This window comes from Panulirus ornatus, chromosome 29 (assembly GCF_036320965.1).
Source record: "Panulirus ornatus isolate Po-2019 chromosome 29, ASM3632096v1, whole genome shotgun sequence".
NCBI lineage: Eukaryota > Metazoa > Arthropoda > Malacostraca > Decapoda > Palinuridae > Panulirus > Panulirus ornatus.
The window spans coordinates 3,319,840-3,608,197 of NC_092252.1; the positions used below are offsets into that span (position 1 = coordinate 3,319,840).

General features: G+C 42.3%; 4 protein-coding genes across 11 annotated transcripts; all 4 read right to left on the reverse strand.

The window, feature by feature from the left end:
• Positions 1–19,969: 19,969 nt before the first annotated feature.
• On the reverse strand, positions 19,970–108,156 carry LOC139758015 (putative fatty acyl-CoA reductase CG5065). 3 transcript variants are annotated; one of them, XM_071679009.1, is made up of 10 exons: positions 108,075–108,156; positions 86,488–87,417; positions 63,787–64,035; positions 62,974–63,119; positions 61,594–61,703; positions 59,387–59,579; positions 57,889–58,128; positions 56,838–57,095; positions 29,961–30,045; positions 19,970–26,990 (listed from the first exon to the last, which is right to left on the reverse strand). In XM_071679009.1, the coding sequence occupies exons 2-10, from the start codon at positions 86,683–86,685 to the stop codon at positions 26,916–26,918; spliced, it is 1,554 nt and encodes a 517-aa protein (XP_071535110.1). In that variant the 5' UTR covers positions 86,686–87,417; positions 108,075–108,156; the 3' UTR covers positions 19,970–26,915. The 3 variants fall into 3 exon arrangements, with proteins under 3 accessions (XP_071535110.1, XP_071535111.1, XP_071535112.1); XM_071679010.1 differs by lacking the exon at positions 29,961–30,045; XM_071679011.1 differs by lacking the exons at positions 19,970–26,990; positions 29,961–30,045 and adding an exon at positions 27,019–27,046.
• A 6,520-nt stretch (positions 108,157–114,676) lies between these two features.
• Positions 114,677–172,141, reverse strand: LOC139758016 (transcription initiation factor TFIID subunit 4-like). Of its 5 annotated transcripts, none has more exons than XM_071679013.1 (15): positions 171,314–172,141; positions 157,866–158,060; positions 145,824–145,907; positions 142,347–142,388; positions 136,870–137,052; positions 133,676–133,891; positions 132,170–132,289; positions 131,817–131,948; positions 131,320–131,519; positions 130,157–130,347; positions 129,001–129,131; positions 124,101–124,283; positions 122,171–122,284; positions 119,795–119,830; positions 114,677–119,676 (listed from the first exon to the last, which is right to left on the reverse strand). In XM_071679013.1, the coding sequence occupies exons 1-15, from the start codon at positions 172,100–172,102 to the stop codon at positions 119,563–119,565; spliced, it is 2,730 nt and encodes a 909-aa protein (XP_071535114.1). In that variant the 5' UTR covers positions 172,103–172,141; the 3' UTR covers positions 114,677–119,562. The 5 variants fall into 5 exon arrangements, with proteins under 5 accessions (XP_071535114.1, XP_071535115.1, XP_071535113.1 ...); XM_071679014.1 differs by having other exon boundaries at positions 130,157–130,344; positions 131,320–131,522; XM_071679012.1 differs by having other exon boundaries at positions 131,320–131,522; positions 171,314–172,140.
• A 9,655-nt stretch (positions 172,142–181,796) lies between these two features.
• Positions 181,797–200,124, reverse strand: LOC139758018 (nudC domain-containing protein 3). Of its 2 annotated transcripts, XM_071679017.1 has the most exons (8): positions 200,083–200,124; positions 194,703–194,821; positions 190,685–190,804; positions 190,177–190,326; positions 187,007–187,148; positions 184,245–184,391; positions 183,087–183,275; positions 181,797–182,048 (listed from the first exon to the last, which is right to left on the reverse strand). In XM_071679017.1, the coding sequence occupies exons 1-8, from the start codon at positions 200,107–200,109 to the stop codon at positions 181,932–181,934; spliced, it is 1,011 nt and encodes a 336-aa protein (XP_071535118.1). In that variant the 5' UTR covers positions 200,110–200,124; the 3' UTR covers positions 181,797–181,931. The 2 variants fall into 2 exon arrangements, with proteins under 2 accessions (XP_071535118.1, XP_071535119.1); XM_071679018.1 differs by lacking the exons at positions 194,703–194,821; positions 200,083–200,124 and adding an exon at positions 191,981–192,465.
• Positions 200,125–207,411: 7,287 nt separating this feature from the next.
• LOC139758019 (prolyl 4-hydroxylase subunit alpha-2-like) lies at positions 207,412–227,343 on the reverse strand. The gene is made up of 12 exons (XM_071679020.1): positions 227,272–227,343; positions 219,212–219,399; positions 214,028–214,224; positions 213,314–213,478; positions 212,582–212,769; positions 212,254–212,463; positions 211,292–211,465; positions 210,859–210,926; positions 210,545–210,659; positions 209,856–209,984; positions 209,467–209,632; positions 207,412–208,892 (listed from the first exon to the last, which is right to left on the reverse strand). The coding sequence occupies exons 1-12, from the start codon at positions 227,275–227,277 to the stop codon at positions 208,807–208,809; spliced, it is 1,692 nt and encodes a 563-aa protein (XP_071535121.1). The 5' UTR covers positions 227,278–227,343; the 3' UTR covers positions 207,412–208,806.
• Between the last annotated feature and the right edge of the window lie 61,015 nt (positions 227,344–288,358).

The following is a 288,358-nucleotide window of genomic DNA, read 5'->3' on the forward strand; positions in this document are numbered from 1 at the left end:
TTATCTACCCTGATTTATCACAGATATGCTTTCACATATCCTAGGTATGCTCTTATCTATCCTAGTTATCACAGATATGCGCTTATCTATCCCAGTCCTCAAAGATATGTTCTTATCTATCCCCGTCATCACAGATATGCTCTTATCTATCCCGGTCATCACAGATATGCTCTTATCTATCCCCGTCATCACAGATATGTTCTTATCTATCCCAGTCATCACAGATATGATCTCATCTCGGTTGTACTGGTCTTGCCCACACCCGGATGGAGGAGGCGCTGAAAACCATATTCACTCGGCAGAGAACGTAACAGCCGCTGCCTTTGTTATTACGTGACGTACCGCAGGGGACACTGTTTACACCACAAACCATCTAATTAGTCACCGGTGACCTTGTATCACCTCCAGCAGCGGCAGTTTGGCTGCCTCCCTCCCTCATGCTACCTATAATTATATGGTCTTGTCTGTCTGTCTGTCGTCTGGGCTGTAGTTTTTTTCATTGCAAAGTAATTCATACTGTACTTCCTGGACCCCGAGGTCACCTTCTTGCCTTCTCTGGACCGAATGGTCACCTTCTTGCCTTCCCTGGAACCCGTGGTCACCTTCTTGCCTTCCCTAGAACCCGTGGTCACTTTCTTGCCTTTCCCGGATCCGTCACTCCCCTTCTCTCTAACCTTCTTCGTAAATTAAGCGAACACACATCCTGGAACTTCGTGTGACCAAGAGAGACAGCGAGGTATAACAGTATGGTCGTCTTCCAGGCCTTTGGATTTCATCAAGATGGTTCGCTGGAACGCACAACAAAGCGACTGACAGTTGTCTGAATCAGAGTCAAGAATCGCTCAGTTTGTCGAAACTCTTCCACTGTGACGGTGTCAATTAGCATAACCACGGCAAACTTCGTTAAGTCCAGGGGTCTACAAAGTAGCGACATCTTCTTCCACACTTTCCTCGATGTCTTCCAAGACCTCTGCCCCCTTCACTTCAGCTCTCATGGGTTCCAGACGCTGCCATGTCCACTCCCGGGTATCTAGAACACCCCACTTCCTATACATGGCCCCCTGCATTAGCATGCATGATTACCTGTGGTAAACTGATGTCGTTTCTTTGTGCAAGAGAGTTGCGGAAGTAAAGGGTTGATCCGTATTGTTAGCTTCAGCGTCGTCCATCCAACAGCGTCAAGGACATTCGTATGGAACTAAACCTCCAACATCCTGAGTGTCTTTTCCTTCCTCAGCCCACGGAGGACTACAATGCCGTCACTATACCCCAGGGATGGTGATCGTGTCCTCACAGCACGACTGTGATAATGCACTTTCTCTCCCTTCAATCTGGGCGCCATAATGAGGTCTCCCCGACTTACTGAATACGTTTTCTTTTTTTTGTGTCGCAGAAAAACTCGAACCACGGACACCAACCCGGCTCAACCCAGACAAAACTCTGGCAATCATTTTACATCAACAACGTCAATGAAAATAAACAATAAATACCATGAGATCTAGAGAATAAAACACTGCCGGTCTGCGTCACTAGGTTAATGGGAGCAAGGAAGAACGCAGCCAGCAAACAGACATCTCTAATCATACATAAACTTGACAGGTATGCATCTCGCCCCACGAGAAGTGTACCTGAGAATAAAAAGATCGGGGCGATTTTTATAGACTTTTTCAATGAAAAAAGAAATGGAGGGGGGGGGGGGGGGGCGTTATTTGGGACACGACAGATAGATGGAGGGGCCCTGGTAGGTCTATGGGGAACCTGCAATGGTAGTTTCATAGGGTGAGAAGTTCCTCAGCGAGACAGGCCAAGCCACCATACCCAAAGGTCGTCCCTGTCAAGCTCAAGGGGTCGTCTCATCGTGATCACAGCAGTAAGTCATCAGAATTAGGTACCGTCACAGTTACTACCGACTTGCTCCAATGTTTACGGACACCAACGTAACAAAGATTCAAAACCTTTCTCGCTCCTTTAAGACGTCAATAACGAGACCAGGAAAAACCTAACACTGTACCTACAAGATCTTCCAACTAGGACCCGCTGGGAGCAGCACGCACCGTTTATATAAACACAATGGGAAGGTAACTCTAACCCACTCTACCCCGAGCCTTGAGGAGCGCCGTGTAGCCTAGTACATCCGGCAGGTCGCCCGCCCTCCCGCTCACCCACATACCTCACGTTATCTCACTTAACGGATTTCCTCTCGCCCTCACAGGTCAGCCAGAGTAAAAGTGTCTTGGAAAATCCACAGTGACGTGGGAACCTTCAGAGGCCCTTCAGCGAAAGTGAGGCCCTGAATTTTTCCCCGAAGTTTTGATGTTGTAACAAGTCACACTGCAATGAGTGGTCTAAATTGGTCCTTAACCTCGATGTCGTAGCAAGTCACACTCCAACATGTAAGGTCTGAATTCGTCCCTTATGTTTGATGTAACACCACGTCATACTGTGATAGTATATGTTTAATTTTGTCCTTTAGTTAGATGTAATAACGTTACACTATCATAGGTAAGGTCTACATTTATCCTTAGGTTTGATATAACACGCCACATTGTGAAAGTGAAGGTTTATGTTAAGTAACGCGGCAAAACTATGACGAAAAAGGTCTAAATTTACCCGTATGTTTAATGGTGTCACACGTCTGATAACATCCGCTTTAAATCCTAATCTCATAACGATCCGGTCTTGTCTTGGAAGGACACCAATCCAACCTCAAAACGCCCAGGTCTGGCCACAAAAGGCCCCAGTGGTCTGTTTCAAGCCTCATCCCTTCAACATCTGATGAATACCTAGGGCCTAGCTGATCGGTGAAGGCAACAAGTAAGACAGTCTCAGACCTTTTGTTCTCAAGACGATGACACTACTGAACAAGGAGAAAAAAAAAAAATATATATATATATATATATATCAAAATAACCACGATGGCACAGTAAATCCAAATAAACCCACAGGAAACAGAAAGACAGAGACGCCAAGTTTCGTCTATTTCTCAAGACATCTTGAGAAACAGATGAAAGCTTGGCATTCTGTTTTTCTGTTTCCTGTGGGTCGAGCGCATAGGTTCGAATCCTGGTTGCGGCAGTCGGTCCACAGTCAACCCAGCTGTTCATCCACCCCCAGAGGTTGGTCGATAAAATGGGTACCTAGCTCAGGCTAGTGTATATATATATATATATATATATATATATATATATATATATATATATATATATATATATATATATAGGATCTGCGCATTAACAAAAAATCAACAGACAGAATTTTATCACATGTCAGCGAATTTGATTCCACCTGGCCCGATACAGGAAAAGGTCTCACATTACATAATTAGCAAACCGGCTGGGTATAGAATGACCAGCCAAGGTCAAGGGTCAACCCTAGCAACCAGGGGGTGAACACGAGACAGACGTGTTCAGGTTAATGGCAAGGGTATAAGCCACAGAGGATAATTAAACTGGTGTGCTTACTTACAATGTAAATGTAAACCACATAATATATGGTTTATAATATATACAAAGATTCAAAAAGAACATAAATATAAAAAAGGACAAATATCTATTGACCCGATGATGAGAGAGGACATCTTTTCTTTTACCGACATGATAATCACCGTCACGTAAAGTGAGACATAATAAGCAAATCAAACGAAGAGGATAGCTCTCTGTTCCGACCCACCCAACCTGACCTCCTCACAGGAGCTCGGTTCGAAATATGATCCGAGTTTTGGTGTTCTTGTATGTTACATTACCAATGGAATTTATCAATAAATCATCTAACCTTACGATTCCATTATGTAAGGAACATTAGGAAGATGTTCATTCAATCTTGATTTTACATGAGTTCTAAAATAATTTTTTCCACCCACGCACTACTTTGGATCAACAGTATATATATATATATATATATATATATATATATATATATATATATATATATATATATATATATATATATATATTTGCTTTGTCGCTGTCTCCCGCGTTTGCGAGGTAGCGCAAGGAAACAGACGAAAGAAATATATATATATATATATATATATATATATATATATATATATATATATATATATATATATATATATATGGTTACACTGGGAGTGAGAAGAGTCACCTTTGAAACGAAGCTGCATAATCATCAGTGTACGACATAAAGTACAACCTTGTTCATGATAATTCTCACTCCAATTGAGTCCATCATTTTCCTGCTCCTGATTGAAGCGCAACCTTGAAGCCGCAAAGACCCTCATCAAAGTGGCCCTGGGGTTATTACATAATCAATCCCTTAACCACATGTATACATAATTGTAACTCAAATTGATTACCGCTTCATTAAGTCTGTGTGAGTTAAAACTCATAATTCAACCTGTGTATATGTCACGTATCATGTTAATCTTTTGGTTACTTAACTTCGAACGGGATGGTCAATATACAAACAGAATGAGTAACGATTTTCCCATCATCTGATAATCTAAATCTCAAAGTACAACACTGTTGTGGGCCGCCATGTAACAACATATCCTTGAGTGCTGCTTCTACTCTACAACAAGACAGCAGGCCTTGGAGTGTCTACAACTCACGGAAACGGTCTCACCTTACAACACCTTTATGCTGTAGTCACCTGAGCCAAGTCGACCTTCTCAACAAACCATACACACACACACACACACACACACACACACACACACACACACACACACACACGTACCAAAGCTGTGAGTGGTAGAGGTAATTTTAAGAGGTGATCATACAAGCTGGTGATGTCATACCATCCTGTCATTTCTCGTAGGATCGTACCATTCAGCGATCATTATTCATCGTTATTCATGTCATCGTGACGCCTCATAATTCATGCCAACGACGAGAGGATTGGAGCACAGGGAGTGGGAGGTTCCTTACGAAATACTCTGTGGCCAGCCAGCCAGACCTCCAGTTGAAGGAGAGAGTACCACAAGGCAGGGAGTGGCCAGGTGGGGCCCAGACACCGCTATGGGGAGGGGAGGGGCCAGAGGTGGGGCCCCAGAACCTGCTATGGGGAAGGAAGGGGCCAGGTGGGGCTCCAAGACGCTGCTATGGGGCAGGAAGGGGCGAGACGTAGGACCCCAGGCCCTACTATGGGGAAAGAAGGGGGCGAGATGGGGCCCAAACCCTGCTACGGGAGTGGGTTGGGGCGCAGACCCTGCCCCCAGGAAGGGAGGTGGGGTTCTGATCCTTTCTTCTCTCCCTTTCTCGCAACATTTTAGGACCGGCCAACCAGTGACCCCCAGCCCCGCCCCGCCCCGCCCCGACCACGGCCTGATCCTGCCAGTGACCATACCATTGAGCCCCACCCCACCTCGGACCCGCCCCAGCCTGAGGCTGACCCCGTGGCCTTGGCCGAGAGAATGTATCGAGCGGAATGCAGCAGTCAACATGGCGATCAAGGATGTGCCCAGGAGGAGGGCGAGGAGCCGAGGGTCACGCTGATAGCAGGGGAGGGGACAGTGGAGGGGACGGGAGGTGAGCACGGACGGTGGAGGGGACAGGACCTGGGCACGGACGGTAGAAGGGACGATTCCTGGACACGGACGGTGGAGGGGACAGGGCCTGGGCATGAACGAGATGCGGGACGGGACATGGGTGCAGTCAGTAAGTAAACGACCCTCATTCCCATTAAAGAAAAGGGGGAAAAAATCACCACAAATTCGTGCTGGAAGCAAGCATCAGCACACCAGGTCCACAGTCAACCCAGCTGTTCATCCATCCCTTGGGGTTGGTCGACAAAACGGTATACACACACACACACACATATTACAAAAGAGGGAACAGAGAAGGGGCCCAGGTGAGGATATTCCCTCAAGGGCCCAGTCCTCTGTTCTCAACGCTACCTCGCTAATGCGGGAAATGGCGAATAGTATGAAAAAAAAAAAAAAAAATATATATATATATATATATATATATATATATATATATATATATATATATATAGTGTTAATGAGATGGCCTTGATAATCAGGGGCTCAGCTGCCCGTGCCATCTCAGCCAACAACACACACACACACACACAAAAAAAAGGCAGACCAAAAAAAAAAACGGTTCTCTCTTGGAGGTCTGTTAGATACATCCAGCGGTCGGCTGTGGCAGGGGTGACACAGGCAAGTAAAACCATCATGTACCTGCGGTGGGCTGCTTAGCCTTGTCTGGTGTACTACAGGGCCAAGTGACACTCCCCAGGACCATGGCCGGGGTACCGCAGGGCCGAGCGCGTACCCCTCCTTCTGTGTCAAGAAGTATTTCCTCGTCTCTCTCACTTCTTGTGCACTCTCAACTCTCTCTCTCTCTCTCTCTCTCTCTCTCTCTCTCTCTCTCTCTCTCTCTCTCTCTCTCTCGTACATATGTCTTCAACTTACAAAACCCATCGTTCACGGGGTCGTCAGATTTCAGGAACCGCGTCAGAAGTGTCGCTAACAATGTTAATCAACACCACCATGAGGGTTGCACCTGAGCCAAGTCTTGCTTAAGCAACAGGTAATAACACACCCCTGACGTCTGGTCCTGTTCCCACCTGACCTCAACAACACTAGGAAAAAAGAGATATGACACCGGGCCTGACCCTAAGGCACTCGGGTCCAAGGGCGCCGTGAGGCCACTTCCGGCCTCAGCTGCCAGCCCGGACTTCCTACAGTGTTCATCCAATGACTCCCACCATTCGCCCGCCTCCGGCGTCCTTCCGTGATCATATTACCAGCCAGCCAGTTGGCCAGGACGGGACCTGGAATCTAGTAGTCACGCCAGGTGCAAAGGTAAACTTAACCTGTTTTCCTCTATATTTTTCCCTGTTTTCCTCTATATTCTTCCCTGTTTTCCTCTTTATATCCTTCCCTGCTTCCCTCTTTACGTTTTTCCCTGTCTATTTTATAATTCTCAATTTTCTTCTATTCTTCCTTGTTTTCTTTACATTTTTCTCAATTGTCTCATCGAATTCTTCCTTGTTTTCTTTTATGATTTCCCGTTTTCTTCTGTACGTTCTTCCGTTCAATTCTTTATATTCTTCTCCCCATATTTTCTCCTCATATTCCTACTGTCTTGAGTTCCGTGTTATTCTCCATCCACCTTCAGTGTTGACTTCAACTTTTGCTTGATTCCTGGAGTGGTCCAGCAGGAGTGGTCCGGCTGGGGTAAACCAGGTGCTGTGGACCAGCAAGGTTCACCTTGAGCAAGAGCAAGATGGTAAGATCCTCAAGCGTGATCGTACCGATGAGCTTAAGGATCGTACCGACGTGTTCAAGGATCGTACCGTCGTGCTCAAGGATCGTACCGTCGTGCTCAAGGATCGTACCGACGTGCTCAAGGATCGTACCGACGTGCTCAAGGATCGTACCGTCGTGCTCAAGGATCGTACCGTCGTGCTCAAGGATCGTACCGTCGTCCTCCACGAGTTAAATATACCTCAAGTGACTTTAATATTTATCTTGTAGCAACATTTGCATCGCCCTTCCGTGCAAAATAAGACTATCGCTTACCGGTCTTCACAACAATAAATCACATTGTAAATGTCGTCTCCTTTAGATTGTACATTGCAAACAAAATCTTTAAATACATATTTTTTCTAAAGTGACTCGATATGGCAAGGACAAAACCTGCCTCAATCAAAGGCCATCTCGAGTGAAAGAAAAACAATTAAGAAAAGAGGGAAGAGATTTGTGAGGGCTGCGCAGGTGTGTGAAGACCTGCTAGCTCTTAAATGTTGAGAGGTTATATAGGAGGAGGGAAAGACAAAAACAGGAATAGCGCGTTCCACACCTTAGCTGTTTGAGGGATGAAGGAGGCACCATAATGGTCAATCCTCGAGTGCCTGGTCTCCACACAGAAACTGCGGGAAGCAGCAGCCAGGCAGGCGCGCACCCCTAGTCTAAGCCTCTCTGTGGCAGGGACACACACAGACAGGCCACGAGAACAGTGACCAAAATCTGTAGAACACGTAGAGGGCAGCCACATCGCGGCGTACAGAGAAGGATGGCTGGAGAGTGGTGATGGTGGTGCCAGCCAGAGGGTTTTTGATTTCACGTTCGCTAACAGAGGTTGGCTGCACCAAGACAAGCTTCCTCGAGGAAGGGAAAAACGTCTGGGAGTTTAGACATCGACGAAATAGGATGAGGACAAGAGTTAGCTCAGAGGTACAAGCCTTTGATAGAATCAGTTACATATCACTCAGGTTGGAAGAAGGAACCGTCGAATTACAGAAGTTATTGGAAATGGCTGTTTAAAGACCAGAGAAATTAGTCAGAAAAAGTCATAACAGCAAACTTTCTTTTCACGAAGATCTGCTCGGCTTTACGAAGAGCATCTTTGCGATGATTCCACTCAAACAATAAACTGAAGTGGCATTCAAGAGAAGGGAAGAGTTTCATTGCCCAGTTTGTATGTCCCTGATGCGACAAGTATCAGAGTGCGTGCAATCAAATCTTGTGGAACAAGGGGACGTAGGACTCTATCCCATTCAAGGTAACATCTGCTATGCGTTCAGCACAGTACGTGGCATCCCGACCAATCAAAGCATCACCCGCCTAAATAAACCCGGTGGGGATAACCAATGAGCTCTTCCACAGTGCTAAATATGGCGTTTCGAAGGGTCAGGACTATAGAGGGTGGGCGTGGGCACAGAGATGTCACAGAAGTGACTGTGGTCGGACGACTCCTCATGGGAAGGAAACAGTGTATGTATAGCCGGGGGGCTATAAAGGCGAACGTGCCGGGAGAGTGGTCGTGACGGTCGGGAACTCGTGTTGGGCGTTTAACCATTCGGTTTAGATCGTTAGGAAGGGATTATGAAATGGCCTTGGCTCCAGATGTCGTCCAGACAACCTGACCAATCCCTGTGGAGTGCATTTGCAATCTCTTGCCCAGAAGAATTAGGCAACTGAGTGGAAAATCCACTGGAAGGTGACCTGCCATTATTCATGTTACCAGAGAGAGAGAGAGAGAGAGAGAGAGAGAGAGAGAGAGAGAGAGAGAGAGAGAGGAAAACTAGAGTAGACAGCAAAGAGGTGTGTGAATCTAGCGTTGTCCATTGTCGTGTTCGAGAGGGCCGAGATGGAGATGGTCCAAGTACGGAGAAACTGGACACCAGCAACCCACGTATGAGGGGAAACAAGCAGAAAAGAACACCCACCTTGGCCATGGTGGAGCACGGGAGATGCAACACATCAGTGACGCTAGCTCATCCTGCGCCAGCTTCACCCATCCTCTCGTAACCCCGGTGGTAACACCCTTGTGATCAATGAATGTCTACTTCCAACAACAAATTGTCTGTCATCTCATTCTACATTCCAAAAGGGGGGAAAGAACCACCTTTTGTTCAGTCAATAACTTCTGCCGTATTCTGATTTACCAAGTGTCTTATGTATGCACGACAGTGTCGCCATCTCGGTGTTTTGCCGAGCCTGTGACACGGATGTGTCGTTGATTCAGTAACGACGTAAATCCCAGAATGACAACAAGGGACCAGAGCCGCGGGTGATTCGCTTTGATGATCCGGGATAAATGTTGTGACCTCGAATCTCTTCCCACACCACCTTAGCTCGTTTTCTATCGTGTCATCCTGACTTATGACAGGGAACCAAGGCCTTATCTGAACATGACGGTACGACCCTTGAGCTGGTTAAGGAGTGAGGTGTACAACGAATACACTGGGATCTGCTTGTTAACATATGTGGTGATTCTAACTAGCTCTCCAGCTGATTAACAAGTGTGGTCATGCTGAAAGAGTCTCCGAACTGTTAGTCCACGAATATGGTAGTGTTCAATGAATCCCGAACTGCTCGTTAATGCGTCTCATTATGTTTAACGAGTCTTCAGAGGAACTGGTTCACACGTGGTCATGTGTTGAAGATGTTTCCAGAGCTGATGGTTAACGATTCTGGTGAAGTGTTCAACGACACCTCAAGCAGGTCTAGGGAGAAGCAAAAAAAAACTCAAGGGAATCGAAATTATAATATTTCTCCTCGACCCTCTCTGTCGATTCTCTTCTAATCTCCTAATTTCTCTTCTTTTATGCATCTATTCTCTCTCTCTCTCTCTCTCTCTCTCGTTTTTTTCACTAGTAGGAAACGAAGAATATAATGTACACTCCTCTCTCTCCTTTTTCTTTTCTTTCACTCGTAGCAAATGAAGAAAATATAATTTAAATACTTCTGTGTGATGTTCCCACATCAGTGCTAATGGGACCTCAAGGTCTAAAAGAGACACGGAAATGTGTGTGTGTGTGTGTGTGTGTGTGTGCTGGGATTACCCCATGTCAGACTTATAAACACAAAGGTAGAAAATTATCACCAGCAAATTCAGTCGCTTCGGAATAAGAACCTTGGGGGAACTGACCCTTGCCTCTAAAATTTCAAGATCAGTGTGAATTCAACATGAAAAAAAAGGATAAAAAATCTTTATATTTCCGGCTCAGGTAATTATTTACTCGTTCATCTACTTGGCGAGGCAATGCGCGTTGCGTAACTGTTCGTAAAAAGTGTTAAGATAATGATGGGTTTGAAGCCCCTTACTGTTCATGATTCTTCTGATAAAATGAAATTAAATATATATATATATATATATATATATATATATATATATATATATATATATATATATATATATATATATATATATATATATATATATGGTCACTCTGGAACATGATGTACGCTCGGGCGTGGCTGTACCGTCCTTGAGAACGTTGGTTCGACCACGGAGCATGATGCGACCCTTGGTTACAACGATACGACCACAGAACACGACGGTATGACCCTTGAACACGGTAGTATAACCCTTCGGCAAGATGGTGCGACCATGTCATTGTACCCAACGATTGTACCATTGTGCCCAGTGGTCATGCCGTCGTGCTCAAGGGTCGTACCGTCATGTTCATGGATTGAGCCGTCGTACTCATGGGTCGCGCACCGTCTTGCTCAAGGGGCTTACGCTATTATCAAAACTACTTCGCTCTGTTGCTCAAACTCTGGCGAGTGAATCTCGGGCTCTCGGCAATAATTCACCCACGTCGAGTCGAAGCGCTCCGAACACCAGCCATCCGTCATCATACGACCCTGTTCTTTGGATGAGATCTCATTGCTTTCGGAGCGCTTCGACCACACCTACGTCGTCACTACACATCCTCGTTTTCTTGGGAGTTCCTCTTACTTCCTGACAGTGCCACAGTTCCGGCAAGTGATTGTGCGTGTGTGTGGGGGGTAAGGATGCGTCACCCAGGGTTCGGGGCAGCAAGGCGAGACCTCGGATACTCTGAGGGTACAGTGCCATACAGGGCGACCAAGGGGACTTCCCAGACACACACACACACACACACACACACACACGTACTGTGGTCTTGCAACGACTGGGAAAAAAGTATATCTCTAAGAAACTTTCACCTGATCGACCTTGTACAGCATTCAGGAAGATGATAATGATGATAATAATAATAATAATAATAATAATAATAATAATAATAATAATAATAATTATTATTATTATTATTATTACTATCATCATTATTATTATTATTATAATGATGAAAATGAAACTCGCTGTCAAATCCTATCCACAAATCTATATATACTGCGTAAAACGGAGAGTCCTTAATTACCTACGAATACGTACGATGTGGTTTTGCAAGGTAGTACCTATACTTACGATCGTGGTAGGACGTCCTACCACGATCGTAAGAGAGAGAGAGAGAGAGAGAGAGAGAGAGAGAGAGAGAGAGAGAGAGAGAGAGAGAGAGACCCCAGTCCAGTAGTGTAACATTCTCACCACTAAAATCTGTTTCGTCCATCCCCCGACGTGGCATGATCGGCCGAGACCCAAGTCCGGGCCAGCCACTTGAGGGCGTCTCCCGCTACCTGTGCAGGTTGTCTGCCTGACCCACTGCACCATCATTTTCCAGCAGTGCTGACACTTGAACACGACGGTACGACCCTTGAACACGACGGTACGATCCTCTAGCACGACGGCACAACCCTTGGGCACGACGGTACGACCGTTGATCACTACAGTACGACCCTTGTCCTGACTCCTTACGAGTTAGGTTAAAGGCCTGGCTTATCATTCCCAAGGTTCGTAATGCGGTGTTCAAGGGTCGTACCGTCATGCACATGGGGTCGTCCCGTCATCCTCATGAGGGGTTCAAGACGCACTGGTCGTCGATGGCTCCTTCCACCATCTGACCCAGAGGAACGACACGTCAACAACCTATATAGGCTATCTACTTTCACCTCTTTGGTAAACTGGCTCGTTCAACCAGTGAAACTGGTTTAGTACCTGCAAACATTGCTCATAATGGACCCCTCCCCCACCTCCGCTGACTACATTCCTCAATACGACTTCAACCGAGGTTCCACTTGCTGGTGGAGGACGGAGAGCAGCAGACCGTGTGATGTGTTTCCAGCATCGAGCGTTTGCTTCGTTCCCTTATCGAGTTTCCAATCTAAGTCTGATAGAATCGACTTTAATCAATATATAACAAATACACTAAACCTCCGAGCTCGAACAATATTGACTATTTTATCTACAACATCCAAGTTCTGTTTGGATGGTGCTGTATCATTACAACCACTTTGTGTTGTGATCTGGTGAAATTCGAAGCTTAAAATGAAGCAGAACTCGCCCCCGTTCGGAGTCCCGGAACATCCCTCGTCGTTCCACACTTCGTGGTGACGCAACACCGTCACCACAACCTCGCCTCGAACATTCGCGACAGAAGAGGATTTTTTTCTTAATACGTTTGCCGCTGCGTTGGCCTCAGTGGTTCTGTTTAGATTGAATCTGCTGTCTGTAATTGCCATTCTGGTCTTCCCCGCTGCACGGGCACTTCTTGTATTTGTAATGCTGTTTCCCTTGACTTGAATACACTTTCTATCCTTGCCCTTCGGGCGATTTCCGGTGGTGAAAGATTACAGCCGTCTTTTCACTCATCGTCAAGAGCGACGCTTGGCCTGGAGGGACGGCGTGTCTTTTCCTTGACTTCAATATATTGGAAAACGGCTCGCTACGCAGGAAGGATTTCAAGTGTCGAGAGAGACGTTGGAGGTTACCTGGGTGACTGGAGATCAGGTCACGCCATCAGGCAGGGTGATTGGAGATCAGGTCACGTCTACTCGCTTGATGGCTGGTGGTCAGGTCACATCTGGTGGTAAGGAGGGTGACCAGAGATGACATGGCAATCTATCTGGCAACGCAACTGGATGTCAAGTCACATCCATTACCTGGATGACTGGGAAGGGGGGGGGGTGTCAGGTCAAGTCTGGGTGACTGGAGGTCAGGTCACACCTACAAGCAAGATTAAACAGAAGCAACATCACTCGTACTGGGTTACCAGGATGCCACGTGACCCGTCCAGGACGCGCCATATACAGAAGCTGTCAGTTCACTCGCGCCTCAGCCCATCACCTTCGCCCGGCAAGCCTAGACTCTTCTTCCTTTCTGTTCAATTTTTCCTCATCTGGCTGGTCTCAATGTCCTCACCTGGCTTTTGTCAGCTGGAATGCCTCATATTCCTCATCTAGCTTGCCTTAGTTTCCTCATCTGGAATGCCTCACTTTCCTTAGTTTCAATTTCATCTGGATTGCCTCGGTTTCCTCAGCTGGTCTAATATTCCTCCTTCACTGCAGTCGTGTGTGTTGTAGAGCACACCTTCCAGTACAGCCTTCCAGGCGCTGGAACTTTCCAATCTAGCCGCTTGTTGGCCAGAGGAAATATCCAGTGACATATTATATATATATATATATATATATATATATATATATATATATATATATATATATATATATATATATATATATATATATATACCCTTACTGCTGCATGACCATGCATTATTAGCTCCTTATGCATGACGGTACGATCCTAGAGTTCATTCTTTGGGGATGACAACATAACCCTTGACCTGGCCCATGAATTACATTGCACAAGGGTCGTACCATCACTCTCCAGTTATCCTGCCGTGCTCAAGTGGTCCACCCATAGGGTTGTATGGCCGTTACAACGTGCTCAAGTGTACGTATCGTCGTGCTCAGGGGTCGTACCGTCGTGCTCAAGAAGTTGACTGGAAGCCACAAGCGGTCAAAACACGGGCGTCGTGCATGGGTTCTTAATCTACTGATGTGGTCCTGGGATTCAGCCCCTGTTCCTAGGGTTCATATTCCGTTCCTGTGGTCCTGGGATTGACTCTCTATTCCTGGGGTTCATATTTCCTGTTCCTGAGGTTCTATGGTTCACAGATTTTGTCCCCTATTCCTGTGGTCATTAGGTTCACATTCTTTGTTCCTGGGGATTCATATTCCGTTCCTGTCATTCTGGGTTTCTCATTTCCCATTCCTGTGGCTTAAGAGTTCTCAGTTTCTCCTAAGATCGATGATCAAACCCTTGAGTACTATCTTATGACCCGTGAACACGACGGTTCTATCCTTTGGGTTCATATATGCCTCACATATTATTCATATATGCCTCACATATAATTCAAAGATCACACTATCATACCTAAAGGTCGTACTTTCGTGCTCAAGGGTCGTCCCGTCAACGCTCAAGAGTCGTACACTTCATACTCATCGTTGATAATGTCCACAGGAAATCGACAGGTCGGGGTGCGCGGCGATGCATCCCAGCTGGACCCCGTGAACCAGAGCGCACTTGATGTTGCCTGCCACAGTACCAATGTAATGTTTTTGTTACCACAAAGCTGGCACTTCATCCCAGAGTCGCAAAATCCCCGTTTTTGGGTAAATGACTAAACTGTTTCAGCTCGGAACGAGTTTACCAAGACGGCGCTTACGATCAAATGGTGTTATCCACTTGTATAGGTTTGAGTAACTACGCTACGTTATGATAACGGTCACTCACACGATCCAATATCTAGACTAGGCTACGTTATGATACCGGTCACTCACACGGGCCAATATGTACACTCCAAGATCTTCGCCACGTAAATATTTTTCCTCACTTATTCTCTACGTCTGGTTATCATTCTTTCTGTTTGGTTATCTGAGAGGAATTGCTTTTAAGGAAGAAGACTGGCTCATGGCCTTCAAGGGTCACGCTATCATTGACAGTCCAAACGATTTGGGAGTTTCGTCTTGGGTTCTTAAGGTAGATGACTAGTTCTGAAAAATCAGCATTCCTGGGTATACATACCATTGCCCGAAGGCTTATCTAAACGGCGATCGATAAAAACAGAACCCCGACGTTGATTATACTTTATTGTAACTTTAAGTTGGACAAGGTCGAGGGCAGCGCCTTGGGAGAGGCGAATCTTTGATATTACATAATAATCATGGGCAAAAACCTACATTAGAATTCAGTAGATATGAACCTTTAGGTCGAAGGTCATGTTTTTGTTGGCACAAATTAATGTCTCCATCCATACCCACCTAGCGCTCAATACTTTCCGAAGATGGTGATGGTGAAGTCATAAAACTATGAACACGAGGTAAACAAAGGCGAAAAAGAGTAAAAACCTGACCGCTTCCAGAAAGTAGTCAGTTCCATCCATAATCTGACCAGTTCCTAGACCCTCCTCTCCGTCGCCTTACTTTGAAATTGAGACAACGGCGAAATAATTAATAATGTGCACTTAATGTGACTTTGACGCCAATGGGGTTCGGGCATGGAACATTCCTAAGACGAATGGAGATTAACTTAACAAGAGGAAGTGTTAGTCTGTCATGAGCTGGTACAGACTCTCTCTCTCTCTCTCTCTCTCTCTCTCTCTCTCTCTCTCTGCGCACGCGTGGGTTTTATTTCCTAATTGTAATTTCCTAACTGTACAAAATCCTGTCCGAGTCAGGATATGAAAAATATAAACATGACTAAAGACAGGAAACACCCGAACAGGATATTTCCAACCATGATAAAGGAGGGAACTTGCGCGCCCTCCACTACCCAGTTCCCTCTCCACCACCATTGCTCCCTCCACACTGGACACGACAGTGGAAGACTTGCTAATTATTCTGACCCCTCACGTCGTTGACTCTCTCTATTGCTGACAACCTGGACCCTGTAGGACCGGTGTCGGCCCTCTGGTGGTGGTGGGTTCGCGTCGTAAACACTTCCTCTTGGCACCATACTCGAGGTGCGTCACTTCCGTCTGGTCTGCAACCCGACACTCTCCCTATGTAGAGACCTTATGAAACACACTGGGTCCTCTAAGCCTACGCTAAATCTGGTCTTTCCTTGACACTGTTCCTTCATACCGCCGCTGGGTCTACAAAAGACCAGTAGTTGGATGTAACCTCACCCCATTGTTGTGGACGAGTCAGACAAGTTTCGGAGTTCACAACAAGGTCAGTCGTCAAGGTTTCAAGGTATTATCATCTGCCCCCAACTGTCCACTGAAAGTGAAAGTAATGACGTCACTGGTAACTTGCTTAACACAGTCTAAAGGTACGCAGACGGGAGCACACACACACACACATACTAAGAGAGGTCCAGAGTGAGTCAACAAAGATGGTACCTGAATTAGGAGACACGAGTTACATCAAGGAAGGGAGAGGAGCGAGGGGGTGTGACCTGATCATAACCTTCAAGATTTTAAATCACATGACGCAGACGGTGACCAGGTCTTCCTACATTGTAAGGTTGGAACCAAAAAACTTGTCCAAATAGATGTAAATTAGTACGTGTATACGAATGGTGGATGAATGGAGTTATATTCAAGTATAAAAAGTCGTGATAAAAAGTTCAAAGAGACGGGGCCCCACTAGCGTAGAACTCTCCCCATACAGTACAAACAGATATTTACACCAGTGCTATGAGCGCGTTCCATTTCAAACGTGAAATAAGACGACTGAACGTTGTTGTTGGACCGCCAGAAGGTATTTGAAAATGTCGCTCATAGAGGAAGGCGAGGAAACTGAATTTTGTTGAAGGCATATAAGGAAGACCCTCGTCTTGTTTCGAAAATGATCTTGAATGGGAGGGAACAAAGGACGGATGTTCAGAAGAGCCTTTATATAAGTGGGTTGAGGTTACCAGTGACGTGCCCCAGGGCTCGGGACCGTTTCTATTCCTTGATCTCGGGAAATGACTGGCCAGAGGGATTGGATTCATGCACGAATACGTCTGCATATGTTGCATAGGTCATGAAACTAGGTAAGGAAATGAACAATGCCCCAACTTACAATGGGGTTTAGAAGAGCTCAAGCGTTGGTTTGATACACGTTGGGTGAAGTTCAACCCAATTAACAGCAAAGTAATGAAGGAACACAGTGAAAGTCCTCTAAGTAACAATACTCACGAAGGTTAAAACTGTGTGAAAGTGATCTGGGGGTCGATGTTATACCCGACCTATCTTCAGAACACTAGGTAAGGAAAATAGCGCGGCAAACTATTAGCTGCTTCATATCAGCAATAAATTCACCTACGTAGACAAGATCTTCAACAAGATACTTACAACACCAATTTGACCTAATCAACGAATATGTCTGCCAAGATATGTTACCTCATGCAAAGGAAAAACGATTAGGGTCCAGAGGAAGGCAAACGAGAATGAAAGGATCTACGCTTCCTTCAGTGGAATACCATGAACTATCAGGAGCTAACTGGTAGCGGTGAATAATCCATTACGAAATGCCTACACAGTAGTTTGGATTAAATGAAAATCCTCAGATTTGACGAACAGAATCAGTGGCAGTATTGAAGGTACAGACGGAGGACGCAGGTGGGAAAGACAAACCCCATTCGGTGGGGAAATATTATATTCAGTACATGGAAACTGACAATGCTTGGTTTTCATCAATGGAAGCGAGACATTATGTAAATACTATTAGAATGAAAAAAAAATCCTGCATCCCACATGATGTACTCATCATATTACGGTCAGAAGGGTACATATATTCTGGATTCCATACTCACACATAACACCATTGAACTTACAAGCCTCTCTCAGGGAAAGTGATGGTGCATTTGCTTAACCAGGACGATATATCATAGGCAAAATCTGAATGTCAAGGTACAAAAAAGAAACTTTACTGAGATGAATGAAGGAAAATGTTTAAAGGAGAGTAAGTGAAAAGATGCCAGTACAGTTCAAGGTGAAAATCCGTTATTCACTTGCTAAAGCAATGCACAGAATCACAATATAATTGTATATGCATGTAAAGGAGAGACATTCAAGATAGCAGTATAATGAGCAATGTCTCTTGACCTAAGTTACATAGGAAATACAAATTCACCTGCCAACGGTCACCTGTTTACTTTCACACAGCTAAATCTTAATGTAATCTTCAGCTTGAAAAATGTATCATTTAATCAAGTAATACATCACTGTGGAAAAACAATCATCTGTGCTCATCTTTTAGTCCCTCTTAAATGACTGCACAAACCTTGGGTATGATGGATTAGCTTTTGACCTGACCCATAAGGGATAGGTCGAAGGTCATGCTATCATATCCATGTGTCATGAATAATTCTACTCACGACATTTCTGTATGATCACTACCCTTGTCACAATGCCATCAATTTGTTTTACCCAAAGGCCCAGTCCTCTGTTCATAACGCTACCTCGCTATCGCGGGAAAAGGCGAATAGTATGAAAAAAAAAAAAAAAAAAAAAAAAAATTCCTATCTGCTTGAAACCGAAGTACCAATAGACTTCAAGTTTTAAAACTGGCATTGTCTGGGAATTTGACATTTTGGAGATAATCAAAGAATATTTTATTGTAAGGAGACCTATTTAGGATGCATACTCTCTTAGCATAAGCTGGTACATAATATTACAACAGATTCAGTGGAAAGCACTGAAATAAGAGGGGAACTGTATTCTTGGCATGATACATCATTTTGTAATCAGTGAAGTCTAGCAAATCCCTTGTAAGGCAGCTACTTCTAAAGGAATATGAAAGTGATATAGCTGATGAGAACATTCCAAGCCTCTTAATTCCTGAGGGCAGACTATGGGCAAAACTTTCTTGCAATCAACTGGAAATACTCCTTGAGTTCTAATGATATACAAGAAATAATTTGGTCTGCATAATTAACGGAACAAAGGATTATCTCTAGGTAAAAAAGTCCATCATCAAAGACCATAGGCGATTTCTTAGAGCAGCCATTGTTGTGACCCTAAACCAAAACTTAATGGACTAGTCACATTAGGCAAGCCATTTATCATCTATCTATCTTATATCACAAACCAATTCCCTTAGGAACTTCCTCAAAGGGGTGTCCACAGCAAAAAGTCTCCATATAAATAAATGGTGACCTCCAGTGTTGATTCTCAGGCTTTTAGTACCTCATCCTTACCAGGTCACTGGCAGGAAGCAACTCTAGCTCAGCATTTCCAGAGGCTTCTCCCTAATGTTCCAACCTACTACTACTTCCTAATGCTCCTCTCTAATATTCATACCTAGTACTTCTATCTATTGCTCCTACCATTTTGCCAAAAGACAGGGCCAGCACAGTGTTCACTGCAGGGAAAACTAAAGAGTTATGAAGAATGAGCTGTCCGAGCTGTGTGTTGTCAAGTGTTATGTGTGACCAGGAGAGATTGTATGTTTGTGGATGGAATGCCAGAACTCCACAAGTGGGTGATGCAAAAAGAAAAGACAGCTACCTGGGTCAGAAGAGTGCCTCTTAACAACCACTTAAGTGCTGGGACTAAGCAAAAGAATATGCAAGCCAACAGTGGACATCGCCCTAATTTATCTTTATGCCAATTTCTGGGGAGCTTAAACTGACATACATTTGCAAAACACCTACAATGGTACAAGATGAAGTTTAATATTGGATAAACAAAGACTTGTAAATGACAATCAGTAGACGATGGAGGCAAAATCTATAACAATGTCCCTTGACAACAATTTTAACTAATCTCATACATATCATTCCTAATGTTGCCATCACCAGAATCATTACGCAATACATGCTTAGCCCAACAGAGCTGTCATCAAAAGAATATCCTTACATGGCATTAAAGTCATGTTTCACCATGGGAAGCCTGATGCGGGTAATAAAACAGAAGATCATATGATTGTTTATTCGAGAAGATGGATGTAACGACTTACATGTGTACAAAGGACCACAATGTCTTGCTCAACATGGTTGTGTACAAAAATAAACACCTGCAAATACAAAGCCAAAGACGGCGCCTGCGCGGCCCACAGTATGTGCGGAAACCAACACATGATACCGATCATCACTGATCATGAAGGAACTATGGAGAATTAGCTAACAAGGTTGACAAGCTGATGACGTAACATGCGACGGGACAGAATTTATCATGATTGTTAAGCGGCAGTTCTTTATCAATATGTCTGCGGTCGGCTGTGGAGAAATTACTCATGTTACCCCTCAACAAACTACACGGTTGCCTCTTGATAAATTCCCTTACCACACTACACACTTGCCAGACACCTTGAGATGTTGGCATCTACAAGAAAAAAATAAATAACCAGCAATAAGACTGGTGCTACTATGACAGTCCCTCGGTACATATATTAACCATGCAGTATGTGGAGGCACTGCACTTCCACACAAGGTGTGGCCATGAAACAATGAGCATTTTTAACTGGAGTCAAAAATTATGGTTGGAATAATCATCTATTTATAAGACCTTAGCAATGAATAGGAGCAACAGTATCAAAGGGAACAAATTTAGTATTCTTTGGGAACACCTAACACTTGCATTACTGACTGACAGCACATTCAACAGTCAGCAGTATTATGTGCAATGAATCCAGTCAGTTAACATTCCAGAGACCCATCAGTCAAGGTAAGAGTAAGTCATGTTATATCAAATCTCCAATAATGAAATTTTTTTCACGTCAGTTATGAAAACTGTATGTTTATGTACAAAGTGCATTGCTGGCAACATTACAGTCTAAACAAGCAGAGGTTATATGCTATTTTCAATCTTTAAATCTTACAAATCATGGGTTATGTTAACTACTGCTGCAGATATTGAGTAAGCAAGGTAGTAAAACAAAAAATTCTGGATTTCATATAGTTTGCATAAAAGCTTTAACCTGTAGACTGTTCAACTAAACTAACCTTTCACAGACTGAGGCTGTATAAGCTTTCTCGTGATGAAACCAGTAATATAGTTTGATATAAGTTTTGTGAGAACCAAATTCTTCATTAGTAAATCAAAATTTCTATCCCTAACCAATGTGATCATTAAACATACCGAGATCCAGGAAATTTTAGTTTATAAACTCTCTTAAATGCATTGTGCAATCACTAAAATGCAAGGGATCATTACCAGAAGAATGAAGACAATAAAATGTCACACTGATGATGCTCCTATATAGACTGAAGTATACGGGTGGACAACGAAAAAGTGATAGACAAGATAAAGCAAAAACCTAATGAATCATCATCTTCAATCTCTTCATGTTCTAAATCATGTATGCAGATGAACCACAATGTACTGGTTATTGGAGTATCCAATGCAACACTGCCCATCAGAGAAGCTTAGGCATAGGACAGTCAAATTACAAAATAAATGCCCCATAAAGGTGTGCATTCATGAGTGGCATGAAAATTACATTTTGAAGGGAATTACCAACTTGAGCAGAAACAACTCAAAACTACCTGATGATTATATTTACACAAACAAAATATACTATAAACTGATTTTCATCATCAGTAAAACAATATATTCTATAAATATACCCTAGTTTAAAAAGCAACCTTTGGTTCATCTACCATATTCTCTCCATGAGAGTAACATGCTTTGCCAAATTATCACTAAGGGTTGTCGTCCTAAGGATATATGCATTGAAAAGCCTCACTGAGGCCTCTACCACATAGCCGACTTCAGTAACTATGTTCAATATGAATAAAAACTGCCTTTAACACTTTTGGACTAACCCCAAATATGCCTCACTGATAAAGAAAGGCAAGAAGATTATGCACACACACACAGTGCTGTGCCACATGTAATCAACAATATCTCATTTTGCTTCCTCATTCACACTGGAACTTTCAATTCAGTAACAAAGTACTTCTGTATTAATAGAGAAATATTCCTATACACAGTGACGCAACCTTCATGTACAATAACACCTAAATCACATTGGTAATTCATGACTGGTCATTCACAGAGTAGTTAAATTCTGCTTCATTCTTCACAACAAATAATCTCATTATCCACAGAGTGACCAGTCCAACTTAATGCAACATCACTAACATGAAGTGCATGCCATTCCCAAGCATATCAAACTGTCACCCATGAGTAACAGTCCTAAAAGAATTATATACAAAACTTTTTTGGTGTTGTGCAAAAGTAATGCTACCTTTTGATCCAAGTGTTGAAAAGATACGACTCCGTAAGAAATATATTTTACATATTCAAAACAGAAAATAACTGTCCTCAACCAAATATATATATATATATATATATATATATATATATATATATATATATATATATATGTGTGTGTGTGTGTGTGTGTGTGTGTGTGTGTGCTTTGTTATCAATGATAAGTGGTATGCAATTACAACATTTAAGTTAAATCCTTGTAATCAAAATCAAATCAGAATCAATTTTACACCAATGCATTTCGTAAAAAACAAATGACACTTGCAAATCCTAAGAATAGGACACATAGCAGAAAGTTTTCATGCATGACCTGCTAGAACTGTAGTGCATCAACTCTTTCCATGAATATTACTAAAAAATATACATGTATATTAAATATGCAAAACAGAGAGAGAGAGAGAGAGAGAGAGAGAGAGAGAGAGAGAGAGAGAGAGAGAGAGAGAGAGAGAGAGAGAGAGGTGGGGGGGGGGGGGGTGAGAGAGAGAGATTGTGTGTGCGCGCATTAATTATATATTTGTACAGTATATGGACAGAGTCTCTCATTTGCGAGGCTCTATCTTTTGACTTTACAACCAAGTGGGTTTTCAAACATCATATACTGCCATCATTTACAGTTTCCTTCCTTTGTGTGTACGTGTGTGTGTGTGTGTAATTACTTATTTGTACTGAACGGGGAGGGAGATTTACACGAATGGGAACCCATCTCTTGAGCTTTATCTTACCACTTGAATTTAGATACGCTGTCTGCATTAACCATACCTTAAAGTCATTTCATTCCATTCATACACCACTCATACTGAAAGAGTACATCACATCTTTTTCTACAAGTAACTTGCATTAATTTCATGTTATATCCTTTAGTTGTTTTATGTCCATCTCTAAAAACTGTTCAATATCTACATCACTGATCTGTTTTATAGGCTGAGATGCTATGATCAAGTCACCCCTTCCTGTTCTCTCTACCAAGGTAAGCAAATATGAAGTCTCTAGCCTTTCCCTGTAATGCAGTTCTCCATTCTGGCAATGTACCATCAATTTTTGCTCTTTCCTGGACCTTACTAGCTTTTGTGCTTCTTTAGGTGTGATCACCCAACTTGAGAAGCACGTAGCACTAGCCTTATGAATCATGTAAACAGCTGAATCTTTTCAAGATCTCTCTACTCTGCCTTTTATCGTGTTATACTCATATACCTAGCAAAAGCCATCCTTCTGCCTCCTCCGTGGTTCCCCCCTTTTCTTTGTTCCCTTCACTTCTGTGACGTGTACCCTCTTAATCGTTCTCTCTATATATCTCAACTATTTCAACAGAACCTCTTCTTGTGCTCTCTCATACTAACATGCTCCTCTTGCTACCACACCTCTCTCTAACCTTATCATCTCTTTATTTGGTCAACCTCCCTCACACCACACACTGTCTTAACATCTAATTTTCAACACATCCATCCCTTTCTGTATGTCATGCCTCACACTCATACAACACTGACAAGACTATCATCAGGCCATCAAACATACATGTCCTTACTTATCTTTCCACATGTTTCTCAATGCGTTCAAGACCTTTGCCCCACAACCACACAATGACTCACCAGCTCCCAAGGTTCCATTTGCTGACATACCCAATTCTAAGTATCTAAAACACTCCAATTCTTCTGTCCTCACAATTCAATTACCTCATTTCACTTCACACCTGAACATAATATCCTTGCTTTAATTCACATTTACTCTCACTTTTCTCCATTTACATATCAGCTTCCACAGTACCTCACTAATACTTGCCACTGGCGCAGTGTCATCTGTAAATGGTAACCAACTCCCCAACGTACTGCAGAACCACTTTGAGATCCTTGCATTAAAATCCCTCACCACCCCATTCATAAATATCAAAGTCATGGAGACATAACACATCCCTGTCTACTCACACATAAACCTTACTCTGTGTGTGTGTGTTCTTGAGTGGCTGTGTACGTAGAAACTAACAAAAATAAAAAAAAAATATTACATACATGAGTTTGGAAGTACAGCAATGATATAGCCTATGAATAAGTACTGTTTTACTCTAATCACAATATATTCTATTTAACAATTCAATTTTGTGCGTCACAAGAATATACTTTGCAATTCAGAAATGAAACAGACAGGAATGCATAAGTGAGAATGTGAAAGTAAATAAAATATTAGTTATAAAAACTGAGCAATGTGTTACTGGAGCGAACATAGAATATCTTTGATACGGGTAGAAGTGAGACAAGCATATTTTAAAAAGAATTAGGTTTACAGGAGTCAAAAGTTTACAATTAAAGGGTGAGATCTGCTGAAAAACTATATGTATGGAATGCTATCATGACCATCATGTTAAAAGATGTTAGGCAAGCCTCTCCATTTAGTAATTGAAATGCAGAGCCTCCTGTACTATCTTCTAAAATATTGGGCATGGCACAACTGACCCATACCTTCACTGAAAAAATTTCTGACAGTAACAGTCACTGACATGGTAAAAAAAAACTAAAAATCATACTATTCAGCCCTAGATTTTTTAAAGCAAGCTAGCTAAATACTATAATCCTTTGACCAGTACCATAATACTTACTACAAATTTGCAACTTTACTTACTTTTTCTATTATTGTATATACACGGTGTCTATTACAAACACAGTCTGTTTCGTACTTGATAGCAATATTTTGAGCATTAACACCTTGAAAAACATTGTGTGCAAGTGAATAAGAAATAAGATTATAGGCTTTCAAAATCATACACAGTTCCTTCTTTATAACCCCTGCCACCACTTGAGGACTAGTACATTACATGAACACAACAAAAAAGCCAGTTCTAAGAACTTAGAACCTGCAGAACAAGAAATTTCTATGACTTTATAAAAGATTTGTCTGCAGCCTCAGAGGAAGAAAGTTTCTATTCATCTAGAAGAACAAAGAGAATGAGTTTCAAGTACATGAGAGGCTGACAAACAGCACCAGTGAAAACATACGAAAAAAATCACCATGTCTTTGAAGTGCCCAAGTAATATCAAGGAGGTGTTATTGAATACTTTGAACCTGGATGTTATAATTTGTGCCGGTGATCAATAAAGCTTAAAAATATCACAGTTCTTAAGCAGCTAAGCCTGTTAGCTTAGCACATTTTGTTAACTAAAAGAAAAAGTCAGATCCTCATTATCACTGCAAAAAAACACAGTATTAACTCAAAACATTTAGAATCGAATGGTCTGTTGCCGTTAGAAATCCTTTGTAAAACCAGAGTATGTTCCACTACCTGAAATTCTGAAATAACTATCAAAGTCACACTACAAAATCAAAGTTAATCATCACTACTTATCACAATGAAACAGTGTACTGTACTCCTCCTCAAGCAGTAGACTTTCTCGTAACCATGTGGATTACGCTGAAACCTTGTGCGTCTTGAATACAATCACTGGGCACTGCTAACAAACAATATTAACTGTGCTCTGAACTTAAGTTTAGCCAGAATAATAATTTCAGAGTGGATCCTACAAATGTAATAAATGAGAACTATTTGAAATCAATTACATTGGCAATATACACACCAAAATAAATAATGTGAAGTATATGGACCAGTAGTGGCCATCCTGGGGCTCAACAGAGCGATGGAACACAGTTTCCATGGTCACTGTAGGTCTGGTTTCCATTTATTTTAGTTCCCTGGGAGATCCAGCATTTCCATGCACTATGACTGAAGTTTGGACTCCATATGTATGTATACACACACAAACACACATACATAATATATATATATTTATATATATATATATATATATATATATATACCTGGGGATAGGGGAGAAAGAACACTTCCCACATATTCCCTGCGTGCTGTAGAAGGCCACTAAAAGGGGAGGGAGCAGGGGCTGGAAATCCTTCCCTCTTTTAAATTTTCCAAATAAAGGAACAGAGAAGGGGCCAAGTGAGGATATTCCCTCAAAGGTCCAATCCTCTGTTCTTAACGCTACCTCACTAATGCAGGAAATGACAAATAACCCCAGGACCTCTTTTAAAGGCCTCCTACAGCTTCAAGGCTGTGCTCCAATCTAAAGCCGGGAAAGGATGGCTTCCTCTGGATTGAAAAGTTCCTCAAGGAGACAGAAATGCATTCATCCAATGACTGTGATACTGCCTCGCTAAAGGTGACTTTTCACTTATGGTGTGACCAAAGGCAGAAAAGGTTCAGTAACGCCACTCCCTTTCACTCTCTCTATATATATATTCCTTGTTGCTACCTGCATATATGTGTGTATGTATGTATGCATATTTTGACCTAGATTTTCATGATCTATCCTAAAGTAATGATCTCCAGAGATAACAGTCAGAAACCGGCAATAGCACATGCTGCTCTTGGTGTCGTTAACGTTAATCTGAAGGCCACAGTAAATGTACCAGCCCTGGCTGCAGAATTTCCTGGAGCTAATAGTGGAGACATTATCATTTGTGCAGACACTGTTCTTGAGGCTACAGGAACGACTCCAGGAGAGAGAGAGCATGAACAACTGAAGACGATATTGATAAGGAGATAAGTCCTAGAACGTAGCATGCCTCATATCCTGTTGAGGAGTGGGAGGTAGGTGAGGAGCCTAACCAGGAGCCTGAAAAGGCCATACCAAGCTCTGCGGGCGGTGTTACTTTTGAGCATGACGAGCCTCCACGCCACCAGCACCACCAGGACACGCCACGCCTGCCGCATCCACCACATCCTGCACCATGGAGACACACACGCCACCTTAGTTAAACTTCCAGCTACAGTTCTGCACTACGAAGGATGACATGTTAGTTACATTACTTAAAGAGTCCTACTGTGAAGAAACTAAACTTACTGCTTTGTCAATGAGTTACATTACTTACTTTGTCCTACCACAGAGATACTTCTGGCCATTCCTTTACCAATGTTACATAACATACTATGTCTTGCCACACAGATACTACACTTGGCCCTTTACCAGTCAGTTATCTTACTGTGTCCTACCATGGAGATACTAGACAGTCCTTTACCAATTTGTTACATTACTTACAGTGTCCTATCACAGAGATACTGAAGAGTTCCTTACCAGTTAGTTACATTACCTATTGTGTCCGCCCACAAAAATAGAGGACAGTCCTTTACTTGTATGTTATATTACTTGACCAACACGTAGATATGGACAATCCTTTACAAGTCTGTTACATTACTTAGTCCTTTACAAGTTTATTACATTACTTACCGTGTCTTACCACAGAGATACCAGAGAGTCCTTTACCAGTTAGTGACATAACTTACCCTACCACAGAGATACAGGACAGTCCTTTGCCACTTAAGTTATACAACTAGGTTATAACACTTAAGGTGTCCTACCACACAATTACTGGACTTGATCCTTTACTACTTTGTTCCACTACTTAGTGTGTCCTACCACAGATAATGAAAAATCCTTTATCAGTTAGTTACATTACTTACAGTAACCTACCACAGTAATACTGAAATTTGCAGTCCACCAGTTTTTGTGCTACTTACCATGTCCTACCAAAGAGGTACTGGACTTAATCCATTACAAGTTTTATTTCTTAAAGAGTCCAACCAAAGGAACACTGGATTTAGCTCAGTCCTGCACAAAGAATAATACTTACATTTCTCACTAAGTTCTTCCACGAACACAACAGGTTTAGCCTTTCATTCTGATTCTACAACTAATGTTACAATTTCAGTTAAGCACAGTACTTAAAAAAATCTTGCAACTAGGTGACAAATCAGGATAAATTTAAAAAGAGAAGTGCAACCTGCCTGCAATAAATGTATAAAAGACCAATATCAATTGGTGACGAAGGATTCTGCAACAAGTCAACTGACAAAGATACTCTAATACTGCAAAATTCTACATACACATCCTTCACCACAATCTTGTATTAGTAAGTATTATGTCCCACACCTACCAAAGTATGGATCCTGCCCTCCGTTAAAACTGGGATAATGACACACATTTCAAGTCTTGGAGAATTCTGCAGCAATTTACTACACTGTCCTATCTTTTATGTGTTGAAGGACTCTTATGCAAGTCAATATACACTGAGCACTGGTGGATACTTTAGCGGGCTAAAATAATGACCTGGGAGATCTTTTTCTGGCTAATATAATGCCCTAACTTCAAGTTCTAAAGAAACCTTTATCTAGCTAATACAATATCCTAAACTATATTCTGAGGGATCATCTGGCTAATTCTATAAACTAAATTCTGAAGGATACTCCAGCAGGTTAATATAATATACTACGTTAAAAGTACTGAAGAATCCCTCATCAGGTTAACATAATGCCCTAAACTTTAAATTCTGAAAGATACCTATGCAAGTTAACACTATATCCTATACTTTGAAAGTGCTAAAGAAACCCCACAGCAGGTTAATACAATATCCTACAAACAACTTCAACATCTTACCTATACACCATCATTACATCCTGTGTAACTGCCAGACTATCAACTTGGATATGCTAATCCCCTCTTAATCGTTACAGAGCAATATCCTACATGTGAAGGCATGTCATACTGAGAACAGAATTTCAAGGAGCTCTCGCCATCCCGTCAAAAAGAAAAGAAAAAAAAAACGCTCATGAACACATCCTGCCATCTGTAACTCATCATTTACTATTCATGGAAGTTCAATGAAGAGCAGATCTTCCTTCTTCCCAGTGGCTGAAGAGCCTTTTTTTTTTGTGGACAGCGTTCAGCAACGACCTTTAATAAACTGGTTTCCAAGATAGTCAGTAGTTGTAGTGACATACAAGTGGGGAAAAGCACCAAACAAGCATGCATGGGGCGAGCCATAACAATCCGTCAGCAGGCATAGGGTCTAGGTAAGATACGGGATCCATAAATTATATATTTAGAAATTCAAACTATTGAAATAAAATAATGAACTTAAGGATACAGTGATACAGTTTGCTGTATGTGAAACAATATCTTATACAATTACACTGCAAATGGCATCTCCATTGGAAAAAAATAATTTATGGACACCTAATCGTGTTTTCCTAACTTCAAATTTCACCACTACCTTCATGCTTCATCACTACCTTCAATCGCCACTATTACCTGGATGTTTCACCACCACCTAGTTTTACTACTACCTTCCTTGCACCATTACCTTACATTTTCACCAATGCTTTCAAGTTTAACAAGTTACTTTCTTGTTTCATCACTAGCATTAACAATAAAGTTGCTACTAATAAACAAGAGTTCCACAATGAAAAAAAAAAATGTAACCATTATTTAATGACTATCAACAACTTCTCAGTCACCACTCAACTTTAATGACAGATAGCACTCGCACACTGCTACAACCAAGAGACTACTTCCAAGGTATTTACAAATTTCAACAAAAACTTTGCAAAATTTTTGCAAATATCAACGTAGGAATCACAACCATTAGTATTTACAAAATTCCCTCAACCATCAACCCAGTTTACGTATATACACAAGCAATTAACATTACCGTTAGCTTTTTACCAAAAATTCCGCAACCATGACCGTAATTTTTACAACTAGTTATAGCTACAACACAACCATCTACCCAAACCGGTGGTGTATTCACACACAAAACTCCCTTGCCAGCCAACAACCTTGCCAACAACCAACCAACATCCCACCACCACCACCACACCACCACCACCAACAGCGGGAGAGCCTATAGGGACTCACGGTGCGGCCGGCCACACAGAAGAGGAAGAGGGCGGTCAAGGCGAACATCAATAGCGCCGTTGTCATCATGTGCGTCCAGAACATTCTGCAAAAGTGGCCATCGTTTACCAACCTTCGCTTCTCCTGCATCTCCTCCGGGATCACCTCCAGTCCTTTATCCTCTCCCGTAAATACTTGGTGTTGCTTTTTATATATATATATATATATATATTTAAGTGATCTACCTTTTGCAACCATGAACATTTAACACCTACATAGTGAAAAAAAAGACCAGACGCAAAGCCCATCTCAACACGCTCGAAACTCATTTCTATCGAAGAAGACAACCCTTCCCCACCACACTACCACGTAACAAACCACCAACCTCCAAGTAGAATTGAAATGCTAATTCCCTACCTTACACTTCAGTAACCTCTACTCCTTCATCCCCTAACAAAACACACACGCACAATGAAATAACCCGACAAGCACTAAAGAACAGACCTCCCGAACGAGTCTTGAATTCCACCCCATCAGACATACACCCACCAGAAGAGACACACTCCCCAGACAAAGGCGAGTCACACTTTCCCGTCTAACGCCACCAGACACCACCCATACCTACAATACTATAAACACATCTGCAACATGTCTAAAGTCCTTTGATGTAACGAAGGCAACAAGTACTTATTATTCAACTGGCCTGCGCAGAGAGACCGCAACAGTTCATTGCCTAAGGTACCCACCATTGGATGTGGCCGGCTTACTGAGCGCTGCAGACCAGCCCTGACTATGGAAAAGAGAGATCTATGTAGGATACGAGCCCTGTACCACGTCTAGGATTTAACCTTTCTTTGTTGATTTCCACATCATTTAACCTCCCCAGCAAAGTCTTCCCTTACCTACCACCGTCAACACCTAGCATCCTCATCATCTCGAACGTTGAAAATAACAACACAACAATCCACAGGCAATACTACCTAAAATAAAAAAAAAATATTCACTCTCCACCACTGGGGGGCCACACACACACACTACTGCGCCAACTGGGGTCACGAAACAACAATAAAAGTTTGCAACAAATACTTACAGCTAGGGAGGTCAGGCAGGGTCATCCCACACCAAGCGAATGTCTCCTTTATCATCGCGATTTAAAGCCTTGTACCACAATCACACATCTATCAGTTAATCACAATATAACTCAAGAGATCTTCAAATCTTTGTCTCAGGCTACACCAGAAGGACCTCTATACCCTAACGCATACTAGTTCTTTATTAATTGAATATACATATGCATATCACGTATGAATAAACATATATATATATTTATTATTTTTATTATACTTTGTCGCTGTCTCCCGCGTTTGCGAGGTAGCGCAAGGAAACAGACGAAAGAAATGGCCCCCCCCCCCCCCATACACATGTATATACATACGTCCACACACGCAAATATACATACCTACACAGCTTTCCATGGTTTACCTCAGACGCTTCACATGCCTTGATTCAATCCACTGACAGCACGTCAACCCCGGTATACCACATCGCTCCAATTCATTCTATTCCTTGCCCTCCTTTCACCCTCCTGCATGTTCAGGCCCCGATCACACAAAATCTTTTTCACTCCATCTTTCCACCTCCAATTTGGTCTCCCTCTTCTCCTCGTTCCCTCCACCTCCGACACATATATCCTCTTGGTCAATCTTTCCTCACTCATTCTCTCCATGTGCCCAAACCACTTCAAAACACCCTCTTCTGCTCTCTCAACCACGCTCTTTTTATTTCCACACATCTCTCTTACCCTTACGTTATATATATATATATATATATATATATATATATATATATATATATATATATATATATATATATATATATATATCCAAATTATGTATAAATAAACGCTTATGAATAAATATCTACCTATCTATCTATAAATATCCAGACATCTATCATGGTGGAAAGTATCTAAAATTCGCGGGACATCACAGCGGTGGAGGCTTGATTCTCTGGGAATTCCTGTTCACAAAAACTTGTTGCTGTTCGAGTGCGGCTGGTGGGCAAGGATAGGTCCCCAGCATTTCGTGAGCTGGAGGCCTCTGGCAGTGGGTGGGAGAACAAGAACCACTTTTTTTTTTTTTCTTTTACAGTCTTGACTACAGTGGAAAAGTGACGGGGGATTTCGAGTGCGCAGAGCAACAACAGTGATGGGGGGAAGGGAGGTAGGTGCCAGCGTGTGTGTGTGTGGGAAGAGGTAACGTCAACTCATGTACCCCAAGTATAGGAGGAGTGACGACACACACACACTCCATGCCACTCTAACACTCGCACTACTCCTCTCCCCCAGGGAACTCTGGCATCTATCCAGGCGTGAAAAAAAAACCCGTTGTCTTTACTGCATGGCGTCACACACACACACACACACACCTAAACCCCCCCCCCCTCCCATTACAACACAAATAGGTGATCACACGAGGACAAGACGAAGGAGGGGCCTTACGTGCTGGCCAAGGAAAGGTCATGCAACTCTCAAGGCCGCCATAACCCCGAGGGGAGCCCAATAATTATCAGAGGCAGAGAAGGGTGAGGCGCGCTAACCTATGGGAACGTCGAATTTCAAGACTTCGTGCCAAGAAATGACGCGGATCCTCTTCGAAACTGGTCTTCGGTCCAGAGCCAACGATTGTGGGGGGTGGGGGTGGGGGTTGGGGGGGTTAATCCTGCTTGAAGGACAATCAGTTTGTTTACCACTCGTATCTCTTAATCGTCTATTATAAACAGCTTCCATGTTCGACTGACCCACTAGGAACCAGAGGCATGGCCAGGGAAAGGCCAAAAAAAAAAAAAAATTAATAATAATAACAAATAAGAGGGGCGGACCTCCACATACAAGCGGGACCAGTGCCTGAGCATATCGTACACACACGGCCGATGATAAAAATCAGGCAAGGAAACAACACTGAAGGAAGGAACAGGATGAGGGGTATGAAGGATGAGTTACCAGACTGACGATGCATTTCAGCAAAGATTACCCCCCCTCCTCCCCACCCCCGGCGAAACACAAATTGAGACGCAGGGAAGATGGTGATGAACGTCTTCATGATGTAGCCTCGCCACACGCTGCGCTGGTGACTGGGGGAAGGCCAGAAGAAAGCCATGCAGTCTGATACACAAAGGCAGTCCGCCACGAGTGAAGGCTGGTGAAGGAGGTCTCCAACGCTGCATTCTCTATATGTATAATGCACTTGGGAGAATGCGGTGACCTCAAGGGCGCCTGCATCAACTGGGTAAGCGAGGTCATAGAGGCAGTGCAGGGCAGCAATACAAAACTGTCACTTCCAACTTACTAAAAGGTTGAACAAGTTGGCAATCAGGCAAATACGGTTAAATATCAAGGAGGCTTCGTCAACAGCAGGTAAACGGTATTTTCACTCGCTAAAACTCCTCAGACGCAAGGGGTACTTTTGAACCGCAGATACAGGTGTCCAAACGTGTAAAAAAAAAACCACACACACACACACACACAGATGCATATGTGTTTAGCTATGGATAAAAGTGCTCACAAGTGTGGTTAAAGCACTCAACTGTGTGGCTTAGCTGTAGATCAAAAGTGTTTCTTTAGAGCCGTGGATGTGTTCAGCTGTGGACAAAGTGTTAGTTCACAGATGTGTGGGAGCGTTGCGCTATCAAGGTATGGTCACAGGGGCTGTGTGGCGAAGGCGAGTGTCAACTCCAGCAAGGCAGACGACCCGGTGCAGTGCAGGCACCCTGGGTGCCACCAGTGAATAAATAATAAAAAGAAGGGATTAACTGAGCGAGAGAAACAAGGGTCATCGGAAAAGTAGGTTGGCGTGGAAGGTAAAACACGTAGGGCATGTGTGTGTGTGTGTGTGTGTGTGTGTGTGTGTGTGTGTGTGTGTGTGTGTGTGTGTGTGTGGCGGAGGTGGAGGACCGCATACTGAAGTGCACGACATCGGGTGTGCCTCAGAGACAGAAGGTGAGAAACTAAACACTCAGTGTCGGACGGAAACAGCAGATGAATGTCAAGCGTCCCACGACCTCTCCCTGTCCCTGAGGAGGAACTTCTGACGTCACAAGTCGTTCCTCCGCCTCCACACCCCACGGGAGGCGCAGCTCCCTCGGCCACCAGGGCTTCTCGCCACTGTTACCCCCCGTCAGCGCAACCTTCCCACCTCGACCACCCAGGAAGGCGCGGACACTGCAGCAGGAGGGGGCGTTGGCGGGGTTGTCCTCCAGGGGCACGGCCCGGGGCCAAGGATCCGGTCGAGGCCTGTGTGTATGTGTGCGTGTGTGTTGTACACTCCGGACAACCCAAAATATGAAATAAACGAGGGTAAAAACCTGGCGTCCTTACGTGGTCAGGGATTTCATCTACCATAGCAAAATCTGGTCGCGGGGCCACTACTGGTAGGCTCACTCACTCACTTCCTCGTGTCAAAATCTCGCCGTACGCCATCTCTCCCTCTCTACACTTCATTGGCTATCAAGTTTCAATCCTTTGGCCTAGGTTGCTGTCTCACCCACACGCGGCGCTGCTAGCACTCACAGGCCACAGACATAACGATTTCTTATCTTGAATCGCTCTTTGTAAATCTGATTCCCTGCGGTGAGCGCTACGCGATAGCCCTGCCTTTAAGAAAATTCTGTCTTAACGTACATTCCCTCTCTCTCTCTCTCTCTCTCTCTCTCTCTCTCTCTCTCTCTCTCTCTCTCTCTCTCTCTCTCTCTTTCTATCGTCCCCAGTCCATCTCTTCCCCTCCCTCTCACTCTCTCCGGGGAAGGAAGAATCTTAAAGACACAAGAAATAATGTGAGGTATGAAAAAGCTTTGTTTACGTGTGTGTGTGTGTGTGTGTGTGTGTGTGTGTGTGTGTGTGTGTGTGTGTGTGTGTGTGTGTTTGCGGGCGTAGTTACGTAATTGTACGGTCTAGGGAGGGAGTTCTACACTCGTGCCCCCCCCATCTCTTGATCTTTCCCTACTTGTCAATGCTTGCCAATGCAGCTTTTTGAACGTTTGCAACATGGAGGGAATTCTACACTCGTGGAATCCCATATCTTAAGCCTTTCGCTAATGTCACACAGCTTTTCGAACTTTTGTAAGGGGAGGGAGTTCTACACTCGCGCGACAACCCCATCCCCCCATCTCTAGAACTCTCTCTAACGTCATACAAGTTTTTTTGAGACTTGTACACTGTCACCATCTACCGTTCTAATCACTTGCCGTATCATAACAATTCGTCTACTGCTCTCGTGACGCCAAAGTCACATTTACATTTTTTTTTTTCTTCAAAGTTTGCGAAGTGCCTCGTTGTGGGCTCTTTGTCGCTCCAACTGAACAGCTTTCGAAGTGAAATGTTCAGGGTTCGAACATCGTCAAACTGGTTATGAAACTTGGAAGTTTATGATAAAGTCATCCCTATCCTCCCCATCTGGATGACGCTGGCCAGCGATAGCGGTCGTCCGCTAAGCAGAACAGCCAGTACGCAGGGGGGAAATAATTCCAGGACGCACTGCGCCAAGAAGGGACGAGCCAGGTCACAGCTTGCGCGCCCCCGCCAAGCGCATCAAGCATTCATCAAGGTTCCCCCTCTACTCCACTCACCACCACTGGTGGCAACATTCCTTCGTCTCTACTTGTTACCTTGTCACTTACATACAGTTCGAGTTACTGTCGGAAACCATGACTAAAGTTCAGCAACACACACACGCACACACACCCTTCACTCTATCCTTGCCAGCAAATATAAAAACTACATTGTAATTTCCTACCTCATGAAGAAGCCAAAGGTGTGTGTGTATGTGTGTGTGTGTGTGTGATCAGCGTCCTTCTGTACGCCCACCTCTATGCACGAGACCTGGTCACAACCCACACGAGAGCGAGGGCGCACCTTCCGCTACTTACAGATTCAGGAACAAAGCATTTCCTGGGATGTGTGTGGCCATGTATTTGCATATGTAACGTCTCGACCAAAAAAAAAAAAAAAAAATATGAACACAGCGAATATAAATAATCTGTTGGGAGTTATTGGGTATGTGATTCCATTTCTGGGATGTTTTGTATTAGTGCTTGTCCATATGTCTTCGCTCCTATGTTTATATGTATCTGGCTCATGGCAGTGAAGTGTGTGTGTGTGTGTGCGTTTGTGTGTGTGTGTGTGTGTGTGTGTGTGTGTGTGTGTGTGTGTGTGTGTGTGTGTGTGTGTGTACAGATACCATCTTTACTGCACTCTCAATATCTTTAGCGTAAAAAGATGTCTTTCGTCTCATTCGATCAATTCCATGAATTTCTGAGCGCGTGTACGTATATGTACTCAAGTATATCCATTATGTACCGTGAATACGTAACACTTGGCATGTATGTAACACGACATACATGGTACCAATAAAGACATATGAAATAATATGTAGTGATAAATAAGCGTGTCTTAATTAATAATAATAATCGTAATTACCACTTGCAGGTCCGAGGGGGGGAGGGGGGTCTGGGTGCGTTCTAACGTAGTGGTCACGTTTACCACCGGGTTGGGGAGGTGCTCAGCACCTGCTGTTGCGTAACTCGGGAACTCAGCCAAAAACAGGTCGTGTCAGGGAGTTACATGATCCATCAATACCGCCAAAAGCACATCCGTGTTTCCGGAACTCAAGCCTGTCCGCCCCTCCTGACCCCCGGGAGTTCCCCAAGATTTGGACCTGAGTTACGGGAAACTCAGTAATAAATCAGCCTTGCTGAGTCCAGAGAGTTCCTGGAACTCAGCCTTGTTTGATTCTGAAAGTTTCAATAACTACTGAAGAACTAATTTCCTGGAACTTTAGATCTTAAAAGTACCAGTTATTGAAGACCACATTGTTACTGGAACTCGACCCAGTCAGCAATGAAAGTTCCAATCCCAGAAGACCAGAGGTACAGACAGGAGACCTTTCCAGACAGACACAGTTCCAGACACGAGTCACTGGACCCTCGACGGCGGGGCAAGCATGGAAGGCCCTGTTTCCCAAAGAACCTCTTCTCGCGAGCCAACCCATTCAAGAAGACAACATATGCGTTGCTCCCCACAACACTCGGAAGATTCTTCGTCACTTCTACAACTCTGGGATCAGAGGTAGAATGCCACAAGGGCATGCCACGCAGTATGCCTCCTGACTTCACCCCTACAATCTCAGTCCCTTGGCTCGTAGATACAGCCGATGGTCTTGGCCGGCAGTTGTCGGCCATGAGCTACGGTCCAGTCCACCCACCACCTTCCTTGCTGACCTTGATCCCGTCGGGCCGTGACCTTACGGCACCCGGGCGCCTCGGCCTTGCTTCATCAAGCAGGTCTACAGACGCAGATGGTTAAACAGAAGCCCACACAAACACACACGGCCAGCCAGGCTGGTGAACAAAGGCTCTTCTCTCCATCCCAGACGATGTCACCATCTGGTTACCAAAGCCACCACTTCCTCCGTACCAAGGTTTAAAGGTCAGATGCACTTGCGTGCCACCTCTGCCACCTTTCTTCTCTTCATAAGGCACCACAAGGAATCACGAGGGATGGCTTAGCATCCACGCTATGTGAGACCTCAGTAAGGTTTTACGCCAGCAAGGTTCAACGATGCAGGTTTTCAAAAGTCTAAAACATCCTGCAGCCTCTCCCCCCAACGACTCCCGTGTCATAGGTCAGGCCAGTGCCAACCCTAGGCCTCAGCAGCACCCTCGGGTCAGGTCCAGAGAGGGCCTGTGCCAATATGACCCTCCAAGAGGCGGAGGATACGGTGAGGGTGTGTAATCACACATGGGAGTAAAGACATGGTACATATATACGAACAACGTTGAGAGACGGGGCAACACTAGTGTAAAACTCTCCCCTCCTCCTCAACTCACAAACACGGAGTGCAACACAACTTGCAAACAACACCAATCGCCCACTTTCCAATGTCCCTCGGGGGGGAAAAATAAACAAAAAAAAAACCTAGCGTTCGTACTTGAAAATGATCCGTAGGAAGACATCCAATGAGATCCTACGTAGAAATTACATTAAAAAAGAATTACTTGGAGTCTTCTCAAGTCACAGCCCAAAAAAACTTGCCCCCCTCCTAACTGAACCACTGATACGTGTTCAGTTTACCAAAGCTGCACAACGGCGCCACACACTCCATCCCCCTACCTTAACTCGGCAGTAGTCTACTTCAAGTGCACTACCACTTAAGCGCGTCACGTTCACTTAAGTAATCAAAGAGCGCTGTGCGCACACCACCGCAAGTCCCCCGTGTTCACTGTTGAGTACATCACGACGTTGTGGTGTATTCCATTCACTTAGTACTTAACATCCACTTTAATACTCCAGGTTCACAATAAAAACTCCGTGATCACTGTAAGTACTTTAGGTTCACTGTAAGTACTACAGGTACACTGTTAGTACTACAGGTACACTGCAAGTACTCCAGGTTCACTGTAAGTGCTCCAGTTACACTGTTAGTTTATTGCAAGTAATCAGGTCACTGTAAGTACACATTGTTCACTGCAAGTCCACAAAGTTCACCGCACGTGCTTCCTGTACAATGCATGTTCACCGTAATTACTGTAAATACTTACTTCACATCCACAAAAAAACCTTAGCAGCAGTTCATCCCATGACCTTGACCTATGACGTGTCAAAGGTCAACCACTTCACGAGGCACATCAGGTGGTAATCTTCTTCCTGTTTGACCTCTGACCTTGACACTTCATCTTTGACCTCTTGGGAGGTATTTTGAAACAATACCTATGCAGTTAAATTTGTCAAGAAAAAATCTATTGTAGTGTATGGCTACGAGTTATGATGAGAGCACTTAGAATGATGACCTACTAACCTGGATCTTTGACCTCTCACAGGTCAACATTACAATGACTTCGGTGACCAACTATATGATGTCTATCATTATACCTCTGGCAGATCTTGAGCTGAAGCTGTACCGCCCCTTATGTACGACGACTTAGCACCTTATGCACGACGACTCAACCCCTTAAGTACGACGACTTATCCCCCAAGTACGATTTAACCTCAAGAATAACTATAAAACGAGAATAAAGTCATCGTACTCAAGGGGCTATTATCGTACTCAATATACTAAGCCACCGTAACTCAAGGGGCTGTTATCGTACCCTACATACTAAGTCGTTGTAATCGGGGGGGTTATCATACTCAACGTACGTCGTTGTACTCAAGGGGTTACCACCCTGTCGTACTAGAGAGGTTATACAAAGTACATGTAAACGCTGAACCAAGTAATACTAACCACACATGCAAAGACAGAGCGTACACATGCCGGTCTTCAAGAATTATCTCGAACACTCGTGGAGGGAATTCAATTTCATTTTTTCCCAATGGCCATCAACGTTAAGATCCCCAGACAGCTGATAGGCCTAACAGCCTAATAAATACCTAAGTACCTAACAACCATGTAACCTGAGCCTAGCTCCTCTCACTTTTCTGGAGGTCAGCACCTGGAAGACACAATTATTCGAGTGAGCGACGACCCATGTTCTGGGTCAAGAGTCCCCCCACCATCACCTGTACACAGATTAGGTTTCGAAACCTTGGAAGTATGATTAAAAAACCATCTCGGATACGCGGTCCAGGGTTCCCCCCACCCGTAAAATTATTGGCTTCAAGGCTGCCGCTACAGGAGGTCAAACTCCCAAAATACATAAGACCTACTCTCTCCCCCTGACCGGAGTTACGTACACATATCTAACAACTATATTCAGGACCTACTGCTGGTCTGCCACAGATGACCGCCAGTATCTGGCCCACAAGCTCATCAGTTATCAATCCTTCATTTACAAAACTTCGCCTTAGACACTAAGCTTTGACTTCTTCAGGATTAACCCCTCGAGGGAACCAAAATGGGACTAACAAAATAGGAAATATCAGAACAGTATACGATTATATGATTCAGTTAATTTTCCAACAATACACACTAAAAACGTATTCTGTTAATGACAATCTACCAGCTGGTTGGCATTCACTAGTTCTCTTTGCGACAAAATTCTGGACTCGGTAGAAGATTTGGGTTCTCCAGGCCCTTGTTTGTTCTCTCGCACAGAAGGTGGAGAATAGCAGAATGGCACTGTTCATTGGTGTAATCACAAACCACCGCCATTTTTTCCCTGTTCATATTTCCCATATTACCGGCACAATCTGCCCGCTCAACACATCTTTTCCTGAAAATAAATCGCCCCAGCAACCAGCAACTTCTGTTCTGTCGTGGAAACAGATGAATATAATTGGAAACTGAGTATGAGGGTTCGTTTGGCATCTTCGGAGTGTTTATACATAAAACCACAACCTGTGTAAGGGTCATGCAATAAATAACACCATAAGGATGATGGTACGACCCTATGGTATGATGGTTCTGGCATTTGACTTGACGCTTGATGCTAAAATACACAAATTTCTCTACACAAACGGAGCTACAAATATCGCTACCAATGTTGACACAGCTGCTTCAACATCTGAATCATACTGGCACCGAGGCAATGGACCGATGGCCGAAACCTCGTAAAGTTACGAGGTCAAATCATTATGGTAAAACGACAGAGTCCGCAATCTGGAATCAAGGAAATGCATTAGTAATAGTCAAAAAAATTCTCTCTCTCTCTCTCTCTCTCTCTCTCTCTCTCTCTCTCTCTCTCTCTCTCTCTCTCTCTCTCTAACATAAACGCAAACACACACACACACACCTGCCAGGGTTCTACATAAACCCCATAACTCCCCTTTTCACCAAAGACCCCCACCATCCATCCTCTCTGTGTGGTACGAGAGATGCAACAGCTACTCAGCAGTACACCACATGAAGACGTACCTACCACACCACACACCACATCAGCTACGAATCACACTCCCATCAACCAAGCACTACCAAACCACAGGAAGACCTACTAACCACCGGATCTAACAACCACACATCTACCAAAAAATCTATTAGCCAGGTGGGGCCGCAAGTCACGGGGAAAGCAATCAACAAACAGCTATTAGGGCCACACGTGTGCCACACCGTGAATCTTGCCTCCTGCCGACAATTCAAGCCGTCTGCCAACATTCCACCTCAAGCCTTCCAGAAACTGGAGCGATGGCCAACACCGCGTCACGCACGAGACCACGACAGACGGGGGGGGGGGCTATTTATTCTTCGTTGTGCACAGCACAGGAAAAACAAATGAGCGCTGGTCAAGCTACAGTTTCATCCAAGGTAGCCGTAGGTAAACAGAGGTCTCTCTCTCTCTCTCTCTCTCTCTCTCTCTCTCTCTCTCAAATACAAATCACTATATTTTTTTTTTTTTGCGCGGGGGTAGATCAGACGGGATGAAATCAACGAAGCGCACACGATAACGGTTATAGAAACACACACACACACACACACACACACAAAGCAACCCATACAATCATTTTCACGGTCAACTCTTTCGAAATCTGTTGACCTCATCTAACCTGGCAATTATTTAGCATAAACTTACTCAATATCACGGAAGCCATTAAGGAACGGGTAACAAATATGACTGGGACTGGGCACAGCCCCTCCCCCTCACTGCACTATCCGGCTCCGCCCTAAGCTCAGCTGGTACCTTCACTGATCGCTCATAGAGTCGACACTTCCTTCATTCGTATCCGCATAGTTTTTGAAATAATCATTTCCTATTATTTGGCAAGTGCGATCAACCAGTCAACCTTGTGTTCAACGTCTTAGTATAATTTCTTCTCTTTTTTTTCCCCCTCTTGCATAATGAACGCTCCCTCGTTGCAACAGCACTTCTACAAATGACCCCAAATTCCTGCTAAAATCGATCGAATACCGACGTCATAAAACCCGGACACGTCCAAATGATATAATGATCATGTCAACACAAGATCTCCCAGCAGTCGACCACGGAAGTTAAGGTATCAATTTTTATCCCTTTCGATCCATCACCACCATGTCACTTCCCTAGGTGGAAAGTAGCGTTAACTCAGTTAATGTACCACAAATATGCTCAAATGATCGAGAGGAATAGTCCGGCCTTGCGCACCACCCGGGGTGCTGCTGCCTGGCTTAAGGTTATGTAAACATTTCAAAAAAATCCACCGGTGCAACAGACGGTTAGCTATTGCCTCGCCGGAGTGTGTTCGCTTGTCATTCTCTCTCGTACTGCCTACTTACTTCTCCCGTGCGCCCCTGTGATTAGTAACCTATAGTTGTACTGTATGGGGAAAGGAGTTTTACACCCGTGTGTGTGTGTGTGTGTGTAACTAGAAGGCTGGACCTAATCCTTAATGGCCAGGTTAAAGGTCAGGCCATCAGACTCAAGTTTGGTAGAAAGATGCTCAAAGGAATTACGAGCTGATCGTTTATAGTGTCCCTTTTTTTTTTTTTGAGATTCAAACCTTTAAAATAGGAGGTACGGCTTCGTAGGCATGTCAAAGAACAACAGACCAGTGGCTTCTCTTGAGGCTATCTTCGAAGGAAGTCAGAGAAAGTAATCTATTACCTCTGTTAAAAGTAATTCAAATTGTAGTAGCCTACAGTCTACCGGCTCTCGCGTTTATCTACCATGTCGAATAAAAAATATTTACGACTGGTAAAGTACAGGTGACGTTTGCTAGCTCCGCGATTTACGAATTTCGGATGAAAGCCGTAAATTCCGTCGCATGGAAAATATACTTTCCTTAGTTTGATCATCAATTTAGCAAACCAGCTAACGTATGTTTACAGGGTAGCACCATCGCCTGTGTGTGTGTCAATGATGACCACCCTACAGTTTCAACTCTTCCAAGTCCACTGCAGAAGAGGATGAATCTCAGTTCTAGTCTGGCTGACACAAAAACTTGACCCTCGTGAGTTGTGGTGCATGAAGGTCTGGCGTGAGCGGCAGGTCTTGCACATAAGTGCTTCCCCCGGTAGGCCGATCGACCCCACACCTGGCCCCGCTTCAAGTAAGACGAGGTCCCGTACCAGGCACAGACCTGGGGAAGCTAAAACCCAGGCCGGTCAGTACCAGGTCCCAACGCCATTAAGACGAGGGCCTGTACCAGGCACAGACCTGGGGAATCTAACACCCTGGTCAGTCAGTACCTGGTCCCACCACCAGTAAGACCAGGGCCTGTACCAGGTGTAGACTTGGGTAACCAGACATCCCGCCCACGTCCTTCCAAACACCACTACAGCCTCTGACATCTTGACCTAACTTGTCCCCGCCCATCTGGCTTGTGCCTCCTCCCGGAACACTCCCGACACCACAGTCTTGATCGGAGAACCTTCATACCAGTGCTGCACGTATGCCTTCGCCCCGCTTCGTCCGTACCACGTCCCACCCCTAGTTAGGACTCAGGAGGCGCGGGGAGTGGGGGAATGGTGGGGATACAGAGAGTACGGAAGGAAAAAGATGGGAAGCGTTGGCGGAACCAGACGAGTATGGGGGCCAAGGGTACGACCATCACCATACCTAACCTTCACCGGAGAGGCTGGTATTCAGGTCTGCATTTACACATGCTATTTCAACTAATGACAAGGGCAAGGAGGGAGGGGGGCGGTATGGCAGAAGGGCAACTGCAAGAGAAAGGGGTAAGGGAAGAGGTAGAGGTCGCCGAGATATTTTGGGAGCAGCCGGAAAAGGTTCTGCATGTTGACATGTTGAGATTACAACACCGTACACAACATATAGGTGCATTCACACCTATCTGTTCGACATGTATGCACCTTCAGGAGGCTCTGCACATTCTGAGCTCCAGTGAGCAGAGGAGAACAATGCGAACACCGTGAGCCACAGTGTCTGAGGGTGAAACAACAGCCACGACGAAGGCAAGGAGTGACTTGGTAGCCAACAGCATCAGGCCCCACGACCAGATGGGGTGGATTCCTGGGCCATAACTCCCACTTCCCATTCACTCACCCCGCACACCTAAATCCCAAATTCTGCCACTCCTGGACGTAAAACAGCCCTACATCAAATTTCTACCTTTGCTTATCAGCTTCCTTATATTGCCTTCTTTCGTCCATTAGTTTCTGTATAGCGCCCTTCCTTCATACATCAGTTTCTGAAAAGCGTCCTTCCTTCGTCCAATTTAAGCACAGCGCCGCCCTTCCTTCGTCCACCAATAGCTGTGTCGTGCCCTTCCTTCGCATCCTTCAATCATCAGCGGGTAATCAGTCTTTCCAGACACACCCGTCCCTGGACAGTGAAAATCAAGTATTCTTGGTCCAGGATGACCCCCAACTCACGACCAATATAGCATAGAGAAGGGGGATATGATCACTTGCTGGGAAAAAAAATCTACGGCCCCTCTGGCGAGGATGTACAAGAAAAATGGCCTTTTCACTGGCCAGCCAGTCTCCTAGGAGAGAGAGAGAGAGACCTCCCCCCGTCGGTGTCTGGCTCATACATAGATCCTGTGTAATTTGGTAACCTAGTTTGGCCGGAACTGTGAGCCCGGAGGTGGGTGGGGTGGCCCGCGTCAACGCCGTCTGAAGACACGGCAGGGACTTGCGTTACAACACTCACTCCCTCCCACCACCACCACCACCACCACCTGATAACCACCGGTTCGTCTCTAGCCTCGATAACCTGTCATCATTTCTCATTACAATCGATGCCCCAGTCAGACGGACCGTCTGGCCTCGATAGCTCACACTGGTTGTCTTGGACAGGAGACACGACTGGCGTGTCCTGACTTCGACAACTGTTTACTTCGACTGACCCACCCACCTACCACCACCTTCCCTGCCCTGGGCTGGGTGACACAATGTTCACTCCTGGTCCTTGTGACTGACTGGCGATGGTGTGGGGGGTCTCCACTGCCACACACCTGGTGGCGTGGGGCAGAACCCTAACGATCGCCAAAATCGGAAGTGTACGTGTGTAGTTACCTACCTGTAATCACCTATTTGTAAGGTGCAGGGAGGGAGTTCTACACTTGTAGTGTCCACATCTTTTTGATTCGTGTGTGTGTAATTCCCTATCTGTGTGTGTGTGTGTGTGTGTGTGTGTGTGTGTGTGTGTGTGTGTGTTCAGCGAAAGTTGTTGTCGGTGTGAGGTTGGTAGCGGTGGTGGCAACTGGTCTACTTTTTACAGGACGGCTGGCGGCTAAGTCTTCGAACATCCCTGCAAGTTTCTCTCTCGCACTCTCCCAGCGAACACACTGAGAGACACAGGCTCTCACCCTCCCGGCGATCACAGAACTTCCAACTTTCCCGACGTACAAAGATGGCAGCTCTCATTCTCTCCGCGAATACACACCTTGCCTAACCTTCCCATCCCCAGTGGGGGGCTCCTGCAACGCTCAGGGAGCTAGTCAAGCCCACCATGTGGAGGCCACAGGTCAAGAAGTACAGTGACATTGTGCGTTTGTGTCTGTATGGAGAGTTCAAGACAGTTCAGGAGGTGTTCTGTATCATTTAGCGGGTGTGAAAGGCCTCGTAATATGTTGAACTGGAGTTTGAAATCTTGGTGGCGGGAGGTGTTCAGGAAGTAGAAGAAAACCTATAACCCGTACGTGTCTGGGGAGTGTTGTTTCTAGACAGCGTTTGTCTGTCGAGTGGAATTTAAGACCGAACTGGGGAAGGGGACGTTCCTTGGGGCTTGTCATTACAGTACGAATGAGTTTCGTTAATGTGTCTACTTGGTTAAGGGGTGATTCGCTTAGTCTAAGATGAAGTGTGAGGCAATGTTCTGGTTGCGTGATGTACTTTATCGGCTGTTTGTGGGTAGCGCAGTGTCTGGGTACCGCCCAAGGAAGCACTAACCGCCAGACTATTTTGTCCCGTGTCCCCTCACCTTCCTATATCTATTTATAAATCCACAATCTTTTCCCCAGACGGTTACTGACCCGAACCCCTTTTTAAGAAAGCAAGCGACACCCACACACCCTTAAAAAACTCACGATTCCTTCTCTCCACTCTCTGAGTAAAGCCTCCAACTTAGACACAAAAAAATCCACGTTTTTACCGTGGAAACTAAACAACAACACGCCACTGTCTAATTACAGATGACGTCAGCATCCACCTTCAGTACACGAGGTCACACTTTCAAAATTGGGTCAGCAGTTCCACACGTTGTTACCTTGCAACGAGGTCAACGGCCACCCTCACAACCTTGTCAACAACGTGTTCTCCCCCCCACCTCCTCCTCCTCCCAACGCACTCCCCTGCCAGAGTAAAAACCTGACAAACCCGTTCGTGGCCATAACGGATCACGAACCAGGACCGTCACTCTTTCTTCTCCATGGATGTGCACCGTCTGCCTGCTACTGATTGCAGCGCAGCCCCTGGGCACAAAAGACCAGCGACGAGGTATGGCGACCGGGAGGCACGGCCAAGCGCGTAGCGCCCACCGCTCGCCAGAGAGAGAGAGAGAGAGAGAGAGAGAGAGAGAGAGAGAGAGAGAGAGAGAGAGAGAGAGAGAGAGAGAGACGCTTTCTCTCCACAGCCGCCAATCCACCTTAAATCATAAATCCATCCACCCCACTCATCATGCCCATTCATCCACATCAAATCACTGGCTACACCACCACCTCCACCATCACTATCCAGAAGGTTAACTATCCCCCCCTCTCCCCCCACATCGCTTCCGGACCTTCACATAAAATCTCCAACTTACAATTAAACTGTCAGTGGCCAGTGGAACCGACCCTCGACACACAAGTCCATCGTATGATGGTTTTCTTTTTTTTTTTTATGTGAACGAGATGTAAAGTACCAAAACTGATGTAAACAACAGTACCAGCATGTCGGGAAAACAAGGTTAAACTAACAGTATTTGGTGCAAAAAAAAAAGATGTACACTCCCAGTATTTGTGTAAACAATAAGTACACTGCCAGTATTTTGTACCAAGATGCAAACTATCAATATCTGAAGTAAACAAGATGCAAATTACGAGTAATTTGGTGCAAACAATATGTAAACTATATGAAGCAAACATGTATACTACAAGTATGTGGCGCAAAGATGAAGCTGCCAGTACTGGTTCAGACAAGGTAAGTTCTATATAAGGTAAACTAGCCTTAACTACTTAATCAAGATGTAAAGTATCGGTATTTGCGTGAACAAAAACTGCCAGCGTGTGTGTGTGTGTGTGTGTGTGTGTGTGCGCGTGCGCAAAAACAGATGTACCTTACAAAAGTCACAGCAAACAGGGTGTAAACTACACCAGTACTAGTGCAAACTAGATGTAAGCTGCCAGTACTGATGCAAACTAATACTCGTAAATATGTAAACAAACTGCCGCGGAGACCAAGATGCAAACTACCAGAATGTTTGCATAAAAAAATTGTAAATCACCAGGACTGATGTAGGCAGGGTGTAAAAAAAAAACAAGAAAAACAAAAAAGAGAAATGTTATCGTCCTGTTCACTGCATTATATAAAGACAAAACTCCCATTTAAAAAGAAAAAACAATCATATGTGATGCTTTTCTGAAATTTGGGAAAAAATATCTATATAAACATCATCTACACTCCCCATTTTCATCGGCTGCATGGATGTACACCCAAAAAATAAATCATCTTTACGGGAGAGTTCGATCGATTTGAAAATAAATAATTCGGCGGGGTTGGTTAGCCTGAGGTGCGTTTTCTTGACTATGGTTGCTGCTCTGTATAATAGCTAAATAAAATTGAAAAAATATATAAAATATAGTACTACATATGCTTGAAAACAGTATACGCTACATTCTATAAACTGCTTTGCGCACAGTGACAAATATATATACATGGAAAGCAGGGCTACCAATATGAGCGAAGAAATGCCAAAATCCTTCGTCCGTTGTGTCATATTGTCTTACACAAAAACGTAATGATACTTTCTTTTTCGTTGGGCGTACCTACCGCACGAAAATCGAGACTGGAGTTAATGACTTATTGATTCATACATAAATAAAGAATAGACACGCAGAAAAATTGAAAAATATGAAATATTGATAAAAAATATCTTTTTTCCTTTAGACAACTGACAGAGTTCAACGGAGGCAGGCCGCCCTTGTGGAGGGCGGCCTGCCTCCGTCTCAAGTTGGGCCTCGTTAACCCAGATACCGTCTGTCTGGTGTCCCCCATACCCACTACAGAAACTCGTGCGTTCACTCCTCCCACCACCTGTACTAGCGTGTACCGTAGGTCTGTGGCGTATCTTCCGGTGCGCCTATCCAGAGGGCTTGTCTAAATAGGGACGACTTTCTCACTGGCTGGCGTATGCGGTCCGGACCATTCCCCCCCCCCCCCCCCCCCACACACACACACACACACACTACTCTCCCTTACCATAAACTGCCCAGGGGTCACCACAGAGCGATACACTTAACGCTACGCAGGTACACGGAGTACACTACACATGGTAATGTTATACGAATGCACGGTACGCACACGGTGCACGAAACTTGGCAATGCTTCAGGAGTCATGGTACACTAGACATGGTAATGCTACATGGGTGCATGGTACACTATGCATGGTAATGCTATAAGGGGGTACGGTTTGCGAGGGTACCTTACCCATGAATAATACATAACATACCCACTTACCGGTACACCCACTGTGCTATGCTATGCGTCGGCTCCACTAAACAGGACGTAAACTAAGGTACGCTACGTTACGGAAGACGGATATACTGCGAGTGGTATATACGAGTGGTACGAGACATGATGAGACAAGGAATGGCAGACACGGTACATGGACACGACTTGGGCTAACTTAAAATCCCAAGATTTCACGCATAAATACATCCGGTTCTAAACTATTCCATACATCCCGAGCAGGAAATGAGGAGGTAAGACGAGGCAAAGTAAGTTGCATTCTTTGTCAAACGATGAACGTAAACACTGCAGCAAGTTGGGGAGAGGTTGGGGGACACGTCTGGGACGAAACTGATAACATGTCCAGGACGAAACTGGAGCGGCTTTAAAAATGGACGATAGTATTGTCTCATGTATTAGGAACCTCCATTCGTTTATGATAGAGAGGCCAGAATGTGAGACTTCAAAGGCAAAGATTCCTTGAGAGACGATCATGAATGCATACAGATCAACAGGGTAGTAAAAATGGGGTAAAATAACCCTGAGAGACTGTATCAAGTAGTTTCCCACAGGAGCACGCGATTGCATACTATTTATACCAGCATGAGGGCACAGTATGCCAGCACACGACACGAGGGCATACGAAATAGATGCTCATAAAATGAAACATCCCTAATTACGAAAAGACCGCTTCCCTCGCTAAAATTAGCCTCACGCTAACCATTGCATCGACAAATGACTGATGCGACCCAATAAATTCACTAACACAGGTAATTCCTCTTGCGTTATTAGTGACATCAACGGTGAGTTGACAGCCCCGACAGTAGTATCCCATGATGGGTGTAATGAATCAAAGGCAACAAAATATCCGGGGGAGAAAACAGCCATAACCAAATCCACGCCCGCCTGTCTGCCCGCCCGACACGGCGCGAGGTATCTCGCCCGACCATCACACAAAAACCATCTCACCATTCCCGCCCTGTTATTGTGCCACTCACCGACCAAGTTATACCCGCAAAGTCGCCCTCCCTCCTACACTGCCGCCGTCATTTACCACTTGCGGTATAACACTGCTCTGATATATCCTCCAATGTGATGTACTGGAGTACAATACCTGAAGCGTTATACACGACATATACCTTTCGTATAGGACACAGTGGCCGTGATTTACCCATATTTCGACACCCGCCTGTCTGGATCGCTGTAATAAATCTACGACTTGGAAAATTATTACTGCTCAAATGTACCCACTGAAGATGGGCGCGTAAACCTGTTAGCACACACGAGAAAATATGAAAGGCGTCAAGCAAGAGTATGATATACGCCAACATTTGCGGTATCAAACTGGTGCTAATGTCTGGGGAGTACTATTATAAACTCGCCAGTCTGGGGCACTAATCCCATACTAGTATGATATACTCATTAACGTCCATGTTTAAACTGTAATAAGAGTATGATATACCGCCAACGTCTAGGTTATACTATTATGGTATACCCGCCTGTCGCAGGGGTAGTCATTTCATACTAGTATGATATACCCGCCTCTGTCTATGGTGTTACACTTATGACATTCGTAAATGCCTGGGACACTAGTAATACCACTTATTGTCTGGGCTGTTATACCAAAGTGATATACCTGTGAATGTCATACTTATGATTTACTCGTCAAACAAGTATGAAAAATGGCGTACCCAAGGTGATAATATGTGCAGGCTTCAGCGCGACTACTATTAAACTTCCAATATGGTTCATTGGTCGATATATCCAGCATGGAGGCCTTGACAGTCTACTTAAAAGATTTACAGCGTCGGAGAATTCTGCCCGTAACTTTAACCACCCTGACTTCCAGAAAGTCTGTGACCTCAGGATGGGGGAGGAGAACAGGGGAGGTAAAAGGAAGCGCCTTGATCCTGGACATAATGGTGGACCTGTTCTCAGATCCCATGCTGATAAAAGGCCATACCTAGAGCCCGAGACTATGCCACGCCCCAAGGACGACAATGTAATTTATAATGGACGGATTATCCTTCAATATCAACCCCGGTCTACTGACCAATGAGAATGTTGCTTGATAATGAAGTGTTGCCGTCATTCTGCGAGGTTATTACCAACTCATTTACAGTAGTATTACCAGCAACCTGTCGCTAAATACGGGAAAGTTAGGTATGATCAATTATCTGGTATTCCAATGCTGACACTAAGCGTTGAGCTGATGTCTGAACAGAATTTTCCTATTGTCAGGATAAAAGAAAACAAACAAACAATTTCAAGGACCTCATAACAGCCTGACTCTGTGAATGATAATGTACATAATGTTTATTCAATCATAACAAAAGAGCGATTAATACGTTTTAGTCAAACCTAGAATTCTAAGGCTGAGAGAGCAACATAGACCACACAAATGTTATTGCGCTTTTGACCAAGCACCGACTTTCTCTACATTTTCTTTTACGTAGCATAAACAAAATTACCCTAAATCTATAACCCACTAAGATAATCCTAAATCTCCACAAATTCATACGGAAAAAAGCTAAAGGCTAAGTGACATACATATACAACTAGAAGCATGCTTATTTTCCACAAATGAAACTAAAATAAAGCTTAATTTCCACAAATACATTTCACAAATACAACATATTACATTATCTATGCGAAGACATAAAACAAATCCACCACGTAAACTAAAATGAACCATAAGAACATCTAAATTTCCACCAAACATATACAAAGGCAAAACGCAACCTACCCGCTACCAGTCCAATATACTCGGCCACGCCCCTCACCTGATGCCATACCAGGCTCACAGCTTTCAAATATTCCTTTCAACTTTTAAGTTTTCATGGGGCGTATGTGCACTGAGAAAGTGTATGATCTTAGAATAATTATCTAAAATAACAAATAAAGTTTTCAAAATCATTCGACTGGTTATAACTTGATGACATCCTTATCGACCCTGGTAGTCAATAGGCCTATACCCACATAACTAACAAACCACCTGCATGTATGACGTAGTTCAGAATCAGGGTTAATGATTTTATGCTGTTCCTAGAAATATCAAATCCAAAACAAAATCCATGAAGTAATATTAATATGAAAGTGGTTTAGTCAAAGTAATGGCTGTAGTATGGAATGGTAGTGGTTTAACGGCGGTAGTGGTTTTGAAAAGGCTTGGTACTAGTAATGACTGTGATGGTTTGGTATTGGTTCTGACTTTCTAAGCGTGTGCTTAGTGGTGGCAACGGTTGCGTTGGTAAAGTATTGTTCTGACTGAGTGTTAGTTTCTGTTCTGTTGGTTCCTAGTCGCGACACTGGCTATGATATGTTAGTGATAGAGGTAAAATGATAGTATTTAGGTGAATCAGAAAAGCGGTGGGAAAAATGAAGGTGGTCAGTGATAAATCGGGCTTTGTTTTTCATGGAAAATGGCCAGCTCCAATAACTACCGTAAACTATGGCAAGTCGACATACCAAACAACGTCCTGGGCCATGAACAGGTTATAACGTTAGTGAAGGACGCGCCACTTTCCCCACTAGCAAAACATTTCAATATCTAAAAGCAATGCTAAACACCAGGGTTATATTCTGTTACGTCTCGCAGTTTAAACATGGTAAGGCCTTCGCTCTGTAATATATACAAGGCAATGGAGTTTTTCTTTCTTTAGTGTTATAACTGTTCGCAGCTTCCCCGAGATGCGGGGCAGCTGCTCTCTCATTTGTTCACATCCACTTTCTAGCTGTCATGTATTATGCACCGAAACCAGAGCCCCTCATACATAGCCAAGCCACTCAGACCTTTCTGTGGCTTCCCCTGACTTCATACGCCTAGTTCAGCCTACTGACAACACGACGTTCCAATTCGCCCTTACCCTATTCACGCCTCACACCCTCCTGCATGTTCAGGACCCGATCACTCACTGCATCTTTCACTCCATTCTTCCTTCTGTCACCTCCTAACTTGGGACGACCAAAAAGAAGTGGTGCCTCAGTCCTAATGACACATTACCTACATAATCATAACAGTAAGATAAAGAATAATGCACTCATTTCCTAAATAATGATAACTGGGTAGCAAATCTTTCCCTAGAAACTGGGCATCTATATTCCATGCCAATCTGCTGTGTTTGAGAAATGTAATTTTGTGAAAATCATTCTCACAAGAGGCACAAATCTGTAAGTACTCAATTTATGCTTGTAAACAAATGGGAATGAAGTATAAGATAACAGATGGACAAAGAAATAAATTTCAATTAAACAAAACTCTTATGTAGACACATTTTTGTTATCATACAACAGAAATGCTCCAAAATCTTGATTCTAATCTGTACAGAACAAGGTAAGGCACCTATTTTATCAGAATGTGTGCAACTCTCCTCACCAATTGTGTTCTAGGTATGCTAACCAGTTTCAGTTATGTGTAGGTTATCTGTTCATCAAATACACCTTACAATGAATTGTTTCTATATTCATTACATATACTACATCATCAAAATATGAAAATACGAAGACAGAAAAAGCAACAGCAACAGCAGAACCAACACTACCGCTAATATTAGTAGCAGAAAGGAACATCCACACTGGCACTTAAAAACAGCATTAACAGTGATAGTATGTACATTACAACCCATAACTACCATCAGCAATAACATAAGCAACTGTCATTGCAACAATTCCATAAATAACAATTAGCATCAGCATTTATGGCAGAGGAAAACTGATTCAGCATGTCATTGCAACAATTCATGGCCATAAATAACAATTAGCATCAGCATTTATGGCAGGGAGGGAAAGTGATTCAGCATGAAGACAATGAGTGGAAACAGACAGTGGATAATGACAAGGACAGCAGAAATGAGTCTGCCTTGAGAACAATACCATCAACATCACCATCAATAACATAAGCAATGCAAGGAATACTGTAAAGATAAATTCATTGATAGTTGACAGTATATGTCAAGGGAGAAGAAACACCTTTTGTCATAAAACAGCAATCTTTCTGCATGCTGTACAGCTTGGGATTCAATAACCATCACCCACTTCACTTCTGGCTAATGCAAAATATCTGTGTATCTAAATTTTTATCTGCTAGCCATGTACTGCCACACAGTTCCTTTTTTCCAAAAAATACTTCCAGGTGTTTAAAAATATACACAAATTTTCCACCATAAAATGATGCTACTAAAAACAGGACATGCTAAGCAAAGCTGAAAAGGCAAACGAATTAAGATGCTACACAACCAACTTCTAGATTTTAGAAAATTGTATATTCATTGTCCTATGCTCCTGCGGTGGTAGAGCAAAACCTAAATTCTACTGAGGCTGCAGTTGAGCTTGCAACACTGCCAACACACATAACAGATCTAGTTAGTCTCTCAAGTAACTCCTTAAATTTTCTCCTGTGGCAGCCTTACTGCAGATCTTTCTTCTCATGAATTGCTATTTCTGTACTACAACAATCTTGATGAATACTAATTTCTAAAACAAATTGTATATACAGCAGTGAGTATGGGTCAGTAACGGGAAGAAAAAGTCTTCTCAGAAAAGCTGGAATGGTGTACAGTACAAATGAACCTAAGCAAAATGCAACTACACCCTTACAAGCAAGGAACAAGGATTTGGCAGTGGAAGGCACGTGGTATAAAATTTTTGTATTCAGGCTGGTTGTGGAAAAAATTTTATATAATACAGACAGAGTGAATTAAATTTGTGGATTTAAGAGCAGCAAACAAAAGGGGACTTCTTGCACATGAGTGAAAGGTAAAATAAGCAGGTCTAAGATTCAAAATGAAATATGCTTGAGCTGCAGTGTTCTAGAGTTTAATTATCTTTATGGACAGGGTATTAAGAAGTTCAGGTAGAGCTTTTATCGTACCTGACAAAATAATGGTTTTGAAATAATCAACATGATACCCCCAACCAAGCCACCAGAGATAATAGCCTTTCACTGTTAGTGCTACCACAGGATCACTGGCTCTAGAACTTACTCATAACACATTTATTTTTCATAATCATTTTGCTTTTTGTGGTGATTTATCCCATCTGCACTTTTTTTTCCATTATCATTGTAACTTCCTTGAGCATCCAGATCTGAAGGCCATACACAATGTTCCCTAAATATTTCCACCAACAAAAATGTTGAAGACCACTTACCTATACCAAGAAATAAATAATGATGATGATAATATGGGTTGCCCAGCAGGTATACAAAATAAAGAAATTAGGAGGAAAGGGCATGTGGAAAGAAGCCAAGGTAAAACAAACAACCACAGAAAGAAGGTACAATAGAAGAGGCAATCCTTTAAAATCTTCCTTAATAGTCATCATGTTAACAATTACTAAGCTACCTTAAGGTACTACTTAAAGATGACTAACCAAATATCAAAAAAGAGAAAATCTAAAATATGCAACATTAAACAAAAAAATTGTCTTGTCATCACAATGCCATGTGGTGAACACAGGCATCACATCAAACAAGGTCAGTGACAAAAACTTGAATAAAATTTGACTAAAGATTAAAGCCAAATAAATAATGAAAGAACTAACCTTCCTTTGCATAAAATATAAACTGTCAGCTTGTTTCTTGTGAAGAAACCCACTCAGTATTCAAAAAATCAGAGAATGGGCACTACAAGGGTATATGCACAAGTTAACTTCCACCTCACATATTATTCAATCCTAGATTTTGAGTGTATTCTACACAATCAAGTCTTATGAGATACACAGTACCTGTATTGCTGACAGCAGAAACATGGGTAATTTCTGATAAAGTTCACCTCTAAAGCTAAATTATAGGTGAAGGTAACCTACTTTTGGTAAAAAGCTCAAGCCCAAATCAATATGCCTTTAAATATGAAGTTACATGACCATACATCATTTACTAATTGAGAACTGAACTCTTAATGTAAAAAACCAAGGTGTGAACACGAACATGGAGACAGTTCTTCCGTACTTCCGAACATACCAAGCATGAAAAGCCCTACATCGAAATAGAAAAATGTGCTCTTTCTTTCTTGGCACTTCACCCTTTCAGAAAGCTTCCTTTTACACATTATACTTTTTCATATGTTCCTTATGAAAGTAAATAGTGAAACACTGGCTAAATACAGCCCAAATAATTTTTTGGGGCACACAAATTTCAATTAATCAATGTCAGCTGTGTTACATACACTTCTCAACAATTACGACAGGAACATCATGTCAATTTTTTTTTGCACATATGCCTCACTCTATTATTTCACAGACACTAGTAAGTGCTCCCAGTAGTCACAGCAATATTGCATTACACTTAACTGAAAAAATTTTCTTGTCAATTTCAACATGTGCTTAATTCTTTGATTAAGTGCATTGACTAAAACAATTTTAATATCAAATGTCACTACAGTCAATCTCATACCGTGAAGCATTTCTTCTTTCAAAATATCAAGTTTCTACTCTAGTAATAAAGGAATCTCAAATTTATTGATACTGTTCCTCTATATAAAGTGGGGATGAAGAAAAATTTTCTATGACGCAGTAAAAAACTGCTTCATAGGATTCATTTCCCTTGAGAAGCCATATGTATGTTTATGATAGAAATCTTCTCAAATGTCTTTCATATGCACTGCCCTCAAAAATCTTCTGTGTAGAGATAAATAAGAAACTAAACTTTGAAGGGCAGTACAAGGATAAAATGTTCTGTGACTGTTGTGGTTAGCATTGCTGACTACAAATGATGGGTTCAATCCCTGGCTCTGGCAGATGGCACACACCTCACCCAGCTGTTCATCCTTCCATCTGGTTGGTATGTAAATGGGTACCAATGTCAGTTGGGATAAAGCACCAGAGCTGTGACAGGCATTAGCCAGCTGACAGCTTGTACTATACAGGAGTGTCTATGTCCTGGGACATGGCCCTAACTGATATGCCAACGAGCCTACCAAGGATTGGTACTTTACTATGAAGAACAATGTCACAAAAACATTGTACAATGGGACAGAATATTATACTGTGAAGGTCACTAAACTGCCACAAAATTGTAAAATTTTAACACTGTAGTTTTGCCTCAAACCTCAAAAATAAGACTTACAATTTAATACAAATCACAAAATGCTAGAGACAAGTAAAACAACTTGTCATAATGTATATCTCATTCCCAACATTCCTTTGTAAGCAACTACCATCACGCTCTAAGCTGCACACCACTCATATTAAGCAGAAAACCAAAACTAACTAACGTAACCTAAATCCAGCAAGTTTGAAAAACTGGGAACAATGTCAACAAAACATCAATGACTCTGTTATAGACATAAGTATCACTGTATATCAGCACCATAATGTAGCAATAATTTGAGTATGAAAAATAAATGCAAAATGCCACTAGGTCTAAATGAACAAAATAATGACTACTTACTTTGACAGGTGTTTACGCGCAGAAGGCAGCGTGGTGAGTTCCTCTTTCATAACATAGCATTTTGTGCCGAGACAGTATTGCTCCATGTAGGTGGGCCAGTGCAGAGCCGAAAGAGCAAAGTTAAAAGTGTGCTGATCAGTTTCAGATAAAGTCGCCCACAAATTCTGCACATTGTCGTTACAGAAGCACCACTCATGGGTGGTGAAGTACTCCAGGCACGCAGCGGCACGGTCAAGCTTCTGTGCAATCCTCACCATGCTATGGTTGAGAAACAGTTTATGGTGAGTGTGAGGGAGTGCTGAAGTTCTTTTGAATGGGACTTGCAATGAAACATCAATAGTAGTAAATATGGAACTGAAAAACTTCCAGCCTTAAAAGAATGCCAATATACTTTGTGGGAAGTGTGAAAAAGTAATGAGATCTAAACAATTTTTGGAGAATACATCTCGGTGGCCTTCTTGCCTAGAATGGTGGCATGTACCAAAGGGTGAATGGACTGTATATAAACAGTCGAGGTCCCAGATGAGTAGATGTTAAATGATGTCTAGAAGTCATTTGAGTTACAAGAAAATATTGACAGATTAATATCACTTATTACTCATTACTGCATATTGTTCACATCAAGAAACTGCCAATAAATGAACATCTGTTGGTTAATGCAATAAATGTTGCACCAATCTTTTTCACATTCATTTCTAATCAGTCAATTCACCCTTGGTTCCTTCTGGTTCTTTAAATATTCATACTTTGACTTCCTCTTTCAGTTTCAATGTTAAAATCTGAATTGCATCAGCTGATCAGTTCTTACTTTCCACATTTAGATGAATCAGATTCTTGACAGAACAAGTACTTTGCATAAACATTCAGATCGGTATACACAAGTGTCGTAAAAATAAAAAGAGAACATTGAACAGAGGAGTGCAAGCAGTTGTTTAGACAAGTACAATGATAGCAACAATAAGCAAATTTACATACAAATTTATCAATAAACTACTTAAATAATTACATTTGTTACAAAGTTATGTTACTCATATCCTTATGATATACTAACATGGGTCGTTTCCCTGCTAGTCTCGCAGCAGCATCCATGAGGTAAGCAGGGAGCCAGTGTTGCAGAAGGACGGCGATTGTATGAAGAGTCTTATGCTGAGTAAAACGAAGGTGTGGATACCAGACAACATCATTCATGGCATTCTTCCGCAAAGCTGACATCCCATGTTCATTAATCTCTCCCCATCGTACAGGCCGCTCCATGCCCGATACGCAGTTATACACTGTTATTTTTTTTTGTCTGAGGAAGCACAACATATTAATAATAAACATAATTTCTGCCATACAGTCAATTCAACTTATTAATATAGGCAAATTACTCAGTGGTTTGAGAATTATATAGAAGCTCACCATCAGACTACAGAAATATATCAAGAACTGTATTTGAAGACTCTACATTAACACTCAAACAAGCGTGGAAAGCAGCTTACTGGGTATCAGCAGATATACTTTACAGCTGGATTATTTTACATGAATGTATGGAACCCAGGATATGAGGTTCCCCTACACGAAAGACTAATATTAATGACCAACTACCACATTTCAACATACATATAGCCTTCTATCTTTACTTTTACTTATGCAGGCACTACAATTAGTAACACTTCAGTTATTTGCTATCACTACCTATGATATTCTAACTGCTATGTGATTTCCTACCACAACTGTTGCTACTGTCAAAATGTCTTTTGTTACTGTTTGTACACTTTTTGATATGCAATAAGTTGCATTACAACAGTTCTGCAACATATAAACCCAACTTCAGCTCACCTTCATGAACATCAAAAAAGCTAAATTTTCTAGAAATCATATATCATACTACAGATAAACATGTACTGCATTTAATATCAAATATGCTGAAAATTAGTTGGCCCTATGGATGCAAAATCAGGAATGGAGTACAGAATTGTCATCTGTCTATTTTCTTGAATAGGTATCCAAGACACCTTTGTTATCCTAGTTATGGACACCAAACAAAATTCCAAATATCTTTGAAGGAAAAATAAACATTCCCCATAAAACAGCTTGAGTTATCTTAAATGCATTATATCCCAACCTCTCCTCACAATCCCTTCACAATTAATGCCTAATTAAAACCTTAACAGCAAATTCTGATAATGAATAATTCTTGCTTTAATGAATTTGCCTCCATGTATTGAAGATGCTTACCATGACTTGCATGCCATAAGCAACAGCTGACTATGATCCCCATAGCTCCTATCCATGGACAATGCAACCCAGGTACTTTTGTGTCCCTTCCTAAACCATCAGTTGTGCTGCAACCTGGCAAAGTGCATGACACTACGTCAATACATGAGGAGGCTGTGTTAGTGATTCATGTGCGTGAAGTTTAACAAGTTGTGATCATCACAAAGGCATGTGTTATTCAGCTATACATCTCTCTTGCTACTGGAAATAATCACTTTAAACTCAAAACAATACTATATATACTAGCTTACATATACATGTGGTTGCAGTAACTGTTTCCTATGCATTACCTTTTGGTAGCAGTATGCCAAGCTGTGACTATGAGGAGATTAATAGGGATATCAACAGGTATGAGATCAGCTACTAAATCACCCCTGCAATGGAGAGTGCGCAGCATGCCTTTCCCAGCTCCGACAATTAGTCCAGTTGGTCCATTCAGGTTGTCAACCCATCCTGGTAGAGGTTCTCGCCATGCTGCCGCGACTACCATAAAAAAGTATAACTTTAGTAGGCTGTAAAGTGTGTCAGTTACAGTTCAATATATACAATTTAATAATCAGATGTGATGACATTTGTGTGATTACCAAGAAATGGTACAGCACTGTTAAGTTGTCGCACCTTGTGAAATTCTATATAATATCTATTCATATTTAATAATTTCTTTTCTTTCTTTCTTTCAAACTATTCGCCATTTCCCGCATTTGCGAGGTAGCGTTAAGAACACAGGACTAGGCCTTTGAGGGAATAATCCTCACCTGGCCCTCTTCTCTGTTCCTTCTTTTGGAAAATTAAAAAAAAACGAGAGGGGAGGATTTCCAGCCCCCCGCTCCCTCCCCTTTTAGTCGCCCTCTACGACACGCAGGGAATACGTGGGAAGTATTCTTTCTCCCCTATCCCCAGGGATAATTTAATAATTTCATGTGGCACAAACTATGTTCATCTGCATTTTATAACAATAACAAGAAAAACACTACATAACAACCACAATTTTTCAATGCTAATCACTATTATGCAGCAAGAGACAGAAGACTGCAAGGCATGTCTTGACTACAGGCACACATGATACACACATAACAAACATTTGATAAGCCTACTGAGGTGGTGTCTAGGGGGTTTGAATGAGCCGCTCTTCCTTAAATGGAAAAATGAAGCATATTGACAAAGTGTTAGAGAGAACCATTCTCTACGTGCATATACCTAAATATTTACTAAACTGTATCTGAATTCCTTGGGGGAATGGGAGAGAAAGAGTACCACTACCTGTGTAACACCTGTCATAGATAACTAAGTGGGGCAGGAGAGGGAGGCTGGAAATCCTTCACATGTGCTATCACTTTCTAAATGTAAAATCAGAGAAAGGAACCAAGTGAGGAGTTTTCCTTAAAAGCTCAGTATCTGTTCCAGATTATACCTTGCTTAGACATGACAAAAGAAGGCACATGAGAAAATGTATAAACTCTATCTTCTGTAACCAACAAGTGAATTGTTACACTTAACAGCAGGAAACTAAGAAATTCCTGTCATAAAGCAAAAGCAATTGACCAAACTATTAAAACATTAACCATGCTAAGAACCCATCAGAGGCACTCTAATCACACTGGAACAAGCAGTTATCCTTAAAAGCCAATGTTTTACCTTCTTTAGCTCTGCAGTTCACCAGCCTTTATAGTTCTACCTTGCACAGACTCACAAGCCCATTCCTAACTCCATCATGTGATGTTTACAAGTTCAAATATTTTGCATACACTATTTCAACATTTTTTCCTGTGTCTTCTTTAAAGTAGTACATGACCTATCCAAACAATCATACCCTTCCATAAATGCGTACTCTCTGGCAATCCTGTCAGTTCTCCCGATTACAAATCTATCAAGTATATTTCTTCACATGCTTAACAACTAATTCCTTCACATTCTTGCACTGATCTTCTGCACTTTACCAAGAAAAGTTACTGAATTCATCCAGTCTTTTAGCATATTTCCTTCATACACAATTCTCAAAACATGAAGTTATAAATCTACTTTTATACAACCTCAGTATCTCTCCATTTACTTGGTCCAGTTCAGGTACCAGATTTTATTTCATCTACCTTCACAGGCACCTTACAATATTCCATCATTCTTAATATCTCCTTTATATAGTCAATAATTGTTTACACCGTAGGTGCGTTACAATATTTCATCTCCCTTATCACCACAAGTGCCTTACTATATTTCACTTTTATCAACAAATGTGTCTTACCATATTTCACCTTTCTTAATGTTATTACTCATTCATAATCAATTTACATAGGCATCTTACCTCTACCACCTATCTACCTCCCACTACATTTGTGATACACACCAAAAATGTCCTCATTTTCTAAGATTCATTAAAAACTCTTAGTAACCCTTACATCTCCCTGCACTTTCAATCATCCTTATCTCAAATTCTCCTCCCTCTCTTTGGTACAGATGAAATGTGCCATAATAATAATCCAGTGCATGTAATTTTTCTCACCTATGGACGGGCGAACAATGGCTAAAGGCAGCGACCCAGCCTCCTGAACCAATATGTGTTCAGCCAGTGCCTTCGTGTAAGTATAGGTGTTGGGCCGTGACCCAATCAGTCTGCCAATAAGATTAAAGAATGTCACACCGTTGAAAAATACAGTATTTATCACAAAAATAGTTTCTGTACATTCTAAATGGTTTTAACATATTCAGCAGAAAATTCAGAGGAGCTAATCAGTAAATATGGAAGAGGATGAGGAAAGGGGGAGAGAGGGAGGGAGTAGTAGGAAAGAGAAAAAGAATACAGATGGAGGGAGGACACACATCTTACAAAGGGATACATATTGCTAAAAGTATACAGTGTTCAGGAATTATTCATAAAAGATAAAAAGATCACTTTGTTAAGAAGAGATAAAAGATGTGAAGAAATTCTTCAATAGTAATTCTTATGATACATGAAACAAGACAGTGTACCAAGTGCAGAGTATATGCAAGTTTAAAAAATTGCATTACAGAAAGAAAAATTTAAAAGATGAAACCCCATCAGTGTACAACTCTTTCCCATACTTTGCAAACAGATAATCACACATATTTAACTATATATACAAATACACACCAAGAACACTTATGAGCCAGAGCATTAATGCATCATCTATAGTGTGGGCCATTTTACACATAACTGACTGGAAATTAAGGACATTTGAAAAAGCTAAGGTGCATCAAAAGTTGTTCCACTTTTATCAGGTGCAAATTGTCATTCAAAAAACAGCTAATCAGTAACTGGGCTTAGATGAAAGGATTACATAAGTGGAGAAGGATAACAGTGTTGAACTAAATGCTGAAGTTCACCGTATCTACTGTCAAGCATATGCACCTACTTAACATATGGATAGGTTACCACTAGAACCTTTGACATGCTAACAGTTGAAAAAAAATTACAACAAATTATCAATACCAAGGAAACACTTGAAACTGAACACTGGGCATATTTCTATGAAAGATAAATGGGAAATTACCTATCTACAGACTAGTATCAATAACAGATAGTCTGTGTAATGTTAAGAAATGTCATAATAAAACATGAAGACTGCATAGAAAGTAAGTACTGAATAAATCAACCCAGGTTCAAGGTGAAGAGACCATGCATTACAAATCTATTGGAATTCCATGACAGTAAAATACTGCTTTGAAAAATTTGATTTGTGGGTTAAATGCATTACTTTTATGTTTAAAATATACAATAAATCCACCCTAAAACCACACCTGAACACACTTAAGTCACAACGATATTTGAAATACAACTGAAACAAAGAAACTCTCTGCAACAGGCCCTAACCGTATGTCAACCTGCCACATAAAACACTTTAAAAACGATGTAACAACCTACTTGGGTGTAAGGTGATTGAAGGTCTCATCATCCATCCAGTCGATCAATTGGATGAGTTTATAAGGATCGATGGGTGGAGGATAGACGATCTCCTTTACCTCACCACGGTCACAGTTGCAATAAGCCGTGGATACATGAATCACTGCCTGGAAGGGATTAAGGTTGCAAGAATCACTAACATAAACATATCTGACTTTTTAGGATACATATACATGGATCGACACACATCTTACAAAGGGATACATATCGCTATAAGCATACAGTGCTCAGGAATTATTCATAAAATGGAGGATAAAAAGATCACTTTGTTATGAAGAGACTAAAAAGTAAATACAACAAATAAGAAACAGATATATTAATGAATCATGTATCACTACATCACCATATGAAAAAGAACTTCAACATACATAAAAAACTAGGTAAACCACGTTTCACTATGAAGTATTTTGATCTCTCTTGTAGCTGAAAAGTATAAAACATTTCTAAATTGTTAAAAAAATTTATTTGAAGCTCTCATAGTGTTGGCATGACAATTGTGTCATTCCATTCAAATAAAGAGGCTGCTGGGGCTAAAATCCAAGATGTGAGATGGATGTGGGAGAATAGTACACTGACTATCTGCTTAATAGTTGCTAATTATCAAGGTCAACTGATTATCAAATCATGTATGGGCACTCGTCGCTAACTTATTATAAATGAACAAATGGCAACAGAGACTGAAGTTATGTCTTACAAGATAACTTGAAACGTATTTTTCTAAAGACTTTTTCTAAAAGACTTGCAAAACACATGAAAAAATATAAGTGTACTCACCACTAACTTATTCATCTTGTGGCACAGCTCCACCAGCCGCTTGGTGCCTAGGACGTTCATCTGGAGCGAAAGTTTGAGTGCCTCGTCGAATTTGACGGTGGCGGCGGCATGGAAGACAACAGAGACACTGGAGGCAAGGGTGGCAGCATCGTCAGCGGAGATGCCCAGGTCGGGGAGCGTTATGTCCCCCTGCACCGGCACCAGCTTCTGGAGCACCTCTGGCCGGCTAGACCGCAGGTTGTCAAACAGCTGTTACGTGGGAAAATAACATTACCATACTGTTGACTCACCCCGCACAAATTCATTTCAAAAATAATAATAATAACAAGAATAATTCTCGTAGTTCTACATTCCTTTAACAACTTTAAGGACAGCACTATAATCAATCTCCAATTTATGATATATATTCAAAAAATTATTGAATACTTTTCACTTATCCTTCAACGCTCAAGCTCACCAAAGAAAAATAATTCTCCCGACTAAATCCATCTTTGGAATTTTGTAACCTCGAATCAGAGTTAACTCTAATGCTTTTATATATGCAAAATATAACACCTTGTACACATGTAAAATCAACAGCAACACAGTCACATGACAGAAACTGATGTGTTCACAATTCCCTCTTCCAACTAAGATAAACATACATTCCACTTGCTTCAACCGAGATAAAACTGCGTCGCTCATGGAGGGCTAATAATGAGGTTCGGAAGTGGTGGGCCAGGCCGGGTTATTTCCTTATTAGTTTCCTCTGGCAGCTTTGTGCACCTAAATAGGCAAACTTTGCCTAGAGTCATATACCCAGTTTCCATGTGAAATTCAATCTTATGGTGGCACTCTATCCCAGGCCATCATATCCTCTGCCAATCTCTTCCGGGATCCTGTCGTGACACAGTCCGTCCTGGAATAGTCTGCCCTTCAATATTCTTCCTGGTACATTTTATTTTGGAAGTCTGTTCTGGAACAGTCTATCCAGCTTGAAGCTTCACAACTCTTTAAAACAATGAAAAGTTTCACTAGTTTATGACTGTAGGTACTGTACGCCTGAAAGATAAGCATATTGGCAACCAAAATAGTAAACTATATGGAAGATGGGAACTCCAAGACAATAAACTACATACACGACGGAGCACCAAGATCCTTAAACCATATGGATGATGACACACGAAGATGGTTAGTCATACAGAAGACAGGACAAATTGTAAACTATAAAGATGGGACACCAAGACAGCAAAGTATACGGACAACGGGCCAATATGTTGATCGAGGGTAGCCGATAAAACCAATATCACGAGCACGTCAGCTGATACTAACGTAAAAAAAAAAAAAATAGAAAATAAACTAACATTTAAGTTTCTCTTTAAAATTCGCGAAAGCTCTTCTCAAAGAAAGCCACGATTCTCGAAGTTATGACTAAGCTCAGTACATAATCAGATGACAGGCTTCCGAAGTTATGACTAAGGCTTTCTAGATGACAGCGTTCACGACGTAAATATAACACGAAAATGATAAATGAAGTATCGTTAACCTCTTGAACACGACGGGCACAATCTTCCACATGACGATACGACCACCCTTGAGCACGACGGGTATGACCTATGGTAGTGCTCAGTCTCGTTTTACAACACTAACAGAAAGTAAACTAAATTCAGTCACGTTTCCACACACACACACACACATATACATACACACACACACTATATCATATATATATATATATATATATATATATATATATATATATATATATATATATATATATATATATATTCGCCATGTCCCGTGTTAGCGAGGTAGCGTCTAGAAGAAATCGCACTTCAACAGTTTAGATAACTTATTCAAACTTTACAGTAAGACGCAGAGAGACATGCATGACACAAATGGCCGGCATTCTGCAACCGTCATGTGATCCCGTAATATTATCAATGGCCCCCATCCACTTACAGGTTATGTAAGATACAAAAATAAAAATGAAAAAATAAAACTACAGGTGAAGACGGGAGTATGAATTCATCCAACACAAAACAAATAAAAAAGCCTGGGTACGAATCTTAGCACAATAGAGCACATATGATTAATTCATCACGGAGAGAAACATGAGCATAAGGAGCTGGGGAGGCAATCAGAAGCACCCGTCGGGGCAGGACCAGGGGCAGCCGCCTCATCTGATACTTTGACTGAGAGACTGTAAGAGAAACCAGACCCTGTAGCGCGCTCACTCCCACGTAATAATACAGCACCATTCACTTTGGCTACTGTTGCCAACAGGAATCAACTAATTCGAAATACAATAAAACAATAAGTTATACATGTGCAAACATATTCCTCGATTGTTATCAATTAATTTCTGTTCTCTGTTGAGCTCTAATCAGCCTTGGTTGTTCAAGATACTCACATTTATCTTTCTTGAACCGAAATCAAAATGCAAATTCAGCATTTTATATCCTTATCAAGTAAGCTGAACGAGATCTACCCAGCAGTATGGCTCACATGAGGCAAGTCCGTTAACCTAGAAACTCTCGGAACCATTCACCACCCCTCATTATGGAGGAAAGAAGGGATAGGTTAACGAACGTTGCAAGAAAGACATAATTGACGGACCCTGGAACCTAAGGAAGCCTAGTAGATGAAAGGTTGTGCAATATGTGAAGGTGTGTGTGTGTGTGTGTGCAGGATGAGCAAGCCATAGACAAACCAACGTACCCGGCCTGCTTCAGGTGCAAGCTACCGACCCTTGTGTTTGATTGGCTTAGACAGTGACCAGTGACCACCGCTCTGCCTCGCTGAAGTTTTTGTTACTACTTCCGAATTAATGGATGTGGAAAGGGAGCTGTGGTTTCGGGCATTATTGCATGACAGCTAGAGACTGAGTGTGAACGAATAGGGCCTTTGTTGTCTTTTCCTAGTGCTACCTCACACACATGAGGGGGGAGGGGGATGGTATTCCATGTGTGGCGAGGTGGCGATGGGAATGAATAAAGGCAGACAGTGTGAATTGTGTGCATGGGTATATATGTATGTGTCTGTGTGTGTATATATATATATATATATATGTACATTGAGATGTATAGGTATTGTATATTTGCGTGTGTGGACGTGTATGTATATACATTGTGTATGGGGGTGGGTTGGGCCATTTCTTTCGTCTGTTTCCTTGCGCTACCTCGCAAACGCGGGAGACAGCGACAAAGCAAAATAAATAAATAAAATAAATAATAATAATAATAACAATAACAATAATACTAATATTAATACTAACAATAATAATAACAACAACAACAACAATAATAATAATAATAATAATAATAATAATAATAATAATAATAATAATAATAATAATCACTAAAGGTTGATAATAAGAGGAACATATACATATATCTCCGTGACGCATTCACGGGACGCCCAGGGTCGAGCGCAGATGCAGTTTCCTAGTTGCGGCAGTCGATCTACAGTCAACTCAGTTGTTCATCCACTCTTAGGGCTTGGTCAATAAAACGAGTACCCGTGGCATCGTATTCTTAGATACTAATGGAGAGCCGACGTGCAAATCGCGACAGAGGGATCTAAAGAGGCGGGAGGTGGCGGAGGGCGAGCGTGGTGCAGTAGCTTCAACCCATACTTTTCTTGTACTCCCTGATGAGTGGCGGAAAGGGAGGACAGAGACGAGTTAGAGATGAATGAAAGACACTTAGGTAGGTGTTCTTGAGCTCAGGGTGTGTGTGTGTGTGTGTGTGTGTGTGTGTGTGTGTGTGTGTGTGTGTGTGTGTGTGTGTAATTACCAATATATTCTGCACGATGAGGGAATTTAACAGCACGAGTTCCTGTCTTTTAACAAGCACCCTTTGGAAGTGTCTTTTATTTAAGGTTCTCCCTGCTCAACACCTCTCCACCACATTTCACTTCTACCCGATAGGTTCCTCCCTACCTCAGAGAACGGGTTCCATATCACCAACATCAAATTAACTGAAGAACTTTCCTGCAATAAAGTCCCTCTTCTAACATTAGCAAGCCGCTGACCTCTTCCTCTACTTCGGTACACTTTATGCTGCTCTCGCCTACACGTCTAACATATCTGTATATGCCTCAAGTAAGTGGGTTGACCAGCCGTGGACTCAAACAGGATCTAGAATATCCTCCCGATACATGCATCAGCATATCTTCGTCCATGTCCTTGAAGGCAATTCAAACATCTTGAAAGTAACCCCAGACTGGCTTCCAGACTACAGACTGGACGTTATATCAACCCGTGTGACCCTCTTATAAGCAGGGACTTGTGACTGCCTCCCTGCGAGATATTCCTCACAGTCTGGCTTTTACGTACCGGAGGTCAAATCTTTATCACACCTGCGTGTGGCTGGGATAAATTCCACCAACCATGTATCTATAACCATTGACGGAACCAGACCAAGCTTCTATGTTGTCCCAATCCTGAACACTCCATAATTCTTGTAGTTTCTCATACATATCCTCAGGTACGATTCTGATCCTTCTGGCAAGACACTTACACAGAGACCACAATTATCAGCGACCGCCCAGTCTGAGCCCAGCGGAACACCAGTGTTCAAAGTTCCTAGGTGTCGAAGGGCCACATTCAGTTTGGGCAGCTTTCCACCCACCGAAGAAGCTAGCCCCATCCTCTCCCTTCGTCTTAAAACGCTCGGGAATCCATTTCTCTCGACTAGCTTTCTTGTAGGGGGTACATTATATCAGCCGTCGTCAAAACCACACAGTCAACCCATCAATCATTTTTCAAGCCTACTATTCATTCAAAACTTGAAGTCCAAAATATTCCTATCACAAAATCTCTACCCTGAGCTTCAGCTTCTGCGCAAATACTTGTGCATCTGCCTCATCATCATCCTCTTTTGGAAACGTACAGATCTAGTTTGTTAGGTGATGCTAACTTGAAATCCGGCGAGCCTCCTCTAATAACCTTTCGACTATATGAGCACACTAATCATCCCTCCTCCACTCCCCTAGCACCCGATCCCTCCCTTCTATACAGCATTTAACACGTCAAGTGCTCCCGGCAACGACCTGAGCGAAGACGCGCACACACACTCTCTCAAGAGTTCGCGGGCCGAGACAAGATGTAGGCCAAGTGCTTTATACGGACTCGCATCCTACATGGGGCTATTCAGACCACGTCCTACGATCCTGAGTGCTTTCCATGACCTCTCCTCCGTCCCGTCTTGGATGAATTCGATATGTGACGCGCCTTGTACTGTGACGCACTCAAGAGACTTGGCATTCAGCTCATACAGCTCCAGTCTGAACACTTCCCTCAGCGTCCGTCAGTCCGTTCATTTACTGATTTGTTCACACACACACACACACACACACACACACACACACATATATATATATATATATATATACTCTGCTCTTCCATCCCCTGGTGCATTCGTTCCTCGATCTTGTACTTTCCAAACGGATCCCGGCTGCTAGGGCCATCTACGTATATCTTCACCAGACTACGTATCTGTTCTCACCACACTCTCGACATCTACTGATGCATGTATCCCGTCCATCTATCGGCCCCCTCTACCGTATGCCAACACAGATCCACACTCCAACTATGGAATTCAGTTCTCTTTTTTTCTCCAAAATTGCTTTTTTTCTGCTCCATAAGGTGTGTCATTAACTCGTTGTAATAATTCACCTGTACAGTACAGGGAGGGAGTTCTACACTCGTGGGGCCACATCTTGTGTGTGTGTGTGTGTGTGTGTGTGTGTGTGTGTGTGTGTGTGTGTGTGTGTGTGTGTGTGTGTATCCGGCCACTTTTTTCCACTGAGTACCTTATGTCCACGTTGCAGTCATGAGCAGCTAACCATCGAGAAGACCAACACACACAAACATACACAGCAACACAGACCTTAGGGCGAAGGCAGGTTAGGTATGGGAGGGTGAAGGGGCGACAGGAGCTCTGAGTCTGGGCTACGTATGTGAAAGCGAACTTGGCTCTCTCAGTGAGACATACAAGTTTCAGGTTATGCCCTTTTTCAGGTATATTATCAACACCCTTAAGCTTAAATATAGTCATTACATATTATCGTAAATATAAACGTTAATGTTTATACGAACCAAAACTTTTTTCTTTTAAGATTTTGCTAAACATCAAATGGCTGGCAAGTTGGGATATGACGTCAAAGTAGACACAAACATTCTGTCCTGATCAACAAAGTATTTACCTGGTGTTTCTCCTGTAAGCGGTTCCTTATAAATGGTCGGCAGCATTTGTCCAAATATCCGGAACTTTACTTTTACTTTTAAGGCAACGTCCTCCTTATACGAAGCTGCTACCCAGATTTAAGTATCTACACTTATATCATAATTCGCCTCTGTGTATTCTACTCGCTTATGACTAGAAAGGGTCTCTATGACTGTGGATTTCAGCATTCCCTGATACATGACATGCTTCGAGAAACAAATGCTTACAACATAGGCAAGCTCCAGCGACGCAGTGCGTAGGCCAGAGAAAGACAGCATGGCTCTTCTAACACGGAAGAAAATCCTAATTTTCTTACCTCTGATGAAGATGGCGAGGCACGGCCCCCAAGGAGGAAGTTGCCATACACACGTCTCCCACCTCAGGTTACACCACCCACCCCCCGGCTCCTCATAATACTTTCTAAAACTTCTCGTAGTATCTCCACGCGTTATCCGAGCCTAATCGAGGGAACCCAAGTACACTTGGCCTAATCCAATAAATTCGAAGTTCCTGTTAAGGATGATTAATTCCGTGGGTCGACTGAGCCTTATCATGTAAACCTAAGGGCTAACTTAATCAAGACAACTCATGGGTTTACACCATACGGATTTACAGATCCAAATCAAGGAAATCCATAGGTTTCCTAAGAATAATGAAGTAGAGTCGTGGTAAAAGAAACACGAGAGATTTAAACCAAGTGGTCCTTTGGGTTTACTTGGCATCATCAAGTAAACCCACGGGAGGCTGCCTCACCCATTTCCCGGGCCAGCAAGCGGCGGCGGTACCGTTACACGGGCGACAATATCCACCATACCTCCGGGCCCCAAGTCCGTTCCTCGCCCTCCCGAACGTCTGTGACGTCACGGCAAAAAAAAATGTTCCTGCCATCAATATTCAAAAATGTTTTTGTTTTCTTCAACTTATCATTACTTTCATTTGTCCATCACTTATCATACGAGTAAAAAATGAGTCACTGCAAGTTTAATATTCTACATACTAATAAAATAAATAATCTAAACTGCCAGAATTGTAATATGGAAATACTGAATAGTCTCCCCTCGCGCTGCAGTCTTAAACAGACTGCTGTGTGGACTGCTATATTATGTAATAACACTGTTGTTTAAGACTTTCGTGCTGTAACAATATAATTAACTAATTAAGAGCCTGCACGCCATCATCAAACTTCCCCTGGCCTACAACAAACGCTTGGGAGTGTATGAAGTTGAAATAAATAAATAAATAAAAGTTTACTCCATAAATATCATACAAAAAAAATCTGCATTCTTATCGCGTGTTCCATTACAAGGATGGGAGGTGGGAGACTGAAAATATATGTACCGATTATTCTTAAAGTTTATGGATGACACATAAACCTTATTTTTGTTTACCTAACATGCTTCAAAGTTCCTCGTATATGTTTGCTAAATCGGCTCTTGATATTTACTGGACGTCTTATGGTTACTGATGCTACTTCTTACGTACAGATACTAGGATATGGTGTCATTTCTGGGTCCCAGATCAGGGAAGTTGGGAGGAAAAGGAATCGAGACGGAAGCGCCATGAGACGTAGGGATATAATATGGTTGTGATGGTAAATTAGGAGACGGGGTAAGGGGGCGTCAGATCCCCATCCCCCCTCTCATCCCCTACATTGAAAAAAACGATATACTAGTATGTCGTATCTCGATAAAAAAAAAAAAAACTTCTATTATTCAGTAAATGAATGGAACAATCTACATTGTTTTTATTTCCACTGAAGAATTATTAACTGCATACATGTTAAAACGCCAATATTAAACACACGCATCATTATATTCGAGTCCACGGGGAAAATGAAATACGAAAAGTTCCCAAGTGCACTTTCGTGTAATAATCACATCATCAGGGAAGACACAAGAGAGAAATATAACACTCGGTTGATATACATCGAAGAGACGAAGCTAGGACGCCATTTGGTAAACATGTGATTGTGACATGTCACATATATATATATATATATATATATATATATATATATATATATATATATATATATATATATATACGAACAAAATGCACATGAACGCGCACCTTCATACAACATACAAACCTCCAACAGCCAGGAACGAACCCGGGACCCCTGTGCAACAAGCGGGAGCGCTACCGATATATTCTACACACTTCTACTTTATTCTGTACGCACACGCCATCAGCTGAGCCAGGCTTAGGTACGACACGAATACAAAATACATCTTAAAGATACACGTCTGATTCTTACTTGTGTATTACGGGGAGAGAGTTTTACACTCATGTTGCCCTATATCACTCTTATACATGTGCCACGCATGTCTTTACGCTTTTTCCATATATGTATCACCTCTTTATTCATATACGTATATACATGCTTAGCGTTGCTGACCATGAGTCACAAGTGCTCAGCTCTACAAGAGTTCGAACCCTGAGAGGAAAAGTCGGCCTACAGCAAACCCATATGCTCATTCTCCCCTCGGAGCAGGTCGATAATTGTGTGTGTGTGTGTGTGTGTGTGTGTGTGTGTGTGTAGAAACCATTATCAAATAACCCAAACATTCTACAAATGTTGCCGTACACCAAGGTCGTACTGCCGTCGTGCGGAGGACGTCCCGCTCTGGCGACGCACCGGCTCACACCCTCGTGCTCATGGGTCGTACCGCTGTGCTCAGGCCTCGTACCATCATGCTCAAAGCCCGCGCCATCATGCTCAGGCCTCCTACCATCATGCTCAAAGTCCGCGCCATCATCATCAGGCCTCGTACCATCATGCTCAGAGCTCGCGCCATCAAACTCCAATCTCGCGCCATCATGCTCAAGCTTGGCTCGTCCCATTTAGCTCGAGAGATTAACATCCATGAATTGGGAAGGTGAGCGCCAGCCAAGCACCATAAACCAGTTACCGTACCAGCATCACTGGCCACAAGGCAGTTCCGAAAGTAGCCGGATGGCCAGCTGGCTGGCTGGAAGTCAACTGGACGCTATCAAATTCAAGCGACCCGTGTGCAGCCAAGGACAACACGGCTCTTAGAGACTGGTGGCCGGACCTCGCCTCTCACCGCCACTGCAGGATAAAATCTCTAAGTACACGCTCACGGCAAACTTATTTGTCCGCGCTCTTAGCTACGGCGATTTTGCGTCTGCCAAGGCCTCCGGGAACCGTAAATCTATGGTGACGTGGCCACGTGAAGTACGTGCACACGATAATTAACGGGTGAAATTTCGAAGCCGGCTTTCTTTATCTTCGGACCTAAACGACTCCCTTTCCTCCACAATGAAAACGGGTTCCCCCCCCCAAGGTTACCATCCTTCTTACGTACCGAAACGAACTCCAGACACGTCACACACTTTGGAAAAATTTGATGTTAATAAAACGAACGAAGGGGTGGAGGACCTTGCTCACGTTACCAGGCTGTCGTAGGAGATAGCAAGAGCCACCAGAGTGGACTCCCGTCACGGTCCGGGTGAAGCCATCATGTAACACCGTGACTCCAGCACCGGAGAAAAAGCAGATGCAAGTCAGCGTAGAAAACTGCGCTGCTCAGAGACGACTTTTCCGATCAGAAAGCTGCACCGATGATAAACCTCGCAAACAGGTCTCGCTCTATCCCCGTCTGAATCATATTTTCAACAAAATATATCCGAAAAAAGTAAGGACTCAAATAAACATACGTCTTTCTTTGCCGACCATGTTAAAACAATTACTAAAATGCATTAAAAGTATGTCTATTTTATACATGGACGCGAAGGGAATGCAGCTCTGGGCAATATAAGTGTACTTAAAACAAGAAAAGTAATACCTAACCTACTTAGGGAATAATAGAAAGCCATGATGGTGATGAACACTAAATAAAAAACTGTGAAAGCTAGGCAGATGAAACATGACACAATTTAGCCATGTCCCTCAACCTCTATAAGTCGTAATGACGCCAAAAAGGTTAACAAGACTTAGTTTGTATTTCCAAAAGACTAACAAGACATAGATTCATTTTCCAAAGGTTAACAAGACTTAGTTTGTATTTCCAAAAGACTAACTAACTAAGCTTGCTTCCAAGAGAGTAACTAAACTTACCTTTACTTTCAATTACCGAAAATAAGACAAGGGCGTCTTACATTCACAGCACAAGGATGACTTGTGTTTGCCGAAGCTGCAACCTCCATCCACAAACAGTTTGAAGCGACAAACGTTTCAAAAACATATCAAGTCAACAGTCTTAGTAAAACGTCTTAGTTGAAACAGCAGCGCAACAGAAAGACACTAAAATCAAATAAGGGTCCGCAAAAGATGCCATCACTGTGAAAAAAAAAATATGTGCCTGCTTCCAATAGTTTATGCGTGGAGAACAGACACACAAGGACTGACCGTTATGATACAGTCTCCCCTGCACCATAATTCCCTTCTCTCGTTTTTCCTTAAAATCTTTTCCTCCTTTTAAAACCCGGTTTACAAGCAGCTTGGGGGAACTCTGGCTATTTCTCTTTTTAATTCTTTTCTTACCCTACTTTCCTTTCACCCCTAAGATGGTCGTGATAAAGGCATGATTCGCCAGAGTCATGTCGGTCAGAGAGAGAGAGAGAGAGAGAGAGAGAGAGAGAGAGAGAGAGAGAGAGAGAGAGAGAGAGAGAGAGATTATTATTCATCGAGTGCTCCCCCCCCACAAAATGAGGACGAACAACTGGGTTCGGCTCATTGCCCCGTTGCCCGAGCCGGAATTCGAACCCAGGTCCACACATTATAGCCCCCCCACATTTTTACCACTGAATCCGTTCACAAAGCTCTGTGCTTCCGCGAATCTGACGGTTGTACATAAAAAAAAAGAAAATAATAACTAATGTATACATTGAACGGATATTTAATGATTAGTGATTTCCCTTGATGAAAGTCGTTCCTGATTTTTTTTTTCTCTCCAACAAAATATTTCTTTCTCTCCAACTAAATACGGTAAGGAATGACTTCCCTAACTCCACCCAAAGAAATCATGATTCTATATCTGTCATCTAAAGACTAAAATGATGGATTTGGGCAAAGGAGTTTACTCTGGTCTCACAAAACTCACTCACTTGTTTGACACCTTTGCCAAGAGTTGATGTGGAGTGTTTGTCAAAGCTTGCGGACGCGACTGTCAAAAAAATATATACAAGCCAGATTGTCAAGGCTTCCGTACATGACTAAGTTAACTACTGTAGTCTGTTGGTCAAGGATCACTAAGAAACCTGACATATTTCACCCATTTGGTTAACATTTTTGTGAAGATTAACTAAATACTGTTATGGCTTGCTAAATTCCAGCACTGGTTAATCCAAACGTCTATCATAGTTAAATACGGTTAATGACACTAGTGACAACTTCCTCTATTGCTTGAATGTGAACTTAATGTACGGCAGGACGAGCCTCGAGCACGACGGCACGACCTGGTCTATGTGAAAGGCCTGGTGTTCGACCTGACTGACCCTTTTGGACCAAGCTAAAGACTAGGTCAATATACCTAAGTCACACCGTCCTGCTGACCTTTGGTAATGATCAAACAGTTGGCTCTCCAATGTACACATCAACCCACCCAAGGCCGTCCTGGGGGGGTCAAGAGACACACAGCACACACTGCGCAAGAAGAAGAACAAATACTAATGTAAAGACACTATCAGCGCCATCTGTCCTCGGCAAACGCAACTCCATTCACTCGTTCGTTTCAAGGGTGACTGCGATTCAGCCAATCAGGGACCTTGCAAGGAGCCATGAAGCAGCCAATCACAAACCAGTATGGTCCGTCCCTCCCTTAAGGTGGACAATACTGGCTTTCGACAACAGATAAGAACGTAAAATTTTGTTACTCAAAAAAAATGTAATCACGATAAAAATTGAGATTATCTAATGCCATACTTCTACCCTGCTCCACACCCCGCACTATCATCCCCGTCTGCTGGAAGCGAGGACGTCAACACTTCGTCTGCTGGAGGACAAGACGTCGACATCTCGTCTGCTGGAGGACAACGTCGACATCTCGTCTGCTGGAGGACAACGTCGACACCTCGTCTGCTGGAGGACAAGACGTCGACATCCCGTCTGCTGGAGGAGAGAACGTCGACACCCCGTCTGCTGGAGAAGAGAACGTCGACACCTCGGCTGCTGGAGGAGAGAACGTCGACACCTCGTCTGCTGGAGGAGAGGACGTCGATACCTCGTCTGCTGGAGGAGAGGACGTCGACACCCCGTCTGTCTGCTGGAGGCGAGGACGTCGCCCGCATTGCATCACCTTGCGGAAGCCCCCCCCCTCCCCGGACGTTCCACAGCACCACCCTCCCCCTCCCCACCTCATTTAAATAACGACGGAGGAGCGGGTTCTCTCGGCCGGCGCCTCTCCGTTACAACTCATCCCTAGCAAGAACAGAGGGAGCCTCGCCCCATCCCAGATGGTCAGGGATCTTCAGTGTTTGCTTGATGTCTGGGCACTGGGTCCGTCAACTTCCAGGGGCATTCGGCCAAGCAACTGGCATGATTGTGGTGAAAGCACCCATTTGTTATGCATGGGAGTCACTCCTAAGAATGACCCGAAAAATCCCATTCTCTTGTGAATAAACTTTTGATTCTGAAGAATAAAAAAAAAAACGCCTTTGAGAATAAACTTGTGAAACCTAAAAAAAAAAGAAAAAAAAGGATCTCTAACAAACTTGTGAGATCTGAAGTCTTACAACTTTTACTCTCAAGAATAAACTTGTGACTTCAAATCCTACAAACCCGTAAGTAAAGTTGGATAATCTGAAACACGCCGTCAGAACGTCAAGTCACGCGCACGTCCACCGACCGGGGAATATCTCTTTAATCACCTCCTTCAGGAGCCTACAGATACCGCTAGGGGCCACACCCAACACCGCTATCCATGCTGTCCACGAGGGGAGGAAACACCAGACATGAAGGATGTGGGTGTGTGAGGATGGGATCTCTACGGGAGGAGGAAAAATAAAATGGGTCATTTCCTCGGAGAGAATGAAGAGAAGGATGGTGATAAGGGGAAATCTTTCTTTCGGGAAAGTCAGTAACTGGACCACTGGGAACGACGGTATGACCACTGGGAATGAAGGGACGACCACTGGGAACGAAGGGACCAGCACTGGGAACGAAGGGACCAGCACTGGGAACGAAGGTGCGACCACTGGGAACGAAGGGACGACCACTGGGAACGAAGGGACCACCACTGGGAACGAAGGGACGACCACTGGGAACGAAGGGACGACCACTGGGAACGACGGTGCGACCACTGGGAACGACGGTGCGACCACTGGGAACGAAGGGACGACCACTGGGGACGAAAAGACACCACTGGGAACGACGGTACGACCCTTCAGGACGACTAAGATTCACGAATAGAACCCCACGACCCTTAAGCATGACGGTACTATTCCCAAGCACAACGGTTAAGACCCTTGGGTATGAATGGCGTGACCTGTAAACCGTCCCTTTGGGAATCAGGTCAAAACAACACCATGCCATCGTGCCCTAAGATCGCACCATCGTACTCCAGAGCTTTTAACTCAGCACACTCCCAGTGTTGCCTGGAGTGACAGTGTCCATGTTCTGTTTACGTACACTGTCCAAGAAGACTAGTTTCAGAGGACTACGTGTCCACAGACGTGTGCGTGTGTGTGTGTGTGTGTGTGGAAGTGTGAGTGTGGGAGTGAGTGTGGGAGTGAGCGTGGGAGTGTGTGTGTGTGTGTGTGTGTGTGTGTGTGTGTGTACAATATACAGAAGCACCTGGATAATAAGACCGCACCAGGAAGCTGGAATCTTCCATAAGAGATCCTCTCTCTCTCTCCACATTCTTTTTTTTCCAGAGGTGCTTTGCTGGGGCGACGCGACGCTTCGATATTCTCGTTTTCTTCGATTAATATCTATGCCAAATGTTGAGGAAGTAGCATGTCATTTATACCATGAGAGAGGGGGAGGGGGGCCTGTACTGGCTTAATCAATATACACCAATGTCACCTACATACAAACAGATCAAGCTTAATTATCCTCTCTCTCTCTCTCTCTCTCTCTCTCTCTCTCTCTCTCTCTCTCTCTCTCTCTCTCTCTCTCTCTCTCTCTCTCTCTCTCTCCACACAATTGTAACTCGTACACATACCAATATATCGAGGTACAGACGCACAGTAATAACAACACAGGCGCACAAGCGTTGGCAAGGGTGATCAGGTCTGGCGTGGTGTTTACCCCTAGGGTGGTCAGGTGAGGAGGTGTTGGTAGGATGGTCAGGCGAGGGTAGATGGTGTGATGTTGGCAGGATGGCCAGGCGGGGAGTCTGACATGGCGTTGGCAGGGTGGTCAGATGGCAGGGCTTGCGTGGTGTTGGAAGGGTGGTCACATGGGGAGGCTGACGTGGGGTGGGAGGATGGTCAGTTTGGCTGACGGTGTTGGCAGGGTGTCAGGTGAAGAGGTTGGCAAGGGGGGTGGCAGGGTGTGGAGGCTGGCGTGTTGTTGTCAGGGTGGTTAGGTGTTGGCAGAGCCGGTCTACAGTATGGGTGGGCAGTAGTGGGCCAGTAGGGAGGAGGGTGAGGGTAGACAGGAGAAAGTCCAGATGGCACATATAGCCAGGGTCATCCCTCAGGCTCCACGAACACCCTGATGCACAGCCCACCTGCATGACATAACCCACCCTTACCCACCCTCGGGGAAAGCTGGCCCACCGTCACGACACGTAATGTCACCCAACCCAACCCAGGCCAGCAGAACACAACCCACCCTCACTCATCCCAAACCCACCCTCGGGAAACAGCCTGGCCCACCTGAAGGGCAAATCCCATCCCAAACTACCCTTAAGAGAGGACTGGCCCACCTGCAAGTGACACCACCCACCCCAACCCTACTCCTGCATCACCTGCAGGACACACCTCACTCTCACCCACCCCAACCCACCCTCGGGAGAGGACTGGCCCACATGCAAGACACGTGACGCCACCCACCCTTAACCAACGACTGGCACAACGGAACAACGGTAGGGCAAGACCAGATCCTACAGTTGATCAACCTCCTCAACTTATAACACACACAGAAAAGCATTAAATTTTGTTAGCAAATGTAGTTCCTTTTCCCGGATAACATGACACGCAAAAAAAAATCTTGTTCACATCAATCATCACGGCATACAAGCAAACAAGCACAAACAAACACACACACACACACACACACACACACACACACACACATATATATATATATATATATATCACTACATTATGAAAACCTGATCCACATGCTTAGCTACTTTTTTTGTGACGATCTCGTAACCTGTTTTCAACAAGTGTTCACGTATCATGGGATGTCCCTGCCCGCTGTGGTATAACCAAATCAAACTGGCTCGTCTCTAAACTCCGGGGCATAAAGCCACACGGGTCTTTACAGGTAAAGCAGTCCCGGGTTTGTAACCCATCTTGACCCCCATACCACTGGGAAGTGCACCACGCGAAGCCTAGCCTGGATGGACTTCAGGTCCGTAAAAAACATCAGTTTATGTTCCACGCTGGTCGCGCGCTCTGCCGCCGATGCGTTATTGTTATTCATCTCTGCACGTACCAAGAGAAACGAAACGAAAGAAAAAAAAAATAATAAAAAATAAAAATAAAAAAAATGAAAATAAAAACTTTTTGTCACTGAAACAGAACGGGGTTGAATATACTGAATTTTTCTTTAAACAATTAAAGAGGTCCATATCTCCCGTTGTGTCTGCCGCCAAGTGTTTTATGGATGAAGATCGCTGCATCAGAATCTATCATCAGTTTCAATTAACCTCCTGAGCACAAGGGTACGGCCCCTCGAGCACGACAGTACGGCCCTTGGGCACGACGGTACGGCCCTCGAGCACGGAAGCACGGCCCTTGCGCTATAATGCCTTGGCCTTAGACCTGATTGGGTCAAAAGTCAATCCCGTCGCCGTCGTGTTTAAGGGGATAAGCACTCTCTCTCTCTCTCTCTCTCTCTCTCTCTCTCTCTCTCTCTCTCTCTCTCTCTCTCTCTCTCTCTCTCTACCCTACACCCACACGCACGCTCACCCCTTGGCCTCATCAGCCCCTCTCTCCTCTACCTTCCAAGGTCCGACGTTCAAGCAAGTCTTAAAAAACCCTCACCTTAGAACCTCGTCTGCATCTGTTAGGTACACCAACGCTTCGTGGCACCGAGGCAGCGCCATCACCACCACCACCATGGCACCACTGTTAATCTTCGATGTGAGGTCAGGTGAGAGTCCCACCACCATCACCACCACCAGCAGCAGCTCCACACGGTCAGACATACACAAACACGCACCCTAGCAACAAGGGGAGGGAATGCTGGTGCCAGCGCCTCACCGCACAAGGTGATGAGGATTTCACTGCCGCCAACACGTCCAGGCAGGACATTCAGTCCGCTTTCGTGCGTTTTCTTGTCAAGTGATCCCCCCTCCCATTTATGACGTTTTCCTTCCCCATCTTCGCAACCCAAACATCGTAAGCAATAATACATCTGCTTTCACTAGTCATCCTTTACATCATGCCCCACTCATCGCATTTTCTTTCCTTCACAACATACAATATTTACAAACCATCCGTTTTCGTTGCGTTTCTTTTCCTTTTACGACTTTTACGTGACACACCTAATCGCGTTCTCCTCGCCACAGCCAGACCTCCCAAAATATTCTATCCATTTCCGCTGGCTTTCTTTTCTAAGAGAGATCCCCCATCTACCGTCTTCTCCATATTTACAATGCAAATATTTGATTTTCCTCGTAGGGACATTAAGCCGCACCTTATTTCGCCCTCGGAACTATACAAGACTTTACTACACACAATCTTGGACGGCACCAACCCATCAGGTTAAGAGAGAAGGGTAAATCATGGGTTAGTAATAGCGGGTGGCTGAGATACGTACGGTGGGGGGTAAAGATGAGGTAATCATGGGGCAAGAGGGTCATGAGGGGAAGATGAGTTATGGGGAAGGGACGAGTCGGCAACGAAGGAAGGGAACACAACAACGATAATGGGTCATGAGGGGAAGATGAGTTATGGGGAAGGGACGAGTCGGCAACGAAGGAAGGGAACACAACAACGATAATGGAAAGTGATAACCTAACACTAACGTGTCAGATGGTCATCAGAGATGGGAGGGTGATAAGGACAACAGGGGCGTAAATCAACACGCTAATGGGTAATGGGGAAGTACTGAGTGGAAAGTACTGGAGGAAGACCAAGTACGTGTGATGTATAGAGTATAATGGAGTGGGGATGAATAGTATGTAAAGATCCGATATATAAATAATGGGTAAAGGAGGGACAATGGTTAATAAGAGGGTAGTAGAGGTGGGACGGCGGGGCTGTGAATGGGGGGGGAAACTGAAAAGTATAAACTGGGAATGTAAAGTACAATGGGTGAATATCACAGGGTCGATTACAGAGTAAAAAAAATAATAATGGGGGAATAACTACAAGGTAATGGGTGGGCCTGAGACGGGAGGTGATGGATAAAGCCAAGCTACAAGTGATGGGGAAAAACTGTGAACAAAAGACATGAGAGCGAGTAATGGCGTAATGATGGTGGCCATGAGAAAAAAGTAATCGTGTAACCAAGGTCCTCCACTTCATGGTGTATAGTGGGTCCCTACCATGAGTAAGGAGGCGCTGGGCTCACACAAACTTTTTCTTAATATTATTTTTTTCGTTACTTTCATAATTCTGTCTAACTAGGGAGATGGTCACACAGAGCAATTACGATTCGACAGGGTAAAGGTGAAAGTGAGGCAGTATTATGTGCGACGGTGACACGCAAGCGACGTCCCTGAGTTCAAAAAAAAAAAAAAAAAAACAAAAGAAAGATGATGATCACGAAGATGACGACTAGAAAGCATCAATAAGTGAACGGCTGCCGGACACGACAGCAGTCATGACTTGAAACATGACGACCTATGGTTTAGCTGGGTGACTAACCACACCACACCACACCTCTCCCTCCCTCTACCCCCTCGAGCACGACGCGACGGTACGACCCTCGAGTGCGACCTTCCAGCACGACTCTGCTACGGTGTGAAGGGCCGTACCATCGCACTCACGCTAATATCATGCCGAAAGAAACAACTACACCCAAGACCCAATAGGCCTCGTTACTTTCCAAACAACGCCTCCCGCCGTCTCCAAAATGACCTTATCTCGTCTAGGCTTAAGTGACAATGGGTGATGAATACAAATAAGGAAGCGAGGAAAAGAGAGAGAGAGAGAAAAAAAAAGCAGGGGTGTGGAAGAGGAATAACTAACACCTCTTCAAGAAGTAACAAAGTTCTTAAATAAGAAAGGGTAGTAAATGAACTCTAAGACCTGACAAGAATTTATACAATGAGATGTAAACGGGTAACAAGAGTTTACCTTACCACACCCAAGCTAACACGGCTCCCACAGCGTTGTGAGGAGGATCCGTTGTGTATCCGAGATGCTCTTCTTACCAAGCAAGAACGATCATGTAACACAGGGAATGGAAGTACTAACTTACTCCCTCGAAATCAAAGGAAAAAGTTGACACTTCCATGAAACCAAACTACTTTCAACCGAAGGCAAAAAAAGACAAAAAAGTAAAAAAACGGAGATTCATAGAAAAAGTTATGAGGATTTGTACATGAAAATTCAAAAAAAGAAAAACAAACAGACGAAGGGAAATGAGAGCAGTTCAACAAACCTGGTAGGCTGGCATCTGGGTGCGTCACAAATGGCATACAACACTCGTCAAATAATGGTCCGCGGCAGTTATGGTCCGCGAAGGAAAAAGACCATTTAACACACACACACAAAAAAAGAATAAGCAACAAGGAGGACGGAACCCCACGATGACGAGATCACCTCATCTTCTGTCGCATGAAGGATACAGACCAACCAACCAACCCAACCCCTTCAACCCCAAGACCTGGCCAGTTCGACTCCTGGCATTTAAACTCCGGGGAAAAAGAATATGCCAGGCGGGTAAACGATTGACCACACTATCGGGGCGGGGAAGGGGAGGGGGGGGAGCTGCTGCTGTTGTTGGAGTGGAACAAAATGTGAAGCTGTTATTACATCAGCCCCACACGTGTGTGCCAACCACTCCACCTGTGCCCTCCGACTACCCACATGGGTAGTGGTGTGAGGCAAAATCCGGATTCGAAGGCGCCGGATTTCCGGCACTGCAGTCTACTGCACACACACACACACACACACACACACCACACACACACACACACACACACACACACTACGAGTGTATACATATACGTACACGTACGAGGAGGCCTGGACCGGAGGCGTTGAGTAAGTATGGAAAACATGCAATGCAAGCGAGAGGTGAGCAAGTCCGGATTCCTGAACACGTCACTCAGGTCTTGATGACCCAAATGGAGCCGAGGGCTGTCTAAATTACCTACTCTTGGAAAGACTCTCGCTAGGAAAAGGTGGAGTTGGGGGGGGAGGGTAAAACCTAAGAAGGCGTAATGGAAGTGGTCGATGGGTTAAGGGGTTCACAGTCACCCTCCTCCGCCTAGCTGTACCAAATGAGAACAGTTACTTAAGCTAAGGTGAAGTCATCCACACAGTCTCTTTGAAGCCCCATGCACGAATCACAGTCAGACGATGCCTTACAGTTATCCCATGCAGTCACTCGTGAACCCTCGCATGCTACACAAATTCAGTACACAGTCACGTACGCTTCTCAAATACTCACACTCACTCAACCCTCACACTCTAAACTGACTGCACACTAGATCTAGGCATCCCATCCAGTCACCCTCTCCTCAGGCCATATACAGTACAGCTGTGGCCAGTCCCCTCCACAATAGTGACTGTTGTGCACACAGGGCAGTATCGTCCAGTTACTGGAACCTGTCACCCCGGAAACGCGTCACACGAGCGCCTGCAGTCCATCCAGACAGTCAGGTTTAACTGGACGGAGGACGGCAATGATTTTTCCCGAGACAACAGAGAAATGCCACCGGATCGACAAAAATATACTTTCAAAAATACTCGCAGACTTACAAGTCAAGTCAACGAACTATCAACAACACTGCTTACGTAAATCACGAAAATTCACTCGGGGAAATCACTGAACGGGACCCATGTAAATCTCCCTGTGGACGGTTCCTCGTTTTCATCATAAGGCACATCTGCTTTGTAAATCACGGCAGTGGTTCTGTGTAAATCCTTACGTGCATACTTGGTTTCTTGTAAATCACAGAGCATGTCTGCTTTGGAAATTACAGTCTCTGTTCACTAGCTCTGTAAATTACAATCTGGGCTTATTCGCTTTGTAAATCATCATACGACATATTCGCTTTGTAAATCATCATAAAGAACGTTTAGTTAATAAATCGCTTCACACAATCTTTGCTTTCCAAGTCATTCAACAGAGGAGTTTTATGTATATCACGATACAAAATTGTTTTGCAATGTAAATCTGTGAGTGCTCTGCAATATAAGAGCTTTGCTATGCAAATGATTTAACTACAAAGCCTTCCGATGTAAATAACCACACTAATGTTTTGCAATGTAAATGAATACGTGGTAGGGCTTTACGATGTAAACACCAGTACAGAATAGCACAAACGCAGAATTTTTCGGGGGACCTTTCTGTAAATCAATTTACGGGGAAAGCTTTCCTAAGTAAATGTTTACACGAAAGCTTTTTGTCGTGTCAAAGACTCTGGAAGCTTTGCAGTGCACATCACGGTGCACGAAAACAGTGAGGTGTTAATTGTCATGGGGGAAAATCCTCACAAATGTAGGTGATCGAGACACCTCTGGAATGGCAACTCTTTTAGGTGAGAGCATTTCCTTGTGTACATTATCACACGAAAGGTTCCGCCGTATAACTTATCACACGGGAGAGCTTTGCTGTAGATATGTTCTCGTAGGAGAGCCATGCAGTGTAAAACCAAATAACCAAGAAATGACATCAAATAAACAAGGGGGGGGAAAGTTGCTTTATCTGCTTATTGTATGTTTATCTCCTCAAAACATCATCTAAACAACCTTGTCGTAATTATCTATGAGGTTTATCAAATCGGAACTGCAGATCAGACATGGAAATTACATTTGTTTTTGTTCATAGAAACAAAATGTGTCAAAATACGGTTCGAACACCCCCCAAGCACGACGGTACAACTCTTTAGCATAACGATACGACCACAGAGCACGACGGCACGACACAGAGCACGACGGCACGACACAGAGCACGACGGCACGACACTGAGCATCAGGGAACGACCCTCGAGTACACAACGGTGCTATCCTTAGATACGACCCGTCTTGGTCATATCAGAGGCCAGGCCATCATACCCAAGGGTCGTAACGTCGCGCTCAAGGGTTGTAACGTCGCGCTCAAGGCTCGTAACGTCGCGCTCAAGGCTCGTAACGTCGTGCTCAAGGGTCGTAACGTCGTGCTCAAGGGTCGTAACGTCGTGCTCAAGGGTCGTAATGTCGTGCTCAAAGGCCGTATCGTCGTGCTCAAGGGTCGTATCGTCGTGCTCAAGGGTCGTATCGTCGTGCTCAAGGGTCGTATCGTCGTGCTGCTCAACAGGCTTCATAAACTAACCTCTCATGTACTGGGGGGTCACTATAACAATAATAAAATCAATGAAAATGGAGGGCGGGTAAGGTTAGTGACGCACCCTTCAGGTACATAAAACGGTACACTGAACCGAAAGGTTCGCGACTGTATTACTTACGCAGATAATTTGTACCTTAGGAGTCGACGCACGGCACCAGCAGACTCTGTACTCAAGCCTTACCTTGATACAAGTTAGCCTTACCTACCCCACTGACCTACCCAAGGCCCTTACCTTACCCTATATTTCCCTACCTTACTTTCCTGTCCGCATCCTTGCCTTTGTGAACAGTTTGAAACCTGCTTTACTTTTCCTATCGGCCGTCCGGTTTTACCTTCCATTAAGCTGCCAGTCTTACACTCTTTACCTCCTCCAGTCTTACCTTTGAAGAGCCAAATTTACCCGCAGAGCCTTATCTAACACCCAACATTATTCTACCCAAGTGGGCATTACCTTAAAAGTTCCCGGGTTATCCTCACCTTACCCTAATGTCGCTAGTCTTACCCTATACGGTAACCCTAAGCCTTGTCCTATACAGCACAGAATATAAAATGCTTTGCCTTACCCTACCTTCTACTGTTTACCTAGCTAACCTAAGCTTTACCCTACTATCCAATATTATCACAGTGTTGATGCTAGATTCACTGCCCAAAGCTTTGCCTCATTCCAAGGGTTTACCCCTCTGTCCTTAAGTCTCATTCATCAAATAACACCTGATGTCCTGACCTTGATCTGACTCTCAAGGGGTCAGGTCAAGGATGAGATCGTGGTATCTATCAAGGTCGCGTCTATCGAAGTCCTCCAGTGTCTGTATCAAAGCCCAGGGCTCTGGGGCACAGCCCATAACTTAACCTGGGGTCTTTAATTGGTCCACAGTGTAAGCGCTACTACCTTCCACAACCACTTACCTTAGAGTTGAGTAGTTCTTCGAGTCTGGCGTTGACATCGTGGCCGCCCTTGGGCCTCATGAGCAGGTAGATGGAGGCCAGGCCCGAGCAGGACCTGAGCAGCTTCTCCACCAGGACCTTGCCCATGAACCCGGTCGCGCCCGTGATCAAGACGCTCCTGTCGCGGTAGAAGTCCGCCACGTCGCTTCCGCTGCTCATCTTTCCGGTTCCTTCTTCGGCGCCTCCGTACGAAACACTATAACTTACTACACTATATAGTATCCACACACGGGGTCACACTAGTACTTCGCTAGCATAGGGTAGTGGGGAGGGAGGGAAGTCCCGCTTCCTTTCGTTAATCCGTACCTCTAAAACCTCTAAATTTGTGCGATATATCTTTTAAAAGTCAGTTTCCTGAGCGAACGTGCAAAAAGGGCGTGATGTCCACTGCGGGCCGTGCGTGGGGTTGGCTTGGCACCTGACCGACGAGGGGGGAGGGGACGCAGATCACACACGCGGGAGTGAAGGAAGATGCGGAGGGAGGCGGGAGGTGGCTATCCTATCACAGGTCTGGGTACACTGCATCACTCCGGTCGCCTGCACACCCCCACGACCAACACACTCTCTCCACCTTCACCCGTACAGGAGAAAGTCCAAATCAAATAAGACGAGGAGGCAGCAGCAGCGTTGGCCAGCGGGTGACGGGGCCGTACGACCTCTTCTCCCTTCCGTAACGGTGCCTCGACACCTCTCTTGGCGCTGTCCTCCGAATGGTGGTGCTGCGGCGTCCGCCAGCGGGGTCGATGGTGCCGGCGGCGGCAGCAGGCGACGACGACGACGACGACGACAGCCTGGTCCTGCGATGAACGTGCCTCAACTGTGAGGGCCCCAAGTCGCCCCTATTAAGCCGCAGGTGTCGCCTCAACATCCGCTGTCAGGCCTCCATCTCAACTGCAGAAGGAAAAAGAGAATCATTAGCACCACGACCTCAGCCCCGGCCCACCAGTATCTAGTATGTCCAGCCCTGGTACACTACCTTCGACCTGGTCCCCAGGTACTCCCATGTCTGGAGCCAACACGAGTAGCAGCATTACCTTCAGTAAAACCCTTACCCTAGTTACCAGGGAAGCCCTAAAGCTACCAGTTTCCCAGTTGTTACCAGAGACCATAAGGCTTACCACGGCCTTACCAAGGTCCCATTGCCTTACCTAAAAGTCCCGCAGCCTTATCCTCAAGTCCCAAATCCTTATCCACAAGTTCCGGTGCCTCACCCAAAACACACAATAAACAAACACTATTCACAGCCTCTGTATTGATATTCATAACTTTACCTTAAATGAATAATGATACATGTTGGGTCTCACATAACAAACAATTCAACGCAACTACTACAAAAGTAAACAACCGTCTCACAACAAGCGGGTAGAATGAACGGCTACGACGTGACGTAATACGGAGAGACAATCTTGCGTCACATAGGACCATAAAACATGCCATACACCATCTTTTTCTTAACCCTTGACCACGACGGTATGACGACCCTCTGAGCGAAACGGGAAGACTCGAAGAACGCGACCTTAAGACCGTTTGACCAAGAAACGAACCCTTGAGAACGACTCTACTACGACTCTTGAACACGACAGTGCCACCTTTCAGCATAGCAGCAGGACCTTTTTGAGGACGACGGTACGACCCTTAACAAGTAAAATGCTAAGACCCTTGGGTATGATGGGCTTACCTTCGTGGGTCATGTAAAAGGTCAAGCTATCAAACGTGAGGGTCGCGCTCCGTCGTGATCAAAGGCAAGAAAATATTCCCTTGTATATGCCCATCAAGAGAGGAGGGGGTCCTTAAATCTCACCTCTTTGGGTATGAATCCTAACCCAGCAATATTAGGCCCATCCAACCCTTCTTGACCTTTGGATTTAATACCGTCATTAACACCGCAATAACACCCACCCCTCCATGATAACACTAACTACAGAACTAGCTCCTCCACACCATCATTAGCTCGTTAACACCCCCCCCCCCCCATCCCAATGACTGTCACTATCCAATCAAAAACACGCTTCCTATCCAGTAGCCGTTTCATGTTACCACCACTTCAACTCCCTTATACTCGTTATCCAAGATAACCCCCACCATACTCTCTATCCAGACAATAACCTTTCAATAACAGTCACTATCTGGTCAATAAGCTCCACGACTTATCATTCACCGATCACATCTCTCCATGATGTCACCGCCGCCGGGAACTCCGCCCCCCCCCCCTCCCGCCACTATACACACACACACACACACACACACACACACACCTCCCTGGGAACCTTTCACGACGCACACAGCAATCCTCCTCCCCCTCCCCCAATCCTGTGCGCAGAAGGGGTCTAACAGCATCAACGTAACCTCCCACCTCGCCTCTCCTATACCCATTAGAGAATGGAGGGAGGGGGTGGGGGAACATCATAGATAAGCAGCTGACCCCCACCGGAGCCGAGCGCTCGCCCCGTGGCACCCAAAATCCCGGCAGAAGAATCTGTGAAGGAAGGATGCACCCGGGCGGGTGGGTGGGTTTGACGGGTCCTCTCAGTTCCCACTGGGTTCCAATCTTCGGCTCATTCTGATAGGGATGTGGCGAGGCAAGTTCGTGCTCCCTCGGCACTACGCGACCTTCCTCTTGCGACATCCGTAAAGCATCGCCGGGAGGTCTGTAACACCAGCACGTTTGTTGGAGCTTTGTCCGAGACCCATGACTCCTATGTGGGTCAGTGCTCTTCAGTAGTCTATATACATCAGAGGAACCTAAGTGCTTTCCAAGACCTCCTTCCCTTCTACCTCGCTGGCGCTGGGGTTACAAGTGTCTTCCCACAGTTCCTTACGTATCTTTTTGTATCAGCCTTTGAATATCTTTTAATGGCCTTAATGGGCAAGTGGTCCTAAAAAGCTCACGTCTGTATTTCCTTTGGGACTCTGCAGATTAATGCCTCGTCACAAACACACTCGACTCTGGATTTACACACACACACACACACACACACACACAACAGTTGTGAAGTTACAATACACACGGCCATGAAATTACAAACACACACGTGTCTATGGATGATGGTATTACAAACACAAAAGTCTCCGGAAATAATACCATCATGATAGCGAACCAGAGACGAGGAGAGGAGTAACGGGAGACACGTAACACTTGGGTATCGAAAGACTTGGTACATTAGCCGGTAACACAATGGACAAAACACACAACACTGTATAACAGGTTATGTGACACGTTACTCCCAAACACATGAAGCACTGACACAAACTAGCGAAACATACCAAGTGACAAACATATAACTAGCGAAACATACTATGTGACAAACATGTAACTAGCGAAACATACTATATGTGACAAACATGTAAAAAAAAAATACTGATACATAAGAAAAGACGCATATGTAACTTTGTGGCACGGAAGTAGTAGAATATCAGTAACAAGCAGAAGGTTACCCATACAAGCTGGGACACATATATGACAAGTACACACACGAAAAAAAAAGGATCAATATTCGTCCAACTTGTATTCAGATCTCCCTTGGAATCTTTTAGCTGAGAATTAGGTTCGAGCGGTAGGTGATCTAAATGCATGTAACCCTCACTGGCAGGTGTGAGATCTAATCATATACTATTACGCAAATGTCACAAATAATTTAGGGCAAATGAACATTTTGCTCTCTCTCTCTCTCTCTCTCTCTCTCTCTCTCTCTCTCTCTCTCTCTCTCTCTCTCTCTCTCTATCTATCTATCTATCTCTATATCTATCTATCTATCTATCTATTTACTTAAGCAAGTCTACAATCTCAACTTCTCCCTCCACTACGTTACCGGCTGCAAAACTCAGCGCAAGGAAAACGGATGGACACAAGTTTTTTCCCTCAAACTCTGCTCGAGGCACCTCTACACACTACAAAATGTTCGCCAAAAACGGTAACGAAAGAAAACATTAATACGAAGGTACGAAGACAGAACGAGAGTCTACAATACAGAACATGGAGGCAAATGGAAGAACACAGTGTCCACAAGAAAGAGCATTAACCTCAGTACTGACGAAGAATGAAGAAAAAAGAAAAAAAACTACAGTCAAACGTTTGACTCGACACTTTGGCAAGAGGTGAAGATCTGAGGATGATTAAGAAGAAAACTGAACAAGGACAGTTTCTGTATGGGAAGCCTTGAAACAAACAAAAAAGTCAAGGAACGATTAACAATGTATGGCTACGCCAAACACATGTCAAACACACGGGTTAAGAAGACATGAAAAAAAAGTGAGGCACAGGTCAATGTTTAACAAGGTCATCATCCACGAAAATTAATTCACAGGGCCACTAAGGACCTTGAGAATGGTACAGTGATACAAAGTGTCACAAGAGGCGGGAAACCCGGTTATAATAAATGTTAAATGTGTATATACGTAAAACAGTAATGCTGCACAATACGGATGTTCCAAATATCATAAACAGATGGAACTCACAAACACTTCCTAAGCAGAACTGGAAAATGGAGCACAGCAGACGGGCATCAGCAAGCACAGATGTTCATCCTCGCCTCAAGGGCTGATCGATTTATGCGCACCTCGCTTAGGATATATATATATATATATATATATATATATATATATATATATATATATATATATATATATATATATATATATATATATATGTGTGTGTGTGTGTGTGTGTGTGTGTGGTAAAATTGCACTTCAATAGGAGTTGACGTCAGGCGGTACTTCTATTGTGATGTTAGGTAAATAACTAACTATTGGCACCTAATGAGGTGGGCTGCCTCCACGGAATATGTAACACGTGTATATAAGATTTACATGTTAACTATGTTTATATAAACTCCTAATGAATCGCGATTTCACCTTCAGAACTTTTATTACGGACTAGTGTGATCACACACACACACACACATTTTATATATATATATATATATATATATATATATATATATATATATATATATATATATATATATTGCTTTGTCGCTGTCTCCCGCGTTTGCGAGGTAGCGCAAGGAAACAGACGAAAGAAATGGCCCAACCCACCCCCATACACAATGTATATACATACACGTCCACACACGAAAATATACATACCTATACATCTCAATGTACACATATATATACAGACACATACATATATACCCATGCACACAATTCACCCTGTCTGCCTTTATTCATTCCCATCGTCACCTCGCCACACATGGAATACCATCCCCCTCCCCCTCATGTGTGCGAGGTAGCACTAGGAAAAGACAACAAAGGCCCCATTCGTTCACACTCAGTCTCTAGCTGTCATGCAATAATGCCCGAAACCACAGCTCCCTTTCCACATCTTACGTTTCGATTCCTATCCAGGCAGGGTCGCCAATTCTTATGTTACGAATTTTTCTGGGGAGGTCCGTCAATTATATTTACTACGCATACTGGGTAACGCTATATTAACGTTATGGGATGAAAGAAAACACAAGGGTTAAATCTATATACGATACAAGAATTAAGAATACAAGATGACACGTACATTAATCGGGTACAAACACTTTCGTTGACACTTAACCTTCAATATTCTACATTCTACGACAAGTTTTGAAACATCGTTCCACTCAAACCTGACGTGAGACAGTATAACATCTTACAATCTAGGGTAGCGGTGGCTACGGGGTTCGAGACAAGGAAAGCCTACATTACCTTGCTGGGCACAGGTCTGTTGAAGGAACAGGCTTCTACACTATCGTCTGAGCCTTTTATGTGAAGGAAGAGCAAGGCAGGAACAGCTAGCCACGCCTTGACCCGCCACCTATGGCTACGATAGGTCGGAATGACCACAAATGCCCTTGATTGGTCAAAAGGCTAATTGTCACACTCTCATCCCGACGTGATTGGCTGGAGGAGGCCTAAAGTCCGGCCCTCATACTGTCTACCGGACCAGCCCTGCATCTCTGATGACACAACCAGGATGGGTGGGCCAACTTTCCCAGGTATGACCTCGTGGCTGACCCCGGGGTCACCTGACCATGGGACCTGAGAAGTAATAAGCAGGTAGGTTGCGGACGCATCGCTAATCTTGCCCACCAGACTTGAGGTGTGTGACATCACAGGTACACGTGGGACAGATCGAGGAATCCCTTGGGACCTCCCAGGTCACCATGTGGCTTACCTAAGCATACAAATTCTCTATTATAGACACTACGAACACGCAGGTTCGTAACAATACATATATATATATATATATATATATATATATATATATATATATATATATATATATATATATATATATATATATATATGCGGGAATATAATGCGGGAAATGGCGAATAGTATGAAAAAAAAAAAATATATATATATATATATATATATATATATATATCATCCCTGGGGATAGGGGAGAAAGAATACTTCCCACGTATTCCCTGCGTGACGTAGAAGGCGACTTAAAAGGGGAGGGAGCGGGTGGCTGGAAATCCTCCCCTCTCGTTTTTTTTTTTTAATTTTCCAAAAGAAGGAACAGAGAAGGGGGCCAGGTGAGGATATTCCCTCTAAGGCCCAGTCCTCTGTTCTTAACGCTACCTCGCTAACGCGGGAAATGGCGAATAGTATGAAAAAAAAAAAAATATATATATATATATATATATATATATATATATATATATATATATATATATATATATATAATGAAGTGTTTACCAAATGGCGTCCTAGCTACGTCTGAATCGTTGTATATCAGCTGTCTTATATTTCTTTCTTGTATCTCCCCTGATGATGTAATTATTACACGAAAGTGCACTTGGGAACTTATCGTGTTTCATTTTCCCCGTGTTTCACTGATGACGCGCAAAATTGAGATCCTTTCCAATATATATATATATATATATATATATATATATATATATATATATATATATATATATATATTGGAAAGGATCTCAATTTTGCGCGTCATCAGTGAAACACGGGGAAAATGAAACACGATAAGTAAACACGATATATATATATATATATATATATATATATATATATATATAGAGAGAGAGAGAGAGAGAGAGAGAGAGAGAGAGAGTGGGTCTTACCGAACTCCCTAGTCGGGGTTACACCGCAAATGAAAAAAAGTCACCAAAGGAGTATACATTTCCGTAGCGCAGCCTTTGGCTGCAAAAGCCTTCAATAATGTCCTGGGTAACACCAGGACTCTTTCACAGATACTGATCCTCGGGTAATCATTAATTATATCGCGTATTCTCGAAGGACAGTTAGGGCAATCACACACCCCGAGCAGTCTCACCTAAAAGGGGAAAAAAGTATGAAAGCATGAAAGAACTCACTCCTTATAACCTTAGCAGGAGATACATATCTGTGTAAGTGTGACGACATATTGAGGGAATCAAGATATATGCACTTAAGACAAAAAGCAGTTCCATCAGCAAGATACAAGATGATGCAAGTCTGCAATAACATCTGAGAATATCATAAAAAAGATACTACACAATAATATTATATGTGGGAGCCCTACACGGGGACACACTATCCAATGGACCAGCATGCAATCTAAGAAACATGCACGAGATAACTGGTTAAAAGTACAGTTCCACACGATTTGATTATCGACCAATGCGCGTGGCGGTTTAGAAACATTCCAACGTAATAGTTTACCAAGAAAGACGTGCGGTAAGCGGTACGCGATGGCAAAATCTCGTTATCATGTACTCATGAAGTGAGCGCTACTCGCTACTCCGCCGTTTAACTAAATATCCTTAAAAGTGCTTGTAAGCTCTCTCTCTCTCTCTCTCTCTCTCTCTCTCTCTCTCTCTCTCTCTCTCTCTCTCTCTCTCTCTCTCTCTGCGCTAGCCCTGCCTCACAGCAAAATCTCGTCACAGAAATGTAGTCTCTCAAATACCAGGTAAGATACATTTACAAAGCATACACTGGACCTGTAACAAGAATTCTGATCACGTTACGTTCCTGCATGCACGAAAAATTTATTCAGCAGGTGTGCCCATTTCCCCCTCAAGCGAGGCTAACCAAGGCTTGTATATATATATATATATATATATATATATATATATATATATATATATATATATATATAACCATATGTTCGGTCTCTTTCTAAATGTAGTTTTCATCCATGTCTGCATGCACATATTGCGACATACAAAGACAAGCCTGTGTGTGTACGAAACTCGTCATTCATGGACTTGATGTGTATTCAATACATAAACAGACCTATAAAAGGCTCCATACCCTTGAGAGGTCTTTAAAAAGGAGTATCTGACCTGACGTCTGCCTGTGAGATCAACGTCGTGTAAGTAGTTCCGCGGAATGACAGAATCTCCCTGACAACAGCAGGCCTCTCCCACCTCACTCACAGCCCGTGGATGGATCATGGTGCCTGGTTGGGCTGAACGAGAAGGTCACAGATTCATTTTAACCGTGTGAGTGGCATGCTGAGCCATTTAAAGTGCAGCGACCGTTAGAACTCCACCCTCACCGTGGTGGCCTTACCCCTACTCCAGGCCCCAGCCCGCTCGTGTAAGCTCACAGATGCAGTTTCCTACCGTACAAACACACAACAAAATTACATGTATTTTCTTACAAGATTTAGAGGATCAGACATGGACTGTGTTATGAAATCATCTGCCGGCACAAGGACTCTACGAGGAGTCCATAGTAGGAAAACTTTTCAGGATACGGGGTGGTTATTCAGCCGACAAGTCTACACCGGCGGGTTACGATGAGGTAGGGTTCCGGTGAAGTAGGCTAGGATTACGTTAATACAGGATAAGGTTACGTGAGGTAGGCTGAGATTACGGTAAAGAGGGCTATGGTTACACTGAGGTAGGACAAGTCTCGCCAATTTGGCTAGGCCATGGGAAGCAGCACCATTGGCTGGGGATCAGGTAAAGTTGATTGGTTTGTCTAGTTTGATGCGATTACGTAAGCTTCAAGATGGCGGCGCATCTTCAAGCGTTCCTTGCTCTCTAGCAAACCTGTAAAAAGCAATGACTAATCCAGATTCCGGCTCTGGCTCCTCCAGAAAGTGATAGTGTGGACACCTTGTTCTTCAGTGTTCACTTATTCTTACTCTATTTTCTTTAGGACGCTTTATATCCCAAAAGTTATCTATTTTCTATTAGGACGCTTTATATCCCAAAAGTTATCTCATACTCGCTTATAAACACCAACGTCCGTTTACCACGGTACAAGCCATAGGATCTATGTTTGGCTTGATACAACCATGTATCATACATGATTTAATAATGTTACGAATTCAATACTTGATCAGGCAAGGTCGCCAGTAACATATGTTACAAATACTACTGTTCCTTGTCTTGCAAGGACGTTACAGATTTGTCAAGGTGAACAACTCAGGATAACACAATAATAAAGTTATGGGATTGAATTACAGACCAGCATTACATTAAATCTACTTATAATGAAAGAATTCAAGTGTACAAAGATAGGCACATAAATCAAGCATGAAACATTACGTTAACATTGAAAGTGAGTTTAACATTGAACATAAGATAACATTCCAGATAAGATTTCAAGCCAGGAGTTCTCTTTCCTCTATGGCAGTTCTTTCATAACATTACACTGATAATTATAACGGGCTTACAGCACAACACTTGGGTAATGGGCTTATAGCACAGCAGGGCTTACAGGCTTAGAACACAGCAGGGCTTACAACAGGGGTGGAGCACTTACCTCGCTGGGCTAGAAAGAGAGAGACTCAGCGGGTGTCATGGGTATATATTACAGTAAAGACAAGCGTTCCCTGCTAGTTATACAACCTTACATTTTGATTGGCTATGGGACTCAGAAATATTCTGATTGGTTGGAGAATGCGTAGCTCAAAACTGCGTAGATCACCCTCCCTCTTGTAAGCCTACAGGGATGACATGTCCGGTACGGTGGTGAAATATCCCCCCCGTCTCGGAGAAGGGTCGGGGTGCTCAAGGACAAATGACCATCTGGTTTTCAAAATTAAATTATTACGCCTAATGCTTGGTGTGAACTGAAGCTCGGAGGACGTCTCAGAGGGAGGCCTTAATCCTCGTCCTGATAAGAAATAACATACACAAGGACACACACACGTTATATACACGAACATGTGAGTACAAACACACGTGTTCCGTAACAATAACAAGAGATGTATGTATATAGCAACTGACCGATACGACAGATGCACGTATACATAGAAAACACCCAAGCACACACTCAAACGGATAAACTGATAAAACACACATTACGTACACATATTTACCCAATGTTCAGTTTGGGTTAACCAGTTACTTGGGTCAAGTGCACAGACTGGCGAGCTACCAAGTTGATTTTTACCCCCTTACTGGGGTAACAAATCGTATGAGAAAAGCCACCAAGTTATGACCTACATTTAACTAGCTTGTTTTAATGCAGGTGGTCGAGGAGATAAAGCGCTCAAGTGGAGTCTCATCGCGCTCAAGCACCGAACCTTTGTGATCCAGTGCCGTACCGTCCAGCTCATGCACAGTCGTGTCTTCGAGTACTGTTACAATGTCGAACCCAGGTAAAGAACAACCCCATCCCAGCCCCACCCCCTCCCCATCTTTCCCTTGGGCTCTCCAACAACTGCCAGCCCCCTGGAGGCGTCCAATGGAATTAATGAGTTGGATAAACATTGATGTGTCATGCAGCGGCCTCTATCTGCATCTTACCTTTTCCGTTACGTCATCAGTCAAGCAGCTGGTTTACCATGACAGATGGTAACCTCATGACACTTAAATGGTCCCACTAACACGTCACATTATCTGTTAATGACATCCATCTGGTCCTACATGAATGTCCTAAGGTCTGTCATGACCCTTAACTGGTCCTACATGGCAGTCATATTGTATGTCATGACAGTCTGTAACCTCATGACGCTTCAATGGTCCCATATAACAGTCAGGTGGTCTGTCATACATTCAACTGGTCATATAAGACCAGCGACCTAATGGCCTAGTCCTACATGAGCCATATGACAGATGGTGACCTCAAGACCCTGTTATGACTGTGGTCCCACAAGATAAGTAAAATGGTCTCTAATGCTATCTGGTCCCTCATGAGATCTATTCCCTTATGAAAGCTAGTTCATGACTGCTGGTATCTCACGACAGATGCTGTCTCATGACACCTGGTCCCTCATGACAGCTTGTGTCCCCCATGGCAGTAATCTGGTATTTCCTGACTCTTGATATCCCCCCCCTCATGGCAGACACTGCGTCCTACATAAACGCTAATTCGTCCCTCACGACTGTCGGTCCCTCATGGCACCCAGCCATACAGCACTTACCTACATCTAGTGACCCCCTAGAAACACCACCAAGTTGATTTGACCGGTCCCCCAAGTGTTCCATTCGTCTTATGATCAATTGGCCTCTCCCCCCCCCCCCCCCCCATGACAATCACCAGCTAGAGAAAGAAAAAAAAAGTACGAGATATATGACCCAGAGCAGAGGCCACAATTTGAGAGAAACCGGCGAGGAGCCCGTCATCCATTTCAGTAAAGAATAGCCGACCAGAACCCCAAATCAAGAGACAGGCGCATTCTCCTGTCGTCATCGTCCGCGAGGTAAACACAACGCGCAACGCCGCCACTTTTCCAGTGCGCATCACCCAAGCCTCGGAGAGACGCACGACATGTGTTCATTTTCACCAAGGATTTTTTTTTTCTTTGCACGTCCAACGTTCCCCCCCCCCCCCCCCAGGACGGACGTATACATCTCACGAACTCTTGTTAACAGGCGACGGACCTTTCTATTTTCACACAACCTTGTTTTCGTGGCTCGGTCCTTCACGGAGAGCCGCGTCGACTTCAACCTACCAACGCCACACCAGAGGCTCAGGGTCCACGCCCGTGTTTAGTCTTGTCACCACAACGGCAGTTTCTCAACCTCACGGACGCAAACTTTCCCGGTGACCCAGTCCGAAAGTCTCGCGTTCCTCGGTCACCACACGGTCTGCGGATCAGGCAAGACGTCTTGCGAAGCACCCTGGACCACGCGTGAATCACCCTGAATCATCATGGACGACTCGCGAATCACCATGGAAGCCCTGCGAATCATCCTTAGACGATCTGCAAATCAACCTGGACGAAAGGCGAATCATCTATAGGAAGTTCTTCGAACCATCTCGGGCATTCTTCGAACCCGGAGGCTGTGTCTTCCTCTATACTTGGATGAGGCTCGCTTGGTAGGTCCTCCTAACACACACACACAGACATACATAACAACCCACGTTACGCTGACAACACCGGGATCCCTTTTACACCAACAACAGTACACCTCACTACCACGTTACACACTGACCCCTTCATTCCCCCTTCCCCCCCGCGTAGATCACCAATCGCTGACGTCACGCTGCACCAATAAATGGTCCAATCGCACAGCCAACCTAATCTCTCTCACCCTTGCATGGGCAGACTCAACCAACGGTACCGCATCCAGTTAAGGTAAAGTTCATGAGAAATTTATCAATACCCGACGACGACCTAATGGTGCAACGTCACGTGCGTATACACACACACACACACACACACACACACACACACACACACACACGGGCCTTCAAAGGTTCGAATCCTGGGAGCGGCAGCTGGCCCACACCCACACAAGGTGTTCATCCTCATTTTACAGATGGTCGAAATGGGGTACATGGCTTAGGATGGATGTGTGTGTGTAAATAGAACACAGGATTAAACACATGATAAAAATAAACAAGATTGTGAGACGGGGCAACACGAATTTAGAACTTCCTCCCCGTAACTTACAAACAGTAAACAGTGCTCAGACACGTGAACTAGGATAATGGAGCGCACCACAGGATCCATCCTTTGTGCAGTCCAAGAAAAAGGTATGACTGATCCACAAGCACGTATATATTTTGAAATCATCGTCTTCTGTATCTGTGTGATCACCGGCTTTGCTTCCATGGTTTAGCGCTACACACGCCGGGAGGAACGCTACGTCGTACTCACGGACTTCCGGTGTTCGATGCTTCCGTGTGTGTGTGTGTGTGTGTGTGTGTGTGTGTGTGTGTGTGTGTGTGTGTGTGTGTGCGATATAGCCCGACATGACTACTGCACATCCATTATAACTCACACAGCGGTGTAGTGGTTGGTTTCTGACTATGAGTCAGTACGAGTCGGACATGCATGGATTCGAACCCTCGGTGTGGCAGTCTGCCTACACCCACCCCAGGTGTTCATCTTCCCGTCCGGGCTGGTGTGTGTGTGTGTGTGTGTGTGTGTGTGTGTGTGTGTGTGTGTGTGTGTGTCCAGGAGTAAAGACGTGGTACATATATACAAAATTAAGAGAAGGGGCAACCGAGCGTAAAACTCTCTAAGTAACCCATAGTTATCATAAGTAACCCATAGTTATCACACACACACTCACACACACTACCCTTGCAAAGACACACACACACTACCCCAGAACCATCACACACAAGCAAGAGAAATGCCGTCACCAACAAAGAACAACAGAACACACAATGGGGGTAGGGGGGACTGGGGGAGACAGGAAATTTAATTGTCTTATTCTTTCTGCCTCACCCCCACGTAAGCAGCTGGCAAACCCCTCCACAAACACACCCTCTCCCCGTCCCACACATAACACTTGACAACACGTAACTCACACAACTCGTCATTTTCAGCTCTAAATATCCCTGCGGTATGTGCTAGCCGTGCATAATGGCAAAATGTCATCGACTAGTCTCTCTCTCTCTCTCTCTCTCTCTCTCTCTCTCTCTCTCTCTCTCTCTCTCTCTCTCTCTCTCTCTCTCTCCGCGCCAGGAATCGAAAATCGCTTCTATTTTATATATCATGTATGACCAGAGTCTATCACCCACGTCCAAGCCTCATTAAGCTAGTTTTCTTCGGTTTACCGTCACCGCTTCATGTCCTGATTCAGCCCATTAAAGGCGTCGCCCCCCATCTACAACCCTACTCAAATTCATTCTATCCCCGGCACTACTCTTATCCTCCTATATGTTACAGCGAGATACAATACATCTATCGACCATGAAGAAAAGTAAGGGGTGGCGTGATCACAACCTTCAAGTTTCTACACCAGCTAGTTCGATGAGGTCAGGAGAACATTTCTACGGAAAATACAAAGATGGAACAAAGAGAGCCTGTATCGTGAAATTAAGCAAGAAATTTGTAATGCAAGACATAAGATGTGTTTTCCCAGTATCACAGTGGGTGGATGGTTAACAAGAATGCTGACTGCACGGAAAAATTCAATAAAACTTACAGGAAAACGTTCAAGAAAAGAGGCGCTGCGACTGCAGAAGTCCTTCCCAGTACTATACAAATGGATAATCACAAAAACTGACACATACACACACACACACACACACACGACAAATATATTTACCGTCTTTCCTCATAAAAGATACAAAAAATCTTTCTCTACCCTGTAAGAAAACGTTGACGGCCATCAACTGAGGTCAAGCGTAAAAAAAAAAAAAAAATCCAATTTCGTCCTGACAAATCTGCTCGCTGGCGAATAGTAATTCGGAACTGTCATAGATGACAAATGCTCCTCTGGGTAGGTTCCAGAAACCAGCGTCTCGTCGCTGACGCCACGTAACCGTTTACATGTTCGTGGAGCCTAGCCAGGCCAGCGAGGCCAGACGCGCCCGACAAAACTGACGAAGCTTGGTTATCTCGCTATATGAACAACCTATCGTTATATCTCGCCATATGAATTTTCTGGCTCGCTTATCTACAGATAGACGACTAATCACTCACATGGTCGTGAAGTGGAGGGAGGGTGGTGTGTGTAGTCAGAGGGGGGTGGCTCACTGAAGGTGGGGAAAGCAGAACGTATGCACACCAAAACGGCAACAACATGCCACGCCCACACCATCAGACTCCACAGCAGGACACGCCTTCGTCACCCACACAGCCGCCAACACCTGCTGACCTGCCCACAGTCACGCCTTAAGGCCTCCCCCGCTGACCACAAGGAAACACTGACATATCCAAGGGGAAATCTAATTCCATGGATTTCCGTGTAATCTACTATAATACATGCAATTCACTGATATGAGGTACATATCGTCATTATTTTCTTCGAAACAATCTCTCATTTTTAATCTAACCATACAACTTACAGCAAAGTTAGTACAGGTAAGAAATATCCCTGAAAACATTACTTGAAATCTACAATCATGCATTTACGTCAATGCGTATTCAAAGCCTGGCAATTGAAAAAAAAGTCCTAATCACAATTCATAAAGTTTATGGGTCATCCAGATATATATTTGGGGAAATGAGAAAAAGAAAAATCGAACTCAAACCGAAAGCGCCTGTCGCTGAGAAAGTGTTTTTGCACCGTTGTGAAGTTATTCCCCAGAGGCATTCCGGCAACACCAACAATTACGTACCGTTATTAAATCAAATCCTCACCAAATATGCGGAGAAACTCTGGGGGTGGGGGGGGGGGGGGAATCAATCTCTGCCATTAGTAAACGTTGACCAAAGCCTATTCAAAAGCAGAGTTACCAGGGGAGGAAGAGAACCTTTGTCGGACATCTACGAAATTCACGGTGGCCTACCATCTATACAATCTAATATCAAGGTATATACAACAACTTGGTTTGTGTCTCAAATGCGAAGCATGACACGCTTGTGACCAATTAATTCTAAAACTCGAACACTTGCAGTGAGAAATATGTTAAAGACAAAATGCTGCTAAATTAAAAACTTAAAAGTGACGGTACGACATGGCCTCCTGCATGTATCAGACAGTATGGTGAAACAAACAGCACCGCAGGTTCTGTACACACCACATCCATCACCTGATAAAGACTTTTATCACAATGTCATTCATCATATAATCTTACCTACTTCAAACTGGCTCGAGCGGTTGACTATCAGGCTGTCATATCAGTCAAAAAGTTTTTATCTAGTTCCCAAATATAAGGGTAATGACGGAAGGCTACAGTAATTCCCCTTCCCAAAGTCCTAAGCCCTTGTGGTCTTTCCAGAGAGACTGTCGACCCTCCTTTAAAACAATATGCGTTACGTTAATAACCTTCCCACATCCGTAAAGGTTTGAGCTCAGAAAGATATGGAGTTAAAATCTTATTACGAATATCGCAATGATCATAAGAGAGAAATACGGAGTGTATGAATGTCAGTTTTCCTTTTTGCCATGGGACAAAGAAGATTTGCATGGTGACAATATCTTTCAAAGTGCACTGCCAACATTTCTCATAGACTCTTTTCATCTAAAAGATGGAACAAAAATAAGCCTTTTACATTCTTCCAAAATCCTTGAACCTAAACATGAAAACATTCGCCCGTCAAGAGGGAAAAAAACCTAGCTCTTCACTTTTCCTCCAACCATTAATTTCGCAAAGCTCCCCGTTCATACATCCTTATTTCTTTGACGTAATCATAGTCTGACAGTTTTCCAAAGGCTGGAACTCGATGTAGAAGCCTTTTTTTTTTTTTATTAGACCAAAACATCTGACTTCTAAGCAGTAATCAATTTCAGAAATCTATAAAGGAATCACCAAAAATATATGAGATGTACGTATGGCTTCGATTCTCCAAATTAAGGCCTGCAAATTCCACCTTCCTAGCAGATCGAATGGCCTTGGTTGCCTGTAATATCAGTAACTGAAGTTACTGATGAATCTTTTCCGGTGCCACATGCATACTGCAACTCACTGTGGCCTTGTACACATACTCCTCTTGCTACAAACATACTAAAGCTCATGTTGGAGCCTAGTTCACTATCTTCAGCCACATTCACACTTTCAGCTCACTTTGAGGCCAAATTCACAATCTGCTCTGGCAACAATCATATCTTCACCCATTCTGTACTCTGGTGGCCATTCTTTGGCCACATTGCATTAAACAACATTTTTTTAAAGCATTAATCATACTTTAAAAACAGACATGAAGTCGGAAATATGAACGTCAACGGCTTGGGGAAAATTTTCTAAAACCTCGAAAATCCGAAGCAAATCCTGCCAAAACTAACGCGCCAGGAGAAATCTCGCGTGAGCCCTGGTCCACTTACACTAGTATCACCACAACGTCCGTTACAGAACTACGAGATATCGTTACACTGAATCCTATACGACAAAGAAACCGCTACAGTCATAGGGGACTATGATTAGGGCCCTCAATAACGTCTATCCATCGACCATCTCCACGCCAATTCCTCATTTCATAACTTTACTGTCACATGAAACTGTTCATATCAAGCTAATGTCCTAGATCTATTTTCTCTTCGTGTCCTAAACCAGAACACTCCGCGATACGTAGGCAACCGACCTTAACAAAAGCTTTACTAACAAATGTCACCTGAATGCCAGTAGAACTTTGTCAACACTGCATGAGCATCATTTGCTATCCATTTGCCTCAGTAACCTTTCAGTAATTTAGGCTGAGAATATGCCTGCAAAAATAAGATTTCACCACGCGAAAATCTGGTATGAATTCATCGCTCTTGACTAGGATATGACTCCATCCCACTACAAATCCATCCATTTCCCGAATCCATCCACTTCCAACTACAGTTATACTACCTTAATATATATATATATATATATATATATATATATATATATATATATATATATATATATATATATATATATAAAGCATTTCTATTAAAAATACAATTCAGCAAAGAAGGAATATGTAAGATATGATGCTTATTCGCTACAAACATCGACCGTTTCTTTAAGAATCACAGCATTTTCATCTCCATAAAAGCATCACTAACAACAAACCACCAAACAACGAGTCACTTCACCAAACCATGATACTCACTGCGCTACCAAACAACTACCCCCACCTCACGGCGAACAATCCACCAAACAATGACAGCCACTTCAACAAACCAACTAATAAAAAATTAACGAACCATCAAACACTGGGAGTCACTTCACCAACAATCGACCATACAATTCCCACTAACGAGGAACATCAGCCACTATTCCAGTACCGAACCTCGCCAACAAACATGCTATCCCTCCGCGGGTTCTCCAACCGAACAATGGCCTCATATCTTTCATCTTAATCAAGAACACAGTTCATTCTTCGTGCAGTCTTAGAGTCTACGTACAGTCAACGTGTGCGTGGTGACTTGCTGCTAGTGTTAAAAGCGATTGGAAGATGAATGAATGTATGCTGTGTGATTGTGCTATGTTGACAACGTTAAAGTTTAAAAGTGAACGTACAATATGACTCTGAACGTATGTAACCATGAATGTGTGACAATGTATGATGTAACTGACTGATAAATAATGTATAATGCCCCCGGGAATATATAACGCAATTCAGTGTGACTATGATTATATATGATTTGTCAGTATAACAATGTATGATGTGAATGAATGTATAATATGACGATGTATGACAATATATGTTATCTACGTGAACGTATGATGTGACTAGAAAAAAATGTGAATGAATGGATCATGAACACTTGAAGTGACAATATAAGACAATATGTCACTGTAAGTATAAAAATGCATAATGTGACAATTCATGACCTAACTTTGAATATTCCAGGTGACAGTGTACGATGTATGATGAAGTGACTAGTAAATGTATAATGTAAATGTATGCGAATGAGCTTGTTTTGGCAGTGTATAGAAGTTACTGAATGCAATATCTATCTAGATGTATTATGTGATTGTATAACAGTAAATGTATGAGATCTTTAATTACAGTGATTGAATGTGATGTGACAGTGACCCTAACTCGATGTAACCCATGTATGTATGATATTGTACAACGCAACTGTGCATGTAAAATTTAACAATGAACGTGAACGTGAATGTATGTAAATGAATTATGCTATAATCACGAATGAAGCCTACGACCCAGAATGACTCTTTCAACCATCGTTTTCACTGTAATGGCTGATTTCATGTTTAAGCTGTTTAGCTGTGTATGTTACCTTTAGTATGTGAAAGGGATTTCATGTTTAAGCTGTTTAGCTGTGTATGTTACCTTTAGTATGTGAAAGGGATTTCATGTTTAAGCTGTTTAGCTGTGTATGTTACCTTTAGTATGTGAAAGGATTATCACTTCACATGGAATGATGTGAAGCTGTGTAGCACATCTGAGTAAGCTACGAGTGGCTCTCCAGCCTAGTCGCACATGTGTGTGTGTGTGTGTGTGTGTGTGTGTGTGTGTTGCGACTGGCTTTGTAGCCTAGTCATGTTTGTGTGTGTATGCTAAAAGACTAGTTTCATAGCGGTTCCTCAGTGCAACTATGTGTTTGTTCACCCTCTGAATACGACCTTACAGCCCTTGAACAAGTTACATCCCTTTGATTGTGATGCGATTTGATGCCATCATGCCAAAGGGTCGTATCATCGTGCTTGAGGGTCGTTCTGTCAGCTCGAGAGACCTGTGACTATGCAGGATATGGCTACATACATGTGTGACTGTATACTCAACGTCACTAGCTGTGACAGAACGGAGCGTCACTGGTAAAAATGTATTGATTGCGCCTGTACAGACCGTTACAGCATACTTACTGTGTCTACAGTGAAACAAACAGGATAGACCTCACTAACACTTAAGAGTATGGCCTGGCTCAGCACAGCTACAGCGAGAGAATGCTATGACACAAGCATGACCATGAGTAAGCTGAGCAAAAACTACTGTGTCAGCCCAGGGAAACGAAAATCTACGCTAAAAGTGGACGATTATAACGAGTGCCCCATAACAAAATTCTGTTCATGCTATGAGTAATATCATAAACACGTTAAATATAAGCATGATTATCAGCATAAATGCATGCTAACCTTCCCTGGAATGACAATATAAAACGACAGCATTAATGCTTGATTAACGAGCCTATCATAAGCATGAATATATGCTGAACATGATGTAAGCTACATATGGTAAGGTATGCCTAACCACACTATACAAAACTACACGATTATATATGCTGAACGTATTGTACAAAGCACCAAATATCAAACAAGGCTGTGGACGTTGAATGTATACTAAAAGTCCTGAGCTGCAACAGAGCGCAAGCTGAGTGGTAGTGTAACGTGCGCATCAATATACATCCCGGGCCCAACATTGGTCAATCGTACCCAACGCAAAGACTACCCGTCTACAGCTAACAACTTCACCCTCTGTTGGCTGCTATAGCGTCCACAACAGCCTGTTTATAAACTTAAAAAAATATCAATGTCACCTCGAAATACGTTTCTATTATTCAGAACTTGAAAAATGATACTTGAAAGCATGAACAAATTCTGGCATTCGGAGGTAAGCAATATTTCCAAAGAGTTTTGTGAAAGTCACAAACTTCCATTATAACAAGGGCAACACATACGCGTCCCTACAAAACATACCAACTTTCATGATATATTCCGACCCAAGGACAATAAAAAAAAAAAAATATTACCTCATGTGACAACCAAGAAAAACATGGCCCTACCACGGCAATTCATGCGGGCCTTGAGTGACTACGGCAATGAATGCAAGGTCGGGAGACCACAGCAATGAATGCGGGGCTGGAGGACCATGGCAATGAATGCAGGGGCTGGGAGACCACGGCAATGAATGCGGGGGCTGGGGGACCACGGCAATAAATGCAGGTTTGGGGGACCAACGGCAATGAATGCGGGGGCAAGGGGACCACGGTAAAGACTGCCGAACAGGGTGACCATGGCAGTGAATGCAAGGCTGGGTTGCCACAGCAATGACTGTGGGGCAGGGTGACCATGGCAATGAATCCGGGTCAAGCATATACCAAGGTGATCACCTGAAGCTAAAGGACAGGAAATAGCTGATACACAGCCTAAACCTCGTAGGAGGGGTTTCCCATTCTACCTATCTCTAACTACTGCCACCACCGAACACTAGATATACGAAATCACATCACAGGAAACTTTATACAGTAAAATCTTGGTAAGACATTTGTCGTAATTTGAATAATGAGAAAAAATCACTTAAACCTCGGCAAGATCCATTGCTTCATTCCTTTGTCAACATTGGCAGAAGCGTTAAAAGGAGGACTAATATGGCGGGAGCCCCACCCCCTTCTCTGTTAAAACGGACGATCATGGCTGAACGAAGCAGAAGATCGTCCATACTGATAGGTACGAGAGATAGGGAGGCAGATGACCAGCATCTTCCCCTACCCTGCACAGCTGATCCTCCCGCTAAAATAACACCCAACCAACTCCTACTTGGCGTCTCATGCAGTCACTCACATCAACGCCTACAAATCCTTCACACGGTTCCTTCTATTCATTAGCGAATGTTCCTCCTGTGTGTGTGCAGAACATACAAATGTATGCTGGATACATTCACTGCATATCACCGGCTAACAATAACAAATAAATGACGACAGAACGCGGTACTCCCTTATTGATTACTCCATCCGTTGCTGTCATATGAATTTAACTCCCAAGGTATGGTCCTTCACTGACATATTCACTAAACAAGCGAACACCGCCGTGATAATCACCCTTACTGGACGCACAAACACTGTAACACCGGCCTAAATAGCCCAAATAATGCAGGAGAGAGAGGAGCTTACCGGAGAGAGGACGCAGACGACACGCTCGCGCCACAGCGGGGCAGTACCGGCCCCGCACGCCCGCCATCTGTTGGCAGAAGGCGCTACTACAGTCGCCAAGACGACCCTAATCAAAGCTAAACTTTTCACGTCTCCTTACTTTCCTTTCTGTGGTGTCATTGTTCAATGATATGTCACAACACATTTTAAAACAAGTAGAAGCAAAAGCATTCAAGTAAAAACAGATAAACTAACACTGATAGTCCGTATTTTCTTATCTATGTGAAACATTGCATCTTTAATACGTATCAATCAGTCTGAATAGATCTATTCCTCTCGTATCGACAGCATACCTTGAGATATTAAAAAGTTTGTTGTTTCTGCAGTTTCCCTCAGAAGTATACAATCTTGGGGTTCGTCTCCTCTTATGTATGAATACCATGACACAGCTTGTTTTCGCTCGAGATCTTGCGGTCTGTCCGTCTCCACGTGCATCCCGTCATCCCTGGGAAATGACGGCAATTTCGAGGAATTGCATTCATAAATGACATTGTTTCCCACTGTCACTGACCCCTTGATTATGACGGTACGACCTTTGAATGCAGTCGTGCTTAAGGGTCATACCGTCGTACTAGAGTCGTACTGTAGTGTTTAATTTAAGGATCACCCAGTCTTGCTCAAAGACTGATATAGTGCTCGAGTTGAATCGTCGTACTCAAAGATTGCACCATTACGCTCAAGAGTAGTATCAAGACAGTTTCATATACAAGTTGATGGCTGCAGCAGATAGGTTACAAACACGATGGCTGGGAACAAACCAGTGAAGGAACCAAGTCGGGTGGATCTAACCTTGAGAATGTCCATTCTACCTTGTCAAGCTATGGCTCTGGATATCCTGCAGAGAATGTTTTCAGCCTTAAGAAAATTAGGATAACCATGTAAGTTGACACAAATAAGAAGTTCGAAGGAAATTAAAATTTGATCGCAGTTCTCAAATGTTAGCCTGACAAAGATATAGACTTAGAGAAAGATATCCACTTGGGCCCCATTTGAAAATCAGTAAGGGTTTTATGATTATTATCTTCTAACTTTTGGAGAAAAAATTCAAAACTACATAATGCTTACTCAAACCCCATATCGAATATCATCGCGATGGGGCTAAGATACAGCGATTCATTTTAGGCCAGCACCAGCGAATGACAGTATTACATCTTAACGCATCTTGTCTTCAAACGTAATACCAGAAGTGCAGTCAGAAAGGGGGAAAAGGGTATGGTTAGTTTCCCTACTAATGCAACTCAACGGCCCCATGACAGTATATAATCGTATTCATTTATGGACGCATTCAACAGAGATAAGTATCTTCTATGCCCATCTTTTGGAAAAACCCCGTTCTTTAAAAAAAAAAAAAAAAAAAAAATATACAGTAAGCGAGATTTCTGCCTACCATCGTTGCTCAAGATTACCCACTTTTGATAATTAAAAGTTACTGACTAGTGGTTTTTTTTACAAACACTTTAGTAAAGTAACTTAAGCACTCACCGTTTTTATTTTCTCTTTTCTCTGGTGAATCGGCATGTATCTCTTCACGGTGAAGCGAAGGTTCTGATATATATATATATATATATATATATATATATATATATATATATATATATATATATATATATATATATATATATATATATTACTATTATTATTATAATTAGTCGCTGTCTCCCGCGTTAGCAAGGTAGCGCAATGAAACAGACGAAAGAATGGCCCAACCCACCCACATACACACGTACATACATACATAAAGGCCCACACACGCACATATACATACCTATAAATTTCAACGTATACATACATATATATACAGACATATACATATATACACGCATACATATTCATACTTGCTGCCTTCATCCATTCTCGTCGCCACTCCACTACACATGAAATGGCACCCTTCTGCTCCCGCGCGCGCGCGAGGTAGCGCTAGGAAAAGACAACGAAGGCCACATTCGTTCATACTCAGTCTCTATGTGTTATGTGTAATGCACCGAAATCACAGCTCCCTTTCCACATCCAGGCCCCACAAAACTTTCCATGGTTTACCCTAGCCTTTTATTTCAACGTAAAGTCAACAGCGCAATCCACACACACACAGACAATGAACATAAAACAGCAATATTATGTATGCATGCCTAATACCCTTCCGCATTAAACATTGGTTGTTCAACTACAAACTAAGGGTCAGTGAAGTGAGGCTATCAACTACAGGTACAAAATACTCAGGCCTAAGCCGAAAAACATCTCCGACCACCAGCTCGGGTAGGAACTGCGTGTGATCTTTATGTCAGCCCACTACCCTTCTCCTGCAGCAGTAGCAACAGCACAGGACCTCAGTAACGCCTCCCTTCTGCGACAGAACCACAAAACTAGGCTAAAAGGCAACATTATTCATCTGTGATAAAACATGATTCTTACATCACTTGTATTCTTACAAATGTACTAGTAGCAGCAGCAATTCACTCTTGACCTATACTTTCTTGTTTATCAGTATAGCATTATCATGGTAGTGTTTCTGTGCCATCTCTCTTGGCCCTCGTCATCAGGAAGACATTACATACCCATAAGGATAATGCCTTTTCTTGTAATTTCATCCGTCACGTCAAATCTACTCCATCAGCGGTTTGTATAATTGTATTAATTTTCTAGATATGCTCTTTTTTTTATTTCTTTAAATAAAATGGGCGTTAAACACGACAGAGGTGCTCAATTTTCGTTACAATTTCTTTCCAGCTGGTCAGTTTGTGAGGCGGGCGGCGTGGGAATGGATGATGGTGAACAAGTATATACATAACAAACGGGAACATCGGTGAAGGGGACAAGGGGGAAGTAATAACAGGTAGAGATGAAGTGAGATGTTGTGAGTATTTTGAAGGTTTGGTGAATGTGTTTGATGATAGAGGGTCATGGAGAATGATTTGGTTAAGAGAAGAGGTAGTGAAAGCTTTGCGGTAGGTGAAATCCGGCAAGACAGTGGGTTTGGATGGTATTGCAGTGGAATTTATTAAGAAAAGAAGTGACTGTGTTGTTGATTGGCTGGTAAGGATATTCACTGTATGTATGGATCATGGTGAAGTGCCAGAGCATTGGCATTATGCATGCATAGTGCCAATGTACAAAGGCAAAGGGGATAAAGGTAAGTGTTCAAACTACAGAGGCATAGGTTTGTTGAGTATTCCTGGGAAATTATATAGGAGGGTATTGATTCAGAGGGTGAAGGCATGTACAGAGCATCAGACTGGGGAAGAGCAGTGTGGTTTCAGAAGAGGTAGAGGATGTGTGGGTCAGGTGTTTGCTTTGAAGAATGTGTGAGAAAGACATAGAAAAATAGATGGATTTATATGTAGCATTTATGGATGTGGTGAAGGCTTATGATAAGGCTGATTGAGATGCTTTGTGGAAGGTCTTTAGAGTGTATGGTATGGGAGGTAAGTTGCTAGAAGCAGTGAAAAGTTTTTACCAAGGATGCAAGGCATGTACACATGTAGGAAGAGAGGAGAGTGATTGGTTCCCAGTGAAGGTCGGTTTGTGGCAGGTGGGTGTGATGTACCCATGGTTGTTTGATTTGTTTAAGGATAAGGTGGTTAGATAGGTAAATGAAAGAATTCTGGAGAGAGGAGTGAGTACGCAGTCTGTCGGGGATGAGAGGGCCTGGCAAGTGAGTCTAGTTGTTCGCCGATGATACAACTCTTGTGGCTGATTCGTAGGAGAAACTGCAGAAGTTGGTGACTGAGTTTAGAAGAGTGTGTGAAAGGAGAAAGTCAAGAGTAAATGTGAATAAGAGCAATGTTATTAGGTTCAGTAGGGTTGAGGACTAAGTTAATTGGGATTAAGTTTGAATGGAGAAAAAATTGGAGGAAGTGAAGTGTTTTAGATATATGGGAGTGGACTTAGCAGCGAATGTAACCATGGAAGCGGAAGGCGAGTCACAGGATGGGGGAGGGGGCAAAGGTTCAGGGAGCGATGAAGAATGTATGGCAGGAGAGAACATTATCTCAGAGGGCAAAAATGGTATGTTTGAAGGAATAGTAGTTCTAACAATATTATATGGCTGCAAGACACGGGCTATGGATAGGGTTGTACGAAGGAGAGTGGATGTGTTGGAAATTAAATGTTTGAGAACAATATGTGGTGTGAGGTGGTTTCATCAAGTAAGTAATGAGAGCATAAGAGAGATGTGTGGAAATAAAAAGAGTGTGGTTGAAAGAGAAGAGGGTGTGTTGAAATGGTTTGGACATATGGACAGAATGAGTGAGAAAAGATTGACAAAGATGATATATGTGTCAGAGGTGGAGGGAACAAGAAGTGGGAGACCAAATTGGAGGTGGAGGGATGGAGTGAAAAAGATTTTGAGTGATCAGGACCTGAACATGCAGGAGGGTGAGAGACGTGCAAGGAATAGAGTGAATTGGAATGATGTGGTATACCAGGGTCGAAGTGCTGTCAGTGGACTGAACCAGGGCATGTGAAACATCTGGGGTAAACCATGGAAAGGTCTGTGGGGTCTGGATGTGGATAGGGAGCTGTGGTTTCAGTGCATTACACATGACAGCTAGAGACTGAATGTGAACAAATGTGGCTTTTTTGTCTGTTTTCCTGGCGCTACCTCGCTGAAGCAGGGGGTAGCAATGCTGTTTCCTGTGGGACAGGGTAGTGCCAGAAATTGATGACGGCAAGCATGAATGTGTATATATAAATATGTATATGTCTGTGTATGTATATGTATGTATAGGTGTATATGTTGATATGTATATGTATGCATATGTGCATGTATGGGCATTTATGTATATGTGCATATGAGTGGATGGGCCATTCTTCCTCCATTTCCTGGCACTACCTTACTGATGCGGGAAACAGTGGCAGGGGTGCGTGATGTCCTCATGGTTGTTTAATTTGTTTATGGATGGGTTGTTAGGGAGGTGAATGCAAGAGTTTTGGAGAGAGGGGCAAAAATGCAGTCTGTTGTGGTTGAGAGGGCTTGGGAAGCGAGTCAGTTGTTCGCTGATGATACAGCACTGATGGCTGATTCGGATGAGAAACTGCAGAAGTTGGTGACTGAGTTTGGTAAAGTGTGTGAAAGAAGAAAGCTGAGAGTAATAGTAAATAAAAGCAAGGTAATTAGCGTAGGGTAAGTTTTCTACATAGCTCTGTATTCTTAGTGATTTTTCTTACCTTTACAACAAACACAAATTCAACTGGGGAAAACTTTTCTGTACCACGTCACTGATCCAGGCAGGTCAAGTGAAGATCACTCTTCTTTCTTGTAAAAAACTAGACATCAAGATCTCTGCATTATTTAATTTCATACAAGCATTTTTCAATAGCAAGCATCCCAATGTTACCTTAGTTTAATCCCACAACTAGCTACATTAAGTGAAACATTGTACCACATGGAGGTATTCTGAGAGTTATCTATGCTGGCATATGCATGCATTTATGGCAACTGCACTAAGACGGCTAGGATTTTAATGGTCCATGATTGAGGAATTACCACTTTACTTTGCTCATGATTTTAATGAATCAATGCTTTTCATAAAGACGGAAATGCATAGGTCTTCCCTGTTTATTACAAGCACAAACACAAAGAGAGCAACCTCTTAGTGTACTAAAACCTTGGTATCCTGTGCTGTGGAACTGTACGATATATGAAGTGTACATATTGGCAGATGTGTTTGAGATGGTTCATCTAACACCACCAACTCTTAAAGTGTACGAAATCTAAAGATATAGGCAGACAGATAGCAGGGAAAAAATATGAGTAAAGTTTATAATTTGACTTATCATTTCAAATGTAGAGGAATGGAATGACTCAGCACTTTCCTTGTTCAAGTACAGATAACCCTTGCCTAACACAGTTTTAAGTTTATACACCTCAAGTAATGCATACCAGTGCACAAACCATGGCATCAAGTTTTTGAGTATTCAATGTTTTTCATTGCACCACCAAAGATTTATCCATGTATTGTGCACTTGTCGTCATTTGGCTGTGGCTCATGGTGGCCCAATCCAGCTAGCGCCACCATTTCTAAGCAGGGGCATGAGTGTCATAACCAGGTGGTATAATAGGGTGAACGTCAAGGTGACCTTTGTGCATCATACCTGGCTGGCTGCTCTATAGTAGAGGTGTAACATCAGTGGTGATATACTTTCATTATATTATCATCTAGTTTGGTACATCATTCTTTCTACTTTCATTGAATAAGCAAATTGTTTTTGAAGTATATTTATTTGTAACCCTAAAGTGTTCATTATAGGACAAAGTATTTCAAGGGTCACTCTCTAACCCTCCCATTTCCCTTATACTCTGTACTTTATCAACCATGGGGTCTTCCAAAAATACCCCAGTGGTTGGCAAGCCTTCTGCACATGTCATGCAAGGCTTATTGTTTCTGCCATGAAGCAATTAACATGGGGTTAGGTTTGAAATATGCTTTACAACTATGGCATTTATATCATGGTACTTTTTAAAGTTCATTCTGCTCAATTTCATTTCAAACACCATTTTATTATGATCTGGGCACTTTAATAACTACTTCAAACAAGATAACCATGAAGGTAAATAAAAGTTTGAATTAAAAAAATTTGTTTTATTGGGAACCACAAGTCCCCCAGTAGGCCACTAAAGCAAATACAATAAAAAATCTTTATAAACATTTGTTTCTTGCAGACACTGAATCCTTTTCCAGTAACTCTGAAGTGGTTGGCACAGAAGAGTACCGTCCTCAAGCATCGCATGCTCTCCAGTAAACACCCGATATAATCTTTGAACTTGGAAGAGGGTGATTACAAATAAATTTATGTTTTGTAGATACAAAATGCAGATAGTTGGGTTACCAATAGACATAAAAAATATCTACAGTGAAAAAAAAGTGAAAAAGGCCAACATATATATAGAGATGAACATTCTCTAGAGGTTTAATATGATATAAATTTAATATTGTGTGCCAGTTTGGCAGTCAAGCTTTGGAGCACTGGATTCCAGTGCATAACAAACTTTTACTAAAGTTTCTGCAAAATTTTAAGGTTTCTAAATTTGTTGTTGGATACAGACCTGCAACTTTTGTGATCCCTTGTTAAAGCTAAACATATGATATACAGTTTCTTACTGAATGGAATGGCAAACTCTTAGTTGAGGTGATGCAAGTTTAGGGCCTTAACATGAAAATTACCAACCCTGAGTATGCTCTAGCAATTAACACCCTGCTAACTCTACCAGGCCATGGTTCCTAAATGGCATGGTGTTCCCAACTCTCATCAAAGGAGTAAGTCTGATATAAGACAAATATCTGGATTTTAACGTTTTGTTAATGCAAACCATGATATGGGCAAAACTATCTTCATTGTGAAAAAATATAGTTGGTTTTGAGGAAATAAACTTGTGGTAGCCCACAGCACAGTTGTTATTTTGTATTATGTACTTTGCTTAAAGTACTTGGAAGTACATCCCATAATATATGCATGCATACAGAGAAACAAAGCATAGATAAGGATTCAAAATGTGTTGAGCATTTTCTACTAGTCTCTAATAAAAGAATTATAAGTTGTGGTCAATATGTGTATATTTGGACTAACCTGAGAAATGCAATGATGTGATGGATTTCATAAGAGATATATGTTGTCTTGATGTCTGATCTTATTCTGTATTACTAAATGGTGTCATTACAAACCAATGGTTATAAAAAATGGAAGTTTGGATTCCTCTGAAAAAATCAATTACTACTTTATGTAATACAGTCATGCAAAACACAATGATCTGATTATGATTTTTATTAAACAGAGTGATAAATAATTCATATAAAAATATCAACCTGCAATGGTCTAAACTGTTACAGTATATGGATTACAAAATCTACAAAATCTGCATGGTGCCCTTAAAGTGCAATTCAAACTTTGTGTCTTTCTCAAAATAAAAGATGTCCAACCTAACAAAAACAGGTGCTATGCCAATGGCAACTGGTGTTTAGTTAAGGTTTAATAATGCCCAAATGGCTGAGTCAAACACAGAAAATGAGCATCGATAAACCACTAATTTCATTTTCAAACTTCTAAATGTGCCACACCTCATTCTGAAAAAATCATGAAAATGGATATGAACCATCATCTTAACAAATGAGATTTAATTATGACATGGGTGTGATTATCATTAGTGACCCGAAGAGTACAGCTGAAAATTGAGTGAAGTACTTTTATGTTGCAAAATCAGTCATTTTAACACTGATATAAAACAGCATAAATACAAAAATAAGAATAAATACTTCATGAAAGTCTAATTAAATAAAACCTATTAAAATCATATAATTTCTTAACTAAGTTATTTTACTACCTATACAAACTGTACTGCATTTGGTCTTAAATCACCTGCATTTACACAGACAATAGCCTTCCTAAGACTACACTCATGTCATCAAGAAGTCAAATATGAATACTATAAACACCCAAATTTTAAGCACAAACTGGATTAGAATGATAATAAAAGAATGAGTATTGGGATATAATCTGGTGACCCATACATTAACAAAAACTATATCATCAGAATCAGGTTGACATATTTTCAGAAGATAGTGTTTTTCCTGAAGATTCTTTTCCTTATTTTGAATCTGATATGTGCAAAATATCATATGTTAAAACCAAGGAATAAACTGACCAAGCTATTCGGAGGCCTATAAAGAACCCTGAAGGTGATACAAAATAGCCACCTGATGCATACAACCCATTCTTCTATTTTTCCTCCTAAACCATTGCAGTGAACTTATAAAACTTGGGCAAGGAATGAATTTTAAATTATTGATGCTCACCAATACTGACTAGTCTGCCAAAGCACTTCATATACCATACATTCCAAAAACTTTCAACAACAGAACTTCCAGTTTATAGAACTGTAATTATAAGCAGAGAAAACAATTCATAACAATTTCAAGAATTCATTTTAATGTATCCAAAAGAAAGTACTGAAAGCAGTTACACAGAAATTTTCATTTGTAAACAAATTAAGATCAATTAAATTTTAAGCAAGGAAAAGTTCCATATAATGCTGGAAGGGCTCTGGGCATGATGCCTATACCCAAATCAAATACAGAATGATGTACTTGTTGGTATATTCATTCACTACACAACAGACTTAATAACATTTGGGTATGCACCTTCATCAAATTTAATGAATATTATGTGAGCAGAATAAGTTAGTCCAACAATGGAACCACTGGAGGAGAACTACAAGTTCTATGAGCCCAAGAAGCCTAGTTATGGGGTTAACTTGAGGCAGGTGAGTGGTGGTGACTAAAAGGCATTGCCACTTGACTGACACTAATAACCAGTGTCACTCAAGTTGCAACCACAAGCTTAAGTCATCAAAATGACACCAACATATACGAGCTAGTGAAAGAAAAACGTGGAAGCCTAGTCTTGTCCACTTAACCATGTGGAACTTAACCATGTGGACATTAATGAAACTGGAATGAATAATCTTAAAACTCATGCCTGTATCGAGATGTTTGGGTAATCCTCTAACTTAAACATGAAACCCTTTTACATACCTCCCTATCCAGTTCTCTAGCATACAATTTTGGGTTATTTATGAATAAATCTTAAAACTTTTGCTTTACTCTATACACACATCACTACTCTACTGAAGAGGGGAGACAGAGAGAGAGAGAGAGAGAAAGAGTGACAAAGGTAAAGAGAGGAAGATAGAGTAATTCCTTTGGATACATATTCCATTCTATTCCAGGACGGCACACTCTGACCCCAGACAACTCATTCTCTGGTGCAAAAAGCTGAACAGCTGTGCCAACTCACAAATATCTGAAAACTGAGAACAATAATATTGTGACATACAAACCATGAAAATTTAGCAAATACATATAATCATTAAAGACAAAAGGCTGATAAATTACTAGATAACTTCCATACTTAGGATAGCTTGGTCCTCACTGTATAAATCAGTAAATTATCAAGCATTCAGCCAGTGAAGTTCAATATCATGAAAACAATTTATGGTTTGTAACTCATCTTCAAAATACCTGTGAGTTTTTACAACTCCCAACTCCTTGATAGGAGCAAGCTTCAAGTGGGTTTCCTTGCATATTTATAACCAATTCTTTTGTCTATGCATCATACTCAGCTAATGAAAATATATTTTTGTCGATACTTGAAAAAGTATTGGAACTAACAGTTTTATCAAAAATAAAATCTATGCATAAGAAAAATTTCATGGAAAATGCAAACCAATACTGGTTTCTAAAAGAAGATGCTTAAGCGCAAATATAAATTCACAAGTTACCAATGAGCTTGAACTACCGTGTCTACTTTTCAATGGGCTTCAATATCATATTGTCTAAGATAATTCCCTCTCCCCCTAAAATTTGCATATGCAGTAATCCCACCATGAAGCATGCTTTATACAGACAACTTTGGCAACACTCACTCCTTGGGGTAAAGACTCAGCATCAGTCTTAGGGATTCATAAATAAGGTTTAAGGCCAACAAACAAGAACACAAAACTTTTCTTAAAGCAACCCTCATCGCAGAAGCAAACTGCAAAATTCAAGCTTATGTCTTTGGCAACTTTGCTTTACCCTGGAAGACCCATACACTGACATGTGCCATCAATGTACTATCTAGGGATACCTAGGGTGTTATACTTCTCTTGAATGAAGGCGTTTAATTTGAAAAAGAGATGCATTCTTGGTTTTTGGTCTCCACTATTTTGTGTACATTAAAGACAAACCATATATCTGTGGTATTTTACAAGAACAATACAATAACAGAAAAAGGCCTCAATTCTTATAAACTGTACAGTATCTACAGAGGCTGTGTATCAAAGTTTTCATTTATTTTCCTTATTAACATTTTAACGATGTGTATCAGATAAAAATATTTGAAGATTTTCCTATCCAAGAAATATTTATACAGTTCATGCACAAAATAGGGTTGATAATATATATTTTGGGAATAAAAGAAAGGTTCGGTTGTACCTTCACTGGTGTGTAAGCCACTATATGCAAGTCCACTTATACTGGGCTGAAGCAGTGGAGGGCTGGTGGCTGCAAGTCACAGTGGCAACAACACTTTAGAGCTACTGTCTAACTCCAACCTCACTGGTGTTGCCAAGTATGTGCTCGGGATGTGCACATCAGTCCATGTATCAATCACTGCCGCACACACACAGTGAGGCTCCAGCCCTATCACAGTCCCTGTGGAGCAACCATGCCACAGGCATGAAAATAATTAAGACACTTGCAATGCTGCATGAGAGAATCACAGATCTTCTGCCTTAGTGGTACTACCACCTTAGATGCACTGGAACTACATGGATGTCTTCCATACTCCACCACTCCCACAATGGCAGTGTCAACATGCCTCACCAGGCTAGTGGTGGTGTGGGTGGAGCAGCAATCATGGTAGGCACAGCAGGCAGGGCAAAGGAGAGGCAGTTTCACCTGGCACTCACCCACACTGGCTATTTGAGGTAAGAACGGTACAGAAGCGGTGATTTGTTGAGCTCCTTCTCTTGCTCCATCAAAAACATTAGATCTCGCATGTTAACCCGTTTAATACGTGGTCGTAGAGGCATCTATCAATAAGAAGAAAAAACAATAACAATCATATGTAAAAATCAAAAGAAAAAATAAAGTATTTTATTCATATGTAAGCAATATAAAAATATTGAAATATAAATCTAGGATGCTTACCGATTTTTGGGTAAATGTTCCACTAAAAGTTGCACCCTAAAAAGGACAGTAAGATATGGTTATTAGAAAGCATCAGAGATAAAAGAACAAAAATATATATTCCTATGTATGTAAAATAAGTGTCTGTCACTATTATTCTACAACAAACAGAAGATTAATGGACAATATTTTTCATCCCCTAACCCCCGCCCCCAAAAAATGCATTTTTATTCAAAGCTAACTTTGTAATTCTTATAAAACTAACCCTATCTAGAAATAAAAAGAATTTCCTTTCAGAATATGTCTACTTAACACATCATTAAAAAAATGTACTACAATTTCCTCTATGTTGCTGTGGGAGGGTGTTGAATGGATGGGAGAGGGCATGAGTTGGTGTCTTTTTTTTTTAAAGCTGAGATAGCATGGGAAACTGAAAGGCATAATTAAGTGAGTAAATGGCCTCATTTGTAGGCTGGCCCTCAGCTGCTGTCATGTATACTGTACCAAAAATCAAATCTACCATCCACATGCAACCTCCACAGAATACTCCCAAGGTTTATCTTAACTGCCTCATATAGAGTGATTCAGCCCACATCCCAAGTATTCTACACTTATCCAACTTATTCTATTCTATGCATGCCTTTTGCCTTCCTAAAAGTCCTAACCCTGATAGCCTAAAACCTTATTTACTTCACCTTTCCCCTTGATACCATCATTTCTGACAGATTCTAAACAAAACTCACAACCATACAAAACTGGTGGGACTACTATACCATCAAACATACCCATCTTTATCCTGAAAGAAGGTGACCTTTCCTTCCACACACTCCTCAATGCACCCAGGGCCTTGCCTTTGACCCCATCCCACCCTTTAATTCACTTCAGCTCCAACACTTCCATAAGCTGACATGTCCACCCTCTGCTAACTAAATAGTCAATAATGGACCTAACTCCATCCTTTCCTGCCTCCCCAAAGAATCATTAATATCTATACTTTCATACCTGTGGTGAATATCAGTATTATAAGATGTATGAATCTGTAAAAGATTGTAAATTGAAAGAGGGAAGAGTTACACAATATGTAAAGGATGAATAATAGGATATACATGTCAGAAGTGGAAGGAACAAGAAAAAAGGGGCACCAAGGAGGTAGAAGGAGGGAGTAAAAATGCTCTTGAAGGCTTGGGACCTGAACATGTACGAGGATGCGAGGCATGCAAGGGATACAGTAATTTGGAACAATGTGGTTTACAGGGGATGACATACAGTCATTGGGCTTAACCAGGGTATGTGAAGGAGTTGGGGAAAATCAAGCAGAGGTGTGTATGGCATGGTTATGTGGATAGGGGGCTCTGGTTTATGGGCATTATACATGACAGTTAGAGTGTGGATGTAAGCAAATGTAGCCATTTCTTCATGTGTTCCTTGCACTTTCTTACACTAATGCGGGATACGGCAAACGTGTGTGTGTGTGTTCGAGATCGAGATCGAGAGAGAGAGAGAGAGAAATAAAAGAAGCCAGCTGTGAAAGCCCTTACTGGTGGGACAACCAAATGGAAGAGAAAGTGGCACTAACTCCACCACTGCCTGCCTTTCATTTGTTATCATTAATATTGATTTTTTCATGTCTCTGGTGAACAATTATGATACAGGATGTTCTGAACAAATAATGAATACAAAATTAAAGAGAAGAGCTCTAAATAGCATCCAATCAATATAAATGTGGTAGATTCCAAGTCAGTGAGAAAACATGTGATACTTAAGTTCATTCAAAGTGCAGATCAGAAGTTTCCAGAATTCTTTTTTAATATTCTATCAGAAGTTTCCAGAATTCTTTTTTAATATTCTAATTCTTTTCTTACATGTTTGTACAAAAATAATCTTTTTTTAACACTATATCAATACACACAACAATACAAATAAAAATAGTTTGTAGTGCCACCATAAGTGGGAAGGCGGGCCACCTACCCTGCAACTACCAGTTACATGTTTGTTGCTTTCCTTGGTCAACAAGAGTGCATTCACTGGAATTAGTTGAGCTTAAAGTAGATTATAATCATAATTGACAAGTGTAAGAGTTGTTAGCATTTTGGCTACCTTTATTTATTACAAATACACAAAATTTCTTTTAATCATGGGCTAAACAAGCCTGTGGGCTGCACTGGGTACCTAACCATGATTCATATGTGTCTATAAGATACTGAGTTCCAAATGAATGACCTATGAAAAAAAATTTGGGACGTAATCTGTCAGTAAGTTGGAGATTGTGTGTAAAAGACTGTTTGCACAAGGACAGACTTAGGTATGGGGAGTAAATTCTGCTGGTGCACCTATGCTTTACTTAAAGGGAAATGTACTCCTGATATGAATGGGAAGATAAGGAAAGAAACTACTCACATCATCAACCACAGAAAGATCAAGTTTAGGCTTCTTCTTGGGCCCTTGTAACGCATTTAGGGCAGTGCGATTGGCATCTCTTTGCCGCATCTCTTCCATCTCAACACGCTGCATCTGTAATTGAAAGTGTTTCATGATTATATACCAGCAGTAAATTAAATTTTTATGTAACTGCAACAAATCAATATTCAGTGGGTAAGAAATTTACAGAGACAGTGAAGCAAAAACATCAATGAAACTTGCCTAAATATAAAGGTAAAAGCTGATCTTACTTTGAGTGGAATGCTGGCATCTGCTTATATAAAACTGCATGAGATTCACACACTGAATATAGATACTGAGCAGGTTATCTCAGTTCACTTCATCACTACACTTTCTTCTCTCACACTATATAGTTTTGCAAAATCTATACTATCTGTTTCCTTTCAAACACCATTACTTTACTTTTACTAGCACTGACCTTCCATCGCCTATGCTTACACACGTCATAAAACACACTTACAACCATCTACAAATCCCTTTTCATTCTCAGCAAAAAACATAGTAACATCCACAAACAGGCTTGTCACCAGCTACCTATATCACCACCACACTCCAGCTCTGCATCTCCTTTTCCAAATTATGCTTTCACCTCTCTTATCACTCCATCCATATATATGTTTAAAAGCGAAGGTGACATCATGCAGCCCTTCCGCACAACAACCACTCTTACACTCTTAAACATGCATTTGCTCCTCTATAGATGGCTTTCACACCATCCAACAGTTGTCCCCCTACCCCATATAACCTAAACACATTCCATAAAGTATTCCATTTGACTATCATATGCTTTCTCTAGATTCATAAAAGTTGCATGCAGCTTCTTATCCTTAACTATATACTTTCCCAAAGTAATTTTCACCACAAAAATCTAATCCACACATCCCCCACTTCTCTTTTCTTCTCACCTACTCTACATTCAGTCTCTATTGTCACACTATCAATCAACACCCTTGCACACTCTTCTCCTGGTATATTCAACAAACTTATTCCCTTATAATTCCTACATACATCCTCAGCACCTTTTCATTGCCTATTACAAATAAACTTGAAGGATGTTCCATGGAACACTTGATGCATGCAATGTAGCATAATTATTGGGAGTGAAAGAAGAATGAGTGTAAATATTGTAGGGTAAATATAAAAAACATTTGTATGAAGTTCCACAGTGAAATGGAACCAAACCCAAACAAAATCCAAACTAAAGTTATTGGAGTTATGCCGTTCAGTTCTTTTGATCCTGAGAAACATCTGTATAGTTTCAAAATTACTTTATTCAAACTTCAAACTTCATGTTATGACCATGATTAATTTGAAGATTAAAATGCAACTCTCAGAGGAATGAGATACAGACAAATATGGAAGACAAAACTGGTTATAGTACTTCTTAAGTATCTTGGAAGACAAAACTGGGTATAGTACTTCTTAAGTATCTGTCATGCTACACAGGTGACAAGAAAAGGAGGATGACAGGTCTTTCTGCCTTCTTTCAGTGGTCATGAAAATTAATGGAATAAAGTTGACAACCTTCTGGGCCCAACTCATTTACCTTTAATGTGGAATGATAATCAAAGTTAAGTATAATATACCCAAGAAATCCCTTACTGACTATTCTATAAAGCAAAACCCTGTTTACGGCATTCAATAAATATTTCTGATGTAATGCAAAACTGTCCTTTCCAAACCTCATTCTTTATGATTTCCATATTCTTTCCAATTAAATGGCAGAATGAGAAAACTGAAAATTCATTCATAACTGCAGACTCCCATTCCTAAAATCTAACATAACTGTATCACCTGCATATTGATATTAATCCAAATTATTACAAGTAAGCTTCTGACATATTCTTTCATTTGCAAAACTGCATTAGAAATATGTACTGCTTCTTACCTCTTTTGCTTTTGCCTTTAATTTTGCCTGCTCGGGGTCTTCAGATTTACTTCTAGATTTTGCCGCTCGCATCAGCATCTCTCGCTCTTGTTCATCTTTTCGCTTCTTCTCCAACTTGTCTAACTCTTCTAGGAAACGAAGCTGACCTTTAACATCTTGTCGGACTTCATAACGGTTATCACTCTGTTGATACAAAAAAGGATATTACAATACATAAATATTCACTTTTCCCTTTTCCCTTGAAAATTGTCCTATCTTAGGGTTACCAGGATCACAGAGTGGTATATAAATGAAGAGAAAAAAAATCTGAATAATGAAAGCAAAGCACAGTATCTTATTGGATATTCTACAATAAACATATCACTAAACTTTGCTAATATCAGAAATAGGGGAAAAAGAAAGGGACTCCCAGTCTTATCTGAGATCCTACAAGCCAACTGCCACACTCACAAATAAAATGCCCAAGCCTCAAACTAGATTTTTTTTTTGTCTGTATATAACAAAGTTTAAACAACATTCTTCTTAACTTTTCCAATAATGGGTGCTTTGACTATAAAATGGTAGGCCAAACAACTCTGAGAAAGTACTGTGTCCACCATTCTCAAATAGCTGATTGCTGTAGATGAGTCAGTAACAGCCTAGGAATCAAGTGAAACAAATATTATTCCCATATTCAAAATGACTAAGTTCTTGTCACACTTGGCACAAAATAGCAAAGGCCATGACAAAAAGTCAGAATGAATTATGAAATGCAAAGATGTGATGAAAACACACTGCTTGTTTAATGACGCACTCCACATGTTTACTTTATGACCCATAAATGACACTTTAACAAATTCATTCTCAACGTGTAGAAATTAAGAAATAATACATCAAAGGATGAGGTAAATTATAAAGCTCATGGCATCAGTAACTGTCAGGATCTCAAGTCACAATCACAATCTTTTTGACTGTTAGAAAATTCTTGACAACTATAATGACACTCTTCTCACAAATGTTCTTCACTTTGCCCTCTCATTTTATACCTCTTTCTTCCCATACCTTATTCACATGCCGACTCTTTGTCATCTTCTACACACCCATTCTTTATTACTCCTACAATTCCTGAGAAGTCAGCATTCATTTTTCATATTCCTTCTTTAATTCATACCTATTACATCAAAAGTTCATAATCTGCTCACTCGTCACATGAATCGTATACTATTTTTATTGCATGGATTCGAGTCAGTTTCCTATCTATCTATCTATATCTCTGATGCCTGTTCCAATTGGAACTCCTTCCAGGAAGTGGCCATGACAATAGATTCTCCATGACTAGAGAACTCCACTGCCACTTCTTAGCCTGTAGTGCCTCACCCTTTACAGGCAACTGGCAGAGGGAAACTCTAGCATAGTGTTTGCAGAGGCTCCTTCCTAATGTTTCAATTGACTTCTACCTAATACTCAAGCTTAAATGTTCCTACCTACTCCATCTATCTACTGCTCCTATCATTTTGCCAAAAGGGAGGCTAGTACACAGTACTCATTGCAGGAAAATCTAGAGTTATGATGAATGAGCTGTGTGAGTTAAGTGTTGTTAAATGTTACATATGACAAAGAGAGATAGTATGTTTGTGGAAAGAATGCCAGTAGTCTATATGTGGGTGAGTCAGAAAGAAAAAGAGAGCCACCTGCGTCAGAGGAATATAACGTGACAACCATTCAAGTGCTGGTTCAGTAAGCAGCTGTTAATAAGACTCCTATCCCAGGCAGGTAGTACTGGTAATATATCTCCCTGGTCGCTGGCTGCCTACCAACTACTACCATCCCCCATGTTAGCAACAGCAATGCAAGGTACTTGATTTCTGTATTTTTTTCTCATTTTTCAAATTCAGTATGCTAGGCTGCAGCTTACTGTTCTCCTGGGAGGTGCTCCCATCAGCTGAGGATAATTTGCAAAACAACAAGGTGGAATGTCACAAAATGTGTCTATCACAAATTTCAGTGAAGAGAAGCTTGAAAGAATAGCTCTGATTATGATAAAAACATCTATTATACCATTAAAAGTGTAGAGATGATGATTCAAATGCCTACCAGCTCAATTCATCTAGAGAAAGAATTGATTATAGTGTCTGATAATGAAGAAATGATGGGATTCCTGTACTGGCTGCAACTTCCTCTGCTATTTTGATTTCTCAAGACCCAAAAGTTAGTTTTAGCAGTGAATCTAGGAAGAAACAATTAGAATATAAGCACCATGTATGAAAAATATACAAAACAACTTGTGACTGTGTACAACAACAAATATATTGAGCAGTGATGGCCTGACTCATACAAGCCACTGCAATTCCACCATCCACACTTGTTATTCAGTTGTTTGTACTATACTTATCATCTGTTTACTGTATACTATATATCATACGAATTTCACCACTTCATATTGGTAAAGCTGGCACAGTACAAGATTTATAATCTAATGTATACAGTATTACAGAGCAATCATTTCTCACCAAATGTATGTAAAGAAAAGTGTAAGACCAAAAATAGCATCTTAAACTGATGAATCCCTTAAACATTAAAACAGTAGTATTAATTACCTTAATATAACTACTTCAAAAAAGTAAAGCTGTTATAACATTTAACATCTGGTACATGAGTTCTGCAAAGCAATTACTGATGAACAAAATGCCAAATACATGCAAAAAATGTAAAGCTAAAGTCAGAAAATGATAGATGTTGTAAAAATCTGTGATAGTAGTGCCGGTTGAATCTGGTCTACGCATTCACAATCTTTTCCTATGGGCAAAGGTTATATTACATCCCTCTCATCATGATTAAGGTCAACCTGACTGTAATCACTGCTGGTGCAAGATCATCATAGGTTTGGTAATGGATAGGAAATGTCTGGTCTGTCTTTCCTCATTGTTTCTGAGGATGCACTGAAGAAAGTCTATTCAGCCTCATTCATATCAACTGAACACTCTCTTAATTAAACTTAATATTTTGCTCATGACAGAACACAACTCAGAATTATCATAATCTTACAGTTTCAAAATAAGACTGAACTCTCAAAAAAAATTTTGTTATAATAATAACTTATAAAGAAAAATAGACTTTTCCCTTCAATGCCCAAATTTCTCATTAACAGGTCTGTTTTTCACATATTCACAAATTACAATCCAATCAAAATATCACCAGGGACAGCTACTTCCTCGGCTACAATGAAGTAATCTGCTAATTTACATAAGATAATCTGGAGTCAGGTAACTTTTGAGAAATAATCTTTTCATCATGCTACATATCTAACAGACATTCAATATAATTACCACTTCACCAAATTAGTTTACAGGTAAGGCTTGTAAACATCCTAAAACAAACATCAATATGGTTTCACTCTCTTGGGAAAATGCTTTCACTGATGTGTACTTGATATTGGCCTCATTAAATCCTCTATATTGTGTTCTCCAGGGATAAATTCATGAATACTTTCTAGGAAATCAGAACACATCAAAAAAGCCTTCTGCTGATCCTAAAATTTCTTTTTTCGAATCTACAAGCAGAATATTCCATCCAAGCATATCAAATGTATGAGTAAATTCATAACTATCAATACATTTCAGTTCATACCCTTATACATGGTTTATCACATTACTCTCAGCTTATATATGCCCTAAAATATCAAATATATATTCTTGACTTCAACAAGGTACCTAAGAAATTTTTCTGTCACCGGGCCTGGGAACTGAAAATTCCCTTATGCATCTTCCCCAGAAATAAAGTTCATGTTACTTGAAAGTGGACTGATCAGTCTGCTGTGGCTGAAATTTCTAGGATGTGTAGATTTACTTCCGCTTCTGGGTAAGAGTCTGCAGTCCACTGTGTGGTGTCCAGGTGTTCTAATTCTACAAATTTTATATCTTTCTTCAACTATCTAACCTTCTGCAATGAGGCCATGACATTCTCTCACCTGCAAGCCAAGATCCTCTATCCAGGGGATTTCAACTTCAATGTTAACCACAGGGAATGGGGGGGACTGAAGCCCTCACGTTTTCTATTCTCACCAATCTAGAGTAAATTATCATCCATCCCACTGTTATTCCTGGCAATTGTGGCCACTCTCCTAATATTCTGGAACCTTTTTCATGTCTAATCTTTTGTGCTATAGCTACTCAATCTCACCCTCAATTGGTTCATATGATGACTCTCAAAAATGTATCTATTCAAATGGCACCTCCCCCTCCAGCATTCCCCTTCTAAATGTTAATGCTGGCATCTTCACAACTCTGACTGGAATAATTTACAAAAATTCTTTTCTCACCTTCCTTGGGTAAATCACTCTCTGTTATAGGTGATGCTCCTATAACCGCCAAGCACATAGCACAAGCTACTGACGCAGGACCAACTACCAAAGTCATTCACAATCCATTTCTCAACTATAAACAGAGCCCTTAGGAGAGAAGCCTAAGAAAAGCTTATCCTTAATGAATATGTGGTCCCTGTTCTGGATCCTCCGCTTCTGAAGGTGGCATACCCAAAGCCACACAAGAGAGATCAACCAGATCAAAATATATTTGCCCAACAAAGGTGTTTGTCAAATGTCAAAGACCTCCTTGCTAATCTCATCCAACAAACGGTTCCTTAATATACAGACCAGGTGCCACTTTCCTAATGTCAATGGTTCTAGCAAACAACCCAGGATGCAAAAGCATCATCAACAATCAAAAACTGCTAAGCTCTTAAAATGTGACTTGGGCAAAAAACCCTATTAACATTTTTCCAGTTCATTTTGTAGCTGGGGTGTACATGTTAATAATTCTTAAATCAGTTGCTCCTGCTTCAAGGCAAAAGATCAAGACATTTATGCTTGAAGAGGCATCCCATGCACCATTATCATACATGCTAACGTCAATACCAAACTTACCTTAATAATATCTAATCTGTGATCTGAGATGACTGCCAACTTTTCAACTATAGTTTTTAGTCTTTCCTGTGTTGCATGGGATACCAGAGACACAACATCTTTTGGAGCATCATCCAAGCCATATTTTGAACCTGAAAATCAATAGAACCTCAGTCTGATGATGTACATATACATAAGATCTAAAAAAAAGAACAGATATACATAACAGAAAAGCTTACATATAATTCCTGCTTTAATTCTGCCTGAAAATAAAGGGATCGAAAGACTTAAAAAAGCAAAATAATCTTTAAGACTTATGCTTGGTTGTATCATAACCACTTAGATATTTAATCTGTGGAAAGAACAGAGTGTAACTAGCATTAAAGAAGGAATGCAAAGTCATTCTCATGAAGGGAATGGACCTTCATGTTGATCCAGATAATGTTGTGCCTTTACAGTATCCTTAGTACGTACATGTCTTGAGACAGGTAATTCTAAATGGGTTAAAACAACAGCAACTCACATGAAGAAGTTTGGATTACACCCAATGTATAAAGTAAGACACCAGAGAAAAACGTTAGAAGAAGAATTCCACAGCTTCACTGTTCAAGGTAAGGAGTTATCATAACTGTCAGTCCTTATGTGCTTGGTTTCAACATACACACTATGGTAAGCAGCAACCACTTGTGTGCCAAATATCCAGGTTTAAAAAGCAGGGACACCTGCAAACTTTGCCAGGGGTGAAGCCACCAAGAAAAATAGCATTATACAACAAATAAGATATGAGTAGAGTTGTAGAGGTCTATTGAAAGAGCATTACTCAACAAGCAATTAATGCTGTTTGTGCCACATGCTAACCATGCCATCATGGTAAAATCTCAATACAAATACTCGTAGGTATGTAAAATACATACACAAGGTTGGTCCTTCCTTTGCCTAATGCCAAACACTCACTTTTCCTATTATCAAATTTATTTTCTCCCTTGGCTTTTCATTTAGCCTTAGTGAATCCAACTGCATATTTACTTTTTTCTACAGGCTGAAACTATTCTTAAATCTTGTTCTCACCATATATACAGCATACAGAATACATTCCAAGCAACCCCCTAGTTATGATAAAAATCTAGGATACAGCTCAGACTGAAAACGAAAAAGGAAAAATGCTTGAAATACTCACATATTTGCCTTATTCTCTGAGTTAGCGCAGTGTTTAATAGGAAATTCTCATCTTTACACGATCGTATCTGCGTGCCAACAAACCCCGTAGAATCAAGGATTCTTTGGGATTCCTCCCCCAAATTAACTCCACCCATTGCAGCCACATCATTGATGTCATCATCTGCTGCCCCACTAGAGGAATAGGAACTGCTGAAATATATGAAGAAAAATATTGTTAATTACTGAAAGCGAGGGTTTCAATATAATGGTGATACCTAAATCTCTTCCACCATATGTTAGGTACAGATGAGCACATAATACTAAGAGAAGCAACAGAAGCTGGGGGAGGATGAGGAGTAACATGTAGATACATATACTAATTGTAATGATAAAAAACGATTTACCATATTATTAACTTTTTTCTTATATTTTGTTATAGGAACTAGTAATTAATAAGCCAATAAACTTTATAGTAATGATAATTAGAGGAGATAAAGATCCAGCTAATGTATATGATGTAATTATGTTCTTAAAGGTGATTACTTTCATTATCAGGGTGCAAACTGTCACACTAGCATTTCTTCAACAGTCTCTTCTTTTGTAAGTCAGAAATATTAATTCTCTTTAAGTTTCACTCTTTCTGTGTTTGTAAAGATGGTCTTGTAAGCGATGTAAATGCATAACTCTCAATTTCCTCTTTCCACAGACTCTTCCAAACTCAGAAATCAGCTTCTGCAGTTTCTCATCTGAATAAGCCAACAAGGATGTCCTCTGTGTACAGCATATGACTTACTTCCCAGGCTCCCATTGCCCCAACTGACTGAGGACCTGCCCTTTTCTCTAAAACCCCTCACGTTTACCTTCCTCACCACGCCCACTGATAGGCAGGTTAAATAACAGGGAAAGATATCACACACACTTAATGCAAACCCACTTTCACCTGGAACTATTCACCCTCCTCCCCTCCTACACACACATATATGCCTTGTTCTCTTGATAAAGACTCATCATGGCTTCAGTAGCTTTCCTTTCACACCACATATTAATGCCATCTTCCACACTGCATCTCTATCTACCTAATCATACACTTCCTCCAAATCCACAAAATGCCATATAAAAATACTTCTCTTTCTGTATGTATTTCTCATATAAAGGAAAGAGGATGCTATAAATAAGACAAACCTGTATGTGTATAGTTTATCTTTAGTCTTGTCTTTATCTTTGGTAGGGATAGCCTTATTAACAGTTATGGTTTTGGTGGCAGTAGGTAATGAGTTGGTAGTGGCATTGGCAGTACTGCTGGCAGCTGTGGCGGCTGGAGTGTTTTGACGTACCGTAGTCACCACAGTTTTGTTGCCCTGGACTCGTACCTGCTGCACTTGCTGCTGTTGGAATATCATTTATAAGCTTAAGATTTTAAAAATCAAGTTTTCATTTACAACAATCTACATCATTTTCATCAATTTCCTCTTCTTATATCTTCAATCATATCAATACATATTCCCCTGACCAACCATCTTTGCCATAAAAGACAGTGTTTTATATATAGTAGAGGTTAAGATAAAATGCATTCATGACAAGTGTATAATCATCTTCCTTATAGACCTAGTACTTTTGATCAGGTTTCCACTTTTGAACTACTGAATTCCATGAACAGCAGAAATGAGATATGAACTTACAGAGACAACTCTTGTAGGTGCTGCAGTAGCATTTACAGGCCGCTGAACAACAGTAGGGGAGGAAACAGTAGAATGGGCAACCATTCTTACTGCCCCAGAAGTTGTAGGGGCTACAGGACGAGTAACAGGCATCTGAAGGCAAAAGAAAACCATCATTACATCAATAGTTACCATCTACTTTACATTCTATAAATCAGCATTCAAATCAGCAATTCAAATTAATCTATCATTGACTTTTACTAAGGTAAATATGACTCGATGTATGCACCAGAAGTTGGCTACATAATGATAGGTAACATACAAGAGAAGTAAAATTCATGTAAAAATGTGGACTAGTATCATATCTAACTCACAGTGGGTATAACAGTGGTTACACCGGGAAGTGGCGTGACTGCAGATATCGGGGGAGGCCGAACACCATCAATAGTCAGTTCCTGTCGAGCTAACGACACCCGCAGATATGGTAAAGTTTTCTACAATGAGAAGAAGTAATACATTCATTATCCATGCTTTAAAAAATCAAAGGTAAATATCAAATCTTAAATCATTACTTGAGCCTCACTACATTATAAAACACCTGCATAATTGTGAAGCAATACTGCCTACGAGAAGGAGAGGTGAACTGCAAACTCTCGAGAACAGAATTAGAAAAATCAGTGTGCAAAAAGCTTGTGCAATGGGGTGATCCTCCTGTCTCTAATTCACAGAGACAAATAGGTAGTTTTTCCTTGTCTCATTGAGAGAGAAAGAGAAGCAGCAGATGATGACTTAAATTGTACAACTGGAAGTAGGAGACTAGATACAAGAATGAATGTGTAAGACTGACAGCAGGTGAGAAAAATTCAATAAATAAAACTATTGGGGTGAAAGCAATTTCTCAAGATGGTGTGCATGTATCTAATATGGCAAATGACAGGCAGGTGAAGAAGTCTTACGGCAATGAAGTTGTAGGTAGAAGAGACATATAGATATAGTGAATGAAGTACTTGGGGTTAAGGGCTATTTCGAATAGGATTCCATGTGAATGAATGTTACATGTATGGTGGAAGCATGTGGCATCAAAAGGTGAAGGCATTGCCAGTAATATCAACTGTACTCAACAAATCAAACTGAGCAAAATGAAAAATTAATCAGCTCTAATATTAGTGTGGATAGTGTGAGTCTTTGTTCACTTCTGCATACTGGACAAAAGTTGAGAGCATGTCTGAGTGAACCAAGAGGCTGTGTGCACTTAATCCAACCTATGTAAATGGCGACAATTAATAAATATAAGTGAAAGCATAATAAACAGACTTTAAGTGGTGCTTACTTTGTAGAACTTTGAGAATAATAAAAGACCTATCTTTTAAGTACACAGAAAATGCCATCATGTAACATGATTTGTGTCATCAGCGAACATTTCAGGAGCTCTTACAAAGTACGCAAATCCAATACTTACATATCACATATCCATCTGTCTACCTACAGCCAAATATGCCATTCCTTCCATCTGTGGCTAGGTATGTTAGGCAGAATCTCTTCTAATCCTCAGTCATGAGACATTTCACATCCATCCATCCATCTTTCATCCTTCTTGTCAACAAACTATCTTTAGCTTTCCATTTCACATCACCTTTGTTTTCAAACTTATAATCATACTCTTTAGGTTTCTATCTGTGAAATTTAGAATTTGTATAGTCAAAATGGAATCTCTCCTAATCATTCTGGAATGAGGTTTTTACTGTACATTAAAAGATAACATTAGTGAAGAATATGGGTTACGAATGTCATAAATCTTTAAGCTAGTTTTTGCATAAACCAACAGCAACTGATGGCAGTAATTAAAAAAAAAAAAAAGAAAGAAAATCTTTGAGACCCACCTTGAGAAAGGGAACAAGGCATGGCTGTGGGGAAGAATTGAGGTCTTTTTGGAGTTCTTCCGTAAATGCTTCTGGCTCCACTCTACCATCAATGAGACCCTGAATTAAGGTTCGAACATTCCGGGCCACAGGTGCCCGCTGCTCATTGGCTAATTTTAGTAAAGTGGCCAGGAAGTTTTTACATTTTGTTTTTGCCGATTCTGCTGAGATAGTTTGCTGAAAAACAAAATGAAGAGCTTTATAAATTGTACTGCAAATAAATCTGGGAATGAAAAGTCTAAAAAATAAAAATATTTTTTTTTTTTTTCATACTATTTGCCATTTCCCGCGTTAGCGAGGTAGCGTTAAGAACAGAGAACTGGGCCTTAGAGAGAATATCCTCACCTGACCCCCTTCTCTGTTCCTTCTTTTGGAAAATTAAAAAAAACAAGAAAGGGGAGGATTTCCAGCCACCCGCTCCCTCCCCTTTTAGTCGCCTTCTACGACACGCAGGGAATACGTGGGAAGTATTCTTTCTCCCCTATCCCCAGGGAAAATATATATACAGATACTAATCATAATGAAGTATAGCTGGATTCATTATGCTACATGATGCAATTCCAATCTCAATAAACTAAAATCTGAAATCATTATAATCTTGATCTGAATGAAAAATTCTCATGACATATGTTAAGCAAATACAATTACCCCATTGAAAGATGCTGTAGCTCTGTAAAAGGCTTATGGAATCTAAAAATATTATTGGTAATACAATAATCTATAATAGCACTAATAATCTTTTTTTTCATAGTGTTCACTATTTCCAGCATAAGCATGTAGCATCAAGAAAACATGACTGTCCTGGAGAAATAATACTGTGCTACACTCATCCCCCCATTCCTCTAGGTTACCTCCTACAATACACAGTAGATACATGGGCAATATTCTTTCTCCCCTATACCAAAGGATAATATTACTACTCCTGCTGCTGCTACCACAACTACTACTATTACTACTAATTGTTTTTCATAGTATTCATCATTTCCCACATTAGCGAGGTAGCATTAAGAACAAAGGACTGAGCCTTTGAGGGAAATCCTCACTTGGCCCCCTTCTCTGTTCTTTCTTTTGGAAAATCAAAAACAAGAGGGGAGGATTTCCAGCCCCCGGCTCCCTCCCCTTTTAGTCGCCTTCTACAACACACAGGGAATACATAGGAAGTATTCTTTCTCCCCTATCCCCAAGGATAAATAATAATGATAATAATAATAATGATAATTTCCTGTGTGGCAGGGCAGCAACACGAATGGATGAAAGCAAGCAAGTATGAATATGTACAGGTGTATATATGTATGTCTGTGTATGCATATGTACATATATGTTGATATGTATATGTATGTATATGTGCATGTATGGGCATTTATGTATATATGTGTATATGAGAGAATGGGGCATTCTTAATCTGTTTCCTAGTGCTACCTTGCAGATGCAGGAAACAGTGATTAAGTATAAAAACAAAAAATCAAAAACAATAATAATAATAATAATAACAATATGCGAGGTAGTGATAGGAACATATGAAGAAATGGCCTTATTCATTAACATCCTTTCTCGAGTTGTTACGTGTACTGCATCGAAACCACAGCCCCGTTTCCACCACAGACCCCACAGACCTTTGTGTTTCCCTAAGCCACTTTAAATGCCCCATTAACGGATATATACCACATTGCTCTAGTCCATTCTATCCCATGCACACCTCACACACTCCTGGATGTTTAGGCCCTAATCACTTAAAACGTTATTCACCCTCTCCTTCCATATCCAATTCAATCTTCCCTTTCAACTTGTGCCATCCATTTCTTACAAAAGTATTCTCAGTGTCAACTTCTTACTCAACTTTTTGCTCAAATCATTTCAGCACACCCTCTTCAACTCTCTCGACCATATCTTAATATTACCACACCTCTCTCTAACCATATCATTTCTTAATCAACTGCTCTCAAACATTTCACTTTCAACACATTCACCCTTTTCTGTACATCCTCATTTCATAGCTCATGCATCCATACAATATTGTCAGGACTAATACACCTTCAAACATGCCCGTTTTCACCCTCCTAAGTTGTAACACCTCTATCCACACATTCCTTATTGCTCCCAGGACCTTTGCCATCTTCCCCATCCTGTGACTTACTTTAGCTTCCCAGAATCCATTCGTTTCCATGTCCTTGCTTTTACTAACATTTACTCTCTATTTAACCCTTTCATGCATACTCCCAAACTCAGCCACCAATCTCTGTAGTTTCTGACTTGAATTTGTCACCTATGCCGTGTCATCACCCGGTGACTGGGTGCGGGAAAAAAGTAAATGTATATGCTATCGGCTTTTTCTTTTCTATCAGGTACTCATGCTGTTTCCTGTGGGGCAGGGTGGCATCAGACATGGATGACTGAGCAAGTATGAATATGTACATGTGTATATGTGTGTGTGTTTATGTATGTATATGTACATGTATGTGCAAAAATATGCATATGTGACTGGATGTGTCTTTCTTGCTCTGTTTCCTGGTGCTATCTTGCTAACACAGGAAACAGCGATCAGGTATAAAATGTTATCTATATTCATTCATTATACTTGATCACTGTTTCCTGCACCAGCAAGGTAGCACCAGGAAACTGATGAAGAAAGACCCATCCACTCATACACACACACAATACTTACAAAAATAAAATACAATGCATACCAAATGTAATATTAGCAGAGACAAAATCACAGTGGAATTTACAACAAAGAACCTTATTTGTGCTTACTCTTTAGAAAAAGGTTACAATAAATTCATATATAGCTATGCAATATATACACTGCACTATTCTTTCATATGAGCTCACAGAATGACACCAGAAAAATGCACAGATAAAGAAAATACTTGCATGTGCTGAAATAAATAAAAGAGCCCATGAGAATTCTCAAAATAAGAAAATATATGATAAATAGATGGGTACATACCCCATTAAAAAAAAAAAAAAAAAATCCCACTCAGTTTTTCAGTCATGGTGGCACACATGCACTTATGCCATTAGAGAAAAACACACAAGTATGCAAGTCCTCACATGCATGTTCTCATACATACACAGAAATACGCTCATACGAGAAAAAAAAACATTAAAATAAAGAAATTAAAAATATGCCATAAAAATGGTGAATGAACTCTTACAGAGCCAACGGCAGCAGGCTGAGTGGCTTGTGTGGTGGGAGTGGCAGTGGTCAACGTTGGAGCTACGATCGTGCCTGCAACGGTAGTGCCAGGAGTGACAGCTAAAGAGGTGGGAGTGCCAGCTGATACAGCCTGTGTGGCAATTGTTGTGGTAGTGGTGGCCGTAGAGAGTGCAGCTGTGTTCTGTTGAGTAATAAATACCTGAGTGCTTTCAATAACCACATTACATAGAAATGCACAAAATAACCACTTAAAAACAAATCAGTAGGAGCACAACAAATCTTGGATTGTGCAGCCAAATAGAAAAAATAGTTCAGGGCTCCCTAAATTCCAGGGGAAGTATGAATAATAATAATAATTCATTATATTCTTTATGTTCTTGAGGTTACCCAATTATTTATACATAAAACATATTTATATTAATATTAAACTATCAAATCATTACATAACATAAAGCTCTATTGCATAAGCATATATTATCATATCTATTAATTTTATTCATTATACTTTGTCGCTGTCTCCCGCGTTAGCGAGGTAGCGCAAGAAAGGCCCAACCCATCCACATACACATGTATATACATATACGTCCACACACACACATATACATACCTATACATTTCAAAAGATACACATATATACATACACAGACATATACATATATACACATGTACATAATTTATACTTGCTGCCTTTATTCATTCCCATCACCACCCACCACACATGAAATGACAACACCCTCCCCCGACATGCGCACGAGGTAGCACTAGCAAAAGACAACAAAGGCCACATTTGTTCACACTCAGTCTCTAGTTGTCATGTATAATGCACCTAAACCACAGCTCCCTTTCCACATCCACACCCCACAAAACTTTCCATGGTTTACCCCAGATGCTTCACATGCCCTGGTTCAATCCACTGACAGAATGTCGACCCCGGTATACCACATCATTCCAATTCACTCTATTCCTTGCACGCCTTTCACCCTCCTGCATGTTCAAGCCCCAATCACTCAAAATCTTTTTCACTCCATCTTTCCACCTCCAATTTGGTCCCCCACTTCTCCTCGTTCCCTCCATCTCTGACATATATATCTTCTTTGTCAATCTTTCCTCAGTAATTCTCTCCATGTAACCAAAGCATTTCAAAACACTCTCTTCTGCTCTCTCAACTACACTCTTTTTATTACCACACATCTCTCTTACCCTTTCATTACTTACTCGATCAAACCACCTCACACCATATATTGTCCTTAAACTCCTCATTTTCAACACATCCACCCTTCTCCGCACAACTCTATCTATAGCCCATGCCTCACAAGCATATAACATTATTGGAACAACTATTCCTTCAAACATACCCATTTTTGCTTTCCGAGATAATGTTCTTGTCTTCCACACATTTTTCAACACTCCCAGAACTTTTGCTCCCTCAAACCAGGAAAAAGAATACTTCCCAGGTATAACCTGTATGTTGTAGAAGGTGAATAAGAAGGGCAGGAGCAGGGGGCTGACAGGAAATCCTCCCCTCTTGCATTGCTTTCCAAAGGAAAATACTTAATCATTATTTCCTACATTACCGAGGTAGCACCACAAACAGACAAAGAAAGGCAGCATTTGCCTTCACCTATTCTCTTTCTGTCATTATAAAATGCACCAATACCACAGCTCCCTATCCACAACCAGATGCTACAAACCTTTCCATGGTTTACCTTGGCCAGTCCACATGCCCTGGTTCAGTCCATTCCATTGACCGCATATCGTGCTAATTCACTTTATCCTGTGCACACCTTTCACCCTCCTGCATGCTCAAGCCCTAATCATATAAAATCTTTTTCACTTCATTCTTCCATCTCCAAATCAGTCTCCCCCTTCTCCATGTTCCTTCCAGATCTGACAAATATAACTGACACACTATATATACCCCTGGGGATGGGGAAGAAATAATACTTCCCACATATTCCCTGTATGTTGTAGAAAGCAACTAAAAGGAGTGGGAGTGGGAGACTGGAAATCCCCTCCTGTTTTAATTTTCCAAAAGAAGTAACAGAGAAGGGGCCAAGTGAGGATTTTCCATCTTAGGCTGAGTCCTCTCCTCTTAATGCAACCTCGCTAACAGGGGAAATGGTGAATATGTATGTATATGTATGTATGTATGTATTTCTATTTATTTATTTTGCTTTGTCGCTGTCTCCCGCGTTTGCGAGGTAGTGCAAGGGAACAGACGAAAGAAATGGCCCAACCCACCCCCATACACAATGTATATACATACACGTCCACACACGCAAATATATATACCTATACATCTCAATGTACACATATATATATACACACAGACACATACATATATACCCATGCACACAATTCACACTGTCTGCCTTTATTCATTCCTATCGCCACCTCGCCACACATGGAATACCATCCCCCTCCCCCCTCATGTGAGCAAGGTAGCACTAGGAAAAGACAACAAAGGCCTCATTCGTTCACACTCAGTCTCTAGCTGTCATGCAATAATGCCCAAAACCACAGCTCCCTTTCCACATCCAGGCCCCACACAACTTTCCATGGTTTACCCCAGATGCTTCACATGCCCTGATTCAATCCACTGACAGCATGTCAACCCCGGTATACCACATCGATCCAATTCACTCTATTCCTTGCCCACCTTTCACCCTCCTGCATGTTCAGGCCCCGATCACACAAAATCTTTTTCACTCCATCTTTCCACCTCCAATTTGGTCTCCCACTTCTCATCGTTCCCTCCACCTCCGACACTTATATCCTCTTGGTTTAATCTTTCCTCACTCATTCTCTCCATGTGCCCAAACCATTTCAAAACACCCTCTTCTGCTCTCTCAACCATGCTCTTTTTATTGCCACACATCTCTCTTACCCTTACATTACTTACTCGATCAAACCACCTCACACCACACATTGTCCTCAAACATCTCATTTCCAGCACATCCACCCTCCTGCGCACAACTCTATCCATAGCCCACGCCTCGCAACCATACAACATTGTTGGAACCACTATTCCTTCAAACATGTATGTATGTATGTATAAATAAATAAATATATACATATATATTCACCCTGGGGATAAGGGATTAAGAATACTTCCCACGTATTCCCTGCATGTCGTAGAAGGCGACTAAAAGGGGAGGGAGCGGGGGGGGCTGGAAATCCTCCCCTCTCGTTTTTTTTTTTAAATTTTCCAAAAGAAGGAACAGAGGGGGCCAGGTGAGGATATTCCAAAAAAGGCCCAGTCCTCTGTTCTTAACACTACCTCGCTAATGCGGGAAATGGCGAATAGTTTAAAAGATAAAAAGAATATATATATATATATATATATATATTCATTTATTTATTTATATATCTATTTATCATACTTAATCGCTGTTTCCTGCGTCAAGTGAAGTAGCACCAGGAAAAAGACAAAGAATAGCCCATCCACTCATATACACATAAACATCCATACATGCACATATACATATCAACATATACACATATACATACAAAGACATACACATGTACATAATTCATACTTGCTTGTCTTCATCCATTCCTGACGCTACTCCACCCCACAGGAAACAGCTTCGCTATCCCATGCTTCAGCAAGGTAGCGCCAGGAAACAGACAGGTTTAAAAAAATCTAAGCAAAGAAATTTGGAAACATTGTCTAAGATGTCAGTAGCTGCTTCCTAACTCAAAATACTCATATGCTTAGATGTAAGTAATTTTTACAGCAGCATGTATACAGCAAACCTACAGTCAACTTTTGAAGGTGGATCCTGCCATATATAGCATATCATTAGACAATTAGATGAAGTTTCTCTTTATATCTGTTGAGAAATTAAGGCACTGATTCAGTTGAGGTCAGATTTACAGTTGCTTCAGAACAGTTTAATAATCTTTAATAATAAACTTACGGCTGAATGGAGTAAAGAGTGTAGAGCATACAACCCTGAGAAGAGTTAAAGTAATTATATACATCATTACTGTAAAGAGAGCAAATGAGGATCTCAAAAGAAATATCAATCAGTAATCTAAATAAAGTATTTTGGTAAGAAGTAAATAACAGTAGACAAGAGGTACTGAAAGGAGTAAAAGTGTGTTTAATAAATCTGAGGAAATGCGAGACACCCATACAATAATTGTTCAGTTTTTTAATATTTCACTTCAACATGTAGGTAGCAGGAGGTAGACAGCCAATGACAAGGGAGGTGTATTACCAGGAGGGTTAGCGATAGATGCATAGTGAGCCAGCACTTCAGTGCTTGTCAAGTTGCACTCTTCTGACCCAAGTAGCTGTCTTTTCTTTCTCACTCACCCACACATGGACTGCTGGTGTTGTCGACAAGCATACAATCTCTTCTTGTCACAATTAACACTTGACTCACACAACTCATTCTTCATAACTCTAGATTTTCCTGCAGAGTGCTATGCACTATCCCTGCCTTTTGGCTAAATGGAAGAAGCAACAGATAAAGTAGCAGGAAGGAACATTAGACAGGGGCTTTAGGTAGAAACTTTAAGAAGTGGTAGGTATGAGTATTAGGTGGGAGCATTAGGTATAAGTAATAGGTTGGAACATTAGGTTGATAGTAGCAGTTGGTAGGGTCAATACATAGGAGCCTCTGGAAACATTACACTTGACTTGCCCTATCCCAGTAGCCTGTTAAGGATGAGGCACTACAGGCCAAGAAGTGATGCTGGAGTTCACCAGTTATGGAGATTCTTTTGCTGTGACACCCCTGTGAGGTAGTTCCTCGAAGGAACATGCAACACAGATATAAACGGATAAATAGATACTTAAACATTGCTATAACAAATTTCATAACTGACACATGATAATAACGATGCAAAAGAGTCATGTAAGCACTCTAATACTATTAGTGTAAAGTCAACCTCTGGTTAGTAAGCATGGTGCTACTAGCATCAACCTACACATGTAATTTCCCACAAAAAATTGAATCTTGCATGCATTCTAGACTCTGTTGGCTTGCCACAGTAGCAACCCAAGCAATTAGTCACTGGAGCTGCCCAGAAATCTCAGCAACCTTCTAGTAACCTGCTAAAAGCTAGCAGCAGCTTTTAGCTAAATCTAGAGGACAAAGGAAATGATCCTAAATCATCTGATGACAATGATCTATCTTCCGATCATGTGGAAAGTGAATTATGGACACTTAACTCTTCCACCAATGATAGCTGACCAAGATGAAGCAAGAGAAATATCAAAAGTGGAGGCAGAGTTGCCAGCATCAGCCTGACCTCAACAACACTGTCTGACTGGTGCAATTGGTAAGCTTATGTGTAGCTGGTAGTTTTACAAATTGTCATACTTTTGCTGTTACGAAAACATTATGAATGACAAACAGAATCAACCAAGAAAAGATTTATTGTACAAAACATAATATTCAGCGGTAAATCTTCTGGTGTGGGTAATATATACTAAAAAAAACAAGTGCAGTGGCAACTCACTTGACACTCAGTCCTTACTCCAACACTTTCTAGCATGTTGTTCTGAAACAACAAAAAAATGCCTAGACAACAGGGGAATGAAAGTAATGGACGAAAAACTTCTAAAGTCATTTCTTAATTCTATTTCTTTGAAACTAAGGTAAGACAAATCTTTAAATTAGAAAAACTAATTTTGAGGCTTGGAAGGAAATTTTTTTCAAGACGTTTAAGGGTTAAGTTTAATAACTACAACTTCAACAGCATAATTTGAACATCTAACAGTTCATTGCATATAATACAAGCTTTGATATGCATTTAAGCCCCATCAACTGTATGCATTATATCACACATGACAGAATTATATGCCAGAATCAATATTTTGCTGTCATTGTATGCAACTGTATGAGATTCTGTGAAATCTGAACTTATTTGCTATTGCCTAAATTAGTAGGTCATACAGGAGACTTTTGCCTCAGCCACTCCCTTGATGGGAGTTTCTGCAGGGAGTAAGCATCAAAGATAGATAGATCATAAAAGATTCTTTTTCACTTGCTGAATCTTTGCTTAGGCAAAATCACAGATTTGTTCTGCACAGTTCACTTCATTACTTGTATTCCATTTCTGTTCCGATCAGCAACTGGTACAGTTCTTTGCATTGATAATTTAGAATTCTAAACTTCTGCAAATGTAAATAATGACTGAAATCATTAAGATAAACCATTTACAGCTGAGCTGAGCTTATGGATTTATATGGAAGACAAGTTAAAGCACCATTTTACAAATCAATTTCACTTTTGAAAATTTTTCATTTTTCTTGGTACCTCTTGGTATATCTTTGTTCCATCATGATACTCCTCCATCTCATTTCTCCTCCAGCACACTTTTCCTACTGTTTACATAAATGCATAGGTATGACTTCCCACACCTTACTGCTTGAAAATCTTCACCCAAGAAACTGTTCAAACATGTTTTCACCATCTTAATATATGTTTCACATACTATCATGTACATCACATTTCCAATAACTGTTGCACAGCTCTGTGCTCTAATTCACACTTGTACCATGTCTATGGGATGCATATACATGGCATTCAGATAATCTTACACTTAGACCCTATCTATCAGTCAATCTGATCGTTATTTCAAACATCTTTATATCATATGTACATTTATATTACCAATCAAATGTGGAGCACATATAAATATATATATATATATATATATATATATATATATATATATATATATATATATATATTTTTATTTTCATTTTGCTTTGTCGCTGTCTCCCGCGTTTGCGAGGTAGCGCAAGGAAACAGACGAAAGAAATGGCCCAACCCACCCCCATACACATGTATATACATACACGTCCACACACGCAAATATACATACCTATACATCTCAATGTACACTTACATATATACACACAGACACATACATATATATACCCATGCACACAATCCACACTGTCTGCCTTTATTCATTCCCATCGCCACCTTGCCACACATGGAATACCATCCCCCTCCCCCCTCATGTGCGCGAGGTAGCGCTAGGAAAAGACAACAAAGACCCCATTCGTTCACACTCAGTCTCTAGCTGTCATGCAATAATGCCCGAAACCACAGCTCCCTTTCCACATCCAGGCCCCACACAACTTTCCATGGTTTACCCCAGACGCTTCACATGCCCTGATTCAATCCACTGACAGCATGTCAACCCCGGTATACCACATCGATCCAATTCACTCTATTCCTTGCCCGCCTTTCACCCTCCTGCATGTTCAGGCCCTGATCACTCAAAATCTTTTTCACTCCATCTTTCCACCTCCAATTTGGTCTCCCACTTCTCCTTGTTCCCTCCACCTCTGACACATATATCCACTTTGTCAATCTTTCCTCGCTCATTCTCTCAATGTGACCAAACCATTTCAATACATCCTCTTCTGCTCTCTCAACCACACTCTTTTCATTACCACACATCTCTCTTACCCTTTCATTACTTACTCAACTTACTCGATCAAACCACCTCACGCCACATATTGCCCTCAAACATCTCATTTCCAACACATTCACCCTCCTCTGCACAACCCTATCTATAGCCCATGCCTCACAACCATATAACATTGTTGGAACCACTATTTCTTCAAACATACTCATTTTTGCTCTCTGAAATAACGTTCTTGCCTTCCACACATTCTTCAACATCCCAGAACCTTCACACCCTCCCCCACCCTGTTACTCACTTCCACTTCCATGGTTCCATTCACTGCCAAGTCCACTCCCAGGTATCTAAAACACTTCACTTCCTCCAATTTTTCTCTATTTAAACTTACATCCTAATCAACCTGTCCCTCAACCCTACTGATCCTAATAACCTTGCTCTTCACATTTACTCTCAACTTTCTCCTTTCACATGCTTTTCCAAACTCAGCAACCAGCCTCTGCAGTTTCTCACTCAAATCAGCTTCTGTTGAAACTAAATGATACTAAGCTGGACATAAGTATTACTGAAGACAGGTGCTGAAGGAAATGCCAGTAGTCTATGCTGCCTGTAATGGTAAATAGTCTAATGACCCATATAGATGAAGTCAAATGAAAATAGCCTCAATTAAAACTGATATTATAATGGTCTCTACTGTAGTATCTATCTTTACCAACAGGTAATAGTGACAATGAAATTCATCTTCCCCTCTAGGTATCAACTCCTTCAATTATCTGGGATGCAAGTAATACAGTGTGTTGACTGATAATACATTAGTACCAATCTGTAGTTCGTAAACAGCTTATTACAACAATTATCAAAAGATACAAAGTTTAATTCAGTTTCTAAATGGTACTTCATACTAAACCTTTAAAAGGCTTCGGGAAATCAATATCAAATAAAAATACTCCCATAAGAACATTTAGAAACAATCACATATAATATGTAGTAAGGAGCAAGTTATATTATTCATTATCAAAAGTTCAACTACTTTTAAACATGCAAACAAAAATCTCCATGACCCAGTGCTGAAGCTACATCTACTTTATCTTAATAGAAAACAAAACATGAGATTTTTCAACATAGCATTACCCACATTTTTCATATCACACCAGTTCAGAAAAAATTAACTAGGTCTACTAGTCAAGAAGAAAAATATCTGTAAAGATATAGGGCATTGAAAATTCTCTAACTGGATTAAGGATAGTGTAGAAGCTTTCTTCTTCTTGTAGACTTTAATATTCCCAGCCTCTCACATCTTAAGAATGAATTAAGCAAATATGCCTTAATACAAAATGAAAGGAGCTGGCAAACTAAATCTGTATGTACTGTACTACAATTATATATAAACAATTCAAATTTTACAGAAAGCCTTGGAAGGAAGTGAAGAGGGATAAAATGTTCGAAAGGAGATAAGGCGTACAGCATATTACTAAATGTACAGGAAAACATGAGAGAGGTACAAAACAAAGGCAAGTGCATATGAGAGTTGGGAGAGTGTTGGTGAGAGGGACATACACTGGCTTGTGACTGGAGGATGATGGTGGCGGGGCGTGCGGCTGCTGACGACACCATCACGGACCTCACCGCAACCGTGCTAGCCTGCATGATGCAACACAAGAAACACTATCAAGCATGGAACACACCAGTGATAGGTAGAGATGGAGTGAGGGGGTGAGGGAAAAGCACAGAGTTCTTAGCAACGCTCGCTAATCCAATTTTTACAAATGCAGCTAAATGTATACTGTATGTTCATATCTACAAATTTAATTACAGCTTTACTCAAAGCAGGTAAATATAAAAAAAAATCTATATCTTATGGATTGACGAGGCTGAAGGAACATGTGACACAAGGGTGCACCTATGCCATCTAAAACTGATAAAGCAATAGTATAAACAAACTCAACTAGCTGCACACACATATGCATACATCCATACAATATTAATACATTAAACACACAAAAAAGTAGTCATGCTTACACCAACAGAGGATCATTTTAAGATATGATTTCCTTTATCTAGAAATTACCTATGGTAAAACAGTTTCTATAAATAATGGAAGCTCCATCAAAATCCTCTCAAAATATGAGTAAACACAAAAATTAACTAATCTATGGGAGGCAAACAAGCTTTCCACAGCACACCTACAATAGCTTCATAAATGTAACCCAAGGGAGATATTTCCTCTTTCTAATCCATGAAAGAAAAAATGTAAAACTAATGAACTGTCAAGCCAACAAGAGATGTACCGGATTTGGGGGATAATATCAAATTAGAGAAGTGATACATTGGGGAATTCATATTGTGCTTCTTGTGTGTGTGTAATATATATATATATATATATATATATATATATATATATATATATATATATATATATATATATATATACATATATATATATATATATATATATATATACATATATTATTTCATCCCTGGGGATGGGGAGAAAGAATACTTCCCGCTTATTCCGTGCGTGTCGTAGAAGGCAACTAAAAGGGGAGAGAGCAGGTGGCTGGAAATCCTCCCTTCTCGTTTTTTTTTTTTAATTTTCCAAAAGAAGGAACAGAGAAGGGGGTCAGGTGAGGATATTCCCTCTAAGGCCCAGTTCTCTGTTCTTAACGCTACCTCGCTAACGCGGGAAATGGCAAATAGTATGAAAAAAATATATATATATATATATATATATATATATATATATATATATATATATATATATATATATATATTATTTATCATACTTGACCACCATGTTCCACATTAGCAAGGTAGCGCAAGGAAACAGATGAAAAATGGCCTAACCACCCACATACGCATACATATATGCACATATACATACATATACATTTCAACACATACATACACAGACATATACGTGTATACAAATGTACATATTCATACTTGCTGCCATCATCCATTCCCGTCACCACCCCGCCACACATGAAATAGCATCCCCCCCCCCTTCCAGCAAGGTAGCACCACGAAAAGACAAAAAGGCTGTCATTTGTACTGCATCAAAACCACAGCTCCCTTTCCACATCCAGGCCCCACAGACCTTCCAAGGTTTACCCCTGATGCTTCATATGCCCTGGCACAATCCACTGACAGCACGTTGACCCCAGTATACCACATCATTCCAATTCACTCTATTCCTTGCACGCCTTTCACCCACCGTGTATGTTTAGGTCCTGATTGCTCAAAATCTTTTTCATTCCATCCTTGCTCCTCCAATTTGGTCTCCCGCTTCTCTTTGTTCCCTCCTCCCCCGACAAATACATCCTTTTTGTCAATCTTTCCTCACTCATTCTCTCCATGTGTCCAAACCATTTCAATAGTATGTGTGGAAGGTGAGAACATTATCTCAGAGCATATACACATGACAAGGCACTTCAAACTGTATCACCCAAATCATGGCCATCTTAGATTCTGACCTATAATGTTCTGATGTAAAAAATAGAAAGACAGCAGTGAAAAGATGCTGGTAGTAAACAGAGTACGACTGCAAGACTTAACCAAGTTGTGGTGAAATGGTTTGGACAAAAGCAGAGGACGAGCAAAGAAACTGACAAAGAAAACATCATCAGAAGTGGAAAGAGCAAGGGAGACTGACAAGGAAATGAAAGGGTGGAGAAAAATAAATCTGAGGTATCATGGCCTGAACATTCAGGAGGGTGAAAGGCATGCATGGTTGGGGGGAGGGGGGGGGGACTAATAAGGTATAATGGGGAAGACGTGCTGTCAATGGTCTGAACCATGGCATATGAAGAAGCCACGGTATATTACATAATGGTCTATAAGGCTTGACTGTGGATGATGGGTACTGGTTTTGGTGCATTTTACAAGACAGCTAATGAGTGTATTAGAGCAAATGGGTAACTATTCTTGTTCCTGCTGCTTTCTTGCTATACTGGGAAATGGCAAACATGGAAAACATTATTAATAAAATAATTATTACTATTACTGTCATTATCATTTGCAATACATACGATAGCTACAGAATGGATGTGAGCAGGCAGATAAGCCCTTTCTTCGTCTGTTCCTTGAGCTACCTCGCAAACACGAGAAATGACGATTCAGTATGATAAAAGTTATCATACTGGAATTACAATTATAATTAATATCGTTCTCACATAAAACTTGGACTAACTTCAAGGAGCTCCTGCAGCTTCAAGACTGCATTCCTTATCAGAGTATGGTAAGATGGATTCCTCTGGGTCAAGAAAGTCTTGGACAATACTGTACTTTTTTCCATAAAGACTGATAACTTCATCAAAGATGACTACACTTGTGATGTTACCACTTACAGACCAAGACCATGAACAACCTTAGACCAAAACATATAACCCACACAAACATACAATAACTGTAAACTGAAACAAAAATACTTCCAACATAATCTCACATCAACGTGCAAGGTACACAGTTTTTTGCAACAGCACTAGACCATTTCCACCCGAACCACTTTGTAACTATCTATCAAACTCCAAACTGACAAAAATAGCTTCCCTCTGCTTCACATTTTTGCAACCTATGCTTGGAGAATTTCCCCACCCTGTCTGAGCTTTACAGGTTCCCTACTGATGGGGAATCTTATGTAGGAAGGTTAAGGTATACTATTATCATCATATAACTCCAGAAGCCCTAATCCAAGGGTCTGTGCTACTTCAAAGATGCACAACAATCAACAGGAGGAGAAGGATGGACTCCTTTGGATTGCAAAATTCTTCAACAGGATTGCACTCTGATGATATGACCTCACCCATGGTGACTTTTCACTAACAGTGCAACTATAAACAGGAGGAGAAAAGTAACACCAGTAAAGATATTTATTTCATTCATAATTATCCCATGAGCTCTTTCAAAGAGTGAGTCTTGATGTTATACAGGTCATCCTGCAATATTTTCAGTAGCAGGGAAATGTGGACTCCTTTGGAGAGAGAAGTTCCTTGAGGGGACTGTACTCCCTATGATACAGCCTTACCAAAGAGAATTTTTCATTTGCAGTGGAGGCTTATGTATGCAGTCTGGTAATATCTGTGATGAATGTTTATACATATAATCATAAAATTATCTAATCTATTTGTAATTAACTTAGGGCTAAATTCTGTGAAAGTCTTAGTGTTACCCATGACTTCTTTTTAAAGGCTCCGGCAACCAAAGGCTGCATTACTTCCAGTAGCAGGAAAATGTAGACTCCTTTGCAATAAAGCTCTTCGACAAAACTGTAATCCCAATGATGCAGTCTCACCCAAGGTGACTTTTCACTCGCATTGTAACCTTTTACTGAGGCCAAGTAACACCTGTAGAGGACTTTATTTTGCAATAAACGATAATTTTTATGTACTTAAGTAAAACAAAACAACATATGTGAGAAAATGTGTCATGAAATATTAAGAGATCAATAAATGATAAAGTTCCTTCTACTGTAATGTCTCAAAACAGATATCTAAGCTTCAAGTTTTAAGCCTCAATTTCAAGGCTGTGCACAGAGACAGGGTGGCTGAAGTGACAGTGCATAACAATTTCTCCCAACAGTCAATCAACTTTTAGCTATGCTAATGAGAGCACATTTTCATGGGTTTTCTGGGGGGAAAATGGAGATTTTTAGCAAGATTTAGAGTAATAGGCAAAAGACTATCTGCCTTTGTACTGTAAAGAGAGTGATTTTATGAACACTCTTTCAGCACTGAAAGCTGACAGACAAAGATAATGCAGAAGTTTCTAGCAAAAGTGAAAGCAGTGTCATAAACACCTGCCTAAACTTGAAAACAGTAAATCTGACCGATAATACTAGTAATTCAACATTCATAGTTTTACTGTTATGAAAAAATTAATTGAAAATGACTATAAAAAGATTAATTATATAAGATATCATAATGATTAGTGATAAATTTTTAAGAGTAGATAAAATAGTTGCTAAAGAGGCAACTCACTTGACACTCAGGCCTCAAACCTGCACTTTTAGAACACTGCATAAAAAAAAAGAAAACAAAAATCATCAGAGTGAAAGCTGTACATAAAGTATGATTCCATTTTCCATGTGATTATCTTTGAAATATAGGGTGCTTTGATCAGGGTGGTGTGTGAAGTGAAAGGATTAGGGAGAATGGTTTGGTTAAGAGAGAAAAGGTGGTGAAAACATTGCAGAAGATCAAATCCAGCAAGGCAGTAGCTTTGGAAGGTATTGTATTTGAATTTACGAAGAAAGTAGGTAACCGTGTTCTTGATTGGTTGGTAAGGATATTCAATGTGTGTATGGATCATGGTAAATAGCCTGAGGATTGGTGGAATGCATGTATAATGCCACTGTACAAAGGCAAAGGGGATAAAGGTGTGTGTTCAAATAACAGAGGTATAAGTTTGTTGAGTATTCCTGGGAAATTGTATGGGAGGGTTTTGATTGAGTGGGTGAAGGCAAGTACAGAGCATCAGATTGGGGGGGGGGGGGGGTGCAGTGTGGTATCAGAAGTGGTAAAGGATGTGTGGATCAGGTGTTTGCTTTAAAGAATATGTGTGAGAAATACTTAGAAAAACATATGGATTGTATGTAGCATTCATGGATCTGAAGAAGGCACATGATAGGTTGATTCAGATGCTTTGTGGAAGGTCTTAAGATTATGTGGTGTGGGAGGTAAGCTGCTACAAGCAGTGAAAAGTTTATATCATGGATGTAAGGCATGTGTACGAGTAGGTAGAGAAGAAAGTGATTGGTTCCCAGTGAAGATTGGTTTGCGGCAGGGGTGTGTGATGCATGTAATTCATTTTCCACCATATTAGATGCATGCTTAATTCACAAGGGAATATCTAGGAAAAAAGATGTTGAATTTGTCAAGCATGCTACCTTAGCATAGCTTGCATTATACTTGAAAATAAATTAGATTAACAATTGCTCTTTGGTAATAATTTCTATTCCAGGCAATATAATCATCATAGAGTTGGATGTTTTTTCCACTTAACCAGAGTTTTATTGTAAAACAATAAAACTCAGTAGTCATCAATGAGATGGGACAGACCACAACATTTAACCTCTGGCTTGTTTATCATTACTGTTTCTTTTCTATACCTTCAAACACTCACTAAGGCTGTGGATACAGCATTCAAACATTTAACTTTACTCATGTATAAACATTCCTCAATGTTTTTCAGAAGGGAACAAATGCCACTAAGTTGGACATTTCCATTCATATCAACAGGGTTTCAAGACATCTTCATGCTGAAATCTGACATACTGCTATGCAGGTAAATGGAAAGAACCAAAAGTACACTGGGTAAGAATACAATACTGTATCAGTGTTTGCTATGGCTGTGGCTACATCAAAACATCTGACTTTACTTCTACATCAACATGGCTGATGACAGCTTCATCTCTCCAGCTATGGAAAAGTTGAAGATGCATATCATCTACTGTCATTCTAGGTCATAATGTTGTTACCAGACATGATGGAAAATATAGGTCATAATGTTATTACCAGACATGATGGAAAATATAGGTTGCAATGTTGTTACCAGACATGATGGAAAATAGAGAGATAATATGATTATATGGTCACCCACTACATGGTTTCACTGACTATGGGCTTTATATATATTTCATGAGTTTCCTTCATCTAATCATTCAAAATCATATAAAATTCATTAAGGGGTCATCTGGGAACCAATATGTTAAATGCAGGAGTTTGGGTTTTAGTCTAGAACTAGCAACTGCATCCCCCAAGCCTAAACATCAACTTATAAGATACAGAATGATACTGGAGAAACATATTTTCTATAAAAAAAAAATTAAGCTTTATCATATGGCAGGAAATACAGTACTTCTGAGTGCTTGTTGGGAAGCATGCCTTCCAGCATTGTCGAGGTGCAACTATAACTTTCCCATCTGCGCTCAACAGAGTACAACCTATATGATTCTAAATGTTCTCGATAGTTTAGGTCCTTTACAGCACCAATGCAAGTCCAGAAATATCTCTGCAAACTTTCTAATGGTAAAGTTGCCCACCTTGAAAAGAGATGTTAGCACACAGCAGTATTCTATATGCGAGTGCATTTGTGCCTTGAAGAGTCAAGTGTTGTTTTTCCTCTCACCCTGAAGGTTCATAACATTCAGGCTATTTTTCCTCTCACCCTGAAGGTTCATAACATTCAGGCTATCATATTTTTGGAAAAGGCAACTGTTGCTGTGTTGTGTTTGCTGAAGGTAAGCTGTCAGATTCGCATCCATATGACACCATCAGGGCAACCATACTTTCAACTATATCAATCTCTGCCCAAACGATGACCTAAATAATTCTCAATGCACAAAGGACTTTAGTACCCTTTCCCACTTTAAAACTCCCACCACATAACTGAAAACTATACAATGATGTCATAGATCTGGGCTGATTGATGTGTAGTTGTTCAGTCCTCCAAAAAAAGTATACCAGCCTTATATATTTCAAGACGGTCAAAGATGTGAATCCTTGTAGATATACCTCAACAGTGTTTTAACCACACCAAGCAAGAGCTTAAGATCACTGGTCTCTGCCTGTAGGTGAGAAATAAGGTCACCTGATCAGGGAAAGGAATGATCCCCATATGAAAAATATAAAAGCCATCACAAACATGCTAAACAAATGCATTCTTACATATAACTCACAAGAACAAACACACAAAGACATCATCTAGACTAAGAGATACAGGTGCCAGCAATGCATAATTTTCCCTTCCAAGAAAATAATGTAAATTACTTAACATTCTTCTTTTCCACTAACAACCTACAAATCTACTATATCTAGATATACCCATTACCATTGACTTTGCACCACACAAACTGTAAATTATGTGACATTCTTCTTGTCTGCCAACATCCTGTACATAGCCTCAGTATTACCATTAACTCTACACCTTTTCCATGAATTTCTTGCCTTTCCACAGCAACACCTCTTACACTCTCCATATCTCTACACAGAGTTGAAGGAGTAAATTGGCCTCTATTTTCTTCATTTACACCTCCTTCCACACCAGAGTCTGTCTCTCTGTCCCTTTCTGCACTAATAAATATGTTTAATGACTCCATACCTTCAATTTCTCCCTTTCCTCCTTCCACACCTGAATCAGAGTATTTCTCTCTTTCTGCTCTTATGTTTGTGCTTAATGATTCAAGGCCTCCACAATCAACGACAGTTTCCACAGTGGACTCTTCCTCCCTTTCAATGCTGTATCAGTGCTATCCATATAATTTTCTGACTCTCCCTGTATAGCTGTGCCAAAGACAATGGGGTCTACAAGATCACTATTCCTTACTACAATTCCCATTTCTGGGTTTTTGTCGGGTGAATTTTCCATACAAATAAGTGTAAAGGCAAATCATACATAAACTTTCTTGTGCCACCTTCAGATTTGCATTTGATCTCTGCATGAGCAAGATTGAGATGGATGTCAGTCTTACACATCCAAGTTATACAATTTGCCTTACAGGCACAAGTGAGTGTCTTAATGCTGCAACAGTATATGTTAGTGCAAAAAGAATGATAAGTTCACTTAAAAAGCAGTAAACAATTACCTGTTAACTGATCAAGGTGCTTTACATATAAAAAAGTCTTTAGTCATCCCTCTGAGTACCTATAATGTACACTACACTATACCTGATCTATCAATTGTTATATCTACTTTGTGTGTAAGGAGGGTTGATCATGTAAGAGATGACAGGTTAAGAAAGAGGAAATATAATAAGAAAAGGATGAGAGAGCTCAAGAAGTGAGCTGAAAAAGTTTGGATATATGGAGTGAAAGATTAAAGGGAGGTTGACAAAGCAGATATATGTCAGAAAAGGATTGGAAAAGATGGGAGTAAGGGACTGAACTGAAGATGGAAGAATGAAGTGGAAAATCTTTTAAGTAACGGGACTGAACAGGCAAGAAGGTTGTGTTTGGGATAAAGTGAACTATAGTAATGCGGTGTACAAGCAACAACATTATGTCAATGAATAAGGAATAAGAAGTGGTCAGGAAAAACAACAGACAGGTCTGTGGGGCTTGGTTGTTGATAGGTGATTCTGATTTTGGTGTATTACACATGGCAGCTGTACAGTGGATGTGAGCAAATGAGGCCATTCCTTGGTCTTCCTTGTACAACCTAACTAAATTTGAAATACATGGGGGAAATTTTATATACATATATATATATATATATATATATATATATATATATATATATATAGTCCCTCAAAGGCCCAGTCATCTGTTCTTAACGCTACCACGCTAATGCGGGAAATGGCGAATAGTTTGAAAGAAAAAAAAATATATATATATATATATATATTTTTTTTTCTTTATATATATATATATATATATATATATATATATATATATATATATATATATATATATATTATCCCTGGGGATGGGGAGAAAGAATACTTCACACGTATTCCCTGCGTGTCGTAGAAGACGACTAAAAGGGGAGGGAGCGGGGGGGCTGGAAATCCTCCCCTTTCATTATTTTTTTTTTATTTTCCAAAAGAAGGAACAGAGAAGGGGGCCAGGTGAGGATATTCCCTCAAAGGCCCAGTTCTCTGTTCTTAACGCTACCTCGCTAATGCGGGAAATGGCGAATAGTTTGAAAGAAAAAGAATATATAATATAAATATATATATATATATATATATATATATATATATATATATATATATATATATATATATATATGAGAGAGAGAGAGAGATAGAGTACTTAGAGGCTTACATGTCGACCTAAACTCTTTCAACTCAAAATTAAGGTTTAGACCTATAATTAGCCCATTCCGCTGACCACGAAACAAAGTTCCGCCAGTCCATTCCTGAACTACAATTTACTTCAGCATAACTTGAAGAAGTCTTTCCATTAAGTTCTAATGGGGTATGATTTCTATATAATATATACATATTTTTTTTCAGGGAATACCTATGGTAAGCCCTGCATTTTTTAACGCCAAACATCTTGACGCCATGTATCATAAGGAACTTTTGCCAGTTCAGACTATCGTCTTTCTCTGAGGCATCATCCTTCGCTTCTCTCTAAGTAGGAGCCATAATGAGGGTATAATAAAACAAAAATATTCATCCATCTTCGAAACAAGCTGTTCCTAAGTTGCTTCATTGCCGTATCAAAACAAACAAGATGGCCGCCGGTAGAGTACGGCCAGCGCCCGGAGTGGCCGGTGGCGAGACTGGGAACTACAATGGCTCGCTCTCAATCTTGTTGGCGATCCAAGAAAAAAAAAACAATATTCACAACCGAATACTTATAATGATGCCATATCTAACTGATTAACTTTTGGTGTAATAAGTCGACAATGAGGAATGAGTGGTTTTGAAATATGAGTAGTTCCAAAAGTATGTAAACTTTTCATTCAGCAGAACGATTATAGTTCTAAAGTATCCTTAAAATTTGACAATTGAAACACATTTTGGTTTGAACTAAATAACCCACAGTATTAACTAAACATGAACAGGGAAACGGCCGTTTGAAATCAGCGACCATCTTTACAAAATTAGCGAACCACTAAACATCAGATAAGGACAAATATCAAGGGGATTACTGCAAACTGCGAAATCCACATATAGTACTTGTGAAATCATATGTATATCAGCAGTCGTTTCCTTTTTTACCTTCCTACAAGAAAGCGGCTATCTTCATGATCCGTTCACACCATAACTTTATTTCTCCCGTAGTTGAGGCCCACAGCCCTTGTTTCTAGTACTTAATTACTCATATGATGTTCTTCACTTCACAAATGAATCTTTTTCACTTGTCAAATACTCACTTTACAGGGACCTGGATGCATGGCTTCACATCATCTGGATGGAGATCACAAAACAAATTCAAAAATACAAACAGAAAAGTTATAGACTTGTTATACAAACATAAACTTCATTAGTAGACCCTATATACTAAAAGGCATATTTCAACGACCCAACTGCATAAGATCTTAGATTCATCGTATATGAAGACCAAGCAACATCAAGGATTTCAATATCATTAACCTGGAATATCAGATTCACATTTCATAATTGGCTTCATAGGTGGACTGTAATCATACAGCCGAGGGACTGTACTTCATACGTAAGAATGGCCAAGACAATCTCTAGCCACAATAGGAATGTAACCACACATCTCATAACACAAATTTTGAGCTGCAGTGTCTAACTTCCACCTCATGCCATTTCTCTACTAATCCAACCACACAACAGAGCTCGAAATCTTCACTAAAATACCAAACTATCACATGCCAAAGGACCACATTGTCCATGTTCTTCTCCTTCACTCTGTGTGTTCTCCATATATATATATCTGATTCTGGTTTGAGTAAGAATCAGTATCTTGTATCAAGATATGCCTTTTGGTATCTCACTGTCATAACTCAACTTATGCGTTGAGTCCGAGATGAAATAAAACTTGAGGCCAAAGAACATGGTGTTCAGGCAAGGAGACCAATATCTGCATATTGCCAGGTGTTGGTGTTCAAACAGTGAAGACTGCAGTCTCCACCTACTACTGTTCTTATATCCTTCTTCCCTGTGACATGTATACAAACAAAAGAAACAGGCAATAAAGATCATTTAAGTAATGTCAGTTAAGGCAGGAATGGAAGTGCCAAAAAGTCTGAAAACATGAATTGAGATGATACAACTACAGAGAAATCATGATTACATGGCTACAGACAGTCAAAGAAAATTTTTAAATAATTTATTTCAACTGAAAATCTGTGACAATTTTGTGTAAGAATGATTCTCGAAAAGCTGTAACACCCTAACTCCTGTTTCTAAATCTTTTGGCACTTCCATGCTTACGTCATCTTACATTTGATAACTTTTTCAAAACTTGAATATACTGTGGATATGTTTAGCATATGATCCTGACTTCATTTTCCATGGTATTAAACAATGTGGACAGAATATAAGAATATCTAAATCACTGTCTGTGCACATCATTCTTTTTAAATACTTCTCCATTTCCAACATGGTCAATGACTTTTTCAACCAAAGATACATCATATATTTCTAAAACCATCAGAAACAAGCACAGCACTAGAAAGGAAGTAAATGAGATGATTACATTCCAGTGGCTAAGCTCTGGGTCTGCCTAGTTGACTGATGGAAACTTTCATAATTGTATTGTTTCCAAATGTTCATGATATTTTCAGAACACTATGCTCCAAGATAAGTCAGTTCATTAAACCAGTTAATACACTAGAAATCTGTGGAAGTATATGATTTATAAACGTGGTTAAACTTGGGGCTTATCACAAAATCTGATTGGCCACCAAATCTTAAAGCCCAATTCCACAAGCAAAATATTTTGAGATCACTAAGTTGGTTTCAGGCAATGATCTTTTCTGCAAAACTATACATCAAGAAATCAATTACATGTATGTGAAACCTTTACTAACCAAAAACTTTCACTTTAAAAGTACTAATGATCTGTGGATAACAGGTAAGAAAAAAAAATCATGCCATCTCAAATCTTTCCACACAGCAATCAAAGGTAGAAAGATGAAAAACCATCCACAATAAACTATTACAAATCAGGCTACAGTACTAACTGGTGGTGGTTGGAATCTATATGCAGCATTAGGAGCTTGTTGTAAAGCTGTAGTGGTGGTGACATTTGCAGGTAGCTGGCCAGGGGTGGCAGCAGTGTTGACACGGAGTAACTGAAGCTGACCATTCTCCGTTTTTACCAATAAATGGCCCTGTGCCCCAGGAGGTAGACCTTGGAGTGCCCCAAGAGTAATTTGCTGAAATTAATAAAGAATATTAGATATGAATGGGGTTAAACACAACCTGTCATCAAATCAAAAGTAGCTATCAGCATAAGATTATTATAACATTAACTTGATAAATAGGTCTTTATATCCTCTAAAATAAAAATAAAACTTTTAATAATCACTTCAAAGTATGACATGAAAAGCTATGTTTATGAAAATATATATCTGTAAGCACCCTTACATATAATTCTTCTTTTTTCTTAATATACAAACCCCTTTAATCTCCAGCTCCAATCACTACATTGTACAATCCATTTTGTATATTATTATATCTGTAACATACATATTTAAAGAGAAACAATAAAAGTCCAGCAACTTTCGCTAACTTCAAAACACTTCTATAAAATACCAAGGAATGGCAATACAGGAAACAGCTAAAGTGGATCACAAACAAACACGAAAGGAAATTTGCAGGAAAGATTTTTCTTGAAAAGAAAATTTACATGACCCTTCAGATATCTTGTTAAGTTACTGGAAATTAACAATAAGTCATGTAATCATAGACAGCCCAGAGTGACTTAGACAGGCCTACTTTATATTGGTGAGAGCAAAGCAGAAAAAAGTATCATCCCATAAAATACATCAAAAGTTCTACGATGTAACGATGTACATGAAGTACAGTATCTTCAAATTGAAAAATTTTGTCCCCCTTGTGTAAAACAGCCTCAGGGTGAGAATCCTTCCCTTCATAGCTGCTCTATCTTCATGATAAAATGGTAGAGGTGCACAGGGATAAACAAAGTGCTCATGTAAAATGCATACACAGCACAGCTACAGACAAAAGGAACCATAGTGTCGTATAATATATAGTGAATAAATGGAGACTGACTATCTGGTATAATGGGAAAATGTATCCATCTTTCTAAGTGCGTAAATGGAAAAATCACCCTGCTATGACATATTTCAATTACTTTAGGAGGGAAGTGAAAAACTAAAATCTTTGTGTAAAAGCTGGATATTAAATCCAGCCAACCATTCTGAAAAGTTACTGGTAACAGTTGCTCTCATGTTCACTGAGAGTAAAGTCATCAAACATATTTACTCTAAGATCTTTTACTTTCTTCAAAGATATGATAGTGTATGCTTGCATCTATGCTTGTGTCCAATACTCTGGACTAGTTATTATTTCTTTCCTCCCCCTCAATAAACTAGCTAAAACCATATCCATTCATTAGCATGTAAATTTTCTGACTCAGAGATGACTTTTGACTCAGTTTCTACAGATGCCCTAAACTTTCAGGTGGGTGAAAGATTTGCATTGGGCAGAAAAAACTGTAGTGATGTGGTATATGTGGAATGACAATGAACAATGGTCCCATCCACACATATCCTGTCTCTAGCTATCATGTGCAATGCACCAAAACCAGAGCCCATCATCCACGGCCAATCCCTACAGACCATCCCATGGTTATATCTTAACTGTTTCATCTGACCTGGTACAGCCCACTGACAGCAAGTCACTCCTATACACCACATCAATTCAATTCTCAATCTGTTCAATGAAGGACTTGTACCCTCCTGAATGTTCATGTTCCAAAACCCTTCCCAAAGCCTCTTGAACTCCATCTTTCCACCTCCGTGGTCTACCCCTCCCCTTAGTTTCTCCATTTCAGACACATAAATCCTTTCTGTCCATCTTTCTTTGCTCAACCTTTCAATCAAACAGCTCATACTACCATACCTTTCTCTGATACTCTTATTCATTACAAAATCAAATCATCACCAATTATATATTTCAGGAATTTCATTTCCTCCACACCCACTTTTTTTTCATTGTATACTAAATTGTTAAACATACATATCTTTGACAGCCACTGATCTCTGCCTCCACAGAATATTTAATGCACCCATAACCTTAGCCCCTTCTTCCCTCCAACGACTCACTTCAGCCCTCATGGTTCTCTTCATTACTACATCTACTTCCAGGTGTCTAAAACACTCAACTTCCAGAGGGTCCAACCCATTCAAATTTACACTTACCATCCTACCTTTCATGCTCCACCTCATTAACTTGCATTTGTTCGCAGTAACTCTCAACTCTCCCCTTGAACATAAACACTACCAAATTCTATCAGCAACCTCTGGAGATTCTCTTTGGTGTCTGCCACCAGAGCCATGTCATTCCCAAACAGCTTGCTACCCATCTCCCAAGCCACCATACCTTAGCATATTATATAATGAGATAAACACTGCTAAAGGCTAAGAATAAAGAAAACACACACATAACAGTGGTATATAATATAACGAGAGTGCTAAACAGACACTCTTAACATACCATATATTCTACAACAGAAGATAATATATACAATCTACTAACTGCTCATGACAGTCAACATGGTTGGGATGGGGCTATTCTTGTAGCAGACAACACAAGCTTGTGTAAATCTGGTGCACTTGCAATAAAGAAGTGCAGCAAGGAGACAAAGTATCTCAGATGGCAAAAGGCGAGAATGGTGGAGTAACTTCTTTCAGAATTGTTGGACGTGATCTAAGTGGTAGTTGGAGAGAATTCTGGATGATTGGCGTTTTCAGCTGCTCTTGCCAACTGTTGTCAGGTGGACGAAAGATGATCTTGCATAACCTCTTCTGCAAATTTTCTAGATGTCTACTTTGAGGTAGATAGGCAGAGATGACAAGGGAAGTTTGGGAAGAAATCTATGTTGATCTTGTTGAATGCTGATTCACGTGCTGAGAATCTAAGTGCCTTGAATCAATGATGAATGCTGAGACAACAGCTGATGTCTGAGAAACTTGACGGAATATGAAAACTGGAGAAAACAAACTTATTCACAGAAGAACAAGGAACCAAATAGGAAATAACTAAAGCAGTAAAAAAAATTCATAAGACTCTAGGGACTTGTATATACCTTACGATGATTTCAAAGGACTTATACCCATCTTTTCCCTGCTTCTAATCGTAGTGCAGTATAGAGTGAAGTGCAGCCTTGAAGGTGCAAGAATTCCATAAAACGGGTCCTTTATAAGCTATGGAAGCTGTCAATAAATAGAACTATCTGCCAGAAGGTATACTTGTGGCAAGAAAAATGAAAACATTAAATAATACATTAGGTAATAACTGGAAAATTCTACTCTGTACCACAGATCCTTTAATATTAATAAAACACAAGCATACAAGCATTCAAGTGTATACAGGACAGGGACAAAATGCACAGAATTACCTATATGCATTGTATGGGGAGGGAGTTTTAAATTCATTGGACCACATCTTTTGAACATGCTCTACTAATATTCAGTTTTATACATTCAAGTAATTTGTCTGTATTAACAACATCCTCAGTCATTCTTTTCCATTCATCCACCACTCATATACTATAAAAGTACTTCTCTATATCATTCACAACAAGATTTTTGCTTAATTTCATGTTATGTCCTCACTATCTTCCCAACTCAGTCTTATTCACTACCCCCACCATACAATCACCCAACAGAAGCCACAATTCTCAGACTTAGATGAATCACACTCTCCTGTCTATGCTCAGGACACCACCCATCCCTAAGACACTACAAACACTAATTCAACATATCCCAATATTTTTCATACCCCTGGTGCAGCTACCATAACAAATACACTGAACACTTACTGCCCCAATTACATGTGCACACAAAATCTCTACTCTTTATGACCTATGGTTCCACCTAGTGGATGTGACCAGCTTCCTGAGTACTGCAGGGGTTCAATAAAGATAGAAAGGACTCCTAAGGCAGCAATTAATTATGTAAGTAAATGAACACAACTGAAATGTCACGATTAGATAAATGACTACCAACTTTTCATAGCAAAATGTATGGGACAAAATACTGCTAGGCACCTATCTATATCTATCATGTGGACTACATACCAGAAATATATTCTACTAAATATAATTTTTTCATTTTATTCTCAGGTTAATGGGAGAGCATTCTGTGAACTGATACACACTCTCTCGATCAATGATCCTCCAAAAACTGTCATAAGAATTTTCTCTACCACCTAATTGTTCTACCTACCTTAGTAAAGTAGCACTAAAAACTAAACATCATCATATGCACACACCCACTCTCTCACTGCATGTATAACAAACTGAAAATGATAAGAGCCTACAGTCCAGTCAAATGCCATGGACTATTCTAAGGTCTACCTCAACTGCTTTATATGCATTTCATCCCCATATACCACATCAATTTGATTAATTCTATCCTGCACATGCATATCACCCTCCTGAATGCTGAAGCCCTTATATTCTAAAGCCTGCTTCTTGGCCTCTTCCTCCTCTTTAATCACTTGACCTGAGTCATTGAAATTCTCTTCTTCAGTCTTTCTTTGCTCATTCTTTCCATATATCAGCTCTTTGAATCAGTCTGTGCTTACTGACCCAACCTTCTTTCATAATGTCATTCCTTTCATGTTCAACCTGCCTCACACCACATAATGTCCTTAGGCACTTTTTAAAAATATTTACCCTTTTCCTTTCTTTTGCATTCAGGCCCAAGGCTCAGGTCCATAAACACTACTGGGACTACTATACCTTCAAACTTACCATTTTTACCCCCTAAACCCCTCCTTCATGCTCCTAAGTCCTCAGTACCCCACCCTATCTTGCCTTGTCACCTCATCTACGGTTCCGTCTTCTGCTATATCCACTTTTACATACCTAAATTCCACTTCCTCCAGGTCCTCCGCATTCAAACTTGAACTCAAACGAATTCATCTCATCCCCTTTCTGAAAACTCCCTACCATACTTCTAATTTGTTCACATTTACTCTTACCTTTCTCGTTCACATGCTCTCCTAAACTCTGTTACCTGATTCTGGAATCTATCACCAGAGCTTTGTTATCTGCAAAGAGCAAATGAATAACCCATGGCACCCCTCCCCCTTTTCACCTCAGCATACTTTAGACCTGTCCCTTGCTCTGCGACCCTTTCATGCACCTTCATTACCAACCCAACCATAAACACTTTAAATCATCACAGTGACATCAAACATCCTTCATGCAGGACCATCTTCACTAGGAACCAATCAACTTCCTCCTGCATGCATGTATGCCCTATTCAACCAGTAATACTCCTTAATGCAGTTAGTAACTTTCCCTTTATCCCATACATTCACTGCACCTTACACAAAGCCTCACCATCAATCCTTTTACATGCTTTCTCATGATCCATAACTATCACATACTATTCACTTTCCTTTCCAAAGTACTTCTCACAATTCTTCCAATAAACACCTGGCACACACACCTCTACCTCTCAAGTCACCCTGCTCCTCCTCAATTAGATACATTATTTATGTCTTTGCCCTCTTACCTGCCACACTCCCTTGTAATCTAAATGATATAAATGCTTTGTACTTTAAATGATATAAATGCTTAATTCTGTCCACTTGCCTTTATATAAGGGCACTATACATGCATTCCTCGGCATCTCATTCTGGGCCATACAAACACTGAATAGCCTAAGTAACCAATCAACAACAGTAATCCAATTTCTTGAGAAACTTGAATGCAATTGCTTCCACACCTGTTAGCTTGCCACATTTTTTTTTATCTTTTGTAAAGCTCTCATTTCCTCCTCTCTTTGCACCATACAATTCATCAGGACTCTTGCTCTGTATGCCACCTCTTCCCAAACATAACACATCTGATACCTAATCATGTAACATTCAACAGTCCTCCTAAAAGATACCAGTACTGTAAAGAATCCACATGAATAAAAGCACATACTGACTGCACTAAGACAGAAAAAAATTCATAAAAGCACATACTGACTGCACTAAGAGAGGAAAAAATTCATATCTATTATAAAATATGGAGTGCAATACATGAATACATAATACTTGACAAAAAAAAAAAAAAAGGAAAAACTAATGGCAAATGTGCTTGTTATAAAAGACAATTATTGTTGTGCAAATACTAATCATATAAAGTAAGAGCAGTTTCTGAATTTCTAGTTTATCTGAAATGTCAAACAAACAACCCACTTTTGCAAATTATTACAAGGTCTGCAGACAACACATCTAAATCTGTCAAGAGATAATCCTATCAAAAGGAAGGCCCTCTTAAAGCTGGAAAAGTGTTAGTCAGCAGCAACACACAGGAGCTAAGAGTACATGGGAAAAACTAATATGGTACAGATGACGATTTAAATGAGCTAAAATCAATCAAGGTAAAACAACATCAAGGTAGGCAAACATACCAATACCAACAGAAGGAAAGTGAAGGAAGATGTTAAAGGGTGTATATCACCCAAGTCCAAAGTAAGAGAGATGTTATGAGCTGGAGTAAGCCATAATGATTTGGGCAGTCTGATAGAGCATACAGAGGACTATGTAGACTTCAGCATACATGGAAATGCATTTTGCAGAGCAAAGACAAATTCTGTTTTACAGAAAGGTGTTTGTACTCCAAACCATACACATTTCACTGTTCAAAAAGTTCATCAATGGATTGTAAGAGTCCACTCAAAACAAAACAAGTGTAGAATTCAAACATTATAATACAAATTCTCATGAAGAGGAACAAGTAAAACTAACAGAAATAATACCAAACCAAGAAAACTCTGGAACTTTCTTCTTCAGAAACATCAATACTAAAAGTGTAAGATATGATCCAGAAGGAAGTGTTCCAAATTTTGCAACATCAAAAGACAGAAGGCAGAAAGAAATGATCCCTGATGTATAACCCAGCATATAGGACCCAGAGAAAAAAATGACCCACACTGTCCAACACCAAAAGACAGGACTCTGAAAGAATATGCTGTCCAACATCAAAAGGTAAGACCTGGAAAGAAAAATGATCAAAGGTTATAACAAATTAATGTTTACAGTACAACATTTACAGTACAACAAAAAATACAACAAATACAAGTCAGAAATTCTTTCAGAAGACCCTCAAACTAATCAAAATAAGGACATTCAAAAGGAAGACTTTATATTGCTGGGGGTGTCAGACTACTTTACATCATAGTGTATGTTCTTAACGTTACCTTGCTAATGCAGAAAATGGCGAATATATATGAAAGGAAAAAAAGAAATATATATACATATATATAAAACCTAATCAAACCAAACCAAACCTTCAATACCGAGATAAAACAGACTTTTACCCTCATTTTATGTACTATGGCTACATGGGACAGTATGTCTTACAAATATCCATTTACTGATGATATACCATTTCCAATTTAAGACATTACAAGGCATTTAAACTAAAGGTGCATTAACTGGAGTCAGTGATTATCTCAATCAGTGCTGCATCATGATCTTAAATCCTCTTTTCAATAAAACTATCAATTTTATAAATATAAGAACATCTGCATTGCACTTTACACCACATATGAACACTACAGGGCTTGAATGACTGTGGAAGAGCCTCCTCTACTACAGTGCTCGTATAATTTATGCAATTGCTATTCTATGATGCATTTGAGCATTACAAAAATTTCAACTATCACGTAATGGATGGTTCATTATCTAAAATCATTAATGCTCTTTACACAGTATAGTATCCAAAGGTTTAGGAAGCCTATGACAGCAGTTCAAACCAACAATATCAACTTTTTAGCCAAAGCCTGTCAAAAAGTAGCTAATACAAGTACCTTACAAATTTTCAGCATCAACAACCTCACTGGATTAGGAATTGCCCTATCCTTATATAGTTCATACATGTCAACATAATCTGGAAGTCTTTCAAACATGTCATTTTCATTCCACACATAAAAATGCTATGTAACTTAAAGATAGCGACATTACAACTTTTAATACAGTTATATAGCCTAAATGAACAAGGGTAAAATATAGAATAGATTCAAAAATACAAATTTATAAAGCTGCAGTATAAGACCAGCCACCTTATTTACCAGGTGCACAAAAACCCAAAACTAAATCATGCTAGGTACAGTGGTTACCAATGGTAAAAATTATACAGTATGAAAAAAAAAATACACACATACACGCACACACACACATATACATACATACATACATACATACATACATATAAAAAAAAATATATATATATATATAGGTAAGTTTGAATGGAGAAAAACTGGAGGAAGTAAAGTGTTTTAGATATCTGGGAGTGGATCTGGCAGCGGATGGAACCATGGAAGTGGAAGTGAATCATAGGGTGGGGGAGGGGGCGAAAATCCTGGGGGCCTTGAAGAATGTTTAGAAGTTGAGAACATTATCTTGGAAAGCAAAAATGGGTATGTTTGAAAAAATAGTGGTTCCAACAATGTTGTATGGTTGCAAGGCGTGGGCTATGGATAGAGTTGTGCGCAGGAGGGTGGATGTGCTGGAAATGAGATGTTTGAGGACAATGTGTGGTGTGAGGTGGTTTGATCGAGTAAGTAATGTAAGGGTAAGAGAGATGTGTGGAAATAAAAAGAGCGTGGTTGAGAGAGCAGAAGAGGGTGTTTTGAAATGGTTTGGGCACATGGAGAGAATGAGTGAGGAAAGATTGACCAAGAGGATATATGTGTCGGAGGTGGAGGGAACGAGGAGAAGTGGGAGACCAAATTGGAGGTGGAAAGATGGAGTGAAAGAGATTTTGTGTGATCGGGGCCTGAACATGCAGGAGGGTGAAAGGAGGGCAAGGAATAGAGTGAATTGGATCGATGTGGTATACCAGGGTTGACGTGCTGTCAGTGGATTGAATCAGGGCATGTGAAGCGTCTGGGGTGAACCATGGAAAGCTGTGTAGGTATGTATATTTGCGTGTGTGGACGTGTGTGTGTATAAATTATGTATGGGGGTGGGTTGGGCCATTTCTTTCGTCTGTTTCCTTGCGCTACCTCGCAAACGCGGGAGACCGGCAAAAAAAAAAAAAAAAAAAAAAAAAAAAATAATAAAAAAAAATATATATATATATAACTGCATATATTTTTCAACCTAAGCAACATCTTAGAATCATCAATTACAAAGGCTTTTTTGAAGAGTGATTGCCTCCAACAGTAGGTGAGTAATGTACCCTTGGAAACCAAACAATCTGAAAACATCTTTTATACCATCATCAAAGCTACATTAAAATTATGATTAGATGACTGTAAACAATTGAACTTGGTGTTCAGCTAGCTAAGTTTATGCCCAACAAAATCAAACACTACAGTAATCAAACTTCACTTATCTTTTTATTATTTATTCTTAATTTCATTCTCTATACAATAATTCCATATGTCCAACTAATTCATGGCCATTAACGCCACTGTCATGATCTCTCAAGATGCAGCCAAACAATGTTGTGTTCCCTGCAACCTAAACAAGAAATGGGATATATAACATCTGAATCATACTAGAAAAAGTTAAGCCAGCTTCTGAAGTACTGTATATATATATATATATATGTATAATAAACTGATTCTCTGAGTCATGGGAAAATGTGGTTTATATCTGATTTTTATCTCGGATCAACTAAAGATTCCCACCTCCCAATGTTCTATGTTAAATTAGGTTAAGTTCAACTTGGTTAGGGCAAAAATCTAATGTAATCTACATAAGTGAAACAAACACTTTGTCATTATTCTCCAGAAGCAAAAGAAAGGATCTCTTACTTTCACAACACACTTGCATATGTCTCCTCCAAGCTAAACATATTTCTTCAAAATCATCTTACTTTTGAACTATTTATAATGTTTTCAGTTCATACCTTTCCTTTTTGTTCACTTTCTTTTTAATATGAATCAAATTCCGTCCTTTCTTCATTTCTTAACTTCTGCCAATTGTTTGTAGATCAATCCAGCCTAAAAACATTAAGGGGATGGTATAACCTTCAGGACATCCAATCCTCTATCCCAATTTCAAGGTTTTATGAAATGTTCTAATGTAACTATAGAATACATATTAAAAGCCCTTTAACCAACTCTGCCACGAAGTCATCATTAAGAAAATATGATAACTCTCTATGAACAGTGTTCTTGCTCTACACCCAATTTATGAGCCTTTGACAGCCTAAATGTTTAAGTGCTTTGTTTTAATATCTTCCAATGCTATCTACATGTGCATACCAAACTCACAACCCATAACTCAGGATTTCCACGGGCTTTATTCATTTCATTTCAATACATTTGCAAATGAACCTTACAACATAAAGTTCGTGATTACTGGAAGACTCCCCATATCTCGAGTGACTGTGCAGTGCAAACATGAGTGCCAATCTCTAGACAAAGGAAAGCCAACTTTATGCCTCTTTTTCCCAAATCTAAGTTGCTGCACCTCTAAAACTGTTGCTTATGATTTAATTAAGCCTCCTTTTACATGATAGACATCATGTTTCCACCACTTTTCTTTCTCTTTCTTTTTAGCAATCAGTACCCTAAACCTGGTCTCAGACCTAACGTTTACAGGTCATAATGAACATGATGGTGAGTGACAATGCAGATGAAGTCATAGCAACTGCATTTACTAATGTATCCTGGTATTTGCAGTTTTCAAATTATCTATCAGGATCATTCCAAACTACAACATTACCAAATGTTTTGTCTTTTGAATTTTTTCAGTTTATTTGCTTGTTGTACTGGTCCTTGCATGAAAATTTATCTTATGCATAGAGAGTAAGACAGTCTCATTACTTTCACACTGCAGTATCATAATAAATGACACCTGATGAATATCATTCTACCTTATGCTGTGAATAAGTAACAGTTGCAAAATGTAACATTAATTTTTCCTTATTTTCTCATGTGAACTGGCTATTGACTCTGACAATATCCACTGCATATTAGCATATTTGGTTTCATTGAAAAAAAAAAAAAAAAAAAAAAAAAAAAAAAAAAAAAAACAGGAAATCCAGACATTTTCATGGTCATCCTTATGAAAAGAGCCGGTTAAAGCCCCTTATGTGGAAAAAAGTTATAATAATAATAATAGGGCTATCACAGAAAGTAGTCCTGAAAAAGGCTGAAATAGAAGGGCTTTGAAGAACTAAGAACATGTAGAGTTAAATATACACAAAATAGCAACAATTTTATATTTTTTTGTAAAACACATGATCTATCATAATGTTCTGTATACCCCTAATGAGCACCCTCCTTTTACTCCAACCTCCAATACTTAACTAAAATTTTTTGTGACCTTGACCTTGAAAATTTAATCTAAGGTGAAGCTCTGTATGCAGTATCTGTGGTAAAAATTTATTCCCCAGCCAACCACCAAGTCATGAAACAGTGGGTGCACAAGCATTTTGACATATTTTAATAAACTTGACTGTGATCTCAACTTTTGACATTTGACCTGAAAAACCTAATTAATTATGGAACTGTACATGAAGATCCTATTGTACAAGTTTTGCCAATATCCAATCACCCATTTATGAGATACTGGGTGCACAAAACTAGACAAATTCCCACACAACAGGTGCAAACTAACATGTGCCTCAGCTGATGATGATAAACCAATATCCCAAAATATGCAGCTTAAATCATTCTTATGACCAAATAGGAGGATGCAAACTTTTCAAGATGTTAGCAGGATTAACGAAAAGGTAGAAAACTGGGTAAGTCAACTTTAATAATTCATGAGAAACTGTAAAAAGCACTAAGAAAATTAGGAGACTGAGGTGATGACAAGAAATATGAGAGATGCAAAAGACTCCACAATTTTTGTTACAAAAAAAAAAAAAAAATCCTGTTTGATCTTCAACTGCATTTCTAATGCAAATAACATTCATGGCAGTTGCATGGAAAAAACTTAATAACACAAAACATTAGTATAACACTCAAATTCAAGTGAGAAATGGTGGTCAAGTATGAAAAATAATATATATATATATATATATATATATATATATATATATATATATATATATATATATATATATATATATAACAGTTTCTGGAGAAGTGGTACCCATGTGGATATAAACCATGTTGACCAAGTGGAATACCTTACAATTGTTTAAGAGGGTCTTCCCCAACAGCTCAGCCTCTGACCAAGTTGTGTTGTAGTTTTACAAACAAAAATACTCATTCCAAGATAACTGCTGGGAACCATAAACATTCCAGCTCAGTATCACAATTCATGCATAAAAAAATCTTCAGAAGGAAGGTCCCCAACCTACAATGAAAAAAAATCAATAAGAGACATGCATGTACAAGAAAATATTATTCATTGTTAATACGGGCCAAGCTGCAATATCTAAATGTCAGACTGGTTAAAGAAGCAAGGGTTGATTATACAATGAGCTGTGTGGAGAGTGATCAGTAACTAAAACTAGCTTACAAATATATAGGATAAGGTGAATACAAACTCTTAAGATGATCCTCTAAACCAAGATATCTCTGTGTCATAAATAAAACCTTCCTATCAAATTGTTCAAGTGAACTCCTTTCTTCATATAACTGGCAAGGTACTTCCTATTAAAGCTCATTAGCTCAAAAGCAGAGCACAGGTATGCTTTTAGAACTAAAACCATATCTTGCAAGGGCTTACTGTTAATGTACTTATATCTAATACATATGTGTACTATATATGCATATATGTTAAAATATCTTATGTATACTGCTTGCATCAATGTCTAGCATGTTATGTCTTTCTCTTAATAAAGGAATAGACCTTTAATGCCTTTTAATGCAATCCATTCTTATTTCATCCAATGTAATCTAACCCTATTTCAATAAATGATTCCTAACCCATCATATAACTCGATTCCACCTAGAACATAAGTAATATACAAATCCCATAACAGCAACTCATGCTAGTTATATACTTTCATGAAAAAAGAATTAAGTTTCAGCTTTCTATTGTAATTACACATGAGGTACTTGGGACAATGAAAATACCAGTCCACTTTCTTTAAATATACTTATCATAACATATTACAGGCATACAATGCACAAAATAGTTCCATGTAGCCATCTATTTACAATAGACAATTACTGAACTGGGACAGTGTTATGTAAAACTGAAATTCCGTCTGTGTGCAGCATGTCTGAAAATACCCAGAAATATCCCCATGGCGTCATTCAGTAACATAGGCACGTCAAATCCATGAAAAATAATCCACGTCATAGAACAAGTATTACAGGAGTGAGCAGCAGATCAGCCATGTCAACTGGCTGGACCTCAATTGTCAACACAACGATGTAAACAAAGAGAGCCACCTGCAACACATCATCCTGACAAGTGACTTCCCCAAGAGATAAATGACTTCACCAGAAGACAAACACTTTGGCTGGCAGGGAGAAGGTGTGAGAGGTGGGTTGGAGAGGCAGGGAGTGACGATACTCACCCCAGGTTGGCCCGCCCTGATGCCTGTCGGGAGGACCTGCGCCTGGTTCAGGATCATCCTGGGGGCGATGGTGGTGCCTTGCGTGGTCTTAATGGTCTGTCCCGGCCTCATGTTGATGATCTGCATGCCCTGAGGGATAGACACTGTGCCTGGGGTGCCAGTGGAGGGCACGGCAGTCACTGTACCAGGCTTTGACATGATGACTGCCGTCTGGCCCACCGAACCTGCCGCTGTCACCACTTTGGTCAATCCCTTCAGGGCTAGTTGGGTTTGCAGGCTAACTTGAGGGGCTCCTCCTGTGCCCGCCCCTGTTACACCCCCGTTCACCACCTGCGTGCCCTGGGTGCCTGTCATGGGCGTGGGGGCGGCCCCATACACCGGCTTCACGCCCGCGGCGCCCTTGCTGATAAACTGGGAGACTTGGGCACCCCCCTGCAGGGCGGCGCCAGCACCCGAGCCTCCCTGCACCACCCCCGTGTCTGCAGTAGTCTGCAGAACCTGCCCAACAGCTTGCCCAGCACCCACGCTTGACACAACCTTTCCTGCAAACACTGCACCACTGCTCACCGCCGGGCCTCTGACCCCTATTTTACCGCCGTTTGTTCTGCCTTCCACTACTACTGTAGCGCTGTTATTTATCCCGCCATTAACACTGGCATTAACAGGTTGATTTGCTGCGGTTTTTGCTGATACAGCTAACTGGGTCTCTAGGGACCCTACAATAGCGGTGACAGCACTCGGATCTACGTCTGTACACAACACCTCGTCCAGGCTGTTACTGGTCGCCATCTTAGTGGTCCCAGCTTCACCCGAACACTGATATGCGCATGCGCAGAATATGATGACGTCACGCTCCCATAATGCCCCGCCGCGTTTAAATGAAAAACAAGTGACTATCGTACGCACTAATATCCCAAGCTTCAGCTCAAACGCATGTTAAATATCCACCGTATACGTTATTCCATTAAACATATACGAAGTGTTCGTTGACAGCTAAATTCATATTGATTTTTACATCTTCAAACATTCGTCACTTGGGACCGAATACATATTCAGGGCCCATAAAATATCACAGTGAAAAACAATGAAAACTACATATATATCTACCATATCAACTGCCTAGTGTGGTTTTTATTAGGTATCGTGTCACTTGGTGCTTCCCATGCTCATGGAGGGACTGAAAACCAAGGTGATACTAACCTACATCGTATGACGCAGTTAGTGCAGCTTAATACGGAACAACAGCTTAAAATATTACTACTTTATGAATATCATTATTTAACTCTTACCGAATGTGAAAATATTTATTATTACTGAATTTATTCGTGTGGAGGCACAAGTGCAGGTGCACCAACACCATCAAACAGTACATGTACTACATCCACGCATTGATGCATGATAATAGTCTCCCGTGTTCATACGAAGAATTGACTTACTGTTATAGTGCCAGGTAGCATGATTATGCATATACAGTGCCTATATAATACATGTAATTTACATGTTTATAATGAGGAAAGATTTCGGCAGAACTAAGAGCTTGGGAGAGGGCGGATCCCCATTTTTACGTAAATAGATTTTTTATTGGTCAGTGAGGAGACGTAGTGAAGATGTACTTCGGTAAAGATGAGGTTGTAGGGAAGCTGTTCCTTAATGATGGTAAGGGTGCAGAGAAGACGGCCTTTTTATTTTACCAAACACCCAAAAATGATTCAGGGTAGGTTCAAGGCCGAATTACGTTTACTACATTCAGCTTCTTCGGTTGGCCTTGAGGTTAGCTTGGATCATTTTTGAGGTTATGTCAAGAATGACTTCTTCACTACACCCTCATCTTCACATTATCATCATACCGTCATCTGCGCTGTTATATCTTCACCACACCCTTATATTTACTACATCCTCATCTTTATCATTATACCGTCAGCTTCACTAAATTATGTCTTCGCCACAACCTCATCTTCGATACACCTTCACTACCACCTTACCCTCATTACAACCTTATTTTTTTTTATACATCCCCTCTTCAAATTAATCACATCTTTATCAACTTAAAGGTCAGCCTTGACTCTTAGATCATTTAGTGGTCACTATACACTTACTACACCCTCATCTTCACTGTAAAGGCCTTCACTATCATACCCTTATATTCGAAATCTAGTTTCGCTAAACCCTTCTTCATTACACCTTCATCTTCATGCCTTTATTTTTCTAAACAAGGTTTACTTTACTGTTTTTCATTACAACCACACCATAACCCTTATCTTTACTAAGCTAGGTTCCAGATCGGCTTTGAACTTTTTCCAGAAACACACACCTTTATTAAGATATAGGTAAGCCTCCCATACCTGAGCTTGATGGACCTGAAATGCCTTTCTCACCTCAACCATACTCATCAGCTTGATAAATACCGATCCACCAAATCAAACCTTTTTTCGTTTAATATTGATAAAACAGGCGTTTTTAATGAAATATAATGCTCTCTCACCGAATGATACATTTTTACGTCAAATTGTTAAAGACATGTACGTAAAATATCGATCTGATAAGGTGACCAATGTGATATATCCTAAAACATTTTGCATTTCTTAACTTCATACATTAAATGCAATGTATTATAATTTAGCATAGACTTGAGTACGTTTGTGACAGTTTCACCGAAATTCATGACTTGCTAACCTGAAGAAACTTTTACCAATTTTCTTTTATGACCTGATGTGGGGCCATCCCCTTTCAGACTCGAGTCATGCTCCATACAAGAAGCCCAAGTCCCCTAAAGTCTGCAAGGTTTTCGAGAGTCTACGAAGTGTATTTTACAACCCCAGTTGAAGTTGATATACTTGCTGACTATCTAAAGCTCCTTATTTACGTTTTTTGCTTCCAAGATAGTTATTAGCGAAAGCCTCAGGAGATATCTAACCATCGTTTCATGATTTTTCAGTGGGTCCTCGAGCTTTGAATCGTCAAAGAGTTTCGTGAGATAAGGACCCACTATAATACTCCTTCCTTGTTTGGTATACCTAAGCTAAGGAAACACCGGCCCTGAAAATCCATCCTTCAATAAAAAAAAGTTTTTTCCAATGTAAAATGGTTGTAGCAGTATGTTTTTGTGGTCCACGAGCTAATCTTTCTTCGCATATTTCTCGTCGACTCTGCACTCCCATGTGTAGGAAGAAATGTATTCCGTAAATCTTTGTTTAATTTTTTACAGGTTCAACTACACTTATCTACTTCAGCTCTGAAACAAAATAAAGGATGCATTAGTATAAATTCAGCACAAAACAAGTGTTTGGATAATATCATGTATTATAATGTCTTATGTTCTGTCATTAAGTCTTCTCTTTTATCGTATGGAAAATTTCAGTATCATGCCATGATTTTTTTTTCTTAAGAGCAATCCATCTTGTGGAATGTTAGTACTTCTTTTGGAGGTTCCTATAGATGACGTCAGATGTAATCTTTTCATCATAGCTGTTATATATTTCTTTTGAGTATCTCAATAAATTGGTAAGGTATGATCTGTTACTACGGAATCCATGTTGACTTTGCTCTATTGATTCTTATCATCACTGAACTTTGTGAGCGTATCTCAGGCGATAGCTTCCATCACATCCTCGCGTCCTGAGGTAATGTTAACAGAGCGATAATCTAAGTCCCTATCTTTTATCATTTCTTTTTTTTTAAGATATTGGAGTGACATTTGCCAGCTTCCACTCCTTGGGCACTCTCCCTTCTGATAGTGATTCATAGAATAGTTTTACCGGCGAAAAAAACTATCCTGATTTGCTTCAACTCAAGACCTGAGGCTGCAGGTCAACTAATGTGTTCTTACATTCCCTTTGACCATTTTAATAATCGCCGCGATCCTTCGGTGTATTTTGTTTTTTCGTTTTGTAGCCACTTGTCTTCCCATGAGGTCACTGTTCACCCAAGGCGGCTTTTATTACATCATGTTTGTTGTTTTTGGATATACTTGCTTTCGCTTTTCTTGATTGAGTTTCGGTTGTCTCAACATCTGGGACTTTCTTCCAATTGACACTCAAGATTATGGCGTATTTTGTTAACTTTACTGTTTCTGTAGTCTGGTATGTCCATATTCATGTCTGTAATGTACCTTTTCCTCATTCAGACCTGGTTATATGTTACTCAACATCTCTGTCTTACACTAACCCCACAAGTGCAAAAAATCATTGTGGTGAATACAAATCTGTGCTATTACTGCTCAAGTTAGGTTGGTCGTTCTCCAACATGCTTTGAATCGCCTCCAAACCCTGAGACTCTTCTGCCATTAAGCTTACCACTGGACTACTGAAATCTCGTTCAATAATACGATTTCTTAGGCTAAATGTGTTGTCTCGTCTTAGGTAACAATACATTGGATTCTTCGGCTAGTTAGTTATTTGGCTTTGAAGTGTATCAACCGCCAGGGTCATTAACGCCGTCAAGGTCGTTAATAACGATCCATTTTCTGTGGTTAATCTTTTCTTCTTATATATACAGTAAAATACTATTCTTTTGAAGCCAATCCTTGTTTTAAGTCTCGTTCTTTCAAATCAGTTTTATAGCTGGCAAAATCATTATTTCTATGTTTAGGAATGACTGATGTACTTATGCTTGGTTGAGTTGATCAGCACCACTAATTTACAAGGTAATACGTCCGGTATTTCCATACAGTACTATATTATACCGTAATATTTTCCGAGTTTTACTTAGCCAACCGCTTCTACTCTTATGAGGTGTTAAATGACATGCTCGCCCTGGTATCATCAAGGCGTGGTGTCTCCCATGTTCCTGACCTCAGCGACCTGTCGTGACCTAACTCGAAAACCTGCGGGTCTTTGGCTTTCTCTAACCTCACTACTGTCACTATGGCAGAAAAAACACGCCATAAAAGCCAGATAATACATTTTGAACCTCAGCAAACACTGAAAGTAGTTTATTAATGTAAGATACATTCTAAAATGAATCGTTGCTCGATCTGATACTGTAATGATCTGTAGTATTTCCCCAGGGCGGAAACTCACTGCTAGTGAGTCACTGAGGCGGGACTATGCGAACATTCTATTAAAGCTGAGGATTGGCGGGTCGAGGCGAAGCTGCTGAGGATAGTATTAGGTTGGTTGTTTGGTTGACACCACTGGCGATATGAGGCTTCAACTTTGTATTCGGATTATTTTGTCACTGGTTCCTTTGAGTTATAACAAAAATTCGTTGTTGTTGGTCCTGTTTGTGATATCGTTTCTGATGACAGCGTTTGCTGCTGGATTAAAGTCGTTTAGTAACAAATGTTGAGCCTGTATATATTGCTGATTTTCGTGTTAATGAATTATCCCTTTAACGCCATAATTTCCTGGGCTGCAGACCCGTCCTGTTTCCCGACTGACAAAGTCTCCTGAAGGACCACGTAACTGGGGAAGTAACACTCCAAGACCATCCCAATGGTCCATCTTGTAGGTAAGTGACGGTGATAATGTTACTGTGTTGGGTTGATTGAGTGGTGACGAATAATGGTGGGAATTCCGTAAGAGTTAACGAGCTAATTTCCTGTGGTGTTGGTTGGGAAGTCCATGCAGGTCTGGCCTGTCTGGTGTCCGGGATGCCCTGTGGTATTACTTGCTGATCCTGTCGTGCCTTAGTCTGTTGTCTGGAGGGGCACCTGATGGGACTTTCCTTAAACCTGGGGCAGACCTCAAGGACTGTCATTGCTTTGCTGCACCTGGCGGCTCAGTGTTTGAAAAGTTGGCATTGTAGCATTGAGAGACTCTTGAGGTGAATCCCTAGAGCAGTAGTGGTTTTCGACCTCTTTTCACTGGTTACCTAAATTCATTTATCATATTTTGCGGTACCTTATTCTACCGTGTCTGCTTTCTGACTGCGTCTATGAGCCCTATGGGATAATTTTTTTAGTTGAATTAGCGATGGAAAAAGGATAGCATCCATGAGTTTAAGTAATCTTGGGAACACTGAAACATCGAAAGGTTTAAACATAAGCAATAAACAGCTATAGTTTAATGGTCGTAAATTACTGGGAAAAGAAACTATAAGAAAGAATAACGAGAATTTCTTCTTTTCTCAGTTGGGTTCGACAAAATTTACAGATGTCTACTTTTGGGGAATAGTAGGTAAGTACTCTCGCATTTCTCTAATATTTACTTTTTTATCTTAGCGAGTGCGGTGAACCCCGGTTGGTAGAGGCAAGTTGAGGAAACCTGAAATTTGAGGGTACCCATTCTTAATCAGAATTTTGAATGTGTTACCAGCCATTTCCAAGATTGCAATTGTTGCGGATACCTTCTTCATTATTCTCGAGACGAAGTGCGGTGCAAGGATTCCTCAGCCAGTATTTGCTGTTAATGGATGTTTGGAATATACTGCTGTATTTTACCGCGTAATGCCTCGACATGCCCATAAACCAGCGGTATAATCTATTACTTGTTGAAGCAGCATTTCGCAACATTTTTTATTGCCTTCTTTTGCACTCACTTTCCAGAGCTTCATTTTCCCGTTCAGGATTTTAATCTCGCTCAGAGAAGACATGATATTTGCGTTATTCCCTTGCATGCTACAATTTACTCTGTTCAAATGTTCTAAAAACATATACTGAGATGACTTGGTGCATTGTTTTATCTACCAGCACCTCACGAATTTTCTCTTTTTTTGGTTCACTTACTCATAAGAAACCTGATCTCGACAGCCATTGACCTGTGTGCGGAGGATAAAACTCACAAACTTGAGTCTCCGATGTCTTCACAAAGCCTTAAGGATAAACGTGACTTAAGTAGTTGGCTTTTGATTAGTTCATCATTTTCACAATCTGCGGGCCATTTCCTTCTTGTCTTATAACCAACCCATGACAGAGCAAAAAGCAATTTGTAGTAGTAAGACCAACGTTGCCACTGTTCAATAATAACAAATCATATTACCAGCTTTGCCATTGAAGGAGCAAAATCCATACAAATTTTAACAGTTCTTGCCTACTACTAAGAGCCATCGCTTCAACGGACGATTTTTCACTGCAAACGATACATTCTGTCTTGGGTTGAAGTTCAGTGCCACACCAAGTGAAGTCCGTTGCTAGATAACTGTTTAAATACACACGTCTTCCCTCAATTTACTTAGTCGAGCTCTTATTTGATCACGGATCGACCAGCTGTATCGTTTTCCCGTACACTTCCACTTTCAACCTCATCAGCGGAAACCTCTCCAAATTTCCTTTTGTGCAGTACATTTTATTTAATTATCACGTTAATGAAAACAAAATCTGTCAGGTTTCCGCTATAATGCAAAGCACAAACACACAACAAAAAAGGTATTACAGTACCGATATCAGTGGCACCCTGATTGCTAATTCAAGGGCCAGATAGAGAGAATCGCAAAGACCGTCCTGGGGTTCAGCTGAAACAAGTCCACCTTGCAGAGGATGGCGGATATTACTCACTGGTACCACCTCGCGTCCAACTCTTCGTTGAGCTGTTCAGCGTCTCAGGGGAATTTTTCAACAATAGTTTTTCTGATCTTCAGTTATCTTGAACGAGAGTGGAGTATCTTTACTTAGTGCTTTATTGTACACATAACGGGCTTTCTCGTTCCTGCGAGAGTTTATAACAACGTATCCAGTTTGTAATGCATAATGAAATCGAGGACTGGGTGCAGTTCCGATACTGAACCCCAACTGTATTCCAGCTTTGGATTTGTCTCGCACATTAGCACGTTTGATCCAGTTAATCTTCCATGACGGCTTACAGTATGCTGCTGGGTTACCCGGTTTTTACCATCCGCTCCCAGTATATAGTTTTAATGTGCATCCTGAGGTAGAACACTCAACGTTTGAATTTCCCGCAGCAGCATCTTCATTGCCACCGTATGGGTATCACTCTTCACTGTAATTTCGAACTATACAATGTCTCTTAATGCACCTTACTGAGGGAAGAAAACATATGCTCTTGGAAGTCATGCGATGAGAACGAGTCGGCCTCTGAAAGGGTGGAAGGTGCAAAAAGGCACAAGGTCAAATGCGGATAACAAGACGCTCAAGAACAGACAGTTTGGATTAAATTTTTCTATCCATTTTGAATGTAATGAAAGAGGCAAGGTTAGTGTCGGAGTTAATGGAATACTGTACGAGATTCATATATTACGAGATGTATACATTACCATCTCTGGTCATATCTCTCGGTTTTGCCACTATCAGTGGGCAACCAGCTGTGTATTACAAGCTCATCCTGTGAGCGGCAGTCTGCTTATCACTTTACTGTCAACAGACAGGAAGGGTCCTGATACGACAGAAAATGTAGTCTAGCCGTTCTACAAGTCAGCCATAACTGGCTTTTTGATAGACCGTTTCTTCCATGCTACATATGTCTACTTTTACGGGTGTACCAACGCCCGCATTTACGCTTTTTTTTTTTTCATCATAGTAGGGGTGGGAAAAAAAATAGAAAAAAAAAAAAAAAAAACCAGTTCGCTGGTAGGGTCCGGCAGTTTATGAAATAAAAATTTGGCTCATGAGACCAGTAAGAATTGTGATTAAATAAAATAAGTCACGTCCGAGACCGAGGTTTTAGCCAAAACAGAAACCAATGGAAACCGGGAGGAATGGAGCAAGGTGAGACCGAAAGAGGGTTAGGCTTGTCTGAAATGTTAGCCAACAATTTATTCCATCTCCTGGAAAGACTCAACCTCTACTTGAAATTTAGTTTCAGGGCATATCCAAGGAGTGGTGGGGGAACATGGGGCAATCCCTCTTTGAGCTATATAGTATACAATAAACTAAATGATGATTTACGATGGTAAGAAGAAAACTTATGTCAACTGTCTTCTTTATATCAGTAACACAAACATGTTTATATCAACGATATTACCTCCCACCAGAATTACCCAAAATATAGCTCTCTACTATATTATGTAAAAATGGTCATTGGCCTCATAGTACTTACCTTGATGAGTTCCATATCCTCATAAAACACCCTCGGCCAAATCCTAGATATGCGCCTGATGAAAGCTGGTCGTGGTAAATCCCATACAGGCTCATTTATCTGATCAAAATGTTCTGTTCAGAATTCATAAGGACTGGACAGGATACATAAAACTAAACAAAATAAAAACACATTACGTTGTTAGATAAACTTACTGAATTCCATAGTCTTTAGGTGTACTTGGTATAAGAATTATATTACCGTGGGTTTCGTTGGCTCTGCCGAGTGGTTCCTGGTTTGGTATAACTTTTTTTTTAGGTAGGCTGGACAATACATTTTGTTTGACTGATTTTGGGCTTGACAATTGCCTATGATGAGGGCTGCCGAGACCTGACGCAGGCCCTGGGGAAGGGTAGGCATACGGTCCCCCACTGCTTCCTAGGGGAAAAAGCGAGGGGATGGGGGAAAATATTACAAACGGTATAAAATATATTCTCCATCAAATTAATACTTATTAGCTACATTTTATGCTATTTGATCAGTTACATTATGAACGATTTGATATTTTATTTCACCTCTTTCTGGCCCCCCACAGGCTTGGGACATGGGGATACTGGCCTAGTATCCTCACCCTGTTGGTGGGCCTGCCCTAGGAATGTACGGTTTGGGAAGGTAATAACACAGTAGGGTTAATTAGGTGAGCTAGTTAATTGATTTTATCAGGAAGTTTTGAAATATCTACCCTTCACTATTAGAATATACAGACTATGCTTTGTTGGCTAGCAAGATGATCATTATACATAATAGACCTTGTTGACAAGGCAAGATGACCATCCTAGGTAGTGCTAAGTACTCTTGGACTTGATAACAACAAAAGGTTATTTGTAATTAACATACTTCGGTTGTAAAGGTGGGCAGGTCTGGTTTAGGTTATGTCAGGTAACTCCAAGTTGGATATGCTTTGAAGGGCTGGATGATCACCAATCATTTTGTAATGGTGTAGGGACATGGAAATTACTTAGAAAGTGTTTGCCTTGGTATCTATCAGTCTATCCACATCTCTGACACCTATTTCTTTTGGGAACTCTCTCAAGGGGGTGGCCACAGCAAAAGTCTCCATAACCGGTGAACTCTAATACCACTTCTTAGCCTTTCGTACCTCGCCCTTAACAGGCCAGTGCTAGAGGGCAACTCTGACTTCCTAAGCTACTTTGGCTTCTGTAGATTAGTTAGGATACTAGGTAGTAATTGGCCACCAACCTGGGAGGTATATTACTGGTACTACCTATGGCATCAAGGCTTAATTATGTTGAGCTATGAAAATTTCCTAGAGCCAGAGCACTAAACATTCAGATCAATCTTAGAATCCCTAAGGCATCATCAACATGACCCATTATGCCTACAAAATGTCTCAGATAAAATTAGCATACCCCTGGCATGAAATATACTACCTGTCCCAAACAATTTTGTTTTGTTTTGCTTTTCTTTACAAACACCTGAATTAAAACTTCTGAATATCAAAGAAGAGATGTGTAAAACATTTAGCATAATCTGGTTCAGTAAAAAATTACAAATAAACATATTGCTTTTATTCATTATGTTTCAAGATCAAAAGTTATGATTTGGCATATTTTTGATATTGATATCAATGGCATTTGTTACAGGGAAAAACTCTAAAACATACTTTTTAACAAATTCTTATTACAAAACTATCCATCTCCAAACCCAGCTCCTCCAGCAAAGTTGATTAAAGAAGGATCATAAGTCTGACCTCGGAATGGTGACCCTTCTGCATCCCAAGCTTTACGAAGCACTGACTCCATTTTCTGTTGAGAAGAATTCAACATCAAATTATGTAACTAATTAAGCTGTGAATACCTATGATCCATAAAATGCACCAATTTTTTCCTAAGCTTTTCAACACTGTTGTCATTATACAAGTTAGTTAAGGAAAAGGGTTATAAAAGAAAGTAAGGCCACAAACAGGTAAGATGAGAAATGAAATTCTTAAGAATGAATTTCTATGAAAAGTTAAGCCAGAAGCTATGGTAATTCATATAGCAGTAAAAATGAGAATGAAGCACAAATGAATAATCTAACCAGCGCATTGGTAGAGCTTGCTATAAATGTGTGCAGTACCATAACTAGTGTAAGAATTTTCCTTGAAGGCTCAGCTGTCTCTTAAGTGCATATGAATTAAAACACTAGGAAGGATGCATTTCATATCGGTATATATATCAGTATATATATCATTATTTTCAAATTAGTCGATTGTTTCTGGCATAAAAATAGTAGTACCATGAACAAGTGAGAAAATAACCTAAAACCCAAACACTTCTTTCTGAAAGAAATTCCTTCAAAAGGTAGATAAAATATGAAAATGAAAAAATTGTGCAACACTGGAGTCACACTTAATATCTAAAGCCCAGTGTGGTTAAGTAAACACATGTATAAGATGTTTATCTGAAGTTTGAGAAAAGTACTGTAAGTAAGGTGAGATGATAAGGAACAGTGGTAAGAGAGTACAATGAGTAAATCTGAAAAAATATCTGATAAAAATTGGAATATATATTCCTACAATTCTTCAGAAAAAAAAATCCTATCCATACAGAAAAAATTAGCATTCATCAAAATCTTTATTAAACTCATTGTCAATTTCTCTGCCAATACATTTATTATACCCCTATAATATACTTAATTAGTGCCCTAACATCTGAATCAACTATATTTTGAGATATTCTGTCAATTTGAACCGTTGTCAAACATATGGAAAAAATATATAAAAAATTCTTGTTATCTGAATATCATGTAATTCTCTTTAGCATGTAGACATATGACTAAAAACTAAATGCAAAATTTCTTACCAGTTTATCTGAAGTTGGCTTTCCTCGTTCCTGCTGCTGTTTATTCCACACCAACTCCTGAATCTTCTGTCTCTCTTCCTCAGGTAGTGAGGCATAGTCACGTTCAGCATTTATCTTTTTCAGGTCTATTGAATCTTCGGATGTTAGTAGTTTATCCCACCAACAATCTTCACTTTTCTCTAAACTGATCTATGTAGAGACAATAAGCTAACATTAATACTCAAAGAAAGAAAAATAGATGAAGACATTGAGAGGAAATGAAAAAAATGCTCCCAATACAATCCCACTTCAAAAAGCTTAACACCCACTTTTTTTTACAAGCCACTACACAGTCAACTGCCAACAACCATGAAGAAAAAACAAGCTTAACCATGCCTCACACTTAAGCATCCTATATTCAAAGATCTCCAGCCCCTGCAAATATAACACTGAAAAACATATTCACCCAGTGATGACCAAGTACTACACAACCACCTTTTCAAACCAGTTTTAAACTCCATTCCATTAAACATACACCCATCTGAAACTACACTCACCAGATGTGACAAGGCTCATTATCTTGCCTACACTCTGGAAATCACCCATCTCTTTAACATTACAAAGACATCAGAAGACCCCTCATGCCTGGGATGCAACAATGACATTGAAGATAAAGAGCACCTGCTCCATTATTGCCCTACATTCGCTCCACAAAAACAAACAAGCAACAGCCCTACATCTCTTGACCTGTGGTCCCAAATGGTGGCCAAGGCTGGCTTCTTGAGTACTGGCTGTAGCCGCCAAGAAGGGGATTCTGGGCTATGAAGGTAAGGTATATGAGATAAGGGGTACGACAGTATTGGCTGCACAATTACATACTGCATGCATAAAATTTCTGTGCCCTCCCTTGTACTAAACTGACCACATAATCATTAACTCTATCCTTCTAAATTACTTATATTTTTCAACCCAAGATACAATTTCCTAAATATTCTGTACTTTCCTCTAATCTTCCTATTTTTCCACTCTTACCACCACATTCCACCCATTCTTCCCTTATGATCCATTTCTCATTATTATCCATTACTATCAATGGTACATTCCTTATTAAATTTCACATGTATGAAAACATTCTCAAAATAAGCACTACTTGCAACTTTTGAGTAACTAATGTCATACCGTTATATGTTCCCCAGGGACCAGAGACCACAAAGATTCCTCTGCTTTAATGGTGTGTGGGAACTCTCCTGTAACAAGAGTCTGCCATACTGAAGCTGACTCCTGCACTCCCACTTCGAGAGATGATGCTTGCAAGGTTACCCTAGCCTTAAAAAAATTACAAAATAAATTCTCTTTATCATATCTTCATTTAAATGTCAAGCTCTTTTATGGCATTAAATTACTATGCTATGTTGCTGTACATGGAGTACACTTCTGAGGAGATGCTACCATACTGCTGTTTCTGTACAAAAAATACAGCCAGAAGATCTCCAGTCCAAACACCCTGGAATGAAGCTATGTTCAGATTTTGGAAAATTCTCAGAAAAAGAATACCAATTTCAGGTGGGGTGTTTTCTCATTTCAAATGTCATTTGTGTGTGATATGTGAACATTTAACTACATACTGTATATATTTGTGTATAGTTCGAGTTTTTAAGACCAAATTTTTAGGCAAAAAGTAGGGGGTCAACCAATATATGAGTATTATTTTTGTTAGGTTGAAATCTGTGCATAATGGGAAGGGCTAGGAGCAACATTTAGCTTCAGACATGAAAAATATTTACCAGTTACTGCCAGTAAACAATGCAAATGTAAAATATATACCAGTTAGTAAAGAAAAGCTGTGCAGTGCCTTCAGCAGATGAAGCTCACCAACCTACAGAAGGCTAACTTACCTTACAATGTGCTTCCAGTAGTCTATGTAGAGGTTCTTAGCAAAGGATAACTTATCATGTCATATACAGTATAATAGTATTCGACTTGAAACACTGTTGGTAGGGTAAGCTGGTTCTAATGGCATCCTGCCAATAATCAAATTTATAACAATCTCTCTAACCTCAATCACTGTAGTTTATCTAATGCAGGCAATATCAAGTAGAAAATACCACTAACTGCAAGAAATTGGAAGAAAATAAACAAGATGCCACTGGGCTATTTTTGGTGAGGCAGAAGGAGAAAGTATCAGCTGTTTGGTTTTTTTTGGCAGGAGTCACACAAATATCCATGCTGGTATTTGTTTGGTGTCTTATATATTTTTAAACATGAATACTTGTCTATTAAAAGTTCCATAACGTTGTATCATATACAAACTTGTCATATGTCTAGAAAACAAAATGCAATACAATAAGAGTATAAACACAATTTAATGTACTGCAATACTGAAGGCTGCTTAGGAAGGGCCTATGCAAAGACAAAGCCTCAGCTAGACATTACACATTTTTCAAATTGTTTTCAGTTAAAAAACTGTTACATCACAAGGATATTTTACCTTAAATGTGCCTGAATGAATATATTCTCAAAATTAAATAGGAATTTTGCTGAAATATGATGTATTTCAATGTAAAATAGGATAAAATACATAACGAAAACAAAATCTTTACCTAACCTACTGATGTTCAAGAGATGTTAGTTTTTAATTGTTTTCAATTAAAATACTGTTATATTACAATGGTATTCTATTCATACTCTGCTTGATATGTTCACAGAAATGTAATATTTTTGCTGAAATGACATACATATTACAGGGGAAGTGGGATAAAATCATGACGAAAACAAACAACTCTCTTTCGTTCAAAAGATGTTACCTTAATAATTTTTCTAATGATTTTGTAAAAAAAACTTGTATTACAACAACATTCTATCCAAATTGACTTGAATGAACACTCAATTGGAAATATGCAATATTTTTGCCAAAACTACCCGCGTTTCAGGGTAAAAATGCCGTAATAATAAATGGTAAACAGTCTGCCTTCAGTGCTTGGTGTTTCAGGCTCAGCAAACCTCAGTTTATAGGACAGAGTGTTTTTTAGAGAGCATTTTCTAAAATGAGTCTTATATGCCATAAAATATGGTGCTTTACTACCATAATTTGTTGCTCCATTACCCTCAAAAACTTAGGTTGACCTATACACGAGGTACACTCATAGACAAACATATACGGTAAAACTTTAAAAATCATTTGTATCTTTCACTTACCCTACATTTCTTTTTGTTTTTACTTACCTTGTGTGGCACAGACTTAGGTAAAGCTTGGAGATAACAAAGGGGAAGTGCTGGGGATTGGTTGCTCTTTACAGACACACGCACGCACACACACACACACACACACACACAAAAAAAAAAAGGATGAATAGAACAGAAATAACAGATATAAATGAAATAAGCATGGAGCACTACCATCGCATATTCACACAGCAATTCAGACTCTTATGTGCCATTTTGGCGGGTATCTTTAAAGTGAGGGCAATTGGATTACAGAAAATTTTGGGCTAAAGATGTTGAAACTGGAGATCTTCTACGTGTACTCTTTATTTTGTGATAGTAATAAAATACTGTGATGTTACCAAGCAAGCACTAAAAACATTTTCTGTAATGTTAATCAAATATTTTACAAAAGTACTTGACATAAAATACATTTCATAAGTGGATTGAAACTGTCATGTCATTGTAAATAAAATAGACTTTTCTGTATACTTATACTGAAACATTCTGTTCCACTGCACAAACAATGCACTCTTGTTTGACACAGATAATCCATGTCATAAAAGCACCTATAGAGGGAAATAATTTCTTTTATTTGCTTATGGAATGACTAGAAAATTTTGAAAAATGTTTACACCACTTTTTATCCCAAGATTGCAAATATATATATTCAACATACACAGTGATAAAAGGAGAAAATATATACAAATACTTTTTCAATACTAAATTTCAGATATTACCTGCTTTCCTCTTCTGACATTATTTGGCACAGGAACTTTCACTTCTAAATCTTCAATTGTTTGTGTCCACGCATAAAAGTCCCTCACTGCACCATTTGTTGTATCAAAGTAGTTGTTTCGTTCATTAGATTTACTTGTGATCCTATGGAATTACAGTTAACTTTATATGACAGTGCTGTGGATTAACAATAAATCATTTATCACATATACATACATATTTATATTTACAAGCACCAGTTTCAAAAAAAGGAAGGAAGAAAAAATACCTTTATAACCTCCATAAATAATTCACACAGTTTATCCTAAACTGTGCTTCATCTGCTTGGTCAGCCACCTTTCTAAACTGAGAAAGCAAACTGAGCAATCAAACAATCCCTGGTCGCTAAACAACTACATTCAACATTTGCTCATCAAATGAAAAAAAATAATTCAAATAAAATCCCATTTCAACATGCTTGGCACTTAATTATGCTCAACAGCACTACATCCTCTCAACAATAACCATCCATGATCCTTCAGTCAGACTTCAGCAACTTATAGATCCTTCTATCACCTGCAAACACCATGCTGACAAAAAAAAATATTCAGAACACAATTATTAAAAAACACTTAACGAATGCCCTTCAACCCAATCCTCATCTCCATTTCACCAGACATGCACCCATCTGAAACTATACTCTCCAGATATAAAGAATCACATTTTCTCATTTACACTGGAAACAATTCATATCTCCAACATTAAAAATACTAATTCAGCATGTCAAATGACCCCTCACTCCAAAGAAGCAACTTTCATATTGAAGACACTGAACACCTAATCCTTAAACACCCTATATCCACCTCACCATGACAAACACACAACAGTGCAACACTTCTTGACCTCTGGTCTGGCAAATGAAAGCAACTAGCTTTCTGGGTGCTACAAGAACCCTACAAATGGGAGTCCTACGGCATGAGTATGTATATATTCATCTATTCATAATTACCGTAAGACCTCTTTCTAAGAAAGTCCTAGAGTTACCCAAGACCTTCATCCAGAGGGTCCCTTCAGCCCAAAGCTCTGCTAATTACAGTAGCTGAGATGTGACTTCTATGGAATGAGAACTTTTTTTACTTTCAATGATACAGCCTCATCAAAGGAGACTTTTCACTTTCACTTGTGGTGTAACTTCTTGTAGGTGGAGTCCAGAAACACCCAAATTCTTTTTGTCCATACATACTTGCCATTTCCTGTGTCAGTGAGGAAGTGATAAGAACAGATGACTGAGCCTTCGAGGGAAAATCTCTCACTTGGCTCCTTGCTCTGTTCCTTTTGGAAAATATTAAAGAAAGGGAAAATTCTGTCATTCCTGCCCTTCACTGTCACCTTCGACAACGAGCAGGGAATATGTGGCCAGTACTCTTTCTCCCCTATCCTCTGTTCTTAACGCTACCTCGCTAATGCAGGAAATGGCGAATAAATAAAAAGAAGTTTTTCATACTCGAGCACTGTTTCCGGCATTAGGGAGGCAGCAACAGGAAGACAAAGAAAGGCTGTAATCACTCACATCCATTCTCTAGTTGTCATGTGCAATGCAGTGAAACCACATATATATATATTTTCTTTGTCATATGTGTATGCTATTTCCCAAGTAAGAATTTGGAACAGAAGAACGAGCCTTTAGGGAAAATATTCCTGCTTAGCTCTTTCCTCCGTTTCTTTTATTTGGAAAGTATTACAGGAAGGTTTCCAGCCCCTCTTGGTTGCTTTCTACAGCATGCAGAGATGTGTGAGCAGTAATCTTTCTCCCCTCTAATGATATCAACAGTACAATGACCAGCTGTACAATACCTCAAAATGCTTAATGTTAACTTTAACCTGATGTTTTTCCTGCTCCTCTTCTTCACATTAGACCCACTTGGGCACTTTCACTTATACAGTAGTTGTGGGGTTTGGGGAAGTTATAAACAATATTACAGTAGGAATGCAAGTTGTATGATCATAATTCACCTGCTGGACTGGCTGCCTTGGTGGATGCTGCTTTCACCAGCTAATAATCACTTCCCAGAACAAACACTAGCTATTTCTACATATGATTTTTTTAAAATCTTAAAATTTCTTTTACCAAATCTGCATTATATCTTATCATGGATGTCATAAAGCCAATCACTGAATATTGAAACAATGATGAAGGGTAACTCTCAACTCCTTCCTTTCACATACTCTCTGAAACTCAGACACCAACCTCTGGAGTTTCTCTCTTGTGTCTGCCATCATGGCTGTGTTACTTCCAACAGCAGTGAAATGTGAAATTATTTGGAGAAGTTCTTTGAAGAGACTGTACTTCCAGTGATACAGATTCCCCAAGGGTGACTTTTCACTTAAAGCGTAACCTTGAGCAGGCAGAGTCCAAAAACCCACCACACACACATATACTATTCACATATCTAAGAGTTCTAGTGTTACCACTTTTACAGGACTCATGCAGCTTCAAAGCTGGAATATAATAAATAGTAAAGAAATAATGGATTTCTCTGGAATAAGAAGCTCCATGACAAGATTGTACTCCTTTTTGGTTCACTGCTGATAATACAACCTATAAATAAGTGATCAAACCTTGCCAGCTTATGGTTACCCCATGAGTGTCAAGTTACCTTCAGCAAGGCTGTAAGCAAAAAAGTAAGCAATTAAGTGTATTTTTTCATTCATGCCTGTTTGCTGTTTTCTGCCTTGGCAAAGTAGTATCAAGAACAGCTAACTGGGGCTCTGAGAGGAAATCCTTGTTTAGCTTTTTTCACCTGCTCCTTTTGGAAAGTAATAATACAGGAGGGGAGGATTTTTCAGTTTCCCATTCCTGCCTCCCGTTAGCTACCTGCTGCGATCAGCAAAAGGTATGTAGGTAATATTCTTTTTTCCCCTATGCCTAGAGATAATGTAAGTAGTATATACATATATGATTTCACTTTTAGGTACATTATGCCAGACTTGTATTTAGGAAAAGGTTAACTTTACATCTAAAATTTATTCATGAACATGAATGCCCTAGACAAAGAAATGGAAAGCTCCAGTACTACAAGTCTTCTTGGAAACGGTTTCCAGGGCCTTTACAACTGTAAGGAGCTCTTTCAATGCCATTACCTTATATGAGGTCTCCTAAAAGGTGCAAAACAATTTGACCTGAGTAACATACCCTGAAGACTTTGCATTTTGTGTTACAGTAAAGCCAGATGTAGTTCTCATTACACCATCTGCTGCAGGTCTGACTTCTAGACGAGTGCCACTTGATTCATTATCATTTATGACAACTTCTGCAACAACCGGAGGGACTATATCTTCCTCACTGAAAAAGAAGTGTGTGAAATTGATAACTGTGTAACAATGCTTAACAGCAATTATTAATTCAAAATAAGCCACTATAGTGATCTATATCCCTGTAACATGAATGCCCAAATGTTGGGTGAAGTAGGCAAGTATTCCCCAAAAAAGTGGAAAAAATATCATCTTAGTACACTCTGATGTAGAAAACCCAATAATAACTGCTGAGGCATATTGTGTTAACTTTACATTAAATCTTTTCTTTATCAAAATTTTAAGTCCTCATTCATCTAAATGCTCACACGCTACTGTTCTATATAAGATACCACTGCATCAGTAATGATCATATACTACAGTAATATCAAATTTTACATTCAACTCACCAATGTGAAGACTGTAAACAACGCACAGATTTCTTTTCTTGGTACCTCTGACGCCATTTACAATATGACTGGCTAATGAGGTGTTCTCCAGAAATTTGAGTGCTGCCATAAATTTCTTCTCTGTAAGGATATTTATCATGACAAATTATAAATATACACAAACAACATAACCAAAAATATGATCATTATGCAGATCAATGCACATGTAACAAATGGATGTAACCAATGGTACATGTACAAAGATATGCAGCTAAACCTTTTTTTTATTTTATATAATTTCAACCCCACATTTTCACTGAGCTTGAAAACCCTCTCCACTTTTGGAGTTAATCAAAAACCTCACAACGTAACCTAACACCAGTAACTCCTTGAACATATTCTGTAAATACATATACATGTTATATAAGATCTCTCCATCCAGATATTCATTTTCTTTTCAACAAAAACATATCTATATATCTTTTAACATATCATATATGTATCCTACAAACTATAATGGAACATATGATCTGGCTTTCTATCACCACTTATACCATAGCCCTGCTACTTATGGGTGTCACACATGACAACTAAACTTAAAAAGAACCACAATAATCCAAGATATAGACTACAATTTTTTCTCTTTTTTTGCAAGTAACAGGAATGTAAAGCTTTTTAAAAAAAATCTAAAGGTACTTTTGATGTCTTACTTCTCAATACCTCTGACTACAAGTGCCCAACAGTGTGTAGTTCAAACTGGAAGAGTAACTCTGGTTAATCCTGGTGACTTTAGTCCTTATTCAGTTAACCCCCTACAATTTCCAAGTCTTCCAAACCCTCCCCAGTTGTGTCAGATTAAAATGGAAAGGTAAGATTAGGTAATGAGACTCCCACATTACAACACTAGCTTACTTTAGACACCACATGAAGCTTCAATACAAACCCGTGCTATCTACTGTACTTGCCAATCAAGGGGGGAAAACTAGACTAAAAATGTTTCAAAATCATAATAAAACTGAACTGATGTGAAACTCAAAATACTGCACCAGTTTTACCATATCAAACATCCCTTGTGCCATATACTTAAGTACATGGCTTAGACTCGGGTATGTGTATGTCAATATAAACGTAAAAACATGCCTTATATATACGAGGTTAAGAGTCGGGGCAAAAGCAGATAAAAACTTAAAAAATAATAAAAAAAAAAAGCTACTTCCAGTAACAGAATTAGAAATTACACTATACTAGGTGGACTCAAGGTAAACCCGCCTGTTATAGCAGTTTTTTAACCAATGACCATCATCACAAGTGACTTACGGACAATTTCTCCACAAAAATCCAAAAACAGCGTTGAAGAATGATGGAAGAGAATTGCCTTCATCAGTCAAGATCTCAGCCAAGAGAACATCATGGCGTTTCTCAGCTGAAATATCTAAACTCATTATCCAGAGATTTGACGAGGTATGAGAGCCAGACGAACAACACTGCTTTTCTAAATTTACTCTGAAGCTTAACAGACGTCTAATACTTTTTCCAATTTACTGAGTAATCTAAATGATGGTTTTCTTCTCCATTATATACTCCACGGGCGGATCTACCCGATACAAAACTCCGAAATGTACCAAAATATGCCGAAATTAACCGAAATATGCAAGAATAACACAGTGTAACCCATCCAGATTACTTAATTTATGTTCAGATGAGTTTATTGAACAATATTTGATGTAAGACGTAAAGATTCGTAGCCAATCAGAGAGAAAAATAATTAATTCTCCAGAATGCTCTCACCAGATCGGTCTCCCAAATATCGACATAAATGTTATTTGTCTTATGCACTTTCTCTCTTAGAAAACAGAATGACAAAAAACAATATAAAAGAAAGAAACAATTGTCATAATCCTTGATTTACCAAAGAAGAATAAAAAGAATTGTTAGGAGCGTATTTATAAGATAGCAGTAAACGCTAAAATCAGCACCATCCTGACGTCTCCTGTGCAATTCTACCATCTCGACATTTAGAAACTATTTTGATACACTTACATTTGTCAACATAATCAAAATATACCAGGATATCACAGTGCATACCATCCAAGTAGCACCTTTGTTTATGGGGTTGGCCGACACTTAGGTAACGATTTCCACTCAACCGTGTTACTAGTGAAACTTGACGTGTTAAAAAATGATATTCATCTTCTTCTATTAAACTCTAGCTTCTATAATCAATACGTGTACGTAAAAAATTATCCAAGTCGAAGTCTATCTTGGCCCAGTCTATTATAAATTTTACATTATGGCGAGGCAAAAGCCAATAGCTCAAGGTGGGGCGAGGTCCACATGGCTGCATGAAGTACATAGTGATTGTGAACTGATAATGGTCTCACGTGATGGATCAGAGTATGAACAACCGAGAAATTAACAAACCCTATAGCACACTAGATGTAACATTTTTCACAAGTTCACACCGTAAATGTTAAAACGGTGGTTGCTGACAGAATCATCAGAGGAGGTCCAGGTGATGGTGAGAGTGTCAGGAGAACCACTATGGAGAGCACCTATCAATGGGTTCTTACTAGATAATAACGTGCATTTTGAACCTTCCGATGACCAGAACATTACTATCACCTTCGGAAAACAAAAATAAACTAGATCAAGGATGTGTTCGACAGAACTAATCCAGTCTGCATAAATAAAGATATGAAATACAGTTGATTTTATCATTTTTACCTCAGAAATGAAACCCTATTACTGCCATTGGTGCTGACCAGTCACAAAAACTCATACATAATGTTACCAATTGCCAATGACCAAAATTTGGAACACCTTCAGTTTGGAATGGTACTGAAGGACCAGTTTCTCAGGTTAAGGAAGCTGCAAGTATGGTAAAGGTCAACATTTGATAAAGAAAAGATTATTGTATATAATTCTAAATTCATCCTAAACCAGTTGTTAGTTTCTTATCCTTTTAAAAGATGTGAAAAACTAAATTATACAGGACATGTCTACAATTACTTCTACATCCTAATAAACTGGTTAGCCAATACGATTAAGTCTTATATAACAAGTAATAAAAAAAAAAAAGATTGACTTCTTATAAAGTATACGCTTAGTATTTAATTAAAATTAGAGGCCAATAATATTTATCAACCAATTTTGGACAGTTATTAACTTATAAAACTGCAAATTCCAAACTGGAACAGAGTTGATGATAAGTTGTCAATTATATATTTATCTTTTATTGGTTGCCTTTTTATACACAGCACATTAAAATTATTTAATATTCAACATTGACAGTAGCCTAGCATTTGTTTATTTTGGAAAAAAATCCTAAACTAGTGTGGCCCCAAATAAATTACCATCATACAGCTTTTTATACATGTCCTAAAGTCACAAGCTTTCCAAGATAGAAAATCTTGCTGTAATTTCATCTATTATGAACTAACAAATATATAATAAATGCTCATACCTCTAACACCATCTCTTTTGATCTACCAAGTGAATCTCCTGGTAATATCTTGTGCTGGACAACCAGGTACAGATGTGATGTATGGTATAGTTTGTCCATCCACCTAAAGTAACTATAACAGAACTTTCGGAGACAAGAAAATTAAGCTATTACACTAGCTTTTCATACAAATGAATAATGTGTAGTGTGACTGGCAATACTAATTTGGCAATTTTTATATTCACTGACAATTTTTAAAAATGAAACATCCCCCTAAAAGAAAAATCACTCATGCATTTGTTTTAGCATCAAGGCTTACAATTTATGCATACCCAACAGCACATTCCTTTTTGTAGAATAACTGACTACAAACTTAAATTCAAGAGATATCATATATCAATCAACAAGTTTTGCAAGATTAGGAATCTTGTCACCCGTCAGATGTATTGAAAAAAAGTCTTGTGCTCCTTGTTGCTGCTGCTACTCCTGCTGTCTAGCACCACACACATGGATTGCACTATTACAATCTCCCACCCCAGGAGTAGGGAAATATTCATCAAAGCACACAACACTTAGGCATTTCATTCCTTAACTTACTTCAGAATAGATATTCTTTTGTTAAATCTGCACGGTGGCTTTATGAAACTGCTTGTTGCCACTACAGCATCCCAAGATATAACAGGTATGTCACACCACTGTCCTGAAGCAGTCAATACCTGGAAAACGGGAGAACTAGTGGTGCCTCTTACTAGAGAAGAGTAAACTTTATGCAGTGTGTGTTTAGAAGAAAGGGGGTAAAAACAGTGGTTAATGCAATGATGGTTTAATAATGTTGCAAAATACTTGCATACTCCTACCCTTTTACTATTTCCTTTTACCATTACCTTGCATTATTACAAATATACCATTAAAGTATCACAAGACTAACAATGGTACTATATACATAATATGCATGTACTATACTACCAAAACTGGACTAAAGTAAAATCTATCACAAAACTTTCCAAGTCCAGACAGTGTCAGTCAAATTATTGGTCACAGAGAGATAGACAGAGACAGCCAAACTGCAAATATTGAGGGGTTATTCTCAAAAGCACAAACCATGTTAAACAATTTAAATAATACACATTATTAAAAGAATTCAAGCGACAATAAATCACAGGGTCCCACTGAGGCTCTTTGTGATATGAGAAGATATGAGTGACTTCCATTGTGTGGTAAAAGTATAAAGGCATACACATGATTCTCAAAACCTGTGTACAAGTAAAAAGACATACACATTCACAAATGGTCAACAAATATAAAGCCATATACAAGATTCAGAAATTGACTATGCAAGTACAAAGGCTACACATTCTGAGACAGTAAATGAGTAGAAATGCATAATTATTGAGAAACACAATATAGGAGTAGAAAGGCATAAACAATAAGAAAGTGTACGAGTTGAAAAGCATACACATTATATTGATAATGTATGAATAGAAAGGGATACACAATTCAGAAATTCGCACTGTACCAGTAGGAAGGCACATTCATTAAAAAAAAGTGTAGTAAGATTTGAAAAGCATACACATGATGCACCTAGAAAATCATCCCCTCCAATTTTCACTCTTCCAAAAGAAGGAACAGAGAAAGGGGTAGAGTGAGGATTTTCCCACAAAGGCTTGGTTCTCTATTCTTGGTGGTACCTCGCTAAAGTGGGATATGGCAAATATGCATGGAAAAAAAAAAATCAAGCTCAAGCAGCTTGGTAGGTCGAGATCATAAATGCATATGATAATTTTGAATAATCAAAATTTGTCACCACAACGTCATCTTTACTAAAATAGATTTAAATTGTTGTCTGCTCTCATAAGGATTTGTCTAAGTCCTTTGTAGCTTGACCTCTGGACTATTTCCATTCTATTAGTGTCACATTTCTGGGTGGATGACTAAAAGATAATACAGTAAAACTAAAAACTGAACTCAACGTCTTAAGATTTTCCAGGTCTCAGAGTGGTGAGCCGCCCACCTTGAGGCAAGTTGTCTTTTGGCTTGCGATAATGTTTTGCCATACTTTCCAGGTCTCCGAGAGGTGAGCCCCCAAGACAAGTTGTCTCACAGCTCATGATAATATCTTACCAGACTTCCCAGACCTCAGAGTGGTAAGCCTCAAGAGAGAAGTTGTCTTTCAGCTTATGATATTGACTTACCACATTCTCTGGGTCTTGGTGGTGAGCCCTTACAAAATAAGTTGTCAGTTCATGATAATGTCATACCAAACTTTCCAGGTCTCAAAGTGGTGATCCCCTACAATACGTCTCTCAGCTCATGACAATGTCTTAAAAGACTTTCCAGGTTTCAGAGTAGATAAACCTTAAGTGGCAAGTTGTCTCAGCTCGTGATAAAAATGAAGTTATTATTCTATTGACTTTCCAATAATTCTTTGCCCTAACGTATTATTTGGTGTTCTGTATGTATTAAAGTCTGCCACGAAACCTTTCATAACAACTATGTCTACCTTACCCTGGGCTATACTACTACTACACGCAGACACAATTATATATATATATATATATATATATATATATATATATATTTTGCTTTGTCGCTGTCTCCCGCATTTGCGAGGTAGCGGAAGGAAACAGAAGAAAGAAATGGCCCAACCCACCCCCATACACATGTATATACATACACGTCCACACACGCAAATATACATACCTATACATCTTTAATGTACACATATATATACACACACAGACACATACATATATACCCATGCACACAATTCACACTGTCTGCCTTTATTCTTTCCCATCGCCACCTCGCCACACATGGAATACCATCCCCCTCCCCCCTAATGTGTGCGAGGTAGCGCTAGGAAAAGACAACAACGGCCCCATTCGTTCACACTCCGTCTCTAGCTGTCATGCAATAATGCCCGAAACCACAGCTCCCTTTCCACATCCAGGCCCCACACAACTTTCCATGGTTTACCCCAGACGCTTCACATGCCCTGATTCACTCCACTGACAGCACGTCAACCCCGGTATACCACATCGATCCAATTCACTCTATTCCTTGCCCGCCTTTCACCCTCCTGCATGTTCAGGCCCCGATCACTCAAAATCTTTTTCACTCCATCTTTCCACCTCCAATTTGGTCTCCCACTTCTCCTCGTTCCCTCCACCTCCGACACATATATCCTCCACACATATATATATATATATATATATATATATATATATATATATATATATATATATATATATATATATATATAAACGCCCACATATATATCAACATCCACATATGCTGAGATTGCATACATACACATGCTTGTCTTTATCAATTCCTGTCGCTACCCTACCCCACAGGAAAAGAGCATCGCCATCCGCTGCTTTAGCGAGGCAGCGCCAGGAAAACAGACAAAAAGGCCACATTCGCTCACACTCAGTCTCTAGCTGTCATATGTAATGCACCAAACCACAGCTCCCTATCCACATCCAGGCTCCACAGACTTTTCCATGTTTACCCCAGACGCTTCACATACCCTGATTCAGTCCGGAACACTGACAGCACGTCGACCCTGGCACACTACATCGTTCCAATTCACTCTATTCCTTGCACGCCTCTCATCCTTCTGTATAAGGCCCCGATCGCTCAAAATCTTTTTCAATCCATTCTTCCACCTTCAATTTGGTCTCCAGCTTGTCATTGTTCCCTCCACCACTTACACATATATCCCCTGTCAATCTCTCCATATGCCCAAACCATTTCAACACACCCTCTTCTGCTCTCTCAACCATGCTCTTTATTTCCACACACCTCTCTTACTCTTGCATTACTTACTCAATCAAACCACCTCACGCTACATATTGTCCTCAAACATTTAATTCCCAACACATCCACCCTCCTCTGTAAACCCTATCCAGAGTCCATGCCTCGCAACCATATAAAATTGTTGGATCTACTATTCCTTCAAACATACCAATTTTTTATCTTTCACACATTCTTCAATGCTCCTAGAACCTTCGTCTCTCCCCCCACACTATGTGACTCACTTCCGCTTCCATGGTTCCATCCGCTGCTAAGTCCACTCCAAAATATCTAAAACACTTCACTTCCAATTTTTCTCCATTCAAACTTACATCCAAATTTACTTGTCCCTCAGCCCTACTGAACCTAATAACCTTGCTCTTATTCACATTTACTCTCAACTTTCTCCTTTCACACGCTTTTCCAAACTCGGTCACCAAACTTTGCAGTTTCTCACACGAAACAGCCACTAGAGCAATCATAGGGGAACAACTGATTCACTTCCCAGGCCCTTTCATCCGTATGACTGCATACTCGCCTCTCCAAAACTCTTGCATTTACTTCCCTAACCACCCCATCCATAACAAATCAAACCATGGGGACATCACATACCCTTGCCGCAGACCGACATTCACTGGTAACCACTCTCCTCTCTTCCTACTCGTGCACATGCCTTACATCCTTGGTAAAAACTTTTTACTGCTTCTAGCAACTTACCTCCCACACCATATACTATAAACCTTCCACAAAGCATCTCTATCAACCCTATCATATGCCTTGTCTAAATCCATAAATGCTACACACAAATCCCTTTGTTTTTCTAAGTATTTCTCCCATTCATTCTCTAAACACCTGATCCACACGTTCTCTACCACTTCGAAAACCACACTGCTCTTCCCCAATCTGATGCTCTGTACATGCCTTCACCCTCTGTTAATACTCTCCCATATAATTTCCCAGGAATACTCAACAAACATGCCTCTGTAGTTTAAACACTCACCTTTATCCCCTTTGCCTTTGTACAATGGCCCTATGCATGCATTTCGCCAATCCTCAGGCACTTCACCATGGTCCATGCATACACTGTATATCCTTACCAACCAATCAACAACAGTCACCACCTTTTTTAATGTTGAAGTGGAAATTGCAGTAACTGGGAATGGCCAGCATTAGATATACGCGACACTGCAATGTAATTTTTTCTTAACAGGTGACACAAAAATTCAAATCATGGACGATAAGCAACCCAAAATACTGAACATACATACATCACTATATATTTGTTTAATCCGATGCAGTTATATGAAAAAATACACTTGTCAGTTCAGTTGTGAATGACGCACCAGGGAAGATCCGCCATAACAAGTTATGAATGAAGAAAAAAAATGACACTAAGCTACGTGTACTACACAAAGATTCACAAGACAGCAAACACTAAAGGGCCATCAGGCACAGCCATCTACTACACCAGTAGAAACCACTAAGAGAAAAATAAACTTCAACATCAGAGAAGATAAAACTAAACACATCACTTAACCACGCTGAACCTATACATTACCATCCAGGTCCTCTGAACCTGAAGGAACGGCTAAATTAGGGGTACTATGCTCAGCTACGTACCCTTTAGAACGTCCTAATTAGCGCATCTTGAGGGAAAGACGAAAGTACCCATTCACTATGACTAATAAAGTACTAAATAATGATACATCGTTCCTAGCAACACGTTCCAAGTCTTATGTGGCCAAAGCAAAAGTTAAACGGGTTTGTCTAAACCAAGTTTTTGAAATAAACTTATACATACGATATGTCCTGCTGTAACGAAAGCAGTAAGGACTTTGTAAAGAGCAATTAAACTCAAAATGGAGCGTACATCTTCAGCCACATACCCTTGAGAGAGTCCCCGAGGTTTGAATGACGCAGAGTTATCGCTAAGAATTGACCGTTACACTAGTCGTAACCATGATAACCACAGACCTTAAACTTCTGTCAATCCCATAATTGTTACTGCCTTGTATACACGTAAATAAGTTCACAGATTAATCCCAAGCTGTTTAAAGTATGCAGATATCCCACAAACAGGAACAAAATCTAACAATACTATAACTACTGCTGGCTCTGTAGCTCAAAGTTTTTCATAGATCTCAATGAATCTTGAAAAATAGAAAAATACTGAACTTACAGCTTCACAATCCCCTACGTGTACCATGGAATAAGACAGGGGACAGTCAACGAATGTAATTTCCATTCAAAACGTATCTACAGCTTTAGGGTCCAACGTCCACCACTCAGCCATTTTAAACACGGTTTTGGCGGAAAATCCAAACCATGCGTCTGATTTGTTCATCCACTTCACATAAGGACAAAAACACTGTTCAAATTGTCAATCCTACAATCCTTGATTATTCAAACACTGAAATAAATGAGAGAAACAATGCCAACGTACCTTGAAAGGACACGAGTTCAAACTGAGAGTTGAATCCAAAATGTCGAGGCAGACTTCACCTGCGTCAGGTTTTGGCGGGAAGTCTCGTGAGCCGGTGTGAACACATTGAATCTCCTCCTATCACTGACACTTTTTGAAGGCATTTTTTTCTCTATCAACTAATAAAATAGGAAATGAGAAATCTCATTTACCTGAACTTATAATGGAGATGAAGTTAGAATTAACGGATTTAAAGTTTGACAGTTTCTCATAAGATCTTGATCAGATAGGTAATGGTGTTTTATTATTTTTGCCATTGCTTAGATATTCAACAGACATTGGATTTGTGATTTGAATAGAGTGTTCAAATTTATGCATTGCATATGACTGGATGATAAGCTTGAATTAGAAGTTTTGCATAATATTAAAAGTGTATACCCTGGAGATTCAAGTTCAGGTGAAAACTGTGCAAGTGTGCTGCTGAAACCATATAACATAATTAACATATTCTACTCGAATATGACATTTGCTAGTACCATGTCGTATTCTCTGATACATACAAGCATTTGTGGACCTGTAAGATCATTAATTTGTTTTCCTTGATTGATTAAGTACGGTGTTTTAGACATTGAGCTATAGGGCCAGCAGTAGTAATTTTTAATACAACGTGTTGGAAAGCATTCATGTTAGTGGGATATTTACATCGTTCAAACGATCTAGGATTAATCTGTGAAGATCTTATTGCAAGTACTAGGTAGTAACAGTGGTTAGACTTATAGCAGTTCAAGGTCAGTGTTGGTGGATATCATGGCCGGTCTAATGGTAGTTCATATGAAGTGGTTAGGCACCGCCATACCAACCTCGGGGTCCCACTCTTCAAAGGATATAATGAGGCTGAAAATGTTTGCTTTATTTTGGCTCATGTGACTTGTTATGAAGTATTTGCGTTTTTTTCTTTTACTTGAGGATCTTCCTCAAAGGTACTTCTCATGTTTCATCCTTATGATGGCTGTGTGGTTATGCTGAAACTTTGCAGTATATTAGTGACGATTTGGTTGTTTTATTAATTACAAATAACGATCCAAATCATATTATTAGGACTTGTAGGTAAATGGTGAAAGTATATATTGGTATGGGAATCATGGTCATATTTGCTGAGGTTTTCAGTGTTTTAGATGCATCATGTCCTTGTGGTTGTGCAATGACCTTTTGGTCTCTGTATTGAAAGCTTCCTGTTTGGTGTCTGAGAGTCTTTGTCACCTGAATAGATCACAGTATTGACCCGTGGATGGTTCATATGGAAGGTCATTCACAGCTTAGCTGTAACAAGTATATTATTTTACTGTAATGTGATTATCTTTTAATACTGGTGGCAATTAGGTGTCCAGACTAGTTCCCATACCTGTTTCCATATTCACTTCATCATTGTTACCAATCAGTATATTAACAAACTTTTCACTGTTGCAAATGCATGGGGAGAAGCAGATAGACAAAAGTCACTTATGGGTCCTATACTTGAAGATTTGGAAAACCATCTCCCTGATAATAAGTAGAATTTCTATTTGTTCATTTTTTGTTTTCTGTTGTCTGCATATATTTGTTCAGTGTCTTTCCTGCTTTTATTTGTCTTCCTGAGTTCTTCCTCTTTAGAAAATGTGTCTATCAACTCTTACTACATTAATCCATGTTTCTCTTCTTTTCCACCATCACAAATGGCCTTGTTTAGGACCCAGTGGTCTGTTGCTGAGTCAATTAATATGTATTCATATGTATATATATTCAATTTTGTATTATTGTATTTATTCATATATACCTGTTTGATATTAGCATTTCTTCACGTGAAATTGTGCGCTAGTTCTGTTTAGTCGAGGCTGTGGTGTTGCATGCTCAAGGTAGCAAAAAATGTATTGTACTGATGCTATCTACTGTATATGCCATGTTATTTGATGAGGTAAGAGTATAAAGTGGTGTGGTAAAACATAGTATATACCATTACTGTGCACAAGCTGCCTTGCTAAGTAATGAAGCAGCAGTACATTCTTTCTGAACCTCCTAATATACACATACATAGAAAGTTTGGTTTTCTCCCTCAGCAACAACAGCCACCAGCAATGAGTCAAGAGAGTATGTTACTGAGCTGACAAATTTTAAGGTTGACACTGAGAAAATTGTTTTTTGTAGTGCAAGAACAAACAGAGGTTTAACTCTGCTAGCTTATAATTTGATGATATGGTGTGTTTGTGTGTCTGTCTCATTTCACACCCTCCTCCCCAGACAGTAGGATTATGACTGGAGGTACAGAAGTTGACTGTGCATGACCTAATGAGTCTTGTTTTGCAAAATTTGTGCTATTTTCCCCTTAGTGCAATGGTTGTAAAAGCTGTGTGGCTTATACAATGCCCTCTGATTGGTTGGCTGTGAGAATTTAGGCAGGCAGTAAGCTTTATCAGTAACCTTGAACAATTTTTCTCGATTATATGTGTGATGGTTTGGACTCGCACAAATCTTGCTTGTTTCAGTCTAACTTCATGGTGAAGATGAAGATAAGTCTTAACCTTATGAGTAAATAAATGCAAAGAAAAATCAAGATGTAAAGACAATAAAGTGTAATGGACTTTTGAAGAACAAGAATAGTTTGCTAGACATGGATTTTGTTCCTTCAGGGAATATCAGCATCACACAATCGTCTGACGTGGAAATTGCTGCTCTCCTTGAGAATCATTTTGGTTGAATTGGCAATGCTTTAATTTCATGTTTATATCGCATCATAGTTGTTTCATGTGTAGGGCATGTGGAGAGTGCAATGACACTGCAAAGATATGAAAAGCTATGAGTTACACTTGGAGTACTATATTGACTAGGTAAGTTATCCCTCCAGGTGGAAATAACAGCTGTGCCTAACATGTTAGTGATATTGAGTACAGCAGGCTTGGCTTGTCTGTTAACTTTTGAGTTGTATATAAGCTAACAGTCACTTACCCGCTAAACATCATAATGAAGGTGTAGATTGTTTGATTTTTCTCTTTGATATAATGCAAAGTATGACAATAAAACTTTTCCCCTTTCATAATGAACATAAATGTTGGCAGAAACACTGGAAGAACAAAGATAATCAAGACAACTTCGGAATGTGGGACGTCATGAACAGATTCTTGTGTTAATTGTAAAGGTCTATATTTTTCTTGGGAAATTATGCTCATTCTTTGCAATTCGTTGGTGCATTCCCATACTGAATATTGTGTTCAGTTTTGATCATTCTTGGAAATAAGAAGAATTGTGGTAGGAGAGTGTTATTACAAAGATGATTTCTGGACCAGGAAAAAAAAATTGAGACCTGGTTAAATGTCTTTGATCTATTCAGCTTAGAAAAGGCTTTGGAATTTGGGATGTAACAAGCTACTTCTGGATTGATTCATCTGATTTCACTCAAAAGCAATTGATAAACTTGTGGGTAAATGTTTTCACCTCGAATAAGATGAAGTGCTTTTTTCAGTAGGATTTTTATACGTGCAGGAATTTACTGATTAGAGTGGCTGAAAATATTACTCGATGTGTTAAAAAAGATGATAAATACGTAGCTTCAAGTCCACAATTAACATTATTTGCACCTCTTTAGATATGTAGAAAGTTTATATACAGGTTTTTCTCGGAAATATCTGTATGCCTTTTTAATTTCACCATGCTAATATGATTTTTTGAAATCACACAATCTCTCAGAAAAACCCGTGGTGTGTTAATGTTTTAATTTTTCCCAAAGTTCCTGATGGTAAGCCACTCTACCCTAGGAATGTCTTATCCTGAACATACACTTCTTTCAGACACTCCTAAATCTGTCTCTGACCTCCACTTTTCTTATTCTATTCAGCAAGTAAGCACGACTGGATTCATGGGACACAGCCATTACATGGTGGTGGAAGCAGCAGCAGTGACATCACATCTATACTGGGTTGCCCTGTGCACGATTTTACCTGGAGATTCTCTTGATAGATTAGAAGACAAGGTGCAGTATTAAGCATTTCTTGAATATTTGTGTTCATACATAGGAGAGGAAATTACTATGTTTAACGTAGACTACCCATTTACAAGAGTTGTCATGGTAGAGAAAGTTGAGATTGGGCCCCACTAGCTTAGAACTCATCATACTGTATAGATGGTTTACTGAATATTTGTATTGTGCCGTTTCTTTACAAGCAGTCAGTAAAATGAAAAATTTTTCATCTTTCCTGCTGTTAGTTGGAAAATTTTATAACTTCATGAAACTGCTTAGGCTTAACTTCATTCCATGAAAATACACTCCACTAAGCTGACTTCTTGCTGCACTGTAGTGTTGACAACTTTGATTTCCCTCTTGGGAAAGTAAGTGATGAAATGAAGATAAGGCTTGAAAGTTTTTCATTCATATTTAACCTCCAACTCCAGTAAGCCATATGAACAATATGCTGCTATGTTTGTATTAACTAATGTACTTATTTTAAATCTTGTTTGGCTTGGTTTACTAATTACAATTTCAACAGACATTAGTGTATCAAACAAACATGTATATGGAGGTCATCCTTATTTTTTCTTTGTTTAACACTATACTTGCCTCTGGCGCTATGTTCCTTGCTTGTAGCCTCTGCCCCCTGGACTTTTACCACTGTCACTTCTCATAAATTGGGAATTAATGGAAAATATTACTTAGAATTTCTTAAATAGAGGCCATAACCCCTCCACAACTCCCTTGCCACGCTAAGTTCGTTTATTTGCAATCTGAAAATTTTTTGTATGTTAAATAACATCTATTCACGCAATCAGAAAGTGGAAAGGAGGTTAGAGTTCCCTTTCTCGCCTCCCCATACCTATACAGACACCCTTCTATATAAAAGAGGTTATACCAAAGCAGTATATAAACGATGAGTTGGCACTACCGTCTTGGAGATGTCATACCATGCTGTTTATATCGCTTACCCCTGTCTTTAGTATGCTCCCACTACATTTTCCCCCCCAAGCATATTAAGGCCTATATCATTGTTAATTTGTTTTATCAAATGTTCTTATCTATATTAAGGAAAACATCGTGTAAGTACAATGAATGTGTCTTTAGGAGAAAGATGTGTTAAAAGTTCTGTGCAGAAATAATGTTCTTTGTCTATGGATCTCAAACTACTATATCAAAACATTGTTCTACCATATCAAAACATTGTTCAACTAACTTATCTGAACATAACTTTGGCAATTTGCGGTTGATTGCGGACATTGGTGTTTTGTCATACTAGCTCGTTTGTTTACAAACACAAATGACACATCGAGTACTGACTTAAATAATTTCCAGAAAATTTTGATATGGAATTTTACAAAGAGCATCTCTGAAAGTTCCTACATCTTATTATGTCCTTCTATTTTACTATTAATGCCTTAGTTGCCATTGGCAGTTTCTTAGAAATACCAAGGCATATGTGGCTCTCTCTCTCTCTCTCTCTCTCTCTCTCTCTCTCTCTCTCTCTCTCTCTCTCTCTCTCTCTCTCTCTCTCTCTCTCATATATATATATATATATATATATATATATATATATATATATATATATATATATATGAAATGACGCTCTCTTCCGCGTTAGCGAGGTAGCGCAAGGAAACAGACTAAAGAATGGCCCAACCTACCCACATACACATATATTTACATACACGCCCATATATATACCTTTACATTTCAACGTATACATACATATACATACACAGACATATACATATATACACATGTACATATTCATACTTGCTGCCTTCATCAATTTCGTAGCCACCCCGCCACGCAAGGAAACAGACTAAAGAATGGCCCAACCTACCCACATACACATATATTTACATACACGCCCATATATATACCTTTACATTTCAACGTATACATACATATACATACACAGACATATACATATATACACATGTACATATTCATACTTGCTGCCTTCATCAATTTCGTAGCCACCCCGCCACACATGAAATGACACCCCCCCCCCCCCATCTCCCTTCGCGCGCGCGTGCGAGAGGTAGTGCTACGAAAAGACAACAAAGGCCCCATTCATTCACACTCACTCTCTAGCTGTCATGTGTAATGCACCTACCATATTGTCATTTATTGTGTGTTTCGGAAGCAAAAATTTTTATATTGCAGTTGGAAAATAAGACATGCCACAACAGCCAGCCATTCAATTCGTGGTGCTCCCAGGAGCGATTGCATTTGAGACGTTTCCGTCCTGTACGGCCTTTTTTTTTTTTTTTTCCTCCGAAACTTCGAGAATTTTTCGTCTCATTCTGATTGTTGGCTGTACATTTTTTTTTTTGCTATCTCTTCTGATCTTTCTCCTCCGAAACCTCGATATTTTTGGTCACATTCTGATTATTGGGTGTTCAAGTACTGTCCTGTTATCTTTCATTGTGTACAAAATCGACTCTTCTATTGTTCAACAACCTCCTCAGAAGTCTCATGTTTGTCGGAGTACAGCAAAATTGTCACATTAGAAATTCTCTTCTGAACGTGTCATGCACCCTGTGGCCGTCAATATCCACAAATGCAGCACCATGGAAGTAGAAGAGATAGTTTCTGTGGCTAGGGTTACAAGGCAGGTGCAGAAGAGGGAGGGGTCAGCCACATCAGATATACAGATACGATCCGTCAGCTTCCTATGTCTGTTCCCTTCCTGTACTTGTAACTTTATTTCTTTTTTTTTTGTCATTCTACTTTCATGGTTTGTATCAGGACCCCTGATTCTGTTTATACTCTTTGAATCTAAATGATATGATATAGCTGATGATCGGTGAGACAGTGGACATTTAGAGCCAAGTTCATTGTGTTTTTCAGTCATTATATCGTCCTCGATGAATTCTCTCAAATCTTGGTCTCTACATGAACGTATTTGTTACGTACTATTATGGCCTCCGTTATGTCACCAACTAATAATCAGTATAACTGGAGTGTTAAACAAAATATATTTTAAAGCAATAATGATTTGTTGCTGGCGGGTGACATTTGCTGTTGAATTGATAATTGTATCTTCCTACTTTTGGTTAATATAACATGATGCGTATAAATAAAACAATAAAAAATTCAGTTTCATTTAATGTTATATGATATGCTTTTACAAAATTAGAGATAGGAACTGAATGGAAACAGGATTTTAAAATTTTACTCGAGTGATATACTAGGTGTGACGAAACGGACATATAATGTTTATGGGATTAGCTTTGGATTACTGTATTAATGCCTTTGATACCATGACACAATCGTGCAGGGAAGGATAATTATACAGCTTGATACATCCTCTGTTATATTTACCTGCAGAAGGTACGCATTCACTAATAAGCTGCATACAGTTATCACTAGTGAAAATTATATTCCGTGCCGGATTATGACAAGGAAGTTTTAAATGTATCTACAGAGGGATTATTACCTGAAATATTTACATTGATAGGAACAACAATTGGACATAAGTAATTATCAGAATCTTGCTCCTTACGTAAGGTTTGGTTGGAAAACAGTTACCCGGGAACATTGCAGAAGGTTCCAGTACTTCATGCACTACACCAAAAAAACTATATACATAAGCTTGGAATATCATATCACAGCATGTGTTCGCATAATTGGGGTTGAAGCCTAACATCGCAGTAATATGTATATATATGTGTATATTTGGTTTCATAAATAGGAAATCAAAATGACAGAATAACATATAATGGGTCTCGTCCCCGAATATAACATTGAACAATACACAGTGACAAGAGTAATTTTGCATGACTAATACAGTCACACTTTTAAAGCGCGTTACACAGTACCCACTCAGCTTACTAGCATCTCATTAAACACGAGAAATGGTATCCCGAGTCAGACACATCTCACAATATACCTTGTTGATGGAGGTGAACGATATCATGATACTTCTGATAATTCCCTATGTATCACTATGGTGGAGTCCAGATAATAATCCTGAGAGACAAAGCCCCACCTGAAGATAGCCCCTCTGGACAGACTCTAAGACACATCCCCTCAGAATAAATAAGCAAATCCTTATAGGAAAAAGATCCCTCGGCAAATCACATCTCAATACAGAGAATATTTCATCCACTCGGTATAAAGCGAATATTTCTTCCGCTCAATACAAGACTATTCCTTCCGCTCAGTACAAAGCGAATATTTATTCCGCAATACAAGGCGAATATTTTATCAACAGCTCGTTATAATAATAACATCTTTAATGACTAAAATATGCTTGATCGCTGGTTATTTGTTGACGGTGAGAGATCAAGGTGCAAACTGATTGACGTAAGGGCGGCTTCGGTTGAGGTAAGCAGGTGGCAGTTTTCTTTCAGTGTTGGGTAGTGAGTCAGCCTTGGTGACATGTGCAGTGAGGGACTCTGGTCATCTGGGCAGCGTGTATCTGTGGTCAGGTTGCCGGTGGGCGATTGTGGTGAGGAAGGCCGGTGGAAATACCTCGGTGAGTGGAGCAGTCACTATAGGGACACCAGCTTGTCCCAGCTGTTGAGTCCACAGGTGTGGCTTTGGAACTGATCGTTGTAATGAATCCACTTATTACAGACTGAAATGAAATGTATTTTTATGGCTTCGTCTTTATAATTTTAGTCTATAAATGCATTATTCATGATGGCAAAACGCGCGCGCGCGCACACACACACACACACATATATATATATATATATATATATATATATATATATATATATATATATTAATGTAACGGGATAGATATAATAACCAATTGATTAATCCATATTTGAAGTACCATCTACTGCAGATGGATCAATGGCGATTTGACCCATGGCAAACAATGAATTGCCTGAACTGCGATGTTATATTTGTTGCTGAAGACCTTCTGCTGCTCCTGAACAATCAACCCTCCATCTGGGCCACCACTGCACATTTTCTGCGCATATTGTCTCTAAAATATGTATAATTTTTTTTTTAAACATTATCAAAGAAATGATATAGCACCTACCCAAGTGAAAATTTTGTACTTCAAGATATTTGATCGCTTATTGTATCATGTTTTACCTGATATGCAAGCATGACGAAGTGCATGTTGGAATACCCAGCTGCACACATGCATCCACGAGACTTTATCCTACCACAAGCAGAAGGGTAGTAGTACTCACTCCACTTGGAGCCATGCAGCACCGGGCAGCCACCGTGTCTGGTGTTTTCATCGCCTACGCCCGAGCGGTACAGGTTCCACCAGAAGGCTGCGGAGCCTCGCTTTGGCCAGATGGTGACGCCAGCACGAGGGAAGACGGTCGCTCCACCAGCCTCCACGTCAGACAACTGCAAGGACACTCCTCTGCATGTACAATACGTTACCTTCCTACCCAAGAACTATACACCACGTGACACCCCTGATCATGGATTGAGCTAAAACATTTTGTGAAGTCATGGTTTTCTTATGTAACAATTATTTTTTTCTCTACTAGTCATGCTGAAAATGAAAATAAATCCTGTGTAGCTTGCTGAGTTTAATTAGAAGAGGCTCTGCAGTCATATTACTCACGTAGACCATGAAAGTGGCGAAGCGGTCGCCCAGGAAGTGTTCCCATTGAGAGTATGAGGCAGGGTCTGGGTTGATCATGAGGTAGTCAGTGTGGGTCACGTACAACCCACCGATGCCATAGTTGGCCACCTGTAAATACAAGGCACTTTACCTCAAGATCCTGTACTAAATCACCTTCTAGCGTTCATGGAGGATGTGGTTTTAATGGGGTGAATCAGCCATAACACTGATACATCAGACTACAAGTTGGTAGTGGGACTTTGAGTGACCAGACACGAAGTCATCTGTTCATCTGGGTTGTTAGATACTTCCCAAGAGCTGAGGATCAAGGTCAGTGTGGAGATCTACTGACTGAGTGTTTTGGCAGGGTGGAGAGACATACGAAACATCTTCGAGATGTAATATTAGTAAAAGGAAATAATTTTGCTTCATTCAGTTACCGCAAAGATTTACGTGGAAGCTAAAAGCTGTGGCAGCAATTCAGAAAAGCATTTAGGCTTCATTCTGTTTCTGGAATGACTTATGTAGAAGCTTAAAGATGTAATAGCAGCTCAGAAAATCATTAGGCTCAAGTCTGAACGAAATTACCTTGTAAAAAGAATGACTTGAAGAGGAAAAAGACGTAGGGCACTAACGAAATAAGTAAAAAGGTATTACAAAGGAGCGAGAGACTGAAGGGGTGGTGTCACCTGGTAGTCCTCGCCAGCAGAGGGCTGAAGGGCGTGGAGGCTCGTGGCTACCTCGATCTTCTTGGTCAGGTTGACGAGGAGGTCGTCTGACTCGAGGCTCTCACGCAACCAGGCGCTGCAACATGCAACACAATGGAATGTTCCTGTTATACACAGACCGCACACTCGGTTAAAACTGATTAGTTAATATAACAATAGAGTTCACTCTCATCTATCACCATGATGTGTATTAGCCCAACCCTTACCATCACCACTAGCACACTCCCTGCCCGTTTCTTCCCCAACAGGTCCAGCCGTGGCTCGGCAGTACTTACTTCTTGCTGGTCCTGACCATGCTGGAGATGAAGCCTCCGTCTGGGCTGCGGTGCCGGGAGGTGGCCAGCTGCGGACACAACACACACGTCTTACTAAATGACGTCCTGCTGACGAGACAGTAAGTGTCCTGATCTGTATTTGACAGGAACCCAAATTCTATAACATTACTTGTGATTTTTAATTCATGTTTATGTATCTTTACTGTTATTGTTAATTCAAGTTTCGTCCCATGGCTGCCACTTTCAGTAATCAAGGTTTGACACCACCTGTACTTTGTGTTAGGCACCACCTGTGCCAGCCACAACTTGTGCCTGGCACCAACAGCGCCACCCATACCTAGTGTTTGGCACCACCAGTGTCATCCATATCTTGTATTTGCACCACTAGTGCCAACGATACCTTGTGCCTTGGCACCACCAGTGGCACTCCTACCTTGGGCTTGGCCCGGCTGATGATGGCGTCCGTCTGGCGCGGCGTGAGGAAGTCGTGGAGGACGACGATGTAAGGGTCGAGGGACATCTCCTCGAGATTGATGGGCATAAGGGTGAGGTAGCCAGGGGCCGGCACCACCACACGGCACCTCAGCTGTGACTCCACCTCCTCTGGCTGACATAACAACAACACTATGATTATTAGCTGGAACCTGGTGCAGGGGTTTCGACTATCATTCTAATTTACGTTTATCTTATCGAAAAATGATTGCCAGCGTTGTAAGTTTAGAGATACGTATAGCCATCAATATGTGGGTGCGTTTGTTGTTTTACTATTAACATCAGAGATTAGACAGTGGATAATTTGTGTTGGTAAACGTAGACTGAAGACTACATCGTCATGAGGACCGGCTCATGTACAGATTACAGTGAACTCTAACATCTTAAGAATCTGAAGGTCAAATAGTAAGCGGAATATAAGATTGAGAAACATCGGAGTACAAGTTTTGTACGTCTATCCTCAACTTCCCCGAGGATTCTTGTCAAGGTCTCTGCGGTACTCCGCAGCCCCTCTTATTTTGCACTTCATGATTTCGGCATCATCAGCAAACATATTCAGGTATAAATCCTCCCCTTTTGGCATATCATATATTTACGTAGGGCAGGGACATAGTGTCCCTAGAATTGAACCCATTCGGATCCCACTTACCACCCTCGTCCAACTTGAGAAGGATCCATGACGTGTCTTATGTTTCCCTCCAGTTAGGGCGTGTGTGTGTAATTACCCATTGATGCAAATAGGTAATTACATGCACACCTCATTGGAGGAAAACAGAACACACGTCAGGGGGGAGGGGAAGTCTTTTCTCATGCTTGACGAGGGTAGTACATGAAGTTCCTCTGGGCTCAGTGTTGGGTCCACTGCTATTCGTGTGTGGCATGTGTGCACGCACGGAGCCTCACCCTGAGCCTCTCGCCCCTGCAGAGTCTGGCGTAGTGTTCGTGTTCCTCCTCGTCGCTCTGCACCTGGAACAGCTTGGGCACAAAACCCCCGTACGGGCCGGTGGCGGCCTCGCGATTCTCGTGTTTCCCAGCCAGACCCTCGTCCGTCGGTGCCGCCTTCGTGCGCCAGTCCCATCCGCGGGATCCACGCTTCTCGAGCAAGTCGTCATGCTGGGGGAAAGAGAGGGGAAGTTGTCATCACATCCACCATCTCCCAATGGTCCTTTTCACTTAACTACGATAAAAAGAAAGTAATTTTATCAAACAATGATTAACTTGTGACACCTACTACTTTCACGGCCGCTCGCAGAAACGGTTCAATCTCGTCCCTTGGGGCAGACGTGTCGTTCTTCTGATTGGCTCTTTCCATGGCGGCCTCGAACCACTCAATGGCCTTGTCGAAGTAACCCTTGTTGAAGGCATGTTTGCCCAGGAACAGGCAGTCGCGGGCGTTGAGCGGCTTGCTGCTGTGGAACTCTGTGGAGGAGACGCCCTTCTGTGAGTCATACGAGTGTTTACACAGATGTACTGCTCTAGTCACTAGAAATTGATTAGGGAAATATCATGTGGTGGAAATACATTAAGCATTTATCCTTTTCCCTTTTCTTCATACTTGTCCGCCGTTTCCCGCGTTAACAGGTAGCGCCAGGAACAGACGAAGGAAGCATTCACTTACATCATTTCCCCAGCTGTCATGTGGAGCTTCAAGATGATGGGCAGTGAACCTGCAGAAGCTGGCCTGCAGTATTTGCAAGGAGAGATTTGCAGGAAAGGAATGGAAGAACACTTTTTCGGTTTATTGTATGTATTGGTGGTGGTGATGATGGTGGGGAAGTTTTATCGTGGTGGTGATTGAGGGGGAGCTTTATTGTGGGATATTCAGGTGGTGGTGATGGAAGGGGAGCCTTGCCGTGGAGTGTGGTGAGGATGGCGGGGGAACCGTACCGCGGAGTGTGGTGTGTGGTGATGATGGCGGGGAAGCCTTACCGTGGTATGTGGTGGTGGTGGAGGAGGACCTTACCGTGGCGCGTGGTGCCGACGCCGGTGAAGGTGCCGGCGGGCAGGGTGGTCATGTTGAGGCGGTAGGTATCCTGGAGTCGCACCAGCGCCACGGCCGCTCCGTGAAGGTCCTCCATCACCGGGAAGGTCGACCTCTCTCTGAAGGTCACCACCCGCGTCACCAGCTCTGCACCAGCGAGGGAGGGAGAGTAGGAGGTGGTAAGCGGGCGTCCATGACGACAGGGAGGTGCGTGACCTGACATCCTGTGTGGGACTCGTGTATCTTTCCATAGTCTTACTCCTCACAGAGACACAAGATTCACATCCATTTTCATCAAAACAGCAACACATGTACGATACAAACCTTCCCGTCTCCCATTACGTATACATCATAGTTCTATTATATCTCATTACGAAACGAAAGTTGTGTAATTAAGACCGTAATCACCTGAAGCCTTTTAATTACATCAGGATGTCAGCTGTTAAGGACGATGCGTTCAGCTTACGGATTAGCAACTGTATGCCTACTTACAGCCAGTGTCTGACTGTATCAGATATTTCTGTCCGTATGAGTGGCATATATATATATATATATATATATATATATATATATATATATATATATATATATATATATATATATATATACACATATATACCAACCGCACATTCATGTTTACACCATGCATCAGCATCCCCACGTCTAGCCTAGTGTGTTAGAGGAGTAGAGGCGTACCGTGAGTAGCGTTGGCGTGTCGGGTCATTGCGTCCTCCACGGTCGCCCACTCCACCGTCAGGCGCTTCAACAGGAGGAAGGCGTCGACCGGATGGCCTACTGTCACCACGCCCCTCGACCCTCCCGTCGCCGCCTTCGACCCACCGCCGTCAGCGGCCCCGGCGGCGTGACTTAACCGCCGGTACTCCGTCACGTACCTGTTGGGAACGCCCTCTGCCAGTCTTACTAAAGACGTGTTTTTAAAGCACCGTTTTCTTTCAAAGAATAGATGCCATACAGAATAATACACAGTGCAGGAAGATGGAAGAGCGAGTGTGACAAGACTTGGTAAAATATTTATTTGGGGAGAGAGGTTTGTGCTACAGAGAAAGGTCATAGAGTTATATGAGTAAGCTAAAGATTGAGTAAGAAGTAATGAGTGAATGTGAGTATAAGGATGAGCGTGACTCACGTCAGCAGTCTAGAAAGATAGTCATAGCTTTAACTCCACTCATCTTAACCGATATATATATATATATATATATATATATATATATATATATATATATATATATATATATATATATATATATATATATATCATCATATAACTTATGAGGTATGTCAGCACAACAAAAGGAAATGGAAAGTGGTTACTTATATTAATAGAAATCGAAGGGTAGGGTAGCGGTGTTTTTTACTACACGATCTGGGACATTATGGGACAGCGTTAGGGACGATATGGTGTTCTAGGACTCTCAGGAACAAGAGGGCTTCCTGGGATACTCGGGAACAGTAAGGTGTGTCCAGGGACATTCCTAAGGACAGTATGGTGGTGTCCTGGGACACTCTAGGCATTCCCAGGAACAGTATAGTGTCCTGGGACACTCGTAGGGCCGTTAACGGTGGCTGGGACGGGGTGTAGACCTGCCGACGGAAGTGCGGCCCGGTACTGCGGCCGCAAGGGTAGCGGGCCGTCAGCGGACCGTGACGAAGTTACCACAGAGCCTGCGGCACAGCCACCCGCAGGCTTCTCCCAGAAGCACTGAAGCCTTCCCACCCCTTACGTCTCCACAACTCACCCTTCGCTCTTCATACTAACTCTCCCTTTCATTCAAATTGTTCTCGTGTGATAGCAACTGCCTCTAGGTTCTAGGGTTCGAATCCCGCACTGAATATTACTTTTTTTTCCTTACACCAATGTTAAATACTTGGCTTACGTCCCACAGCTCGTTATTGCTCGTTAACAATCAATATTACTGCATTGGTCAATTACCACGATCATTTCCTCGGGTACCTAGGAAATATAAAGTTAAGGCACGAAATAGCTGTTTCTTCCTCTCTCTCTCTCTCTCTCTCTCTCTCTCTCTCTCTCTATACGAACAAAGTGCATATGAACGCGCACCTTCATAGAACATACAAACCTCGATCGTGGCTGTTGGAGATTTGTATGATATATGTATATATATATATATATATATATATATATATATATATATATATATATATATATATATATATATATATATATATATATAGCTAACGCATGAGGAGGCTAGTATGAAGGAGAGAGGGCGGAGTCCTGCAAATGAGGAGGTTGGTGTGATGGATAAAAGTGTCTTCCATCGTTTCTTGCGGTAGCTCCAGGCAAGACCCCACGCTTCACCACACCATCTTCAAGGACACACGCAGTAAAGGTCTGCACGGCTGGACTTTAACAAATTCCTTTCTTAGTTATATGTTTTGTGTATTCATATAAATAGAAGAAAGGTTATTCCTACAGAATGATAATAAAAGGGGGTGACAAACACACTTATGATTGTAAAGTAAGTTCTAGATGTGAGACCCTACGAGTACGAAACTCCTTACCCGTACAGTACGAACAGATGATTACATATGAACTCGCAAAAACAATTATATTACATAAGACTCAGAGACATAAAACAACACTGACGCATAAACTCGCACGAAATACACCAAAGCCAAATACACCGTGCGACTACACCCTCAGCCCAGGCTGCTAGACACCATAGGAAGAGCCAGACGGTGGTGGTTGGAGGGTCACTCACTGTCTTACATACCTACATGTGGATTCCTACAGGCCCGGACGGGCGAGGTCACCGTGCTACCCTGAGGGGGAGAAACTACCCCAAGGAGGTCAGGTCATGCGCCTGACTACCGTACCCTCGGGTCAACCGAGGGGGGGGGGGGGGGGACGTTGAAATGACCCCAAGGGAGTCAAGATCTTACCCGTGGCTACCTTAACCTAGGGCAACTATTAACAGGGAGTCGGGCGCCTCGTTACTTTAACCCTGGGGGAACCACTTCAACGCTTGACAGAATCGATTCTTAAAATGTGAGCTTTTAACTTCTGCATTTCTTGGGTAGCCTCAAGGTAATGTTTGTATCGAGTGCGTATCTAACAAGTCCAAGATTTGAGTACGAACTATCGCGCTTAACGTTAAACCAGTTGGAATGCAAGATTTTTTTATGTCTTTATAATAGCCTAATGCTAATCCTCACAGCTGCATATCTATGTGAGCCAAGTAGGCTCACACCAACATTTCTAACCTGTGCTTGTCTAACGTTATCTTAGAAGCAGCATTTGTAATTTCTTGCTATACAAATGATTGCAGCAGCGTCTCTGGCTTCGTGTACTATCGTAACCTGACAAAATGCCTTCCTAACCTGCCTTTGATGCTGCCTTTACATTGGGCATTGTCATCCTTGCTTGTCTAACAACAACTTAGAAAATGCCCATCTTTGACTAACGGTAGCCTAGACTCAGTATTTCTAACTAAGTTATTATTCTCCGTTCTTGCTTAACGTCAACAGGTCGAATTCGACTCTCCAAGTCTGTCTTCAGTGCTTAAAATCAGGTAACTACGTTCATAATGTTTACCATTATATCGCTTATGTGTTGCAAGTTAGGTCTTTATAAGTTTCCTTTAAGAACTCCAGTTTTCCGTAAAAATAATTGTTATTTTTTTTCTCTTCTGTCACAGGGGCAGAAAAACTTTTAAGTCAAGAATTCTCTCATATGTTCTTTAAGAATATTTTACATCTTGTGTTTAAAATGTAATTTATATGACCACACACACACACACACACACACACACACACACATATATATATATATATATATATATATATATATATATATATATATATATATATATATATAGTAACTTTTGTTAGATAAGAAATCAGATGAAGTGTAGTTATGGAAGCAATCCTAGTTCTGCATACCATTACCATTCATGTGTACGTTTATCATCGACAGCGCCATGGACGTGTTTCCCGATGTTGTATGTCGAACTTAGTGATGATAGCCCAGTTATTATAAGATTCGATCTCCTGTCGCATGCAAATAAAGAATCAGGCAATCAGGAAAGTTAAGGCTCTTCCATCACAACCCAGCATGGTGGTCAGGAGTGGTGAGGACATCTGGTTGTGGTCAGCAGTTGTGGGGACATCTACCGGTGGTTATAGATCGTGGGGATACCTAACGGTGGTGGTTAGGACTCGTGGACGTATTTTTAATCGGGTGGTTAAAAGTGTCTGGATGCCCTGTATACGTATATATCCTTGGCATAACTTGTGTGTGTGTGTTAATGCTATACATAGGTTTAAATGGCTCTTTTAGGGTGAGTTGTTCACTGTGTACAATATATCGATGAATGCCCAAAGCTTCTCCTGGAGCTTTGAGGTTCCGGGGGCTCCAAATGTGGGAGTACATTATGGCGGTGGTAATGAATGGTAAGGCCATCTGGTGGTGGCTGTCTGGAAAGTTAATCGTGCTCCACAAAAAAAAAAAAGAGAAAAAAAAATCGCAAATCATTACTCTGAAGGTAAAGCACACCTCACTCTACTTAAAGTGAAGGAGGAAAAGAAATCAGAGAGAAAACCGGCGCCGGACGGTGCCACCTGCGAGAGGGAAACAGATCATAACGGTCACCGAGGAACTAGTCGTCATCTTGGCCAACCGTCGCAACAGTAACTAAGAGAAGACCCTTACGCTACGCATCATATGCAACAGCCATCCAACAGACAGATGACTTGAGAAAGTTACACTTAAAGAGTTTGTTCCACAAGCTAATGTTTACGTAGGGTTTTCACTAGTCACGGTAGTAGTCTGTAATTACAAACGACCCAACGCCTGTTGGTACACTAAGCGCTTCCATTTTCCAGACCTAAATTTGCCAAGGCAATGTGCTGCTCTCAGAATGTTCTAGATTTTATTCGTCCTGCCACACCGTTGTGCCTCGAGAAATGATAATTTGGCATAGCTTCGCATTGCATGTTTAACTTATTCTTCGTCATGAAATCTTTGACACTGTAATGACGCGTGTGTAATTAAAACATTGACCATATATCGACAATTACTTTAATAGCGAAGACAAGTCAACGTATCAGTCTTCGCTCGCAACAGTCTAGGTTGAATGATCTTTCTCTCGCGAGAGGAAATCAGAATTACATGCAGGTGCTAGGAATGTTTGCTGACAGTGAAAGGAGAAACTCTGATAAACTGAGAGTGACGGCCAGACAAAGGAGCAGCCTGGAGCCAGGTGTTGGTAACAAGCATGACTGAGGTTCGCTCATCAAACCTGTCACCGTTGCGTTTTCAGGTGTTTTGCAGCGGGACAGTGAGCAAATTACTTGTGTGATATTCACGACTGTAAAGTGAAGTACTGACATCTTCCATCACACAGTAGACTTAATATGTAACTTAATATCAAACCCTTTAATCCCCTCTTCAAAATATGTTTATTTTTTCCTTCCTACCGTCACTTCAAGGAGGAAATCGTACGGTGGTGTTGTCAGTAACAACGGAACATTTACTCGTCTGACGTAGGGAGGTGAGGATATTAAACAGTTTCTTTCAGGTCACCTCAGACCGATCAGGCTAATCCCCACTTATATAAATCCGACAAGTATTGCCCCATACAAGTACCGTATACCATCTTCAACCGATTCTTTATACAGAAAAAAAAAAAAAAATACAAAGAATATGCGACCTCATCCCTTTTAGATGGTAGAAAATTTATTGACTTTTTTATGTTTATCATAGCAGTGGAAAAGTAAATTAATGATGCTTCTTTTTATGCAATACACTTAATATTTGATTTTTATTAATAATATAGACAGCCAAAGTGCTGTCGTTATTGTCGTCGCATTTCACAGTGGGAAAAGAATATAACTGACTGTCTGATGGTTGAGATCCTTTGGTGAGCCACCTCCAGGTACCGCTCCACCATCCGCACCACCTCCGCCTCCAGGTTCAGCAGGTCCTCCAGTTTGCTCGTAGCGGAGAACATGTCCTCCCGCGCCTCCGACATGAAGTTTTGGCCCCATGCCACCTGCGCCCACAGCATCAGCAGGAGGGACGCAACCTAGGGAAGCCAGGGAAGGTGTTAATTAATTTACTCCCAATTGGAACATCGCAAGAAATATTATAGCAAGGAACCATCGCCATGGCGTCCCAAGGCTGTTCCGAAATGGCTGAAAGGTTGTTGACACAAGTCTGCTGGTTAGGAGCACTGACCAAGTTTTCTACGACGGTAATTAATGAGTTCCTGTGTGAGAGTAAATGTGGTCAGGAGCGAGCGTGCAAACCCTGCAAGGGCATCTCTGTGTATGTGTGATTGTGAAATTATACACTGGTGTATTCGTGCGTCACCTTGCCTGTCTGATGGAATAACTGTGTATAAGTAGTAATACGTCGTAAACTTCCCAGACGTTCAAGTAATTGAAGCAATTACTGCCACCTTCGGCGAACACAAGAAAAAATGCTTATAATAAATCATCAGTTATTTTCCCTATCGCCAGAGAAAAACAAATACAAGCTGCTTTTTGTATGAATATGTCAAAACACATGTAAAATACAATTGCATTATCCAAGTACACTGTGTACAAGGATTTTTGTTTTAAAGTTACGTATTTTGCTTTATGATACCCAATTTCTTTCATGAAGTGATACGCCTTCGAGAATGTTTAATTTTTTTTTAACAGCAGTATGACCAACACGGGATAGGGAGCCCATGGCGGCATCCAAGACTTGTGCAAACGTATGGTGGCCGACCACAGGAGGTATCCTTGGCCAGTGGCCGCTGGCCGTCTCTCGGCCACACCACCAGTCTCGTCACCACCACAACACCCGCAGGTCTGTAGACTCATGTGAATTTTTAGATCGCTGAAGGTTTATAGGGTGTCGGGCTGACTGCCTAAGGTAATAGTAACACTAATTTGCTTGTTGGTTATACTTTCGCTGTCTCGCCTCGTAGTAATTATCTTATTATTCAAAATATATTTTGATAATCCCACATTTATTATGATCCCAGGCGATCTTTATGTGGTACTTATGTGCTTAAACATGGCGTCGTCTGTAGGAATTAAACAATATGACAATATTCATTACATGTCTTAATGGCATGTAATTGGGCTGCTGTTAATGGTGGTGTCCAAAGCCATATTTAGCAACAAAGGTGATGTTGCCATATGGAGTAGAGCTGATGGGGGTTGGTGTCGCCATATTTAGAGCCAAGGGTGGTACCGCCAAATATAGAACCATGGGGTGGCGTCAGTATAATCAGAGCCAAGGGTGGTGTCCGCTCATAACCATATGTAAAGCTAACGTTTTCCTGCTACTGTCGGGACGCCCTCCAACGGCTCTCGCCTCTTCTTGTGACGCACCCAACAGCCCAAATCGTCGCGCACCGTGTATGACGGTAGCCAGAGGCCGTCGCATCTTCCTTTTCCCGACGTGTCGGCGGCTGCCGCCGTGAACATCGACAGACGGGCAGACTTGCTGGCTCCGTTACACCACCGCCCCCAGCACGTCATCCACCCGTCTTGTGGCCGGTAGGGAATGACGCCTCTTGTAGATAATGAAACGTGAATTTGCGTCTCTTTTTTTCCCCCCCTGACTAGCGATGACCTTATGCCGCACTGTATTAGCCATTTAAGATGCTAGAATTATGGAAGTCCACGTTATAATAGAAACAGAAAGTGAAATTATGGCTACTACACGTTGCACGACGGGAGGATTATTACGGGTGTTGGATAGGTCAACGCTTGCTTCCCATGCGGTTCAAAAGCCTTCAGATCGCAAGGTTAATCTCTGGCTGGAGATTTCAAAGTCTGCAATTATACTAGGGAGAAATTCAAGATTAATTCTCCATTAGTTTAATCCAGTAACTGATTACGGTATCCGTAGTGTCTTATAAACAATGTCTAAGAGATTTACGTTGACCAATCCCTTGCACACACAAATGTCTAGTTGAACTAGCAGAATACAAGGCAGTAAGGCAAAACCAATCACGATGGTTTGATAAATAATGGAGGCCGGAGTTGGGAGAGAAACTAGAGGGCGTGGAAAGACAAGGTTGCACACTTCTTTCCACTCCCCACTTAAAGGTAAGTACTCCCAACACTGATGATAACAGACGGTAAAGTGTTTCTAGCCCTTGGATAAACGTTACGATTTTCATGGACTTTTCTTGATAGTGACTAAAATTTCTGAGGGATTATGTGGCACACATTGTGAACTGACACTGCGGTGCGGCTGAATACAAACATATCGTTACGGACGGAATAGATTTGGTTCAGATTTATATAAAAAGACTTTAGAACGTGTCATCAGCTAATTGGAAAACGAGGACCTGGGTGACCATTAGGACGGGACTATCATGAGACTCAGCAGTAATAATGATAATGACAAGAGACAGAGCAACTTTTGCACAGTGATAATGTTCCACGAACCCCATAGCGTCACCGATATAATCACGGTCAAATCGACAGATATTAAGAGTTAAGATACTAACTGAAATCTTATCACACATTGTAACATCATCCCTATCAGGATCAGAGTTCTTCAGTAATAAAGAACTGTGAACATGTCTATGTGTTTCAGAACATGATTGAGCAGCAAGAACACAGGTGTATGAATAAATAATGACAGAATTACAGTTTACTGATAAAGATTTACAACTTAAAATACGAAAAATTTGGATGACATCAAAGTGTACCTCAGACAACACGTGCACGCCATCAGAACCTCAGACACCGGAACAGCAGGCCTCCGGCATAGCGGCGAGTGGAGCCATACGACTGTGTCTGTGACCGCTCGACTCAGTCCCGGGTGGGCACAACTATAATATGATATCACACAAAACCACTTTCAACGGTGTAACGGCCGCAGATCACCTGCTATTAAGATAACAGTGGCACACAAGCTCTCGCCTGTCATAACGGATGCAGTGAAGATAACTTCAAACACGCCGTTACTTTAACAGTGACTTAGGACCTTTCGAGAGATTGCTATACGTCTCCGAAGCGACAACAGCTTCGAACGGAGTGCTAAGTGTGAAAAACAATAATGCAGTGTGAATTGGCCTTAAGGCAGAGTGGTACAGGGCAAGGCAACACAGAAACTGTGAGCCAAGATCATTCTGTTAAGAATTCAAAGATTTATTCACTAGGTAAAAGAGGATTCAATGAAACTACGATTAGCCGTGGGCATCTCCGTCCACAACCACCACCTTGCTGCATTGAGGTCGCACCGTCGTTCTTAGAGGGGTAGCGTCTCAACTGCCACTGTTAACACCTCACACATCAGACACTTCTCCTCCCACGCACTTACGGGTAATCTTCCTCACCCTATCATCTAAAATGTTCCTCTAATTTAGCAACTCCAGAAAGTAATATGTGACAGGTTGAACCTTCAAACAATTAGGTTGCCCAAGATCGAACACAAATTTCTTTATATATCCCTTTCATTGCCTGCAGCTGGTATTCCGTCACCAAACGTACCTTCGATTCACTGAATAATATATATATATATATATATATATATATATATATATATATATATATATATATATATATATATATATATATATATATATATATAAGCGTTTACTGTTTTGTCAAAAACTTTCCCTTCTCTCAGCTATATGTTCGAGATCCTTTCCATTGGCAATTTACGCAACTCATCCCTATATAGCCAAGCTTGAATTACTATAATTTACGCAATCTTCTGGTGAGTAAGGTCCAGCGTAAGTGAAATATTTCAGCCCACAGCCTTCCTCCAGGCACACTCACACCTCCAGATTTATGTAGTTTCCATTTCTGGTTAAGGTTTTGCTCTCCTGATGTATATATATATATATATATATATATATATATATATATATATATATATATATATATATATATATATATATATATATATATATTCGTTGAGTTTCCTCCTGCTTGTTTTGCAATACCGCTTTATATCTTTGTTAATTAACATTGAAAGAAATGCGATCGTTCAAATCACCAGAGGGCATAAACTTCACGACATATATGACTTTTTACTTTTAAGGAAAATTAGGTCTTGCAACACGCATGTAGTCTTCACTGCAATATTGAGAGAGGAATAGGGAAGGAAGTGTTACCCACCCCATTCGGCTAGGCTATGTACATTGCCCCGGTCAGTGATATCCATCACATCCTAATGGCTGGGGTCAGCCCGCACTTGTGACGTAAACTCAATAACGTCGTTTCCAGGTAACACTTTAGTACGCCCGAAAAACCCGTCAACCACTCATAGTTTATTCCGGGAAGAACAGATTCACTTTAATTCGGGTATATCTGCGGAATCTTCATACAAACCTAGAAGGTGTTGGAGATTGCATCACCGGCCTATTGCGAGTTTACTGCTACTGGAGAACCGGAATAACTAGGCCCATTAAGTCGTGTTTATCACCATAAAACTGTCATGTTACACAATACATACAGAAAGGGAACATTGCAAGGCGCAACTGATGCAAGACACACTAGAAAATATCCACATGGTCTTTTTCATGCGATACGAGAACAGAGGCACCACACATCAGTACGTAGGCCCAGGATTCCCTTACATAAGCTGTCCATCTCTGTGTGTACATTAGAGGAAATACAGTCTAGCCCGTATGTTTGAACGACAGAGATACACGATGGTTGCCTTCATGTATACACCAGTACACCACTGCAGAGGTTGGCCGCCTCTCCGTAAATACACCCCTGTCACCATTATGAAGGCAGTGGATGGGCGCCATAAATAAAACTAACAAGCTTGTCACACAGTCATTACAAAAAGCAAAAATGAAGCAGATTTCCATTGCGAAGCTAAAGGACAGTCTTGCAAACGAACCAGAAACATTAATTGCAAATGGCTGTAAGTTTTAAACAAAACGATGCACCTATAATTTTACTGTATTATTTTTTCCCCCAAGCGAGAACCAAACTTTGACAAGGTGTTCCAATGCCCAGCTGAAAAATTATCGTTTTCGTATGATTATCTTCGACCTTATGTTTGCTTCATGTCTGTAGGACACGTAACTGCACCGACAACTAATTCTTTTAGATAGCACTCAATTAAAAACTCTGTTCCGGACATTCATACCGTTCAGCTTCTGGTGAAGGTCATGTCCACAGTAGTGGATTTAATACTGACACGGAACATCATAAGTAACGCCAAGGACTTTTTTTTTTCTTTTTGTCCCTGGGTAAGTCATAAAACACATAAACATGATATCTCAATCCCCAGTGTGCTCTATATAACGATCTAACCTTCACCAGTAACTGTGCAAGAGGGAAATGTGCAGCCATCGGCTTTTTTTTAGGCAGTTGCCTGTCTCATGGAAGGCAGCATTACAACCCGGACCTCGCATAAACAGAATGTTCACCTCGGCCTCATCTACAGCTTCGGGCAGCGGGGGTAATTATTTCCTCAGTCAACACATACCAAACTCCATGTCTCCTTACACAAGTGGGGATTAGCTCAATCCAGCGTTCATTTTCTGATGATTTAATGGCTCCCAGAGGATGTACGCCGTGATTATATATCCATGTAGCCTCAAACCACTGTGAAAATATAATCCGCCGGTCTTATTCCACTGTAAAATTACATTCACCAAGCGTCAAAGCACTGTAGAAATGTATCCCGCCGTCTCAAGGCACTGTGAGAATATATCCACTTAACCTCAAGCCACTGTAAAAATGTAACTCATCAGTCTCAAACCACTGTAAATAATAGGACCTTTCCAAGGCTATAATACTAAAAAAATTCAGCTATTTCCCTCAGGCACAGCCGGCCACGTTCTACTCTAACGACAATTAACGGCAATTCATATTCAGCCGTTGTTCATGTTTGGATTACATACACCAGAGAGGAGAGTGCTGCTACAGTCTGTGGGAAGAAAGCGTTAAACCATCATCTACCGCGTCATGGCGTCGATTTCTACGCTGATACCATTGGAAAGCTTTCGCTCCTCATAAAATCATAGCTTTTCTCATAATAAACACCATCTTCAGATGCTTTACAATTAAGATACATTATGACCATCGTAATATAAACAAAGTTATAATCGTATGGTTGAGTCAATTCTAAATGTGCCAAAATGTAGGAAAAATTGACGTCTATGGATACAAGTCCATGTAGCGTAATCATTTAATATATTATCGTGGAAGGTATATAAAAATCCTTGTCTGCCATCCACTTCTTAAACGTGAATTGAAAGTAGATTTTACATTTCAACAAATTTGTTCTAAAAATGATTTCAGATGAATTAAGATTACCAATTATGACGTTAGCAGTGATAAACGTGGCAAACTATTTTGACTACCTTCATCTATGGTATAGATTACAACACGGATATATATATATATATATATATATATATATATATATATATATATATATATATATATATATATATTATATATATATATATATATATATATATATATATATATATATATATATATATATATATATATATATATATATATATTGAAGATCCTGCGAAACGGTGTGGTGGCCACTCATAAGGTATATTTACGACAGCCGTTGCGCTCGGTGTCATTTGAGATCCACTGAGCAAGGGGGTCGAGGGCATGTGCATTCCTTCTGCCCTGCAGGGAAACACTGAACCAGTTGCGGCTGTTATGACTGCCTGGAACGGTCCCATGGCTCTTTCTCACGAGGGCTGCTTCATTCACCGCTTCTCTAAGCAAGAATTTCCACTTCCTCGGGCGTTAATTTGGACACTACAAGGTACTGTAAAGAACATGTGTTCCAAACCATTAACTTCTGGGTACATATTGGTTTGCGAAATAATGTTGTAGTATAGCTTCAGTTTAGGGACAAATCTGTTCTTAAAAAAAAAAAAATCAAGATCGAACCAAATACTAGTCTAAGACAATTTACGGTAGTTTATCTTGATACGAGTTTGTTTGCGGGTGTGGAGTTTTTTTTAATGTTAGCTAGACGCCACGGGCAGCTGAGGCCCTAATCAAGGCCATCCCATTAACGATATATATATATATATATATATATATATATATATATATATATATATATATATATTATCCCTGGGGATAGGGGAGAAAGGATACTTCCCACGTATTCCCTGCGTGTCGTAGAAGGCGACTAAAAGGGGAGGGAGCGTGGAGCTGGAAATCCTCCCCCCTCTTTTTTAATTTTCCAAAAGAAGGAACAGAGAAAGGGGGCCAAGTGAGGATGTTCCCTCAGGCTCAGTCCTCTGTTCTTATACCCTAGTTTGAGCCAGGTACCCATTTTATCGACCGACCCATAGAGATGGATGAACAGCTGAGTTGACTGTGGACCGACTGCCATAACCAGGATTCGAACCTATGGGCTCGACCCTGGCCGGCCAGTGAATGCGTCAAGGTTAAGAACGCTAACCACTAACTGCTTTCATATATATATATATATATATATATATATATATATATATATATATATATATATATATGATAGTGTTAAGCGTTTCCGCCTGCTAATGTTTACTCCTTAAGGAATTCATGTTCGTTGCGATTGTATCATCTTTTTACAAAAATGAAGTCTTAAGAAACTTAACCCCAGGGAGTCTATCCTTTTCCCACTCCTGCTTGGAGAGTTCTGGTGTTACCCGGAACCTTTGTAATAGCATCTGCAGCACAAGACTTCCATGGGATGACAAGTTCTTTGACGAGACTTTACATCCGGTGAATCAGCCTTAATAAAGGTAGCTTTTCAATAGCTGTGCAACTTCGAGCAGGTGGAGTCCGGTAACACCCTGGGCTTGTATATTTATTAGAATATATATATATATATATATATATATATATATATATATATATATATATATATATATATATATATATATATATATATATATATATATATATATATATGATAGATATAGATTAGATATATGATTTCAGGGAAAACATACCTTCATACTGTCACTTCACTATTGGGAATGACAAACACCATACGTCACACTCCAACTGTTAATAACGCGGGACTGAGATGCTCGCTGGCGACGCCGCCTTTACTAATACCCGGCCCTTCGCTCGCATGCAGTTGCCACTTGCTAAAATAACGATGATATTTCGGACTAGTCACTTTTGGGACGGTTGAAAATTGTACCTGTATTCTCTTTTTGTTTTGTGGGCATGCGTGATGTGTCATCAATGCCATCGTCAGCAGTCTAAATACTTGAAAAGTTTGTTCTTGTGGTGAAATTGCTTGTTATGGACTTTGAAAAGGGACCGTATGCCAAAAGTAATGACATATGTATAAAAGACTTATGCCTTCCTTTTATCGCGAACATCCAATTATGATCTGATGTCCTAAGTCCATATTTTATGTCCTAGGATTACAATCTTATTTAATATATAGAACATCCTAAACCCATTTCCAACGTATGCATTCCTTTTTTTTTTTTTTTTTTGAATTTCTGATAATACTGTGAAAACGTAAATGTTAAGAAGCTGTAAAAGCACGAGTGCACAGCGATCTTCATGCCAAAATCTAGTGAAGAGAAAGATGGCCACTGCCAGCCTGAACCAGAGCTTATGGATGAGGTTAGAGGGGTTATGTACACATAAGGAACTGAGCCCCTGGAAAGTAATGTTTGAGAAGAAAGGGATGTATACCTCCGCTTGCACAACTCCCTCTATTCACCACTAATTCAACACTTGTATTTGTCCACAGTGAGGCAGTCGGTGTGTGTGTGTGTGTGTGTGTGTGTGTGTGCAGTGAAAGCCGAGTCGTGTGTCATTTAGTGTTCAGGCCATGTCTTCTTCGACCTCGTACCTCGAAGAGGTTCATCATTAGATTTGCTGGTCGGGTCGCCATGGTTAACTTCGCGTCTGGTTATCATCTGGTATGCTGGCCGTTCGTGTCCGCCGCTTACCTGGCTACTGTTTTCATTACACAACATGCGCTAGGGAACCCAGGTATAGTTGTTCTATTGCCAAAGCATCACAATTGCTGTACCCAGTTACTTTCGAAAATCCCCTCTGGTGCCTAACCAAATTTAGTATATTCCTGAAATATTAGCCAAATTTGTCATGATTTCAAAATCAAAGTAGTTAAACTTGACGTGGTGTTACCAAATCTAACGTGGCTGAAAGAAATGTATCTAAGGCAGGTACATGTTGATGGCTGGGTTCAGTATACTTCGGTTGGAGAGAGAGAGGAATTAATTAGGCCACCGCCTCAACGCACACTTGGCGAGCACAGCGCTGGATGTTGTTGAACCGAGGCATGAGCTGGATAACCATCGTTTGCATCAGACCCAGGATGGAACCAAGGAATACTGAAGAAACCTTTATTACGTGAGTGTATTCCATTTCTTCTTAAGTACTGTTAATCATGGTTCATAAAATTCATGGTTTTGTTTTGTATGTAGTGGTATATCATAAACGTCACATAAAACATAACATATTCCATTTTACAGTTAAACTCGGTTGGTGACGCCGATAACAGAACAATATCACGTCTCTAAGGAAAACTTATTGGCCGTTGTGTAAGGGTATCATTGTCGACTTCCGCTATGTTCCACCCTTTGGAAGGGGGGGCCACAGCGTCCCGTTGTGACACCTAGGCTGGCGTGTCTCCTCGCGGGGATCAAGGGTAGCAATTTGGTATTTAGATCACTGCTGTTATCGAGAGACAACGTCGGTGTGCTTGTTAGTGTGGTCAAGAGCTTTTTGTGTATTTGGTGTTGCAGTGACCAAAATCAAATTGGTGTATTTGAGGTGTTTGTGATATGTTTGTTGGCAGTGTTGAAAGTGGGTAAAGGTATTACGCTGGCAAAATTAACCGAACGCCAGTTTGCCTATGTTGTCAGATTAAAAGAGTGGTCTATCAGGTGTTAAAACTATTAGAAAAATAACCGTCTCAGTGATGTTGGGATGGCTGAGTGATAGGAAACTTAAAGCCGTTACATTCCGTCCTTAAACGGGTTGAGCAGATCATTACAGACGGGTTATTACACGTTTGTTAAATGGGTCAGCAATGTCTTGTTGTCATTTGGTTCAGCATGACTGTGTGGAGGTGGGGGTTGTCGAGGTTAGTAGAGCGGGGGGTTGTCGAGGTTAGTGATGCATGTTGGTGCCGAGGTTATTTGTCAAACACGTGACAGAAGGTCGGTGAAACATTTTAAAAGGGTTGTGAAGATTGTCATTTTTTTTTTTCAGGGGATGACTGAGGCATATTATCCTGATTTTTAAAGCATTGATGTCACGTGGGAAATACAATGCATTACTGGTCTAATTAAGGACAGTGATCACACAGACACACACACACACACACACACACACACATATATATATATATATATATATATATATATATATATATATATATATATATATATGTGTGTGTGTGTGTGTGTGTGTGTGTGTGTGTGTAATCCTTAGGGATAGGGTAGAAAGAATATTTCCCACGTTTTCCCTGCGTGTCGTAGAAGTCGACTACAACGGGTGGGAGCGAGGGGCTGGAAATCCTCCCCTCCAGTTTTTACTTTTGCAAAAGGAGGAGACAAGGGGGTCAGGTGAGGATTTTCCCTTTAAGGCTCAGTGGTCTTTTCTTGACGATACCTCGCTAACGCGGGAAATGGCGAATATACATGAAAAAGAATATATATATATATATATATATATATATATATATATATATATATATATATATATATGTAAGTGCTTACCTCTCTTAGTTTAGCTAGGTAATGTCAATAACTACTCAATAGACGGGTACCTGGATTGTGCTGGTATGCGTGTTTGTGTGGTTGTAATTTATGATTACTTTGTGCGTTACGGGAAGGTTTATATTCGTGTTGACTGTGTCTCATAAAATTTTGTAAATCATACCAGCTCAAGCCAGGTGTGTGTGTGTGTGTGTGTGTGTGTGTGTGCGCGCGCGTGTGTACATGCATAGGAGTAAACACGTGCGTAAAACTCTCTCCTTAAAGTATAGATAATAATCACCGACACAGTGGTTATTTTTCTGACTAGTCAGGGTTGGGGTTTAAATAATATTTTGCCTTAGTCTTCAAGAACGTAACCCATAAGTAGGGCAGGAGAAAATAACAATGTCGAAAGTAAAAAACAGTAAAAAATGATAATTAAGTTTGACCCACTAGGGAAGATTTCTTGGCAAAATGACCTGTATTGATGTGTGTATATATTTATATATATATATATATATATATATATATATATATATATGTGTGTGTGTGTGTGTGTGTGTGTGTGTGTGTGTGTGTGTGTGTATGTAAAGAGAGAGAGAGAGAGAGAGAGAGAGAGAGAGAGAGAGAGAGAGAGAGAGAGAGAGAGAGAGAGTGATATCTTTCGGTTAGGCTTCGCCACATTTGAACAAGACGTGGACGCTTTTGTTTTTCCACGACTCGCCCGACGGTCCATCCTCAGCTCCCGTCATCAACTTTCGTCTCTCCCTGACACCTCACCTTCACTCATGTCAATTTTAGAGAATTACCTGAGGTCCATCTTCCTTGACATACGCCCTCATTCCATCCCCCAGCTGATGCCAGTCCACACACACACACTGATATTCTTTTGTAACATGTTAGTGTACCGTACATATGTTTCGACTTATCCTTCTCAAAAAAACAAGTCTAAATGGTGAAAAGCAAGTCTGTGTTATGCAATGTCAGTCACGGAGTACGGCACCCCGACCTTAGCAATAAGAGCTGCATCATTCAGTCAGGGAACTTCCACCACGTATGTGATCTTGAAACTTGCTTGCTTCATGACCGGTTGTTTTGATAAGCCAAAATATTTGTGGCTGATAACCTTGGCACCATCGTCTTTACTACACCGTGCTACCTAAATGGTTTCAACTCTTCCCCCAGTCGCTTTACTAGTTCTCGAATGCAGCCACCTTGTTCTTCAATTACTTCAGCCTTCACCAGCTTTCTGCTTCTGTTGACCTTCTCCCACATACTGGCAGCTCTTGACAGCTTAAAGATGCACTGGTTTACGACTAAACGTTCTACTGAAAAGATACTAGTCATGATCAATTACTTTTCTCCTTACTACTGGTGACCCAGCACCTTATCTCTTAAGTAAATCTTATCTCGGCCTTTTTTTTTTCTTCCTGTTGTTTCCACAATCAAGCGGGGTCTCCGTTGGAAGATTTTCCCAGAAGAGAAACAAGACCATTGTTAGTCTGCGAAACGAATGAGGTATGTCACGTTTTCTATCAGTCTTTAGGTTGGAACCATATTTACTACAAGATTTTTGAAGAGCTTTTGTACTGATCTTTTGGTGACTTGCTAAGCTCCAGCCGCCATATCCTTAATCGAACTTGACATATTGTAGCCTTGGAACCGATGATCACTACTAAAAGCTTTCGTAGGAGCTTCTACCTGCTAGTGTCAGCTTCACATCAATCACTCAGTAGCTTATTGCTGATTGAAGAACAAAATATATACATAAAGACGTGCGAATATCTTGGCAAGAAGACGGGACTAATTTTGTGAACAAGGACTCGGAAATGGGACAGAAAACGTTCGTAAGGAATCGCGTGGGAGATCGGTCAGTGGTGCTGCAGTGTGGGTGTGGCAGAGGAAAGTGAACCATCAGCACGAGAAAGGAGGCCATGATAAGTAACCACAAAAAAATAAATAGGCTGGCTAAAGTCTAGCCAAGGGCAGCACATAACACAAGTCCGACCAGGCCCGTGGGCATCAATTTGTATGATGCATTCGGCATTAACCTCCATATACCGGTAATATATATATATATATATATATATATATATATATATATATATATATATATATATATATATATATATGAAGCTGAGGACAATGCATAACCTGACTTATGAAATGAGAAGTTGCCATCAGAATTCTTGCCGGATATTATTTAAAACCGCATCCATATTATCGATGGTTTATGTTATACGATTTGAACGTCGTTCTGTCTGCTTTGCACGTGTACATCATTCGTTACAGCAAGAATTGTATAGTGCACGGTGACCCCCATTGGACGGTGGAGAAAGACTAAGACAAATATTAACAAGTGAACTCGAAGATTTGCTTGTTCATCAAAATTTCACAGTTCTTGCGTAAGGAAAGCAGTCATACTCCTGTGTTTTTGTTTATCCATCTGATAATCTTTGACAGTAACTTCTGTTCGACAGTGTTTCATCATCATTTACTAGAAATTCACACCTATGTTTTTTTTTTATCCCCATTATAAAATATTTTCATAGAGGTGTTTTATATAAACATCTTATCTTGCGTCGGTCGACGAACAAAGTAAGCAGTAATATAAAATTTGGTCCTCCAATTATGGTTTACGGCACAGGCAACCGAGGAATGACATTCCTTCCAGGCAACATTAGACGACTCGTTCGCCGCCTTGAAACATTTTTCGAGCTCATTTACACCTCATGGGAGAGAAGAACCCGATTCGAAAAATAAATGGAAGCTTCGAACTTCAAACTACTTGAACTGTTGTGTATCGGGTTTGTTTATCTCTCACGTGTTTCCAGAGAAGAGTGAAATGAACTTTTATTGATGTTTTATAGTGGATAACAGATGAAGTGATAGAAAAACGAATTAAGTAAGAACTTAAAAGAAACACTGTCTTCACAACTAGGCTACGTTACGTTAGATGTTTGTATTCACTTAAACCCCACATTCTCCCCGAGTGTAAAACCCTCCCCAATTTTGAGTTGAAATAGGTAGAAAAAAGACCCTATTTCAACGTTACGTGGCGTAACTAAGGTAATAAAATCGAAATACCCATGGAATGTTGCCATTGAAATTGGGTACTTTTTCAGTGTAATTTTAAAGATTCTGCTACGCTTAAGGCCTTCATGGGCTTGAAACATGCTTCCTGGGTAATTAGAACTCTGTTGATGTATTGAATGGTTGCTCGAGAATCTTATACGAATAGATTTACATCCATAAACTGAGCTGTTGCAGATATGACTGATCTTATGGTGGAAAACCTGCATAACTCAAGGAAACAAAGTTTCGTCAGTGGAGCACACAAGAGCGTAGTTTCCTGCATATTTCAAGATCGGTAAGTGTTCTAGTTATACAGTAATGAAAAGCTTTCTGTACTCGTATTAGGTGAAATGACCTCGTCCCTGCTTACTGCATGTGAGTGTGATTACGCCCGTACTAAAATTACGGATTCTTGGATGATGAAATTATATGACACCGTTTGAATGGCTGCAGAGTTAAGGATTTTAGTGGACTAGCGTCTCGTGTTTGATTAATGGGTCTTGGATTTCAGGGTTGTTCATCATCCCACAACATGAGGGAAGTCCGCAGTTAGATGTATATTTTAAGAGATCAACGATGAGCCAAGTTAGTAGTTTACAAATGCGCTAAATATTGTTTGTTTCGAGCACAATGTTGAGCATGATGCGTTTGTGGAACAAAACCTAACCTAGCCTCACTTGGCTGGACCCAGTCGTTCATGCGTGGTATGTGATTTAGATAAAGGCCTTCTTCATCGAATAAGTATTACTTTGAGGTCAGGTGTTTTTCACTACTTGTTATCATATCTGCCATTTCACAACGGAGGTCCATTCTAGGCTGTGTTGACGAACAACACATGGTTTAAATTTACAATTAAAGCTCTTAACAAATGTCTCAAAATATTTGGATTCGAACCTCTTTATTTTTCCCTTCACATTCGCCTGTTTCACAAGTTCATAACTATGTTGTTGGGGGTAACGCTCCTTCACATCCCTCCGAACTGTGTTGTTACCCGACTTCCACTTACTCGTTCTTGCTCCTCTTAATCCTTCCTTCTTTCTTCCGAAGTGGTCGGTTTGAGAACCTCGTAGCTCATTTCACTCACGCATAATATGATTTGTTTCATTCTTGTGAATCCTACCCACAGTCTGTTTTGGCTCCGCACGTGAAGAGACCAGACAGCTGCGGCATACTCCAGCTCAGGCTAAGCTGAGGTGTATCGTAAGAGATAGCACAGTCAGTTCGGTTTTTGTAACTCTCCTCAGACACCAGCTTGGCTGTCTGGATTCAGAGTTCATGTTTGTTGTAGTGAGGGAGGGTCATTGTTAGTATTAGTAATTTTTTTTTTTCGTAGTCTAGAGGAACACACTGCACTCGCCCAGCACTTTCCCTTAAGATGTTGGGCACTGATTACCAATTAAGCACAACGAGGAGAGAGTATTGCATTCGTGATGCCCGTCTCAACCATGTATGGCCTGCACACACACACACACACACGTGCGCGCGCGCGCATTTACCCGAGCTCACATAAGGGTGCACATGTAAACGCCCATCGTCAAAGGGGAAGGTGAGCAGTTGAGTTTGGATGAGGGCCAGTTGCCCTATCCGGATTCAAACTTAGACCCATGAAGTTAGTGGCTCACAACGCTAGCCACCACAATCAGGAAACTCTACTTAAATATTGATGTGTATGTATGTATGTTTGTTTTCGTGTCAGTGTACAGTGCACATGGAATTTCATTTACCAGGTAAGGGACATAGGGGTGTGAAGAGCCGCTCGCTTCCTCTTTACAATTTTAACTTTCTATAAAAGAATATTGTATTCGTGTCTCTATTTCTACTTTTTTCTGGGATAATTATAATGGAAAGACATGGGTTGAAATAGAGAAACTACATAGATAAGAAAACAGGTGAGGCAGAAGATGCTCAACTTATTGTTTACAGAGAAAACAAAAAGATTACCGTTAGGTCTGTCCTCTGTCTCATTACAGGAACTCAGACACAGGTGAAGTAGCTTATCCGAGCATGATCTTGTTTTCTTTTTCACCTCGAATCTGTGTATTGTATTAGGGTTACCTTGGATATAAAAGAAAACGTACTCTCTCACAGGTGTTACAGAGCACTGGAGTGTGAGGGATAGCGGTATGACTTATGATTTGAAGCTAAAAAACCAGTCTTAATGTTAAGAGATAATTTGAACTGTGCTTGCTTGCACAGCTTTCCATATGTGAGAAGCCTTTTAAGTTGAATTGTACAAGAACGCCATTTTCGACTCTGATGCAAACGAATTACATTATGTGGTCTCGTCTGGCACAGTTTTAAGGAAATTGATGCCAGTATTTCTTGCGAAAGAAATATTATTGATTTACTAGTAAAAGGATCTCTCACATTAAACTGTATTACTTGATTATGTTGTTCTAGAAATGCTTATTCAAATTTGAGTGCCTGCTCTTGGGCGAATCGTTCCAAGTGTTGGGATAGAACACAGTATGGCAAGTTCTAGCCTGACCTAAATTACATTTACTCGTTCTCTTAAGCAGTGCATTCAGAACATACGTATCGACGGAGTATATTCCAAGTACATTATCCAAGGACACGGCATCAAGTCTGTGAAGTTTTATTCTTTGATCGAAGTGTCCTCTCACTGCAGTCAAAGATCATTAACCTAGCCAGTATGACATCCACGTAGTGCAATCAGCATGGTAAATGCAGCTATAGAATGAACAATAGTTTAAAACGAGAGTGGAGGGACAGAACCCAATGCTCTTGTGTTCGGGAAGCTTTGCGTCGCCCGGGAAGCTTGAAGAAACAAACAGGACGATCGACAAAGACACCAGAGCGAGAACACAGAGACGAGGGGAATGCGTCAAGTGATATCACATTATGAGATAAGATACTTGTAACTGTGAAGTTGTCTGTAGATAAGACGCATTAAGGGAAATCATATATACATTAGATCAAGAAATATGGAGGTAGGCTAGGTGAACGAGAGCATCGAAGTCTTGGCTAGTTACCGATTTAGTAGTTTATCCTTAGGAAACCTTCCAATCCGGGTGATTCAGAGGGCAGGTATATGAGGATCATTCACTCGGGAGCTGTATCTAAATGTATTTGAGATAAAACGTGCTGTAGTATATGTAAGGAACACGCTCGGTGCCTTTTGTTTTCTGGTTGTGAGCCCAGAAACCTTTCCCCCCACTGCCCAAACACTCATTATAGCATCTGTGCAGTGAAATCACATATCCGTATCCTAGCAATACAGTCAATATAGCATCCATGTCGCGCAATCACAGCATTGTTCTAGCTATACACGCAAGGTAGCATTCATGTTCAATCACCGATCCTTATCCTAGCTATACACTCAGTATAGCATGCGTGTGGTGCTATCATTTGCAATCAACACAGTTCACGTGGTGCAAGTAACATACAGATAACGAAAGGTCACCATTTAGGCACCAGTGATAACAATGCACGTAGGCCAAGTATTGCATTTCCCAAGCACTCAAGTGTCAAACCAATGAACTCGCTAAACACTGTATACTTGTCTGTATAATGCATTCAGGACGGACTTCATACAAGCAAAGGTCTCACGACCACATGGACCATCCGTGTGGAACAATCAGAATATTGCACCTTCTATAACATTGCTTTCTCGACATATTAAGTAATGGTCTGGCAACACTGTACGCTGCTTTCGCAACACTGTACAAGCAGTTTATTCACAACACACACACAATTCAGACTTTACTTTTACAATACTCTCAATCCAAGCAATGCACTCGCAGCACATCCTTGCCAAGAAAGCATTCACGAAAACCCCAAGCAGTGCATTCAAAACGTTACAATCTTGTGCAAGGCAGTGTTCTTAAAAAAATCGAACTCCCCCAAATCACATTCTCAACACAAGTCACACTATCCGAGCAAGCAACAGCACAGCACCGTGCAAGCAAAACACTCGTTTTCCGCCCAGGCAGTGCATTCACTGCACTTCGGAAAAGCATTGAATTTGAAACAATATTATTCGCTTTCATGTTAAAAGGAAAACGGAGAATTACCGTATCAGAGAAAATGAGACATTCTCAGGGTATACTGGGCACACTTCGATAATTCTAGATTTTTTTTATTAGGTTGACCGACAAGCCATAGGCACAGAATGTTTATGTTGTATTTTTGATTTGTACATGAGTAAGCCGTTTCTGTACGACTGCTGATTAGGATGATGGTTCAAAAGAATTTAAGAATTTGAAGTGTATCAGACAATTATAAAAAGTGACCACCATAATAGCCATGTATTTACGAAAAAAAGTCATCTAAGGCCCTTCCCTAAACAAGGATAGTCAATACTACATTAACAAAATTCAGAATAGTGGATCAGAAGCATATCCTTTAACCTGAAGATGGGATTAAGTTCCCGAAATATGGCAAGAGGATTTTTGTTAACCTGTTCATTGTTGTGAACTTTTGAAGAAAAAAAAAGAATGAAATTGGGAGAGTTGATGTTCAGTCTCCCTCAAGAGACTAAAACAGCGAAAATAATAATTTTGAGAAAACAACTAAGAAACTCAGAAATTGAGAAATGCTAAACGTTCTCTGGTCTTTAACAAGACGTTTTAAAGAAAGTATATCTCCCAGACACAAACACATTCACATGTGTGATGAACTTCTTGGATTTCTACGAGAGAGTGAGATCTGCTTTAGGCCCAAGGTAAGGGCTGGGTTGATTGTTTTGTATCTGGACTACCGTAAAGCATTACCACGTTACCGCATGGGAAGCTGATTAAGAAGCTTGAAGCGGGGTGCCCGAGGGTCCTGTTATGGGACCGTTACTTTTCATGATGTTTGTGAATGACGTGCTGAAAGGTACGGACTCCTACCTAAATCTGCTTGCAGATGACGTACAGGTAATGAGGGAAATGAAAAGCGGGGAAGAATCCCACTGTAGTTGGTATGATGTATGGTTGACAAAGTTTAACCCGAGTGAATGTAAAGTAGTGAGGATGGTCACAGCGAGAGAAGGCCTCGATATGAACATTATCTGTCAGAAACAAAACTGTAGGAATCTGTGTGTGAGAAAGACTCGGGAGCCGACATCGTCCCCAACCTCTCGCCGTCTTCCACACCTTAGGAGGATAGTTGGAGGAGACCAACTGTTTTCTGGCAGGTATTGAACTGCATTCAAGTTCACAGGTGAAGAAAAAATAACCATTACGCTGTTCTACACACTAGTTAAGGCCGGAACTAGAATATGCTTCTTACGTTTGGTCGCCGCACTTAAAGAAGCGCAAAGAGGTTATAGAGAAGGTCTGGAGGAAGTCAAGAAAGATGACACCAGAGTAAAGAGGGTCGAGTGTTAGGAAAAGGCTAAAGGCTCTGAGCTTGCCCACCTTGCAAGAGAGGAGAGTTGAGGGAGGGATGACCCGGTCACAGTTTTCAAGTTTTGAAAACGTCGATGACGTGGACAGTGAACAGTTTGACGAGAGATGTAGGGATAATCAACCAGGGAACATGATATTAAACAAGAATATGAAAAGAGAATGTGAGGAATTACTTTTAAGAGTATAAAAGTTGTGAATGAATGGAGTAAAATGAATGGAGACATGGCTAATGCGGACAGCATACATAGATTTGATTTGTATGATGGTGAGAATGTTAAAGAGATGAGGGGGGGGGGGGGGGCACACGAATGGAAAGCACCTTCCCCGTAGAGTTCAAACAGATAATTACAAGCATGATTACACACACACACACACACACACACACACACACACACATATATATATATATATATATATATATATATATATATATATATATGTATATATATATATATATATATACACCCACACAGTTGGTGTGGTTGTCTACTGCGGGTGGTGGAGAGGTCAACAACCTCGCTTGTCGCGCCGCACGCACCACCTCCACCACACACGCGCACACACACACACACACACACACACACACACACACAGTGTGTGTGTGTGTGTGTGGCTGCTTCTTTTTGCCCAGCCAACAATGATGCCATGTTTTGGTAGATGCCCATCTCTCTCTCTCTCTCTCTCTCTCTCTCTCTCTCTCTCTCTCTCTCTCTCTCTCTCTCCTTGGTTGGACCGTAATCTTAGGTGCTTTCATTCGCCAACCTGCTTGCCTATTTTCCAGCGCGCCTTCCTGCTTTCTTGTCGTGTGTCTGACTGCGTCTGCGAAACAGCCCTACCGTCCAATTGTCTGTGTGTGGGTGGGTGGGTGTCTGTACGTGGGTGGGTGGGTGTTTGTACGTAGGTGGGTGGGTGGGTGTCTGTACGTGGGCCTCTTTGTCTCTGCAAGTCGACGACTCACACATTCGATGTGAACCGTGTCTTAGTCACTGTCGGAGGGAGACGGCCAGCCTTGAACCTCCCCGCAGGTTCAACTGGGGTCACCGGGTTTTCTAGCAGCAACACTGGGGTTCAACTGGGGTCACCGGGTTTTCTAGCAGCAGCACTGGGGTTCAACTGGGGTCACCGGGTTTTCTAGCAGCAGCACTGGGGTTCAACTGGGGTCAACGGGTTTTCTAGCAGAATCATTGGGGTTCAACTGGGGTCACCGGGTTTTCTAGCAGCATCATTGGGGTTCAACTAGGGTCACAAAACCAGGGTTTTCTAGCAGAATCATTGGGGTTCAACTGGGGCCCCCGGGTTTTCTAGCAGAATTACTGGGGTTCAACTAGGGTCACCAGGTTTTCTAGCGGAATCACTACGTTTCAACAGGGGTCACCAGATTCTCCAGCAGTCGAGTTTAAGAGATTTGTTAGCGTACAGTGGTTCAGCTGGTAGAATTCTCAGGTCTTAACAGGACTTCAGCTGGCAGGGTTTACCAGGTCTACCAGGGGGTCAGGGGACTTCAACTGGCGGTGTTGCTAGGTCTACCAGGGAACGAGGGGAGGGGGGAGGGGTTCAACTGAGAGAGGCTGCCAGATCCTCCTGGAGTGAGACACATCACAGTCAAGATGCGCACCTTCAGTCAGCTCCTGCCATGAACACCCACAAACAGTTCCTCAAATTCTTAGCCGTTCCTTCAAGGTGGGGGGGGGGGCGCGCTGAGAGTGGAAGGACCTGAGGTTCAACAGTGGGCCAGCTAGGGTCAGAGGGGTCGCTCCTTGGCGCCCGTCTCCTTTACAGAGAGAGAGAGAGAGAGAGAGAGAGAGAGAGAGGAGGGAGGGGGGTGGAGGTACAACCTCAATTGGCTTTTACAGTTTCCTGTCCGCCGATGTGCTTCCCGTTCGAATCAGCGTCCAGACGAAGGTTTTACATCAGCGGCGCTTATAAGTCATCTGTATGTGTTCGCTCCTCTCTTTTGGTGGACGTAGGCTGGGTAGGGATGGTGTTCGTGTGTGTGTGTGTGTTGCTACGTGGTCGTGGGCACGAACCCCCGTACGTGCTACGGACGTCAAATTCCTTGTTTACAAACGTATTAGTGCGAGCGCAGTACAGGATCGGATCGGGACGAAATGGTCCGGTCTTTCGTTAACTAGCAGGTTAATTGCGTTACTACTCTGGTAAATTGATATTAATCATCCCATGTGAATGATGGGATGATTACTGAGTTAAGGAAATGATTAGATAGGGTGATCGGGTCGATTACTCGAATGAGTCTTTTGGCAAGGGAGCTGATCTGAGGGTGAGTCACCCCAGTGAGTCTTTAGAGTCAACGAGTAATGATTTGGTAATGAGTAGGTGAGTGTGGGTGCATTACCCTGCAGACGGCCGGCGTTATCACGTGGAAGGCAGTTGACAGGATCAGCCTCCAGGTGGCGACGACGACGTGTGCACTGGAGCTGCGACAGAGGAGTTATACCAAGGGTGATGTAGGAGGGGCGTTTCCCTCCCCAGGACTCAGCGGTAATTAGACAGGGCAAGGGGGGGTGTTTGAAGTGGAGGGAGGTAATAACGGGGTGGAAGGCAGAGCCAGAGGGCTGCAGGCTCCATCACTGGGAGCAGCCAGGCCAGTCAGCCAGCCGACCGACCGACCAACCCGTCGTGGTGTACCCGAGGGAGGGGATCCCCACGCGGGTCATTCACCCGGGCCGTGAGGCTTCACCTCTGCTTCAGAACGACGCCTTCTCCTCATTACCGCCATTGTTGATCAATGAGAAATATCTGGAAAATCGTCTGGAAGTCTGGAAGTGACTGGATCTGTGGTAGGGGAGGAGAGAGAGCCTGCTTCCCTGGTCACCACACTTGGGGAAGTGGAGGTCGTTGACCCCCGCAAGGTGGCTGCTCTGGCTTCCCCGTTATGTTTGGCGGCCTTGTGTCACGCACTCGGGGGTTCTTCTGCTCCCCAGAGTCATGGAATGACAAGAATGACTTCATGATTTGGTCCACCAAATGCGGGAAGCCATGAAATTCAGAATTTAGGCGCCGCTGGAGACGTCGGCGTGGCTGGTGGGGTCAACGACCCGCGGTGGCCGCGTCGCGTCCTCCACACCACCACCCCCATGTTATGAGCCGCATGCCTCAGGTACCTCGCCTTCTGCCGCCCCCAGGGTCGTGGGGGCCTTCACCCTGTGCTATAACCCTCAGGGTCATTAGGTCATACCTTAGGTAATGATCCTGAGTTGGGAGACGCCAGGTCCTAGGGAGGCGCTGGGGGGCGCTAACCCTGGAGGATAATCCCTTAGGATTGTCAGGTCATAATGATTCATGCTTTAGGTCATGGTGGCCTCCGACCCTAGTGAACATCGCTCAGGGACACCAGGTCATCGTGTCATTCATTAGAATTTTTTTTAAAGGGGGTAAGTGGAGGGTTGGGGCTGCTAGGTGTAGGTTTGACCTTTAGGGGGACATCAGGCCATACTGTAACTCACTTTTGGGTCATTACATTCATGGGAAGACGTCAGCAACTTGGCGGTGGTGATGTCATAACAGTAGACATCACCTTTCTTTCCTGGGCTATTCCCGTGATTGTTAAGGAAGAGAGTGGGAGAAGGAGGAGGCCAGTGGATGTTGAATTTCTGTCGTCGGGAGAAAGGATGGACGTGCAGGACCATGTCAGGGGGAGAGAGGAGGAGGAGGAGAGAGATAGGGGGGTGGGGGAGTGGACGGCTGAGTGAGTGAGTGGTTAACATCATCTGGTGTGAGGCTGGGTTCAGCGACCCGGGAGTGGGAAGTCATTTGCAACGATACTCCCATTATTTACACCCGCCACAGTACGGGACGTCACTGCACTCCTTTACAATCACTTGAGCTCTGTGAATCGTCCTGTAACTCAGCTTTTGACAGAGTTACAGTCCCGCTGTACCTTCTACAGCGCGGTAGGGAGGGGTCTAGGTTCGACAGACGTTATGGGAGAAGTAGTTTACAGCAGTCCACCCTCTCCTCTCGTCATCTGGCCCCAATGACATGTACTCCGTCATGCGAATTGAGGGACATGAATTCAATCATGACTTCCCGGTAACCTCATCTCCCTCTGACCTGGTTGGAACTCTCTGGGGAACACAAGGGGGCATGCCGTCTTACTGAAGCGTGAAGCACTGTTTACAACGGGTCAGCTGTCATGCATAGGGGGAGACGTGTAAAGTGTCGGAATCGAGATGTCTGATAATCCCATTAAAGATATGATTACGAGGTAGACCTTAAGGGTGTTGTTCTTCACGGGAGCTGAGTCGAAGGCATTTGATGTACCCAAAACAAACGGGCGATGACGTCACGGGACACGATGACGTCGCCGCCTCGCCATTGGCTCACGGACTCGCCACGTCACCGTTCCTCCTCTACGTCACACTTGTTTCACGTGTCGTAGCAACGCCGTATATTTTCTTATTCCCAGGATGTTGAGGGTAATGTTTGTTTACTACTACCAGGACTGTTTATATGACAGTCAGGAAAGTTCCTGTAGAGCCAATTCTTGTGCACGACGGTACAATCCTGGAGCACGACAGCACGACCCTGGAGCACGACAGCACGACCCTGGAGCACGGCTGTACGACCCTGGAGCACGACGGTACGACCCTTGAGCACGACGGTACGTTTTACGACCCTTCAGCATAATGATATGGCTTTTTGGTGATGGCCTGGCCTACGGGGGATCGTACCGTCGTGCTCAAGAATCGCACCGTCGTGCTCAAGAATCGCACCGTCGTGCTCAAAAATCGTACCGTCGTGCTCAAGAATCGCACCGTCGTGCTCAAGAATCGTACCTTCGTGTTAAACAGGGGTATCATAAGGGAAAAGAACTCCATATGACCAACTTGGCAGAACTGCATGTAAAGTAACAGATGGAAGCTGACGAACGTTTCCTCTGTCGAACACCAACACACACACACACACACACACACACACACACACACACACACACACACACACACACACACACACACACACACACACACACACACTGATGTAAAGGCCAGGAACTTAACCAGCGAGCGAAACATGTTCGACTTTCTAATTCAGTTCAGGTGTTATGTGTTGCTGCGTTATTGTGTATGTTCTTGTGATGTTATAGGACGTGTGTGTGTGTGTGTGTGTGTGTGTGTGTGTGTGTGTGTGTTTACTGACCCAGGAAGTCAGCTGGTCGATAAGGTGACCTAGTCAGTTATATCGTGACCCTGGCACTGTAGGTCGTGCTCCTAGTAGTGAAGTTCTTGATGGCACTGTAGTTCGTGATTCTGGCACTGTAGGTCGTGATCTTACACTTTAGCCGTGTTCCTAGCAGTGCAGTTCCTGATGGCACTGTAGGGCGTAATCCTGCCACTGTAAATGGTGAGATTCCTGGCACTGTTGGTCATGATTCCCGGCACTGTAGGTCGTGACCCCGGCACTGCTGGTCGACACCCCCGGCACTGCTGGTCGTGACCCCGGCACTGCAGGTCGTGACCCCCGGTACTGCAGGTCGTGACCCCGGCACTGCAGGTCGTGACCCCCGGTACTGCAGGTCGTGACCTCCGGCACTGCAGGTCGTGACCCCCGGCACTACTGGTTGTGACCCCCGGCACTGCTGGTCGTGACCCCCGGCACTGCAGGTCGTGACCCCCGGTACTGCAGGTCGTTACCCTCGGCACTGCAGGTCGTGACCCCCGGCACTACTGGTTGTGACCCCCGGCACTGCAGGTCGTGACCCCGGCACTGCTGGTCGTGACCCCCGGCACTGCAGGTCGTGACCTCCGGCACTGCAGGTCGTGACCCTCGGCACTGCAGGTCGTGACCCCCGGCACTACTGGTTGTGACCCCCGGCACTGCAGGTCGTGACCCCTCAAACTTCAGGTTGTGACCTTCGCGTGGCGGACGACGACCCCTGACGACCGCCGGGCCTTGGAAGCGTTGACCCTGGCACTGTTGGTCGTGACCCTGAGGGTGGTAGTCGGAGGAGGGAGAGGAGGAGAGGAGGGGGTTAGTTAGGGGGCGAGTCGTAGGCGGGTGAACGACCTAGTGCGTTGCTCCTGGGGGTCGGGAACCAGGTTCGGGCACGCAACATCTTCTCCACACACACACACACACACACACACACACACACACACGCACAGATCTCCCTCCCCTTCTCTCTCTCTCTCTCTCTCTCTCTCTCTCTCTCTCTCTCTCTCTCTCTCTCTCTCTCTCTCTCTCTCTGTCTGACACGCACACAAGTAGACCCCATATGTAATCCCGTACCATCATGAACGCGGACCTCAGTCAATCGCTTTATTTATCTCTTGATCTCAACACTCGTCATCCCACTGCCTGGGGGATATCTTATCATCGTGTTCTTATCTCACTAAAGTTATTGTGTTGGCTTCACTACGGCTGTGTATTTTTTATTTTGTCTTAGACATATTATAGTTTTCAGTGGCGTAGGGTGACAGGTTATGTTTCATATGGTATGAGGTAATAGAAGCTGTGTTTCACATGGTATGAGGTAAGAGAGGCTGTGTTTCACATGATGTAAGGCAAGAGAGGCTGTGTTTCACATGATGCAAGGCAAGAGAAGCTGTGTTTCACATGATGCAAGGCAAGAGAAGCTGTGTTTCACATGGTGTAAGGCAAGAGAAGCTGTGTTTCACATGGTATAAGGTAACAGGCTGTGTTCTAGGGTCCTAGGAGCCCTTCCCTATCCAGGGGCTCCTTCAGCTCAGAAGCTGCGCTGCACCCAGTAGCAGGGACAGGTTTGGACGTCGCCTTATCACCCGGTGCAGTAAATGATGGAGCACCATTAGCACCAGTGCTTGATGGTACACTAGTACCACCGTACCGTTAAGCAGCCTACCTTAAGAGGACGGTACAGTGGTGATGGTGGTGCCTTCGCTCGCTCACCAGCGCCACCTGTGGTCATCGGTTACATCCGGGTCCTGCATTTGTGGGTTGTGTCTCCGTGTGTTTCATAAGGGCTGAGGGGCGGTATGTGGACTGTAGCCGCCTGGCCCTTATGTAATGACCCTGCCTTCCACCCCTGCAGTGGGGGAGGTTGGGGGAGGGAGGTTGTTCTTTTGCGTGTGTGTGTGTGTGTGTGTGTGTGTGTGTGTGTGACCTGGTTTGTCATGTCATCGTGTGTTTCTTAGATTTCTTCTTGCACACACACACACACACGCGCGCGCGCGCGGACCTACGTGGTGTAACGACTAACGTTGCTGACCATTGCGCGTGCAAGGCCCGCCTGGGATCAAACTCCCATTGATTCGAATCCTGGTCGCGGCTGGTCGATAAAATGAGTACCTTGCATATAATCTATGTTGTATGTGTGTTCATACATACATAGGAGTAAAGACAGTACGTATACAAGGTTAAGGGACGGGGCCACACTAGTGTAAAACTCTCTCCCTGTAACACACAGATGGTGATCACAAAAACAGTTTAGTATCTGTTCATATTGTTTGCATGCATTCGACCCTGTACTCCCCCACGTATGTAACCTACTCACTCTCGAACTCCCGTACATACCCACCTATAATGACCAGCCTACACACACGCACCCACCCACCTTCATAATCAGCATCGTTACTTACCAACTCACCTTTAAGTGGTCTCTGGAAATACTGGCAACGCTGACAGTTTGTTTAGTATTTTGCCTCGCGCGTCGATGGTGACGCTACGCTGGCGATGCGTCACCAGGGGATTGCGTCAGGGTCAAGTGCGTATGTGTGTGTGGGGGGTGCTGTGTGACGCGATTCCTCGAGGCTCCAGGTGTTCCTCGGACGTGGGTGGACGGGCCAGGATCGTCCTGAAGAAAAGATTTAAAGAGAGAGAGAGAGAGAGAGAGAGAGAGAGAGAGAGAGAGAGAGAGAGAGAGAGAGAGAGAGAGAGAGAGAGATTTACATTGGGGTAAGATTTGTAGCTTTGCCCCCCCCCTCTCTCTCTCTCTCTCTCTCTCTCTCTCTCTCTCTCTCTCTCTCTCAGTTCCTGCGTCACTGTGGGCGTTTTATGTGAACGCCTTCTTTTACTTGCCCGTTTGCGTTCGCACCTGCGTTTGGGCACGGTGATGATCGCCACCACCTGTCCGGCTGTGTGTCTCCTCTTTTTTTGCGGGCTGGCTGGGGCGTTGGTGCGCGTGTGTGTATGTTGTTTGTGCAAAATAGAGAACACAGGAATGCAGCGAGACCAGGCCGGGGCCCTCCGAGGCTGTGTATGACTCGTGGAGGAGATCGGGTACGTCGTTAGGAGAGAGTTGAGGACTGAGGTAGACTCGATAACGTAGAGGGGTAGACAAGGTGAGGTAACAGGGAGAGGTGCTGTGGCGTCTGCGTAGACAAGGTGAGGGAGCAGGGAGAGGTGTAGTGGCGTCTGGATAGACAAGGTGAGGTAACAGGGAGTGGTGCTGTGGCGTCTGGGTAGACAAGGTGAGGTAACAGGGAGTGGTGCTGTGGCGTCTGGGTGTGTAAAGTGAGGTAAGAGGGAGAGGTGCTGTGGCGTCTGTGTGGGTAAGGTAAGGTTACGCGGAGAGGTTCTGTGGCGTCTGGTTGGGTAAGGTGAGGTAACAGGGAGAGGTGCTGTGGCGTCTGTGTGGGTAAGGTGAGGTAACAGGGAGAGGTGCTGTGGCGTCTGGTTGGGTAAGGTAAGGTAACAGGGAGAGGTGCTGTGGCGTCTGGTTGGGTAAGGTGAGGTAACAGGGAGAGGTGCTGTGGCGTCTGTGTGGGTAAGGTGAGGTAACAGGGAGAGGTGCTGTGGCGTCTGGGTGGGTAAGGTGAGGTAACAGGGAGAGGTGCTGTGGAGATTGCCTGCTGTGACGAGAGGCGCGATGATTGCTGCTGTGGACGTAGCGAGTTTCGTGGGTCTGCTCAACTCGGGTCTTGTTGGCGGGAAGTGCACAGTGCTTTGGGCTTAGCATGCTCTCTCTCTCTCTCTCTCTCTCTCTCTCTCTCTCTCTCTCTCTCTCTCTCTCTCTCTCTCTCTCTCTCTCTCTCTCTCTCTCTCTCTCTCTCTTCATGGTGCCTTCTACCAATAATTAGGTGATCATATGCCTGTCTGATGCTGGTAACTGTGGTATGGTTATTTCTTTTTAATATCTGGGTCTTTTTGCCTCATCCGGGTGGGTGTGTTTTACTTATCTCCAAGTATGTCTCCTTATCTCTAGGTATTTCTGTCTTATCTTTAGGTATGTCTCCTTATCTCTGTATTTGTGTCTTATCTATGGGAATTTCGAACTTATCTTTGGGTATTTTTGCCTTTCTCAGGGCATATCTGCCTAAACTCTAGGTATTTCTGTCTCCAGATGTTCCCTACGTACTTATAAGATTTTTTTCCTTTCTTTAGGCGTTCCTACTTTTCCCATGTGTTCCCATTTGCCTCAGAACGTGTTTGCCATATCTCAGGGCATTTATATACCCATCTTGGTAATTTTGTCTAGTTAAGACAATTTCTACCTATCGTTGTACCTATGTGCGTTTCCCTTCATCTACAATCTATTTCTTAGAATTTCTCTTCTTACATAACCTATTGCTGAGCATGTCCTCCACCTATCTGACCTGTTTCAGGATGTTTCCAACAGCACCGGGTCGATCGACCCTGACACCTTCCAGACTTTCCAGGGAGAGAGGGTGTGTGTGTGCGGGCGTGGGCAGCGGTCCCTCTGGCATTATGTTCTGGGTCTGGAATTCACATGATGCCGCGAATCTCCTGTTTATTATTCTCAACCCTCCACTCATACCAGGCCTTGGAATATATAGATACTGGAAGGCCATCTTCCCTCTCCTCCCTGGAACTTTGTGCGATTACTTTTGCACCTCAGTGGATGACGAAGGGAGACTCCTGGATTGAGTGGGTTCGTGTTGTCTTATAGTGTCATCCGTGGATATTATTGGCAGAGCCATGGATTCATAACGTTCGTCTGGCTCTCTAAGGGTCGAACGAATCGTGGAATTTCGCATCATCGTCGCCATCATCAGAGCAGGAACGCTTGCGGTACTCCTGAAGAAGCAAGTGACCTAGTAGCAAACGTTCCAGGTTCACGTCATGACGTCCAGTGGGATCCAGAGTGGCGCGAGGGGACGAAAAGCCTTTTCGAGGAGACCCGAACAGCATGTACTCCTGAAGAAGTGACCAAGTAATAGACGTTCCAGTTTCATATTTCCAGAGAGATTCAGGATGGCTTGAGAGGCGCCAGGCCTCTCTCTAGACACCCTAGACCATCACACACGTACGGCTGCACGACCCTTGCTCTTCATGCGGAGCAGGTCAGACGCCCCAACGGTGGTGACCTTGTCCCGAACGCTGCCCGCCTACTGGGTCACCTAGAGGAGTGACCCCTCCACGGTGACCTCTTGACCCAGCAGTCTTGAGTAGGTGAGTGAAATACTGGCACCTATCTTCCAGTTATCCGGCGCCTGGAATTAGTGAAATACCGGTCATATGTCTTCCAGTTACCCGGTGCCTGCGTTAGCGACTGTGTTAGCATTGATCTAGAGGTTAGAAATACCCTTATTACTGTTGTTATGGAAGACATTCCTTGGATTCGCAGTGCGCACTTCGGCTCTTGTGATCCAGCTCTGAAATCAAGCCACCGGTGTGTGTTTATCGCATTTTATCGCATCCATACCCGGAGTTCATTACGGATGGGTCCGACTTCCGAAGAATACGATGGACTTTGACCTCTACACATTTTAGGGTTGGCCTGGATGGTTAGGAGTGAATGTGCAGTCGTACTCGGGACCACAGAAAACGGTCAGCAAAAGGCACATGTTTTCACGTATTCCGGGCTTGTCTCAGGCACGGTATATACCGCATCTCAGATGAAGATAAGGCCACTTAGTGCGTCCTCGGTTTCAGCTGTATATATATATTTATAGATTAGTTTACACACACACACACACACACACACACGCAGGGTATCTCTCTCTCTCTCTCTCTCTCTCTCTCTCTCTCTCTCTCTCTCTCTCTCTCTCTCTCTCTCTCTCTCTCTCTCTCTAACCAAGACTGAAGCACCATATCTCAATGAGTTCCATTCATTCCTCTGGTTATTCTTGCCGTTCCTCTGTCTTCCGTACGTTCTCATCGTGAACGGGAGTGAGAACGTTCTCCTCATTCTCCTCTGCGATCGAACCAGTGGTGGGTCGCTTTGTGGTGCTCCTGAGTGTCCCATTTTCTTCAGGAGGGTGATGACAGGGAGTTGTGGGTTGGTGTCTGTTGGTGCTGGTCCCGTGCAGAGAATGAGAAGCGGGCGTCGGCGGCCTCAGCCTTGAGGTGTAGCTCTTGGCCACTACCAGCAGCAGCAGCAGCAGCAGCAGCGACTCAGGGTACTTCCTCAAGCGGGAGCCATTTGGTATCCCGTGCATCAAGCGAGGTGGCTCCTGGCCCTGGGTGCTGAAGGGGATGGTCGGGACCGGCCATGGCAACGCTTCGGGAATCCTTTTTTGAGCATGGCGGTACGATCCTTGAGCAGGAGGATGGTACGGCCCTTGAGCGTGACTGTACGGCCCTTGAGCGTGACGGTGTGGCCCTTGAGTATGACGGTACGATTCTTGAATATGAAGGTACGATCCTTGAGCTCCACAACCCCCTCCCTCCATCCCTCCCCTCTCCAAGGTGGCTGGGTTGAGTCGGACTTGACTCGGATTACCCTGGTTCGAAAGGTTGGCTCGTCTGCTTCGAATGCCAGACAGGGAACTGGTGTGGCTGTCTCGTCACCTTCAGGGAATATCAATATGGAAGACTTACATTTAAAACCTAATGGGGGTTAATACGACCTCCAAGGGCATCAGACATATCCGCCTTCCGTCGCCTTGGAGGAAAACATAATGACCAGCCTGAACCTCAAAGGAGTTAGATAACGCTTGTGTTCGAATCTGGTGTAGACTGATCAGAGGGGTTGGTGTTCGATCTATAAGGTGAGACCTCGCGGACGCCTCGGTATATATATAGTACTCCAAGACGCGGGAAGCATCTCTTGTCCTTTGCAGGCGAATGTCTTCGCTGCCACAGGGGACCAACTCCCAAAATAACCTTTGGGTTCTGCACTGAAAGAGAAAATGGGATCGTGGTACATATGCTTCCTTATAAGGATGAGTACGCCCCGTTGTCCACAAGATGGCCGATGCCTTGGTGTCGAAGGCTTTGTTTATTTTCGCCTCCCACCGGCCACTCGAGAAGTAAATAAATGTTTTTTTTTTTTTTGAATCGACAACTAACTTCCTTCTTCTCGCTCGTGTTTGGTGACGAGATACGAATTTTACTGAACCAGTGTAAACCGAGCGTGTTTACCTGCAGGGAGGCGAGAACACCATTGTGATAGTTCGGTTAATGGTCGTTTGTAAGGCAGCCGACAGGGTAAACTATCTGATTGGCGAGTCTCTCTCTCTCTCTCTCTCTCTCTCTCTCTCTCTCTCTCTCTCTCTCTCTCTCTCTCTCTCTCTCTCTCTCTCTCTCCGATGGTAGTCGACTCTGAACCAGGCAGTCTCGCCAATGATGCTCTGTTGAACTCAGAATTTTAGCGGTTTTTACCACTTCTGAAAAAGGCGAAGTCAGTGCATGTAGGATTGAAGACTGTATACGTTTTCGTGATCCAACTCCTTTCCGCTACTCTTGCCTGTGAATGTAGCAGCTATACGCTTCACGCAGCGGAGGCTGCTCATGCCGAGCACGTACTAATAATCTTCCCTCTGCCTTTTTTTTTTTTTTCTTTACCAGTGACTTGGCTAATTCCACTCGCGTGGGGTCGTTTAGCATCGTCGGCACACCGCGCCAGTGTTGTTGAGTTGGGCGGCATTATGCCCACCGGATACCACGTACTCATGGTACCTGCTGCTCCCAAGGTGTCTTAACACACACGGCTGGTGAATGAAGGCCACTCTGTGTGTGTGTGTGTGTGTGTGTGTGTTGGAAACACTTAAGATGCGCGCCAGTTAAGATGTGCGCCAGTTAAGATGCGCGCCCATTTAAGATGTGGGCCAGCTAAGATGCGCGTCAGTTTACATGTGCTCCAGCGAAGATGTGCGCCAGTTAAGATGTGCGCCACTTCAGATGTGCTCCAGCTAAGATGTGCGTTAGTTAAGATATGCGCCAGTGAAAGTATAATTACTATTTGTGTATTCCATGGAGAGAGCTTTACCCTCGTGTTGCTCAGTCTCTTAACCTTGTATGTTTGTCTCATGTCTTTACTACTCTGTATGCACACACACACACACACACACACACCAGTCACCCATTTATCGACCAGCCTCGAGTGGAGGTTGAACACCTGGGTTGAGTGTGGGCCGACTTCCACGCCCAGGATTCGAACACATGCGGATCCGACACCGGGCTGGCCCGTGCTGACTTATGTTCCGTAACGCTAACCACTACACTACGGAGGCCCATGGGTGCACATGTGGGCTAGATAAGGTCGTGGTAAGGGAGTGGATAAATAAGTTTATGGTGTGGGATGAGATAGATAGAGTAGTTGTTTGGGATAGGATATGGGGCAGTGAGTTGGGACAGAATTGTTGGGTTAATCTGAGGTTGGGACTGGACCACTATCTTATCTCTCCCATCCCACGCCACTACCCTGTCTATCCCATCCCACACTGATACCGTCTGTCCCATCCCACACTGCTTCCCTCACCCTATCTGTCTCATCCCACACCACTCCCCTGTCCGTCCCATGCCACACCACTACCCTATCTATCCCATCCCACTGCGCTATCTATCCCACAACACAACCCTGTCTGTCCCATCCCACACTGCTGTTCCAACTGTCGTAAGCCACACTGCTGTCCCAGTTATCATGCTCCTGACCCAGTTATCCCATCCCTCGCGACTATCCCAACTATCCCATCCCGGAAACCTATCCCGTCCCAGAGCCCTGTTCTTCCCCATACCTCAAATGTTTCCAGTGAGACGGTTGACCCCACCACCTCTTGCCCCGATCACAAACCACACCTTACGGGCGGTAGATCCAGCAGTTACCACAGTAATCCCGCCATTAAGATCTCCAGATTTACCTACACAAAAAAATGGGGGGGGGGGGGGAGTTGTTGCATTATTACCAATAAACGTTTGCAACGCAGGCAGACCAGAGGGATTGCAGCAATGCTTGCAACATCTATATTTTTTCCGAGTGCTATGTAAATACTGTTGCAGGAAGTCGGGGGAATGGATTGGCGACCTTAGCGATGGAACAGGAGACACTGGGAGAGACGTGCCTGGCAGGAGAGTGGCTGGTGTGGGAGAGGTAGAATGCATGTATGTGGGAAAGATGGTGGGAGAGGGAGGGTGTGGGTGATTGTAGAGGGGGAGGGAAAAAAGATGGGGATGTCAGAAAGACAGTGGGAGGGTGAGGTGGAGGAGGAGTGGGTGGGTGTGTGTGACTTCAGCGAGACACGGAAGAGTCAGGTACAGAGAGAGACAGCGAGACGAGACGCGTGGGAGGGGAGTAGCGAGACGAGACGCGTGGGAGGGGAGTGGTTTAGTGGGAGGGAGGATTGGTGATGGGGGTAGGTCACGTTGCCTGGACACGTAATCCTTGACGGGGAAGGACAGGGTGCATGGGTGACGCTGACGTCACACAAGGCTCTTGGCAGGGGTGACGCTGACGTCACAAGTCACATAGGCCTAGGGTAGTAAGGAGAACCGGGTCTTAGGCCTCGAGGTGGGGGGTTGGGGGGGCATTGACGTCACCAGAATGAGGAAGTCTCGGGAGGTGGGGGAAGTGAGACGATCTCTCTCTCTCTCTCTCTCTCTCTCTCTCTCTCTCTCTCTCTCTCTCTCTCTCTCTCTCTCTCTCTCTCTCTCTCTCTCTCTCTCTCTCCCTCTTTCTCTCAACCACAGGTCCAGGTAGTTACGGGGAATTGACTTCACCCCCAAACGAGTTACTGTTGAGGGGTTTGGGTCCGGGTGGGGGTTGGGGAGGAGGTTAGAGGAACTCCTGGAAGGGAGTATGAGGGGGGGGGGAGAAGTCTTGGCGTGCAGTGGGAGGGGTCACACGCCGGAGATAAGGTCATGAACTTCAGCATCGTCCGCCTTCCCTGAGGGCCTCACCTTGTGGGGTGAGGTCTTCAGTTAACCCCTCTCCTCCGCCCGTGGTCCCAACGTAGGCGTCCGTGGTCCCACCGTAGGTGCCCGTGGTCCCACCGTAGGCGTCCGTGGTCCCAACGTAGGCGTCCGTGGTCCCACCGTATGCGCCCGTGGTCCCACCGTATGCGCCCGTGGTCACACCGTATATTCCGACCGTAATACTGGATGTGTGTGCTCCGAGCGGCAACTGTATCCTGTAGAATCATACAGTTATGAGTCTGTACAGTTACGGGAATAAGTGTGAGGGACGCAGTGGCTCTCTACTTCCTCGTTCTTGCGACACAGGTGAGGTCCCACCACGACTTAGTGTGGTGACCCTGTGGTAGTACTGGCAAGCCATCCATCATCGTCAGGTGCTGGGTTAGGGGAGGCCTGGTCGCCTGGTGTGGGGGTGGGATAGGCCTAGTCACTTGGTGTGGGTGGTAGGCCTGGTCACTTGGTGTGGGTGGTAGGCCTGGTCACCAGGTGTAAGTAAACCCAGGGATTCAATCCTACCGGGCAGGAGTCTCCTGCTTGGTGCTGTCGTGGATCAGTGGTCCCCTGAGCAGTGCTTGAACCACGACACTCACGTTCGATGTGTGTGTGTGTGTGTGTGTGTGTGTGTGTGTGTGTGTGTGTGTGTGTTTACGCATGTGTCATGTGGTGCATTACTGTGTATGATCACGTTAATGGATGTGTATGACTGTGTGTATTTTTGTATCGCATGGAAATACATGGGAAGGAGATGAGAGGAGACCTGATGGTCCACGACGTAATTATCTGGTGACATATTCAAAATCCTGATAGAAACAGTTTAATATCTTTATCTTCCTTTTATATCTTGATTACCTTAGAAGGCGTCTTTTTCCCCAGTCTTGCGTTCGACGTGAATTGTCGCAAAATGTTTGGCTACGGAGGTAAATCTGATGATTTTCTGCATCCTCGTAAGTGGATTTACTTGTAAATGCATCAGTGACCTGATTATCATATTTTTTTTACAGTTTTATGATAATCATATTGAGCGCTTCTCATTGCGGCAGATGTGCCAGTGAATCGACCCCTGCTGTATTTACATGGGCGTTTAGTTTCAAGAAAAACGCATTGAATCTCGCTACATAAGAATGCCATTTGTATCACACAGTGCGAGGCAGGCACCAAGGGGGAAAGGGGGGTGGGGGTCTTTCTCGAAGCTGGGGGGTCTTGAGTCAGCCCTGGAGCTGGGTAAGTTCCTGGTGGGAAAGACGCACAGCCAGATTACCTCTGTCCATATTACTGGGCACAGACAGTGGTGGGCAGAAAGCTGGGGAACCGCTTTTCTTCTTCTTCTGTGTTTTAGAAAGGTACTAGACCCATGTCTCTTATTGGGCTGTGTAACAAGGTACTAGGTCCTTCCTCCTACTGAGCTTTATAACAAGGTACTAGGCCTTTCCTCCTACCGGGCTGTATAACAAGGTACTGGACTAGACCCTGTCTCCTACTGGGCTATAGAAGAAGGTACGAGGCCTTTCCTCCTACTAGGTTATTAAATAAGTTACTAGACTAGACTTGTGTCTCGTCTTGGGCTATGATAACAAGGTTCTAGACCCTTCCTCCTACTAGGCTGTAACAAAGCATTTGCCCCCTCCTCCTCCAGGACTGTAACAAGGTACTAGTCATGGAGTACAACAAGGCACTAATCCCATGTGAGGGTGCAACAAGGTCGCCATTCAGCCGTCAACCACGCATCAGCAGTGTTGACATTGCACTCACCGTAAACACTGTCAGTATAATGATAAACAATGATGGAGAGGAGGAGGAAAAAGATGAGTGGATAATAGCCATTGCGGACGATCTTGGGGAATGGCATTCTTGAGCAGGTATTTATCGATATCATTTTTCTTATCAACCTGTAGGGAATTACCTTCGCCAGGTCCGGACGGCTTAACGATGGGCGTAAAAAAAAAAAAAACTGTGTTCGGGAGTGACGTTAATGATCAGGAGATTCGTAGAGGGAATGGCATGATGATTATGATCATGAGAAAAGCAAGCATTGCTTGATTACATACAAAGCGGAGGGGTAGCACCAGGAATGGATGAAGGCATGCAAGTGTGAATATATACACGTGTATAAATGTCTGTGGATGTGTATATATGTATGTATATGTGCGTGTATAGGCGTTCATATATATATATATATATATATATATATATATATATATATATATATATATATATATATATATATATATATATATATATATATTATCCCTGGGGATAGGGGAGAAAGAATACTTCCCACGTATTCCCTGCGTGTCGTAGAAGGCGACTAAAAGGGGAGGGAGCGGGGGGCTGGAAATCCTCCCCTCTCATTATTTTTTTTTTTTTTTTTAATTTTCCAAAAGAAGGAACAGAGAAGGGGGCCTGGTGAGGATATCCCACAAAGGCCCAGTCCTCTGTTCTTAACGCTACCTCGCTAACGCGGGAAATGGCGAATAGTTTAAAAGAAAAGAAAAGAAAATAATAATAATAATAATAATAATAATAATAATAATAATAATAATGATAATAATAATAATGACTAGTGTGTAAAAGCAACCATATCATAGGCTAAGGTATTCAAGAATACATACTGAAATAAATTTGTGGATTTCATATAAAAAAAAATGAGTTTCTTAAATATGACATTCTCTATACAAACATAAAACCTTGAATCTATAAAAAGGGTATAAATCATCATTCACATTCCATATATATATATATATATATATATATATATATATATATATATATATATATATTTTTTTTTTTTTTTTTTTCAAACTTCGCCATTTCCCGCATTAGCGAGGTAGCGTTAAGAACAGAGGACTGGGCCTTTGTGGGATATCTCACCTGGCCCCCCTCTGTTCCTCCTTTTGGAAAATTAAAAAAAAAAAGAGAGAGGGGAGGATTTCCAGCCCCCCGCTCCCTACCCTTTTAGTCGCCTTCTACGACACGCAGGGAATACGTGGGAAGTATTCTTAATCCCCTATCCCCAGGGATAATTATTATTATTATTATTGCTAATATTATTAGTCTTCATCTACCTATTCTTCTACTAACTATTCTTCTTCCTCTTCTACTTATTCTTTTTCTTCTACTTATTCTTCTTCTTCTTCTTCTTCTTTTTCTTTTTCTTTTTCTTCTTCTTCTTCTTCTTCTTCTTCTTCTTCTTCTTCTTCTTCTTCTACCTATGCTTCCCCCTCTTCTACTACTACTACTACTACTTCTTCTTCTTCTTCTTCTTCTTCTTCTTCTTCTTCTTCTTCTTCTTCTTCTTCTTCTTCTTCCAATTCTTCTTGTTTAACATTGCTGTCCTCGCTGTTAATGGCGCTCAGCTGTTCAAGTCCCGTTTTCGCGATTGAGCAACATATTGGACCTTATATAATTACCTTCCATCACCCCGGCCGAGCTGCTGGTGTGTGGGGGGTCGGTCTAGGCTTTTTTTTTTTTTTTATATATATATATATACCTAGTTAGGAGTGAGACTTCCGTATGCTGGGTCGCCTGTGGCCACACCCTGGCTCTGGCCTCGCCAACAGATACACTGGGGGGGAAAAAAATATAAGTTAACAGGCCCAGTTTGTTTTCCGGCATTTAGAGACACCTCACCTCAAAGCTAGCTAGCTAGACACAGACGCTCATGCCTTTTTTTCTTCTTTTTTTTTCTTAGGAAATATCTAGAGTGTGGTGGGGGGTTGGGAGGCTGATGAACGACCGCGTTCACGTAGGTCGGTTCCTGTGATAACTCCACCCACCCTGCCCCCTATCACTACATACATACACACACACACACACACACACACACACACACACACACACCCACGTACACGTACACAGCTGTTAACGCCGCGTCAAATGGTCACCAATTAAGGTAGTTCACGAGAGACGTCTGTCCCTCCACTATAACCTTAAGTGTCCTGGCTTTTAACCACACTATCAGCCATCATTGCTACCGCGGCTCCTTTTTGTTTTTATGGGTGTGGAGGGGGACAGACACTTTCACGATCCCTCACGTTTCTCAGAACGGATATTTACAGCCTGCCGTTTAATGATGGGGAACGTGTGTGTGTGTGTTGGTTCATTTTGGCTTCAATCGTTAGCAGCGCCATCTGGGATAGTCGACAATATGCTTTTTTTTTTTTTATTGGCATGCCCGAAGCTATTGATTGGCCCTTTGGGAGTGCAGAAGTTCAGAGGGCAAGGTCATCAGTTATCACGGTTACCGTCTTAATCGTACGCCCGGCAATAATCGGCCGTTGTCCTGGGTGACGCGGCAGGCGCCTACTGCCGGGTTTCATCCTGAAACTGTCGTACGGTGTGGGAGGCGGGGATAGGGTCGACAGGAGTCCAGTATAGTTTATTTGTTGTTGATTTTGTAGTTAGTTTGTTGTTGGTTTTGAAGTACACAGATCGCGTGGTATGATTTACACTTTGACATAAACTAAACATTCTACCACTGGGCACTCGAGAGTCGAACCCTGGCTACCGGGAACAGCAGGCGGACACGTGAACATTACCTGTTCTCACGTGAACATTACCTGCTCTCACACGTGAACGTTACCTGTTCTCACATGTGAACATTACTACCTGTTCTCACGTGTGAACATTACCTGTTCTCATACATCTTAATATAAGTTTGCCTTTGTAACTGTGATAATTGTAAAGGTGTGGAATTGATTTATTATCATCAGCTATTTCTTTCGTTCGTGTAATTTGTCGTTTTTCAGGCATCCATGTCCTTTAAGATTCACCAGGCCATATTATGGTACGGTTCTTCTCCACAAGATGGCCAGCCGTGGCCATTATTGCAGTACTGTGTGTGTGTGTGTGTGTGGATGATAACGTCATCCCAGCTCTTACTCTCCCCGCGCATCCATTCACCTTTAAAACTCCACTAATGTCTTTCACTTCCTCGCTCTCCCACTCCGTCCCAGAGGACGGCTTATGTGGAGCGGGGTCCGCGCGGTACCGGAGGAGGGACACCATCGAACTCCCAGCTTTATTCCGCCTTAAAAACCAGTTCTACCTGGTGCTCCATACACCCTATAGGAATAAAAACTCAACGCCGCTGTCGTTCGCGATGCCCTTAAGATTCCTGAGGTTTCTTCGACACCGGGTTCTTTATAAGGCCATATTTCTCGTCGGAATTATAATGTTGTGATAGCTGTTTTCTGTGGGTAAGGGGGGTGTGTGTGGGTGCGTTGGGGTGAGGGAGGGGGGGTTTTTAGCCACACAGTACGAAGGTGTGGTGGTACTTCCGTGTTTGCCCCATTGCGCGTCTCTGTATTGGCGGTGGTACTACCACACCACACCACACCACACCACACCGTCCTCAGTACATTAAGCTGAAGAAGTAACGAACTGACCGAGTGAAACATGATTTATATATAACTCTGTCTGCTACTTTTTTTTTTTTTTTTGCCATTTTGTAAATCATGCGTAAATATTAGGGGGAAATATATTTACCGATCTCCTTTTGTTTACAGGTTGTCGGGAAAAGCGGGGAAGGAGAGGAAACATGGCGGGCGTCTAGCGCCACCTCCGCGCCCACGGCAGACCATGAGGTAACTTCCATAGTCAGTCTGTCCTTCCGCGTGTCAGGTGAAAAACTTTTTCTCAGAATAAATCATTGGTGTTGATACATTATTATGGCCTCCTGCTGCCAGGGTCAGATCTATATACGTGTTCCCCGATTATGTTCAGAACCAAACCTATACTCTCATCTTCCAGGGTTGTATTTGTTGACAAAAAAACCTAAAAAACATTGGTTTCATTTGTAATACTGTCATTATGGTGGACCAGGTAATGCAATCAAAGATTGCCCGAGGCAGTCTTATAAGTGCCAAAAACTAGAAAAAAAAAATTATATTTGTTTCGAAGGTCTTTTATTTGCTGGCTGTTTAAAATCATGCCAATAATATATATATATATATATATATATATATATATATATATATATATATATATATATATATATATATACATAAATAAGAATTCTGTACCATATTATGACTAAATTGATTTGCTATTTAAGTAGAGGTATTGCTACGCAGAAGCAACCAAACCAAAAGGTAGGTTCGTATCGTATCCTAATTAAGAATTGCTATGTTGTCTCGATGGCTGTCATTTATTCTAAAATGTTTTAGAAACTACAATGTACTTTTTCCTTTACATGAGAGATGTAGTAGATATTAATTTGTGTGTTCGTGTTTTTAAGATTAGTAGGTTGTCCATACACTCATTTGTGTACATTTGTGTTATATGTATGTATATGTACATGTTTTTTTTATGTGAATATATATGATTATTTGTCTGTCTGACTCCACAAAACGTATATAGTAAGTCCACCATTTAAGGAGTATTATTTAGTTATAACTCAGCAGATTCGGGCCATCCTGGCCACCGCTTACTTGCTCTTGCTGATTGCTTCTACACCCTTCCTCACCATCACCCTGGCCACCACACTCTCATACACCACCACCATGTCCTCCCTCCTGCTTACCACGCCCTCCCTCAGTACCACCATGTCCTCCCTCCCTGCTTACCACGCCCTCCCTCAGTACCACCATGTCCTCCCTCCCTGCTTACCACGCCCTCCCTCAGTACCACCATGTCCTCCCTCCCTGCTTACCACGCCCTCCCTCCCTGTTTACCACGCCCTCCCTCAGTACCACCATGTCCTCCCTCCCTGGTCACCACACCCGCCCTAACCACTCCCTGTCCACCAGACCCTGAACGGTGGATGACATTTTTCTGTGGTATGATTATTCACCCCTCGATTTTCCTGGTTCTTGCCTCCCATGTTGCTATCACAGCCTTCCCGCCGAGCAATATACATATTTTTTTTTCGAGTTCGATTCATTCAAGCAGCTAGCAGTTTCTTCCCCGACAAGGAAGTGGAAGAAATTATATACAGCTTTGTATGGGGGGCTAGTCACCGTGCGTCTGGCAATATCCTCACGGTGTTTAAGGTCCAGGGACGGACTGAGAAACAGGAGCGCCATTTCATAGTATATAGATTTGCACTTCACATTTTTTTCTTTATTGCCATCCACTTCGTTGTTTGCCAGCAGATTAACCCCTTGAGTACGACACTACGTGAGCATCTCCCCTCATACAGCCGTGTTGTGGAATGCCTCCTCCTGCTCACATCATGAGGACCTCATATTAATTCCTGCCGTTTTCTCTTTCGTATGATCTTAATTTTCATCTGAGACGGCCATAATTACACACTCAAACACACATCTAGAATTATTATTATTATTATTATTATTATTATTATTATTATTATTATTATTATTATTATTATCCAGTTGTGTACACTCAGAGAAATATCTCGACAATCTCGTTTATCTGTCAACGTCAAGAGCTCAATGGTAACGTGAATTAGAGTCTTGTCTTGCTGTGGCTTGCCTTCATGACGGGTATTCGGGGAGGAGAGAAAAAAAAAAGATAGACAAAAAGATAGAAAAGTGTCTTATGCAATACCGCCGGGCATCGTCGCCCGCTAACTTGCTAGCCATCTAGCTAGAGAGCAAGCGAGCGTCCGCTACCTTGAGGACATGTTGCTCACCTTTTGTGTTTATCTGTGGCAGCAGCTAGCTTCCCTGTCCTCTGGCACCCGTTTTGTTTACAGCTCCGGCTGCTTACTGCTGCAGTTTTTACAGACCCAGTTGTTTACATCATGTGTTTACAACTGTCGCTGTCTGCAGACACAGTTGTTCACATCAGGTGTTCACTTTAGCTGTCTGCAGATGCAGTTGTTTACACAAGGTGTTTACAGCTGTAGTTGTCTACAGCTGCAGTTGGCTACAGGCATATGGTGTGCAGCTGCTCTTGTCTTGTGGCTTAGTTGTGTACTGCTGCTGTTGTGGGTCCTGGGACTGTTGACAGCACGCGGTCGTGTGCGGCATGGGAGGGCCACCCAAGACCCATGTTATTCACAAGTTCGTAAAAACATCTTTCCAGATGTTTAATATGTCCACCAAAGTGATGGAGGTAACGTGCTGGATTCTCAGGCTGTCTGTGATAAAGTGAACGAGACTGTGGAGAGAGAGAGAGAGAGAGAGAGAGAGAGAGAGAGAGAGAGAGAGAGAGAGAGAGAGAGAGAGAGAGAGAGAGAGAGAGAGAGAATGTAAGCTCACGGAAGTAAAGTTTTTTTTTTTTAAGGAGGGGGTTCGCTAAACCACGGTTCAGTCATGGTAGGCGAGGTTCAACTCTACAAAGTTCTGTCACGGTGAGCAGAGTTTCATTCTCGTATAGCGTGGTTAAGCTGCCTCCTGTCAACACCAGCCATTCCACATCATCATCTTCTCCGGGAGTTGGGTTATGGAATCGCATTTCCACGTGGTCAACAGGGGAAGTATTAGATCTCAGGGCTTGCCCGACACCTGACCCGGTATCATGTAACTTCGTATGACCCTAAGTAACCTTGCCAGGCCGTAGGCCAGGTGCTCGAAGTGAGTAAAAAGTTTTAACCTTCGAGGTCCATTGGTGTTTGTCTTCCGCCAGTCAACAGACCTCTACAATTCTGCGGTGGTCTTCGCCTATCATCGGGGGATCAGATGCGGTCAGTTCGTCAAGCACTTCGCTCATTGGCTCTCCGACACTTAAGGTGTACCTGCGTCTGGAAGCGTCCACCATTTTGACTCAAAAGATTGCCTTCCGCACACATGGAATCCATCAGGGGCGTCTCCATCGCCAGTAGATGTCCCTCAGGTAATCTGATTTCTTCCTTTGCTTACAAGGGCTCCTTGGGTCATCGTCAGTGCCGTCTTAGACCGCGTTTTCTACGGGATCTCAGTACGCTTCTCCCCTTGTAGCACAAACACTTGCAACCTCGGCATACAAGCTAAGGAACCTCAGTCGTATCCCATCCGCCACACCAGCAGCAAAGCCACGGGACCTCAGTAACTCCTCCCATCTGCTGCGCAACCTCTGCACCTTGGCACACCACCTCTCCTCTCACAACACCACGATACCCAGACGTCGATGCATCTTTACTACAGGACTCCTGCTTCACCTTCTGCACCTACACCAGCACCACGGGACTCCTGCCTCACGCCACGGTTGCAACACATTACCTCGCATTTTAACTCATCCCTGAACTACTGATAGCATCTTGCGCCTATGTTGAGTACTTCGTATTTACCTAGCAAGGCACTTTTGTCTGCCGTGTTTCTCAACTCTCAGTCCTCAGTATTACAGAAGAACACTCAATAGCACCCGCTAAAATGGTATTGCTCATTTACCAGCCTCATGTGTGAGGGTAGCTCCTTCTGGCTGCCCTTGCCCACCCCCAGTAGCATGTGTCATGATGCATTAGAATAATCTTAACTAACCAACCAATTGATGAAGTAGCTAACTGCCCTCTTCCACCAGCAGGGCGGATGGACAGTGTGGTTTGGTGCTGGGGATCAGCCTGACATTTTGATGATTATGTAAGAAGTGACCCACCACCGCTGAGGGTACCTGGCCAAATGTGTGTGTGTGTGTGTGTGTGTGTGTTACCTTGACCAGGAAGGGCCAGGCACACTCCACTACCCTACCCTACCCTATCCTAGTTTGCCTTGTGGACTGGCGACACCATAGTGTCAGGGGCGGGTCATTTTCTTATCTTGATAACCGGGCAGTTAGAGAATAAGGGGTGGGACAGGGGAAGGGATAGTTTGACGTGGAAGAGAAGACTGAAGTGTGTTTGTGTGTAATGGAATACGTCTTTTGATGCATGTGGGTGATTATCAGGGACCGTGTTCTCATTCATATATATCCCCAAGCAGACCAGAAGTGTGTATGTGTTCGTGTTGTATTTTTTGCTTTTTGGAAGGCGATTGAGTCGTAACCCAGTGGTCCTTGTGACCCTGCAGTCCTTGTGACCCAGCAGTCCTTGTGACCCAGCGGTCCTTGTGACCCTGCAGTCCTTGTGGCCCAGCAGTCCTTGTGACCCAGCGGTCCTTTTGACCCAGCAGTCCTTGTGACCCAGCGGTCCTTGTGATCCAGCGGTCCTTGTGACCCAGCGGTCCTTGTGACCCAGCGGTCCTTGTGATCCAGCGGTCCTTGTGATCCAGCGGTCCTTGTGACCCAGCGGTCTTTGTGACCCAGCGGTCCTTGTGACCCAGTGCCTTGTGAACCAGTGGTCCTTGTGACCCAGCGGCGGTTCTTGCCACCACTGCTGACACGTGTCCCTAAGAGAATTCATTGCAGAATGTTGCAAGAACTTGTGGACGGGATTCTCTCTGTGTTAGCTCACTAGCTTGGGCGTGAGCGTGAGGTAAGGGCCACGAATAGTCCTTGGTGTAGGAAGTATACAGGCCTGGGCGTGGGGAGTATACAGGTCTGGGTGTGGGGAGTATACAGCTCTGGGTGTAGGGAGGGAGTGATATAGCCTCACTGATCTCTCGCTCGCAGGTGTCACCACTTGCAGGCGGAGTCTGGTAACACCATAAGGAATTGATCAGCTTCTGTGATGTTAAATTACGCTTAGCGAAGATATTTTGATCTATGTATACTGAAGAATTGGACGCCAGTGGTGCAGTACAGCGTTGCTGCTGGAAATTTCGTGAGTGGAACCCTCCTATCAGCAGTAGGGTAAGGTGGCCCTGATTTCAGTCTTGCTTTATTTGGTATTGTCTGCGTAAATCGTCTTTCAATCGCTGTAGTGTACGTTGTCTTTTTTTTGGGTGGATACTGACGAAGGGAATGTCGACGTCCTCCGGGCGGCTGAGCACAGAGCACAGCTCGACAGGGCGGCAGCTGGAGCACGACGCGTGTCAACATCACCGCCTCTCTTTCGCAACCCCAGATTAGCGGGAAGGTCAGGCCCTTGATGGCACGTGATGTTGCCCGCCTCTCTGACGGGACTTCATGCTGCCCGTGTGATAAGGTCACATGAGCCTCTGGTGCGTGACGTGGTGTAAGCGTGTTCTGGTAAGGTCAGCATGCATGCGCCCCTCCCACCCATCACTGACTGAATGGTGGGTCACTACAGGTCACCACGATAAGACAAGGGTCTTCGGTCAGTCTGAATGCCTGATGAGGTCTGTAGGGGAGGGGGGGGGGGGGTGTCTTTTCCACCTCCTGACAACCCGGAGTTAGGGTGTGTTTGGGGCCTGGCTCGGTGATTACAACTAGGAACTTCCTGGAACAGGTACTGAAGTCATCTCTCTCTCTCTCTCTCTCTCTCTCTCTCTCTCTCTCTCTCTCTCTCTCTCTCTCTCTCTCTCTCTCTCTCTCTTCTCTAAGTCCGAGACGTGGAGTCGAGCTGCTCGAAGCGCGCGGGGTCGGCAGGCAAGACTCTTCAGGGAGAGGCCGGTATACACCCACGGTGACGCAAGCGTCTCTCGTCCACACTGCCGCCTTCCTTGCGTCACACACCACCGACCGAACTCAATTTCCGTCGTTTTCGCAACGGCTTTTGAGCCGGCATACGTCCTGGATATACACACCCGCACCTGGTGTGTTCACATCTCCGTACGTTCCCCGCGTGGATGTAAAGATCCCGTGTCACTGATGCAGTTTTAGAAGACTCAAGTTGACGCTCAGCACTCGGAAGAGTTCACGTCCGTCGTAGCCCGTTATTACGAGTGTCAGCTTTTGAGGTGAACGAGGTGATTTGAGATGAGTTATCACCTCCAGATTATTGTCATTATCATCATCTCACTACTTGTAGGTAGGTAGGTCAGAGGGCAAGACTGGACTGCAGGATGTTTGATGTGACCTTATCGTATAAGGCTGGGGAGGAGAAGGGGGTGTCTATTTCCAGAGAAAATGTCTAATATAAGATCGGGTAATCATATTGCCCCCCTCCCTCTCTCCCCCCCCACCACCACCTCCTCCTCCTCCTCCTCCATCCAATCTCCAGCACTCTCCTATCCTGACCCCACACCGCCTCCCGTCCATCCTCCAACCCCGCAGGGGGTAGTACCTGAGGCCGCCAGTCTCCGTCAGTATAAGGAAGAGAGCCGTGTGTCCAGATTGTGGTCGTCACTTAACCCATATTGATGTGATGATTGATTCAATAGTGAGTTCCTCCCTCATCTGCTCAAAGAAAATGGATGCTACGAGCCGTGTAGACTAGGATGTATTTGAAGCTCACACGTTAAAGGAAGACGATATACAAGAAGGATGCTGTGGAGTGTGTGGGGCAGAGTTGTATATATGTGGCAGGGACACCTGGGGAGGTGAATCACAAGGGTGTTCCACAGCATCACTAGCAGCAGCTGGGGGATGAAAGGCTCTGGTGAACATAAGACCATTTATCATACTTCCTCTCCACCGATGACATGAACTCCTCCCCGCACATGATACGTGGCACTTTAGAGACTGGTTATGTGCAGGTGAAGCCATTGTTTGTCTGTTTTTGACGCCACTTCGCGAAGGTGGGGTAGGCAGCGTGGTCTCAGAAAAATCAAAGACTTATATACCCTTCAGTATAGGATACTCTTACTCCCATGTGTGTTGTTTGAAGCTGTATGGCCGGAGTTCTTACCGCTCTTCGTGGTCTCCTCGACGCTCAGGTTACGGTCTCTGGCTTATTTACATTCACGTGTTGACAAAGAACATCTTGCCAGCGCTTATTGTATATTGATGTCCATGATGACAGGGGAGAGCGAAGTAAATAATGATGGTACTCCTCCTAACCACCAGAGGCGCCACTGTTGTCCATTCAGAGACTTGATTAAGTAAACATTGTATTATCTGGCTATTGTGGTGGAGTTGGTGGTGAGCGTGCGTGATCAAGTGTGTGAATGTTCTTGACCGATTACATCTTACTGTGTGCTTCTCACAGGTGGCTCATTGGCTGCTTTGGTGTCTGTCCGTTTCCTTCGTCGAACTAAGATTTGTCCAACTTGTCTGCTGATGTTTTTTTTTTTGAGCCCAACTGTTGTAATGTTTGCTTCTTCAAGTGACAGACTCCCCCCCCCCCCCAGCCTCACTTCTAGGACGAGTTATTACTCCATCACACCTGGTTCTCAGTGTGGATGCCAGTACTCGCGTTCGATGCCTCCTTGTTCCAGACAATGTATGTATATGAAGTACAGATATCTGGGGTTATCGATAGTTTATAACATGGCAACACTGGGTCCAAGTGTACCGTCGTTTTCCCTCTAAAGTTTAAAGCTTCTGTCTGATGGCTATGAAAGAATGACCTTCAGGGGAAAGCCTGAGCTTAGCTGGGATTCCCCAGCTTATCCTCGGCAGCTTGGGGTGACCCAGTTTCCCCCTCCCACCCCCCTGAGGCCACCAAGGTCAAGCAAGGTCAACGCTGCACGCAGTCTCAACCCCACCCATCCCCTCTCCTGCCCTGCTCGTGGTGGTGGTGAGCGAGGAGGTCGTGTCTCAGGACGGCGAAGACACGACGGGAGAGGGGACCTCCAAGGGAGAGAGAGAGAGAGAGAGAGAGAGAGAGAGAGAGAGAGAGAGAGAGAGAGAGAGAGAGAGAGAGAGGGGTAAGTGATGGGCGACGTATGACGCAGTGTGTCCCGAATGTTGTGCATCCACGGCGTACCTCTGACGTGACCACCAGTGTGCTGCCGCTGTACATACTAAGACGAGGTCACTCCCCACACAGCGGCGAGGGGTGAGGTGGCCTGTGGGACGGTGCAGGATATGGCGATCCCTGGGAGGCAGGGCCAGGGCAGTGAGTGAGTGAGTGAGTGAGAGAGAGTTTCTGAGAGAGAGAGAGAGAGAGAGAGAGAGAGAGAGAGAGAGAGAGAGAGAGAGAGAGAGAGTAAGGGACCATGACTAATCTAGATTTTATATTTTTTTTCAATTTCATTTTTTTTTTCGTCCTGGCGCCTTTCTTACGCTCGCCTGATCCTTAATCACGTTATCTCAGGGGGCCAGAGGCATCTCTGGGGTCGCCCGAGCCTCCACAACCCTGTTCTCTCAGGGCTGGTAGGTTAGGCACCTGTACACTCAGGACTTGTAAGTTAGGGCCATGGACTCTCAGAGCTGGTACTTCAAGATCTTGTCCTCGAGGTTCAGGGGCCCTGGACAGGACACCCAGACCTACCCTACATCGCTACAGCGTAGCTAGGGTCCTCAGATTTCGTTCCCATCGTAATACACAACAGAGAATCGGTTCCCATTGTTTGAGACTATGGGCCGTAGGGGAGTCAGCTGCTGTTTGCAGATGACACCGCTCTGGTGGCAGCAGACTCGAGGGAGAAATTTCAGAAATTTCAGAAGTGGTCGTCTGATTTTGTGTGTGTGTGTGTGTGTGTGTGTGTGTGTGTGTGTGTGTGTGTTGTTTTATGTGTGTGTGTGTTGCGTTGTTTGTTTGTGTGTGTGTGTGTGTGTGTGTGTGTGTGTGTGTGTGTGTGTGTGTGTGTGTGTGTGTGTGTGTGTGTGTCTGTGTAAGGAGGAAGATAAGAGTTAAAGAGAAGAAAAAATAATGAGTTGTAGGTTGGCTTGTACAGCACCATCTTCCCTCATTGGCCAGTCGGTCACCACCGTTAGGATGGTAGTCACAGGCCTAATGACAAATCGTGAGCCTTGTTGACCTTACCTTGACGTGACCCCGGCAGCCACGAGGTCACACACGAGGCCAACCTCCATGATTCTGTCTGATGTCACCGGTCCAGGGTGTTTGAAGGCGAGTGGGCTGGGAGAGGGAGTGGATGATGACATCCACATCCACATTTGCAAGAGGTTTTAGTGACCACGTAACCCCCTAAGACCACAGCAGACGTGGACGGTGTCTGACAGGGGCAGTTTCTTCCTTTACGACGCCCATACGACGTACCGTCGTGCGCACGTGTCGTACCGTCGTGTTCAAGTGTCGTACAGTCGTCGTCGTGTGCTGTCGCAACGTCGTGCTCACGTGTCGCACCGTCGTGTTCAAGTGTCGCACCGTCGTCGTCGTGTGCTGTCGCACCGTCGTGCTCACGTGTCGCACCGTCGTGTTCAAGTGTCGCACCGTTGTGTTGAAAGACGTTACCATGGAGGTGAAAGCAGTCCTCAGAAATCCTCTCCCCCGCTGAAGACCCCACTCCCTCTTCCCTCTGTCCATCCCACTCCCCTCCCCCTCCGTCGACCCCATTCTCCCCTCCTCCTGTCGAACCTGCTTCCACCACTTCCCCCTGTGAACCCTCCTCCCTCCCCTTCCTGTAGCCCCCCCTCCTAGTCTAAACTAATGCCATTAGAGTTGTATATAACCCAAAGTCTACCTCGCTAATAAACCGGGTTACAACACTCGCGGTGTATACCACATGTAAACCCGACTCCTGTCGGTGTAGCCCAGCGGGTAGCGACACCCGTGGAGTACCGTAGGGGTGTAGAATTGGCTGGGCTGTCTCCCTGCCACATTGACATGCGCCTCAGTGCCATTTCCTAGTGTTTGTTGGTCTCCAGGTTGTAGATGTGGCAAGTGTGTGTGTGTGTGTGTGTGTGTGTGTGTGTGTCCTGTTATGGTGACGAGACGTGTCACCAATAGTAAATGCCTGGTCTCGTTGTTAGCTAAGAGAGAGAGAGAGAGAGAGAGAGAGAGAGAGAGAGAGAGAGAGAGAGAGAGAGAGAGAGAGAGATTAAGGATAAGCAATAGATCTTTCAGTTAGTGTTCAAGCGTAACTAGTATAAGCAAGATATTTGTCGAAATGAATAAAGGCCTACTTATAAGATTATAAAGTAGGAACCGATTTAACACTCCACACTTCAGTATACTTATAGATGGTTAGTAGATAAGTAATCTTAGATAACCAGAGCATTCAATTACTATTGCTAAAAATTTGCTCTTACTCAAGAAAACTAACAGACCCGCAACACGTTTTTCGTTACGTTAAGCCTCGACCAACCCCATTTTCTTTATGCCATCCTTCCCCCACTCAATCGCTTAGAACGGCAAGTCCATTAGATGATGGTACAAACTACTTCAGGGTGTGTGTGTGTCTGTGTGTGTGTGTGTGTGTGTGTGTGTGTGTTGTCACCTCGTCCACTTGATCAAGAAAGCAGGCTCGGCGGCTCTTGCCTTGACCCATCTCCGTAACAGCTGTAGAAAAAAAAAACCCACAGATCACATATGCCTCTCGTGCGAGGCAGACTAGAGCCAAGGGTTCATAGCTTAACCTACAGAGACGGAAGGATACGCATCAGGGAAGGCCATGGGGCAATGATCACCATCTTGAGAAATTATTATAGATTATCATATCCTTCCCTGAGAGGCCATTGTTGTTGTGTGAGGGGGAAAAAAGAGTTGAATAGCGACTGATATTAAATGGTAAGACTCTATTATCCACGATTGGAAGCTGTTTAGACTGTACGGTCTGTGTTTCAGAGCAGTTGAAGTCTGTAAACTGTTTATCAAATGACTGGAAGTTTTTTTTTTAGACTGTACGGTCAGTGTTTCAGAGCAGTCGAAGACCGTAAACTGTTCATCAAATGACTGGAGGTTGTTTAGACTGTACGGTCAGTGTTTCAGAGCAGTTGGAGACCATAAACTGTTGAGATATTTTGAGGAGGTTAGATGCTGTTGTGTACAAAGGAGGACGTTGTGATTACGTGAAGATTATCTATATGTTAGAAATTGGTGGCGACTTGACGTTCTCAGAATTATCGCCTGAGGCATTAGGTACTGAGCTTCACCTCACCACACCCCATTTTCTATCACACACACACACAATATATATATATATATATATATATATATATATATATATATATATATATATATATATATATATATATGTATATATATATATATAAAGGCCCAGTCCTCTGTTCTTAACGCTACCTCGCTAATGCGGGAAATGGCGAATAGTATGAAAAAAAAAAAAAAAAAAAAAATATATATATATATATAGATATATATATATATATATATATATATATATATATATATATATATATATATATATATATATATATGTGTGTGTGTGTGTGTGTGTGTGTGTGTGTGTGTGTGTGTGTGTGTAAGAAGCAAGTCATAAGGTTTGCGAGAGACTCGTTTTTATGTCTTGCGATTCGGGTCGCCAAGTAAGACTTCGATCGCCAGCTAGCATGGGAGCCTTACGACTCCCCCTCCCACCCTCCCCCAGCTTAATCTGGCCGAGCATAGGAACGACCCCTGAGGACGACGATACGATACGACCCTTGAGCACGGCGGTACGACCCCCTGGTCATGATGGCCTGACCTTTGACCTAACCCTTACGAAGTTAGAAACCATTTTCTTTCACCTTTCACCTGGTATTTAACTGGTGACCTCAGAAGGGGAGGGCTCTAGAATACGAGTCAGAAACGTGTAGTGACACTTGGCAGATAATGGTAACGATGAGATAGAAAACGATAATGTAAACAAAAAAATTACGAAAACGGTATTGAAAAAGAAAACGGATACAAAGGAAAACGAAGGTAAAAAAAAATAATAGTTACGTTTTCTTTTGTTTATCTCGTTGACACGGGAGATATAGTAGTCATTTTGACGTTAGGTCTCTCCCTATGATTGTATCAGTTTCAGGAGAGGAAGAGGTAGCTTACAGAAAGAGAGAGAGAGAGAGAGAGGAGAGAGAGAGAGAGAGAGAGAGAGAGAGAGAGAGAGAGAGAGAGAGAGATTGTCACATGTGACCCCAGAGTGTACCTTGAGCCAGTCATCTTACAGAAGCTCCACTTTCTCTTACTCCAGTTCCTCCACTGTGGCCGGCCTCCTTCGGTGGTATGCCACTGCCACTGCCTCTCTCTCTCTCTCTCTCTCTCTCTCTCTCTCTCTCTCTCTCTCTCTCTCTCTCTCTCTCTCTCTCTCTCCTGTACTTCTGTCTGTCGACTGTCGCACGTCAATAGATAAATACATGAATGATTTTTTTTTTTTGAGACGCCCCTTGATTTCCGTGGATAATACATCCCGTTTTCCATTGAGGACAGGCGTTGATTTGATGGTGTTTCTTTCCCTGGTATTACCTCATTCCCTCAGTGTCTCCTCCTGCCCATTTCTTTATCCCGTTATTTATCATGTTCCAGTGACGCCTGTTCAACAGTTATTATTCCTTGTTCTTGTTCAGCTTTTCGATTGATGACTGTAGCTCCCTGGTAGATTTTTTTTCTATTGAAAAAAAGGAAAAAAAAATGATTTCTTGAATTTTTCAGTTTGTCTCCTACTAAATAGAACAGAAGTTTGCCTCTAAATATGAGTAACCTTTATTCTGGTCAGAATTACAGTTAGCCAGTTATCCTACCTTGTCCAAAACACACACAAGTAGTCAGTCAGTTGCAAGTTGTGAAAAAAAAAGGGCATTTAGTTCGAAACTTATCTGAACCACAGCTTAGAGCTTTTCATTGCGGCAAATTTCTATTCTTCGTCAGTAGGTAGGCAAATCCTTTCGTTACTTAAGGGTAGTGATGGTTAGTATATTTCGTTGTGTTTTTATGTTGTTCGTGCCTAAAGACTCGCACGACAGATGAGTTGGACACATATAGGATTAGCGTGTTAAAGACATCTTTGCGGACCTCTGAAGCTCTGAGTCCAAGACATCTTTGCGGACCCCTGAAGCTTTGAGTCCAAGACATCTTTGCGGACCTCTGAAGCTTTGAGTGCAAGACATCTTTGCGGACCTCTGAAGCTTTGAGTCCAAGACATCTTTGCGGACCTCTGAAGCTTTGAGTCCAAGACATCTTTGCGGACCTCTGAAGCTTTGAGTCCAAGACATCTTTGCGGACCTCTGAAGCTTTGAATCCTTGTGAAAGTCGGAGTTAGTACGATACAGTCGCGGGGAAAAACGTCTTGGAAGCACACGCTATTGAAGGCATACCCAGCCCTTGTGTCTTTGCCCGGCAGAGACAAAGCCTAGAACACGCCTGAATGAAGCTGCACCGAACCTTCTGTCTCGATAACCAGAGAAGGTACAGCTTCAACAGGGTTCGACCTGGGCTTAGGGACGTCAGGGGTGTCCCTTAAACTTTCGTCGGCGACGGTATGAGACGCACCATCCCTGCCGTGCCTCGTGAACAGCGTTTGGCCTCAATAACTCATTTCATGACCTATATTTTCGATATCAGGTCTGTTATCACTTTATGATAATCAACACTCGTGGATGATAGAGAACACAATGCCCTACAGTCCTCTGACAACTGTCGGTAGCGTGAGGACGTCATGATGCCTTCCCATAGTATTATGAGATTTGAAAAAAAAAAAAATAAAAAAAAAACCTTCCGACATCTTGATTATTTGGAGACGTTAATGAGCAAGTGTTTAGATACCTAGATTAATCTGAGGAGGGGAAAATGGTCCGATTAATCGAGGGAGAAAGGGTCCGATTAATCGAGGGAGAAAGGATCCGATTAATCGAGGGAGGAGGGGTTCGATTAATCGAGGGAGTAAGGGTCCGATTAATCGAGGGAGAAAGGGTCCGATTAATCTTTACAGTAGACTGTTGACCAGAGCCAAGGTTAATTGAGGGGTTTTATGTTGTGTGCAGACTCGCCGGAGTGAGGCTGTACCGTGAACAGAGAGCAGGAAGAGGGGCGCATAACTCACGTTCTTCACCGTGTTCTGTCGTCTGACTGAACAGTTCTAAAGACCAAGAGTGGCACAGGACGTGTCGTCCTTGGTGTTATATCATTCGGGAGAACAGTTATGCACTACATGGAGGTTCATAGTTCTAGGGTCATAGAACATGTTTTGGTGGTGTTATATCGTCCAGGAGAACAATTTGTAGAACATGAAGAGGGTTATAGAACATGTACTTAGTCGTTGCTTATCATCTGATAGAACAGTTATGAAGGGTTGAGCTGATGGGATTCAGTCTAGAACACCTGGACTTGTTCTTGGGTGAACACAGGTCATCACCAACGACCCCGAACGCATCATTGTGCCCAAGGGTCGTCAGAGCGCCGTACCCAGCGGGTCGTACCGTCGTGCTTGAGGTCGTACTGCATTGCTGTATGGGGTCGTTATCAGTGCAGGGGACTGTGGTGTGTGTGTGTATTGCGTCAACTGGGTAAGTGGGACTAGTTCAGGCCTCTTCCCCCCCCCCCCCCATCCCCCCAGGAGCTGGGTTGGTGTGAGGGTCGTCGGTGGTGGGGGGGGGGTCGTCTCATCAATTCACGGAAGCTTGGTGACGTCGACATTGTTGTGATGACGTCGGCAGTGCATCCTGGTGACGTCACCAGTGCATCGCTACTCTTGCCAACTCAGGCGCATCACCTCTCTAGGACGCTGTTACCAGCTCAGGCGCCACACCTCTCTGACGCTTTTACCAGCTCAGGGGCCACACCCCGTCACTTTTACCAACGAAGGCACCACACCTTTCTGACACTTTTACCAACTCAGGGGCCCACACCCCCGACACTTGTGCCAACTCAAGGGCCTCACCACAGACCCCTTTACCAACTCAAGAGCTACACACCTCAGTGCTTAGAAACAAGACAGTAGTTGCCCACCGCTGTGCTGAGCGGAAATCAGTGGTCAGTGAATGACCTGCGTGTGCGTGACGTCATCAGTGAATACGCAGGGAGTCAGTCGGGGGGGGAGGGGGTGTTGTTGCTGGAGGGGTGTGGGGAGGGGGGATGAGGAAAGGGGAGGTGAAGGGAGGAAGGGGTTTCATCAGGAACCCGCCATTCATGACGTCACTGGCAGGTGGTTCCAGCTCCCTTCACTAGATCACTGACCTCATTACCACGTAGTAGTCTGTTCGTGACGTCATTGATACGTTGTCCGTTTTTGATGACGCCATTGATGCTCACTGATATTGTTGTGTTGAGATACTCCCACCCCAGTTACCAGATGTTGACAACAAAGACAATGATGTGTGTATCATATATCCCCCCCCCCTCCTCTCTCTCTCTCTCTCTCTCTCTCTCTCTCTCTCTCTCTCTCTCTCTCTCTCTCTCTCTCTCTCTCTCTCTGTCTATATGTCTATCTATGTATCTGTCTGTCTGTCTACCTATCTATCTATCTATACATCTACCTATGTATGTATGTATGTATCTATCTATCTATATCAATCTATCTATCTATCTATCTACCTGTGTATCTGTCTATCTATCTATCTATCTATCTATCTATCTATCTACCTGTGTATCTATCTATCTGTATATCAAGAGGCAAATACGTGACCAGGAGTTTGATGCTTATCGTGTGTGTCAACCTCAGTTCGGTCGAGGTAGTGAGGACTTTATCTTGGCTTACTCAGCCAGAGATTAAGGTCCAGGGTTCGAATCCGGCTCGTGGTGTATATTCATGTGTCTCTCCATATGAGAGAGAGAGAGAGAGAGAGAGAGAGAGAGAGAGAGAGAGAGAGAGAGAGAGAGAGAGAGAGAGAGAACAGTGCATCACTTGTCGTTAGCCAGAACAGGAGGTGAGGTGACTCCCCTTAGCGCACATCGTCCTTGACTTCAGGACCTTCGCTGAAGACGTAAGGTGAAGTCAGACTCACGCTACGTCGTCCTTGGCGTCAGGACTTCCTTGACGGCCTTTACTTACGGGCATGTCAGAGGCATGACGTCTACAGGGTGCTCGAAAAACCAGTTTGGCATCAAGAACCATGTATTGAACTGGTTTGAACTACGTGATCAACTGCTTGAAATCACGCAGTAAAATAGTGTGCTGCTCAGAGACATTAAGAAATTATGAATTTACATACATACTTGGATGCTCCGACACCTGTCGTAACTCAGGTAGTGCTATTAAGATGCTCCGACACCTGTCGTAAGGCTGGGATGCTTCGACACCTGTCGCAAGTCAGTCAGCGCTATTGGGATGCCCCTACACCTGTCGAACGACTCGGATGCTCTGACACCTGTCGTAAAACGGATGCTCCGCGACCTGTCGTACGTCAGATGGTGCCATGGGAATGCTACGGGAACTGTCGTAAGACTGGGATGCTCCGACATCTGTTGTAAGTCAGTTGCTGCTACTGGGATGCTCCGACACTTGGCCTAAGGCCTATTTCTACCTTACGATAAATAATAGATATTGATTCGTAACCTGGAAAGTGGAGGGGGCCTGGGAGAGAGTGGGAGAGCGTGGCGGGGTGTGGTAGTGTGGTAGAGCACGGGAGTGTGGTAGACTGTAGTAGGGAGGCGCGGGGGGGATGCTGAAGGCGTGGGATCCAGAGAAGCATATGGCTAATCTCAGGTAGCGAGGGCAGTCCACCTCCTCCAGGTGCACCCTCTGGTCATACACTCACACCAGCGTGGGAAGCTCTGGATGACCTGTGCATGGCGTGGGAAGCTCTGGATGACCTGTGCATGGCGTGGGAAGCTCTGGATGACCCGTGGATGGCGTAGGAAGCTCTGGATGACTTGTGGATGGCGTGGGAAGCTCTGGGTGACCCGTGGATGGCGTGGGAAGCTCTGAATGACTTGTGGATGGCATGGGAAGCTCTGGATGACCTGTGGATGGCGTGGGAAGCTCTGGATGACTTGTGGATGGCATGGGAAGCTCTGGATGACCTGTGGATGGCGTGGGAAGCTCTGGATGATTTGTGGATGGCATGGGAAGCTTGGACGACCCGTGGATGGCATGGGGAAGTGTGGATGCCGCTCAGAGCATGATGCTAAGGGCTGTTTTGGAGCAGTTGTAGGGCGTGGGAAGGGGGTATGGTATGAGGGAGGGAAGGGAGGGGGTGGGAGTGGGAGGAGATACAGGCAGTGGCCCGGGCGGGCCAGCGTGTGTGTGTGTGTGTGTGTGTGTGTGTGGGTCGCCTTGAATGTCTGCCGCGGGGTCCAGGGGACACGCCCTCTCCGCCCGGGAAATTCCCCTCCCGACGCACCTGTGTCCTGCTCTCTAATCTGACTCAAGGGAGACTATAAATACGCCCCGTAGGCCGTGAGGCGGGAAAAAGTGGCTGACACAGAAGTAGAGGCTGTATGGCCGCTGACGGTGCCCCATGTCATGTGAGCAACTCAAAGCGTCGACCGTCCTGCACGGAACCAGATCCCCGTCATGCCGGCCGTTCTCTCGCTCTTTTTTTCCCCCTCCCTTTTTTTTCGCTGGTCCTGGACGCGCAGGGGCATCACTAATGCCAACCAGACGTTAATACCAACATTATTGAGCCTCTCCCTTACGACGCTCACTCATTGCAGGGATGATTGCACTCAGACCTACGGCTCTCAGTGATTCCAGACGACTACGACGCTTTACGAGTGATTGGAGCACCTCGCCCCACTTTACGGGATGATCTCGGATGTTATCATCAAGCTCCTGCAGGAGGAGGAGGAGGAGGAGGTGGTTTGCCTGGCTCAGACCACCCGACCACCCCCCTCCGACTTATGACAGCCTGTTCGAGGATCTGGTTTTGAGTCGATCGACACCAACCAATCAGCCAACCCTCACAGCGCGGGCCCCCCCTGCTAATACCAAGCCTCGTAACTTAGCTCTTAAGACTTTCCTCAGAAAGGTCGCAGCGCTTCCCAGTAAAGTCAGGCTGAAAGCCAGGAAAAAAGTAGCGATGCAACTACAGTCCGCAGCCTCACATCTCGAAGGAGGATTGTGAGGTCCTAAAATTCCGCTCCTCATGTACCTCATATGAAGGGTTTATTGGCTGGGAGACTGGCAGAATGGTACATCAACATCAATGGTTTTCAAAGCGTTTACGGTCTGTGGGCGCGGCGTCCAGCCAGGGCTCGAGATACACATCAGGCTTTCCAGGTTGCTAAGTCGTCTGGCAGATTCATTAAAGATGGGTCAGGAGAAGGCTGGAGTTATCTTCGCCCCGCTGGCCACTGTTTGCCTCGTCATATACGAGTCCCTCCATCACAGCTGTAGGGTCTCAATCTCGTGTTCCTCCATCGGTTCTTGAGGCAGTGCTGGAGTCCAGTTGAAGGTCTGGAATACACCGGTTGTGGTCCGCTGCCTAGGGCCTCTTGATTTCGACGGTGCGAACTTTTGGGTTCGATTGGCTTTCCCTGTGACCTAACCCTCAAGGGTCATGCCAAAGGCCTGGCCAACGCACATAGGGTGTCGTCCCGTTGTAGTTAAAGGTCGTGCCTCTGGGCTCAAGGGTCGGGTCTCCTTTGTCCTGGAAAGGGCCATACCGTCGTGTTCGAGAGGTTGACCTCATGGTATCCGGGAACACACGTTTTTCACGGCACCGTAACTGTCGATGATGTGGTGTGTTGTCGGGTGTGATGCAGCGCTCAAGGAGCCCCTGACGGCCAGAGGGTGAACTTTGAATGCTGAGTATATGTTGAGGACAAGCCAAGCAAGGGGCAAGAGGCAACGTTAATCAGGGAGGCCTTGGTTACACATATCCTGGCGTACTTGAAGGGGGAGACAGAGAAGCTGTGTCGTAACGTACTCTTTGCCTTTCTTGGACGTCTCAAACTAGTCAGCTCTCGGGTACATGGAGTTTTTTCCTCCCTTCCTCCCCCAATGGGAGGCCATTGTCGGAGAGTCATGTTACTCGTGTGAGGTTCGCAACATTATGGCGACGCTCCGAGAGATGCCGAAATACCGGGTGTTGTCAAGGGCTGAGGCACACAGCAAGCACCAAGGTCCTCGACTTCGCCTTTTTCCTCGTCAGAAGCCCAACACCTCGTTTGACATTATACATTGGTTTTCGGAGAAGCCAGACCTTGATCCTTTTTTGAGGAACGCTGGCTCCTGTCGCAGCCAAGATGGATCATGGTGTCCGATTTGTTATACACTGCCGGGTTCCTAGATCGTCTTAAGTGGTTTCCTGTGAGTGGGAGATTCTCTCTCTCTCTCTCTCTCTCTCTCTCTCTCTCTCTCTCTCTCTCTCTCTCTCTCTCTCTCTCTCTCTCTCTCTCTCTCTTCTCTCTCTCTCTCTCTCTCTCCTCTGTTTACAGAGGAGAGAGAGATTGGAAAGATCTACCGACTTACAGGTCCCCTCCGGTGCGGACCTGTAAGCTGGTAGATCATCAGGTCCTGCTGACTTGGTCCTGTAAACCTGCAGACCCTCAGGCACTTCACTTGTGGACCAGTAAGTCTTCATGTCCTTCACGTGAGGACTAGTATGTCTTCAGGTGCCTTAAACACCAACTTGTTTGGTGTGAAACTCCCCAGGTCCTTCAGGTCCTGTGTGAAACTCTCCAGGCCCTTCAGGTCCTGTGTGAAACCCCCCCAGGTCCTTCAGGTCCTGTGTGAAACTCCCCAGGTCCTTCAGATCAAGACCTGAAATCTGAAAGACCCCTAAGGGGTCAGGCGAGGATGTATGTGTGTGTGTGTGTGTGTGTGTGTGTGTGTGTGTGTGTGTGTGTGTGTGTGTGTGTGTGTGTGTTGTGTGTAGGAGGAGACCTTTCAGGTGAACTTTGTGTCCTTCAAGTTGCAGGAGGGAACTGTGAGTCGGCATATTGCAGATCCTTTAAGTGAGGGATTGCTCACACTATTCCTTCAACTAAGGGAGTGTTTACACTCAGATTCTTCAACTAAGAGACTATTCACACTCAGATCCTTCAGCTAGGGACAATTGATTGGAAAGGACTATCCACAATCCACAAACAGGTCCTTCAGGCGGTGGGTAGCAGCTGAGGCCTTCCTAACATCCCCAGATCCTCCAATCAGGTTTCCTGAAGGAGGACGTAGGCGCGAAGGGTCAAGGAGGAGGACGACTCCGTTCTTGTTCCCGGAAAGCCCCCGCGTCTGCACTCGCTCTTTGGAGGAGGAGGAGGAGGAGGTGGAGGCTCAAGCGTACGCTTCTAGGAAAACTTGCACAATCATTGACCCGCCCCGCTGTTAGGTAAGAGGGAAGGGCGTAAGACAAAAACCCTCCTCCTCCTCCTCGTCCTCCTCTAAATTCACCGTCAGTTGGTTACGTCAGGAAGGTGAACCAGAGTCGCAGATGGTATGGCGTGGCTCCTGGTACCATAGCCTCCCTTTACACCACACTCTCCCTTGGTACCACAGCCTCCCTTGGTACCACAAGGTTTGGGACCCATACCCTTGCACAGAAGATAGGAGTCAATACTTTATAGAATCAGAAACCTCAGTGTGATCTGGAATCAGGATTCGCACAGTTACCTTGCGGTCCTGGGAAGTACTGGCGGAAAACAATCCTTGAATCACCCCCAAAAATTCCATTTTCGTACTAAACTCGTAAGGAAAAAAATGTTTCACAGTTATGAATATCATTGTTTTAACCACTTTTTCTCCGTATAATTTCCTTAGTACTATATATATATATATATATATATATATATATATATATATATATATATATATATATATATATATATATATATATATATATATATTTACGTAATTACTTCTCTATCTGCTTCTTTAAGCTATTCAGTTTCTGGGGAGTCTGGTTGCTTTTCTGAACATTGCTATATCGCCTTTTACGTCGAATGTGTCTGTATGGAGATATCGCCGGCGTTGACGGGAGAACGTCTTTCAACTGGTATTTTTGTGGGCTGACGGTCTGTCTGTCCGTTGACTGGCTGCTGTTCCATACTCCAGCTGTGATCATGCTTCGGTACTCTGTCACTGCGGGAAGTGATTCTTGCCTATTGCTTCCTTTTTTTATTTGGGTATGTCTTCGCCTGGAATGAGATTCAACGTTGGTAGTTGGACGATGCGTTTACTTCGGAGTATATCGTTATCATGTTCCTTATGGTTGATGGAAAAGGGCAGTCGAACCCCAGCTAGAAATGGAACAGTTAGTCGATGTCCGATGAGGACTGGATTAGGTAATCGAAGTCCAGCGAGGGCTGGAATAGCTATTCGAAGTAAAGCGAGGCGTAGGACAGCTAAAAGTCCAGCGAGGACTGGGGCAGCTTGTCGAATTCCATCAGGGACAGAGACAACAAGTCGAGCTTTGTATAATGTAATCCAGGAGGCTACGTATCCTGGTGTTCCACACTGTCAGGTTCTTGAATGTTACGGTTCATATGTTGAGGTTAAGAGAATTTCTTTTGCCTCCATCGTCCCGCTCGACTTGATGTCCCGTCAGGTTGGCTTAGGTAGCCACGCGCGTTGGGCGTTCCATGCTAGAGATGGGCACCCAAGACACGGCCGGATGGAGGTTTTTGGAGTGGAATGAGACGCGCTTCATTGAAGAAAACTGGCTGTTTCCATGGGCTGTATGGCTCAGGCTTCCAGACGAAATGCACTTCGTTGAGTTATATATGATGTTAAAGTTTGGAGTGGTCAGTGTCTGAAGTTGCAGTCAGATTTCCAAGGTTCCTATTCTTTGAAGATGTAATTAGAGTTCCTGGATTTCAGAAGTTTGAAGATATATTCAGAAATCCAGGATTTCCAGTAGTTTGAAGATGTACTCAGATTTCCAGAATTCCACGTAGTTTGAAGACGTAGTCAGATTCCAGTAGTTTGAAGATGTAGTCCTATTTATTGGGTTCCAGTAGTTTGAAGCTTTAGTCAGACTTCCAAGATTCCAGAAGTGTGAGGACGTCAGATTTCCAGGACTTTTGTAGTATCAGAGGAAGGAGACGGCCTCAGGGGTGAACAGTTCTGGTAGCTGCCAGCGTCGTCGCCATCACAGGGTGAGTTCGAGCTGCCGATGAGACGCCGCGCCGGCCCAGTTTGCCGACCATCCTCACACCGGTAGAAAAAGGCACATCGGGGGAGTCATCACCTTGGACGGCCGGTGTTAGCAGGTGGGTTTAGGTCGAAAGAAATTCCCCGAGGAAAGGTCAAGGACCGAGGCAGCCGATCACCTGTGGGACAGAGGCCTTCGTTGGGTAGTCCCGGCACACCGGACCACAACGAAGATCCCGAGGACTACCGTCCTTCGAACTACAGCCCTACGAACTACCAGCCTATGAACTGCTACCCACCGAACTACGGCCCATGCGAACTACGACCCACCGAATGACGATCCGTACGAACTACGGGCCCTACGAACTGTGAATCGGAAGTGACCCTTTCTTACAGCTTAATACAAACAGCAACCAGGACGCTGGGATGGGTGCTTTCGAGGCTGTGTTTTACAGCGGATGACATCAGAAACAGAGACGATTGTGGCGGATGGAAGATAAACACAGGACAAAAGAGGTCATACAGGAGGAGTAAATCCCTTTGCTGTGCTATAGTCCGTCTGTCGTAGGGGATCATCCACAAGCCATACTCCGTCTGTCTTAAGGGATCCACAGGCCACACTCCGTCTGTCTTAAGGGATCCACAAGCCACGCTTAAGGGATCCACAGGTTATACTATCTCTGAAGGATTCAGGTTCCTGGAAAGAGGCCTTTCGCAGAGTCTCTGAGACAGAACCTCTCATTGATATATTTCATAATCGACAGAGAGAAAAAAAAAAAGATCAACTCGCACGTGAAAAAGTGGTTTGTGATTTGTGTAGGGAAATTACCCGGAGTTTACAGGATGTGGCAAAACACACACACACACACACACACACACACACACACACACACACACACACACAAACAGCCGTCTGTCAGGGAGGCCCATTGTGACCTAATCTCAGGGGAAAAAATGAGATAGTGTGAGGTTCAGTATACTGTTGTTGGCTGTACTGTGGTGGTGGTGGTGTGCAGCCTATGTGTTGTGAGTTCAGGGAGTGGCACTAAACGAGGTGATTGGATGGTTGAAGTCGTGAGCACTCCTTGTACTGGTTGGGGTAGTGGAACCACAACCATTGTTCAACAACCACTTCGGCGACTCCCAGAGGGAGGATGATGATACGACCTTTTGGCCTGGCACTGAAGGGGTTATCATGTGCTCAAGGGCCCCTCTGTCATACTGAAGGGTCGTTCCGTCTTACTCAAGGGTCGTACCGTCTTACTCAAGGGTCGTAGGTACCGTCTTACTCAAGGGTCGTAGGTACCGTCTTACTCAAGGGTCGTAGGTACCGTCATATTAAAGGGTCGTACGCACCGTCTTACTCAAGGGTCGCACCGTCTTGTTCAAAAGGCGTAGACATCTTAGATGTCTAATTTCTAGATCGCCGCTTGAACCCATCTTGAAATGGAAATTATTTTGGAATCTGGTGACAAGATCATCCTTAAATATCGATTATCACTTAGATTTCAATTCCGCATCTGTGCTAATGGCTGTAATCGTGTCTTTCATGATGCAGATGCGACGTGGTTTAATTTGTATGAGACCCCAATGGCGTCTTAGTCTTATCCCTCAATTGCGTCTTCTTAGATTCCCGGTAATCGTAATGCCAGGAAACCCCCGACTTACCCAACAACATCGCAGTGCTATGAAATAGGCCTAGGTGGCAACCTGTCTGGTGGTGGGGAAGCAGAGGTTAGGGGACTCCCCGCGAGATGGCAGGGCCAGCAGCCTCTTGGTTGCCGACTAGGGTATTCCCCGGGGAGTGGCGTGGTAGCTTCGAGAGGTTATGACATTCGCCGCCAGGCAGGCCTACCTTTACCTGCTGAGCCCCCCAGGATGACGTAAAACACACACACACACACACACACACACACACGTTGTATAGACCTACGATTGAATTGGCGATGGAATGGAATAAGGAGTAAGAAAACAGCATAACAGATGTTCATAAAGTTGTTTGACAGCTAAGAATTTTCAAGAGAAGAGGCCGTGCGAATGTAGAGCTCCTTCCCTCCCTCCCCCTCCTCCCACTTATCATATAAATTAGTAATTTACTTTAGGTAATTACCTGTACACACCAGATCAGGCCCCGCACGTGTGGAACTTCCTCCCCCTTACCATATAACTAATTGACAGGAGGGAATCACACACACACACACACACACACACACACACACACACACGGCTTAGGTTGGAGTGTGTGTGTGTGTGTGTGTGTGTTTACGTACACATAGAAGAGTAAACACATGGTACACACATACACTTGGATGTGAGACAGGGCAGCACGAGTGTACAACTCTTCCCGTAACACACACACACACACACACACACACACACACACACACACACACACACACACACACACAACACACCCACGCCCACCTCAGGTGCCACTGGACGCAGCAGGACAGGCCTGGGGAGCAGGTGAGGGGCGTCTCCTTGACATTTTGGACGACATTTAAGCGCACGTCCCATGAGGAGGGGCGGGTAGTGGCGCATGCTGGAGGGGGGGGGGGGCTTGCCTCGCTCGGCTCCTCAAAAGAAGTCATTGGCCTGTACGGGGGTGGAGGGGGGGGATAGGGGGTTTCTGGGGGGCAGTTCCGCGCACGGGAGCCGTGTTTTTATGGTGCGGGTGGGGGCAGGGGGAGGAACAGTTAGCTGGGCGGTTTGTTATGGGCCTCATGACTGTGTGAGGCCAGAAAAGTCAACGAGTTTTGTCAAAGCAGCCGCTTGGCGTGGTTGGTCACTGGTGGGGGGCGATGGCTTGAGGTGGGTGGTCACTGATGGGGGTGGTGGTGACTGGAGGAGGGGTAGTGGCTTGAGATGGGTTGTCATTGGAGGAGGGGTGGTCACTATGGGGGGAGTGGCTTGAGGTAGGTTGACACTGGAGGAGGGGTAGTGGCTTGAGGTAGGTCGTCACTGGAGGAGGGGTAGTGGCTTGAGATAGGTTGTCACTGGAGGAGGGGTAGTGGCTTGGGAATCCCTTATCATGTGCACTAATGAAATACGTTCCATTTATTACATCATAGGATGTCATGGTATTTGCTATAGGTGATATGGAGAGAGAGAGAGAGAGAGAGAGAGAGAGAGAGAGAGAGAGTTAGCCCATGATATGCAAATAAGTTTGTAGTTGGGCGTTTGTTTGGGAGCTTACGAGACAAAGGGCAAGTGCTGGAGTGACCGGTGTTGGGCATAGAGTGCTATACGTCGTTTGAGGTGGAGACGAGACACGGTTGAGATTCACGAGTAACTTAAAGGGTAGTATAAGCCTAGTGCCCGTTGCTGCCGCTATGACGGTGTGGAGATTGGTGGGTCAGGAGCCGAGGTGTGTGTGTGTTAAGCAGCGCATGCACTGGTCATGGGCCAGCCCTTTGTCAAGGGCCCACATTTCTTTATCTCCCCCAGCCAAAACCCCCTTCCAGTCTAGTGGTCATCCTGTCATTAATGACCCGTCTGGTCATTATCGTCATCTGGAGCGTTGAGTAATTAGGGAGAGAAAAAAAAATTTACACAATTTTTTTTTTTCCTACGTTGTAACTGAGTCCCATGTGAACGTTGGGGGAGGAGGTGTACTGGGGGAGGGGGTGGGAAATGTGCCGTTAGGGGATGGTATGATAGCTGTGTGTGTGTGTGTGTGTGTGTGTGAGAGAGAGAGAGAGAGAGAGAGAGAGAGAGAGAGAGAGAGAGAGAGAGAGAGAGAGAGAGAGCTGGGACATCATGTGTTGTGGGACTGTATTGATCACAGTGGACGGCTTGCACAGGTGGGCGTCGTACCTACAGATGTGTGCGGCAGCAGGTGTTGTGACCTCCCTCACAGGGGGCACCTGTGGTCCTAGGACTGATCTAGGACGCAGATGTGGTCCTGGGACTGATCCAGGACATAAGTGTGGTCCTGGGATGGATCCAGGACACAACTGTCGTCCTAGGACTGACCGAGGACACACTTGTGGTCCTGGGACTGACCCAGGACACATCTGTGGTCCTGGGACTGACCCAGGACACATCTGTGGTCCTGGGACTGACCCAGGACACATCTGTGGTCCTGGGACTGACCCAGGACACACCTGTGGTCCTGGGACTGACCCAGGACACATCTGTGGTCCTGGGACTGACCCAGGACACACCTGTGGCCCTGGGACTGACCCAGAACACATCTGTGGTCCTGGGACTGATCCAGGACACACCTGTGGCCCTGGGACTGACCCAGGACACACCTGTGGTCCTGGGACTGATCCAGGACGCACGTGTGGTCCTGGGACTGAGCCAGGACACACCTGTGGCCCTGGGACTGACCCAGGACACACCTGTGGCCCTGGGACTGACCCAGAACACATCTGTGGTCCTGGGACTGATCCAGGACACACCTGTGGCCCTGGGACTGAGCCAGGACACATCTTTGGTCCTGAGACTGATCCAGGACACACTTGGGACGACCCTTATCCCAGCCTTCCCCCACTAAGAAATCTCATGACTGGGATGATCAACTTAACCCTACACTTAACCCCATACACACACATACACACACACACACACACACACACACACACACACACACACACACACACACACACACACACACAGTGGAATTACGGTATTCGAAGCCTTACTGGACCCCGTCCTGCCCAGAGATATACGGTACCGTAATCGATCCGTCTCGTGTATGGGGCTGCGTCTGTCTCCTATATCCGGTTGGGCCGTCCCTTATAACGCAGTCCGCGGCACATGACAACGTAACTCACACGACTTCGTTATTTTAAACCCCTGTGTCAACGCGGCTTGTTATTTTTAAACACTATCAGTATTCCTGCGGTGGGCTCTACGTGCTAGCCCTACCTTGTGGTAGAATGTTCTCTCTCTCTCTCTCTCTCTCTCTCTCTCTCTCTCTCTCTCTCTCTCTCTCTCTCTCTCTCTCTCTCTCTCTCTCTCTCTCTCTCTCTCTACTGTGGCGGAGATTGGGAATTCAACAAGCTATTGTCCGGAATAATATAAACAAAAATCCAGATGCTCTCCTGTGGCATCCTTGACAGGAGAGGAAACGCTCCACCACACACACACGCGCGCACACACACACACACACACACACACACACACACACACACACACACACACACACAAGGGTAACACACACGTGTCGAGGGTACGTCCAGTGGTGCGGTGAGGTGTTGTCAAGGTCGTGTGTTGGCAGGACTCTCGTGTGGGCAGAGTCCCTGATGTTGGCAGAGTTTTCTCTCTGTTTCCAGAGTTCTTATTTGCTGGTAATGTTTTTTCTTTTCCTTTTTTGATTTGGTGTAGTGTTGGCAGGGTTGTGTGTTGGTAGGGTCCTAGTGTTGGCAGGGCTGTATGTGTTGGCGGAGCTTGTTTATGTGTGTGTATGCTGTCAGAGTTCTTATGTGCTGTCAGTGTTTATGTGTTGGCAGAGGCGCTCACGCTGGTGTCTTATTAAAATGCTGCATAGTAAGCTTTCTGCCGTTCGACACTTGGCATGCCTGGGAACGCTTATCTGTGGCGCGGTCCCCTGCCAAACTTCCTGCAGCACGCCCACGCCCGCGAGGGGTGGCTGGTGAAGGGCGTCTGATTAACCGCGCCTTATCGTCGTTCTACGTCGAAGGTTTTCGGGGTTCATTTGCGTGTGACGTTAGAGCGGAGGTGGTATTGTCAAGGACTTGTGTCTTGTATGAGCTGATTGTCGTATCAGCTGATCGTGGCATCAGCTGATCGTGGCATCAGCTGATCGCGGTATCACCTGATCGGGTCAGGTGATGTGAGCACGGCGCTGCGTCTTTGGGGCTGTGGGTTCGATGGCGTGGGAGGGACAGGGAGTGGGCGAGGTCCACGTGGGGATGGAGGAAGAATACATGGGTGTCAGAAGGAAGGAGGGGAATGAAGGAAGCCAGAGAGGAATGAAGTCGAGGTAGGGAAGGAGAGCATGAATGAGGTGGTTTTTCAGGGTTCTTGCTCAGGCTGGCCGTGGATGGGCTGAGGCGCGCGTCATGTGAGAAATAGACGGGAGAGGAGAGACGGGAGGATGGAGGTGTAGACGGGGAAAGGGTACGGGGCAGAGACGGGAAGATGGAGTCGTGGACGGGAAGGAGACGGGAGGTCCAGATTGGGACGGGAGAGACAGAAGGACTCCATCGAGAGTATAAGCACACCGACACGTGTCGTTGTCTGGGTTTTTAACTTGGAAGAATGACATCCGGGCGTCAGACACAGCACAAGACGACCCCATTTGACTCCGGTACGACCTCTTGCCGGGGAACGGGAGGGGAGGGTTGAGGGACGAACGACCTGCCACTGGCAAGTGTCGGACGAGGTCGTGGTGTAACGATACGAGGCCCCGGCATAACACTGGAGATTATCTCATAATTTGCTGGACCTGATAGTCACACCAGGTTACCGTACCCTCGACTGACGAACCATTATTATTATTATTATTATTATCATTATTATTATTATTATTATTATTATTATTATTATCTCTCTCTCTCTCTCTCTCTCTCTCTCTCTCTCTCTCTCTCTCTCTCTCTCTCTCTCTCTCTCTCTCTCTCTCTCTCTCTCTCATGCTACCCAAGAGTTCAGAATGTCGTGTGGCAGTAGATAAAGTTCAAGGTATGGGTGTCCCCCACGAGTGTAGAACTCCCTCCCTGCCCGTGTAGTACAAGTGGGTGGTTGCACACGACCCGCTGTTGCGAATGATATATATATATATATATATTATATATATATATATATATATATATATATATATATATATATATATATATATATATATATATTATCCCTGGGGGTAGGGGAGAAAGAATACTTCCCACGTATTCCCTGCGTGTCGTATAAGGCGACTAAAAGGGGAGGGAGTGGGTGGCTGGAAATCCTCCCCTCTCGTTTTTTTTTTAATTTTCAAAAAGAAGGAACAGAGAAGGGGGCCAGGTGAGGATTTTCCCTCTAAGGCCCAGTCCTCTGTTCTTAACGCTACCTCGCAAATGCGGGAAATGGCGAATAGTATGAAAAAAAAAAAAAAAAATATATATATATATATATATATATATATATATATATATATATATATATATATATATATATATATATATATATATATATATATATATATAAGGTTCACTATAGACACCCTGTGTGGAAGTTGGTCATCTGTCTTCTTGCCATGTTCGAGAATTACCTGATCATTAGCCATTTCAGCATTGGCCACGTCCCGCGCCGCCACTTCCTTGACCCCTTGTCTCGCGGCTCATTAACCTGTTAGTGTCTACCCCGCCGTATACCACTAACAGCCGCGTAGTCGTGACGTCACTTGGGTTCATCACAAGCATCCCTTTGTTTGGAAACCATTTGCAGTTGTTGTCACGTGATCGTTTTTGGGAGTAGAACGAATTTGACAAACCCACTGTGTTGTGGTTAGGTAGCCTTTGCGTTGTTCACAGG

Coding starts and splice junctions, on each gene's coding strand:
- LOC139758018 (XM_071679017.1), bottom strand. CDS start 200,109: ATGGTACACGTAGGGGATTGTGAAGCT. Junction 187,149..190,176: donor CAAAATGCAAAGTCTTCAGG/GTATGTTACTCA, acceptor GTAATTCCATAG/GATCACAAGTAAATCTAATG. Junction 183,276..184,244: donor TCCCTGGGGAACATATAACG/GTATGACATTAG, acceptor GTCTCTACATAG/ATCAGTTTAGAGAAAAGTGA.
- LOC139758019 (XM_071679020.1), bottom strand. Junction 214,225..219,211: donor AGGATCTCAACCATCAGACA/GTCAGTTATATT, acceptor CGTTCCCAACAG/GTACGTGACGGAGTACCGGC. Junction 212,464..212,581: donor TGCGAGCGGCCGTGAAAGTA/GTAGGTGTCACA, acceptor TCTTTCCCCCAG/CATGACGACTTGCTCGAGAA.
- LOC139758016 (XM_071679012.1), bottom strand. CDS start 172,102: ATGGCGACCAGTAACAGCCTGGACGAGGTGTTGTGTACAGACGTAGAT. Junction 158,061..171,313: donor TCAGGGCGGGCCAACCTGGG/GTGAGTATCGTC, acceptor TATTAATTTCAG/CAAATTACTCTTGGGGCACT. Junction 145,908..157,865: donor ATAGATTCCAACCACCACCA/GTTAGTACTGTA, acceptor TGCATCATGCAG/GCTAGCACGGTTGCGGTGAG.
- LOC139758015 (XM_071679009.1), bottom strand. CDS start 86,685: ATGAGCAGCGGAAGCGACGTGGCGGACTTCTACCGCGACAGGAGCGTC. Junction 30,046..56,837: donor GCGCGTAAACACCTGTCAAA/GTAAGTAGTCAT, acceptor CCACTTTTGCAG/AATGTTCTGGACGCACATGA. Junction 26,991..29,960: donor TCTGTGTGGCCGGCCGCACC/GTGAGTCCCTAT, acceptor TCCATGGTGCAG/GATGTGGTGGATGCGGCAGG.